This window comes from Orcinus orca, chromosome 13, assembly GCF_937001465.1.
Source record: "Orcinus orca chromosome 13, mOrcOrc1.1, whole genome shotgun sequence".
NCBI lineage: Eukaryota > Metazoa > Chordata > Mammalia > Artiodactyla > Delphinidae > Orcinus > Orcinus orca.
In genome coordinates this window covers 83,194,829-83,479,625 of record NC_064571.1, presented here as the reverse complement: position 1 = coordinate 83,479,625, position 284,797 = coordinate 83,194,829, and the positions used below count along the sequence as shown (strand labels likewise).

The 284,797-nt window shown below is 49.4% G+C and overlaps 3 protein-coding genes, 1 long non-coding RNA gene and 1 pseudogene across 6 annotated transcripts; 2 read left to right on the top strand and 3 right to left on the bottom strand.

The window, feature by feature from the left end:
- The first annotated feature begins 41,807 nt into the window (after positions 1-41,807).
- GREB1 (growth regulating estrogen receptor binding 1) lies at positions 41,808-111,001 on the top strand. Its single transcript, XM_012534854.3, has 32 exons — positions 41,808-42,139; positions 46,997-47,116; positions 49,520-49,696; positions 55,072-55,254; positions 57,490-57,633; positions 59,013-59,141; positions 62,800-62,913; positions 63,375-63,518; positions 66,109-66,294; positions 69,122-69,472; positions 70,549-70,677; positions 71,394-71,522; positions 72,158-72,355; positions 73,067-73,247; positions 74,973-75,168; positions 76,613-76,749; positions 82,157-82,496; positions 84,295-84,410; positions 85,455-85,654; positions 87,567-87,656; positions 90,448-91,061; positions 93,530-93,632; positions 95,870-96,028; positions 97,316-97,458; positions 99,650-99,811; positions 102,064-102,268; positions 103,145-103,319; positions 104,913-105,131; positions 106,104-106,239; positions 107,446-107,646; positions 108,079-108,217; positions 109,365-111,001. The coding sequence occupies exons 1-32, from the start codon at positions 41,983-41,985 to the stop codon at positions 109,526-109,528; spliced, it is 5,841 nt and encodes a 1,946-aa protein (XP_012390308.1). The 5' UTR covers positions 41,808-41,982; the 3' UTR covers positions 109,529-111,001.
- Positions 111,002-119,748: 8,747 nt separating this feature from the next.
- On the bottom strand, positions 119,749-128,491 carry NTSR2 (neurotensin receptor 2). The gene is given in 5 exon segments (XM_004274931.4): positions 119,749-120,103; positions 120,105-120,279; positions 121,258-121,348; positions 122,943-123,192; positions 127,839-128,491. Coding segments are annotated over 5 exon segments (1,284 nt in total). The 5' UTR covers positions 128,463-128,491; the 3' UTR covers positions 119,749-119,959.
- LOC117203235 (cyclin-dependent kinase 8-like) lies at positions 126,415-127,045 on the bottom strand (annotated as a pseudogene).
- Positions 128,492-136,245: 7,754 nt separating the features above from the next.
- Positions 136,246-259,256, top strand: LPIN1 (lipin 1). Of its 3 annotated transcripts, none has more exons than XM_049695741.1 (22): positions 136,246-136,843; positions 167,850-167,906; positions 206,534-206,734; positions 207,470-207,565; positions 210,852-211,150; positions 213,757-213,882; positions 216,039-216,143; positions 219,571-219,700; positions 221,045-221,360; positions 222,447-222,540; positions 223,200-223,390; positions 224,419-224,512; positions 225,295-225,364; positions 228,452-228,544; positions 231,599-231,678; positions 237,330-237,456; positions 238,712-238,860; positions 239,222-239,308; positions 246,689-246,841; positions 251,934-252,048; positions 253,486-253,589; positions 256,676-259,256. In XM_049695741.1, the coding sequence occupies exons 1-22, from the start codon at positions 136,763-136,765 to the stop codon at positions 256,833-256,835; spliced, it is 2,928 nt and encodes a 975-aa protein (XP_049551698.1). In that variant the 5' UTR covers positions 136,246-136,762; the 3' UTR covers positions 256,836-259,256. The 3 variants fall into 3 exon arrangements, with proteins under 3 accessions (XP_049551698.1, XP_049551697.1, XP_049551699.1); XM_049695740.1 differs by having other exon boundaries at positions 216,036-216,143; XM_049695742.1 differs by lacking the exon at positions 216,039-216,143.
- LOC117203260 (uncharacterized) lies at positions 176,082-191,197 on the bottom strand. Its single transcript, XR_004485950.2, has 4 exons — positions 189,834-191,197; positions 188,379-188,429; positions 178,428-178,529; positions 176,082-177,638 (listed from the first exon to the last, which is right to left on the bottom strand). It is a non-coding gene; the product is annotated as an uncharacterized LOC117203260 (long non-coding RNA).
- Positions 259,257-284,797: the final 25,541 nt, after the last annotated feature.

Below are 284,797 nucleotides of genomic sequence, written 5' to 3'. Positions count from 1 at the left end.
GGGGCTGGGGGGGCGTCTAGCCTTCAGTTTTCTGAGCTGGCCTCCAGGTGGTCTTCCAGGGGACCTCCAGTGGAGATTTAGCCACAGGGGTTGGGACTCAGCGGTGAGCTTTTTCAGACAGTAGCCATGATTGGTATTTCCACCGTGTCTTTCCTCTATTGCAAGCCCTGTAACATCGCGAGAATTTGAGGCACTGAGGACCGTTGACGGGGTGATGCCCTCTTGCTTGTCCACACCCTCCCCGTGTGAAAGTCCAGCAGAGTCCCGGGCTTCCAAGAAACTTCCCCTATGTTTGCAGATATTCACTGATCTCTCTTTTCTACTCTGTTTGAAGCTTATTGTCCACCCGATGATTTGGGGGAAAGGTAGCATTAAGTGTAACCGCATCAACACAAGTGAGCCCTAGGTCTTTGATGGCAGGGGAGGAAGGATTTACTCTGCACTTCCCAGCTCAGCACACCTGGGACCCAAAGCACCTGGCAAGCGTCTGTTGTGTTATACACACAGCTGGAGAGAAGCCAGCACCTGCTTCTTCCTTTGCTTTCCTCAACTCCAGGTCTCCTGGCTTCAGCTTCTGTGATGAGTCAAAGAACCAAATCAGAGGGTCTGACATTCATAGATGCTACAACTAGATTCAGATTTTCTGATTTTCCATCCAGTTCGACAAGAGAGGGAGCCTCTTTCCTCCCTGTCTTCTTCCTTCCCTCTGTTGTGTGTGTGTGTGTGTATATGCGTGTGTGTGTCTGTGATGGGTAGGGGGAGGTGGGGGGACATCTGTAGAGTCTCTGAAAGAGGGCAGTCTGGCTCCCCCTCCCATGAGCAGATGCGAATGGAACAGGGGTTCACATCATTCACTTCCTGAATCCTGTTCCCAGGTGAGTTTCAGGGCCTTGATCTCTGGGCACAGACATCTCAAGATGGATGGATAATTAGAAGATATACATCTGTGCCCTCACCTTTGGGGTCACTTGGTAGATTAAATTCATTTAATCCTGAAAAGGTCAAGTAGGAGAGGCGTATTTGCCCACACGTAAGGGCCCTCCTTTCTCCACAAGCCTGGGATGGCTGTGGTGTGTTTAAAAAGAAATTTAGAAATGTCCTTGTATATATGAACATGTGCCATGTACATCATATACATGGAAGAAACTATTTTCTGAAAGTATAACATGAACATGTGTGCTGTGGATGTTCTTATATGTTTGTTTCCCTAAAGTGGCAGGGATGGGAATCAGGCCTTAGGCAAGATTTAGTCACTGACTTCCTTGGGCTTCCCAGGGAAGCTCTTTGGATGGGATTTCCTCACCTGGAAAACTAGGAGATGGGACGAGGTAATGTCGGTCCCGTTCAGTGATACCATCCCCCGTGGCCTGGGAGCGTTGTTTCTAACCATGATGCATTCTTCCCTCAGTCTTTGCTTGAGTGAAGATGCTGGGATTTCCTATCCTTTGGAAGGGAGCCGGCTGTGTAAGCAGGTGGTGAACAAGCGGCTGAGCCAGGGAGGGAACTGCCGTGCTGTGTGCAGATGGCTTCCCTGGGGACTGAGCCTGTGTTAATGGCCTAAGGGGAACCAGCCACACTTTCTCATCAGTAAGGCCAATGATGACGGCCCCTCCGGCCCATGAATCTAAGCTTCTCTTCCCATGATTGATGGCAGGCCTTTTTGCACATCCTCCCCAGATCTGTGGTGTTTTGTTAATTAGGTTATGAGAAACCTACTGTGGCCAATGGAGGACTTAAGGGCGTTGTGTGGTGTATTTATTATCTTTCCAGTAGACCAGATGCCTTTGCAATTAGTTAGGAATTGGTGGTGGCTTTCCCCAAAGTAAACAGATAGAAATAATCGTATAGTTCTCTCTCTTTTCTTTATTCATTTATTAAAAGTTCGTTATGCTTAGATGCTGTGACGTGTGCTGGGAGGAAAGAAAGAATGTGGCCTGGGGCTTGCAGCTTGGCTGGTAGGAGAAGGGGGCAAAGTACCATAAAGGGTAATGTGCAGATGCGGGGGTAAGAAGGAGCCCTTTTGGGTGAAAATGTCTCAAAGAGCTTCGCAGAGAAAGGTCACCTGAGTTAATACTTTAAAGAGATGTACTCTTGGATTATGTGAAGGGGAAAGGACATTCCTGGTGGAGGTCCAATTTTTTAAAAAAAATTACGTGTTAACTGAATATCTTCAGTTTAGTTTACAGCCAGTGTTAACAGTGCTGAAGTCCTCTGGGGTCTCATTTTCCATACAAAGGAGGCGGTTGGACTTGGAGATGATGAAGGTGTCATCTCAGAGCAGGTGTCCGTCCTGAGACAGAGCAGGTAGAACAAGGAGGGGAAGACTAGCCCTGCTGCTGCCGCTGCCACTCCCAGCTCCTGGTGTTTGGTTCCCGATGTGAGCCAGGCATGGCTCTGAGCACCTCCCGATCGCTGTTTCTATTCCTAACAAAAAACTTGAGACAGGCCTTTATCAGCCCTATTTTCCAGGAGAGGTAAGGGAAACCTGGAGAGGTTAAGTCACTGGCTTGAGGACACAGAGTATGTGCAGCAGGTCTGAATCCAGGGCTCCTGACTCTGCATCCTTTGCATGGGTGTGGACTGTTCCAATATTCCAGACACATGGCCGTGCGTTGTGGTGGAATGTGCTGGGGATGTAACACTTTGGTTTTCAGAGCTTTAAGGATCAGAGAGTCACCCCCAGTGGACAGTAGTCTTTTTATTTTTATTTATTTTTGTTATTTATTTATTATTTTTGGCTGCGTTGGGTCTTTGTTGCTGTGCGTGAGCTTTCTCTAGTTGTGGCGAGCAGGGGCTGCACTTCGTTGCGGTGAGCGGGCTTCTCATCGCGGTGGCTTCTCTTGTGGCAGAGCACGGGCTCTAGGCGCGCGGGCTTCAGTATTTGCAGCACTTGGGCTCGGTAGTTGTGACTCACAGGCTTAGTTGCTCCGCGGCACATGGGATCTTCCCGGACCAGGGATCGAACCTGTGTCGCCTGCATTGGCAGGCGGATTCTTAACAACTGCGCCACCAGGGAAGTCCCTATTTTTTATTTTTGAAGTATAATTGATTAACAATGTTTGTACAGCAAAGTGGTCCGGTTATATATATATATATATATATATATATATATATATATACACACACACACACACACATGCACACACACACACATATGTATGTATCTATTCTTTTTCACATTCTTTTCCATTATAGATTATTACAATGTATTGAATACAGTTCCCTGTGCTATACAGTAGATCCTTGTCACTTCTCTATTTTACATATAGTAGTGTGTATCTGTTAATCCCAAACTCCCAATTTATCCCCCCCAGCCATTGTCTTAAATGCAAAGTCTATTTGTCACTTTATATGTCTTGTGTGAATTAGATATACTGATTTTGATACAAAATTACACAATAATTAATAATTCATTGAATCAAGAAATTAAAAATATACTATACCAGTTTTGCTGAGTAGGTGATATAACAAGCATCGACATTTCCTCTTGATGAGTCCATAGTAACAACAAAACCATAGTAACAGCAGCAAAAGTGACTGTCTCCTCTGTTCTAGGTGCTAGATCAGGTGCCTTACATTTGATATTAAGAAACAATGATAGTGAGTATACATACCGTGTTTGACTATTTTAAAGAAGTTGCCCAGAACTTGCTGTTCTGTGAAATGGGCATCATGATTTCTGATCCAGGAGTCCCCGGGCATGGAGCTCCCAGCTCTACAGGCAGGGGCCCTGCTTCTCCAAGTCCCTCCCGCCTCTGAGGGCTGGGTCGAGCCCCACATCAGCAGTGGTCCACACCGAGCCTGTCCTTTGGCTGCCTCCACTTGAGGCCGGGGTCCTGAGACCACGGAACTGTTGACTTGTTGCCGCGGTCGTCGTGCTGGCCTTGGAGTGGGCAGGAAAAAGGCTATTTTCTCCTTTCTGAAATTCTTCTAAGTGGGGACTCTGGCCCTTTAATTCTTTTCATTAAGTCATCTAAACCAGGGCTGTATTGCTTTCCAATAACGTATTGAAGAAATTATCCCAGGAGGGCACTGTAGTCTGGAAAACACAAAACCATGTATGAGAGATGTTTTCAGAGACTCCTGGACGGCTTCTAGGCCATTTCTCCAGTGGTGAAGGTTTGCCCTCTTCTCCAGCAAGTGGAGGGGGGAGGAGAGAGAGGGAGAGAGAGGGATAAAGAGAGAGAATGACCACAAGCAGGCTCCCCCAGGCTGCCTCACTGTCCCCATCGTCCCAAGTCCCAGGCCTGCTCTCCTAGTCCACCTTCCACCCCTAGATCTTCCTTCTCCAGAGATTCTTGGCGGTCGGAATTTCTCTTTCCTTTGGGAGGGAAAACCCCACTCCCTACAACCAGGGTTGTTGGCCTTGCCCCCAGCTGCCCCTCCCCACTCCCTGCATGGGAATGTTTCCCAGAGTCTTTGTTTTCCAGCAAACAACAGCACCCCACGGGCTCTTCAGCAGAAGAGGCTTTCTGAGCTGGTCTCCCCTCTGTCCTTCACCTTGCCTGGGGAAGACTTGTTTTCCCATCCTCCCTAACATCTTTGATGGCCACTCCCACTTTTGTGCGCCTGAACAAGAACACACAATCCTTCCAGGAACAAACAGTCATTTTCCAGGACAGTGTAGACTAAACCCGTATTTAGAATGGAAGAAAACAAAACAAAATAACAAAACATCCTTTCAAAGCCAACATAAACTATAGAGATTTGGCTTCAACGTGTTGAAGACCATTTCTTTTCTAGATCTACACCATTTTACACCATCATTTGCCAGGTCAATCTTTCTGCTAACTGTTGCCCACCCAAAATGTCCTTTGAGGCTGTCTTCTGTACCCAGAGACTCTCTGCCTGAAAGGCAAATCCAAACTTTTTCCCTTTCCCTTTGATTTGCCAGAAATGACCATTTCCCTTAAGTCCAAAGTTTCAGGGCCAAATCTGGTTTTTCTCCTTTTCCACCTTTTATTATGGAATTTTTTTTTTTTAATGTTGAGCCTTCTTTTAATTTATTTATTTTTATTTTTGGCTGTGTTGGGTCTTCATTTCTGTGCGAGGGCTTTCTCTAGTTGTGGTGAGCGGGGGCCACTCTTCATCGTGGTGCGTGGGCCGCTCACTGTCGTGGCCTCTCCCGTTGCAGAGCACAGGCTCCGGACGTGCAGGCTCAGCAGCCATGGCTCACGGGCCCAGCTGCTCCGCGGCATGTGGGATCTTCCCAGACCAGGGCTCGAACCCGTGTCCCCTGCATTAGCAGGCGGATTCTCAACCACTGCGCCACCAGGGAAGCCCTGGAAAATTTTAAACATACACAAAAGAAACAAGAATATTATAATGAACCCCTGCATACAGTCTGGCCTCCGTATCCTCAGATTCCACATTCCTAGGATTCAACCAAGCGTGGACTGAAAATATTTGGGAAAAAAAATTCCAGAAAGCTCCAAAATGCAAAGCTAGATTTTGCTGCTCCGGCAACTATTTCCATAGTACTTACATCGTATTAGGACTATAAGTAATCTAGAGATGACTTGAAGTATTTGGGAGGATGTGCGTAGGTTACATGCACATATTATGCCATTTTATATGAGGGACCTGAGCATCTGTGGATTTTGGTATCTGACAGGGGTCCTGGAACCAATCCCCTCTGCATACCAAGGGACAATTGTATGCATTTCCCACCTTAAAAAATTAGCAACACATGGACAATTTTGTTTTGTCAATCCTACTAACAGTTTTCTTTTCCCTGCTGGATTATTTTTACTCAAATCCCAGATAAACTGTTTCACCCAAAAATATTTTTGTGTGTTATCTCGAAAGGTATTCTCTTTTCAAGAAACCGTTATCCCACTGAAATAAAAAATTAACAGTAGTTCCCTATTATCCCGAATATCCGGTTAGTACTCAGTTTCCCCTGATGTTTCATTGACCTGCTTTTGCAGTTGATTTGTTTGTTGGAATCAGGATCCAGATGAGGTCCATGTGTTGCGTTTTATTGATAAGTCTCTTAGGACTCTTGATTGATAACAGTTTTTCCTTTTTCCTTGCCATTTATTTGTTGAAAGCAGCAGGTCACTGACCTTTTGCATTTCCCTTCTTTCTGGATTTTGCTGATTGCATCACTGGGCTGCTGTCTAGTATGTAACTTTGTCCCTGTATAATCAGTAAATTGGTGGTTTGATATAGATGCTTGATCAGATTCAGGTTCAGTGTTTGGCCAGAGGTGTCCGAGTGATGGTGTGTACCTTACGTCGCGTCTCACTGGGAGGCACATCGCGTCTGAGTGTCCCCCCTTCTGACGTTAGGATTGGCCAGTGGGTTCAGGGATTGCCAGCCTGATCTACCCATTTATAAATTCCCCATCAGCCTTTCAGCGTTGGATTTAGCCACAAGTGACAGTCACTGCCAATTCATGAGGGACTGCAAAATGATGATACGCTAATTTGGAATTCCTTCTTCATGTATTTGCTGGAGTTATTTTAGAAAGGACTCTTCATCGTCAGCTGCTTGGCTACCCTGAAATACAGCTCACACAGGAAAGGCAGCAGAAGTGCTTAGCTCTTCAACTACCGGTTTTCTGGATAATGAGTTGGTTCCCTAGCGTCCTTCAAAGCCGACCAATGAGTATTGTTTTACTATTGTTATGAAGGTATTGGCTTTTTAGCATTTTCAGTGGGCTCAGTTCTGAGAAGTAATTATTCTTTCTGGTGCTCAAATTGCCCTCCTCTGGCCAACGGCCCAGGTATGGGGCTCACCTCCCCACAGCAGTCTCTCTGAGAGCAAAGCTTCTCCCTGGTGGATGGCCTTGGGAGCGAGATTTCAATGAAGGGGCAGCAGCAGATCACCCTCTCTTCCCATCAAACATTTTTCCAGGGGTCAAAGCTTTTGTAACGTTACCCCATCATCCCCATCTGAGCTGAGGCTCATGGAAGTGAAGTTCTCCCCCAAGATGACCTAGCCAGTAGAGGTGGAACTGGGACTCCAACCCAGAAAATCAAGGAGGGAATGAGAACAGGTGGGGGGATGGTGTTCCAGGTGCAGGGGAAAGATAGGGAAAGACAGGAGGGTGAATTCAGGGCAAGGCCAGCTAAAAGAGGGGCACATTGAGTGTGGAGTGGAAATGGCAAGAGCAGCTAGATCTCGGGAGAACCTGGATGCCTTTCTGAGGAGGGATGAGACAAAATCTCTAGGCGACTTGGGTGGGGGAGGGGCGGCTGGGGGTTCACACAGGTGAGCATCTCCTCAGTCTTACCTGTGCTCCTAATACTCTCCCCTGTGGTGCTTCCTCCCCCGTGTCCATTGTCTCCTCTGCTTCCTGAGCTTCTTGGGAACAGGACCCATTCCTAGTTAAACAGTGAGCCCACACCTGTCCTGAAGCAGACTCTCCTCGTAGATGCCCCAAGTCACTTAGATAAGTATTCTCAGCTCCAAGCTGGGGTAATAACCATAGTCGCTTCTCTTAGCATTGTTGTGGAGATCAAATGAGCTAATACACCTCAGGTAGTGGCCCAGCACTGGTCTGTAGTGAGGACCTCCATAGACGTGGCCTCTGTTACCGTCAGTGAGACTTTTCTCCCTGCCCGTCACTTTGGCCCCTGTGTTCCTAGAAGAACAATCTTGCTTCAGCCTCCCTCGCTCTCTGTCACCAGGGAATTTCTAGCCTGCAGCTGGTGGAATTTCCATGGCACAAGGCGATGGAGTTGTACGTGAAAACAGGGTCTGAAGTGTAAAGGCTTTTTTTTTTTTTTTCTAAATTGAGGTGAACTTTATATGACATAAAGTGGACCCTTTTTCAAGTGAAGGGTTTACTGGCATTCAGTACCTTCATTTGAAAAAGGGCTCTTTGCCTCTGCTATCTCTAGCAACAGGGTCTTTAAATTCTTTTATTTTCATTTTTAGAAGTTTTGGGAGGGACACAAATGCTACATTTCTATGGATCAGAATGAAACTTTTGTATTTTTTTTGGCTGTGCTGGGTCTTAGCTGGAGCACGCGGGATCTTTTAGTTGCGGCACGTATGCGGGATCCAATTCCCCGACCAGGAATCGAACCCGGGCACCCCCTGCCTTGGGAGCGTGGAGTCTTAGCAACTAGATTACCAGGGAAGTCCCCAAACTTTCGTATTTTTGATATTTTTTCTACCCACTGTTTTTTCCACCTTGGGTGGCTGACCGACCTTTGCTTTGCGACCTCCATTTTGAATAACATTCTGTCCACGTTACAAGGCTTTTAGGCCACGCCCCACCCCACCCGAGGCACTCCGTCGACTCCTGGCTCCTGTGGAAGAGCTCATTTCTTAGAACCATCCTTCAGATAAGTAGAACTCGAAAAAAGAAACTATCATTTTTTATGGGGCTGAAGTGGAATTTTTTTTAAAAAATGAAAGAAGCAACTCTCCCTGTAAATACAAATTGATTCACTCAACAAATATTTATTGAGTGCTTACTATGGGCTAAGCCCTGGGCATTTAGTGATGCATTAAACAGATGTGACTCCTGCCAGGATTTTCTTGGCGACACCAGGGTACAGGGAGATTTGCTGGGTTCCTAAGGCTTTAGAACAAAATTAGTCTTGAGCTTCTGGGCCCCAGGATTGTATTGGGTTGGCCAGAAAGTTCGTTCAGGTTTTTCTGCAAGATGCTTGCAGTCCACTAGCTTGTCCTCTGTTGTGTATATATTCACTACGTTGCTGTCATTTTTTAGATTCCACATGGAAGTGATATCATATGGGGGTCTGTATTTCTGTCAGACTTATTTCTCTTAGCATAATCCTTCTTTTTTCTTGGGGGGTGGTGTTGAGAATTCCATTGTGTGCTGGGGGAGGGGGGAGGAGGGGGAGGTGAGGTGGGTGGAAGGGAGGCGTCGCATCTTCTTTATCCAGGGCATGCTTATTTGTGTTCCTGGAGGGAGATATTTATCTTTCTTTTTCCTCTCCATGGAGATCACGGTGGGGGCATACGTAAATAGGCATATGGAAAAAACGATTCTTTGTTCTTTCCCAAAATAAATACTGGGGAAAGTAGAGGAAAAACCGGAATGATCTTTTTGGCCAACCCAATAGAGCCCCTAGTTTTGACGGGAGGCACAGGGAGGTGAGAGTCAATAACCTGGGTCGGGTTGTTTGTCCCATCAGCTGTCATAGGAGCAATGTATCTACCCCTGAACCTCTTTCCTTATGTGATCAGTGACCCGACGTTGGATCTGAAGGGTCCTCTCGAGAACAGAATGAAAGAAATGCTTCTTCCGAACAACTCCCCAGACATTTTGCACAGTTTAGCTAGTTTTATGCTTTACTCGAGCGAATATGATTTAAGTTTTATACACAAAGATAATCGGGTCAAAATGACCCTCCTTCAGTTGCTGGGGCAGCTTGGGTAAAGGAACCCAGGGACTGTGGGAAGATGGCTGTGGGTCCTTTCATCACCCCATCTGCCTGGGAACGGACTTTTTGATAAAGTCAGCACTTCTCTGTTCTTGAGCGGAAAGGAAAAGTTTAAAAATAATAGGCTTAATTGGACCTGATTGTTTTCCTGTTTGTTTTTCATAAATGAGACTGTGTAGGTAGGCAGGGTATGGTTCCAGAAAGCTCTGCAGATTCATCAAATCTTTTTAAAAAAATATGCTTGTGTCATTTTTCTTTGATTTCTTATATCCTAAAGTTTTGCTAAGTTATATGGTTGCAATTTACAGCTTCATATATAGGATTAAAATTTTTTATTGGAGTATATTTGATTTACAGTGTAGTGTTAGTTTCAGGTATATTTTTTTCTGTTTAATTTCCCAAGGAAGGCTATTTTTTCCCCCATCCTTGGGTTCGATTAGGGACCCACAGCTTGTCTCCCTGACAGAGTGCTGGGTCTCTTTAACTTGGTCCCAGTGTGAGAAGAGTAAGGGCCTCTATGTCACTTTTGAGGGATTTCGGTCCCAGAATTGAAGGATGGCCTTCTCAGGGAAGGAAGTTTTAGGTAGCTTGGCCATTGGGACTAAATTTTCCGGGAGCAACATTCAGGATCTCTGCCACAAATTGGACTCTCTGAGTCCCTAGCACAGACCTGGGTTCCTAGGGAACCTCTTAGTCACCCTTCAAGGCCCACTTCCTTCAGGACGCTTGCCTGGTCCCCTTGGCTGATAGAATTTTCTCCCTTTTCTGAACTTCTGTAGCCCTGGGTTGGAGTTTTGTTCGGATTCACCAGAAACCTAAATGAATAGGAACATCCTATTTCCCAAGAATTCCAATTCATTGAGGGTTCTTGGTCTTGCTTTACCAAAATAGGAACAGTGGCTTCTCTGTAGTACTTCACACTTATTTAGCTTTTATGAAATAAAGCAGTGCATATGAAGTAACTTCCCAGGCCTGGCTCTTCTTGGTACTGAGTGTGACGTGTTGGCGGGCATTCTGGCTTGGTATGTCCCGCTGCACTCATGTGGGCTACAGCAGGACTGGTGGCAGCGGCACATTTGTGGTTTCATTCAGCCAGTATTTTCTGATTAGTAGCCTGTGTCAGGTACTGAACTGTGCTCGGGGGCTGAAGAGCCGAATGGGTTCTGGTCTCCGCGCTTAGGAGCTCATAGACTAGAGCGGGGAAGACACGTCTCCTTCTAACCCTGACCGAACAGGAGTGAGAATAACTCTGGAAGGTTCAGTTGGGTCAGTGGGGATGGGTGGAGGAAGGAATATTTCTGATCGGGGGCCTGAGCCAGATGGTGTAGAGTTGGATCTATACGACCAAAGACGATGGGAAAGGAATGGTGTCTCCAAATCCCAGGACACAGGTGATAAGCAGTGGACATTGAGAGCCACATGTGCACGTGCTGCCTACCGGGCCAGGCTTGTCTACTACAGGTCTCATGTAATCCTTTCATCAATCCTACTGTGTAGCTGTTACCATGTTAACCTATTTTGTATTAGGGAAGCCTGAGAATTAGAGAAAAGAAATTATTTTCCCAAGTTACCTACTGCTTTGTTGAGCTTATAATTCACCAGCTGGAGACTCTGACTCCAAATCTTACACCCGTCCCGTGGGTGTCCACCTCTTTGCTCACATACCACGGCCATATTTCTATTATCAAATGTCAGCGTTGTGTCTTCAGATGTATGTGCTGTTTAACTGCTTTTTCCAGGAGGGGGTTGGCCCACAGAAATGCTTGTCAAGGAAAAGGGAAGGGGTATTGATTGATTGCACGGAGCTCATTAGAGGGGAAGAACCGGAATGAACTCTTTGGAGATTTCAGTTTTGCCAAAGGAAGCCACTGAAGTTTTGGGAAATCAGGGGCCGAATACAGTGACCAAGAGACACTAGTGTATCTTTCAAGACTCAATCTGGACAACCGATCACTATGCTGAGACCATTGCTCCTTCCCTTTGTGATAGCACTTAACATGTATTGATTTAGTAATATGGCATTTTGCCCTATTGGGTTGTGAGTTCCTCTGAAGTTGAGAGCAGGTGCTATCCATCTCTATGAGTCCAGTGCCTAGCACTGTGCTTGGCACAGAGTAGGTACTTAAGAGCTGCTTGTTTAATCTATCCATCTACCCACTCAACCATCCATCCAACCATCCCTCCATCCATCCATTTGTTCATCATCCATACATCTACCAATCCATCCATCCGTCCATCCATCCATCCATCCATCCATCCATCTACCATCCATCGATCCATTCATCCCATCCATCCAGCCAGCCACCGATCTACCCACCCACTCACCTGTTCATCCATCTGCCTCTCCATTATCCATCCATCCACTCACCCGTCCACCCATCCATCCATCCACTCACCCATCCACCCATCCATCCATCCACTCACCCGTCCACCCATCTATCCATCCACTCACCCGTCCACCCATCCATCCATCCGCTCACCCGTCCACCCATCCATCCATCCGCTCACCCATCCACCCATCCATCCATCCGCTCACCCATCCACCCATCCATCCATCCGCTCACCCATCCACCCATCCATCCATCCGCTCACCCATCCACCCATCCATCCATCCGCTCACCCATCCACCCATCCATCCATCCACTCACCCATCCACCCATCCATCCATCCACTCACACAACCATCCATCCACTCATCCACTTATTTATCCATCCGTTCACTGACCTATCCACACATCCATCCATCTGCCCATCCACCCATCCGTCCATGTACCCGTCTACCTACCCACACAGCCATCCATTCAACTGCCCATCCATCCATCCATCCATCCATCCATCCATCCATCCATCCATCTACTTATTTATCCTTCCATTCACTGACCCATACACCAATCCACTCGCTCTCTTAGTCCTCCATTAGGTATTATCTGAAAAGTACAATGTGCCTGGTATTATGGCCAGTGCTGAGGTAACAAGAGATTGAGTCAGATACAGACCATGCTCTCAAAGAGCTCAAGAGTCTAAGGATAATGAGAAGAAAATGTGGCAAGTAGGGAAAAAAATGACTGAATGAAGACCATATCATCTCCAAGCCTGGGACTTTCCAAGAAGATAATAGGTTGCTTCTTTATCTTAAATGACATAGATATGAACGAGGCAACCTCTCCCTCTCTGTCCCTCTTCCTTTGTATCTCAGCCCCTGTGAGGTTTTCTCCGGCACCATCTGGGCCCTTGCTCTGCTGGAAGCCCTTTGAGACATGAGGATCTCCATAGGAGCTCCGTGCAGAGGGCAGGGCAGGGGCCACTGATCTGGAGGCTTCAAGGTGGCCGTATCGCCGTCCCCTCCTGTGTCTCCCCGAGAGGAATGCTGCCTAAAAGGACAGAGCAGATGTTCTCTGGACAGAGTGATCATTCATCAGCCCCTCCTCTGGGGACAGGGGGTGACAGCACATTTATCTGAGAGCAGAGGCGAAATCCTCTGACATTATTCTTGATTCATCCGTCCTACTAGCGTTTTGTGAAACCCTTCAGACTCCTGAGGGGCAGAGGGCACTTGCTCACCTTCTCCAGCCTTTGTGATCGAGAGGCCACGTGGAGATGCTTAGTTAACCTTGCAGGACCGTGCATCGGGTACGCTTTGGAACACAGCCCCAGAGAAGCCTAGACAGAGCTCAGTGGTCTATTATTTTCAAACTATCCTGGCAAATCCGTCACCTGGGCATTTGAGGTGGAAACGCGGGGTGACCTATCTTGCAGGACTTGGTGGGTTTCCTGACAACAGCACGACCAGTGCTGGCTGTTTTCAGACTTGGGTGTCCCACTCCCTGCTGGTGTCCCCGGCTGCGTGCTGTCCACAACGAACTCCTCATGGCCTCCCTGTCCTGGCTTCTCCTGAATGCGCTGACTCCGTCCCCAGAACCTGGGCGTCTTTCCTTGCCTCCACCGCTGGTGGGTACGGCGTGCTGTAGATGTCCCTGTAATCCTCTGTGCGTGCCTTTTGGGGAGGGACCTGCTCTCTCTCTCCCTGTGACTGCTCTGGGGCAGGTCCTCGGTCTCTCTTCTCTGGTCAGGTCTCCGTGGTGGGTCACATTCCCACCACTGCACCCCCAGTGCATCCAGAACACGAGTCCAGTCTCATCACTCGTGGGCTTTAAGCCCTGCTGTGCTCTTCCGTCGGGACTCGGGGGCTGATGCCACCTTCCTCTCCTTACCCAACTTCCAGCTGCAGTGGGTGCAGCATCAGGCAGACGCAGACCAGAGTCTCACCTTCATTTCTGCCGGGGCTGTTGGCCTGTCTGTTTAAGGTGGGAGCCGAAGGCCTGGCTGATTCTCCCTGCCCACCCCGCCCCTGGCCAGAGCTTGGGGTGGGTGGCTCCGCGTAAGGGAGGGCCTCACATTGGGGGCATCCAGGAAGCTGTGTCTCGGCAGTAGACCACGTGCCTGCTCTTTCCAGTTCTGCTCACCCTCTGCATCTCTTGGTTCAAACGTACAAGAGAGAGATTTGGCCCAGCTACTCCTTTTGAGTCATTCGATGCCAGTTCCTTCTCCCCACTCTGCAGGGGAGGTGGAGTCTCTTATTTGAAATGGGAATCCTACAGCAAAGGCAGGACAGGAGACCCCCTTCTTTTGGGAGCTTGGTCAATAGACTCTGAAAAGTCCTCCTGGTGAAGATAAGGTTTAAGCCATTGCTATGGACTGAATTTCTGTGTTCCCCGAAATTCGTATGTTGAAACCTAACCACGATGTGATGGTATTGTGGTGGGAACTTTGGGGGGAAATTTGGGCGTGAGGGTGGAGTTTTTTTTTTTTTTTACATCTTTATTGAAGTATAATTGCTTTACAATGGTGTGTTATTTTCTGCTTTATAACAAAGTGAATCAGTTATACATATACATATGTTCCCGTATCTCTTCCCTCTTGTGTCTCCCTCCCTCCCACCCTCCCTATCCCACCCGAGGGTGGAGCTTTCATGAAGGGGATTAGTGCCCTTATAAAGGAGACCCCAGAGAGCTCCCTTGTCCCTTCTGCTGTAGGAGGACACAGTGAGAAGACGGAAGTCTGCAACCTAGACGAGAGCTCTCACCAGAGCCCAGCCCTGCTGGCACCCTGACCTTGGACTCCCAGCCTCCGGAGCTGACAGCAGTAAATTGAGTGTTTATAAGACACCCGATCTGTGGCTTTTTTGTTACAGGAGCCTGAGTGGACTAACACGGTCACTGTACCAGCTTCCCCGGGCTGCCGTAACAGGGTACCACGGACCGAGTGGCTTAAAACACAAAAATGCAGTATCTCTGGAAGTCCAGTTTCAGGGTGGTGCCTGAGTTCCCTCTGGAGCACTAGGGAAGGATCTGTTCCAGGCCCCACTTCTAGCTTCTGGTAATTCCTTGGCTTGCGACGGCATAACTCCAGTCTTAACACGGTATTCTCCGTGTGTGCACGTCTGTGTCCAAATTTCCCCTTTTATAAGGACACCAGTCAGATTACAGTAGGGGCTCCTCTCCTCCAGAATGACCTCATCTTGACGAATTACATCTGCAATAACCCTATTTCCTAATAAGGTCACATTCTGAGGCGCTGAGGGTTATGGATTTTAGAAGACACGTTCATCTCATGACAGTTACCTTCTTGATTTGAAAGGTGCTTAGGACTTTAATAGGCAGTGACATGGAAGAAGGGCCTTCCTGGGGTGGGGCGTGGACATCAGGGGCAAAAGCACAGAGGTGGGAGGGGTGCTGCTTCTCTTTCTCCCAAGGCAGTCAACCACCTTGATCTGCGGTTCACTTCATCCTGCTGAGAAGCTTGTCTCTGGGGTAAACTTGGGCATCGTAATTACATATATTACTTCAGATTTATGGGTCTTCGCCCTGCCTCCTCAGCTGGACCTAAGGACCTCCCCAGATTGCATGTGGGCAGTGTAAACAGGGCTGGAAACATGGTAATTGAGTGACCCACCCGTTCACCGATAGGAGATGCTCGGCTTCAACCTGGATTTTGTGACGGTCATTCCGAATTGACCGTCTCTGGTGATCAAACCAAGAGGATATAATCAAATGCCCATGCTGCTGGGAGCAGAATTTTTTAGGAGTGATGCCGGCATAGTTGAGATCATTTGCCTAAATGGAGAGTGAGCCGGTCAGTGGAGCTGTTCACTCGTTGTGGGCTGTGGACAGACATGGTGGGCCGCACCCTGCCCCTCGCCCTCAGAGAGGATACATGTGGCTCTGGGCACGGCCCTGTGTGCCTACTGTGTTCTCTTCCCAGCCTCCTGGGCTCCTGTGGCCATGGCTTCCCACTTTTCTCCCAGGACCCCGGGTCTGTGACGCCATCACTTTGCCCTGTTTTTCCTGCTCTTGTCAACCTGGTGAGCACACACTCATCTTTCACCCCTTTCACTGGCGCGTCCTTATGGCAGTTTTCCCTGTAAACTGGGCTTGATGCGGGACTCAGGCAATCCACCCCTCGGGGGTCCCTGGAACATTTCTGAGTTTTAGCTCCTCACCTGTAGAATAATCCCCATTGTAGCACTTTCCTCAGGTGGCCCCTCTACCTGTCCCAGCAGGGCTCCCTCTGTCCTCCTGGGGGCCCCAGGCTACTGTCACAGGCATCACCAAGGCAACATGTGTTTTGGAACAGCATGGAGCCCTTTACTAAGACATTATACGGAATTACAGCATATTCGCTCGTCCATTTTTTAAAGTCTGTTTTTCAAGAAATTATCAGATTAGGGCTTCCCTGGTGGCGCAGTGGTTGAGAGTCCGCCTGCCGATGCAGGGGACGCAGGTTCGTGCCCCGGTCCGGGAAGATCCCACATGCCGCGGAGCGGCTGGGCTGGTGAGCCATGGCCGCTGAGCCTGCGCGTCTGGAGTCTGTGCTCCGCAACGGGAGAGGCCACAACAGTGAGAGGCCTGCGTACCGCAAAAAAAAAGAAAAAAAAAAGAAATTATCAGATTAACAAAAATCTATGCATATACGATGTTTTTCTTTTCTGGCTTATGACTGACGTCGTTCAGTAGGTGAGTGACTTTTCCAACACGTCCCTCTTGTGCTTGCAAACACTTTTCCACTTGCTTCTCCTTTTGGAAGTCCCCAAAACGTCATGGCTCCCTGAAAACTCTTAAAAAATACCTATAAGAGAGCATTTTATTGGAAACTTTCAGGCATTTGGAAAATACGCTATTGTAAATGAACGGTCCGGACATGTCCATTTTGTGAATTTTTTTTAAACCGACGGTGGAGCAGGTGTGCCAGAGTATGGAGTCAGTTACACCCTTGGTTCTACTGTCATTTCCTGTGTGTTCCTGTTGTGGCCAGGCTCAGCTTCTCTATCTGTGAAAAAGGGTGACAATGATTATAAAAAAAAGCCACCTTCCCAACTCAGTTATTGAAGACTAAATTAAAGTGCTTGGTGGGGACTTTGCTGGTGGTGCAGTGGTTAAGATTCCAAGCTCCCAATGCAGGGGGCCCAGGTTTGATCCCTGGTCAGGGAACTAGAGCCCACATGCATGCCACAACTAAGGAGCCCATGTGCCGCAACTAAGGAGCCCGCCTGCAGCAACTAAGACCCGGCACAACCAAATAAATATTTAATAAATAAATAAGTAAAGTCAGAATGATAAAATAGCACCATTAAAAAAAAAAAAACAAAGCGAAAGTTCTTGGTAGTTTATTATCACCCAGTATAAGTTGGCTTCCTGCCTTTATAGTCATTGTTCAAAGGGATCTTCCCACATACTCATCTTGTTTTATATGTTAGTCTCACTCTAGTGCAGGCCTAGATCCTCTTGTTTTAATGTGCTAATGTAATTCTTGTTTCTGTTACATTTAACAACTGGTAGCAAAACACTGAGGAGTAATTAAAAGCTGCTGGGAACTTCTCGGGGACCCAGAGAGTTTTCCTAGGAGTAAATATTTTTCTTTTCCTTGCCTGTGGGCATTTTACTAGAGAAAGTGATTTAGTGCTTTTTCTTCAAGAGCAAAGGAAAAAAAGGAACCAGTCACTCTAACGAAATGGTACATGCATATTTAATCACTGGCAATGGCCCTCTTTTATCTCCTGCAAACAGGGGTAGATGACCTGCCCAGGAAGCAGGGGGCCTCTTTCCAGATAGGTGTGTCATGTCAAGGTCATCAGGAACCGGAGAGTCCGGTTAGGTGGGAGTTTATGACTTTACAGTCATTGAGAGTTGAAAATGAACACTTAATAAATTCAGGGTAGGAGAAAGTCACGCTCATTTAAAGGTAAATTTGGATCGTCCGGGTAAGCGGTGATGCTTTCCTTTCTTTTCAGTAGGATGAAGTCGCTGCTCTTTCTGGGACTCCTCATTTGTGCCTCAGACATTGAGTTGAGAGTTTCAGAAGTCCAGGGTTAGGGCATCGGACAGGATGAGGTTTGTCCACGCTGCGGTTGGGAAGGGGCAGGGGTGTTGATTAATGCACGTCATCTATCCAGTCCGCCCTCTGGCCGGTGTCCTTTATTTCACCAAGGCTAAAACCTACGGAAACAACTCACCTTAGAGGTGATCTGAAGCTCTGCCTGGCTCGGTACCCAGACGTCTGGGTGGAGAAGAACAGTGGCAGAATCTCACCCAGCTCCTCAGGCTGGTGTCCAGTACCCAAAAGTTAAACTGGACCAGAGGAAAGGTGGAGAGGCCACAGGCTTGGGAGCATGATCGATCTGCATTCAGATGCCACCTCTGCCTCTTACTGGTGTGTGTCCTTGGGCAAGACATCCGTCTCTCTGGCCCTCATGTTTCCTCTCCTGTTGGTCTCATAGGACTGCATGAGGATGAAGTGAAGTGATGTGTCAAATGCCCAGCAGAAGGGTCCTCTGGGGGCAGTTCCTGTGCCCACCTTATCAGGTGGATAATCGATACTTAAAGTAGCCACCTCTGCAGGCTTGTAAACTAGCACTGTGATAGTTTTGCATTTGCCTTGCAGCACCATATCCTGTCTGAACATCCTCTTCTCCCCAGAAGGTCAGCATGACCTCATTGTCTGGGACAGATTTGGCCTTGCTCTGCTTTGGTCTTATCACTACTTTTCATGCTGTGCTTTCCAAAACACATCACACATCTTCTTGTCAGTGGTTGAACAGACGCTGGACTGATTGCAGCCCGTGGCAGACAGTTCTGTCCATCCCTTTCCTTATTCCTGACTAATGGAACCCTGATTTTGTTCAGGATAGCAAAGTGCCTGGCTAAAAACCCAATTTCTCAGGCTCCATTGCAGTGTAGGTGGCCCTAAGGCCAAGTTCCAGCCAGTGTTTTATAAGCAGAAATCTGTTGGGTGGGACTTCTGGGAAAACAGTTGTTTTCCTGGTGAAGAAGCCCTGTTCCTTTTATCTTTTGCTTTTCTCCCTTCTTCCAGTCTGGACTGTGAACTTCAGTGGCTGCCTTCCAAGGCAGAAGGTTCTCTGGTATTGAATGTCATTGTCAGAAGGCCACCCCGGGCTCTGGACTAGCTCCCTGCGGGCTTCTAGTTACATGGGAAGAGTGAGCTCCTCTTGGGTTGGGCCACTGTGGTTGGGTTTCTGTAACAGGCAATGAAGTAGCGTGATGGGTATGTGAGGTGCTTCCCTGAGTTCACACTGACATGACTCTGTCCATGTAAATGTGTTTCATGTGACCTTTTTTAAAGTTGTCCTGGTCACATTCTCTTACTGTGACTCTTTCCTTCTGGAATGACATACCGTATAGGTTTACTCGGGCTTCTTTCATTAGCCATTTGGCAAAGACACAGGAGGCTGTGTTCATACAGAAACCCTGTCTCTAGTGCTGAGAGGAAGCACGAGCTGTGGTACAGCCACCTCTCCTCAGGCCAGGACTGCCCAGCCAGACACAGACCAGCCCCTTAGGATGTGGCATGAGATGGAGGCCTGGCACCAGGTCACATAGAGGGTCAGACACTTGCCAGGGTTTTATCAAAGACTCACTTTTATCAGTGCCGACTTAGTTTGTTCTAGTGAAAAGAAGATCCATGGAGGGCTTGAGTTCATGTGGATTAATTACTAATGTAACTCTAGTTTTATGAATGGTTTTAAGCACTGTCCTTCACTCCTCATCTTTGCCACCTTTCTTTCTTTCTTTACATCCTATGGCGTTTTATGACACCACATGACTCTTTTATTTATTTATTTATTTATTTTTGGCTGCATTGGGTCTTTGTTGCTGTGCGTTGGCTTTTCTGTAGTTGCAGTGAGAGGGGGCTACTCTTCATTGCAGTGGGCGGGCTTCTCATTGTGGTGGCTTCTCTTGTTGCGGAGCAGGGGCTCTAGGAGCACGGGCTTCAGTAGTTGCGGCACGCGGGCTCAGTAGTTGTGGTGCACGGGCTTAGTTGCTCCGCGGCATGTGGGATCTTCCCGGACCAGGGCTCGAACCCGTGTCCCCCGCATTGGCAGGCGGATTCTTAACCACTGCGCCACCAGGGAAGCCCCCGACACCACATGACTCTAAGCTTTCTTCCTTTATGTCACAAGTTCCTTTAATAGGAGAATAAGAGAGAGAACATAATGTAGTAGAAAGATCATGAGTTTTGGATATCAGGAAATCTGCATTAAAATCTGAGCTTTACTTACTAGCTATGCGATCTTGGTTAATGTCTACAAGCCTTAGTTTTCTCATTAGTAAGGTAAGAATTTTAGTGGAGATTAAATAAGATACTGTACGTCGAATACTAATGGCAGTCTTATTCTCCGCAGCTGCCCACTCCTTCCTCCTTATCTTATTCTTGGGAGGCAATAACTTTCAATCCTTTTAACTGATTCTTTTAGTAATTCTCTTGCCATTTCTAAAGAACATACTTTGCTACTTCTCGATTCTTGAATTTTAAATAATATCTATTAACTTCCCAATGTGGAAGAGAAGGTTTTGCCCTCTTGCATATATGCCTCATTCTTCCCATACAGATACACACATCTTGCCCTCTATTCCTATATAGTTATTTACAGTGTTTGGTAGCTCAATTCAATGTGTGCGTGAATATGGCCATGTAAACAGTTTGACGGCTGAGCCAGGTATGTACTACTATTAGTTTTATGTTTTTCCTACATAGCTTTTGTTTTCCCTAAAATTAGCCATTACTTATTTTTTGGAATGCATTTATGACTGTTCATCTGGTGATCAGTGTAAAATGGGGAAGTGATAAATAGTAGTAGGCATATTATGAGAAAAGAAGAGACGTGCCACTTTTTCAGGCGAAAGGTCTCCCCTCCCCCATTAAAGTCTTAAATCAATTTCTACGGCGGGACCTCATATAAATGATATTGTGACACAGTGGACTTAATTTGATGGCAGATGCCAAAGCCAGTTCCATATGGCCGTTTTCCACGATGGTGTTGAGAAAAAGCCAAAGTTACAATGTCACAGTGCAACTCTGAGAAGATAACTCCATGAGGGACCGAGTTAATCCGGTTGAAAATGTCTTGTGGTGAAACTTGATCCAAGAGTAAACTTGGGCACCTGGTGGGTTGGATGGACGGCGTGTCTCCTGACCTATCTTTTCTGTTGGTCAGCCTCTCTAAATAGCAAGACTGCACTCATTCATTCAGTTAGACAGCCAGACATGGACTGGCCTCTGGAGAGTCTGTAATCAACAAAACGGATGTGGTCTTTGCTCTCATGGAGTTCATGGTCTTGTGGGAAGACAGATACTGCAACGTGCTTTGTTGGTATCATGAGTGTTGTGAAAGAAAAAGGCAGGATGCGTCACCTAATCCCAATTCCATCAGTAGTTGAACAGAGTCTGCCAGCTTGATCGTTCTGCTGATAAGGTTTCCCCAAATCCCTTAGTTTCCCGTTTCCTTTAACTTTTTTGAAGGCTTATCTCTTTTCTGCGTTGACAGGCAAACAGCTATTGAGTAGAGTAAACCCACAAGATTTCAGAATCAGTTCTTCTTTCTCAGGTTATAAAGTCAACCTTCATCCAATCCAAAACTTGCTCAGGGAAACAGTGCAGCAGAGATGGGGTTGGACACGCCTGTTCTGGCTGTGCACACTGGGAAAGGGCCCTGAATTCATTGAGTGTGCTGCTGTGTCTGAGGACTGGATCACAAAAATCCAGGGGTCACTACTCTGGTAGAACAGAAGAATGATGACTTTTCAAGGTTGCAGACCTGTCACTTTACATCAAAGTTAATGAGTGGCAGAAATCTCTTTCAAATCCATCTATAAAAGGCAAGAATTTATAAAATGCAAGCACCCTAGTTGAAAGTAGCGGAATTATTTGTTTGGATTAAATGTTCTATTCCTTGCTTTTAAAATGATATACGTTTCTTATTATAAGGCAGAAGATTGGACTGGGTGATGGTTTTAAGTACCCTCCAACTGTAAAACCTGTGATCATAGAATATTTTATATAGTTCTTTGCCAAGCAATGCTCTGTCTGCAAGCATTAAGTGCTACTAAGTCTGTATTTTTGGGAGAAATCCTTAACACCAATACTCATATGAAATTATATGCGTTTGTCAAATTTCACCTTTTTCTTTGCTAGCTATAGATATTTATTCTAAAAGAATGACCAGATAGCTTCTTTTAGATCGGAAGTAATTAGATTCAGTAATTCGATTGGATGAAGAATTAGCCCTTGGCAATTTTTTTCAACTGGCTTGGACCATTCTCAACATTACTCAAATGTGACTTTGGTCACTAGAAGTACAGAATTGTCTTGCAGTATAGTTATTACCTTCAAAGATAATCAGAAGACTCTAAATATCTTTATTTTCTCCTACTTTATATGTTTGTTTTGCAGTGACTTTGAAAATTCCCACTTGCCAAGATTCAGAGGATCTTTTTTCATTTGAAAATAAAGGGAAGAAACTCTAAAAAATAATGAAATGGCCAAATCTGTATTAAACCTGTGAAGATGGAAGAGTTCCCTTCCCCCACCAGGGAAAACATCCCCTGTTCACATTTCAAGTGTATTTCCTTCCAGTCTTTTTTCTATGCGTCTTAAAACCTGCAACTGTAGTAGGTACTAAGGATGTAATAGACTTTCTCTGCTTTCTATCATTTTTTTCATGCTTTTTGTCATTTAAATGTGTCATATTAAGTATGTAAGGAACTCTCTTGCTAATGGGTCAACATTAGCCAGAATGAAGTGGGAGAGGTTCATTGACTCCTGGAGAGTTTAGCAACCATCAGATATTTAGGGTCATTCATTCTCTTTTTTCTTACTGCCTATAGGAGCACCTCATCAATAACTACTCTCATGGTTGTTATTTTGTGCTAGGAGCTTGGGAAACAGATGGGCAGGATAGGTTTCCAGGAGCTCCACCATGAAAATTATTCTTGTGTCTAGGAAAATTAAAGATGGAGCATTAATGGCTTCCTCGACGGGGACTTGCTCCTGAAAGGCAGAGCTGATCATGTCTTGATTCCGAGCAAAAGCCACAAAGGAGCTATCTTTTCCTAAGTCTTTAGTTTTTGTTTTAAGGTTCACCACAGACTTTAGCAGTGAAAAAAAAAAAAGTGCAGTAACTGGGTCAGAATGACCTAGAACCAACCAAAATACTTCTAATTACTGCGGCAGACAATGATGAATCATACCTAAGCTAGCTTGCCGCCTTTGCAGTCATATGTGCTCATCATCAGACTCATTGTTTCGTCGCCAGTGGAACACTTGCTCCAGCCTGTTTGGGTCTGTAGGAGGAGAGAAGTTTGCGGACCTTCCCAGCGTAGGATCTGCTCGGCTGCACTCGTACGGCAGGGAGGGGTCTTCAGTTATCAGGGTTTAAGCTCCCTCAGAGCAGGGCTATGGCTTAGTCATTTTCATCATGGTGATACCAATAAAAGCTACCATTTTTGAGCACCGATTGTGTGCTAGACAGTGTAAAACGTGCCTTATGGTCCTTGTGTCATTTAAGCCTTCCAACAATCTTATGATATAGGTATTATTATCCTCATTTTGCTGAGAAAATAGGTTCTGGAAAATTAAGTCACTCAAATACCCAGTGTATGTAAGGTAGGCACCCGGCAAATGTTGAGTGAGTGAATGAATGATTACTCCAAGCTAATGGAGGGGAAAGGCAGAGTACGAGCCACAAACTTGAGATTGTGTACCACCCAGTTATTCACTTTTGCAAGTTTTAAGCTCCAAATTTGAGTAGCAGTGGGGGAGGCGAGAGGATTTCAATGTAGGCAAATAAGATAAGACATGGATGAGGGAATAAGTTTGTGATCAGCAAGAAGATCAGCTTGACCAGGACAAAAAAAAAAAAGAGAAAGAGAAGGAAAAACACTGAAGTGTCAGCCACCGTGCTAAATACTTTACTACATTATCTTATTTGAAACTCACAAAACCCCTTTGAAGTAAGCCTTGTTAATCTCCATTTATGGGGGAGGACACGAGCTTAGAGAGTTTAGGAGCTGCCTGAGGTCACACAGCAACAGGCAGGTGAGGGGCCGGGATGGGAACCCAGGCACCAGCTCCATAGCTGCTTCCCCATAAACAAAAGCCAGGAATGGAGATTTCATTAATTATGCTTGAATTTTATTTTGTATTTGATGGAGAGAAAAAACCCATATGATATACAAATTTCTTTTATACTGACAAAACCCAGCAACTGGCTCTACCCCAGGAAGAGATTCCAGTTCAGTCAGTGCAGGGAAAAGGCCAAGCAGCTGATGAAAGTTTTGGGGTTGCCAGAAAGAATGAGCTTGGCGTGACTGGTGTGCAATTCAGTGGTGGTGACCAAATTTTCCAAACCAGAATCGGCATGCCATGCTCTTTGTTTTCCCCCCAACTCCGCCCCACCCCACATATCAGACGAACTCCTGAAAATGTAGTTGGAATGCAGAAATACAGTCATATGGTCAGTTCTGATATCATGAGACATATGTTTCTAAAAATCACTGAATCATGAAAAGTCGCACAATAAAAACCACAGGATTTGTGGGAAAGATGGGATTATAGGCACAGGACTCAAAAAAATTTCATCAATGACATATTGAAAAAAAAAGGTAAACGCCTAATAGAAAAGGGAAGCACAGTTTTACATATAAGAAATGGTTAAGAAATACACAAATGGTGCAATAAATATGGAACTTTACCTAGAAGTGCAAGATAAATGGAGTTTTGTGTGGAAATGGGCATTGGAAGGGTTGCAGCTGTGAGTTACTGTGAAGTAGAGGAAGGAGGGAGATGTGGAATCATATGGGAAGTTCTAACACCAGCTGTGGATGGGCGTGGCTTGTAATACATGCAGAGATTGGAGGTGGCTGGTAGGTGTTAGAGGTGTGTGGTTCTGTGTATTCCTAAGCAGCTCACTTCAGCCGGGCACCTTTTTTCTGCATTCACCTTAGTGTTTCTTGCAGAGGAAATCACACCTAAGGGCACACAAAATTCACAAAATATTAATCCGTTGGTATTTGTGGTTTAAAAACAAGTGTCATAGCAGAACTGACAGTGTATAGGACAACATAGCAGAATATACAGACTCTTACATATCAAAATGTGTGTGGCTTCCATACCTGTAGCTTTTCCATTCAGCTCTCCAGTTAGGGTCCCTACTAGAGACTAAATGTATGTGTCCCTCCCAAATTCATATGTTGAAACCTGTCCTCCAATGTGATGGTATTGGGAGGTGGGGCCTCTGGGAGGTGATTAGGTCATGAGGGTGGAGCCCTCAGGAATGGGATTAGTGCCCTTTTATTTATTTGTTATTATTTTTGGCTGCATTGGGTCTTCCTTGCTGTGCGGGCTTTCTCCAGTTGTGGCGAGCGGGCGCTACTCTTTGTTGCAGTGTGCGGGCTTCTCATTGCGGTGGCTTCTCTTGTTGCGAAGCATGGGCTCTAGGTGCGTGGGCTTCAGTAGTTGCAGCACACGGACTCAGTAGTTGCGGCACGTGGGCCCTAGAGCACGCAGCCTTCAGTAGTTGTAGCACGTGGGCTCAGTAGTTGTGGCGCATGGGCTTAGTTGCTCCGCGGCATGTGGGATCTTCCCAGAGCAGGGATTGAACCCGTGTACCCTGCATTGGCAGGTGGATTCTTAACCACTGCACCACCAGGGAAGTCTGGATTAGTGCCCTTTTAAAAGAGACCCCAGAGAGCTCTCTTGTCCCTTCTGCCACAGGGAGAAGATGGTCCATCCGTGAACCAAGAAATGGGCTCTCACCAGATACCAGATCTGCTGGCACCTTGGTCTTGGACTTCCCAGCCTCCAGAACTGGAGAAATAAATGTTTGCTGTCTGAGCCATGCAGTCTGTGGTATTTTTGTTACAGCAGCCTGAGTGGACTAAGGCTGTCCGTCAGCTCTGAAGCAGAGGATGGACTGGGTCATCTCTAAGAACTCTTCCTCTGTGATGTTTGGGTCTCTCAGTGAATGGACTGGGTGACACAGTGTGGCCCCCCAGTCTCTCAGAGGATAATAATTAGAGTTTTTAAAAAAATTCTTTATGTATCCTTGTTTTTTTCTCAGGTTGCTTTAGTATCTTTCCTTCTCCTGGATGTTCTTGTCATGCTTCAGTCCTTCTTCAGATGCCAGGTGACCCTTGGACTTTCATGTGGGTTTAAGAAAGAGCAAGGCGGCCGGGAGTTTTGCGTCCATGGGTGGAGCTTGTGGACTGGCAGGTGTTGCTTTTTGGGTGCTCAGGACAGCATCAGCTTGTGTTTTGGAGCCCTCTAAGTGCCAGACTGTGTCTATGTTAGTGGCCCTAGTTCTCCTCTGTTGATTCAATTTAATTGATTTCATGTGTTTTGCCAGTGGTGCACACTTGAGTCCTGGAACTCTGCATGTGGCCGTCGGGTGGGAGGTGGAGGGGTCAAGTGCTCTGTACAGAGTATTTCAAAGAAGTCCCCTGTTTTCAACTAACACAGGCCAGAGGCCCAAGTCTGGGTTTCTGTAGGGCCAACCGGCTTCCTCTAGTTACTTGCCTTGTATTAGCCACAAGTCCTCTCTTTAGTCTGGTTTCGGGAGTTTCGTTAAACCTGAACAAAGACAGAAGTGCTCAGGTCTGTTTAGGGAGGTCAGGTCCATCACACAACAGAAGAGGCGTTTGAACTAGGTTTTGAAGGATGAATAGAAGTTCATATCATGAATGAGGGGTAAGGGCTTTCCAGGCAGAGAGAACGCACAGCACGCGCAAAGCACTGGAGGCATGAGCAATCAGCCTCGGGCAGTACCAACCCCTCACAGTTTGTACCAGTAAAGCAGATCCAAAGTGATCTGAAAAACTCTCAGGGAAACATTTTGTAAAAGACAAGGCCTGGGCTTCCCTGGTGGCGCAGTGGTTGCGAGTCGGCCTGCCGATGCAGGGACATGGGTTCGTGCCCCGGTCCAGGAAGATCCCACATGCCGCGGAGCGGCTGGGCCCGTGAGCCATGGCCGCTGAGCCTGCGCGTCCGGAGCCTGTGCTCCGCAATGGGAGAGGCCACAACAGTGAGAGGCCCACGTACCGCAAAAAAAAAAAAAAAAAAAAAAAAAAAGCCAAGGCCTATTTGTTTGTTAATGGTAGTTATCACAGTCTCCAGGACACTTTGTTGGACAGGTAGAGACTTTTTGCTTTTTGAAGGTCCTCACTTCAGGCCTTTGTGGTCACAGAGAAAAAGCCAACACAGTTGGCTGCTGGTACAGTGAATCTGTCCATGCTTGCCACATGTAAGGTGGAAGGGACTTGCCCGGGGGGTGGTGGGGGAGAACAGCATTTGGTATGGAACAGAAGAGAGCGAGATAGATATATACGGCAAGGAGATATATTGTCATTGAGCATAGATTTGCAGATGTAAATTCAGTAGGAAGACTCACACCAGAAACACCGTCAGAGCTGCCACCGGGGCGAGCTCTGTCTCCTGTGCAGGCACCCCAATGTTATTTTCACATCCGAAGCCTATTTTGACAGCAGTGGGAAAGCACGGTCCGTTCAAAGGTATTGTAATACAGGCCTGGTGAAGGCAGTTCCTTCTTTGCTAATTTTCTCCTCGTGATGATGGTAATTTATGTCAATTTTGAATTAGCAAACTATGGAAAAGATTAAAGGAGCATTAAAAAATCTTGAATTCTTTCACTTAGAGGCAACCACTGTAGACGTTTTTTTTAATCTCTTTTAAGCATTTTATTTATTTATTTACAGGCTGAAAGCTTAGCAATGATAATAGTTGTTACTATTATCATGGCCTACATAGTAAGTATTATATATGTACCATTCACTGTTCTAAGTACCCTCTGCATATTCATTCATGGAATCCACACAACAACACTAAGAAACAGGTACTTTTATCCCTTTTATCAGATCGGGGAAACTGAGGCACATAAAGGTTAGGTAAGTTGCTCAGGGTCAGATGTCCAGTAAGTCAGGATTCAAACCCAAGCCTGGGCCAGACCCAAGATATATCTCTCTTGACGGATCTCTATATAATGAGATATCATATATCAATACATTGTATTGCATGTATGTGTATACATGTATTCCTCTCTTTATATTTCTATAACAATTTAAAATCTTTTTCTTGCTGCATGCTATACCCTAAGGATATCCATATCGTTTAAAAACTTCATGCACAGGGCTTCCCTGGTGGCGCAGTGGTTGAGAGTCTACCTGCCAATGCAGGGGACACGGGTTCGAGCCCTGGTCCGGGAACATCCCACATGCCGCGGAGCAACTGGGCCCGTGAGCCACAACTACTGAGCCTGCGCGTCTGGAGCCCGTGCTCCGCAACAAGAGAGGCCGCGATAGTGAGAGGCCCGCGCACCGCCATGAAGAGTGGCCCCCGCTTGCCACAGCTAGAGAAAGCCCTCGCACAGAAACGAAGACCCAACACAGCCATAAATAAATGAATAAATAATAATTTAAAAAAAAGTTCCAGTTTCAACCGTCAGCTACTCTTACAAATTCCCACAATCAGAAAAAACAAAAAAACAAACTTCATGCACAAAGCCACATGCATGTGGATAATGCATGTGCATTAAACCTCCCTTTCCTATTGGACATTTCTGTGGTGTCCAGTTTCCCACCATTACAGACAGTGCTCTGAGCGGTGGACAGTGATAGGCACTCCATGCAGGGTCACCCCCTCTCCAGTCCCCAAGCGTCCTCAGACCTGAGCTGCCACCGCCCCGCCATGAGTGAAGCCACGTCAGGCTTTGCTTCGACTCCTGCAGCCTCATTCAAGCAGAGCCACCAGGGGGCGCGGCCCTGCCCGTCTGTGAAGGCCTGGGGCAGGTGGGGTTTCCCCTTGCCTTGCTAGGGAGATGGGGCTCAGCCCGGGGAGGAGTAGGTCTGAGACATGGGGCTCTTCCTTCCACCGCATGGTGGTATTGAGGACGGGGACTCGAAACAGCTGAGAACTCTCTTTGCCGACTGGGGCACCAACAAGAATAATCCAGTCCTTTGGGCTTTGGCACAAAAGGCAGATGACATGGATCTCCCTGGGTCCTACCCATGTCCTCTTGGTGGGCAAGTAAAAGCCCGTGGAAAGAAGATAAAAATCAAAGTTAAAGGGATGTAGCACAAATGAAGGGGGCTCCCATGATTTCTTGTCTTCCCTTTTTCAGTTAGGATTTGAGCACGATTCCCGGATTTCCAAATGTTAGTTGCATCAGGAATGTGTAGGAAGGTCCCGACAAGAGCTGGTATTTTCATGATTTCCAGCATGGTAGAAATGACTTAAATACAATAAGTTTAAGAACTAGCCGCTGTGACTCTCAGGGGACTTCTCCTGGCCGGGTTGTGTTCCTTGCTATTCACAGAGGCGGTTGTTTCGAGGGCCACGTGCTTCTCGGGGTCAGTGCCACACCCGCGATCCTCCCGTGGCCAAGCGGGCTGCCCGATTCCCATGGCAAAGCCCGTGCTCTTCCCTGACCCTTTGTTCTCTGCGCAGGAGGACACGGTTCCAGGCCAAGTACAAAACTTTCATGTTTGAAAAGACAAGGTTTAACTGCTGGTGGTTAGACTGACAGATTGGTATGTACCTGCGTGGTGAGCACTTTGACCCAGTAAAACGCTTCAGCGCTAAGATGGAAAACCATGGCATTTGCCATCTGACCCAGCAGGAGCCTGGGGCAGAGGGAGCTCAACTTGGAAAGTCTGCTGCTGGCTTTTTTGTTTTTTTTCCCTCCTGGTTGTTGTCGTAGGCTCGGGAGCAGATACTGCCTTTGAAACCTTTCCCCTGGCTGGCTTGACTGCCTCTGCCTCCCAGGGCAGGGGCCAGGGAGCCAGGGTGTCAGGCTGACCGAGCGCTTGGCACTGTTCTTGGGGGCATTAAGGGCTCCCTGCACGATCAGAGGCACAGCCCGGGAGGCAGGGGCTCAGCAAGCGCTCGCCCTTCGCTGGGCTCAGCCTGTTTCTGGCTGGTTGGTTTCTGGTTGCCCGAAATGACCAGCTTCTTGTAAGGTACGATGTGTTCGATGTTGGGAGCGGAGCACCGCTTTGGGGGGTTGGAGAGGTTGGCGTTGGCGTTCTGGCTGATGATAGAGATGGCACTGGCCCGTGTCAAGCGGAATAATGGCAAAGCATTTGCCTTTTCAGTAAGCCGAGTGAATCCACTTAATGAACTCATTTCCTGATTTTGCTGTTGAAAATGGTATCTAAAGGGGTTAGAACTAATTAGTTTTGCACAAGGCGGACACCAAGCAGAAGCGAGTCTAGTTGTAAATGATGTGCTAAGGAAATACTCTCTGGAGCCTGTCTGGTGGGCTCTGGAGAGGTTTTTCCATAGTTTCTTCTTCCCTGAAAATCCTCCCTGGCTTTATTCAGAAGCTGCTTCTCTCCCATTCAGTTCTCCCTGCAACTGGGGGTGGGGACATCGTGCTTGCTTTGTCGTTCCATTCCAGAGCGCTTAAGGGTGGTCCCAGAGGAAGGCGTCATCTGACCTTGTGTGGACAGATGTCTGGGTGGCATACGGTGCTCTGGCGGCCGAGACAGGACAGTCCCGGTTAGAGAGACAAGCAGATTAGACAGAAGTCAAGCCCTTAGCCCGGCTTTTCAGCTTTTCGTCATTAAACAGCACCTGTGAAGTTCATGAGTTCCTCCGGGGAAAATCTCAGAAATCTACATTAGAATGCTGTTTCCTGCCGGGAGGACCTCAAAGAGTTTGTAGGAGACCATCCTGCCGTCTGAATACGTTTATGGTCACATCATATATTCTTCCTCGTCTCCCAAAGCATCACAGCCATTCCTCATATGCGAGGGCCCACCGTGCCGCGGGAGGTACAGGAGGAGGTTGGAAATGCAGTCTTGAGAGGGCTTTGCTTTTGTTCTGTTTTCCGAAACTTTGGTCTCATAAGAGATAAATCACCATATTTGTGTGTCGGCTGAAGGATTCTTAACTTTTGCTGTAGCGATGTGGGAGAAGGAAGGAACAGGGGTTAGTGGCAGCTCAGATCTGAGCTGGAATTTGGGGCATTGGTGGTTACCTTCCTGGAGGCACTGCGGTCAGCAGGGATTCCGGGGGAGGGCTGTCTCCGGAGAGGGTCAGGTGGGAGGGTCTGAGGACCACAGGTGTGTTTTGGATGTGATTCAGAATGGAGGCAGATGGCAAAGGGAGGGGAAGAGAGACCTGGCGGGGGCTGTGCATGGGTCTTCTCTTTCATGGACTTGAACTCCGGCTTTGACTCCAGGGCATGGACGCTTTCTTCTCTGCCCTCGGTCACCTCTCCAGGCGAGGCTGAGAGGAGACAGAGGACAAAGACAAGTGGGTACCAGCCCCATTTTGCACGTAGCTCAGCGGATGCTTGTGAGGGAACAGATGGCAAGCCAGGGGATGGCTGGAGGGTCCTGAGCACCCGGCGCGCGGGGCGCCTCAGACCTCCCACGGCCCCTGTCCTTCTGCATTGTGATGGTGACACCACCGACTTCCTCCTCTTTCCAAAGCCCAGTCTCCCCTCTTCCTCAGCCTCCACATGAGCCAGTCTGTGTCCTCCTTGAGTCTCAGTGCACTGCAATATTCTCCTATACTCCTTAGGAAGCCTAGGGAATCTCTCTCACAGTCTGATCCAGCCATCTTAAAGTCCTTGCCTGACTCCACAGGGTTAAATCTGAATGTGTGTTCACAGGGCTTAGTCTAGACTGGCCCTCATCACCCTCCTATGCCTGCCCCCCCTGCCCCCTACCATGCCCCAGCATCTGGAAGGACCTGTGTTCCCCAATCACATGTGGGTGTCACCCCCGGGTCAAGCCTGGGTGTGTTGCCCACCTCCTGCCCGAATGCCCTTTCTTGTATTCAGCTGGCAAACCTGTGCTTATCCCCCAGATTCAGCTCTTCTGGGAGTTACCCTGAGATCGACTTGAGATAGAACCTTCCATGCCCATCTCTGTTTCCTTTGGAGCTGCCCTCTTGCCTAAATCCCTGCCAAGGCAACGGTCACACTGCCTTGTTTACCTGCACTTCCTCCCTACCTGTGAGTTTCTCCAGGTCAGGGACTCTGTGTCTTTCACTTTCACCCTTAGCTCCAAGTAGGAATGAAATATTACTGCCATGTCTCCAAATTAGACTATTTAAGCATTTAACTTGAGGGCAAAACCATGAATCTAAGAGGAAGGTTCACTGTTTCTCATGAAGCAGAGAACAGGCTCGGAGTTGTCGATTTGTGGCTTTAGGACAGACCTAGCTGTATGAACTTGGTTCTGAGACCTTGAAGGCCTCCAGCTGTGTCTTCTCTTTGAGCCCGGGGTGGCCCGGGTGGAGGGCGAGCGGGGTCTCTGGCCGCCTGGGGTAATGAGCCAAGTCAATGGCTGATCCTTTGCCAGATCTGCTCCGAAGAAACTGTTCTGGGCTCCATGGGGATGAGTGAGCTTGGCGGCTTCATCCAGCAGTTCAAGCCCCCGAGGAGGGGGGGAAATGCAGACACACCCTGTGTGGCTTTAGGGGGAGAAACCCGGAGCCCAGTGAGGTGTGTGCAGAGTGCTGGGGGTGGAGGAGAGGAAGCCATGAACGTTGGCCTCCGTGTGAGCCCAGGGAAGAACAGGCACAAACAGGGCCCGCGGGGTAGCAGAGTGTTCATGAGGAAAGAACAGAAGTGCACATCTTGAACTTCGATGCTCACGGGAAGGGCTCCCCTCTGACCCTGCTTGGGATGGAAAACAGGTGAGTTCAGGTACTACCTGGGGCAGGGAGGCATTAGCTAATACACTTTCTGGAAGTGGAACAGCGATGGCATCCTGGGGTCCGAAATGAAAACCTCAGGTGCGTCTACTTGGTACACCTGGGGCTTCTGAGTCCCCATGTGATGCTTTCACACAGGACCACGCTCCGTTTCTTTGCCGTCCTCACTATAACCTTGAACAGGTGGTCTCCCTCTCCCTTTCCGTCTCCCTCTGCCTCCTTTTAGGAGTTATTATCCGGGACCTGCAGTATTTATGGGAAATAAGGAAGTGACTAGAATAGTTTCTGTTGTCAAGCGGCTTCAAGTCTTGAGAGAAAGGGGGATAAGCCGTGTGGAAATGCCATCTACTTGCATAGGCACATTGCAATTGGTGTACCCCTAAAGGAAGCCAGTTTAATTATTGCTATCGGAGTACAGTGAGTCAAGTTAAGTCAAGATCTCTGGTTAGCATCTAGAAATTAGAATTAGGATCAGTTAATTCCAATTTAAGAGAGAAAACTAGAGATTATTAACATCTACTATGTGCCAACAACTCTATATATGTTAGTTCACTTAGCCCTCATTACAACTCTGGGAGGTGGTTCGTATTATACTCATTTTACAAGTGAAGAAATGGAGGTTCAGAGAGGTTAGGTAACTTGCCCAAGGTCACACAGCTCAAAAGAACCATAGTCATAAATGAAGCCCCTGGTGGCCTTATTCCAAAGTACATGCTTTTTACTACCCAGCAGGCAGATTATGAACACTTTTGCATTTGAAAAATTGTTTGAAGTTGGTGAAGTCCAACTTTCCTGAGGGGTTTATTATCTTATAACTCAAAGGGACCTGCAGGGTCCTCTCTGAGAGTCCTGCTGGTTTTGATCTAAGTCGACACCATGGCTGAGAAACCAAGAGCTTGCCCCCAGCACATCACTGGCCTCAGTCTCCACACACAGAGGGACCCAGCCAACGATGTGCGCCTCTGGACGTCTGGAGGAGACGGGATGTGGGTGAGGATCCCTCTACGGGTTAGCAGAGATCCCTCTGGGGGAGGGGGAGAGCCGGCTCTGTTGGGTGAGCAGCAGGGGAAGGTGGTAGCTTTATTTTTATGAGCAGAATGGCCAGTGTGCAGCAGCCAGGGATACACAGAGCTGGGCGGCATCCTTCGGAAGCGAGTTCCAGCCATTCCAGGAACCAATAACTGTTGTTGACAGATGCGAGCTCTGGGCTTAAGCAGGGGTGCCTGCGTACCTGACCGATAAAAGGTAAAGCTGAAAGGTGCTCAGAAAGGAACAGGAAAATCTTTGTGGACCTAGAGTTTAGCTGGACACAGAGCTCTTCAGGGTTCCCAGTGAGTGTCAGTGAGCTTTTTAAGTGAAACGGATTTTCTGTCTCTTGGGCAAAACTTTTGATATTCTTTTTTTTTTTTTTTTTTTTTGCCACACTGCGTGGCTTGTGGGATCTTAGCTCCCTGACCAGGGATGGAACCTGTGCCCCCTGCAGTGGAAGCACAGAGTCCTAACCACTGGACCGCCAGGGTATTCCCCAAAACTTTTGATAGTCTATTCTTTAAAAAAAGAAAGAAAAAGGAAAAAGGTCACTTCAAGGAGAGGCCGGAACGAGAATGTTTTTCTTTGAAAGGGCTGGAGTCTGGTTTAATCCCTGCTTTAATCTCCAGGAAAGGGCCAGTTGGGCTGTCGGGGAGGCGGACACTGTCCAGGCCCCGGCGGGCCGGCCCGCTGATTATTTGTGTGTTCTGCCTGTCTCGTGAAGCAGCAGTGAGCCTGCTCGCCTTCCTCCCTCGGGGAGACCTGTCTTCACGTAGCATTTTTAGAACGCTCTTGGTTTTCTTTGTCTGGCTAGAAGTGTACCTTTTCTTTTTTGCCGTACGCGGGCCTCTCACTGTTGTGACCTCTCCCGTTGCGGAGCACAGGCTCCGGACGCACAGACTCAGCGGCCATGGCTCATGGGCCCAGACGCTCCGCGGCATGTGGGATCTTCCCGGACCGGGGCATGAACCCGTGTCCCCTGCATCGGCAGGCGGACTCTCAACCACTGCGCCACCAGGGAAGCCCTAGAAATGTACCTTTTTAAATGGGGCTTTTCATTTGCTGATGCTGTGTTTTCTTGTCATGGCAGCCCCCGTCTTGGTAAAGTACCACTAAGGAAGAACCTAAGGCAGTCCTCTTCTAACCAAAAGTTTTGGCATGGCCGGACAAGTGAACACCGTTAAAAAAACAAAAACAAAAAACAAGAACTTTAAAAAATGCTCCCTTTTCTGAAGTCACCGACGTCATTGAAAGCAAAGATTCCCTTGCTTTGGGCCATTATTCGACATTCTAAAATTGTCCCAAATGTGAGACCTTGCACAAGTCACTTAATCTCATCCTGCCTCAGTTTCCTAATATATAAAATGAGAACCATGCTATGTGCATTTTAGGGCCATGGTGAAAATGAAATAAATGATAAATGTAAACTAAGAACGGTATCTGCACAAAGTGGCCCTAGTAAGTGATGACTATTATTTTGATTATTACATAAAATGTTCTTGGGGTTTCTGTTGCTAAAGGAAATAATAACGATGTGAAGACAATCGATGCTTTTAAACCCCAGACACAGTCTCTTCACCTGCAAAATGAAGACAATAGTACTTTTGTCACAGAACTGCTGTCACAAAGGAGATACTAAACAAATATTGGTTTCCTTATTCTTTCATTCACACTCGGGTCGCCCCTCATATATATGTATATATCTGTCTATTGATTCATAAATTGCATACATGGACCGCTGTATATTATTTACATTATAAAACAGACACTGAAAAATAATATAATGATTAGGTAAAATAGGTATGAACAGAGGTTTTTATATTTTTTTTTGTTCACTTTGGATGTAATGCTGTACTATGTATGTAAGTACTATAATAGGGACTTTATAAGGTCGGTCATGTGGTTCAGTGAGTATAGGTAGAACCTTCTCCTATGAATATGAACCTTCTCTCCTATGAATATGAACCTCCTATGAACCTTCTCCTATGAATAATTGCAGCATTAATTGCTGTGTAATAATTGCTGTGTAATAATTGCAGTAATAATAATTACTCCCAGAGTACCAGCGAGAACACTTAGCCTGGGAGGATGTCCAATTTTGGGTGTGTGTGCATGCTTTGTGTCGTGAGGCCGACCCTCCAGTGCCATCCTCTAGAAGTTTTGAGGAATACCATAGCATTCTGTAAAATTGGGAAATGTCTTGACGCGACTGGAAAAAAACACTAGAAGGTAATGGTAATACAAGTTTATAACCTTTAAACCGAGGATGTCTGAGATTTTTCAATTCTACTAGTTTAAACTTCTTAAATACTACTTGTCATGGAAGAGATTCTTGGAGATGGGCTTTTAATTCCAGACCAGGCACTAGCTGTGTGTCATTAGACAGGTCTCCCAACCTCCCTGAGCCTTAGTTTCTTCATCTGTAAAATAAGGATACAAGTAGGGAGAGAAATAATGACCAGAAAGGATTGTTGCTAGGATTAAATTCAGTGATGCTTGTGGAGATGCTTAGCAGGGTGGCCTGCCTTTGCTGTAGGTCTGTAGTTCACCAAGATCTTCAGTTGCTCTCCTACTGAGGTGCTGTGTGATGTCCATCATCCATTATAAAAATGGATATGCATAAAGCCTGCATTTCATTAATTTTTAAAAATGTAACCTTCAGCTTTTAATAAACGTAAAAATGCATACAGTCTAAAAAGTTAAATGTTATAAGCTTTAAAATGAAAAACAGTGATCTCCTTCTCACCTATTTCCACTCCAATGCCTGCTACGTAGAGGCAACCATCTCTTAATTCTTTCTTTTCTTTAATTTTCTGGAATTTACCTCTTTATTTACAAGTAATAACTGATGTTGCACTTTCTTGATTATTCCGAGACCATCTTTTCATTCTTACCGTGGAATGAGAATTGAGGGTTCTCACACCTCTTTCCTCCTCCCCACCAAACGTGTGTGTATCCATCTTTTTCCTTTCCCCATCTTCCAAAATAGTTATAGGCACACCTTGGAGATATTTCAGGTTCAGTTCCAGGCCACTGCAATAAAGTGAATCACATGAATTTTTGGTTTCTTAGTGCATATAAAAGTTATGTTTATACTGTAGTCTATTAAGTGTGCAATAGCATTTTGTTTAAAAAATGTATGTATCCCAATTAAAAAGTACTTTATTGCTAAAAAATGAGAACCATCATCTGAGCCTTCAGTGAGTCAAAATCTTTTTGCTGGCGGAGGGTTGGAAATATTATGAGAATTACCAAAATGTGACACAGAGACAGGAAGTGAGCAAATGCTGTTTTTATTTTTATTTCTTTATTGAAGTATAGTTAATGTACAGTGTTGTTTCAAGTGTACAGCAAAGTGATTCAGTTATACATATTTATATATATATCTATTCTTTTCAGATTCTTTTCCATCATAGGTTATTATGAGATATTGAGTAGAGTTCCCTGTGCTCTGCAGTAGGTCCTTGTTATTTGTCTCTTTTATATACAGTAGTGTGTGTATGTTAATCCCAAGCTCCTAATTTATCTCCACCAGGCCTCCTGCCTCTGGGTCTTCCCTCCAATTTTGTTCCAAACATCCCTGTCCAGCTGACCTGCTTAAAATATCACCTTTAGCAACATAAATCCCTAGTTCTGAAGCTTCAGGGCTGTTGCCTCCTAAAACAATGTCTAATTTTTATCCTCAGTTTTCGTTTTTTTCCTGTCGTGGTGCCACCTTTACTACTCATCAAATGCACTTATTTTCTTTTTCTAGAGCGTGTGTATATTCGTGGAGCTTTCTTGCCTGTGTACCCTCCTGTTTCTTCCCCAAATGCTAGTCCCAATTTTTGGCCAAAAATATCCTACTCTTCCTTTTTGGCCCACTTTGGGTACCAGCCCCTTTGGACCGCCTGAGTTCTCACTGATTCTCCCCAAGACCCCTGCCCCCACCTTACGTTGTAGGAATTATGGACTATAGCACTTTTTTGTCCCTTGTCACTTATGATTTGAAGTTCTTATCTTTTCACACCTGTTCAGATTTAGCTAGAAATGAATGGTCGTGCACTGACTACCAGGTGCTCTGCTAGGCACTTTCACACTCTGTGTCTTCTGCTCTCTGTGATGACCAGTGAGTCCTTCAAAGAGCCCATTTTACAGATGAGAATACCGAGGCCCGGTGAGCCACACATGCTCTCTCTGTCTACTATACCAGGCTCCTGTGCATTAAGGTGAAGGCCGTGGTCTGACCGTCGTCGCTGTGGTGATGGGCACTGCTCCAGATTCTGTGGTTGAAGAGCGTCACACACCAGCATTGGGAGGGGCTGGGCCAGGCCTTGGAAGGCAGGCAGCAGAGTGTGACGTGTCAGGGTGGGAAAGGAATCCCCGCAGTTTGCAGACTTGAGTAACTGCAGCAGGAGATGAGCAAAGGGGCCGAACCCAGGGAGCGAGTGGCAGAACCCAGTCCCGGGAGGTCACAGGTGTCGCCCTGGATCCACGAGGCTTTGGGGAGGAGTTTGGCTTTGGTGTTTTGACCCTGAGCGAGGCTGTCCTCTCTCTGGCTCTTTAGTTCCCCACGTGACAGTTGTGGGATCCTAGCACGCCAGCGGGCCTCCATCTCAGCCTGCTCTGTCTGCCCTCTGAGCCCTGACTCCTCACTGGCAGGTGGTCTTGTCAGTGAGCTGGAGCATTGCCAGGTGTAGGTAGGAATTTTCCACACCATTCGATTGTGGTCCAGTAGGACTAACAAAAAGGGCCAGAGCATTGTTGTACGATTCTCAGTTTCCTTCCCTATCTCCAGTTACCAGCATTTACTTAGGATTTCAAATGCCTCATTAGATCGGGAGTGGGGTCATTGTCTCTCTCACTATTTGCTTCTAGACATTAAAGCTTTGATGTTTGCTTAGGGTTGTAAAATACAATTTCCATTTTTTTTGTTGTTTTTTTTTTTTGCGGGACGCGGGCCTCTCACCGCTGTGGCCTCTCCCATTGTGGAGCACAGGCTCCGGACGCGCAGGCTCAGCGGCCATGGCTCACGGGCCCAGCCGCTCCACGGCATGTGGGATCTTCCTGGACCAGGGCTCGAACCTGTGTCCCCTGCATCGGCGGGCAGACTCTCAACCACTGCGCCACCAGGGAAGCCCACAATTTCCATTTTTTTGAGTGTGAGCGCTCTTCTGTCTATGCCCTTGTCCCTTTTGTGTTTCTCCTTCCCTCCTACCCTCCTTCCCTCCCCTTCCCCTCTCCTTCCCCCAACCCCGAATTCTATTTTCTTCCAACAAGAGTTCTTTCAGGTTACTTATCATCTCTGAGACTTGGATTTGCCATCTTTATGATGGGCTTCGTAATATCCCTCACACGGCTACCAAGTGTATTGAGCAGGGGGCCTGGCACACGGGAGCCGGACAATATTAGTTTTCTTTCGTCCTCTTTCCTGCTCTGTCCACACCAGGCATTGCTCTGCCTTAACCGCTGGAGCCCTCTGGGCTCAGGGTGCCAATCCGCTGCCAGGTGAGCGGCCCAGGACCCTGGGAAGGGAGGGTCTGGATGCCCCGAGCATTTCTTTCAACCATTGAGCATCATTCTGCAGGGGCTCCAGGTAAAATGGGCCAGAAGTAGAGCTGCTTTCTGTGTGCGTTAAGCTCTTCAGACAAAGATCTATAGAAACAGGAGGCATTCGTGATGTTATTAATTGGCGGCAGCTTTCCATGGACCACCCTGAATGGAAACAGACACAGGCGTCCCCACATGTGGCCCGTAATCCCTCATTTACGTACTGAAGGAGGCTGCGGGTCAAGAGAAAAGGCAGAGGGCCTGGGAGCCTCTTCTGACTCAGGCTATTAGGTGGCTCCAGCCGCTCCCCTCTCTCTTTCAGGAGCGCTTTCTTTTTGTTCGTGCTAATTCCTGAAGCAATCCTCCCACCAGCTCATTTCCCCAGGCTGTAAGCAGGGGCTGACCGAGGGGAGGCCCTGTGCTCGGGAATTATTGCCCCAAGCAGGAAGTGTTTAATGGTTTCCATTTACTTTTAGTTGGAAGAAGGAAGCCTGAACCTTTCTTACAACAGAGGCAGAAAATCAACCTGACGACACCCCCATTTTACCCTCAGGAGGGAAACCAGAGCTCCTCAGGGCACCAACGGTCCCATCTTGAAATTGCTTAGCCACCTACGGAACAAGAACAAGGGGAATTTCTTATATACGTCTTAAGTCAGAGTGATGTGTAAGGAGGTGCCTGGGATGTGAAGCCAGTCTCACAGCTTGTGTGACCGAGCGTGTGTCACCGTAATGAAGCAGGAAGCCAGTGTCCTGTGGTCACGTCGGGGATGGCATCTGTGCTATTTTTTTTTTTTTTTTTGGCTGCACCGTGCAACTTGCGGGATCTTAGTTCCCCGACCAGGGATTGAACCTGGGCCCTCTGCAGTGGAAGCGTGGAGTCCTAACCTCTGGAACACCAGGGAATTCCCCACCTTGTGCTATTTTGAAGTCAAATGGCACTTTGGACATTAACAGTACAGGAGGCATGAAATATATGAAGATGTAGAAAAGTTGAATAGTCTACTTTCATACCTTGAAGAGAGTTTAATCTTTTCTCATATGACAGCATATTTGTAAAAATGCATCTGGCACCTGTCAAAAAGAAACCCTTAACAAATTTTAAAAGTAGAGTTTTTAAAGGCCACAGTCGTGATTATCCAATAAAAATTAGAAATAAATAATATAAGGCTAACCCTTCTTCCTCCCAAATTCAGACTATTTAGAAATTAAACCTACATTCCTGGATAATTATAGGATCAAAAAGGGACTCAAAAGGGAGATCATAAACTGTCTAAAGGGGAACACTTTACACTAAACGTAGGGGCCACAGCACAAGAGACACCCAGAGGAAAATGTATAGCCCTAAATAGCTTCCTTATCAAAGCAGTAAGATGGAAAATAAAGATGATGATGAAGGAGTCATTTTTAGACGTTTGGTAAAAGTACAGCAAATTAAACCAAAAGGAAAGAGAAAAAGGGAGATCTAAACCAAAAACGAAATGAAATAGAAACTAAACAGAAAACGTTAGGAAGGAATATACATTTAAATGCCCGTTCTTAGGAAGCACTAAATATAGGGGTTTAACCGTATGTCTGATCCCAGAGAAATGTCTTAGCAAATACCTGAACCTTCACTCAATGGAATGCGATGCAGCCATTAAACTGCTTCTAACAGCATTTGTAAGAGGTTTGGATGAAATGTTTATGTCAGATGAAAAGAGCAGAATCAAAAATTGTATCATAAAGGGATTATTACCATGTGGATACAGTCTCCCAGCTCCCTCCTGTGCCCCAGAGAATTAAGTCTGGAAAGAATACATCAAAGTGTCAGAGAGAATGGAGTATTGACGCGTGCTTAACACAGAGGAATGGTAAAGACGTTGCGCTAACGGAAGGAAGGACCACATACTGTATGATTCTGTTAATATGTCTAATAGACATAACGTAAATTAGTGGCTGCCTATGGCTGGAGGATTGGGGACTTCGGGGTGACAACCAACGGGTATGAGATTTCTTTCGGGGGTGATGACGGTGTTCTAAAATCAATTGTGTGATGGTTGTGCCACATGGGAATATACTGAAAACCATTGAGTTGTACCTTTTTTTTTAAAAATTGAGGCATCGTTGATTTAACATGTATTAGTTTCTGGTGTACAGCAAAGTGATTCAGTTATACATATATATCTTCTTTTTTGTATTCTTTTCCATTATAGGTTATTACAAGATATAGAATATAGTTCCCTGTGCTATACAGTAGGACCTTGTTGTTTATCTCTTTTACATATAGCGGATGAATGAGGTGTTATGTGAATTGGATCTTAAGCTGCTACCAAAAAAAAAAAATCACAGTGTTTATCTTGGGGGATGGACATAGTGATTTTCCTCCTGCTTTTCCACCCTCTTGTGTAATTTCCAGATTTCCAGATGTAATTCTGCATCACTTGTCTAGTGGAAACATAATAAACTAAAAACGTTTTAGAGGAAGTGTTCATAATTGGCCTTTTAGCAGAGGAGGCAATGAGGGGAAATCTGCTTGCTAGCCTTCCTCCTGAGAAGGTGAGGGGAGGCCGAGCCCCGTAATCCTGAAACTGGGGACTGGTGGTCATGGGTCGCTGCATTGTCAGCCGCCGTCACACACATAAAGTGGCACAGGGCTATTCTTCTTCAAGTCAGGGAAAAGAAAGCGTCATTTGTCTGGGGTCTCTCAAAAGCAGGATCACCACTCAGGGAAAAGCTGGGGGTCTGTGAAACCTGCAGATGACTAAGAGCCAGTTTCTAGTAAGATCTCCTAAGAGGTGTCAGACTCTGCTCTCTGAGTGCTAAATTAGAGAAAGCTGTTACTTATATAACTTCCTGTAATTGCCCGGCAGTAGCCGTAGCTGAGAGCCGTCTGCTCCTCCTTTTGGCTAAGCCGGGGATACACGGCCCTCTCCCCTCCTTGCAGCGGGGATCCTTTCTACCTTTGGGCTTCATGCTCGGGGTCAGGCTTTTTAACTGAAACTGAAATGCCATTTTAAACAGAAGACTGCTTCGTCTCTCTTGGAGATGGGAAACTCTTACGCTGGACAGCTGAAGACGACGCGGTTTGAGGAGGTCCTGCACAACTCCATCGAGGCCTCACTGCGCTCCAACAGCCTGGTACCCAGGCCCGTCTTCTCCCAGCTGTACCTGGAAGCGGAGCAGCAGCTTTCCGCCCTAGAAGGTAGGAGATGCGTCCTTGCCTTTCTTTTACCGTGTGTGAGAATGTTAGCAGTGGGACTGGAAACTCTTTCCTCTTCTGAGGAAACTGTAGAAACTGTTAGGTCTGGAAGAACAGAATTATTAGAAAAGAGAAAGGTGCACGTGCATCCCATCCTTACTTGGCTAAAACTAAGATAAGTTTCAGCCATAAAGTTGCAAGGAATAAAATGGTTCATTGGACTAGTAGGAGAAAGAAAGCCATGCCAGCCTGTTCTGAATTGGTTGTTACTTACACTCTTATTAAAAAGTTTGATGGTTCACTTGGATAAGTAAGACATTTTAACATGCTTTTGACCCTCAGTTATATATTTTTTCTCTTTGTGATTCGTGGCCATATCTTTTTTTTTTTTTTTCTTTGGCGGTACACGGGCTTCCCACTGTTGTGGCCTCTCCCGTTGCGGAGTACAGGCTCCGGACGTGCAGGCTCAGCGGCCATGGCTCACGGACCCAGCCACTCCGCGGCATGTGGGATCCTCCCGGACCGGCTCACGAACCCGCGTCCCCTGCATCGGCAGGCGGACTCTCAACCACTGCGCCACCAGGGAAGCCCGTGGCCATATCTTTGCAAGGGAGTGTAGTTTTTCTTTGTGATAGCAGTTACAAGAGCCCTCTAGAAACTGTTAAAAACCAAGAACAAACCCTTATAGATTTAACGTGTGCCAGGAATAAATTATCTTCAGGCATGGGGTTAAGTTTAGGGTTTACTTAATTATCCAGAGAATAAACTGGTTGTATTTTTCAATCTTTCGTTTGTTTTTTTTGTAGTCGTGTATTTTCATGTCAGAAGTAACCCACAGCAATCCAAAGTATGAGAGTTATTGCTAAAGGAAGTTCTTTTTGTCACTTTGTCTTTCACGTGAAGTTACCTGCACGCTTCTCTTAGCTTTTGAAGTGAAAGAGAGCTCTGGTTTAAAACAAAAGTTAACAAATTAACGAAGCATGCGGTATGCCGGGTCCTGTCTTGGGGTGATCACGACATGTGTGTGTGTGTGCAGGGTGAGGATGGTGGGCTGGGGACGGTTGCACATAAGGGAAAATGAGGCTCAGAGGTCCTCGTGTGATGTCTGAAAGTCCCTTTTTCTAGCAGGGAGGCATTTCTCGTGTCACTATTTAAAACGTCCTTACAAAATTAACCTTGCAAATAGCAATCGCTAAGGACCTAAAGGAACTGGATCTGGGTCTGGGAGAAAGTAGATTGTGATCAAAAGCACGAATTAGGAAGCCCGAGAATTCTCTGGTATTCAAGTCGAAAGTACCAAGGTTTTCCGGCACAGGAAGCATTACTGTGACCTTGGGGGCATTTGAGAAATTACTGGGGGATCTCTTGTAGATTGTGTGTTTTCAGCTAGCTGAAAGACTTCTGTGAAATATATATTAAATGCTCATCCTTAACTTCTTGTAGTATTGAAAGGCTTTGCTGCTAATGATAAGTGAACAATCTAATGATAAATAAGGCACCTTAAAATCAACAAAGTGCTTTTACCTCCACCAGTAGTTAAATCCCATGATTTGGGAAGATGGAAGATGGATTTGACGTTTTGAAGGATGTTGACCTGGGGACAGGCGGGGAGAAAGCCCTGGAGTTTCCCAGTCAGCTTTTCCTGGGGTTGAAGCTCTCCATAGACAACCTTTGCTGGCCTCTGAACGGGAGGCTGCATCCCGAACGTTGCCTCCTTGGGATGCCCTCACCTGCCCTCATCATGTGTTGCTTTCCAGGGACAGCTTAGAGGCTTGCGCGGCCCGGGCCCCCCATGTTGAGTGCCGCAGGCTCCCTGCCAGCTGGCAGCCGGCTTGGTCAGCCCCTCATGTTGGTATGAAAACCAGAGCAGGCCCTCTCTATGATTTTCCCATATGTCTGACAAACAGCGTAGAGGAATCCTCCGAGATTTTGTTTCTCTAGTACTGGGAGGATGGAGGAGGGGGTTGGTGAAAAGGGGGAGACTCTTGTCGATTTGCTAAATGTCACCATCAACCAAGCACTGGGCTTGAGCCCCTGGTTTCTGCATCATAGAGCGTGGTGCAGAGGGCTTGTTTTGTCAGTCTGTCTCTCTGTCAGGTCTCTGATCTTAACTGCTGTCCTTCCTCAGACAGCAACATTAAGGATGCTTTTAATGACCAGGGTGCTGGTACCCCAAAACACCCCTTGATCTGTTAACATTTTCTGTATTTGTGAGGGCCCTTGTTACTTTGTTCTACGAATTAGGGGTATTACCGCCTCCTTCTAGGGGAGAACTCTTTTACGTATTATTTGTTTTTTAAAGGAAGGCCAACCAAACAAAACGAATACAACCCCAGTATTTGGGGATAAGTATTTATTTATTAAACAAGATGCAGGTACATTCCTGTAATCCTACCCACTCAGAATGTCATACGGTTTCTTCTCATGGAAAGAAAACAAAATTTACTCTAATCATTAAAACACATGCCCTCGTCCTCTGTAGGGTGCAGTGCAGCCGTGGAACCCCTGGATTCCTGTGGTTGAGTTTTAAGGTCCTGAGCTCCCAATCCAGTTGGTTTTGTCTAAGGCCATTTTAAAGCTCTCATCCTTCCAGGAGACCTTGGTAAACAGTCTGGTTTAGTCTGGCCCCGGTTAGGAAGTCTCCTTGGGCTTGTTGCTGGCTGAAGGATCCCATCAAAGACCCTGGAATGTCTGATGTAGACCTTTGACCTTTAATCCTGCTTTTTTAGCAGCGACGGGATTTTGAGCCCTTTCTTTGACTTGCAGAGGCTTAAGACCCTCTCCTTTCATTCTCTCGGACAGTCTGGATTCCTGTTCTTTTCGGTTGAGCAGAGTGACATGCAGACATTCCTGTGTGTGCCCTCAGAGCGCCGAAGTCCCCGGCTTTCTCTCCCCTTTTCACTCTAATTGTTGGTGCTTCGCTGTACCCCCACCCCTCCCCCGAGCCCCTGGAGCTGAGTCTCTGGCTTACAGACTAGTCTTGATTTTGCAGACAGCCTTCTAAGCCACCTACTCCATAGACGGCCAGAGGATGGTTTGGGCCCCTGTGAGGACCCGAGCGGCATGGCTGGCACCTGGGGTCTGGGCGTGACTCCACCTCCTGCTAAAACCGTCCCTGCCTGCATTTAACGGCAGGAAGGAAGCGGCTGAAGGAGGCTCTGCATTTTACCCCTCCAACGCGTTTTTCCCGGGTAAGCTTTTCACAGTCTCCCCGCCACCTCTGTGTCCTCTCGTCCTGGAGGGATGGAGACACTAGGAATTCTTGCTCACTTCCTGCCGTGACCTTCCCAAGGTCGTGGGCCTGGGCCGGCCTAAGATGTTAGTTTCTTCTGCCTCTTGTCCTTCCGGCACCTTTAAAATGGTGACCACCCTGAGGCTATGCTCCCAGCACCCTGTACTGATTAAATCACACCTGGAATGTTCTGTGCAACTCTGAGAGCCACATATCCCCACATAGACTGTCACAGCTCAAAGTGACCTTCTGTGACCCCCGCATTTTAAAGATGCAAGATCTGACGCACAGAGAGGTTAAGTAACTTTTCTGTGGCCACACAGACAATGGCAGACCCAAGGACTAAAACTCGAGTTCCCAGATTTCTAGTCGATCTTTTTCTGCTGCGCACAATTTCATCGTTAACCTAAAGCCACGTAACCCACTGGATGGATGGAGAGTGTGAGAGCCAGCTAAGATGAGAGTAGGATTGGCAGCAAAGGGGTCAGCACTAGAGGAGGATACGGAGAAACCAAAAAGGAAGAAGCATCTGTCTCCCGGCCTAGGGTATCTAAGGATGCTTGTAACGACCCTATTCCACGAGGAAATCTGGATCCTATTTCTTAAATGACATTTAAAGATAGAAGGATTTTTTTACCCAAAGAAGTTAAAAGAAGCTAGAAGGAGTTTGTAAATTCATTGATGTGAAACCCTCTTTCTCTAGCAGGCTGGGTAAATAAGGTATAACTGTGTGTGCTCAGACCAGTTGGGAAGTAGTTTCCTGCACGAGGCATTCTGCTAGGTGCCTGGGTTACAGAATACGGGCTGGGCCCACACTCTCCAGGAACCGAGAACCTGTGGGGAAGACCAGCTCTTTCATTGCTGTGATGAAGCTCACACACAGGGGGAGTGGGATTTTCCTGGCCAATTCCTGGCTCTCCTGGCTCTCCTGGCCGTTTCCACACTTGCCATTACTCCTAAAATACTATTTCACTTAAAAAAAGTTTCTTAAAGTCACTTGGCCTGTTCTGGGATGGCTTCTTTTGGTGAGTGGGGTAAATTCGGGTGTTCGCATTTCCGGTTTGTATACATCCAGTCTTCCCTTGGGGATAAATAAATGTAAAGGTTGTTCACACCGGACTTTGGGTTCTAAGGCAAGCGATGCAGTTAGTGGCAAGAATGGCAGCTTGGGTGTCGGGTGTAACTGGGAACGTACCGGCTGTGCTGCTTAACGGTTTGTTGAACCACTGGGTCTCTCTGAACCTCAGTTTCCTTAGCTGTAAAATGGTCCTTACGTTACACTGTGGTTCCTCCCACACAGATGTTTTTGGAGAGCCTGCTGTGTGCAGGCTGCATGCTCAGTCCTTGTCAACAGCTATGTCCGTGCTGAGCCCTGCTGCTGTGCACACGTGTGTGGCTCTGGGGGCTGGGAGGTGACGTGGACCTGCGTTTGAAGTCACAAGGCCAGGCTTGGAGCCAGAGTCTGTGACCTTGGGAAGGACTTCCGGCCTGAGTGAGTCTTGGCCTTCACGGCGAGTAAAGGAGGGTGGTAATGCCCTCCTTAAATCGTGTGTCTGTGAGGCCTGGTTAATTACTAGCTGCCGAGACCCGCTGTGGACTTACTCATTGCTCTCCTTTCCCACATCTAGGTGGAAGCCGAGTGGAAAATGAGGAAGAGGAAGAGGAAGGGGAAGGGGGGCTGGAACAGAACTGTCCCCCAAACCCCTACCAGATGCACCCCCCGCCCGAAGGAAGTTGCACCACGGACGGTGAGATGCCCGCCAGGCTGCGTGCTGAGGGGCCCCGAGGTGCGACCGTGCCCGCGTCGCCAGCGGGCCGTGGCCCGGCGGGCCCTCGCGTCCTGGCGGCACTGGCCACGCCACGTGGGGCCCTGTCACTCTTCGCACAGCCCCACCGTTACAAACGCATTCCGATCCCAAAGTTAATTTTTCTCCATCGGCCGTTTAAAAACCAGAATATCCCAGCTGAGGTCAGCGTCCACCGTGTGTTTATATCAGCACTGATGAGTAGGCGTAATCTTTCACATCTGTGGCTGCTTTACCACTGAAAAAGCAGCTCTATCAATACGTTAGCTCAGGAACTCTGCACCGTCAGTGAGGTTATCCTCATTTTGCTGTTGAGGAGCGAGGCTTGGAGATGCTGGGCGCGGTGGCACCTTTGTTCAGGGATGGGAGCCTGTGCTCTGCGCTTGAGGGTCTTGGAGTGCACTTCTGGTCTGCTGCTCCCCCGCCTGGCAAAGTCACTGAGCGGTTGGAAGTTCACCTGACCTGTCACCATAGCAGTCAAGGGGTGTCACTACTTAGTTGGTCAGTTAATTGAGTAAAATAAGTATTGAGGCCCTGCTCTGAAAATATGGAGATAAAAGGTCCAAGAGCTCCCAGTGTAGCAAAGCTATGTGAGCAGACCCTCTGCATGCAGTGTAGAAAGTGCTGGGAGGTTGGGGTGGTCTGGGCCAGCAGGGGTCTGTGGGAGCACGGGAGATGCTTCTGGTGCCGGTAGAGCGTGTGGGGAAAGGCCTCCTGGAGGAACTGGCCCTTCCTATGGGTTTTGGAGTGTCAGCAGGAGTTAGCCAGGAGACCGAGAGGGCTGGGGGAGAGGGATATTCCCGACAGGAACAGCAGGTGCAAAGGCTTAGAGGAGGGGGAACACGGCCCATCTGGGGAACTGTTACTAGTTTATGTAGGTAGGGGCCTGAGGGGTGGCCAGGCAGGGCTTGGATGAGTGATGAGACCGGCCGTGGAGGCCCCATGCACCCTGCCTGGGGGCCTGGACTTGACCTTGTGTGCGATGGCCGGCAGGGGAGGGAGTCAGCCCTCCCTGGGACTGCTCTTCCAGGAAAAGGGCAACAGATAACAGTAGCTCTTTGTGATATAGGACTTCTAGTGTCCAAGAGCTAAAAGGCCGCCTAATTAAATAAGAGAATGGCAAACTCTCTGGTGGTCACCACCATGATTTTCAAAGAATTTCCAGGTGGGCACAGTGAACATGGGCTGCCCACGACCTTTTTTCCTCCAGCTCTTCAGAAGGAAGCGGCTGCTGTGCAGAATGGGAGGGGCCTGGGTCATGGAGGTAAAGACCTGCTGGGCCCTTGACCTCACCTGTGGGAACTGGTTTGACGTCCCCAAGACAACGCAGGGGGGCCGCCCCAAGCTCCGTCCTGACCCCCCTCCCAGCAGCTTTGAGCAGATGACTTGACCTCTCAAATGACAAGTTTCCAGGGCTTCTCCCACCTGGTGCTGTACACAGTGGGTGCCTCTTACTGCTTCGCCCAGGGGCAGATGCGAGAACTCGGAACTAGTGCCTTGTAAATGGTAAAGCAGGTACACCAGAGGAGAGGCTTCTTAAAGTACCGTAGAGTTTTGCAGGGAAGGCCTTGGGGTCATCAGGGTTCACGTTAACTCTCATCGTCCCTGTCGATAACTAAAGATGGAAAAGCCACAGGGCATCCGGCTCCGCATGCCTTCAGGGAGGGAGATTCCCAGAAAGGGCCCCTCCAAATAGATCTCAGCTGTTTCCCTCTTCTCCATTTTTTTCCTAAATATTTTTGGACACTTAAGTTTTAAATAGGAAATATATTTTAAAGCTCTGAAATATGAAAGGTTCATGTGTATAGAGTGAAAGTCTCCCTCTGCTGATGAGGCCCCTGTGAGGCCACCAGCGTCACCCGGTCCTCAGCCCGTATTCCTGCCATGTGCCCCTGCCTCGTACACATAAAATATAGGGTGGAGAAGACATCAACTTACTCACAGTCCCGTATGGATTTATCTTGTCTACATTTTAATTTATCATCACTGGTCTACCCTTCTTTCCTGCTAAGCTTCATTTTACATTAATGTGTATTATACGGTGACACCGATAGTCAGAAAAGCAGCATGTGGTTAAGTGTCATGAGTAATGAATTAATTTAATTTTTTACATTTTTTATTCTTCCTAATCACTTTATTGTTGTGAATGGTTGTAACTGGCAAGTGAAAAGCATGTAAGGGTAATGTACTTAAGAGTGTTCTCAGAATTAATTTGGAAGTCAGCCGGGTCCAGCGGCACGGTGGTTGCTGACGAGACCAAACTGTTGTCACCCCTTTGCCTGCGTGGATCCTGGCTCCGTGGGAGCCACTCGCTGGGCAGCGTGTGAGCCTGTCCGTCCCTCCTAGGGTTCTGCCAGGCAGGGAAGGACCTGCGTCTCGTCTCCATCTCCAGCGAGCCCATCGATGTCCCCGCGGGCTTCCTCCTGGTGGGCGCCAAGTCCCCCAGCCTGCCGGACCATCTCCTGGTGTGTGCCGTTGACAAGAGGTTCTTGCCGGATGACGATGGACACAACGCCCTTCTTGGTAACTTGCTCCTCTGCTCTTCTCTGCGGCTCCGGCCGCCTGGCGGGTGGGCACAAGGAGAGCTGTTGGTCCCCTTGGGGGACAGGCCACCTTTGAGCCTCTTCATCAGCATGTCACACAGCCCTGTTTATTCATCACTCTGGGCTATTTCTTTGTGGAATGGAATGCAAAGGAGAGTTACTTTTAAAACCTGACTACCTTCCTGTAGAAAACCCATCAGCACTCATTCTTCTTGTACACGTATTCGTCAGACCTTTCCAAAGTGCCTACTGTGTCAGAATTGCGATCCAAACCCTGTCCTAGGTGCTCTCGGAAGCCAGCAGACACGAGGCAGGGCGAGAAGAAGGCCGAGCGCGTGGCCCTGCCTCCTGGACGGTCATGTCCTGAGAGACGGCCGGGCACCCTCTGCCGTTCTCTCCTTCGCTCTACCCTTCACCAGCCCGTCATTCTTATCCTGGCTTAACAGGTGTGCTTGGACCTGTTAATGCACTTGCCCAAGGGCGCACAAGTAAAGGAACAGAGTCAGGATTCAAACTCAGGTCTTCCTGGTTCCAGATGGTACCCTCTAACTACCACACCCCACGGCCCCGTACCTGGTCGAGGTCAGCCTAGGGAAGCCGTGGCTTTGATCTTTGGAACCACCGCTGGCCCAGAGGGTCCCAGCTGCAGTGCAGAGTCGAGACCAAGCCTTATGAAGCCCGGCTCCCCTCTGCTCGGACTTCTATTGAGCTCTTTCTGTGTGCCTGGCCCTGTGCTCAGCTCACTCCCCCATTAGTGGAGCAAAATCAGGGGAGACGTGAGGTTTGGACCGAGAGCCCAGCAAGCTGGCTTCCCCTGCTCCCCAGTTCCTTCTGCACTTCCCACGTGTACAAACATTTAAACCTCACTTTTGTGCTTGATACGGCCCCCCAAAGCTGGGTAGGTAAACGCACCGCAGTGGATATTTATTGAGGAGGTATTATGTCTGAAGCTCTGTGCAAAGGACCAAAGGGTGGAGGTGGGGAGGGGAGAGTGAGGATCGACCCAGAGAAGAAACAGAAGTGGTTCCTGCCACGAGGGCCGCAGGGACACGGTGGTGTGTAAACTCTGAAACACGGCAGACGAACGCTCACTGGAGGGATGGACATGGCTCTGGGGCAACGACCAGGGGGAGAAAAAGTTGTGGCCAGTACTCCCTTAAGGCAGGTCCATGGGCTTATCGTAACTGGTTTTTGTTTTTTTAAAATTTTTATTGGAGTATAGTTGATTTACAATGTTGTGTTAGTTTCAGGTGTACAGCAGAGTGAATCAGTTATATACATGTACATATATCCACTCTTTTTTTGTGTGTTTTAGATTCTTAAGGTGGGGGAGGGATAAATTGGGAGATTGGGACTGACATATACACACTACCACATATAAAGTAGATAACTAATAAGGACCTGCTGTACAGCACAGGGAACTCTACTCAGTACTCTGAAATGGCCTGTATCGTAACGGGTTTGTTTCTTTTTTAAATTGGAGTATCATCGCTTTACAATGTTGCGTTAGTTCCTGCTGTACAATGAAGTGAATCAGCTCTATGTGTATATATATATCCCCTCCCTCTGGGACCTCCCTCCCCCCGGCCCATCCCACCCAGCTAGGTCATCACAGAGCACCGAGCTGAACTCCCTGTGCCCTACAGCAGCTTCCCACTAGCTATATACCCTACCATGTGTAAAACAGATATCGTAACTAGTTTTTGAAAGCAAGAATAATCCAGAAAATTCACTCTACCAAGGAAGCTCACGGAGTCATTGCGTCTCAGATTCAATTTGCTTATCGAGGCCGCTTAGGACAAAATGAGTGGGGAAGATGGCCTGGTGACTTGGTTCGAGTTTGATCTGGCCACGGCTGGGGGTTTGCCTGAATGAATTCCTCCCCTTTGTGACTGTAAAGGAATTGCCAGGGTAGTAAATCAAGGAGGCTCTGGGTCTCGAAATGTGGAGACAAGAATCTTTCAGTTCATTCACCACCAGCCCAGGAACAACTTCAGCCCCTCAGGCGGGGAGCTTAGAGGAAGTGGGGTCTTTGTTAATTGCTTGCCAAAAAGCCATCGGAGGTGGGTGACAAGGGCCGGCTGGTAATAACCGATGCTTTCTTCTTTGAAAACAACTTTATGCTCTCGGCTTGCACACTTAGCGCTGTTTAGGTTTCCTGCAATTAACCCTGATGGCTGCACAGGACAAGGTGGCCCTGCAGCCCTCTGGGGGCCGGGGCTCAGTGCTTTTTAGTGACCTATGAAGTGGAGGCTGTGGAATATCTTGGGGGAAGCCACAGCTTGAGGTGCCTCTCCCCACCCCATAATTTATAATGAAGGGAGCGTTGTTTTAGTGAGTTTGAATCAACTGAGGGATTTGGTCTGAGAAAGTGAGAAAATGAAAACCTAGATGGGTGTTTCAGTTTTTTGATAGTAATTCATCAAAATTGGCTGATAGCTAAGACATAGGAGAAGAAAACATCTAGCTAGATTGTTCATTTCTGCGATGGGAGTAAACAAGCTCTTTGTGCATCTAGAATGCAAATAATTAAGCATTTATGGAATGTATAACCCCAAACTGAAGGTGAACTTTAAATTCAACCCAGGGCCCCAAAGCCAAGTGGGACCTGGTCCTTCCTGGGAGCTCAGGGCCTGTGGGAAGACACGGGCCAACCAGGACTCAGCTCGGAGATCGCACCCACGGCCACAGAAATCTCTGTGCAGCAGGTCCCAGCCTAGGGCTTAAGGCGCTAGAGGATCCCGAAGGACGTGCCAAGCCCCAGGGATGGGAGAGTATCTCAGAGTATGTGGTGATGGAGTTGAGTCATGATAAATGGGTGGATTGCCAGTGGGAGAAAGACAGCAGCAGCAGCAGCAACAAAGGAACCTGACAGCGGCTACTTTCCTGAGCGCTTCTCATGTGCGAGAAACTGTTCTAGTTAAAATGAGGCAGGTGAGTGAGGTGTTACTACCTAGCATTTAGATATGAAGAAAAAGAGGCACGGACAATAGAACGAGGTATGCCTGTCCTTACTATCCTGGTAGGACCAGGGTTTCCACTTTTATTTCTGAACCGCAAGGAGGAGCCCCTTCTCGTCTGTGGCTCCCCTCCCGGCTTCTGGAATGGAGCCGTGGTCCCACAGTCCACAGTTCTCATAGGACAAAAGGCCTGTAGCTATTTAGCTATTTCTGGAAAGGGATGGCGGTGCTGGCCTTGGTGAAGCGCTCCGAGCGTCCTTGGTTTTGCAGTTCTGCTTCTTGTTCATCATCTTTTGAACCCTCAGGGTCAGAATCCCTTCCGGGGAGCATGGAAGTTTTCTCAGGGCCTCATTCTTAGATGACAGTTGAGCTGTTTATCTCAAGGTGCCCAGGTTGGAGACCAAAGAATAAATAAAAACATTAGATTATAAAGTTAGAAAACATTAGAAACATTAGAACGTTAGAAAACAAAAGCCTGTCAAAATGTATGCGGAGATGCTAAGTGTGCACTTCGATAGTTATCTTGTTTCCTGTCTCCTGTTCCTTCCAGATATTTGCTGCCTCTCCTGTGTCAGGCACTAGTTTGGATACACACACTTACACACACAGACATGGCCCACGCCTCCCCACAGACATACCGTGCTCCCGGTCCTTTGGAAGCGTGGGGATATTTATGGGGGGAAATACACAAATGTCAGTAACTCTGACACTAAGGAAGAAGGTATGAGAACTGTCAGCAATATAAAGTCCAGTTGGGAATTCGGCATAGTAGTGGGAGGAAAGGGAGATAAAGCAGGAGACGAGGATGGAGGGCATTGGGGGCAGCCTTGAAGGCCGTGCTTCTGGGTCTGCACTCCATTCTCATGCTAGAATCCACACATCACTCTCTAGATCTACACACTGGACAACTACTTAGCCTCTCTGGCTCTCATTTCCCAAAAGAAGGTTTTGCTGTCCTGACGGACTGGTGGTCGTGTCAGTTAAGCTGAGTGCCCTGTTTGGGTGACAGTGAATGGCAGGAAGGCTGTTGGTTTTCTCTGCATGGTAGTTTCCTCCCTGTCCCTTTAACAACACGTAAACATAGAGCATGGTGCCGGCATTTCTTCGGTACCTTACCTGTTTCTCTGGTACACAGGGGGCAGGAGTTTGGAAGGATAAACTAACCTGTGCCTGCCTTTTAGACCAAGAGATTTGTCTTTATTTCTAGGGCCTTTTAAGGAATATTAAATTTGCTTCAAATCAGTCAGAGAACCCAGAAGGTTTCTGTAATATAGATGTCTTCTTTCTCTGTGGAGAGATGTTTTGAACCTTCACAAACTGATGTTATTTTGGACAGTAGCCAGAGGCCTCAGAATTATCCCCTTTAAAAGCAGAGCTTATGCACAGAACCCCGTGGTCCTCCTGGCCTGAGTTGAAATGCCCTTTGTAAACTTGTCAGCCAGAGCATACGATAAAATAAGTTAGTCTCAGCTTCAGGGTCTCTCCTGCCGAAGAACCTTGCTCCTTAGAAACCAGACGTACCAGTGGGCAAGGCAAGGTCACAGGGAAGGCCTTTGTGAGATAGTGAAGTTAAACCAGAAGGGTCACCAGATAGAAAACCTAAATCATCACATTTCTCTGGTATTAACCAACAGTTCTGTTGAGACCAGTTTGAATAGACTTTACAGTATGTAAAGGTCTTTCAAGCACGTTCTCTGGATTTTAATAGTTCATGGGAGGTGGTTTTGTCATTGCCTCTATAAAGCCAGCCTTCCCAGAGCCTCAGAGCTGAACTCTGTCATCTCCCAGAAAGGCCCCCTCTGGCCTCAGGCAGCAGGACGCTGACATAGACCACCACGTTTTAGCCGAGTGTCTCCACTCCGTGGCTGCTGGGGCCATAGATTTCACTCACCACCACCCTGGCCTTGCGTGGTGGAGCTCTTGATTTCTCCTCTGCAACTCGTGGGATCAACTCACTTGATTCCTGGAGGGAACTCTGGACTCTGAAGAGGACTCCCAATGCATCCAGTCTCAGGGGTCTGATTGCTTTGAGATTCTGCGACTGGCCAGCCCTGAAGGAGATGCGGACACAGCAAATCATTGCAGGTGCCCGGTCAGTGTAGACAGTTGAATGGGACAGTTCTTGTCCTGTGCCGTAGGACGCAGAGGCTTTAAATGTGCCCCTAAGCGAGTTCAGTCTTCCGGGCTTGCCTGGGCTCAGCTCTACGATGAGTCCACTTGGTCCTCCTGTTGGCATCAAGGTCATCTTGACCCCTGTCAGCAGGAGCTGACAGGGACCTTTGCCCCGTGGACTTCCCTACTGGTGTGGTGTAGGATGTGAATGCCTAGTGGCCGATGTGTCACTTGGAGGGACTTTGGTGTAAGATGGGGATGGTCATGGTTTTTTCCTCCCCAGGTTTCTCTGGGAATTGCGTTGGCTGTGGGAAGAAAGGCTTCTGTTACTTCACAGAGTTCTCCAGCCACATGAACCTGAAGGTGACCACCCAGCCCAAGAAGCAGAAACACTTGAAATATTACCTGATCCGCAACGCACAAGGGGCTCTGACCAAAGGGCCTCTCATTTGCTGGAAAGGCTCAGGTGAGCAGGGGGTGGGGTGTGAGAAGGGGGCGCCTCCAAGCAAGCCCGGGGCCTGTCGGCACGACTCTGGGCCGAGACTGCTCTGCAGTAGACGCGGTTTCGGGCAACACGTCAGCCCAGTGAAATTTTTTTTGTTTTGAATTTTATTTTTTTGTACAGCACGTTCTTATTAGTTATTTTATACATATTAGTGTATATATGTCAATCCCAGTCTCCCAGTTCATCCCATCGCCCCTCCGCCTGCTTTCCCCCCTTGGTGTCCATACGTTTGTTCTCTGCATCTGTGTCTCTATTTCTGCCCTGCAAAATGGTTCATCTGTACCATTTTTCTAGATTCCGCATATGTGTTAATATACGATATTTGTTTTTCTCTTTCTGACTTACTTCACTCTGTATGACAGTCTCTAGGTCCATCCACGTCTCTACAAATGCCCCAATTTCATTCCTTTTTATGGCTGAGTAATATTCCATTGTATATATGTGCCACATCTTCTTTATCCATTCGTCTGTCGATGGGCATCTAGGTTGTTTCCATGACCTGGCTATTGCAAATAGTGCTGCAATGAACATTGGGGTGCAAGTGTCTTTTTGAGTTATGGTTTTCTCTGGGTAGATGCCCAGTAGTGGGATTGCTGGGTCATATGGTAATTCTACTTTTAGTTGTTTAAGGACCCTCCATACGGCACTGCATGATTTAGCAGCATCCCTGGCCCCCACCCACGGGATGCCAGTGGCTCTCTGCACTCATGACGATCAACGGTGTCTCCAGACATTGCCAAATATCCCCTGGGGGACAAAACCACCCCCGGCTGAGAACCTTGCCCCAGATACTTGCCACAAGGAGGCACAGCACAGTGTTGGCCCTGTGTCAGCTTTACCATACTATAAACTAGATGCTATAGTCCTGGGAAATTACAGCGCGACTTTGCACTACGGGCGTCTAGTTTATAGTATCGGCCTGATTGTATGGGAGCTTTCAAAGCTGACACAGGGCCAACACTGTGCTGTGCCTTCTTGTGGCAAGTATTTGGGGCAAGGTTCTCAGCGGGGGGTGGTTCTGTCCCCCAGGGGATATTTGGCAATGTCTGGAGACACTGTTGATCATCATGAGTGCAGAGAGCCACTGGCATCTCGTGGGTGGGGGCCAGGGATGCTGCTGGATCGTGCAGTGCCTGGGGCAGCACCCCTCCAAAGAATTGAGCAACCCAGAGTCAATGGCGGCAAAGTTGAGAAACCCTGACTTAGAGAAAACTCAGCTCAAATAGGCCCCCTTCCCGCTCCACAGCCTGTTAACTGTGAAGAGAAAGACCAGCTTCCTGGTGCTGGTCCTTGCAGAAGTGAGTGGGCTCCCGCTTTAGGAAAGGGCCACACTCCGCCCTTCTCTCTCTCTCCGTATTCTCATGGCTGCAGTCAGACTATAGGGGCAGAGGGGCTGGATTTCCCAGGCCCAGGTACTCTCTGAGATCCCCCCCATCCCCTCACAAACAGCTGGGGAGGGATGTGTCCTAGGAGTGGTCTCCGCGAGGTGCCCGGGAGAGCCAGACTGTTGTCCCTCACCTGTCTGCGTAGATTCACTCTGGTCACCTGGAATCTCCCAGCCAGCTTCTGCAAGTAGAGCAGAGGGCTTCAGGAGGGGCTGGCTCTGGACGTTCTTCCCCTGTCCCCTCCCATCACTCCTCTCCCGCCCCTCTCCTGTTCTTGCATGGCTCAGTAAATATTTCTTGAGCTCCTACTGCATACATGCCTGTCATTTTCTACGTCCTGGGGAGGCAGTGGTTCTTCCCCTTGTGGGACCAGATAAGAGCCTTTGATCACTTGCTGTGACCAAGTACTCCTGGGGGTTAATCTTCCGGACAGAGAGTGATTTAGGGCTGGAGGATGGTATTAGCTGTTCCATTACCTTTGAGTAAAGCTCTGTTCTTCCCTTGGACTTGAAGGGCGGTGATGGAAGGTTTCGTTTGTATCATGTGTTCCTGTCTGTTTCCCAAATGGTCACTATTGTTCCTGCTCCTGGCAGAAGAGCTGTCCCTCAGATGGATCCCCTGCCTTTGGCACCGAGCCTGGGGCGTGTCACATCCCCCCCTTCCCCGGACGAAGAGACTAGGATGGGCTTGGCACCGCTGTGGTCATCTCTGTAGCTGGCTCTCCTACAGGACAGCTTCCGGTCTAGGAAGTCATCTCACACTGCTGGGGAGGAGCAGTGGGCTGGTTTTCACGTGTGCATCTTCCCCACAGAGCTCAGAAGCCGGCAGGCATCCGCCAGTGCGTGTTCCAGCTCTCTGTTCCCACCGCTGGAGAGCTCTGGGCTGCCAGCTCCCTTCCCCAGCGAGCCTGGTCCTGGGACGACCCCGAGCGTCCCGCTGGGAGCACCGCAGGCAGGTGAGATGATGGAGCAGCGCCGGACATGCCGGGAGTGGGCTTTAGTTTCCCCAATGTTCTGACTTGGAAATTGAGGCACAAAGATGCTCGCATAGGATCTCACGGGCAGTAGGATTTGATACAGGCATTTCTGGTTCATGAACTTGGCATTTGCCATGACAAACAGACCTGATAAGCACGACAGCTGTTATCAAGGAGATAGCAGCCTCCTTCCCAAGGCCTCTGGTGGGTTGGTGGTCGTTATTCCTCCTGCCCAGGGGCTCTGCCGAGGGGAACCGGGCCCTTGCCCCATGTGACTCATAATCCACAGCGAAGAGGCTGCACCTGGGCTGGGAACACACTGTCCTCCAGAGGCACGGTGTCCCCCGGTCCACGTGGTGTCTGCTGTTGTCCTCACTGTGCCCGGGCCGCCTGGGGCCTGTCACACCTTGGCAGCTGGAGGGATCACTGCTTTTGTCGTCAGAACACCTTGGTGTGAGTTCCAGCGCTGCTGCCTCCTAGCCAGGTGACTTGAAGCCACTCATTTTAACTCTTTGAATCTCCGTTTCCTCATCCGTACAGATGGAGAAAACCTTTTCTGTCTAATCTGCAGGGTGATCGTAAGAATTGAGTACAATGATAGTAATAGCAAATACTTTGTGCTTATGACCTTCTGTTAACTCGTGTCGTCCTCACAGTGGCTCTGTGATTACCTCCATTGTCTAGATGAGAACAATGGGAGGTGACGTAAGTTAAGGAAGGTTGCACAGCAAGTACGCAGCAGAGCTGGGGCTCAGACACGGGTCGTCTGGCTTCGGAACCCACCCTTAACCCCTCACCATGCCGCCTCAACACAGGAGATGTTTTGTGCTGCTCCTGAGTCTGGAGTGCCTTCCAGATCATTCTGGCTGATGTGGGTGACTTACAAGACCACAGCCCCCGATGGCCCCCAGAATTCTCCTCGGGCCCGGGGAGCCCCAGGCTGGGCGATGGGCCAGCCTGGGGCAGCCTGGATCTGGGCGATGGCAAACCTGGCTGCTTTCCTGAGCATGTTTGACATGCCCCTGAACTCAGGAGGGTGAGCGAGAAGGTGGAAGGAGGGTGGAGCAGATGCAGGGGTGCTCCCGGAATCCAGGGGCCCCGTTGGCCCTTCTCTCACCAGGCGTGCTCAGTAAAGCACGCGCAGGAGTGTGTGTGCCTGTGTGTGCACATATGCGTGTGTGCCTGTCCGTGTGTGTCTGTGCTTTCTCCGGGGGGCGCAGAATCACTCTGGCAAGAGCTCTGACTCCCGACGGGCCGCATCAGTGAAAGGCTCATTTGTAAAATGGAGGAAGAGTCATCTCCTGCTTGCTGGGCTCACAGAGTGCCCCGCTCTCTCCCCTCTTTCTCTCTGCTGTCAGGACCAGCCCACGATCATGCGTCACTAACCGCAGCCGTGGGTCCGGCTGTTTTCAACGGCAAAGACTCCCCGAAGCACCAGCTGCTGGTGAAGCACAGCCTGTCTGCCGCACCGCGTCCCTCGGCCTTAGGTAGCCTTGCCTGTCCTGTTCGGGGGCCTTACTCTGCTCTGGGTCAAGACGGTGGCGGGGCGGGAGGATGGGGGAGCCCCCGTGCCGAGGCCCCCGAGCCTCCTGGAATTGGGGGGCTTGGAAGGAGAGTCAGGCCAGGTCAGCAGGTGCCTCCTGAGTCCGTGGGGCTGTGCTCAGACCCTGGCACCGGGGGGGGGCGGCCCCCGACTTGGGTGGTGGGTGTGTCTGCCCAGCACAGTGGGAGCCCCGTATGGGCGGGTGACCTGTCGCATTGTGGGCCGCCCACCGTGAGGGCTGGAGAGTTCTGGAGAAATGGGGCCACGTGGTGTCATGGGAAGATAGGGGCTCCAGAGTCAGATGAACAAGAATTCAAAACCCAGCTCTGTCGGGGGATCAAGTCTCCTGGCTAAACATTCCCTCATCAGGAGATGAGAATTCTGCTCTGAGGGCAGTTGGAGGTTAGATGAGGCGCTGTATGGAAATTCAGGGCACAACTGGCAGCTCACTAAGGGGCGCCATTATCGCCACCTGCATCAACACCATCACTGAGCTGGTCTTTTCAGGGAGGGCTTCCTGGCGGAGGTGACAGCTGAGTTGCAGCTGACAGTTGGGGAAGCATTAATTAGAGATCGTATGGGAGGAAGTGAGGGAGAGGGATGAGGCGGTGAGGGTCCGAGTGAGAAAAGCGAGTGAAGGGGTGAAGCGGGCCTCCTGCTGGAGCAGAGGCTGTGGGTTGAGGAAGGGTCGGAGCGGTCCGGGGACCCCACATTCAGTTCTCTCCCTCCGTGCTTACCTGGAGCCATTCAATAGGCCAGTCTTACGTCTCTCCTCCCTCCTGCGTGCACACAGCTGAGTGGAACATTAGGACCCGAGAGCTTCACTGGAAGAGGGCCCAGAAACCGTCTAGTCCAACCTGTCTTACAGAGAAGGAAAGTGTGGCCCAGAGAGGCACCAGCCTGCGTGCCAGGCCTCCCTGCTTCCGTGACACGGCTGGCGGAGGACTCCCCTGGTGCGGGAATTGTCTCCCTCTTAGTTGAAGGAACGATATCTTTTCTGACTTGGATCTGAGCTTTCGCAGTCCTGACCAGAGTGTCCATTCTGGAGTCAAATCCCTGTAACTTCCCCAGTGTGAGGAACCCCAGGCAGGCACCCGCTTTTCCTCCCAAGACTGTTTCTTCTCGGCTAGGTGCTAAATTTAGGGCGACCAGTGGCTGAGGACTGAGCCTCTGGGGACGGTGACGGGAGACTGTGCTGCTGGTACCTCCCCTCCCTGCACTGAGGCCTGGGTGCGTCCACCCCGGACAGCAGGGACAGAGGACATCCTTCAGCCTGGGCCCTATGAGGTTGGCTCTGTGGACCCAACCGGAGGCTCCTTCTGTGGTGAATGAATGTGTTTCCTTGGAGGGGCATGAGAAACAGAGCCCCAGTTCCCTAGCGTGATGCTGGAAACTTCCGGAATCTGGCCCCAACCAACCTTTTGAACTCGCTCATTCCCCACTCTTTCTACTTAAGAACTCGTACCCTGGCTGTATTGGGTACAGCTCAGTGCCCTCCCCATCCTGTCTCTATGCCCTGGTCACACATCCGTGCCCTTGAAGGGCTCTCGCCACCCACCTTCTATACGTGCCCTTCAGAGCTTAGCTCAGGTGTCACCTCCTCCCTGTAGGAGGGCTCCCTCCTTGTGACACTCAGGTGTCAGGCTTTGTTCCGCGGCCATTTGTGTCTGTCGGGCCTGTGAAGTTCCTGGGAGCAGGGCCGCCATCGTGTCTTCTGGGAGCCCAGATACTCCGCAGAGCCTGGCCCAGAGGGCGTGAGGGATGCTGGTGGAGTGCGGTTGCACCGTTAAGGGCACAGCTGGAGGTCCTGTGCCTCACGCCTGCTCTGGGGAGAGCTGGAACCAGTTTTAAGAAACTGCTTCTGAAGCTACAAGGAGTGTTTAACCAGGGCTTGGGGACTGTCGCTCAGTGGTTCGCAGTGGAAGTGCTGCCCCTGCGGGACGGGGCGGGGGTAGGGTGGGGGAGGGAGTTAGGAAATGTGCAGGATCCTTTTTTTGGTTGTCCCAGCTCAGGGTCCGGATGTGCAGTGCCTGCAGGAAGTGGGCTATATGATGAAGACTTGTCTCCCCCAAAGTGCCAAATAGGGTCCCCCTCCCCACTACCAGGACACATGGCCAGAAATAGATGGTCCACAGGGGCAGCTCCTGGTGACATCATTTTGGCAGAAATCATGAGCTTAGAGTCCACGTAGAGACAGTTAGTGTTAGCATCCCAAAGGGAGAAAATACCTGTAGATCTTCCATCCTTAGTACCGAGACCCAATCCCATTGCCCTCCCTGCTCTGGTAGTTTAACGTGGTTTTTAGAGGAGCTGGCATCTCAGTCTTTGTGGGAGCTCTTCTACTGGCTCTTGAGGACAGATATTCGGGGAGGTGAAGATATGGTTCTAAATGGAACAAACATAGCAGAAGCTGCCTCAGAGGTTGCGGGGATCAGAGGAGACCACCTGCTGGAAAGCTCTCTGCAAACAAAGAACTTCACGTTTTTTAACATTTTATTCACTTCATTTCATTCCTTTTCAATCGGTCTAAAGAAGAGGTGAAGATAACTTTGGATTACTTTTAAAAGACTCGAAAGCAATGATTCTCAAACTGCAGTGCGCCTCAGTGTAACCAGGGTGCTTGTGAACGAAGTGTTTTCTTTCCCTCCCAGAGGTCTGCTTCTGTAGGCTGAGGGGTGTCCGGGAGCAGACACTTTGAACAAGCTCCCACTGGTTCTGTCCAGCTTTGTCTCAGGCCAGACTTGGAGAAACATTGCTCTAAACCGGCGGTTCTCAACCCTGGTGCGGTTTAGAATCACCAGGAGCTCGTGGGTCGTCAGAAGGCATCTGGGGTTCTGGTTTCCTTGGGATGGGGTTGTCTCTGGGAATAGAGAGTTTTAAAATTTAAACTTTAATGTGTCATGGTTGAACGCGGAGCTCTAAATGTAGGGGAACTTTTGTGTTGGATGGGTCCCAAAAAATATGGTAACCAATTCTTGATACTTTGAATAATCCCAGAACAGAGCATGAGTCATTCTCATGCTGTTCCCTGCCGTGGGCCGGGATGACTCATTAACAGCAGTGGGTACCAGCTTCTGTTCCCCATCATTTTGTTAGTCTGAAATTAGCTTATCGAGGCCGGGGGTGGGGAGAGGTGCACAGGTGGATCGGTACTGCCCCCAAGTGGTGAAACTGTGGCGGTAAGTTGAATGCAGTTGCAGCTTGTCTATAGAAACACGTACTCATTTACTGGAATGTGTAGACGATGATGGTGATGTGGGTCTTGGTGGCTACCATTTATTGGACCCAGACTCTGTGCTTTACGTATATTCTCTTTAGTCCTGATCAAACCACCTTTCAGTCTAGGTTTTATTATCCCCCTGTAAAGATGAAGGAGGTAATGCTCGGAGAGCTAAAACTTAGACACTTGCACAGCTTTGGAATAAAACATTTACCAACGTCGATGGGATATTTCCTTAAGCCTAGATACTTCACTAGATGCTAAAACCCATTGTGAAACTGTGATTTAAAAAGTTACAAATAAGTGTGCTCCAATTCAGGGGAACGTTGTATTGAAGCTCATCCCTAGTGACACCCTAATCCACACTCTGAATGTGGCCTAGGTATCTTATCGAACTCCGGGCCCCCCAAAAAACGCCACAAAGGATGGTCTCCAGAATCTCCATCAGCTGCGGATGGTGGCCACCCCCAGGGTGGGGGGAACAGAGCTAAGTACGGTAAGTGACGAAATCCTTGCCCCAAGTCCAAGGCTTGGGTACCAGCGGTGGTGGTGCTGCCGGTGGTGTGTGTGTGTGCTTACATGTGCTTTTGTGTGTATTGGTGAGAAAGTTCTAGGGAGGCAGACTTGGGTATAACAAAAGATTCTCTTGCTTAACAAAGCCCAGGACCCATGTACAGTATTGACCTCTCTGATCCTAGAGGAATTTTTTAAAAGGCTTGCCTGTCACTTGGCAGGGATATTGAGAGGAGGAGACTAGGTTGTTTGGTGGGGAAGGGGGACCCAGCGACCTTTAAGATGCTTTTGACCGCAGGAATCTGTGATTCCCGGACTTGGATGCTCCCATAAGCAGGGAACTGGTCAAGTTGTAGCACATGTGTTGGCCAGCCTGACGGCAGGTCTGCCGGAGGTGGATGCTTTGTCTGACGTGTCTTCCTAATGCTCTCGGCGTGTCCCTAGAGAGCACAGGCGTGACCTGCATGCCCCAGGTTGGCTTGGTGGGACCGGCTTCAGTCACCTTTCCCGTTGTGGCCTCCGGAGAACCAGTGTCCGTTCCCGACAACTTGCTGAAAATATGCAAGGCCAAGCCAGTGATCTTTAAAGGCAAGTACAGCAGTGTGACGAGTGGTGGAAGTCGGGGAGCCCAGGGAACGCACGAGAAACAGGCAACATGACACGTCCTCCCAGTCTGACTCCACACCAAGGGGTCCTCCTGGGAAAACTCTAAAATCCTTTCCGGGGCAATGAGAGAACCAAGCAGACTGGTCACTGGGGTAGCCCCTGATCAGGCGCCAGAGTTTCAGAGCTTGTCACCGTTTTCTACGATGAGCCCAAGTGAGACAATCCTGTCCCATGACGACCATTTGCTTGTTCATTTGTTCCTTCAATCAGTCCCTCTCTCAGCCTCACTCGGCTCCTGCCATGGTACCAGGCCCAGGGCTGAGCACCGAGGGTGAGGGATGGGTCATCAGCCCCTTGCCGATTTGTCAGGCCCCCGGTCTGGCGGGTTGTCCTGTGACCACTAGTATTTTGGGGCCATGAAATCTGACTTTGGGCAAAGATAGCCATGGTCACCAGGCAGAAGCATGAAACAAGACCAGATTTGACCTCTATTTTGTGGGCTTATGTACGTGGTTGGAGGTCAATTTGTGGCTCAACTAAGGAAATTCCTTCCTAACGAAGCGGGAGCCCTTGAAGCGTGAGGATTCGGCAGGGCTTGTTTGATGATGGTGCTGGCCAGTGCCGTGGGCTGGCACGGAGTCACGCGCGTGCACACACACACACACACACACACACACACACTCACACATTCAGGTCTTTCTTAAATAAGGGCAGACTGTGGGGTTTTTTTCATTATTTTATTTTATTTTTTTATTTTTATTTTTTCTGTTATTATTAGATGGCATCAACTTTAAAAAAAATTTTATAGGAGTATAGTTGATTTACAATGTTGTGTTAGTTTTAGGTGTACAGCAAAGTGAATCAGTTGTACATATACATATATCCACTCTTTTTTAGGTTCTTTTCTCATATAGGTCATTACAGAGTATTGAGTAGAGTGAACACTATTTGGTATCGTGTTTGTAGGAGTAGAGGAGAGAGGGTGGTAGGAAAGTGGGGAGGTATCTTACTCTTAATTACGAAATAGGAGAGGGTACTCCTTTCTTTATCCTAAAAAAAAAAATGAACAGGATATTCAGGAAGAAGGGTGCAGGTCTGGGTTTTGAACTGGGCGTGAGGCTAGTTGCAGCGAGCGGGACCTACTCCTAATTGCGGTGCGCAGGCTTCTCATTGTGGTGGCTTCTCTTGTTGTAGAGCATGGGCTCTAGGCATGCGGGCTTCAGTAGCTGTGGCACGCGGGCTTTAGTAGTTGTGTCTCGTGGGCTCTAGAGCTCAGGCTCAGTAGTTGTGGCGCACGGGCTTAGTTGCTCTGTGGCATGTGGGATCTTCCCGGCCCAGGGCTTGAACCCGTGTCCCCTGCGTTGGCAGGTGGATTCTTAACCACTGCACCACCAGGGAAGCCCCTCAGATTCCTTTTATCTGGGCCCCGTTGTAGCTTCTCTGTGCCTCTTTCATGACAAATTTCACATCCTTCTTTTAATAGTAATTCTTTACATTGCCTCTTATAAACCATAATGTTTGTGAACAATGCTACCCAAATTGTGGTCCCTGGACCAGCAAAGCCAGCGTCACCTGGGACCTCAGTAGAGGTGTGAATTCCCATGCCCATCCCAGAATCCGAATCAGAAGCTCTGTGGTGGGGCCCAGCAACCTGTGTTTTAGGAAGCCTTTCAGGGGACCCTCATGCACCCTCAGGTCTGGGAATCAATTTCCTGGAGGACATGAACTGTGTCCCAGTCCCCAGATCTTCCCCCAGAGCCGAGTGTGAGGCCCGTACATAGCACACGGCAGGCGTCCACTAAGTGTGTGTTTGGTGAATAAGTGGAGACCTTCTGAGTACAAGATGCCACACCCACGCTGAACCACGTTTGATCATCTCAGCAGCCACACGAGGGCTCGATTTTCTCCACCCCATTCTACAAAGGTGGAGACTGAGGCTTAGGGAAGTTAAGCTTCTCGCGGAGGGTCACATAGTTAAGAAATGGTGCAGAGGCGATTCGGAACTGGCCTGGGCTGACCCGCCTCTGAGAGTTGCCATCAGAATTAATCTTGTAACGTTCACTAAAGCATTTGTTAAGTTCTGTCAGTATTCGGAGTCTCTGGTCTGTACAGTGATTTATTTTCCTAACTCAGCTTGTCGGAGAGTTCTGGGAGACTGGGAGGCAGAATCCAAAACGGGGAGCTGGGGAGACTCGGGCTGGCGCAGGCCTGGCAAAGATCTGGTAGGCGTTGCCCGCGTGAAATTTTTGGAGTCAGAGCCGAAGGAGCAGCTCAGGCGATGGCTGTTCAGCTTTGCCAGTTCCCTCTGGGCCTGAGCTTGCTTGGCTCTAAAATAGGGGGTTGGACTAAATGAACAAGCAAATGCTACAGCCCCTGTCTGTTCTCAGAGCAGGTGCACACATCAGCAAGGGCTGGGAGCTCAAGACTTCCTTGGAAAGGAGCACTTGCGTTACCCCAGGTGCAACCGGCCTGCCTGTTTTCACTCCCTGGCATTCAGAGACCGCCCACACGTGGGGACCACGCCTTGTGCCCGAGGCCAGGGGCCAAGCGGGTGCTGTTTCTCCTCCCCCAGGGCACGGGCACTTCCCTTACCTCTGTGGGAACCTGAACGATGTCGTCGTGAGCCCTCTCCTGTACACGTGCTACCAGAACTCCCAGTCCATCTCCAGAGCGTATGGGCAGTACGGGGCCTCCACGATACAGCCCATCTCAGAGGAGATGCAGCTGCTGCTGACCGTCTACTATCTCGTCCAGCTGGGTGAGTCTCCCTCCCGTTTCGTGGGAACCACTGGTGGAATAATCGCTAAAGACGGGAACCGCACAAGCCTTGATTGCCGACCCTCTCTTTGAACCCTGGTGAAGACCGCCTCTGCTATCAGGTTACTGCAGTGCTCTCCACCCCGAGGGGCTGGGAAGGCCTTCAAGTAGGTCAAAATCTACAGTGAGAATTCAAACATGATTTCCCTGCCCTTCTAGGCGCAGAGATACAGCAGGAAGAAAACAATGGCTTTGCCCTCAAGGAGATTGTATCCTAGTGGGAGAGAGAAACAGTAAACACGTGGAAAATAAGCAGAGGGAGGTGGGGTATGTGATTGTGGGGTTGTTTCAAGTTGTCAGAAAAGGCCTCTGTGAGGAGATGGAGTTTGGGTCGAGACCCGAGTGATGAGAAGGATCCAGCCTTATGAAGCTCTGAGGGAGGCAGAGGCGGGAGGATGGGTGGGCGGCAGGCGGGGCTGGAGCATGGAGCCCCAGGTCAGTGGGAGCCAGGGCGGCTGCAGAGTGAGAGCATGACAGTGAGGGTGCTGTCAGAGAGAGGGTAGGGCCTCAGGCTAAGGTCAAGAGTTCGTATTTTAGACACATTGAGAAACAATTTGTATTTGTCGCCTCAGGCTGCCATAACAAAATACTACAGACTGCATGCTTAAACCTCACAAATTTATCTTCTCACGTTTCTGGAGGCTGGAAATCCAAGATGAGGGTGGCAGCAAGGTTGGGTTCTGGTGAGGCCTCTCTTCCTGGCTTGCAGACGGCTGCCTTCTCACTGTATCCTCCTCTGTGCATGTGTGTGGGGACAGAGGGTGAGCTCTGGTGTCGCTTCCTCTTCTTAGAGTGCCACCAGTCCTACTGGCTTAGGGCCCCACCCTTCTGACCTCACTTAGCTACTTCTTTAAAGGCCCTATCGCTAAATAAGTCGTATTAGGGGTTAATACGTCAACATACGAATTTGAGGGGGACACAATTCAGTCCATAGCACCACTGCAATGTTTTGGGCAGGGGACAGATATGATCTGACTTTCATTTCAAGAAGACCACATGGGCTTCCATGTGTGGCCAGATGGTGCAGTCGTCCCAGTGAAGGCAGGTGGTGGCTTGGACCACTAACAGCCACAGGGGAGAGATTGGGAAGGTCAGGATGGTGGGCTGTCTGTCTGAGGGACGTGAGGGAAAGACGGTGCTTGCATTTTGGCCTGAGCAACCAGGTGAGCCATGGCGCTGGAGGATGAGCGAAAGTCCCGTCTCGGCAATTTCAAGTTTAAGCCACTGATGGGGCAGCCAGGTGGGCTGAGTCAAGGATTTGGATGTGCAGGTCTTGAGCCCCAGGGAGACGTTGCAGCTATAGGTATACATTTAGGAAACACCGGCTCAGTGACGATCTATATTAAAGCTGTGAGGCTGGATGAGAGACTGGGAGGGGTGGTGGATGGACGAAAGTGCCAGGGTTTGAGCCCTGGGACACTCAATATTCAGGGACCTGGAGGAGATGGAGATGCAGCAGGTAGGGAGGAACCCTCAAGGGTGCTGCTTAGGACTGTCTGGAATCTGGGAAAATGTGCATGTGTTTCTCTTTCTCACTCTTACAATCCACATCCAATCCGTCAGTAAGCCCGGCTTCATCCTGAATCCAACCTCGCCCACCTTCTCCATCAACACCTCCCTTGCCCAGGGTACCACTCTTACTCAAGCTAAGACAGCTCAAGGCTGCACAGCTGGTGCCGGGTGGAGCTGGATGGGGACACGTCTTCTACATCGAAGCGTGGTGCTCTTTCCTCCAGCTCACCCAAATATGAAATGTTGACGCATCAACCAGAAAATACCCGTAGGGAAGAAAGCATTGAAGGTACTCAACCTCACTAGTCATCAAAGAGATGCAAAGTTAACACATTAAACAAGTGATGCTTTTCTCAACTAAACTGATGGTAACAACCCGAACGATGCTATCCAGTGGAGCTGAGGGTGCAGGAGAACCAGGGTTATCGTGTGTCATTAGTGTCGTGGTACATTGAGACATTTAAACCATCTGGAGACAGTCTGATGATATGTATTAGTTGGCTCTGTAAGCCCAATTTAGAGCATTTAGGCTAAGGAACGTCCTATACGTAAAGCTGTGTATTGCAGAAGTGTTTATAAATGTGCTTATTTGGAAGCAGTACAGGGGTCAACAGTAGATCAGCATCGCTCAGTCCGTGGTGGTGCCTCCACGATAGCAGTGCCCGTTAGCAGTGCTGTTTATGAAGGCCGTAAACGTCACGCAAGCATGATTGTGGCGTGATGGTGAGGGAAGCAGACACGCCTCGAAGTCATAGGCCCGCAGTCATTATAACGATATAAAACCTGCACGTGGAAAAAAAAAGATGGAGAGGGGCTTCCCTGGAGGCGCAGTGGTTGAGAGTCCGCCTGCCGATGCAGGGGATATGCGTTCGTGCCCCGGTCCGGGAAGATCCCACATGCCGCGGAGCGGCTGGGCCCGTGAGCCATGGCCGCTGAGCCTGCGCGTCCGGAGCCTGTGCTCCGCAACGGGAGAGGCCACAACAGTGAGAGGCCTGCGAACCGCCAAAAAAAAAAAAAAAAATGGAGAAACACACAAAAATAGTAGTGGTTCTGTTAGGATGGTGAGATGAGGGCGGCTTTTATCACCTCCCTCTATTTCCCAGCTGTCTCACATACCATTTAACGTTAATCATTTAGGTTGTGTTATTTGAGAGTTCGTTTACACGCATTTCCCCAGCACGGCCCCGTTATATTGGCGTGAAGTTGCCGCGTGGGGCAGGTGCTGAAGCCCCTTCTGCCCGCCTTGTCGTTGCCAGCGGCGGACCAGGTGCCCCTGATGGAGGACCTGGAGCAGATCTTCCTGCGCTCCTGGCGGGAGTCGCACCTGACGGAGATCCGGCAGTACCAGCAGGCGCCACCGCAGCCCGTCCCGCCGGCGCCTGGGGCCGTGGCGCCCGTCACCTCGGCGCAGCTGCCCTGGCTGGCCGGCCTGGCCGCCAGCTCCTGCAACGACAGCGTGCACATCATCGAGTGCACCTACTCCCTGGCCGAGGGCCTCTCTGAGATGTTCCGCCTGCTCATCGAGGGCAAGCTGGCCAAGACCAACTACGTGGTGATCATCTGCGCCTGCCGGAGTGCCGCCATCGACTCCTGCATCGCCGTCACCGGTGAGGCCGGGCCCCGCCGCTGGGCTGCCGGGAGAGCAGTCTGGTGGTGCCCAGAAGCCCTCCTTTGCCGTCACCCCCTTTTGCCTCTCGTGGCCCCGGGTTTGCAGCTGTGCTGGTTAGTAACAGCCGTTAGCGCACAGTAGCCTCTGGTGTTCCCTGAATAGTGCGCTTTGGGAAAAATTCCATTCCTCCTGGCGTAGAAGGTGAGCTGTTCCCGTTTCTCTAGAGAGACTGGGGGCAGGTTTGGATCTGGTTAGATTCAGGGAAAACCTGGGTCCCCCGTGCACCTGCTGGTCTGTGGTTTAATGACTCTGGCCCTCAGCTTCTTCAACTACCTAATGGAGATTAAAAAAAAAAATGGCCTTCTTGTGTTTGTGTGGGTTAATGAGCCAGTTAGCTAATTAATTATAAAAACATGTATTGAAGCCCTACTGTGTGCAGTCACTGTTCTGGGGGCCGGGGACACAGGAGTGATGTCCCTGCTTTCCTGGAGCGTGTGTTCCGGTGGGGAGACAGACACCAAACAGCGCAGACTGTCCCGGGGGGAGCGGGGAGGGATGGAGGATTGCAGTAACTCTGCAGCGTCCCAGTCATCTCTTGGCATTCCTTCGTCTTAAACACCTGTGTTTTTAATAAATTCTTTACATTGATTTTAGTAATATCTTTAGTAATAAACCTCGAGCCCCTGCTGTGTCAGGCACTGGGCTGAATATTTTATAAACATTGTCTTGTTTTATCCTCACAACAGTCCTGTGAAGTAGACGGTACTTTTAGCCACGAATTCCAGATGAGGAAGCTGGGTCAGCCTAGGTTACACAGCTAGTTAAGTGGGGAGAGAGTCAGGTTCCAAAGCCCATACTCGGGGATTTCCCTCTTATTGTCCCAGCTACTAAACTGGGCTGGGGGTGTGTACGCTTTATTCATTTCACCAGCAGGAAGCCCTGCTCTTAGCCAGGAGTGGTGCTGGGCTTGCGGGATGGACGGAGAAAGAGATTCAGGCACAGACCCTGCCATCGAGGAGCTCACGTGCTAATTCTAAGCAGAGGGCCCAGTCCAAATTGTTGTTTGTTTTCCAGGAAAATACCAAGCCCGGATTCTTTCTGAGAGCCTTCTCACCCCTGCCGAGTACCAGAAAGAAGTCAATTCTGAGCTGGTTACGGGCAAAGTGGACTCTCTGGGAGCCTTTTTTAGCACCCTCTGTCCAGGTAGGCTTGTAGTGAGACAGGTGCAGATTCATAAATTGATGAGAAAGACACAAAGGGCAAGGTCGTCTCAGGGGATGGAGCCCATCCCCCGTGACCTGCTGAGGCCGGCCCGGATTTACATGTGTGGGCGGCCCTTCCATCTGTGGGGTCTCTGGCTGGCTGTTTCCTGCTCTCGCTGTGGGTTCTCTAGGTGGCGGCTTTGTGGTTTCTGTCCTTTGGGGGCACACAAGGGCCTTGTGCCTGGTTCTCCGTACCTCTCCAGCTCTGTCCATCACCCTCCTGCCTCCCCCTCTGTGTTGCTTAAAGCTTCTCACTGGAGAAGTGTATTCTCTGTGCCTCATTCTGTGTCTCCTATGCCTTGAGTGCCCGTCTCCCTTCTTTTCCTGGCCACTCACCCTACAAGACTCACCCCATTTCCTCCCAGAAACTCGTGCTGGCCCCTCCTTCTCCAAGATGTGCTCAGACCCCTACCTCCTGACCTTTGGCACCTTGCTCTTCTTTCTTTCTGTCCTGGCACCTTCTGGGTCATAATGTAATTTTCTTTAGCACATACATCTGCCTTCCTGGGCTGTGGGCTCCTTGACAGGATGGGACACCCTATCTCTGGTGCCCCAGGCCCAGGACAGTGCCTGATACGTAGCGGGTGTTCCATAGATGCTTGCCGAGTTTCACTGAGACGGAAAACCCATTTCTGTTATTCTCTCTGTTTTGGGCAGAGGGCGACATTGATATTTTGCTGGACAAATTTCATCAGGAAAATCAAGGCCAGATTTCTTCCTCCCTTACTGCCTCCTCCGTCACCAAATCAGCATCCCTAGATGTCGGCGGGACACGGGTATGCACAAGTGAGTGATGCCGGGGCGCTGGTGGCCAAGCTCTGGGCTGGTGAGGCAGCTTCCAGGGCCCCCAGGGGCTGCAAGGAAGCAGAGTCAGAGGCACCTCCAGCAGGCAGGGCAGCTCCTTAGAATCGAGTAGACCTAATATCTAATTTTAGTTTTAGTCTTTGACGATAACAGTCTCATTTTACCCGGAAATGTACATCTGTACAGTTTTCCTGAGATAGCACATTTCTCTGTTGATTTCCAGTTTATCGATGCACTGTTGAAATACTTTATTCATTCTAAGTTCCTGAAGGGCTGTGATGGTCTCCTCCTCTTCCAGAGAACCTGTAACCTCTTCCAAAATCTAATCTCAGCGTCAGCTTCCCTGGGATGCCGTCCTTGTCCCCTCCAGGTGGAGTAGGTCACAGCCTCTGTGCCCCCCTGAGTGCTGTTCATCCTTTTATTTTTCAATTAGGAAAAGGGTGCGAAATGACCATCACGGTGGTCCGGAGCAGGCGCTCAGTGAATATTGGTGTTTTCCCCGTTCCCTCATCCCTTTGTGTGCTAGACGGGGGCCCCCTGCTGATTCCCTAGCAGAGGTCCAGGGCTGTAGCCATCCGCTGGCGTGCACCTCACCTTGACGGGGACTCTGGTTCCAGGTTACCATCTGGAGCCCCACCGCATCCGGCCCTTCCAGCTCGCCGTGGCCCAGAAGCTCCTCTCCCACGTGTGTTCAATCGCAGATTCCAGCACCCAGAATCTGGACTTAGGATCCTTTGAGAAGGTGGACTTTCTGATTTGTATTCCACCCTCAGAAGTGACCTACCAGCAGACCCTGTTCCACGTCTGGCATTCAGGTACGGGCCTTTCAGGGGCAAGTGTGGAGTCTGTGTGGAGAAGCTTTGATCTGTTTGCATTCAGGTTTGGATTCTAACACCATCTTTACTTCTAAAGTAGAGGGTGCCGGTTTCATAGCTCATGAAACTGATACCCAGAGGAAGCGACTTGTCCACTATTTTATAATCTGTTAAAGGTAGAACATGACTTGAGTGTTCCCTCTGTCCCACTCAAGTCAGTGAAGTATGTCCCGATATCTGGCTTCAACTTAATGTATTTTCCCAGTGCTTTCAAGGGGAGTAAACATGAACCACACAGAGAGGCAATGTCTTCACTCGGAGGGTTCACTCTGAGTGCTCTAACCTACGGCCTGGTGGCGTTCAGGCTGGAGATGATTTGGGTGGGTGAGAGGGGACCTTTCCCTTTCTTTCAGTCACCCACGCTGGGATCAGCTGCTTCACGAAGGCAGCTTTGCTGTGCCCCTGGGTGGGCTGTGTACATAGCACGCTGGGGAGCAGGCCCACCTCCAGGCCCTGCTCCTGCAGGCAGTGACACGACAGTCGTTTGCACGGGAATCGGCCTCCCTGACTCACACGTACCGCCTGCATCCCTGTAGCCTCCAGTCCCAGCAAGGAGCCTGCCATATGGGAGATGCGCCTCAAGTGTCTGCTGCCGCGTGAAAAGCTCATGACCGTGTTTGGAGTTACGGATGTATCTTCACTGTGTTGCAGGGGTTTTGCTGGAGCTCGGCTTGCAGAAGGAGCACATGACCAAGCAGAGGGTCGAGCAGTACGTTCTGAAGCTGGATGCCGAGGCGCAGACCAAGTTCAAGTCCTTTCTGCAAAACTCCTTTCAGAACCCACACACGCTCTTCGTCCTCATCCACGACCACGCCCACTGGGATCTCGTGAGGTTAGACGGGCTTTGGCACATGGCAGGGCTGGCATTTCCCTTCTTTGAATGAATATGTACGGATAATACCGTGGGTATAAGTGTTAAGAAGATGAATGGTGTTGGGGGCTTGGCATTTGTAGGCAGATGCTGCGGGTGTATTTCAGACCTTAGGGCCGGAACTTACCTGAGGGATCATCTAGTGCAGCCTCTGAAAGGTACCATTATGGCAACTAGAGACGGGAAACACCTCGCTCAGTGTCGCAGGCTGGGGTGGGGGAGGGAGGGTATCAATGGCAGAGCGACAGGTGCCGGGAAGGGGTCCTGATGGGAGTAGCTCTGCCCAGGCCCCTCCCTGATGGAGCCCCACTGGGGCTGCACACCATGGGTCACAGCTGGTGCCCTTCCCAGGGGAGGTTTTACTTTCTCAATTCAAATGAACATAAATCGAGATGAATTTCACATGGTGTCAAGCCTGGAGTCTGGCAGGATTCCTGGGTGTTCACCAGGATTGGTCATGTCCATGAGACTGGCCTTGGGGTTGTGTGTTCAGACACTGCCGCTGACATGGACGAGGGGGGAAAGAAGATTGTGGGTCGGGTATCGGAGGAAGGCTTTGATTTAGCGCAGGGCCTGAAGCTCAGGGCTGGCCGGAGCCTTAAAGTTCGCCCAGTTAAAGGGTTTACATTCTCGCGTCCATGCACGGGCACGGGGGAATTTGAACATTCTGAAGTATATAAAAAGCTAAATTGTACATATTCATTTGGTGGGTAGGTTTCTCAGAGTGGCTACCTGCCACCTGAAAGGAGAAGCACTGATTTTTTCCCTAGATTTACAGACAAGAATGCTGAGACCACTCACCCACTGAGAAAGGCTGAAACGCACTTATCTCCTCGACCCCGTGTCCGAAATGCTTCCCATTCCTGACCCTATACTTTAAAATTTAGTAGAGAATTTACCATGTTATGTCCTCTTTGGGTCATTTCAAGATCAGTAGGAGGGCTTCCCTGGTGGCGCAGTGGTTGGGAGTCCGCCTGCCAGTGTAGGGGACACGGGTTCGAGCCCTGGTCCGGGAGGATCCCACGTGCCGTGGAGCAACTAGGCCCGTGCGCCACGGCTACCGAGCCTGTGCTCTGGAGCCCGCGAGCCACAACTGCTGAGCCTGTGCGCCTGGAGCCCATGCCCTGCAACAAGAGAAGCCACCGCAGTCAGAAGCCCGCGCACCGCAGTGAAGAGTAGCCCCTGCTCCCCGCAACTAGAGAAAGACCGCGCGCAGCAACGAAGACCCAGTGCAGCCAAAAATAAATAAATAAAATAAATAAATTTATTTAAAAAAAAAAAGAAAGATCAGTAGGACTGTTGGAGAAAAGGATTTAAGGAGGCAGGTGTACAATCAGATGGGGCCGAGGGAGAAAAGGCGAGACTCATTGACAACTCCTGGGTGAGCATTCCTGTGCTAGAGAAGCGGGTGGATTGTGTATCTTGCAGGCAGTCCTCTACAGACACTGTTCCCCCAGCCAAGCTTTTAATAAGTCGTGAGTGTTCAGGGGAGCCCCTGACGGGTACCTGAAGTGCAGTCATATTTAAACTTTCATTTTGCTGGTCATGGGCAGAGCCCTAAGCTTCGATTGCTGCCGGCGTCGGGAGGCTCATTGTCAATCGATCCAACTGCTTGAGTGTCGTCAGGTGACAGGACAGTGCTTGCCATTCCACTTATCATTTCTTCTCCCTCTTTTGCTCTCCCAGTAGCACTGTTCATGACCTCTACTCCCAGAGTGACCCGTCCGTGGGGTTGGTGGACAGATTGCTCAACTGCAAGGAGGTGAAGGAGGCCCCCAACATCGTGGTGCTCCACGTGACCTCCTTCCCGTACGCACTGCAGACGCAGCACACCCTCATCAGTCCTTACAACGAGATACACTGGCCGGCCTCCTACAGTAATGTGAGTGTCCCAGGCTGCTGGGCCCACTGTAGCAATGACCTTGCGCTGGGAGAGATCCTGTTCACTAAAGACTTGACTGACTAGCCCAGTTGAGGCTCCGTGGGTTCCAGCTCCTTGGCTTTGATTCTAGCCAGGGTTAGATTTAAACCCTTCTTGGTCTTTAGAAACCTTCCTGTGTGTATTTGTCGGCTCCCTGTCTTAGAGCATGTAATGCAGCACAGTCGGTTTACTGTTTCTCTGGCGACTGAAGCTCTCTGAGCAGCGTTCTGAACACCTGCTCTCCTGGTGTTGGACGTACAGTCCTCTAGGGCTGTGGGGATTTGGACTCCACATGGGGTGACTCTAAGTTTGTCTAGAAGCCCTGGAAATGTTCCTATCTTTCCTACCCCTGCATCCTTCAGCAGGGAGGTTCAAAATCTCCTTCCTCAAACTGAACGCACGTCCACAAACCCTGGTGAGCTTTATTTCAGCTTATCACCTGCCATTTTCTCATCAAAATAGAAGACAGCAGTCATTCTGGTAATTTGAGAAATCTGGTGGTTGGATTCCACCTAATTACACAAGCAATAAGTAGACATCAAGTTGCGGACTTCTTCGGAGTGTCTCGGAATCATCCAGGGAACTTCTAAAGGTGCTAATGCTTGGGTTCCTTCCTGCTGATTCAGAATCAGAGGTAGCAACGGCATTTGTTTTTATGTAGCGCTTACTGTGAGCTAGGCAGGCACTGTACTAAGTGCTTTATCATATGAACTCAGATAAGACACAGGTGCTAGGATGATTTCTGATTTACAAATGGGGAAAATGAGGCAGAGGGGAGGGGTTAAGCCACTTGCCTAAAGCCATGCAGCTAGAAGGTTCTGGAGTCGGGATATGACCCAGTCCAGCGAAATCCACGGCCCTCATGTTTAACCACTGTGCTACTTGAGGATGAAGTTCATGCCTTTGTAATTTTAGCATCCTCCCACAACTTTGCCGTGCTCTGAAGTTTGATAAGCTCTGATGCTAGTTGGGGAGGAATTTTATATCAGTGTGGGTAAAATTGGTTGGATAAATGCATTTCTTTCTGCTGATTTAGTAGCAGCTGAATGCAAAACAGTTGATTTGTCTATTCCTAAAACCAGCTAAAATTGTTGGAAAGAAGCAATTTTAACAAAGGAAGTTGTGTGTTTAAAAAAAAAAAGAGTCTGATTTTCTTCTTGGCGAAGGCACTGGGGTCAACTGAATGGAAAAGTCTTGACTGACGGGGAGGCGCTGGCCCTTACGCGTGGAGTGCTCTGTGCTCTGGGGCGCAGAGGAAAGACAGTTGTAAAACGTCACCCAGGGGATTGCAGAGTCAGCACAGTTCAGATCAAGATGCCTGTCCAGGTCATCTGTGCGCCCAGCATGGGACCCCTTCAGTCCCCACAAAGGCAGTGTTTGCGTGACCGATGCGCTTCTGTTTTAGGGAGTGGACTTGTATCCTGAGAATAAGAAGTACTTTGGGCTGTCCGAGTTCATCGAGTCCACCCTCTCAGGACACAGCCTCCCCTTGCTGAGATACGACAGCTCCTTTGAGGCCATGGTCACCGCATTGGGAAAAAGGTACCCGTCTCTCTTGAAGTTACTAAAAATGCTCCGTAGTCAAGTACAAAGGTGAGGGATGTGCAGCCAGGGAATTCCAGGGAGGGGCCACCGCTCTCCCTTCCTGGGTGACTCAGTCCCTCCGTTAAAGGGATCCTGGTTTATTTCTCGTCTTGCATTTTGGGCTGGTGATGTTGTTCCAGAAAATTTGAGAGATGAGAATGGGCAGAAATATGCTAGAATGTGGGATTGCATGTCTGAGACTCAAGGGAGGGCAAGAAAATGGGAGGTGAGATAGCAAAAGGCGTAAAGGAAGAGAGAGTGGCGGTCAGTTGGCTTTGTCTTTATTTCCTTTGCACATCACCTACTGTGTGCTTATTTCTTGCCAGTCACTGTTCTTACTTTCATTATGTTATTTAGTCCTCCCAACCTCTCTGAGCCAGTTGCTATTATTATTTCCATTTTGCAAATAGACTGAGACTCAGGGAGACCCCATGGCTTTCTCAGGCCACACGTCTAGCGAGTGACAGAACTGGGTGTGAACCCAGAGTCAGTGCTACCTTTTCAGCCCTGTCACAGCAGACCCCTGAGGTGGATATCAGCGCTGCCATCTTACAGATGAGGGAACTGAGGCTCAGGGGGGTTAAGTGCCGACATCCACACAGTTTATACGTGGAAAAGCCAGGCCAAGTTTTACAGACTGTCTAATACAAAACAAAGTGAATGGCTCTGCTGCCAGTTGTGGGTGTTGAACTGAGCTCTGCTGTCTCCCCTCATGGTACCTCATTTGTCTCGCTTGCTGACAAAGGGGTTGAATTAGACATGTGCTTCCCAAGCTGTGCTCCAGGCTATACTGCTGGATCCTAATAGTTGTTATGTCACGAGGGGTTCCATGGTCATGTGCGTTTGATAAACCTTACATTTAACACAGGATTCTTCTCGCAATGAGAGTTCTCGAAGCCTTCAGTGTGCCGTGTGTGCTGTAAATCTCCAAGAGACGGCTAGAGCGTGCAGCATCTCTGTGGTCTCATGGGATTAGTGTTCCCCAGAGCACCCTTCGGGGAGCTCAGTCCCTTTCAGCTCTGATGCTGAGGGGTTTAATCAGGCCACTTCTCCAACTAGTGGGTCGTCAGCTGAGCTCTCATAAGCTCGCTGAGGGAAGACACCCTCCAAGATTTTACACTAAGGCTGTGAGAACTGACCTTTGTCCTGCCTCTGCTTCTCTGCCTGGCTCCCCAGCTTCTCCTCGTGCAGGAAGCATGTACTGAGTGCTTAGTGATCTGTAGACGCTGGGCCAGTATTTTCCATTTATTGCCTAATATAATCCTCACAATGGCGCAGTGAGATAGGAGGCACTGTTATTCCCCCACTTGACAGAGAAAGAAACAAAGACTTGGGTTAGGTCACTTGCCCAAAGTCATGTGGGGGGTTTGTAGTGAAGCCAGACCAAATCCTGGTCACTGAAGTCCAAAACAGTAGACCTACTAAACTGTACGGAGCGAGCTCGCACACTGGTAGAAGGCCAGAGTGATCGTGGCACCATACCTCCTGGCTCTACTCTTCATTACTTTTAACTTTAGGCAAATCATTGAACCTGCCTGAAGAGTCTACTTTCAAGCGATACTGTGCCACTTCCTGTATGAGATTCTTACAATAGTATGTTTCCATTTCTCTCCTCCTAGGCTTTGTGCTTTTGTTATCATACATTTCACTATATATGTTATAAACTCCCCAATATATCACATTTGCTTTAGGCAGTCGGTCATCTTTTAAAGATATTTAAATAAGAACATTTTTTAAGACCTCCTTTTTTATTTATGCACATAGTTAATACTTCCAGTGCTCTTCATTCCTTTGGGTAGATCCAGATTTTTATCTGGCATCATTTTCCTTCTGTCCAAAGGACTTTCTTTAACATTTCTTGGAGGGAAGGTCTGCTGGTGATGAATTCTTTCAGTTTTTATGTGTCTTTAGAAGTCTTTATTTTGCCTCATGTTTGAAAGATATTTTCCCTGGGTATAAAATTTAGGTTGACTTCTTTCTTTCAAAGTATTAAAGATGTTGCTCTACTATCTTCTGACATACATTGTTTCAAACCAGAAGTCTGCTGTCATCATCACCTTTGTTTCTCTCTGTGTAATGACCTCTCTTCCCCACCACTCCCTCCCATCCCTGGCTACTTCAAAATGTTTTAAATTTTTCACTGATTTTAAGCAATTTGATTAAGATAGGCCTTGGTGTGGTTTTCTTCATGTTTCTTGAGTTAACTGAATTTTCATCAAATACGAAAAAATTTTAGTCATTATTTCCTCAAAAATTTTTTCTACATCTCTCCTTTCCCCTTTTAGAGTGATCCAATTGTACATATATTAGTCTACTTGAAGTTGTTCCATAGCTCTCCGATGCTACAGTCATTATTTTCTGTTTCCCTCTGTTTCATTTTAGATCCTTTCTATTGTTATGTTTTCAAGTTTACTAGTGTTTTTTTTTTCTGCTCTCAGTCACATCCAGTTTATTTTTATTTTTCACAAAAGCAAAATAGTCATATAACAAGGTTCCTAAGAGAAGAAGAAAGGCAATTTCAGGTAGCACATACGTGAAGGTACCCACTGACAAATTGATAATAAATTGTTACTTGTGTTTGTTTATTAATAAGGACTGTTCCTTGCAAGTGACTGAAACCCAACTTGAACTACTTTAGGAAAGGGAGAGGAATGCACTGACTCATGAAATAAAAGGAGAGGTTGAATAAATAAACCACAGAACCCGATGCAGCTGGTTTCAGGAACAACTTAAGTTAGGTATTAAACACTGCCGAGACTGTGTTGTCTTGTCTTTGGTATTTTTCTGTGTTAGCTTTATTGTATCTCATCACACACTGGTTTCTTCCATGTGCTGACAACATCTTCCCTAGCTGCTGCTGAACCTCATATTCTCCAGCTTCTAGAAGGGGACTGATTCTTATAAATAGTTTGAAAAACCCCAAGAAAAGACTGATGACCCATCCTGGGTCAGGGAGCCATTCCTGAACTGATCCATTGTAGCTGGCAGGGCCGGGCCAAATACCAAGATGGTAGCTCCCATGAGAATTCAGGATCCAGTTTTTTTTCTGTTTCAGACATTTTAGTTTTCATCTCTAGAATCTGAGTCTTTTTTATGTTTCCATTTAAAATGCTCAATTTTTCCTGTATCTTCTTAAACATATGGAATATAGTTATGACAATTGTTTTAATGTTCTTCTCTACTAATACTGTCATCTGTGTTGTTTCTGGGTCAGTTTCTATTGGTTGATTTTCCCCCTTCCTTATTATGGGCTGTATTTTTCTGTTTCTTTACATATCTGGTAGTTTTTGAGAGGATGCCAGACATTGTGAATTTTACCTCGTTGGGTGCTGGATATATTTGTATTCCTATAAATCTTCTTAAGCTTTGTTCTGAGATACAGTTAAGTTCCTTGGAAACAGTTTAATTCTTTCAGGTCTTGCTTTTAAACTTTGTTAGGCAGGACCAGAGCAGTTTTTAGTCTAGGGCTAATTTTGTTCACTACTGAAGTGAAACCCTCTAAGTACTCTGCAATATTTCATGAATTTTGATGTCTTCCACACTGGCGTTGGGAACGGGAACTATTCCAAGCCCTGTGTGAGTTTGAAGTCTTGTTCCCTCTCATCCTTTTGGATGGTCCTTTTCTTGGCTTTGGGTAGTTTTCTCACATATATGCACTGATCGCTACTTAGCTGAGGACTTGAGTGGGACCCTCTGTGGCTCTCCTGAGTTCTCTTATCTGTGCAGTTCTCTCCTCTTTGGTAATTTCCCCCATGAACTCTGGCTGCCTTGGTTTCCCTGGACGCCAGATCTTTCCTCAACTCAGGGAGACACTGGGGCTTGCCTGGGTTCCTCCTTCCTGAGCAATCCTGGGAACTCTTTCCGGGTGGAAACTGGAGACTCACCTCATTTCTTTCCCATCTCGAAGGATCACTGTCCTTCGTTGCTCATTGTCTTGAAACACTGTTGTTTCATATATTCATCCAGATTTTTAGTTATTTCTGATGGAAAAATAAATGTGGTCCCTGTTACTCTGTCTTGGCCTGAAGCAGAAGTCTCTGCTTGTCCTTTGAGCAGAGTGGAAAGCGGATGTTGGACGTGGGGAGAAGAGTGTGCTGCTCCCTAAGGGACACCTTGCTCTTCTTCCCTTGCTCAGGGTGACAAGGGGCCACCACAGCTGGGGCAGTGCTGTAGTGTGGAGACAATGCATTTTGCACTCTGCTGTCTTTCTTCCTGGGCGCTACTTGGCCAGTGCACCAGGGGCAGGGTAAAGCAGTGCTTGGGCCACTGGTCCCCTTTGTGTCAGAACCTGCAGACCCTTAATGCTTTCCCAAGACGGCACTGGTATTGGCAAGTCTGCCAGGCCAACTCTTCAGTTCATAGACGCCACAAAGTAGTTGAGTGCTAAGGAGAAAGAATGAACAAAAGTATAACGATGGGCAGAAGATATCAGAGATGCTGTTGGAAGGTGAGCTGGCTGCCCTGATAGAACTCACAGGGTGACACGGGCCGTGGGAATGTTCCTGTCTTTGTAGGTCAAGAAACTACTTTATCTTTGCTCCAAAAAGCCACTGAGTCAAGGGACTCATTCCATCTAAATAAACCGCCAAGAGCATTGCCTATAAACGGAACATCAATTTGTCTATTCCTACTGGAAACACAGAGCGACATCCCGTGACTTGGGTTTTTCTGGTGGTGTTCTGGGGTCTGTCTCTGGCACAAGGGTCAGAGCTGCTCTGGCAGTGCACGTAGTTGTGGGACGGGTCTCCCCCTTCGTGTGACCACAGCTTCTGAAACAAAAACTGGGATTCTTGGTTTGACCGGCTGTGTTTGGATTTGTAATTCATCTGTCAAATTAAAATCACATTAGTTACTTTTCTAATAACGCACTGTACATGAAATGAATGATATGCCTTTAGGATGGTCCCCCCAAATCTGGGGTAAGTGGTAGCTACACTTACATACTGATTACTGATGGTTCTTCTATTGCCAGTGGGAACCTGGGGCAAATTACCTAACTCATGGAAACATAAATTAAGCTGATGATGGGCATTTATTTTACTCATTCACCTAGTCATTGAACAGATCTTTATTGAGCAGCTAGTATGAGCCAGCAGCAACAGCAAAACTTTGCTTCTGTTTCTCAGCTGGAAATGATAAAGCAGTTTTTGACTTGACTTCTAAGGAAGACTTCAATTTCGGGTTGTAAACCACCAGCTTCAAAAGGCAACACCACTTGTTTGTGATCCAGGAGTTGCCTGTGCCCGAGATGGCAGGTGTCTGGGTTACTTGTTTGCCCCGGGAAGGCCTTTCTGTCTCGGAGCTCTCCCAGCATCCTTGGGGGTTGCAGCCCTGGGTCACGACGTGGTCTCTCTGTTCTTTGCAGGTTCCCCCGCCTGCACAGCGCGGTGATCAGGACCTTTGTTCTCGTGCAGCATTACACGGCCGCGATGATGGCCGTGAGCGGCCTCTCTCAGATGAAGAACTACACATCGGTGGAGACGCTGGAGATCACGCAGAACCTCATCAACTCCCCGAAGCAGTGCCCCTGCGGCCACGGGCTCATGGTCCTGCTGCGGGTGCCCTGTTCCCCACTGGCGGCCGTGGCCTACGAGCGGCTGGCCCACGTGCGGGCGCGGCTGGCCCTGGAGGAGCACTTTGAGATCATCCTGGGCAACCCCAGCTCTGGCATCACCATCGGGAAGCACTTCTTGAAGCAGCTCAAGGTGGGACAGGAGTGGGGATAGACTCCTGGGAGGGCAGTGGGGCGGGACCACCAGGGGGAGGGGAGGAGAGGGAGTGGGGTGGCAACAAACTCCTTAAGGTCCCATCCCGGTCCATAGGTCCATCGTGGCCTCTGCATACCGGGCCACCCCTCCAGCTGCCTCTCTCGCCACATCCCTACCTGCAGCTTTCAGTCCAGCTGCACCACATTACTTATAAAAGCTGCACCCCCCAAAAAACACACTGTCTTGTTCTTTCAAACTTCTGGGTTGTAACTTGATTTTATTTCTTTCTGGGGATTCATTTCTTCTTCTTCTTGTTTATTTAGCTGATGCCTATCAATCTGCAGAATTCAACTCAGTGTCTTTTTTTAAAAAAATTCTTATTTATTTATTTATTTTTGGCTGCATTGGGTCTTTGTTGCTGCCCACGGGCTTTCTCTAGTTGTGGTGAGCAGGGACTATTCTTCGTTGCGGTGCGTGGGCTTCTCATTGCGGTGGCTTCTCTTGTTGCGGAGCATGGGCTCTAGGCACGCAGGCTTCAGTAGTTGTGGCTCATGGGTTCAGTAGTTGTGGCACGTGGGCTCAGTAGTTGTGGCATGCAGGCTCAGTAGTTGTGGCTCGGGGCTCTAGAGTGCAGGCTCAGTAGTTGTGGCACAGGGGCTTAGTTGCTCCGCAGCATGTGGGATCTTCCTGGATCAGGGCTCGAACCCGTGTCCCCTGCCTTGGCAGGCAGATTCTTAGCCACTGCACCCCCAGGGAAGTCCCCAGAGTCTTTTCTTCTTTCAGGAAGCTGCCCTTCCCCCTACTTGTCCCCCTGCGCCCCCCAAACTGGGGCAGGTTCTGCTTTCCCTGCCTGTCACCTGGCTCCTCCCCCAGCAGAGAAGGGCAAGGACAGCCCCACACATCTCAGACCCCCAGACTAGCACAGTGCCTGGACCATAATCGCCTTTCACTAAACGTACAGGTGACGAAGATGCAAAAGGGTTAGGGTGAGAATACTGAGAGAATAATTGGGAAGGCACTGTGAAGACACAGCCCCACAGCGGAGAGAACATAGTACCGAATGTTAGGCAGTTGGGGATATACTGTCTCGCACCGAATGTCAGGCAGTTGGGTATATACCGCAAAGAATCAGTCAGGGGCTTCCCTGGTGGCGCAGTGGTTGAGAGTCCGCCTGCCGATGCAGGGGACACGGGTTCGTGCCCCGGTCTGGGAAGATCCCACATGCCGTGGAGCAGCTGGGCCCATGAGCCATGGCCACTGAGCCTGCGCATCCGGAGCTGGTGCTCCACAACGGGAGAGGCCACAACAGTGAGAGGCCTGCGTACCGCAAAAAAAAAAAGAATCAGTCTTTTGGCAGATATCTCTTGAACGGCTGATGAGTGCTAGGCAGTGTTCTATGTGGCTGGGCGTCCCGTGGTGAAGCCAGTGGTATGCTTATTTGCAGTTTAAATTTGATAAAAATCCAGCGAGGCATTGCAAGGGCTTTAAATCAGCAGAAGGACATCAAGGTTCCCTTGGAGCTGGGCTGGTTGGAAAGTAAGAAGTCTTACAGCTTTCTTTTTTTTTTTTTTTTTTCTGCGGTACGCGGGCCTCTCACCGCTGCAGCCTCTCCCGTTGCGGAGCACAGGCTCCGGATGTGCAGGCTCAGCGGCCATGGCTCACGGGCCCAGCCGCTCCGCGGCATGTGGGATCTTCCTGGACCGGGACACGAACCTGCGTCCCCTGCATCGGCAGGCGGACTCTCAACCAGTGCGCCACCAGGGAAGCCCACAGCTTTCTTTTTAATTACCTGCAGATGTGGCAGAAGATTGAGGATGCGGAGTGGAGGCCTCAGACGTACCTGGAGTTGGAGGGCCTGCCGTGCATCCTGATCTTTAGTGGGATGGACCCACACGGGGAGTCCTTACCGAGGTGAGTGGGGAGGGACTGGGTACCTGGGGGTCTCTGAGGAGCCAGTTGCCCGGGCTCGCCGCTGGGGGCTTTGCCAGGTCAGGCTTCCCCTGCCCGACTCTTGGGAATGCATTCACATCAAAGTCATCACAGATGTGTATCTTTATGGTGACCGTTTTCCAGCAAATGTCAGTGAAATGCGTCTGAGGCCTGGGCAGCTTTTCCTAATTCTCGGACAGGCACCCCCCGGGCTCGTGCTGGTGGATGTGGGGACTCTTGCCGGGCTCCATGGGTGGAGGCCCCGTAGCTGATGAGGAAGCTGAGGTTTACAGAGATTAAGCCAGTGCGCTGCATGGCGGACACCGGGGCCTCCCGGCTTCTTGCCGTTTGGCCACACGACACTTATGTGAGGGCCACCTCGCGCCGCGTACTCACGGGCCAGGTAAAGTGTCTGCACAGGGTTCAGCCTCAGTTGTTGCCATGTCACGGATCAAGTCTTCTATTCCTCAACTCCGTAAGGGCTAAGACAATGCCTTAGTCTATCTTAACGTTGAGCAAGCATTTACTTTTTGTATCAGGCACTGGGCTAGACTTTTAATCTAGCATTTGCACCTTACGACCATAGTATTACTACCCTGTTTTATAGATGAGCAAGTGAAAGGTCACTTGCTTTAATAAAAGCCTAAGTGCAACCCCCATCTGCCTCTCTCCGAGCCCTGCCCCAGCCTGCCCTCTGTGCCCCCTCCTCCACGTGTGTCGTGACTCACTGGCATGTCTTCCCAGGCAGACTCTTCGTTTCCAGTATGGCGATCCCTTGATGACCATCCTCTGAAAGTCAGTGTTCTTTTGATTCCAAGCAGCGCGGGGCTAAATCCACGGCAGGGGCCCCCAGAGACTTGCAGTCAAACAGACTGTGTTGCTCAGGGGTCCCAGTGATGCTGTTTACTTCTCCGTTTGCATGAGTCCTAGGGGCCTAGCAAGGAAGGCAGCGTGCTGGTCCCCAGCACGAGCGGTACCTCCTCTGTAGAAGGCAGTCGATAGAGCCCTTCTTCCGTTTCCTCCCAGGTCTCTGCGGTACTGTGACCTGCGGCTCATAAACTCCTCCTGCCTGGTGAGGACGGCACTGGAGCAGGAACTGGGCCTGGCTGCTTACTTTGTGAGCAGCGAGGCTCCCCTGGAGAAGCGGGCCCGGAGTGAGGCCTTGGAGAGCGACGCCGAAAAGCTGAGCAGCACAGACAACGAGGATGAGGAACTGGTGACGGAAGGTGCGGAGGGCCGGGCTGGACACCTGTCCCGCGCGCGGCGCGGCCCTGGGCCCACCTGCTGGTCAGCAGCTCCCGATGAGAGACATCTACATACGTCTTTGGGGGAAATCCCTCAATGATTTCAGATTTGGCTTTCTCCCCCTTTTTGGTCATGTGAGAAAATGGAAATCCCAACAGGTTCTTTGTAGCTCTAGAATTCTTAAAGAGTAGGAAGAAAAATGGACATTTCCTAGGCTTTAAGTTCATGCCTTGTTTGAATTGCTGGTGGAATTACCGCCTGGTTTAAGGTTCACTCGCTTGATTCCTCTGTGTGAATTAACAGGACCTGCCCCTTATTGAGATTTATGAAAACAGGCTAGTTTTCGTTTGCAGACATCGAAGTTCAACGCCATGTATTTTCTTATTTATTTTTTACTGCGGTACGCGGGCCTCTCACTGTTGGGGCCCCTCCCGTTGCGGAGCACAGGCTCCGGACGCGCAGGCTCAGCGGCCATGGCTCACAGGCCCAGCCGCTCCGCGGCACGTGGGATCCTCCCGGACCGGGGCACGAAGCCGCGTCCCCTGCATCGGCAGGCGGACTCTCAACCACTGCGCCACCAGGGAAGCCCAACGCCATGTATTTTAATAGGACACATAAATCGGAGCGATGCAAGGCATTTGGCTGTCGTCAACAGGATAGCGAGAGAAAATAAAAAGCTGCTACTACAAACATGCAAGGCATTCGTGGGGTTTGGTGTAGCAGAGAGAGAGATGGAAGGAGAGCTGGAAGATGAGGACTCTCTTCCCCCTCCACCTCTGGCTGTGTGGCTTTGGACAGGTCATGTCACCTCTCCAAGCCTCAGATGACTCATCTGTAAAGTGGGGTGGAAGGACCCGCCTGGTGCTGTGGGAACCTTTCACAGACGTGAATGGGACCCTGACATGAAACTGCCCGTGGAGTGAATCCACACTCCTGGAATCTCCCGACCCACCTCCGTCCTTTCCCCATTCGTTCCTCTTGGCCTCCAGCCCCTTCGCCGCACCCCGGGCTCTTGGCCACACTCATCCCATGAGTGTGCTCTGTTCTGTCACCTGTGGGCCACACAGGCGTTCTTCCGGCCACTCGAGTCCCCTCTGCTCCGTGCTTCACCTGGAGATCCCTGCTGGCCCTTCAGAACTGGGATCAGGGTCACCTTTCCCAGGATATTTCCCTGCTCCTACTTCTCCCTGCTGGGTGGGCACCTGGCCCCTGGGCTCCTCCCTCTTTGCTCTCCTTACTCTGTCCTGTAGCTGTGACCCCTGGGCAGGAGCCTCACTGACCCCCCAGTGCCTCACTGGCCTGCTCTGTCTCCTCAGCACTCCCTCAGAGGAGGCCTGGGAACGTGGATGGATGGAGGGATGGATGGATGGATAGAGGGATGGATGGAGGGAGGGAGGGAGGGATAGAAGGAGGGATGGATGGAGGGATGGAAGGAGGGATGGAGGGAGGGATGGATGGATGGAGGGATAGAAGGATGGATGGATGGAGGGATGGAAGGAGGGAGGGATGGTTGGATGGATGGATAGAAGGAGGGATGGATGGAGGGATGGATGGATGGAGGGATGGATGGAAGGAGGGATGGATGGAGGGATGGATGGAAGGAGGGATGGAAGGAGGGATGAAGGAGGGAGGGATGGATGGATGGATGGAAGGAGGGAGGGATGGATGGATGGATAGATGGATAGAAGGAGGGATGGATGGAGGGATGGAAGGAGGGATGGAAGGAGGGATGGATGGATGGAAGTAGGGATGGAGGGATGGATGGGTGGTTGGGTGGGTGGGTGGACAGATGAGAGATGATATGTGTGAACGCACTTTGTAAACTGTGAAGTGCTGGGGGAACGTACAGGACCATGATTACGAGGCCTCTTCAGTGTGTGTGTTTTGAAACAGGCTCCACATCAGAGAAGAGGAGCCCCGTGAAGAGGGAACGATCCCGCTCCCATGACTCTGCGTCTTCATCCCTCTCTTCTAAGGCATCCAGTAAGTCTCCAAGGGGTAAAGATCCCACAATTGGACCGTTTTTGTTTTTTGAGATTTCAAAGAATGAAAAGAGATCCTTTATTTTCAACTAGAACTGGAAAGAGAAGGGATCTACGAAGAACTGGCCTTTCTAGAGAGTACGCGTCTTTCTGGAATTGGGCGGGGAGTGGGGGGTCCTTCCCGGGAGGAGGTCGTGGCCTCTGCCCCTGCAGGGCCTGTGCCGGGTGGTGTCAGAGGGCCCTCCCTCTGTGCTCTACAGGCAGCTGTTGGAATCAGGGGAGAGGAGCTGGGTGAGTGTTCTTGTCGAGTCTGAGGGTGGAGAGAAGTGGACACAGAAGACTTCACTGGGGGAGAAACAACAAAATTTAGCAAGTGTCACTGACCCCTGGACCTGGACCACACTTTGGTGGAGGGGGCGGGGAATGTGGATGAAGTGCTCCAGGTCTCTGCTCTGAGGGATGCCTCGGCCTCAGGAGCAGTCAGGACGGGCACACGTGAGACAGTATGGCACGTCTTCCCACCACAAGCATTTACGGAGAACCTACTCTCTACCTGGCTTAGGGCATTGAGAGACCAATTAGATACGGACCTGCTCTCAGGGAAACCATTGTTCCTTTGGACCAGGTTATGTTGCAGTAGGGGCTGCTGTATTTTTTCTGCACACATGTTCACACCTGTGAGGTGTTACAGTTATGCATATGAGGAAGGAATTCATTTTGTCTCAGGTGAGGCAGATTTAGCAGTAGGGTGTGATCCCTGCAGGTTTCAGAGAGCAGCTGGCCTTTGGGCCTTGCAGGAGAAGGCTTTCCAGTGCAGGAGAAGGTATTCCAGGTGGAGGAGACTTCACAGGTAGAGGAGGCTTGGGGCCTGAAGGTGTGTGTGGTGCTTGGGTGCAGTGAGTGGTCCCAGGGTTACAGCTCAGGGTCAGGGCGTGGCTGCAAAGGTCAGAGCACATCAGGGGGGTTGACTTGGGGCCTTCTTTGGTTTCCTTTCTCCTTCCCCCTCCCCACCTGCCCACGGGTAATAGTGGGCCAGTGGTGGGGCTCTCCCTCACCGGTGTGCACAGAGGGAGTCAGACGAGGCCTCCTTAACGTGAGCCTGGTCTCTGTGATAGAAGAAAAGTCTGATTTAGAGGCTGGAGTCAGAAAAGCCAAATGCTGCAGCTTGTCATCCTTCTGCCCCAAGCAATAGAGGGAGCCCAGGGCACCAGGGGGGCATCTGTGCCGTTAGAATGGAGAGGTGTGGTGCTTTGTTCTTCCCTCATCCTGGGCTGACAGCTTTCTAGAAGGTTCTGGGACACACAGGTCTGTGCAGTGTCTTCAGGTGGAGTAGAATGACCAGGCTGCCAGCCAGCCTCCTCTTCTGGTGAGGTGGCTTTTTAAAATTCCACAGAGGGTCCTGGGATCTTAGGGGTCTCTGATGAGATGCTTCCCGTGTCTCTGATGAGATGCTTCCTGTGGCCTGCAGTGTAACTCCCACATTTCAGGAGGTCCAGGGAGAGGAGACTTGGCCACAGGAGCCAAGAGCCGGGGGCGGGGTCACATGAGTCAGCCTGGGAGGGGCTGGGTCCCTCTTTTATAGACTGACAGTCCCCCTGGATTCAACCGGGGCAGAATGACTGAGGTCAGGGCGGGTGGATGGAGAGAAACATCAGTGTGGGTCTCCGTCCTCTGGGTCCTCCCAGTCTGGGCTTCACAACCTAGGACATGGCTGAAGACATTTGGGTCCCCGTGGTCTACTTTTGGAACCTCCTGCCCCTTTCGTGTGCTTTGTGTCCACCTGTCCCTCCCCCGGCCCAGATGCCCAGGTCCTCACAGCCTCCCCGACCCTGGTCCTTAGCTCCTCCGCTGCCCCTGAGCTGATCACCTCGGGTGGCTTGCCCGGGGAAGAGGCATTTTAGCAGGAGTCAGGCCTTTAGCCCAGGGGGACAGGCCGGTGCTGCCTTTCCTCTGTCCACGAGCAGCCTGTAAGCAGCCTGCCAGGCTGCGGGGTTGAGTCAGAGCCTTGCTGGGGAGCTGGGATCCGGTGGGGAGGTTGGCTGAGCCGTGTGGTGAGCAGCGCAGGCTGAGCCAAGTGTCGTGGGGCAGGGTCTGGGGAGGGTGGCCTGGGAAGCAGCTCCCCTCGTCTCCAGGAAAACAGCAGAGCTAAGATGGAGATGTGGTTCCCGTGGAGCCTGAGGCCCTCGGGGTTGCTCAGAGCTGGCCCGCCTGCCCCGGGCAGATGTGGCTGGATGGATATGAAAGACAGACAACGCCGCCCCTCCGTGTCCAGGGACCCACACTCTTCTTGCCTTTCAACATGGTCCACGTGGGGAAAAGGGCAAACGAAACCCCGTATTTGGGTAGCTGCTGTGCATACTGCATTTTCCGTCTTGAGTTCTTCTAGAAGCTAAGTGGTTGTAGCATTAGAGTCAAGCCTTTTCAGTCCTGTGAGTTTTGCTGCTTTGAACCAGAAGCACCGCTACGCTGTGCAGAGGGGAGTTCAGAGCTCCAGGACCCACCCGCACAGAAGCAGGAGTGTAGGCTGGGCCCTGAAGGTGAGGGTTCTGGAACAGATCGGGCGGGGGGTGCCGAGGAGAGGCCTTTGCGACGTGTATGGGGCCAGGGAGCGGGGCTGGCTGTCTCCCCGCAGTGCCTCTTGGCTTTGTCAGAAGGACAGAGGAGTCTGTATTTAACCAGAGGTGGGATGGCATTGATGGAAATTCCCAGTCGTCGCAGGTAAGGGGAGTTGGTGCTGCAGAAGCAGGAGCGGCGGGTGCGGGGCCCTGACTGACGGGACCCTCTCTCCGCAGGCTCAGCGCGGTGCGGCGAGTCCCCGGCTCAGGCTCAGCCGGCGGGGCCCTCGCGGGGGGACCAGGCCCGATCGCCTCAGCCCTGCGGCCCCGCGGAGGAGGGCAGGGCCCTGGGAGAGAGACAGTGGCCCCGGGCAGGGCGGGGGCCGCCGTCCGTCATCAGCAGGTGCAGCCCCGGGCTGGCCCCCCAGCCGGAGCCCGGCCTCAAGACCGGCCAGTGGAGCATCCAGGTGTCAGTTCCCTCATCGTCCTCCTCGGGCTCGTCCGCGATGCCCGCCGCTGGCCCGCTCGTCCTGCAGGCCGCGCAGTGCTCCATGACCAAGGCCTGCCGGCGGCCGCCTGTGGTCTTCCTGCCCAAGCTGGTGTACGACATGGTCACGTCCACCGACGGCAGCGGCCTGCCCAAGGCCGCCTCGCTCCTGCCCTCGCACTCGGTCATGTGGGCCAGCTCGTTCCGGCCCCTGCTCAGCAAGACCATGACGTCCACGGAGCAGTCACTGTACTACCGGCAGTGGACGGTGCCCCGGCCCAGCCACATGGACTACGGCAGCCGCGCCGAGGGCCGCGTGGACGGCTTCCACCCGCGCCGGCTGCTGCTCAGCGGGCCCCCCCAGGTGGGTGCCGCCCCGTGCGCCCGGGCTCCGCGGGGCTTGTGTCTGCGCCCAGAGGCAGGTTTGGGGCTTATTCACACCTGCCTTCCCGCGGTGGAATCTGAGATGGCCCTAAGTGGGCAGGTGGACGGCTGGGTGACCTCCATCCTCTGACCCTGGTTTCCTCCTCTGCGTGATGTGTGGGTGGAGTTCTCTGCAGGTGCTTGTTGCTCCTTCAGACGATGATTCTGCATTTCCCACACTATTGCATTCGGTCCTCACGGTCAGTCTGCGGCTCCCTCCCACTCTGACAATGGAAGCCAACCCCTGTTTCTGCCCTGCAAGATTTTGGTGAAACTGAACAGGGAGATGAGAAACCTGTCACCATCTCCCAGCTCTCTGTGTTTTTCTGACAACAAAAGACCGTTTCACCTGTCAACATGGCAGGAAGCTGGGCGGTGTGAATGTCAGGTGTCGTGAGCGTGTGAGGAGGACGCACGAGGTTGGTTTGGGGTCTTGGGAGGGGGCTCGGCCAGACAGGGCAGGGCTGGAGGGTGGGCCCTACGGTGAACTGCCTGGGGTTGGATTCGGACTAGAACATCACCTGAGCCCTGGGCCGGTTCCAGCCTTCTCTGTGCCTCACTGTTCTCATCTGAGAGCGAGGAAGGTAATAGCCTTGTGATAAACTCTATCACAAAAACAAGAGAATAATTGTAGGGCGCCTGGAACATGGCCTGACCCCTGGAAAGCACTGTTATTGTCACCATCATCATCACTGTCCCAATTCAAGACGTGTTTCCTTTTCACACCAAATGTTCATTCCCCTGCCAGGTACCTACCCCAAGAAACCCAAACCCACAAAAATATGTATAAGAATGCTCATTTTTGTATTGTTTACAGTGGTCAAAAAACAGACTGGAAACAACTTAAGTTGCATTGGGCAAGTTCGGTTGAAAACATTTGGGCCCAACAATATCATGCAATTCAGCCACAGAAAGTTTGAACTATTCAATAGCTCTTTATATACTGACGTTGACATTTCTCTAAGATATTTACATTTTACAGATCACGTTGCAGAATAATATATACGTGGTGTCATATCAATTATGAAAAAAATCAGTGTGGGTACGTGTCTGCGTGTGTGAAAATATCTAAAAACTCCCTGACAGGAGAGCTTGGAGGCAGCAGGGGACTGGAATTTGTGACCATTCTACTTTATTATTGATCTGTACTTCTTGAACTTTTAAATGAGTATATAGTACTTTTCATAATTTAAAAAAATAGGAAAAAATAAAATGTTTTTTAAAAAGGATTCCTGGTTTCTCCATACCCCTCACATTACTGAATGTTATCAATCTTTAAAAGCTTTTGCCTTTTTGATAGGGGAGAAATAGTATATTTCTAGTATAATAGTAAGGGTGAATATATTTTAATATATTTATTGGTCATTGGTACTTCTTTTACAGTGACTTTCTGGTTTTGTTTCTCTATTTTTCCTTTAGTCCATTTGACTTTTATTCTTTTGCTTTGTTCTTTAGATTATAAATTTTAATCGTTTGTCAATTATATGTATTGCATATATCTTCTCCAAAGCTCCCCCCAGTTGTGTTTCATATTTTCTTTTTAAACGGGTCAGTTATTTCCGGGACTTCCCTAGCAGTCCAGTGGTTAGGACTCCACGCTTCCACTGCCAGGGGTGTGGATTCCATCCCTGGTCGGGGAGCTAAGATCCCACATGCCGTGCGGCAGTGCCAAAAAAATAAAAAGTTAGTTATTTCCATTCATCTGTCGAATACTTGCTGTGAACCGGGCGTTGAGCTAAGAACTTGGAGAGCACATTCTTAGTGCACCAGGTTGGAGGGAGGCGAGGATAGCCCACAGGTACCCATGTAACCAGTTGTGACCTCAGTGAACTAAGACCAATAGTATACTGCCCTGGTGCTGGGCTTGAGGGGGCAGGGGATTTTCTAAAACAAGAAGAAAGAGAAGGAAGAAGAGAAAAATCATTTTATTTCTTTTCCTGGCCTTAGGAGGAGAGAAATGTGATGCCAGCCTTTTATGTCCCGCACAGTGAATTTTGTCGTCTTACTACAGCCATATCAGTTAATATAAGATAGCAATTTGCACTTACGCAAGACTCTTAAGACATTATTGAAATGTCAGTTCATTCTTTTTTGAAGCAACCTTTGTTCAGCTCCTGATGGAGTCCTACTTCTAACGGCTTAAACCATGTGGCCAGTTAAAATCTGGAAAGACATTTGCAATGATTTATAAGCAGGTGGGTCTCCCGCCCACCGGAGTTCATCTGTCTGCCTGCCACGCTTCTTCAGGCCACATTTTCCCTCAAATATCTTTGCATCCCCCCAGCCCTCCTTTTAATTAGGTGAGATGGTTAAAAGAGGTGGCGGCGTGGAGGCATGTCAGGTGCTCAGTCAGCGCCCGCACGTAGGCAGGGCGTACTGAGGCTGCCTCCTGTTTCGCTGTCTCTACAGATCGGGAAGACAGGCGCCTACCTGCAGTTCCTTAGCATTTTGTCCAGAATGCTCATCCGGCTGACGGAAGTGGATGTTTACGATGAAGAAGAGATCAATATCAGTGAGTTATCTGCTGATGACACTCGGGCTTGGAATCATCTTTAGTCGGTTTCTCAAGTGACTTCCGCTGTATCTTTTACTTTGAAGATGGAATTCTCAGATTAATGATCTGACTCCTCCCAAGGGCCTTGTAGGGCTGCTTTTATCTTGCCCTTGTAGCCATTTTGCTCAGTCCTAGAATAGTGCCTGGGAGGCCTTGGTGGGAGATAAAATTACGATACTAAAAATACCCGCTGTTTACTGCGCACCTTCCAAACGTCAACCACTGTGCTAGATGGTTTACGTAAATCACCACATTTCGTTTCCTATGCCACACCAAGAGATGAATACTGTTATTCGGTTCCGGAATAACATGTTCAGGAGTCCAGCTGGGAGGTGGCAGAGCTGGAACCAAACTAGATTTTGCTGCTGCCTCTAGAAAGCGGGGTTGTCCATCAGGGGAGGGTTTCCCTCTCAGGCTGCTGAGCACATAGGTCAACATCTTGGGGCAAAATGGAAACATATGCTATGCAGGGAATAGCCTTTTCTTCTCATTCACAGAACAGAATTTACCCTGATTAAGGTAAGATTCTTTGAACAGCTGGTTCATGCTTATTGTAGAACATCTCCTCTTCCAGCGCCCCTCCAGTGGCTCAGAAACTTGGTCTGGTAAAGGAATCCATTGCTTTGGGAATGAAGATTTGTGTAAGGAGTCGTGTGTTGTAGAGAAGGGGCCCCAGTAAGCTTGTAACAGCGCTTGTATTATGTGCGTTTAAGCTGTACGGCTGGATGGTTTGATACACGTATACACTGTGACGTAATCACCGCAATCACGCTAATGAACATATTCGTCACCTCACATAGTCACCGTGTTCAGCAGCATTATTCACGATAGCCAAGGTGTAGAAACAACCATACGTTGTCCATTAATGGACAGACGTCCACCAGCAGTTGCGTGGATAACGAGGGGGTATGTACTGGCGATGTATTCAGCCTTGACAAGGAAGGAAATCCTGTCATTTGGATACACAGAACTGTTTTAGATGCTCTTGCTGTGTTTGAGTTTTGACTTGGAGAAAATTTAGGACCAAGGAAGCCCATCCAGTCCTTGGTCTCTCCTTTGAAGGAGAAGGGAAAGAGGCTTTTCATCGAAACTCTGAGCTTTCCACCGTTGCCCCACAGTTTGAAACCATTTTTCAAATGAAAGTCAACAGGTCTGCTGAGTTTCTGTCTCCTCATTTTGTTGGATTTAACAATGATAAAGATAGGATTTGAATCCAGTTTGTTAAACTTCAAAGCCTTACTTTGTTAAATACTCTCTTATTGCCTTGGGTTTCCCTTTGGCAAAATGTGTGTAATTCCTGTTTTACAGGATGTTGTGAAGATGAACGGATGTTACGCACATGAAGCACTGAGCACCTATTAAATACAGAATAAACGTTCCTCTCCCTCTTCTTTCCTTAGTTTTTCTGTTTCTTATGGACATGTACTCTGCCTGTATATATATAGTAGGATACACTGATATAGATATATATCAGTATCGTCTATACTATATATATGTCATATCAAATATGTAAAATCAATATGATGTAAAATGATATTGATCAATTGATGTAAAATCAATATGTTACATGAGTTTGAGTTGGACCAACTAGATTTTTTTACCTTTTAGCCAACAAGCATTTAGTGAGCCCTGTAGACTACACCAATTATAATGTAGGGTGATACACTGCAAATGTGGGTCGGGCCATGAGTAGTGGTGGCATTCAGAAGGAGAAACCAGTGTACCTGAGCATTCAGAAGAGGCCTTCTAGAAGTGAAGTGATAGGAGTTGGGCCTTACTGGCTGGGTAGCGTTTAGATGTAAGAGCAAGAGAGAGAACTACGTTAAGTTCTGCCGGTGGTGTGGACCAGTGTGGTATACTTGGGGGACGGTGCTGGGGAGAAGCCCAGAGCCCAGGGGTAGGTATACTGCCAGGAGTGGAAGTTAGTGTAAGTTAGAAGAGCAACTCCATTCCATAGGAAACACAGCATAAGGCTGTTTGTCTGGATAGAGATAGGTCTGAATGCACCTTCTTGCTGAATTAGAACAATCCTGAATATGGGACGGGTGCCAGAGTATTTGAGATCCAGTGGAGTTCCCCAGGTAACCTATAGACTCAGTACCAGTTCCACTCCTACCATCATCCTTGTGCACATTTGACATAAATCCTCTCACTTCCTGTTTTGTCATCTATCTGTGTTTCTACTGATGCTGTAGACCTCAGAGAAGAATCAGATTGGCATGACCTCCAGCTCAGTGACCCCTGGCCGGACCTGGAGCTGTTCAAGAAGTTGCCTTTTGACTACATTATTCACGACCCGAAGTATGAGGATGCCAGTCTGATCTGTTCACACCATCAGAGCATAAAGAGCGAAGGTCAGATTTTTAAATCTCTTGCTGCCACCTTCTTCCAGAGTACATGGGAATAGCCTCTCAAAGGGATGAACTGAATTTTGTTAGTGAGGAGCTCATCTGGTGGTGGTGGGTGAACCGACAGTGCCTGGTGGAGAACTGAGGTCGCCACCTCACCTGACAGGAAGGGCTCTTCGCAGACCTCGCGAGGGAAGACTCACGGCTCGGTTGGTGCTGAATAACAGTGAGGACCCTCTTGGTGGTTATCATGATCGGAGTATTCTGAAGGTTCTGGTTAATAGAGGAAAAAGACATGTATGTTTCTCTATGAACTTGGATTGTAACAAAATGCACCTATTTCCCTTTCTGCCCTTGGTCTCTCATTTTCTCGCTCCTTCTTCAGAGACTGCTAACTTCCACAGTATTATGACTCTGCTGGGTTTCAGGGTCACTGGCAGCAAACATCGGACATGAGTGGCCAGTGTGATTACAAGCACTGACTAGGGAAGTTTGGTGAATGCTGCGTGAGAGGAAAATACTCACTGGTCTCCTTGTCAAACCAATCATTTTATCTTCGTTGCTCTCAGAGCAGATCACTTTTTTTTCTTTTTTTTTAAGATTTATTTAATTAGTTAATTAATTTATTTATTTTATTGGCTGCGTTGGGTCTTCTGTTGCTGTGCGCTGGCTTTCTCTAGTTGCAGCGAGCGGGGGCTACTCTTCGTTGTGGTGTGAGGGCTTTTCATTGCAGTGGCTTCTCTTGTTGTGGAGCACAGGCTCTAGGCACGCAGGCTTCAGTAGTTGTGGCACACGGGCTTCAGTAGTTGTGGCACATGGGCTTAGTTGTTCCGTGGCATGTGGGATCCTCCCGGACCAGGGCTCGAACTCATGTCCCCTGCCTTGGCAGGCGGATTCTTAACCACTGCGCCACCAGGGAAGCCCAAGCAGATCACTTTCACTGAAGGTTCCTTCACATAGTAGACCTTCTCGAATGGAGGCTGACTGCTACAATCTTAATTTTGCTACGTCATTTGAAAACCTGGAGGTGATTGTGCTTTACAGCACTTGCATATTACGTAGCGAATCCTTGAATATGTTTAGGAACCATGCATAGGTGCGTGCGTAAGACGCCGTGTGAACGTAGCCTTCAGTTTATCCCACTGAGACTCTGTCCTTTCTGACCAGCTGCGTCACCTTGGGGCAGACAGGTGATCGCACAGAGTCCTGTTACCGTGGTTCCCTGCGGGTAGGCAGGGGAGAGAACGCGGGCTGGGCCTCATGCTGCTCTTTAATGCTGGGGATTTCGTGCAGACAGAGGGACGCGCCGGAAGCCAGAGGACGTCTACGTGCGGCGCCAGACGGCGCGGATGAGGCTCTCCAAGTATGCGGCCTACAACACGTACCACCACTGCGAGCAGTGCCACCAGTACATGGGCTTCCACCCCCGCTACCAGGTAGGACGGAGCCCCCGCTCCAGCGGCAGTTCCCGTTTTACACTTAGTATTTCTTTTCATCTCAGACCCAGACGGGGAAAGAGGAGGAGGGGGCGGCAGGAGCTGATGGGAGCCAGTCAGACACCTGTGCGGCCAAGTTGTTTTTTTACATTCTTCCCCCCATAAATTATTATGTACTTCGTGCTCATATGTACATTCACGTATACGAGCACATACGCATCATATCGTACACGATACGTAATGTGTATAATCGTGCATTACTTACCCCATGCTCATACGCATTTACATTAAATCATTGGTATTACATAGTACCTATATTTATTAACTGTAAAGAGCTTATCAAGTCCAATCAATTCCAGTCAACATGCCCATCATAACGATTTATTGACAGTTCAGCCACCACCATATTATCACTGTCACACGCATGAAATAAAATACCCATCATCACAGCCCTTATTCTCACTGTTATCCTATCAGTAGGAGGCCTTCCACTGCCGTCAGGATTTACACGCAAATGAGTAATCATCCAAAAAACAACAAAAAATAACATTGTTTTACCTACACTGATCGCTATGACAGCGTGAGTTAATTTATACTTCTCTATACGACTTACATACTCATATATACATGAGTGGATGCCCCAGAAAGGCCCAAAGGTGGCAAGAGCGCTGGCTTGCTCTGTCCGTCCCCTCTACAGAGGGAAACAGCAGACGGTAGCTTTAATTTTCCCGAATCTGCTCGGCCTTGAGCTCAGCTTCCACTGAAGTAGCACCTGTCTTCTTTTAGCACAGATTTTTTTAAACGATGTAATTTTACTGTAGACGAAATTAGAAAATACATATGAGCAGTTTTTCAGAGGATTAAAATAATCAGAAATCCTATTTGCTGCAGAATAATTCTCCTAACATTTTTTCCCTCAGAGATGAAGCTTTTCTTTCAAGGCAGAGAAACCTATAAGTGAAAACATTGTCTTGATTTTGAGATTTAAAGATCTGGAGAGACTCAAAGGGTTCAGTCCCTGGTCACTTCAGGGTCTGCAGTGAAGGAATGAATGAAGCATGGGGGGAAGGAGGAGGGCGGGTTTGAGCTCTGGCCGGCGGGCCGGATCTGTGTGCAGGCGCACGGGTCTGGGGGGCCGCACTGGCAGGGGACGTGAAACCAGGCCTGCGAGGAGCACTGAGGGGCACACGCTGGCCCCCTGCTGGCATTTCCCTGCCTCTACTTGTCCTGTTCTTCCTTCATCGCTCAAGGCTCCCTGAGAGGAAGTCTTAGGAGACTCCTCAGTTACGGCCCTCTGTGTTCCCTCCCCAGGTCAGAATCTGTTTCTCCCTCATCTCTGCTCTCAAAATAGAGCCACAGTAGGACCTCACAGCCGGTGTGTCCCGGCCCGCGTCGGCCCTCCCCCGGCCCCCGTGGTTCCCGGGAGGGCACAGTGCAGGCTAGCTGCACGTCTGCAGGAGAGGCTGTCAGATGGAGGGTGAGGGTCAGGGAAGACCCCTCTGTGGATGCCTGAGCTGAGAACTGGAGGGGGCATGAGCATGGCCTGGGCAAAGCTGGGCTTGGAGGTCGCAACGGAGAGCAGTGCAGGCACGGTGACTGGGTGAGGGAGGGCTCCTTGGACAAAGTGACTAGAGGTGAGGCTAGACTGGGGATCGGAGTGAGCCCAAGACCCGTGGGTGTCAGTTTCCATGTCCACCAAGTGTGGGTGAGGACATAGGGTTGTTAATTGCTTCATAGATGGTTAACTTTAATGCCAAGGGGACGGGAGGGGGCCTGGACATGGTGCGTGAGATAGAAGCGCACAAGTTCGCAGTTATTGTCTTATTAATATGCTGTTACACATGTTACCTATGGTGGGAAAATAACCTTTGTTACAATTAAAAATGTGGTCTGGCACGTGAATGCTTTAGTTGGTAACCCAGCGCACCTCTGGGTCGGGTCCAGCGTCAGGAAGGGCTGGGCGGCCGACGTGGCGTTGCTGGGTGAAGCACGGTCAGCACCGGGACGGGAGCGGCCGCTGGCCCAGTGGGTGTGGCCTCAGGTGTGGGCGTCCACACTGTGTCCTGGCGTCAGCCTGGGGCAGAGGCGGCAGCGACCTCTGTGTAGTCACGGCCACGGCGGGCCTGGGTTCTTCCGGGAAGTCAGGCCGGACTCTGATGACAAGCTCTGTCCTTTCCCCCTCGTACCTCAGCTCTATGAGTCCACCCTGCACGCCTTTGCCTTCTCTTACTCCATGCTAGGAGAGGAGATCCAGCTCCACTTCATCATCCCCAAGTCCAAGGAGCACCACTTCGTCTTCAGCCAACCCGGAGGCCAGCTGGAGAGCATGCGGCTGCCCCTCGTCACAGACAAGGTACCGGCTTCGAGTCCCCGGGGGGCAAATCAAAGTGGCTGCAAGGGACCACCGAGCTGGAGACCCAGAGACTGTGGTTCTTGATGAGTCCGGCACATGGGGCGGGGTGTGGCGGGGAGAGACGAACATGGTGACTCAGCTTGGAGGGGACTGGGGAGCACAAGGGCTTTGTGACCACCCAGTCAAATTTGAGTCAAGTTTGGCATCATACTGTCACCTGATGCCTCAGTTTCCTTATCTGTAAGCTTTGGGCAATAATAACTCTTGCAAAAGCTTGTGGTGAGAATTGTATGGAATAACCAACGTCAGGCACCAGCACGGTACCTGGAAGATAACAAGGGCCAGTAAATGTTCGTCCCTTCCACTATCTTTTCTTTTATGCTGTCTCTTATGGAACTTTTTTTTTTTTTTTTTTTTTTTTTTGCGTTCGCGGGCCTCTCACTGTTGTGGCCTCTCCCGTTGCGGAGCACAGGCTCCGGACGCGCAGGCTCAGCGGCCATGGTTCACGGGCCCAGCCGCTCCGCGGCCTGTGGGATCCTCCCGGACCGGGGCACGAACCCGCGTCCCCTGCATCGGCAGGCGGGCTCTCAACCACTGCGCCACCAGGGAAGCCCTCTTATGGAACATGTGAAACAGGCTAAGACGGCAGAATAGCATCATGATTCCCCCGGGGCTGCTTACCCAACCTCAACAGTTATGCACTCAAGGCCACTCTTGCTTCATCAAGCCATCTCTCTTCATCTGCCTTCCTGTGTTACTTGGAAGCGAATCTCAGACATTGCATCATTTCATTTGTAAATATTTCAACGTATATCCTCTAAAGGAGAAATTTTCTCTCTTCTGAGGAGATTGTTCCCAATGATCCATCGTCTCTCTGGCCGCCATTTTTATGGGCGCTTGGTTTGACAGTTCCAGCCTGACAACCTCAGAGTCAACCCGTTGCCCCTTCCCCAGCCCCAGCCCCAGCCCCACGGACCTTGTGTACAGCTCTGCTCTTCCTTCTCCAGAGGGCCAGGCATGCCCAGAGCTGAACCCAGCCTTGCAGACCCAGCAGGCTATTATCAAGAATGAAAACATTTGTAAAGTGGCAGTGAGGCCTTTACTATAAGGTGCTTGAGATTTTATCAGTTACTGCACTAGCTTTTCCAGGCGGTTCCCATCAGAACTGGTTATGAGGGACTTCCCTGGTGGCACAGTGGTTAAGAATCCTGCCAATGCAGGGGACACGGGTTCGAGCCCTGGTCCGGGAAGATACCACATGCCGCGGAGCAACTAAGCCTGTGTGCCACAACTACTGAGCCTGCGCTCTAGAGCCCGCGAGCCACAACTACTGAAGCCCGTGCGCCTAGAGCCCGTGCTCCGCAACAAGAGAAACCACCGCAATGAGAAGCCCACGCACCGCAACGAAGAGCAGCCCCCGCTCACCGCAACTAGAGAAAGCCCGTGCGCAGCAACAAAGACCCAACGCAGCCAAAAATAAATAAATAACTTTATTAAAAAGAAAGAACTGGTTATGAGCACCTGCTGTATGCACAGCTTTGTCGCAAGTACTTTGAGGAATCGAGAAGGAACAGAAGACGTAGCTTGGCCAGCGGAACCTATTGTTGAGAAAAGAGTGAAAGAAAACACAGTTATTTATATAAAAGATTCATAGCCTGCGTGTATGAGTATGGCTATGATAGAGGGATTTAAGTCATACAGGAATAACGTGTACTCAGAGCACGATATTAGGTGCTAATAGGAGAGGTTAATGAATTTGGGTAATCGATGTATGCCTGTTAGTTTTGCTCACCTAACAAACCATTTCCGAACACGCATGAACTTAGCTTCCGATTCTGTGGGCCAGCAGTTTGGACTCAGTTCTGCTGGGTGGTTATCCTGGGGTGGCTTGCTCTCATTTGTGTCTGAGGTTAGTTACCAGGTTGGCGGGGGGCCGGCTGGGCTAGGGACGCCCATGTCTGTTCCCTGCGGCCTCTCCTTCTCCAGCAGGCTAGCCCGGGCTTCTTCCTGGGAGGGTTCCGAGAGAAGGCAGAATGTGTCAGGCCTCTGGAGGCCAGCCTTGGAACGGGCGCGCTGTCATTTTAACTGCATTTTATCCATAAAAGCAAGTCCCAAGGCTGAGCCAGATGCAGGGAGTGTGGAAATAGATGCCATCTCTTGATGGAAGAGGCAGCAAAGTCACACTTTAAAGAGAGGGGAATCGTTGTGGCCGTGCTGACAAACACTTGCTTCTTCATGCCCGTGCTCTCCAGAGTCATGAATACGTAAAGAGTCCGACGTTCACTCCCACGACTGGCCGTCACGAGCACGGGCTCTTTAACCTGTACCACGCGATGGATGGTGCCAGCCATTTGCACGTGCTGGTTGTCAAGGAGTATGAAATGGCGATTTATAAGAAATACTGGCCCAACCACATCATGCTGGTGCTCCCGAGCATCTTCAACAGCGCCGGAGTCGGTAGGCCTTTGTAAACATGCCCTACTCTGTAATATTTCTGTGCATGGAGACTTGAGAGAATGTTCTAGGTGTCGACGCACAGCGTGAGAGTTGTGAGTTAAGTTTTATTTGGGGCAAAGCGAGGACTAGAGCTTGGGAGACGGCCTCTCAGATAGCTCCGAGGAACTGCTCCAATGAGATAAGGGGGGAGGTCAGTGTATATGGGATTTTGGTGGAGGGAGATGCGTGCAGTCAAGCACACATGTTGGCAGAGGGATGCTACTGTCACTGGGAGCAGATATCTCTGTGAATGATTTTAGTGCTTTTCTAGATAGGAGACAATGCAAGAAATTGGGCTCATGAAATCGCCTCCTGAAAAATCTCTAACTCCCTGAAGGCCTGTTCTGCCAGTTTTGCCCAGAGCACAGACTGCCTCCTTCCTGATCGCCACCCTGACCTCCTTTCAGGATGTGCTGAAGGTCAGCGACCGCCGTGGCTACTGACCACATCCTTGTACAGGCAGATGGCGAGAGACAGTTTATGTCCGCGTAGAGAGGAAAGACCTTTCTCATTAAGCTTTTTGGCTTTTAAAGCTATTTTGATTTGACTGTTCTTTTTTCTTCGATGTTTGGTTATTGATTTATTCATGTTCTCAGCTGTTAGAAAAGCAAGGTAAATCGACGTGTGTGCAAATTGGAGAGGAGTGTTTTCTGCCCTAGAATTCTACCAAGTCAACAGCCTATGGTGGGTGGGTGAGGGCTGCAGATCAGGACCCCCAGGAGCTGGCGGGGCTCGGGCCTTGATGGGCTTTCATCAAGTTCTCTTCTCACTGGGGCTTTGTCCTGGGTGGTCGTCGGCATAGGACTGGCCTGAGTCGGGGTCGTTTGCCCATTTCAGGTGCCGCCCATTTCCTGATCAAGGAGCTGTCTTACCACAACCTGGAGCTGGAGCGGAACCGGCAGGAGGAACTGGGGATCAAGCCGCAGGACATCTGGCCCTTCATCGTGATTTCTGATGACTCCTGCGTGATGTGGAACGTGCTGGACGTCGACTGTGGTGGGGAGAGAAGCAGGTGAGAACCCACACACTCACCCCACCAGTAAGACAAGTGCACGTGCTCTCTTCTCAGTGGGGGATTCTCGTCCGCCCTTTGAGGACCCCAGAGTGCGCCTCACGCTAGAAGGTGTGGTGTGCAGTGGACAGAGCCCGGCGTGTGGTGGGCTCACGTTCCAGGCTTTACTTTGAGTTCTTAATTTAAAAAATGCTACTGAGGTGTAATACATACAGAAAATAATGCAATATATATTCAACATCAAATATATACGAAAAGGAAAGTATAATACATATCCAGGTATTTTCACAAACAGAACACACACGCTTGACAAACTCCCTGATGAAGAAACAGACCATCACTGGCACCCCAGAACCTTGCAGTCCCTCCTCCCTCCCCCCAGCCTCCTCCTAACGTGAAGCTGTATTTTTATTTGCTGTGTGACATTAGGGAAATGACTGTTTTTTGGGTTCTAGATTCCTCATCTTTCAAAGGGGCACCTAAACTTGTGCTAGAAGTTTGTTACAAGGATTAATTAAACCATGAATTGTGTGCCCGGTCGCGGGCGATGGAGCAGCGCAATGTAGGGAAGGCTCAGTAGATACGGCTGCAGCTGAGCATCGTGGGTAAAATATTTCTGTGTGGTTTTACTTAGCCTTTATTTTGGGCTTGATTTTTTTTTTTTTTTTGAGAAACAACTTGATTTTTTGGCTTGTTTTTGTGAGCGGCAACTTTTGAGGTTGGTTCACCTCTTCTGTGTTAGTGAGTCCTAATGTAACAATCACCATTAACACCACTGCTCTTCTAGAAAAAACTGTTTTCTGTCTGATAGAGCTGCACGTGCATGAGGACAGCAGTCACCGTGCCTTCAGTGTTCTCACTGTCATGCTTCCCAGGGCAAGAGCTCGGCCAGGGCAGCAATGAGGAAGAGAACCAAGCTTTTCCCTCTGCCTTTCTGAATTTCATTCTGCAGCAGACGTTCAAGTCCTGGCACGTCAGAGCTGGCTGGGGCCTTAGAGAGTTTAGTTGAAGCCCCTCAGTTCGGGAAAAGGAAGCTGAGATGCAGAGAAGTTGAGCCGTGTCCCTGGGTCTCACAGACAGAGCTCTCGTCACTCCAGCTCCCAGCCCTGGGGTTACTCCCTTCAGCAGCCCTCCCTGGCCGTTGGGTGGCCCCCACTGTCTACACGGACTTCAGTCACCGGCAGGGTGGGGTGGGAGGTGTTTACACGCTGCCTCCTTCCCTCCCCCCACCTCGCTTGGAATTGACACTGGAAACGCAAGGTGGCTCGGCAAATGCAGAGACTGTGCGCTCCGGACACAGACAACAGCGTTCAATCCAAGCTCTGTCACGTGACACTGGGCAAGTTATCCAGAGCCTCTTTTTCCTCATCTGTAAAATGGGGATGCTATGCCTATGTCATAGGATTGCTGCGAGGATCAATGACAGTGAATTTGAAGTGCTGAGCACGGTGCCTGGCGGTTGTGATGGGTTCCTTCTGCACCACCCCGCCCAGCATGTTCAGGGGAGAGCAGCATCCCGGCCAGCCTGGTCCAGAGGGCCTTGCTGTTGTCTGCATGCCAACCGAGGGATGTCCATGTCCTTCCTTCGAACAGGGAATTTTCCTGGTCGGAAAGGAATGTTTCCTTGAAGCACATCATGCAGCACATCGAGGCTTCCCCCAACATCACTCACTACGCCCTGATCGGCATGCGCAAGTGGTCCAGCAAGACGGGGAGCCGCGAGGTGCGCGAGCCCTTCTCCCGCTGCCACGTGCACGACTTCATCATCCTGAACGTGGACTTGACCCAGAACGTGCAGTACAACCAGAATCGGTGAGCTCCTGCGCCGTCTTGGCTGTCAGCTCCGCCCACGGTCCCAGGGCCCTCGGTGAGGGGCAGCCTTACTCCTGGCAGGGGCTGCTCTGTCCTTGCCCTTCAGGGCCAACGAAACCAGAGCCTTTTCACCCATAGCGTTGGCCTGGTCCCTTGCTTTCGGCCCTCATGGGTTTTTCTGGCATTTTTGTTGTATAATTTTAGGGCAGATTTGCCTAAGACCATTCAGCTTCCTTCCTCAATTCACGTGGTACCTTATTTAATGACTTAAATGCTACTGGGTGTTGCCTCTCTTGCTTTTTCTGCTCCTTCTCTGAACACGTCACTTTTTAGGAGCGTTAGCACTGAAGGAAACTGTAATTTCCCTGTGTCACTCTCTGCAGACCTATGCAGAAACGCTCACGTCACGAGAAGAATCTAATCACTAACGTTTATTGAGCCCTCGACGTGCCAGGCCGTGGGCACACCCCCGAGAGGGCCCAGGCAGGAGTGTCAATTCTGGGGCCAGACCGACCTGCCAGGAATTTGGGTTCTGCCACTGTCAGCTTTGCAATTTAGGCAGATGACCTGCCATCTCTGAGTCTTGTTTTCTCCAGCTGTAAAAAGTGGCTCATATTTTTACTTTGGGAGGTCGGTGGTTTTCTTTTCAGCAAATAGATGAAGTGGTGTTTGTCGAGTCCCCCTCACGGTGCCGGGCGTGTCGTGCCTGGTCCACAGGGGGCGGTGCTTCTGTAGTGTAAGCCTGGGGTGCACCCTGCTTTCCTGGGGCAGGCGCGTCACAGCTCGTCCTGTTTTCCTTCTCGGTTTGCCTTCTGTGCCTCCCAGAGGAAGGTCTTTGGCGCAGGAACGAGCCTGCTCTGCCTTCCCAGCCCCCAGTACAGGGGTACACACTCCACGTGTCTGGTAGGGGCGTGACTGGGGGTGTGTGAGCTGCCTCCAGTCCGACCCGCCCCCTCCTCTGGCTCTGGGCAGGTTCATGTGTGATGACGTGGACTTCAACCTGCGGGTGCACAGCGCCGGCCTCCTGCTCTGCCGGTTCAACCGCTTCAGTGTGATGAAGAAGCAGATTGCGGTGGGCGGGCACAGGTCCTTCCACATCACGTCCAAGGTGGGTGTGGCCGTGTGCCTAGAGGGGGCTGCTGTCCGTGGTGGGAAAGCTGGCAGGGAGGCCACCTGGGCGCCTTTGAGTCAGTGGGGTGGGCTTGACTGCTGGGAAGTATTAGTAAAGGTTTCCGGTTGGGAGCGCTGGGAAGGGAAAGACTCCATCAGGTTTCCCTTCTGATCTCCGACTCTAACTGGTTTCCTGTGCGTCCCCCGCAGCGCACACGCACCACCAGCCCTCCTGTGCGCCCTTGCCTGCCCGCACTCTCTCTCCCCATTGGTTTCCTGAGCTCATCTCTGTCACTGTCTTTGCCGTTCACTTGTCCGGCTTTTCCGCTGGACAGAGCCCCTTGGGGGAGGGGGCAGATGCTGTGCCGTGCTCTTCTCGGAGCCCCTAGGACAGTGCCTGACAAACACTGTCTGAATGGCACTGACGGGCTAGGCTGATGGCTGAGCCGGCCTCCAGGTGGGCAGAGACGTGATCTGCTTGTGTCGGTCCTGGCCGGGCAGACCTGGGCATTTCAGATGCGAAGTCACGGTGAGCCTTCGGAGATCTGTGTCTTCCAGGAACCCATACGGAGCCGGCACACCCCTGCCTTGAAGGTCCCTCCGATCCATGGGGCAGAGTGTCAGAGATGAGCTGGAGAAGTAGGCAGGACCTTATCCGCTGTGGGAAGGTTCTAGACTTTTCTGTAGGAGTAACGAGAACCCATTGAAGGGTGTCCAGCAGAGGGTTTGATTAGTATGATTTACATCCACAGTCTCTCTGGCTGTAGCATGGGAAGTCTTTTGGTGATAGGACGCGAGATGGTGGGCCCAGATGGCCGGGCCGTGGAGAGCAGGGGCCACGTGGCTGGACAGGAGGCAGATAGGGTCTGGGGGTCAAGGGGAGATTGGCCGTTCCCAGAGGTTTGCATCCCTGGATTTGGGGGAACGTTCCCAAGGTCCATGGATTCCCTTATTTTTTTCTAGACCAGGCAGCCAGTTTTCGGCGTGGAATGGTCAGTGTCTACGATTCTGATCGATCACGTGATCAGTTTTCACACGTCCCACTTCGGTTAAACCTAATTTTTCTTAATGGAGAACTTCACAGTGGAAGTTATGTGTTCTCACATCGCTGCTCCATGACACAGCCTTCCACGACGGCGCCACCCACCCTGGGTCCCTGCTCAGGGTGGCTGGGAGTGGCTGACACCCGCCCTTCCCCGCGCAGGTGTCTGACAGCCCCATGGCCATCGTGCCGGCCCAGTACATCTGCGCCCCCGACAGCAAGCACACGTTCCTCACAGCCCCTGCGCAGCTCCTGCTGGAGAAGTTCCTGCAGCACCACAGCCACCGCTTCTTCCCGCTGTCCCTGAAGAACCACGGCCACCCCGTGCTGTCCGTCGACTGCTACCTTAACCTGGGGTCTCAGGTAACTGTCAGAGGGGGCGCTGTCGAGTCCATAAATCCGGGAAATTCCTAAACATGCGCGCCAGAACCCAGCACTTGGAATGAGAACCACTCCACTACTTCCGCTCCGGTATGACCCCACTTTACAGCTGATAAGATAAAGGCTGAGAGGACTGAAGTGGTTTGGCCCCGATATAAGAAGTTAAGAATAGAAACCCACTTCTGATGCTAAACATTTCTGATTCTCAAATGAATTAATGAATTGATAAATCTGGATAAGTCTTGGAGTTGAGTTTTAGGATATAGATTTGGAAATAACATTAAATACTGTCTCTGTTCCTCCAAGTCTGAGCCTGACCTGGCGGTTAGCATTTGCTAGATGCCAAGCGCTAACACAGTGTCGTGGGGTATTTCACGGAGAATGACGTTTTCTCTTGGATTCCTTTCTTTCTAGATCTCTGTGTGTTATGTGAGCTCCAGGCCCCACTCTCTGAACATCACCTGCTCCGACTTCCTGTTTAGTGGACTCCTGCTCTACCTCTGTGACTCTTTTGTGGGAGCTGCCTTCCTGAAAAAGTTTCATTTTCTGAAAGGTAACTTCCCGTACTCTTACCACGGACCTTGCCTTGAGTGGCTGTCGCCACCTGGCACCTCTGCGGAGGTGACCTCTGGTCCTAGTCCTTGGCAACGGGTAGACTGAGGCTCAGGGCGCATGACTTCCCCGACCATCCAGGGAAGCGCAAAGAAGGCTGGGATGGGATCCCAGGGCAGCTCTTTCCCCCTCTACCTGTTTGCGTAGAGACAAGACACAGCCCCTTTCTTTTCGGTGATTAGCAGATATTTTCAACGTTTCTGTTGCTTTCCAATCCAGGCTCTTAGTCTAAGCACGCAGATCCCCTCAGACGTTTTTCCTTCCTGGTGGGTGAGTTCTTCTTCCTTGTCTTGGGGTGCCACGTGTGTCTTTACTTCTCTTCTAATCTTTCTCCCTCTGTAGGTGTTTTCGTGCTAGAGTGGTTGAGAGTGAGAGACATTCATTCTGTATGACTTAAACACATTCTTCCCAATCCAGCTGGGACCCCTAATCGAGCTTCACTTTTCCTCGGCTGGCCTTGACTCTGACCTTCCTCTCTACCAGGTGTTTAGTGAGCACCAACATTGCATAAGCTTTGGGGAAACAGTCAGAGGTTTCCACAACCTTCTCTGCTCTTGGGAAACGTTTTGTCTAATAGGAGGATAGGATGTGTAGGGAGGGAGGGAGGTAGCTAGAACGAACACCCGTGATTGCTGATCAACGCTAGGCATCAAGAGGCGGGAGAATCCTCGTTGCCCAGCAGAGGAAGAGTCAGGAGGTGCGCGGGGCCTGGGCGGGTGGCCGGCTGGGATGGCTGGAGAGGGAGGGTTGGGCTGGAAGGACCGGGGGAGGGCGCTGCCCAGCAGGGTCTGGAGCCGAGGATGTTGGTCTGTGGTCCTGTGAGTCTGTCTCCTTCTCCCCCTCTGCTCGCTTCTTTGCCAGTGCTTCTTGGTTCCGTGTGTCTCATCTGCCAGACCTGCCCAATCACAGTCTCACTGTCTTGCTAGGATTAAGACGCATCCCCAAGGAACCAAGAGCTCGCGCGGACACCCGGTCCTTCCCTTCCAGGCAGCAGCGTGTTTTGTTCTTGCGAATAGCAGCCAGGCGGTACCTGTCCTTTGGAGAAACTCCCCTGTTTTCTTCACATGCCTCTGCTGTCATCCACACAGGTGCCACCTTGTGTGTGATCTGTCAGGACCGCAACTCACTCCGCCAGACGGTCGTCCGCCTGGAGCTGGAAGATGAGTGGCAGTTTCGGCTGCGAGATGAATTCCAGACCGCCAACGCCAAGGAGGACCGACCCCTCTTCTTTCTGACCGGACGACACATCTGAGGGAGACACACCTGAGGGTGGGGCCTTCAGAACCTCAGGCTGCTGAGGCTAAAGGAAGAATAGGAACCACGGAGTGTCTGAACTGGGGCAGGACCCAGAGGTGTCTGTTGGCCACCCCCTCACGGTAGGTGCCAGGGAACCGAGGCCCAGAGGTGGACCGAGACTTACTGAGACCCACGGGGATGAGTGAACGGTGAGCAGGAACTCAAACCAAAGGCCCCTAAGTTCCGGGGCAGACCCCATCGCCCTGGCCTGTGTTGAAGTCCATCGTATGAAGAACAAAGCTTTGCCTGCTGTCACATCGTCCATATGCTTCCACGGACAGACTTGACTTTTCTCTGAGCTCTGAAGGATCCCCCCTGGCTTATCTTGTACAGGCGCCAGCGTTTCAGGTGATGGATATGATGTTGGCTATGTCGGTTTCTCTATAACCTACTACAGAGCAATATTCCAAAAGAACCTTTTAACTGTAAAGGCTGGAGACAAGAAAAAATGAAGTGGGTTCACTTAATAAGAATTATGTAAGTTTACTCTTTTAGAAGCTAGCCCAAAGGCATCAACTTTAATAAAGTAAAACAAATAGTTTCACTTCAGAGCAAATACGATTCTATTAAAATAGTATAGGGTAAATACCCTACCTCTTAGAAAGGGCAAAAGTGAAAAGAAACTTTTTTAAAAACTACAGGGGTTTCAGGAAGGAGGTTAGGGTTACAGAGATTGACCTTGAGAAATAGAATTTGCCTTACAAAGGAAAGAGGACCAAATGGCTTACTTGAAACAAACAATGAGAACAACTAAAGCGATGTGGAAAACAGTTGATAAGAACTAGACTTGTGACTCTAATTTATTGAAGCTCAGTTTTTAGTTCCTTGAATCGCTTGTCTTCTCTTACGAATGTTTGGTCCCTGACAGGAGAGGAAGGGGCACAGACAAGGCAGCAGTGATGTTCTGTGATGCGCCCACACTCTGGCTTGTGCTGGGATGTTTTTTAAACCAGCGTGTTAGAGGGCCCCCTAGAGGCTGGGCCTTGGGCCAGGTGCTTTCACAGTTACGATCTTGCTTAACCCTTCCAGCAGCCCATGTGCGTGGAATTATGCTTCCCATTTCAAAGATGAGACAGTTGAGATGTAGAGAGCGCATCTCACCAAGATCACACAGCCGGAGAGAAGCAGAAGCAGACTCTGGGGTCCGTCTCCCCACCACACTGCTTGTGGAGTGGCCCGTAACCAAAGGAAGAGTTTAAAGGTCGTCAGAAATGAATCAGCAGAATGCACTCTCATCCATCCATCTTAGACGTTTAAAGCACTCTAATGGATAACAATCCGAGAAGAAATTCTTTTCAAAGATGATGCCGAAGAGTTAATGTCAATCTTTTCTTCCTTAAGAAAAAAAGTCCATGAGTATAAAAGATTTAGATCAGTGTTTCTAAAATGATCACTTTGTATATGTCATTATTCCTATCTTGGAATAAAAACTTACCTTCTTTAGTTCTACTTGTCTTTTGTAAATGGTGGCTTCTGGTGGCTTCTGGGCTGCTTTCCTCATCTGATTGGTTAATTTAAACTTGGGAAAAAAACCCAAACGAGTATTCGTATTTGCTCCAGCCTTATTATAAATAGAATTTGTGATGCGTGTATTGTTGCTTTGCTGGGAATGAGTTGCATTGTTTTGGGAGGAAGTAGTGTGGCCAGTGGTCCTGGGGGGCTAATACCTGCTTAAAATCTCAATGAATGACAGAAGGACAGTTTTGGAAAGGAAAGAAGAACAAATCCATAAAAATAAGGGTATATTAAGATGTGGAGGAATCCCTGAAAGAGAAAAGACAGGCAGAAATGGAAGAAACAATGGCCCAAAGCGTGCAAAGGAGCCTGCCACACAGGAGGATGGTTTCCTCCTGTGCCCTGAGCTTCCGAGTGACTAAAGAAGCAGGCGGGGGCCTGGGCGTTTGGCAGGGTCATTCCCAGGGGAAGCCGCTCGGAGCAGCCATGCTCTTTGGCGCCTCGCAGCCCTCCCTGCCGCGCTCTGCACCCCGCAACCAACCTGGGCTGAGCAGCTGATTGCGTTGAGGCTCAGGCCCGGAGTGTGGAGCCCCAATCAGGGGGGCGGGTCCCCAGGCCTTTGTGAAGACAAGCTGTCGGCACCCTGTCGCCACCGCAATGTGCTGTGCCCACAGTCACTTGCGGCAGTAGATAGCAAACAGGAGCTCCCTAGTACGGAAATAAACGCACAGCTAAAACTCATAACAAAATACAGGAAATGTTATAGAGGGAGAGGTGATAAGCTCCCTGAAGAGTCAATACAGCAGACGGAATCCCATCAACAAAGTATAGTTAAATTCAGGGAAAAAGAATATACCGCATCCAGAACAAAAGAAGATCAGGTACAGATCTCGGAAATTCAAACCTCTATAGGCGGATGAGATAGACCAGCTCAAGACTGAAAGAGACATGGGCTTCCCTGGTGGCGCAGGGGTTGAGAGTCCGCCTGCCGATGCAGGGGACACGGGTTCGTGCCCCGGTCCGGGAGGATCCCGCATGCTGCGGAGTGGCTGGGCCCGTGAGCCATGGCTGCTGGGCCTGTGCGTCCGGAGCCTGTGCTCCGCAATGGGAGAGGCCACGGCAGTGAGAGGCCCGCGTACAGCAAAAAAAAAAAAAAGGAGTGAGAGAGACAGCTGGAGGTGCAGTTGAGAAAGTCTCTAAGAAGGCAGTACAAAGGGATGTTCCTGATCTCTGCTGACCCTTAACTTCTCCCTTTGCTTACTGTGTGTCAGCTGCCTGGCCCTCCTGGACCACCTTGGCCACTGCCAGGCCAGCACCCGCCTCTGCCCGGAGTGCTTCTCCCTCACCTCACATCCGCTTGGGTCCCTCCCTCGTTTGCACTGAGTCCTTACTACTCAAAGGCCACCTCCTCAATGAGGTCATCCCTGATTGAGAGTACCTGCTAACAGAACAGTTTGTTTAGCTGTCTTTTGTTTTTTGGGTCTTTCCCCACAAGAGCAGGAATTTTATGAGACAGTTCCACTGCTCTGTTCCCAGAGCCTTGATTGTGCCCAGCGAATTGTAGGGACCGCGAGATGCCCATTGAATGAACGAATGAATCTCTTCTATCTTAGCTGGTCCCAACATGGGAGCTGGGGGTGGGAGTGGTCGGTGATGGGGGAACTGATAAAATGAGTGAAATTGAGCAAAAATTCTTGGTTTAATGGGGCAGAAGTGATTAACATGTTAATGGAAAAGGAATATTTAAATATAAGTGTTAAAAACTTTTAGAGAAGCTGCTAGAAGGAAAAAACAGGGTGTCCAATATCTAAAACATTAAAGGGAAAGGTAGCACTGACAAAATCAGTGTATGAGGTAAGAGCAGGCTGGGGAGGGGATAAACAGCAAGAAAGCTTGGTAAATAGAATACACATCCAAACCTATCAATAAGCAAAATAACCATAAATGAATTAAAGTCACCTAACAACAGATTGAGGCTCTCAGATTGGGTCAAGAAAGCTACTCAGACTAGGACTCCATGTTTAAAAATTAAATAGGCAACGAGATATTTTAAGTTAAAATTCAGAGTTCTACCCAGAGGGATGAGACTGTTCCAACACGTTGTAGATATGCCAACATTGCTATGAAATATAAAGAATTGTGAGAAATACGAGAAGATGGGTAAATGGTGTAATCATAAATGGAGTCTAGTATGTCTCTTGCAGAAGCAGACAAAGAAGACCCACAGAAATGAGAGTTGGTTGACACAGTTATATGTTTGGTCTAAAGTAATTAACCTTCAAAGAGGAGAGAATGCGTGTGTAATAAGAATTCCAGAAGATGTACTGGAACTAGATAGCGGTGAGGCTCGCATAACATAGTGAATGTGCTAAACGTCACTAATGGCCAATTTTATGTGTATTTTGCCGCCATAAACTAAAAACTCTCCCAGAACATTGGGAAATACGGAATCCTGTACTCCTGAAACGCCAGATATAACAGTCACCCCAAAACCAGATAAGAATAATAAGTACACACCAAAAAACTGATTCTTTTTTTCCTGAAAACTTTCAGCAATTTACGACTCTTGCAATAAAGGAGGAGAGATCATGCTACAAGAGCAACATTTATGTGGATGTCAGAGTTCTTGACGCAGGATGTGGCGGTGCAGAGGGCACGGAATCTGACATCGGGTTAGACTCGGGTTCATGCCTTGGCTCCTTTGCCAAGTCACCCAGCTCCCTGGAGACTGTGTTAGCTATGAAATCAGCAACAGTGAGTAGCAAACTTTCTTGAGCATCTACTATGGTTAGTCATTTTACTAGATGGCTAATTGTCCATTATTTCATTTAGTCATCACAGTCACACTTGAAGTAGATATCATTGGTATCATTTTCCGGAGTAAGAAACTAGGGCTCAGAGAGGCTGAGTGACGTGTCTGAGGTCACACACCTCTCAAGTGCCAGAACAAATCTGGATTCATGCCTGCAGGTGTGAGGATAGTTTCACTAACATCGCAGCTGCGTGCTATCTTGAGTTATTTACTTCCCCCAAATGCTGTATATTGGAAGGCACTATGGCTCCTAAGACTCTGTGTGCAATAGAAATACTGATCCAGAATTTTCTCACTGGGTTGCCTGTTGCACGTGGTGCTGGATTCAAGCATGTTCCAAACGCAACACATTATGTGCCGTCTAGAGTCTAGGCAATCCCAGCATTAAGGTTTAGAAACCACTTTCAATTAAGAAGTTTGCATGAAACCTCCCACGTCTGGCTTCAGCTTCTGCAGACAGCTCTTGAAGGGAAAACCATGCACCAAGGGCAAGTCCAGTGTCCACGGCTGCTGATTCTTTTTCAGTCTACTTGCTTAGGCAGACTTCCTGCTCAGAAGGAATTAGCATTTTAATTAGCAAAACAGTTGGGAAGGCCAGTGCAGAGTTTTCAAGCCCTTCAGGTCTAGAGAAGAAACAGAAATTCTAAGACTGCATTTGTCATTCACTGAATAGGCTGTCCCAGTTTCCTTTTGCCTTTCTTCTAAAACTCGGGCGAGCACCAATTTTTCTCTCTTAGGATCTTTTGCTCTATGAAAGGGTGTTTCCTAGGGGTGGCAATCCGCCCTACCAAGAAGGGTGGGCTTTGGGTGGTGGTGTGAGTTGAATTGTGTCCCCCAATGAGATATATTGAAGTTGTAACCCCCAGTCGTTGAGAATGTGAGTTTAATTGGAAATAGGATTGTTGTGATGTAATTAGTTGAGATGAGGTCATATTGGAGTAAAGTGGGGCCCTAATCCAGTGTGACTGGTGTCTTTATAAGAAGACAAAGAGAAACAGAGGGAGAACGCCATGGGCTGTGGAGACAGAGACTGGAGTGATCAATCTACAAACTAAAGAATTCCAGGGATTGCTGGGAACCAACAGAAGCTGGGAGACAAGGAAGGATTCTTCACTAGAGCCTTAGGAGGGCATAGCCGGCTGACACCTTGATTTTGAGCTTGTAGCTTCCAGAACTGTGAGAGGATAAATTTCTGTTGTTTTAAGCCCACTACCTTGTGGCACTTTGTTACATGCAAGCCCTAGGGAATCAACACAGGTGGGCGATGCATACTTCATCTGTCAAAGTTTGGCAAAGTTTGGCAAGGTTTGGCAAAGGCTTCCTAGGATCCTGGTATGAGGTAGTTGTGGCTATAAGACTTAGGAAAGGAACACTTTTGGGGTCTCTTGATCTTGGCCAAGCAGGCAAACAAGTAAACCAAACAACCACACAAATAGATATAGCTTATTTTTTTAAAACACAGAATTTAGGACTTCCCTGGTTGGGGGCGCAGTGGTTAAGAACCCTCCTGCCAAGGCAGGGGACACAGGTTCAATCCCTCGTCCAGGGAGATCCCACATGCCACGGAGCAACTAAGCCCATGCGCCACAACCACTGAGCCTGCGCTCTAGAGCCCGCGAGCCACAACTACTGAGCCTGCATGCTGCAACTACTGAAGCCCACGCGCCTAGAGCCCACGCTCCACAACAAGAGAACCCCGCGCACCGCAACGAAGAGTAGCCTCCCTCACCGCAACTAGAGTAAGCCCGCGTGCGGCAACGAAGACCCAACGCAGCCAAAAATAAATAAGTAAAATAAATAAATTAACAAATACAGAATTGTAAAGATCGGCTGCATTCAGGAGCCAAGAGCTTCCCTTTATATTAATAACGGCTACTATCCATTGAGCTCTTTAAGTGCTACATACACACTTTTCCAAGCATTTTTTCATATGTATGATGTCATTTAATACTTAACATCCAGAGGGTAGTGGTTATCATATCTGTTTCACAGGTGTGGACAGGAGGCCCGAGCAGGTGAAGGAATTTGCTGATAAGTGGCAGAGGCAGGATCCGTCTTCAGGCCTGTCTGAGCCTGGACTGCAGGGGCTGGAGTCAATGCCCAGTGCTTCTACCTGGGGCCCCAGCAAGGGGAATTTGATTTCTACTTGAAATTTGTTATTTAGATATTATACGAACAACATTATGCCAACCAATTAGGAAAAAAAAAAAAAAAAAGGTTTCACAGTCCTTTTTCTACCAGACATTTACTAAACTCAGACCCTGGGATGAAGGTGGCAGAAATCGCCCTTATTCTTAGGTCACTCATGCCTCCATGGAAAACTCACCATCTTCTAAGTGCCTCATTCTAGACCTTTTCTCTGAATCGGAATGACTTGTGCATACTATAATTTTGCATTCTGTTTCCCTGTTTAGTTAATAGTAAGACCACAGTACGTTTATACTGCTAAGTAAGTCTTATTATTTGTTTATGGTGGCCTAACACGTAGGATTTGTTTGAATAAATGATCATGAATCGTTCGATTCCTTAAGGCTGAGCCTTTCGTTTCGTATCATCTTTTGTCATCAGACTCTTGGGAAGCGGTGTGATGCAAGTAATGGGACAAGACTTGTCTTCACCTCTCTTTGCTTCCATTTCCCCACATGTAAAATGACAAACGTAATAACAGTGTTTCCAGGCAGGATGTAAGGGGCAGGCATCATGAGTGATTAACCTGCTTGGTCCAGAGCCCGCTGGTAAATGCCCCATGAAGAGCCTGGCAACACACCTGTGTGCCCACAGAGAGGCTTTTCTTCCTTGGCAAACTGCCTTAAAGGAAAGTTCCAGCGGGTGAGACATAGGCTCTAAGTTGTTGAACATTTCTCTAGCTTCCAAATTTCTTGTCTATTTCCTTTCTGGGAGGGCACTCTGATTTTCCCTCCCTCCACTGTCTGAGCACATCGGTCACACCTGGCTTCTGGTGGCAATAGGGGCTCTTGTCACTGACGTTTTGAAATGAATGTATTCGCCGCAAAATGCTGCATCACTATTGTTTTGATCGTTGTTTCTTTAGGAACTTTTGAGGCTGAACGTATTTCCTCTGGTGTGTTTCTTGGCCTTTGAGGTCCTGGTGTTTTCCTTAATGATTTGTGTGACATCTTTGGATAACATGTAAAGTAACTCCTTACGTATCGTTCATGTTTTCTTAAATTGTCTTCTCAATATGTTTTTCTTTAAATTTTGGTCCTGCTGTTCTTTGCTATTCACAGGGCCTCCTGTAAGGGTTTACCCAGTTACCAGGTTTTACCCGGTTTGAGGTCTAGAGTGATGACAATGACAATAGTGACGACTAGTACTTATTGGGCATTTACTGTATGCCAGGCACTGTGATAGGAACTTTTCATTCTTTCTCATTACAAATTGATTATTAGGTACTATATGTGCATAATCTCGTATCTGAAACCCTTGGGATCAGGTGTGTCGATATTTTGCAATTCAGAGTATTTGACTTTTTGAAAAGTAGCGTGGTTCATATCCCACTTACCACAGCAACCCTAACAGGATGTTATGGACTCAATGTTGGCATCCCTCAAAATTCATATGTTGAAGGCATAACCCCCACGGTGGCTGTATCTGGACATGGGGCTCTAAGAAAGTAATTCAGGTTAATTACTGATGAAGTAAGGTCATCATAATGAGGTCCTAAGGATGGGGCCCTGATCCAGCAGGATTAATGTCCTTGTAAGAAGAGACGCCCGAGGGCTCTCTCTCCCCCCCGACACATGCACAAAGGTCATGTGGACACACGGCGAGCTGGCCGCTGCCCACTAGCCAGGAGAAGCCTCAGAATGAAATATAAACTCGTCGGCACCTTGATCTTTGCAGCCTCCAAAGCTGGAGAAAATAAACGTCTGTTGCTTAAGCCGCCCAGTCTGTGTTGCTTGGTGATGGCAGCCCGAGCTGACACGCAGGAACTTGGAGCATTCACGTTTCTGCAGCAAAATGTACATATACTTCTATGAAGAAGGATAGCTAAGGGCTGTACATTGCTTCAAATCCAAGTCAGTTTTTGCTGATCTACATTATTTTTAAAAACTGGATTTAAGGACTTCTGCTCCATCCGTTTTCTAGATGAAACAACAGGCTCAAGGAAATTCCTTTGCCCAGGGTGGGCTCGTCCAAGTGATGAGGCCAGGCCCCAAACCGGGTCTGCCCCAGACCGGGGCCCGAGTCCTGGGCCGGCTGGACCCCGCTGGTTCAATTGCGTCTGTGCCCCTAACGGAGCTGCACCAACGTTTGTATCTTGCGCTGCTTCTTGCTCTTTCCTACTTCACGGTGCTCTGTGAGCTTCCGCTAGAATGAAGGGGGGTGCCCTCCCCCGCCTTCACTAAGGAGCTCCAGAGATGGACCTTTAAGATCAGCCCACAGGGATCCTCAGCCAGTGCGGCGGAGCCCAGGCACACGGGGCAGAGAGGGGGTGCCCACCCTCCACGTGTCGGTCTGGAGTCCGTCCTGTTCCATCCCCCGGGCGATCTCGTGCCCGACCCTCGGAGCCACCTGACAAGAGGTTCCCAAGACCAGCCCCGTGTGGCTCCTTCTTTCCAGGTGGCCCTTCCTCTCCCTGGCAAGGAGGGTGGTGGGCTCTGTGTAGGCTGTCTCTGAAGTGTGTTGTCATTGCCTCTGGCCTTTTCTCAAGGGCTTTGGGGCTGGGGGCTGGAACGGTCACCTCCCACTCATGCAGTGGCCACTGCACAGCACCCCAGGCCGTGTGCCCTTCCTCCTGGCACCTTTCCTGTCTTCCTTTGCCTGTTCTAGCTTCTCACCTCCAACAGGGTACTCGTCCAGGCACGTGTGCGTGTCGTGTGTGGCATGATGTGTGCGTGAATGTGTGTGCACGTGATGTGTGTGTGATGTGTCTGTGTGACTGCTTGCCCGTGATGTGTCTGCACAGGTGCTGGTTCCAGGACTGGGGACCAGGGTGAGTGATGGACGGAGTTCAGGGAAACATCAACACAGTTAATCAGAAAGAACCTTTTTCTTTTTAAATTTTATTTATTTGTTTATTTTTGGTTGCGTTGGGTCTTTGTTGCTGCGCGGGGGCTTTCTCTAGTTGTGGCGAGCGGGGGCTACTCTTGGTCGCGGTGCGCGGGCTTCTCATTGCGGTGGCTTCTGTTGTTGCGGAGCACAGGCTCTAGGTGCTTGGGCTTCAGTAGTTGTGGCGCACGGGCTTAGCTGCTCCGTGGCATGTGGGATCTTCCCGGACCAGGGCTCAACCCGTGTCCCCTGCATTGGCAGGTGGATTCTTAACCACTGCGCCACCGGGGAAGCCCCAGAAACCTTTTCTTGGTCCGTCTGCGCTGCGCTTCACTTTTCTCTTCCTGCCCCTTTGCAGATCTGTGGCTTCAATGGCAACAGACAGGAAAGCCACCCTTTCTCTCTGGGCTCAGGCCTCACAAGCCTTCAGGAGCAAGGCTGGCCGCGTCAAGCAGGGCTTGGCCCTGTGCAGGCAGGAGAGGGGCTGAGGCCTGCGGGGAAATGGAGGGAGCCTGCTCTGACAAAAAGAATGGAAATGCAGCCTTTCCGAACACTGCTGGCCAGAGCACGTCTGTGGGGCTGTTCTCCAGAGCAGGCAGCCCTGCCGTCATTCCACAGCTGCACCGGCCGCCTCACGTCAGGCAGACACACAGGTCTGAGGCCAGAGAGGGCAGCTGGTGACTCCAGGCTCTCTAGAGCCCACAGAACGCTCCTGCTGGGGTGGACGGCTGCTCCCTTACTTGGAGCGACTGGACGATTTTACTACAGCTCGTGTGATCTAACAAGGCAGTCAGCTCTGGGCACTGTTGGTTTGTCATTTGCAGAAATTCAGGAGAGCAGAGAAACAGCAATAACAATAATAATAATAATAGTAATAACAATAGCAACAAAAATAATGCCAGCGAAAATACATTCTTTATTATGCACCAGGCACTGTGCTAAGCGTTTAATCTTCAGACAACAGGAAAGATGGGTATTATTCATCTCCATCATACAGACGAGGAGACTGAGGCTAAGAGGGGTAAGTGACTCGCCTGCAGGTACACAGCTGGTGAGTGGCAGAGCTGGGGGTCCCTGTAGGTCCGCCTGACTGCATGGCTTGAGTTATTAGTGATGAAATTGCTCATCTGACTGCTGGATGGCTGTGCAGTCAGTGTTACTCTTCTCATTCTTCGATTTCATCCAGGCCAGGATTCCTGGGGGAGCCCCAGGGCCGGATGCTGTATCCACTAGGACGGGGCTCCGGGGCCCCTGGGGGGAATGGCTCCGTGGGGTGGTGCTCTCGACACAGGGAGCTGAGGGCTTCTAGGAAGAGTTTTCTGAAGGAGGAGGACACAGCATTGTACAGCACAGGGGTCACCGCCGAGCTGACGTAGAAAAGCGTGTTTGTCACCATGTAGAAGTAGTGATAGAAATCGTAGAGCTTGCTGGAGAAGAAACCGGAAGGCAGGTTAGAGGGCCTGCCACCTGCCCGTGGCATCCTCCCCTTGCTGCTGGGAGTGTCTCCCCTTCCACACGGCTGGGTGAGGAAGGCCTGCTTCCTGCTGTCGGGAAGCTCAGTGTAAATTCAAGAGATGTTCCGTCACACCAGCTGCCTTTGGCTGACCTGCCCCACCCAGCCTTTGAGTCCCTGTGCCTGGTTGCCCGGCCCGGTCACCTGCACAGTGAAGGGCGCACCTGCTGGTGGACGGGGGCCACTGGCCAGCCCGCTGAGACATGGGGAGCCTCGTGGTGCTGGGCGTGGTCAAGGAGATGTGGCTTCGCTAAGAGGAGAAAGTCCTTCTGAGAAGCTGCGCCCCTTGTCGCTGTGGGAAGGGCTGTGTGTGTGCATGTGTGTGCACTTGGGGGTCGGAGGGGGGCGCTAGCAGCTCTCCAGAAGGAACCATCTGTTGACACAGCTATCTCCTTGGAGGCCACGTGGGATCTCTCTCCTCTCAGATGTTTGACTTTCCCTTATGATCGAGGCATAGTGATTTCCAAAAGGAAGATAAGGGATTCTCTGCTTTGCTTTTCTCCAATTGTGTCATAAAAAGGGTGTGCATGGTCTGGTCTCTAAGGGGCCTCTGTTAACTCATGGAATCACAGCTCTGAGGCTTCTTCCCTCTCTCCTTGTAAGAACATGGCCTTTTCTCCGCTCCCTGCCTGTAGGCCGCTCTCCATCCTGAAGTCAGGATGCTCTGACTACCACTCACATGGCCTGACCAGTTCAGAGAGGTTTCTGGATAATGCTCTGTTCCCCACCCTGAGCTGGGAGCTTTTGGGATAACAGACTGGGCAGGACCAGATAGAATGGAGGCCAGAGTTCTGGGAAACCCAGCAACTGGGGGTCCCTCCGGAGAGCAGAGGCAGCCCTGGCCCCGCCCGGCGGCCCCTCCCTGTGTGCTGGGGCTCCTCCCCTCACTCACTCGGTCCACCCGTTGTCAGGGACGTAGCAGTACATGAGCCTGCGGGCGTGGTACGGCATCCAGCAGACGACATACACAGCCACGATGGCTCCTGCAGGACCGGGGAGAGATAGACAGACAGGAAACACGTAACAGTTACACCATCTCTGGGGAAGAAGCTGCCCAAGGTGACAAGAGCATTTCCCTTGAACTTGCTCCTGGAGTCTAGGGGTTGGAAGGGGACTTTGAGGTTATCTGACACACCCTTACCTGGATCTGTTCCCAAACCTGGTGTTACCCTGTCCTCTGAGTGAATGTCCACTTTAATCCTGACCTGTCCACTGACATGCTTCTAGAAACTGCTACAATATCTATAAGCTCCTGGTCACTAGAAAATACTCCCAACTCAGGGCTAGATATTCCCACTTTGTCTGACTGCAGAGACAACAGAACTCAAATGTCCTTCTGCCTTGTAAGGCCTCTCCCTCTTCTGTCCCTTTTTCTGATTGATTGATGGTACCACCATCCGTGTGGCACTCACATCGTAAGCCACAGAGTCTTCTTTTTCCATTACCCCCGAGATCCAATCTATTACAAAGCATCCCCCTCTCCATTCCTTCCTCACTTCCACTGTGCCCACCCTAGGGGCCCATATCTTCCCTTCACCGGATTATGACGGCAGTCTCGTAAGTGGCTCCATTGTCCCTAACCTTCTACCTCTTCCCTTCCTTTCTTCTACTCCTGCCCTGGGTGGCAAACCCATTCTCTAATCCACTGTGGCCCCTGCACCAGCAGCGTCCACCTCAGCTGGGAGCTTGTGAGAAATATAAAATCTCAGGCACATCCCAGGCCGGCTGAATCAGAATCTCTGGGTTGGGGGCCAGTGGTCTGCGTCTTACAACTGTCCACATCATTCTTGTGCACACAGAAGTTGGAGAAGCAAACTTCTCAAACTTGGAGAGCCTGTCCTCTAAGACTGCTGAGCACATATATCTCAAGAGCAGCTCTGGACACCAGCTCTTGCCATGACGGCCCGTTGTCTATGGAAGGAAATCCAGGCCTTTCATGGGCTGCCTTTGTTACTTGTCACATCACGTTGCACTTGGCTCCTATATTTTGGTCCTGCCCACAAGACCGTGGCACTGATGACAGAGGAGACCCTCTCCCTTTCTCCATCCTCCCAGACCGTCGTGAGTTCCTGGATCACAGCAGGTGCTTGGAAAGACCTCCGTTTTCCTGTGCCTTTAAAGTTGCCCTTACAAAGCCAGGTTTGCCCAGATACGTAGAAAAGCAAACACACTGATCGATGTCACATAGGAACGGTAGAGAGTTAGTGGAGAGCTGGATTTGGAGACCCAGCTGGTCTGAGTCCACTGTTCCTGGTCTGTGGATTCTTAACTACCTTTGCTCCTTGCGTCCGTCTGTACAGCCAGACTCCCTGAGAAGCAGCCAGACACCTGCTTGTCTTTGGGCACCACTCCCTGGATCAGACTGGGGGGTTCACGTGCACAGTTCCCATTCTTTCCTTTAATTCTACTGCTGCACCTTACAGAAGCCTATTGGTGATTATGTAACTCCCCGGGGCAAAGAGAAAAATGAGGGCTGGAGGGAGGCAGCAACTTGCTCAAGGTCACGTGGCCAGGTACTGGCGGAGGCAGGCCTGGATCCGGCCCTTCCCCTCTGGGCGGTGTTGCCGGGCACTTAACTGAGAACTTGGATACTGCGCTGGAGGCCACGGATCCGGCGGGAGTCCTTGTGTCTCACCAGGGCGGCCTGGCCTCCCAGGGCCAGTGTCCTCCTCTCCTCGCTCATTAGCTTCAGGTGGCTGGGGGCGGAGCTGCCTGTGGCAGAAGGGGATGGCCCCTGGGAGCAGAGGGCCTCCAGGTGGCTCACGGTGACCCCGCTGAGGAAAGCAGTTAGTGCCAAGGGGAGCACAAAGGACGCCAGCACATTCACCTGGAAAAGGTAATTCCAGAGGTTACGGAGGTATCACCAAGGCTCAGCGATACTCTGGTGATCAGGCCGGGCCCAAGGGCCCAGGAATCTGTAGCAGCAGGAGTGGGGGCCGGCAGGCGCATGGTGACAGCAGGCTTACAAGAGTAAGTCGAGCAAATCCTCAGAAAGTAAGGAGAGAGCAATGAAAATGGAAGAGAAAAGATAAGAAAATTTGGGACGTTTAGGATGCTCACCATCTAAATAACAGCTGTTCCAGAAAGAAAAAGAATAGAGAAAACAGAGGGGAGGAAATTATAACAACATCGAAACACACGACCAAAACCACGTTTACGGAAGATTTCCCAAAATGGAGGAATATGAGCTTCTAGACTGAAAAGCCTTTGACTACTCAGAACAATGAATGAAAATAAATCCATGTCAGGGCGTGTTCTTGGGAATTTTAGCGCCTGGAGATACAGTCTTGAAAGCTTCCGAAGGGATAAAATGGCACAAACAAAGGATGGGGTACCAGAATGGCATTATACTCACTCAGAGCAACAGTGGAAGAAGCTAGAAAATAAGAGTGATGCGTCACAATCTGTGAGGAAAACGATTTCCATCTTATAACTTTCTGCCCAGCCATATTATGAGAAACGCAAGGATAAAATGAAACATTTTCAGACATGGAAATTCTTAAAAATTTGTTTACCTTCTACGAACTTTCTCTCAGGTCGCAGGAGGTTACAAGAGCATATGTTCCATCAAAATAAGGTTCTGAACAAATACAGAGGGAGACCTGGGATCCCCAAATCAGTGTCCCACAGAGGAGCAGAGAGATGGGGTGGCATTGGCAAGGTGCCAGCTGTGCGCCCAGTGAGGCTGGAGCAGAGGAAAGGGCTCTAGGGATGATTGAAGAAGACAAGATGAAGCTGGTAGATTACCTCATGGGTCTGAACATATTGAAATGGTATTTATACTTCTGGTAGAGAAGGAAAAATGAGTTAGAAATAGATGGGAAACTAAGCAAATGAGAGGGAAAAAAGGGCTATTCATTACTAACTGCAAGGAAAACAAATACTGGAGATAATATTGTAATATTGGAAAGGACAAAAACAAAAAATATACAACCTGGCTCATCAGTGAAGAATTTTACATAGTCACAATAAAATAAATATTGACCATGAATCTAACCAAATACCATGACATAATTATACTGAAAGGATGGTGAGAGGAAGTGTGTGTGAACGTGGGGTGTGGAGGGCAGGGATGGGAGTGTAAAAGAATGACGTATTCATCTTCTACAGGTAGAAGTCAGTGGATAAATTTAAGGCTGATGGATAAAGCAGGCGTATTCTTTGGAAAATGTAGGCAAAATGTAGCGGGAGTTACGTAAGAGTGGATGGTGGTTGCCTCCAGATGAGAGACTAGAAATCAGAGCATGGAGGAGCAGAAAGGGAGCAGCTGTTTTACATTATAAGTCTTGTGTTATTATTTGATGTTTTTTGATTTATGAAAAACAAGTTTATATACCTTGTGTTTTAAATGTTTAATTTTTCAAATTCAAAATACATGTGTTATAGGGTTTTCTCCTCCTCAGTTCTTTCCCTCTGCAAACATTGGGGAAAAAAATGAAAGATTTTAATAGCACTTTAAAATCAGTGCAGAAAAAATGGGGACTTCCCTGGCAGTCCAGTGGTTAGGACTCTGCACTTCCACCGCAGGGGGCATGGGTTCCGTCCCGATCAGGGAACGAAGATCCCGCAAGCGTGCGGCCAGAACAACAACAAAAAGCATCACAGAACGTCTCAATTGGGTGCCGGACCTTTTTAAGGAGTTATCATTCAGGCTTTTTTCACCTTAATGCATGCTTACAAGTCAGCAACACCTAGAGAAAAATAAAACACTGTACATGACAATCATTTTAAGTTTGTTGTGGAACCAAACAGGTTTTTATTGACAATATACTTACTATCAAACTGTAACTTTAGTACCAGTCAAGACAGAAATTGAAGGTGAAACATATATTCATAAGTTAGTGATTAATCTTTGGCACCTTTGAGATCTTTCTAGAAGAACTATCAAGGCATACCTGGAGATATTGTGGGTTTGGTTCCAGACCACTGCAATAAAGTGAATATTGCAATAAATTCAAGTCACACGAATTTTTTTGTTTCCTAGTGCATATAAAAGTTATGTTTACCCTACACTGTAGTCTATTAAGTATGGAATAGCATTATGTCTAAAAAACACAATGTACATACATTAATGTAAAAACACTCTATTGCTAAAATTTGCTAACCATCACCTGAGCCTTCAGTGTGTCATAAACTTTATTGCTGTCATAATCTTTATTTGAAATATTGCGAGAATTACCAAAATATGACACAGACGTGAAATGAGCAAACGCTACTGGAAAAATGGTGCTGATAGACTTGCTCAACTCAGGGTTGCCACAAACCTTCAATTTGTAAAAAACACAGTAAAGCCAAGAGCAATAAAACAAGGTATGCCCTCGCAGCTTTTTCTACTTTCAAAAACTCTGAGCAGTTTCCTTGGTCAAAAAGCATTGACTCATGTGGGTAATGAATCAACTCACTGATAAGACACTAAAAAGAAAGATGGGCCAAAATAATTTGAGTCTGGTGGTTTTGTTGTGTTAACACAGGCTGTACATCTCAAGTGAAACATTTTTGACATACACCATTTGTCAGACAACACTGGTTCACTGAAAGAATTCACTACATATAATGTCAAAAGCTTGGCCCGCGAACACTTCATGGCTTTCATTGCATTGGTTGGTCCGTACCAGTAAAGCAAACGTTGAAAGTAGCATATCTGCAGCACAAACATTGCTTAACACTTTTTTTTTTTTTTTTTTTTTGCGGTACGCGGGCCTCTCACTGTTGTGGCCTCTCCCGTTGCGGAGCACAGGCTCCGGACGCGCAGGCTCAGCGGCCATGGCTCACGGGCCCAGCCGCTCCACGTTATGTGGGATCTTCCCGGACCGGGGCACGAACCCGTGTCCCCTGCATCGGCAGGCGGACTCTCAACCACTGCGCCACCAGGGAAGCCCCTGCTTGACACTTTTTTCTCTCTCAGGCCTAACTCCAATATAAGTACAGCCTGGAAGCCACTACCCCAGTCTGTGAAGCGTGGTAGAACTTGACAACCAGGTCTTTTGAGCCTGGGGTTGTTAGTCCATTGCCGGGGGAACCACACGAGTGTGCAGCGGGAACCAGGCAGTCAGGCCTTGGGCAGAAGCAGCAGTGCACTGACTGTTCTGCTGACTGATTCCCTGCAGCTCACAGTCTGGAGGCAGCTGGGACGCTGGGAGGTAGATGAGGGTCCCGTGCTGCCCTGTGGCCGGGATGTGCTTGGGCCAGGGCTGGGGCAGGCAGCAAGCCTGTGGGCAGACCGCTGAGGTCTGAGGTCACAATTAGTCCACCTGATGCAGTGCTAGGAGGAGCCACTCCCACTGTTGTCAGTGGCCTCCCTTATTCTGACTGCTGTCTTGATTCCCTGCAGGACCAGTTCCATTAGTATGGTTACTGTTGGTGGGTTTTGGTGTTTGTTGTTTCGGTCTCCTTTATCATCAGGTCCAGACTGGGGTAAGGAATTTGACAACTTGCAAAACTGTCTGATATAGGAAGTGGATTTTTTAAAAATTAGGGATCCTGCCTAGCCGGCTTTGAGTAATTCTCCTTATAGGGACCATAGTAAGCCACTCTGAAAGCAAGTGGAATGTTTTCTTATTGGGTTTAACTTCACATTTTTCCATATTCTCAGTAAGGCTGCAGTGGATATGTGTATTTCTTTTGAAACGCTTCATTAATGTTGAATGTTCAGGCCTCTTTTTATATCTGCACAACGTCCCAGTAAACTAGTTGTTCTTTCATGTTCTTGTCTTGGGGCTAAAGATGACTAGTTTTGGTGATAATACAAAAGCAGACGCCTAGGGGGGGTCATGAAATCTATATTTTTACCTGCTCTCAGGGTAATTCTTATACCCCGTCACATTTGCTCACCACTCCTGCAAGAGTGGGAAGACTCAGAGTTAATTTGGAATTCAAATCTGGACTTCTCTTTCTTTATTATTTTTTTTTATTGAGGTATAGTTGATTTACAATACTGTGTTAGTTTGAGGTATACAGCAAAGTGATTCAGTTATACATACATACATATTTTGTTTTATTTTCCATATAGGTTATTACAAGATGTTGAATACAGTTCCCTGTGCTATACAGCAAATCCTTGTTGCTTACCTATTTTATATAGAGTAGTTTTTATCTGTTAATTGCATACTCCTAATTTATCCCTCTCCCCTCCCTTTGCCCTTTGGTAACCATAAATTTGTTTTCTATGTCTGAGAGTCTGTTTCTGTTTTGCATATATATTCATTTGTATTATGTTTTAGATTCCACATATACGCGATATCATATAATATGTGTCTTTCTCTGACTTACTTCATTTAGTATGATAATCTCTAGGTCCATCCTTGTTGCTGCAAATGGCAATATTTCATTCTTGTTTGGACTTCTCTTAGTGTTTCACTTTAGCCAAGTCTCTCCACAAGTCCTTTGTAAAATGGGGGCAATGAGACCCAAGTTTCCGACTGGTCTCCAGTATGAGAGATGAAAACAGGCTGTAGGGTCGCCCCTCCCGCTTACCTGGATGAAGACCTGCAGCGTGGTACGGCTCACCAGCACGGTGCACACGAGCGAGGCGGGCTCCGGCTGCCCGCCGGCCGTCTCTAGCTCGTGCTTCTGCCCCATGACGATTGCCATGGGCAGAGCCAGGCCGAGCGAGGCGGCCCAGACGAGGGACAGCAGGCGGCGCGTCCTGCGCGGTGTCAACAGGCTTCGGGCGCGCAGGGGCTGGCAGACGGCCAGGCAGCGCTCGGCGCTCAGGCTGGCCACGCTGAGCACCATGGCGTAGGCGCACAGCTCGCGCACGAAATAGTAGGCGCGGCAGCCCAGGTCGCCGAAGACCCAGGGGTAGTGGAACCACACAAAGTTGTAGAGCTCCATGGGCACGCCGACCAGCAGCAGCAGCAGGGCGGAGAGCGCCAGGCTGAGCACGTGGCAGCGCAGGCGCCCGGGGGGCCCGGCCCGCGCCTTCAGCACCACGTGCGCGGACAGCGCATTGCCCGCAGTGCCCAGCGCGAAGATGAGCGAGTAGAGCGCGGTGAAGAGCACCTTGGCCCAGAGGCGCGTGTCCACGCCCAGCCGGGCGTCCAGGCCCAGCGCGGGGCCGGGGCTGGGTCCCGGGGGCCGCGGGCTGCTGGTCTCCATCCCGCTCCCGCGGCTGCACTCCCTCCCTCTCCCTGCCCGGAGACTGGGCGAGCTGCCCCGTCAGCCGGCGCCTCCTCCTCTCTGGGAACCTCCAGAACAGGAGGACACGCCCCGCGAAGGGTGCCCCCGAGCCAGCGCAGGACCGCGAGGGGAGGCCCGCTAGCCGCGCTCACATTTCTCAGTTCAGCTCCACGCAGGAAACACGTGCTTGGTGGACGGTGGGCTCCTTTTGGGACCTGAGAGACATGCGTTGGGCCAGACGCCTGCACGTACTAGCTGTGTGACCTTGGGCAAGTTATTTTTTAACCCTCTCTCAACGCATTTAAAAAATATTATTGCAGAATCTCTGTGAAGATGAAGTGGGTGAATCTGTGTGAAACTCTGCACTGCAGCATAAGTAGGCATCCCACACGCACTGCGTGCCCCTGTGCTGTGCTACTGTCTGTGTGTATAGTCCCAAGGACAACTGATCAAGAATTTGCCCGCAGTTCAGCATTTTGCAGCTGTCATCCTTCTTGCTAAAGCACACTTTCATCTTCTGTTAAAGGCTGTTTCAGTGCCGCACTAATAACCTCAAGGACTCCTTTGTCACTGTCAGATGCCTCCTCATGATATCACGTTTCCCCAGTCCTTCAAGAATGTCATTCTCATGGAGCAGTGTCAGCAAGGGAAAAGAAATATGTTTCGCATGTTTCAAAACCTTCCATTGGTCTCTTTCCTAAGCCCTTCTAGAACACCAGAACTTTACAACTGGAAGGCCGTTGTGGAGGGTTTCTTATCCCCCCCTTAGCTCCCCGGGCATTTAGGGCCAGAACCAGGTCTCCTGATTTTTTGTCTTCAGCAAAGTTGTTATGGCCCAGTGATATTTAATTCTTCCATTTGGATATATAACCTTACAGTCACTGTGGGGGCTAGGGCTTCAATATATATATATAGAGAGAGAGATAGATAGATAGATAGATTGAAATTTTTTAATATTTATTTATTTGGTTGCATGGGGTCTTAGTTGTGGCAGGCGGGCTCCTTAGTTGCAGCTCACCAGCTCCTTAATTGCAGCATGCGGCTCCTTAGTTGCGGCATGAGAACTCTTAGTTGCGGCATGCATGTGCGATCTAGTTTCCTGAACAGGGATCGAACCCAGGCCCCCTGCATTGGGAGCACGAGTCTTATCCACTGTGCCACCAGGGCAGTCCCAACATATATGTTTTGAGTGGACACAATTCAGTCCATCACAAGGATTCCATACATATGAGTTTTAGACAAATTTTCTTTAAAGCAAATAACCAATATTAATAATTTTTTAACTTTTTACTGGGTTTCACATAGCTCAGTCAGGCCTGTAGGACCTGGAGAAGGGCAAGTTCCTGCTTCCCTTTGGACGAATTCTCCAAGGACTTAGTCTCCCAAGGTCTAGACTGGAAGAGTGGAAAGACCCCCGGGGTGGAGTCGGAAGAGGTGGGTCCACGTCTCATCTCTGCTGTTCACTGGTTGTGTGTCTTGGACAAGCCTCCTGTCTCTCTTAGCCTAGTTTACTCTCTGAAAAGGAGGAATGAAAAATACTATGATCTGTTTTTCTTATCTCTTTGGGTTAGAGCACAGAGCAGATAGGAATCTTCCGGGCTGGAGTTCCCAGGCTGTCACTTCAAGGAGTTAAATTCTTAACTCTTTTGAGGTAAAGAAGCTCCAGGAAAAAGGGGGCAGTCTCTGGTTTTTCATTTGTGGTGCTATTGGGGGTGAGTCTGTTTTCCAGGACACACCCATCAAAGACATGAAGAGGTATTGTTACCTTTTAAGGATAGTTCTAGGCAAGCATCCTGTGTCACGGAGAAAGAGGAGAATTTCCTTCGTATCTTCTGTGGTTGGGCCTCTCCAGCCAGGTCAGAGGAGGACGGTGAAGTGCAGTTAACGAGTGAGTAGGAAGATTCAGCACCAGTGACGCACCCAGTGGGTTCCCCTTACAGATGTGTGCAGAGGGATTGCAGTTTCTCTCTTCACCCAGGGGGACAGAGGAGAATGACTGATGTGCCTTCTGGTTGTAGATCTCATGCATGGTCCCACTAACCTGAAACTCTTCCTAGAGAGTGTATCTGTGTATAGATGCTCGGAGACTAGCGCTTGCTTCCTCACTACCCACGAGAACTTACTTTTGCCTCTGAATACAAACATCACTTGTGTCAAGATTGGGTTCAGCCTGTACTGGAAGACTCTGATCCTTGATATCCCCCACTGTCTATGTTAGAATCAAAATCTTGGGGCTTCCCTGGTGGCGCAGTGGTTAAGAATCTGCCTGCCAGGGCGGGTGACACAGGTTCGAGCCCTGGTCCGGGAAGATCCCACATGCTGTGGAGCAACTAAGCCCGTGTGCCACAACTACTGAGCCTGTGCTCTAGAGTCTGTGAGCCACAACTACTGAGCCCACGAGCCACAACTTCTGAGCTCGTGAGCTACAACTACTGAAGCCCATGCGCCTAGAGCCCATGCTCCGCAACAAGAGAAGCCACCGCAATGAGAAGCCCGTGCACCGCAACAAAGAGCAGCCCCCGCTCGCCACAACTAGAGAAAGCCCACGCGCAGCAATGAAGACCCAACGCAGCCAAAACTAATAAATAAAAAATAAAAATAAATAAAAGAAAGATGCCTGCTGACTTAAAAAGAAAAAAGAATCAAAATCTTGGCTTTCCTGTTTAGCCACAGACCAGGCTAAATTCCTCCCTCTCTAATTGCGCAGCAAATAATTCAGAACCACTCAGTGCTGGAGGGTGCTGCCAGGGGTGGGCAGTTATGGAAGGGCAGCAGTTCTGAGTCCAGGGATGCCAGAGGTGGAGTGTTGCTCTGCTTTGGGCTGTCCGGGCAGTAGTGTCAAGTATTGACAAGGCTTCCTGGCCAGGCAAGGGGGTCTCTGAGGCCAGGAGTCGGGGTTCTCTGCTTGCTTTGTGTGCTCAGGTTCCTGACTTTCTTGCCTGTTGCTTGTAGGATCCCATCCCGGGGGCTTCTGCTGTGGATTGAACTGTGTCCCCCGCTCCCCAACTGTTGAAGCCTTAGTGACTGTATGTGGAGTGAGGAAGTAATTAGGGGTAAACGAGCTCATAAGGGTGATTAGTGTCCGTATAAGAGGAGCCATCAGAGAGCAGCCTCCCTCCCTCTCTCTCTGGCTGTCTTTCTGCCACATGAGGACACAGCGAGGAGGAGATGTTCTGCAAGCCAGGAAGAGAGCTCCCACCAGGAGCCAAATCTGTTTGGCACCTGAGTCTTGGACTTGCAGCCTCCAGTGCTGTGAGAAAATACATTTCTACTGTTTAAGCCACCCAGCCTATGGTATGCTGTTCTGTAGCTGGAGCAGACTAAGACAATTTCCGATCCCTAATCAGCTTTTGGTCCTGATGCCGACAAATGACCCGGAGAGATTATTTGCTACTTGAACCTTGAAAAAAAGACAGTTAATTCCCTGTTTCCCTCTCTCCAGGAGTGAGTTATGGTGGGGTTTTCTGACTCAGAGGAACAGAGTTTACTTTCATGAGAACAAGAGAGTCATTGTGTGTGTGTGTTTGTATGTGTGATGAGAGAGAGCAACACAGAGAGACAGAGAGATACAGAGAGACAGAGAGAGGGAGGCAGAAGATGTAACATATCCTGTGTAGTGTGACATATCCGCGGATTCGGACCTGGACACTTTGGAGGCCGATATCCTGCCTCATACACCTCAGGTCACTGATTCCCCTCCTGAGGGGCCTGGCCTCAGCCCCTCCCCTGGCTGGCCTACGTCCTGCCACCACCCCCTGCCAGTCTTCTTCACCCCTCCCCATATCCTTGTAAACAGCTCCCTTGTCAGGCCGTGACCCAGCTCCAGTCTCCCATCTGTTCTCAGCTACGACCTTGACCAATCTAGCGTATGTGCTCGATAGAAGACTGTTATCCGAAATATACACAGAATTCTTAACGTTCAGTTAGATGAAAAATGCGCCAAAGACCTCAACAGACACCTCACCAAAGAAGACATACAGACGGCAAATAAACGTAAGAAGTTGCTCCACATCATGTGTCATCAGGGAAATGCAAGTGAAAACAAACATGAACCACCATCAGACACCTACTAGAAAGGCCAAAATCTGGGACACTGACAACACCAAATGCTGGAGAGGACGTGGAGCAACAGGAACGCTCGTTCGTTGCTGGTGGGAAATGCACAATGGTGCAGCCACTTTGGAAGACAGTTTGGTGGTTTCTTACAAAACTAAACATACTCCTACCATACAAGCCAGCAACTGTGCTCCCTGGCATTTATCCAAAGGAGCTGAAAATTTGTGTCCACACAAAAGCCCTCACAGAGAGGTTTGTGGAAGCTTTATTTATAGTTGCAAAACTTAGAAGCAACCAAGATGACCTTCAGTAGGTGAGTGGATAAACTATGGTACATCCAGACACTGGAATATTATGCAGCACTAAAAAATGAGCTCTCAAGTCATGAAAAGACATGAAGGGAGGGAGAGGTGACAGGCTGAGGACAGAGGACATTCATGGCAGTGAAACTCCTCTGTATGATTCCAGTGGTGGTTACATGTCATTAGACATTTGTCAAAACCATAGAATGTGAAATACCAGGAGTGAACCTTGATGTAACTTATGGACTTTGAGTGATAATGATCTGTCAGTACAGGTTCACTGATTGTAAAAAATGTACCCCCTGTTGTGGGATTTTGATAGTGGGGAAGGTTGTACATGTGTGGGAACAGGGACTCTATGGAAACTGTATTTTCAGCTCAATTTTGCTGTGAACCTAAACCACTCTAAAAAATTGTTTATTAATTTTAAAAAAGCAGATGTGACCTTTTCACATGCTGTGTCACTCTCTACTGTGTGAGGTACTATTGGAGCTAAAGATGAGTAAGGCCTGGACCCTGTGCCTACAGTGGTTGACATAATGAGACATAAACTCACAGGTAACTCACCTGCCCCACCACACGCTAAGTGTCGGATAAGGGGAGTGGATGGTGAGGATTCTGAGCTCCACCTCTTCCTGGCCAGGGGAGCCCCTCTGAGTCTGTTTCATCTGGGAAATGACAACACCTAACCTTGGGACTTCGAGTTGATACGTGTGAGAAAAGCACTTGGCTCATGGAAGATGATCAGAAATGTCAATCCCAACCTCGCATCCTTTTTCTCGAAGGTCAAAGCACGGAAACATCCTTATGGAGTGGAGAGATCAGGGAAGGCTCCATGGAGGAAGAATTCAGTTTGACCTGGGCCTAGAAAGTGGACACTTTTGGAAAGGCGTTCCAGGAAGGGGTCATAGCATGAGCTAAGGTTTAGAAATGGGAACATCCAAGGTGCTCTTGTGGGGCCTCGCAGGAGACTCCCAGACCCTGGGCCTGGCCGTCTGGGAGAAAGGAGTGCCCTGTGCATTCTTGCAGCCAAGAGCATGCAGGGGCAGTGTTTCAGGGGAAATGCAGCATGGGCCTGGCCGTGGTCCCTTGGGGCAGCGAGGGGGTCCTCAGAAGCTCCAGTGGAGGACAAGTTGGCGAGTGTGGCCAACAGAAGTACAAAATGAAACAGAGCCTCCACTGCTTTGCCTGTAAAATGGAGCTGTGAATACCCACCTCAAAGTTACCGTGAGGATTAAGAGTTGTTACGTCTTTTTTTTTTTTTAATTTATTTATTTTTGGCTGTGTTGGGTCTTCGTTTCTGTGCGAGGGCTTTTTCTAGTTGCGGCGAGCGGGGGCCACTCTTCATCGCGGTGCGCGGGCCTCTCACTGTCGCGGCCTCTTTTGTTGCGGAGCACAGGCTCCAGACGCGCAGGCTCAGTAGTTGTGGCTCACGGGCCCAGCCGCTCCGCAGCATGTGGGATTCTCCCGGACCAGGGCTCGAACCTGCGCCCCCTGCATTGGCAGGCGGACTCCCAACCACTGCGCCACCAGGGAAGCCCAGTTGTTACATCTTCTTGAGGGTCTGATACACTCCAGGCATTGTGTCAAGGGCTCTCCGAGCCTGGCCTCAGTATCCCCACAACAGCCCTATGATGGAGAGACTATTTTTATCCCTGTGTTTCCCAGATAAGGAAACAAAGGTTATTGAAGGCCTGAGTCAGAACAGCTTCCAGGGGCCGAGTCAGCCCCAGGGCCCAGGTCTGCGTGACTCAGGTGATGAGACTCAGTCATCACATGGAGCTTCCGGGAGCCAAGTCAACACTCACGTCCCCATCTCTAGGCACACCACTCAAGCCAGTGCTGGCTGTCAGCGGCCTGACGAGGCAGCAGGACACGCAATAGCCTGACCTCCCTGCCAGCCGGGTTGAGAAACCCGCCTGGGCCCGGAGCCCCAAGGACCACGCCTCCCCCGCTTGTTCATCCCGCGGCTCCATGTGATAGCGCCTCAGGATGGACGCAGGGACGCCGGTGTGCTGTGTGCAGGGTGACTGCTCCTGTGTGGCTCTGTGTATCTAGGCTAAATGTTCACCGTGACCAGGTATAATTACAGTCTTATCCCTCGTCGGTCATGAGGTTCTCAAAATATCCCGACAGGATGAATTAACACTAGTAAGAGGGGTGGGGACCCAGCTCAGTACAGATGTCTTAAAGTGTTACCGTCTCCCTTCCACTGAGGACATGTGGGAGCCATTCCAGGGGTGGGCTGGTGGGAGTCTCCCTACTTTTTCTGCTCTTCCCCAGTGGGAGGAAGGCCAACGGAACAGTGTGACCAGGACCGCGGTGACCTGGGAATGCGGAAGCCGGGGGCTGAGGACCTCCCTGCTCCTTACTAGGTGCAGCGCCAGGGCAGCCACCGGCCCCAGCCTACAAAGGGAGGTCATTATACCCATCGTGTTAGATAGGACACGCCAGGCACCTTTCATGCGTTGGCCCACGCCGCTCTCAGCACAGCTCCGGATGGATTCCTTGTCAGGATCCCCTCCGGAGGGAAGGAGGAAGAAGAGTGAAGCGAGTGGAATGGGAGAAGGCCTGGCTGGGGAGGAGGTAAAGGACCAGAAAAGTGCTTCTCGGCCCACGGAGCAGAGTTGGGAGACTTCAGGAGGTGGTTGGTCTTAGCGTCACAGGCTGTAGGGACAGCAGCTCTGGGGGACACACGGGGCGAGGGGACCCTCTGTGCTAAGAGTCAGGGAAGTTTTCTCCCTCAGTCCCTGTCAAACTGGATCGGAGCCTCTGCATGCATGCTTGCAGCGTGCCCTGGACCCCCTCCCCTCCTCTCCCCTCCCCCTCCCCTCCTCTCCCCTCCCCCTCCCTTCCCCTCCCCTCCCCCTCCCCTCCCCTCCCCTCCCACTCCCCTTCCCTCCCCTCCCACTCCCCTCCCCTCTCTCCCTCCCCTCGCCTCCCTCCCCCCACCCAGAAACACCTTCCCTCCTGCCCTGCGCTCCTCTGAGCCCAGCCCCATCAGCACAAACCCATGACTCCCGGCAGGATGAGAACCACATTTCAAGCAACACGTGTGGGATCAGGCTGACCCTGCTTTGTCACTTCCTGCTTTGTGACACAAGACCAGTTCTTCACGCTCCTTATTTCGCTTGCATAACCTTAGATGCAAAATACGTACCAGAAAGCAGCTTCCTGGTGTGTGCGGGGCATTCAAATCCAGCGAATGGTCGCGATGCTGCCACTGAGTATGATGGAGGTGACTGGGGCCCACTGGGGAAGGGAGGCCACCGACCCCAGCCTTCCTGACTCCCCGAGGGGTGCCCGGGCACGGAGAGAACGGATTCCCCATAGCTTTTGTGGGACGCACAGGGAAGAAAGTGAATAGAAAGTGAAGAAATGATCTGCACAGCTTTTTTTGCAAGGTTCCCAGCATGTGAGGTGGTCCCTCCCTTAAATCCCCTCCTCCCCTCAAATTCCCTCTGGAGGCAGCACTCGTGGGTTTGAATCCCAGTTCTGTCCTCTGTTGTTGTGACCTTGGGGAAGTTAGTCAATCTCTGAGTCTCACTCCTGATTCCTTAGAGCTGGTGAGGAGAGAATGGCCAGTCGCCGGCCAGCAGGGGTCACGCCCCCTCACCGGGTGTCCTTCTCAAAAAGTCTAGAGAAACTGGCATGTGTGGGAAACGTCTGCATCCTTCAGGGAGCGGGAGGTGTCCCGGTGTTGTTTTCTTAGCCAGTCCCAGGTGGGAGAGGATTTGCAATTCAGCACCCTGCTCTTTTCCTGAACCTTGTGACTTGGCGAGGCTCCTGGGTGTAAAGAGAAGCCGCCTGCTCTGGGCTCAGTGTCGCCAGCCCAGCCTCCCAGCTCCTGAAATTAGCCGCTGCAGACACTGCTCTCCGGGCACTGGGTGAGGAGGCGGCTGGCATCCCTCGGGCCCGGCCATGGAGGAACAGGACCGCGCCTGTGGCTCCACCTGGGAGCCCTCACAGGGCAAGAGCCCCCCGGACTCACCTTGGTCATGGGTAAGGGCCAGGGCGTGGCCACTTGCAAACCACACCCCCTCCTCCCCCAGCTGAGGAGCGCTGATGGGACCTGCGGGTCTCATTGGGGATTTGTGCATTCCTACTTCTTCAAATGAGTGACAGGACCAGCTGCTGCCCACGGGCCCCTGCTATGGAGGCTGCATTTATAGAAGAGGGTTTAGAACTTATTCAAGAAGTGAAGGCTTTTTTCTTTGCCTTGGATGGAGAGAAATAGTGATTGCTTTGAGCCTCAAGATGGGGCGTAATTTGAGGGCTCCCGCTCGCCAGGCACAGTGCTGGGACCTCTTGTTGTCGCCTGTGTCTGCATGCGGGAGAGGAGGGAGGCCCTGAGTGTTGAAGTTACTGGACCGACACAGTCATTTAAGCATAGTTGTCTCAGAGAGTGTGATGTGTGTGCTGTGAGTGCCCCTGGACTCCAAGGCTGGTGGCTGCACCGTCCTGCCTTTTCTGGATCTCATCCTAGATGCCAAGGCTTTGTTCAAAGGTAGTTATTTTCATTTAAAGCCCCAAAGCAAGAGCAGAGGGTGCTCAGATAACCCCAAGTGGAAGTGGGGACCGAGGACGGAGCCTGGGCTAGAGTCAGGCCTTGTCCTTTCTTCTGAAGGCTGGAGGTTTGGCTGCAGTGAAGACAGGGTGTTAATCTCCCACCCCGAACGGCATCTAGGACACCTGTGATGTTCCTCAGCTGCAGAGGCTGGGCCGGCACTGGAGGGTTCCACACGTCCTGCAGGCAGAGAGAGCCTGGGGCCTTCTGCTCCCTACGGAGAAGAGGGTGAGGGTGTGGCGTGCGTGGGCCCGACAGAGCCTCCCGGCTGCCGGTTCCCCAAAGCTCCTGTCGCTTGCACTTCAGGCACGTTCCCCCCGCAGCACGGCTCCTTTCCCTGCAGGGGCGAGGGACCTTGCTGTTGGTGCTCGGGTCAAAATGCCGGGGGCCGGGGGCCCGAGAGAGAAAGAGCATCTGGGTTCTGCTCTCACCATTTGCCGCTTGGCCCTTTGGGCCGGTGTTTCCTGGGTGGACAGATGCCTGCAGAGGAGACTGGTCAACAAGCCTCCCTCTGCAGGCTAAGGACAGGAATGGGGCCTCCCCCAGCAGCGCTGTGCAGATCAGGGGCACCCACGCTCGGGCTAAAGGGACGGTTTTGTGGTTAGCTGGGGATTAAGATGGCTGTGTCTCATTTCCATTCCTGGAATATCTCTCTTGGACAGAGCAGCCCCGTGCTGCCTGAGAAGCGCCCCTACTTCTCCCGCGTGGGGAGCGATCTCAGAAACCTCTCCCAGGCCCACTCTGGGACCGAGTCTCCCCGGCCCTGGGATGCAAGTTTTATTATCGTGGGTATCTCTCTTGTGCCCAGGCCGACACTGTCATTCCCATTTGACAGCCGAGCACACTGAGGCTTTGAAGTTGGGACTTGCCCGCTGCAGCTTGGGGGCCGGCGGAGGACGGAGACAGGGTGGCAGCCCCGCCGGTCTGTCATCCCTGGTACCCAAGGCCGCTGTGATCCGAGGAAGCTCTGACGATATCTACTTTCTGCTTGTGTCTTTGGATTATCAGTTATTTTTCCTGGTTATAAAAGTATGTTTATTACAGAAGATTTAGAATCTACAGCAAAGTGTAAGTAAGGTAGTAAAATGCCAGTCATCTCACCCCTCGGGAGGAGTCTGGGAACTTTGTAAACAGAGGTCGCGCTTCATTTCCCTGAAGGCTCATTGTAGTTGAGCCGCAGAAAGGATTTCAAAGCCTCTGGTCCCTTTTTATTTCAACCCTTACACCGCCCTGTGTGCTTGGTTCTAAAATCCTCAAAGGCCCCTTGGCTGTCCCACTGTGGCCTGGACCCCCGCTGCGTGGCGCCTGTGACTGTCCTGCCTGGGAGAGGCAGGCATCCGTGGCAGGAGCGGGGGAAGGGTGGGTGGGTTGCTGGACCCGCTGGCTCCTGCGGGGTGTCCACCCCTGGGCGCGGGGTCTCAATGTGCCCGGGAACTTGGGCTTGGCTCGGGCCGATGCCCATGTCTGGGAGATTCTGACCTGCTATGCTGAAGGGTGTCTGCAGGGCGGGGATCCTGGGAGCCTAACTGGGCTCCAGTGAGAGAGCTGGCCTCCTTCCACTGCTGGGGGCTGCGTCCAGCCCTGGGAGGACAAAGGAGGGCCAGGTCCAGAGTTGGGCTTCAGCAAAGCAGAACTGGAACACAAAGCAAGAAATGAAGGCAGATGCCCAGATGGACAGACTGCCATGCAGGAACGCTTAGGAGGAGGCTGCAAGAGAGCTGGCCAAGCAGGATGGGAGAGGCGGGAGCCACAGCTGCTGTGGCCAGGAGCCCGGGCTGGGCTGGCTGCTTGCGGGAAGGGGAAAAGTGGCTCGGCCACCATGGGGCACCTTCATTCCTGGGGCTGGGAAAGGGCAGCTGGCAGCTGAGCCCTCGGAGGCACCTGTGAAGTTGGCACCAGCTACCTGAACATTGGCCACGACCCTTCCCAGACACTGTGGGCGTGATCTCCAGGCCCTGAGCGTGTGCAGAGCCCCAGGGGGCACAGAGATGGGTGAGACCTAGTCTCTACCCGCAAGAGGTCCAGGCGGAATTTGAGTGGGTGGGTCTGCACCGAGCCAGCTGCCAAGTTCATGGGGACACAGATCAGGAGGAATTCCTACTGGCAGGGCTGGAGGAGGCATCTTTGAGAAGCTGACATTGGAACCAGGCCTTGGCGAAGGGTAGGATTTCAATAAACAGAGCACATGGTGGGTGGAGTCTTCTGAGCCAAGGGTTCAGCCTGAGTGAAGGCTGGGCTTTGCGAGCACAGGGCGTTCCCCTAAAGCTAAGTCTGAAGGTTTTGTTCTCAGGCCATTTGGGATTTTATTTCTCCTTAGCTGGGGCGTGCATGGTGACATTCGTCTTGGTCAGGCACCCAGCCTGTGAAAGAAGGCACACAGTCACGGGCCAAATATGCGGGACCCAGCGTGAATCTGGGGGTGGGGGAGGCGGGAGCCATGGGGCGCGAGCGCTAGTTTTGCCACTTACAAGTTTTGATTAACTGGAGCCTTAGTCTTCTCATCTGTAAAATGGGGCTTACAATACCTAATAATATAATAATCACAGGTATTGGGTAAATGGTAGCTATTATTCATAATAGCACCTAAACCCGAAGAAACGATAGCTTGTTACAGGTTGGACTGTGAATATCACAGTGAAGAGAAATCAAATCCTTCACATTTGGCCCGTGGGTCTTAGCACTGTCAGGAGGAAAGGCACAAATCCAGACCCCTGTGTCCACTAATGCAGAGAATTCTGAGGGAGTCTTTGTCCAGACATTTTGGCTCAGCATTCAAGGCCTCTCAAAAGCTGGCCTCACCTTCCTGCTCTTGGCTCTGTTTCTCCTACCGTGACCTTGTGCTGCACAGCGAGTGCCTTTCTTCAGAGGCGCTGAGCCAGTCGTGTTAGCTGGGTCTCCAGGGAGGTGGCCGTCAGGACCCCAGACCCATTCTGCCACCTCCAGCCCCTGAGACTTGGGCAGGGGCTGGAATTAGGGCCTCAACTGCTCAGAGCACATGTTTGCTACCTAAATTCCTTTGGGAGAGCTGACCGGAAGCCAGATGATACCCTCCTGGACTCCTTTCTTCAGGGACCTCGGGGGCCTGCACCCGAGGCTGTGGTGAGGGCATGGAAAGACAGACTCAGGGAAAGGGTCCACCTCTCCCTAGACCCGCAGCCGACTTGAAACACCTGTTTGCCCACCTGGTCCGGGGAGGCTCCCAAGAGGCTACTGTCTGGGATCAGCCTGAAACAACCAGCCCCCTGGGTGTGTGTGCATGGGGAGGCGGAGACAGAAAAACTAGGAAGCCGTCCCCACGCACCCTCGCTCTCCGGGAAGCACAGCTTTGGCTTCTTTGCTCCTTCTCTCGGTGTCCTGGGCCCACCCGATCCCCCTTCAAGCGAAGTCACAGGGGAGGACTGGAGCGCCCCCTGGAGGCAGTACTCTGCCACTACACACAGGAGAACCACCACGGCCTCCTAACGCAACCATGAGGCAGATGGAACTTTAAGTAGGGTCAGAAACTTAGGATGAACACGGAAACTCAATGCAGCAAAATCAGTGATTACTGGGTCCAATTTGAATTCCTCGCCATTACGTTTGTTTGTGATTTAACTCCTTGCGTCAAACTGCTTTATTTATTTGGCCGTGCCGTGTGGTTTGCAGGATTTTGCTCCCCTGCCAGGGATCGAACCCAGCCCCTCGGGCAGTGAAAGCGCGGAGTCCTAACCACTGGACCACCAGGGACTTCCCAGCAGCAAACTGTTGTTGGAATACATTCTGCATCTTGCCCAGAGAGAGATGCGGTTCCTTCCTTCTCAACTGATCCCAGACCTACTCATCCTTTAAGGCCCGGCTCCCATGCCACCATCTCTGTAACATTTCAGTTAGTGTTTAAGGTTGAGGACCCCCTCCCTCGTGTCAAGTAACGCGTCAATTTTCTCGGCTTCATGTTCTGGATGTTTCTGATGGAAAGAGATTTTGTTTCCCTTTATGAAATTGGAGTGCAGGGGACCCTGCCTTTAAACTCGGACTCCAGCTGGCACCCCTCCCCCACCGCCTGTTCTGTTCTCGTACTTATTTACAGCCTCTTCTCTCCCGTTGAGTGGTGAGCTCCAAGCGCAGTGAGGGTGTCTCCATCTTGGCATCGCCACCCCTCCTAACACGGCTGCCTCTGCCTGGGTCAGTCGGATTTACACCTATTGTCCTGATGTAATTACTTGTAGCCTTTGGCTCTGGAATGGGGTCATCACTCTACCTGGCCCACACCTGTCAGTCCACACCTGTGCCTGGCTTTGGGGCCATCCGCTCACCCGCAGCTTGTTTCCAAAGGTCTTTTCTCACTGCCACTTAGGGGTCCTAGTCATCTCCCCCACCCCTCCGGTCAGGGCTAGAGCGGGTGGAGGGCCTTGTGCGGTAGCGCTGTGTTTCATGCAAAGATTAGGATGTAGCGTTAGTGCAAGGGACAGATATTGTGTGGGGTCCAGTTCCCTGCCGATGCTGGCCCCTGCAGACACCATGCCTTGCCATGTTAGCAGAAAAACTAAGGGAATAGATTAAATAGCTTCTCTGCTGGGGCTCAATGCCCAGCTCTCCGCCTTGCTAGCTGGTGACTGACCTTTCGTAGACGCCTTTCCTTGTGTGCAAAAAGGATTTTGTGAGAACTCAATGAGTTAAAAGCCATAAAGCACTTAGTATGCACGTAACGAGCGCTGGTTCTTATTAAATCCAGCACAGGCCCTGTTTCCCGCAGCCTTGAAGCAGATTTCCATTCCCTCTCTTAAGCCTTGCATGATTGGCCTTGTCACCAGGTGACCTCTCTCCTGGAACGCTATACTCACGTGATGTGCGATGTTCGCCCCCTAAGACGCTCCTGGGAAGAGAGACAGTGAGGAAAGAGCAGATCTGCATCTTCTATCCCATTCCTCTCTGGAAAACAGCAAGAGAAATTGTCATGCACGGTTGAACATATTATTTTTTGTTCTCCCCCTCTCTATTTTGCCAAAGTATAATTAATTGAATGCATTTACATTAAAAGTATGAACATGATGAGGGCTCCTCTCTTTGCCAACACTAAGTTTTGTTGTACATGTATACGTGCTATTGAGAAGCAAAATGCCGAGGTGCCCTAGAGCTGTGGACCCAGCTTTCCAAATGACTAGTTATCTGACCTTGGACAAGGTCATGTCTCTGAGAGGCTCAGTTTCTCTGCCTGGTGCTGGGAGGCTCAGATGAGTTATGTGAGTTGAAGCACTTCGCAAACTGTAGTAGGGCTCCCTAGAGATGCAGTTGAACTCGTGGGTATCCGCTCTGCCTGCCCTAGACCCTGCGGGGCTGCAGAAGAAGGGCACGTGCTCTCGAACTGAAACGATAGCCAGCCAGATTATGTGGCAGGAAGCTGGCGAGTTATGCTTTGAACGGTGAGGTCTGGAGCCTGAGGAGGGTCAGGTTCAGAGATGGAAACCCTTGGAGTGAGGCCGCTCAGGAAGTCGGCTTTTTGTGGCAGGTGGGCCTGGAGCTGAACCTGAGGGCTGGGAAGGGGGGCTGAGAAGGGAGAAAGAGAGAAAAGAGGCCTGGGGCAGCTTTTGATTTGGAGAGCAGCAGGTGCGCACTTCCTGGCCCCTGACCCTCACCGCCGCGCCCCCCCACCCCCCCCCCCCCCCCCCCCGCCCCCGGACTCCGCAGAGGAGAGAAGGCGGAGGCGGGGCCGCCCCTGCACCTGCAGTGCCTCCCCTTTTCCCGCCTCCGCCAACTTGCTGTTAGCCTCTCTGATGCTCCGGCTCTTCATCTTTACAACGGGGCTAATACACCGCCTTGGCTAGCTTACTGTGAAGGTAAATGGGGTGAGGTTTGTAGAGCCTTATTTTATTTTTCTCTTAGCAGCTGCATGAAAAATGCAGTAGAAGGAGCTGTGGGAAAAGTATAACTTCACTGAAAATTCAACGTGAACTGTAAAGTTCGTGAACCACAGGCTGGTGTCATGCTGGTTCTCTCTGATCCAGGGGGTGGCCCTGGATCTGGGCTGGCTTCTGGAGCTGGAAACCCACCCTTTTTCAGTGTCAGAAATGATCCCCACGTGAGCAGGCACGTCTGGGGAGCATGGGCCAGCCAGGGGCATGTGGACCTCTTGTCTTTTTTTCAAGGAAGAAGCACTGTGACCCAGAGCTGGAGGGTTGGGAGGTGTTGGAGATGAACGGCTGATGGTGCCAAAGGCTTCAGTGATTCACAGTGGAAATACAGACTAGGGCAATGTTGTGTGACGTATGCGTTGACGTGACCTTTTCTTGGGAAAGACTACTGTTTATCCTGAGAGAATGCACTTCCCACTTTGGGGAGGTTAAAGTATCTTTCCTTTATGAAATGATTATTATAGTAGGTACCTTCCTTCCTTCCTTCCTTCCTTCCTTCCTTTCTTAAGATAAAGAGTTGACAGTTCTGTGTCACTAATCACCCGTGCTCCTCCAAACAAAAGTAATAAAAGATTACTGTCTCTTTATTCATTTATTCATTCTAGTAATAAATACTCATTAAGTTTCTATTATGTGGCAGACATCTTTCTAGGCACTGGAGATGAAGCAGCAGATAAAAGGGCCGAATATCCCTGCTCCGCTAGAGCTTACATTCTAGGTGGAGGAGAAAAGAATGAGCAAATAGAAAGGAAACTATATGCCAGATGGAGAGCGGGGGTATAAAGTAAAGTAGGGAGCATGAGATGGGAGGATGACGAGCTTTCAGATGGAGAGGTCAGGGCAGATCTCCCTGAGAAGGTGAGAGTTGAGCACTCCCCTAGTAGAGAACCTGGGGGAGGGGTTGCCACCGTCAGTCGTCCACTGATCCTTCAAGGCCTTGTCCAAGTGCAGCCTTTGCCTGGAAACCCCAGCTGCAAGTGATGTCTCCATCCTCAAGCCCCATCCTCTTTTTGGAACTTGGCACACACGGTCTTTCATTGTAGTTGTTCCAAGACTGGTCCCTGGCACACAGCAAGTGCTTGGCATTTGTTGAAGGAACAGGTGAATGAATGAAATGACAAAGTGAGAACCCCCAGGTCTTTATCACTTGATGGCGAGCTTTTGCCTGGTCTGGTCTTCATTTACGCACTGCTAGCACTTACTGTGTGGTCACCCACAGCCCTGCCCTGGGTGGATGGGATGCACTTGGAGAGGAAGGAACCAGGGAGTAGGTGGGCCCTACAAGCAATTGAGAGATGGCTCTGTAGGGACTTCCCTGGCGGTCCAGCGGTTCAGACTCTGTGCTTCCACTGCAGGGGGTGCGGGTTCGATCCCTGGTCGGGGAACAACGATCCCTGCAAGCCACGCGACACAGCCCCCCAAAAAAAGAAAAAACAAGAAATCTCCGAGGTTGCTCTGTAGTTAGGCCCAAGGGTGAAATGGGGGGCAAAGACCAGAATGTCAGGAAGGAAAGACTCTGGGAAAGGAGATGGCTCATAGGAAAGGGTGGTACCGGAGGGTCTCGCCCAGGTGAGGTATTCTGGAATGCCTGAAGTTAGTGGATATTGGCTGCTGGACAGAGGCTGTGTGGTGTGTTTTGGGGGGTGAGCTGGCCTGGTTTAAAGGCACAGGACTGGGGTGGATGGCCACCAGCTGGGCGCTGTGAGCAGAGCGTATGCTCACCAGAAAGATCATACCCATCCCACGCGAGTGATCTAGAAGATGCCTGCTCTTCAGGCTCTGGTGGTCGGACGCTAGCTTCTGTTGTTATCTGTCCTGTGTGAGATGCCATAAATCCATTCCTTGCAGGGTGTATGGTTGGGATGCAGTCTAACGGTGATGAATCGACATGAGTCCTTCTGTCAGACAAGAGCCCTGTTTCTCATCTTCCCCCTCCGCCCTGGATGCCCTGGGGGCTGAGCCTTGCTAAGTGCCCAGTTGCGGGATTGCTCTGAGACTAGATTCCAGGAATAATCTCTCCACTTCCTCCCCTAATTCTAAATCCTGCTCCATTGCGTGGCTTTTGACGGTAGTTTTCAACAGTTTGATTACTTGAGTTTTTTTCCCAAGCTGCTTAGATCCTTTTTGGATTTGTTAAAGGATATAAGCAAACAATAAGCAAAAGTTTGGAATAAAAATACCTAATGTCTTCTTAATTTATCAGGATTGACAGGAAAGCAGGACGTTCTGGGAATGTGACACTCCTAGTTGGTTGGTCTGTAGTCTGGGGGGAGGGGCTGAAGAATGTGACATCTCCTTCAGCGGGGACAACACGGGGGCGGGGGGGGGGCAAGAGGGGCGCCTCTGAACTTTTGAAGAGTTTATTGTCACCAGGATGAAGAGAATGAGAGTCTCTCTCAGTAGGAGGGGAACACAAAGAATTTGAATGTCTGGAGGTCTAGGTTCTAAGCCACAGTGTGGCTTTGAGCAGGCCTGCTGTCACTTTGGAGCCGTGCCTCCGCCCCCATAGAGCCGTCTGCAGACCACAGGAGACCCTGTCTGTGTAGCTACAGGCACAGGAGTGCCCACTCTGCAGAGCTAAGCTCACTATTCCTCAAGCCTTATCAGCTGCCTTGTAGAATGAGGGTGCGGCAGGGCTGCCATGTAGGGTCCTGCAGTTGCGGTCCGCACAGAATGCTGGCTCAAGGGCAACCGGGGGTGGAAAGCCAACCTGCACTCCGCTCACCAAGCCTGCTGGACTCTGGGACTGAGGGTGGCTGTGACAGTCGGGAGGAAGGGGCACCTTTTTGAAATCTGTTCAAACAAAGGGGTGCTCTTTCTGCACTCTGCGCTCCAGAGGGGCCCTGTGTGCCAGCTGTGGCCCGGGGAGTTGGGCCTGACCACGCTTTTCAGCACTTGCATTCCCCGATACGAAACCCTTGCTATCAATGAAAATATCTGCAGATCCCTCCCTGTAAATGAAGTAAAAACGGGGCAACTTGTGAAATGCCAAGATGGCAAGTTTGGTGCCCTCCCTTCTCAAGCGCCCACATCAGCCACCACCTTGTCCCCACCCTCGCTCTCTTCACCGTCACCCAGGGCTTCATGCAGCATACTCTGAAGCCCCTGGAGAGGGAGGTAACCTCCTGTGGTCCATCCAAGTGGACCATCTTGGAATCACAGCCTAGAATTCTTCAGGGAGCAAAATGGAGTGACAGTCTCTGGACTTCAGATGGGTGCGCTGAGCCCTTCTGTGGAGCCATAGCTGGGGGACCCTGTTTCCATGTCCTGTTACATCCAGCGGGCCCTGCACGTTCCTCCTTTACTCCGTAAATGTGCAGCCCTTCGTAGGGAGCATCTAACTGCTGTCGTTCGGTGTCCTGGCCCAGAAATGCCCTCTAGAGGGCGCTGTGACACTGGGACCCAGGACAGGGCATACCTGGGGAGGGACCATGTCCCCTCTGCTCCATGCAAGTGCGGGACAAATGAAAACTGAATCAATATACAAAACATTTTGGCCAACAATTAGAGAGTTGTGTTGAAATTCTTGAGTGAATTATTTTTATCTAAGGTGATGTGAACTTCAAAGGAGTTCAAGATAAAGGAAATGGGGACTTGGGCTAGCTAGTGACTTCCCCTGATTTGACCCAGGCAGAAACTTAGTTTATTAATAGACATTTGGCGGACACTTCACGTTTAAAGGTGAAGCAAGATGGGCTCAAGTTTCTAGGTGTTGTCCAATTAGAAATGCCAAACAGGTAAGAGGTCACCAGATGGAAAGAGAAAGAACAGTAAGTCTTACAGGCTGAACACTGAGCGGCCACCTGGTAGAGTAGTGTTTTTGCAAACATATGAGTTATTCGCAATTTATGGATAATTTAAAGTGCTTTCAGATTGATACATGTCCAGGTTTATTATTGTTGTTGCTGTTTACTGAGTGCTTTCTGTATGCTAGGCACCCGATGAAGCATTTTTCTTTTTGTCTTATCAGTCTTCATAAGTACCATGTGAGTGGATTTTAGCCTCCTTTACACACAGAGGCGCTTAGAGAGATTACGTAAGTGGCCTGAGGTCTCACAACTAGCGGTGAAACCATTATGCCTGCTTCTGAAGACCTGCCCTCTCCACCGGAAATGCTGCCTTTCTGTTTTTCTCTGGAAGCTTTCGCAGGAATGAGCTCTTTCACGGGAGCCAGTCTCCCAGCTTCACGTCTCTGCTCAGCCCTGTTGCTCAGGGTTAGAGATTTGACTCTCCAGCAGGGACCGTCTCACTTGAATGACGGTCATTTTTCAACTGGCCCCGTTGCTCCTTGCCTCTTCCTGGGGTGACCTGGCGGCGAAGCAGTGGAGGTGGGGTTAGCAGGAGAGACACTGTTCTCCGTGGCTCCCCCCCTGGGAGATTTTTTTGGTTGAGAGAGAACACTTCTTGGTATATGGGCTTCTCGAATGTTAGATGGGAAGGGAGGGGCCTTGCTGGCTGTCACCTAATCTAGTCTTACACTCACAGCTGACCTCATGGGACTCCTGTGGTCACTACCAGTCCTGGACATCAGACTCACGGGGTTTCCAAATAATACAGAATCAGAATCTGTGGGGTTTAGCTCCCCGTGTCTCTGTTTTCTTAGAAGTTCCCCGGTGATCCAGGCATAGAAACACAATTCTGGTCACGCTGAGCTCTCAAGTTTTCCCCAAATCCACCCCCTCCACGCTTCTGCCCCCTGTTCACGAAGTTCCCTCCCTCCCTCTTTGTTCAGCGAGCTCTTACTTGCCCTTCAAAACCCAATTCCTGGGTCACTTTCTTAGTGAATCTTCTTGTCTACTCTTGGAGAGCAAATGAATTCCACCTTCCTCTGGTGCTGGTTGTACTTCGTATCCATCAGTCTAGAGCTGACTTCATTGTATCAGTTAGTTCTGCAGCCTTGTTTCCCTACTGGATGGTGAGCTTCTTGAGGACAGAAACTCTGCTGTGTTTCTCTGGTTTCCCGGCACCTGACAGGATCTGGGGGAGAGAAGCAATTCCGAGAATGGAAGTGGGAGGTGGGGCAGCTTAACTGCAGGCCAGCATTTAGGAAACAACATTCACCCTTTTTTTTTTTTTTTTTTTTTTTGTGGTACGCGGGTCTCTCACTGTTGTGGCCTCTCCCGTTGCGGAGCACAGGCTCCAGACGAGCAGGCTCAGCAGCCATGACTCACGGGACCAGCCGCTCTGTGGCATGTGGGATCCTCCTGGACCGGGGCACGAACCTGTGTCCCCTGCATCGGCAGGCGGACTCTCAACCACTGTGCCACCAGGGAAGCCCAACATTCACCTTTTTGTAAGGTTAACCCTTGCCTCCAGCTGGACCTCCTGTGCTACCCAGAATCAGTCTTGTATGTGTATTTAATAAATTGAATCTTATTATTAAAACATATATAGTTAACCCTGGAACAAGACAGGTTTGAACTCTGCGGGTCCACTTATGTGAGGGTTTTTTCAATAAATACATACCACGATGTGATCCTCGGTTGGCTGAATCTGCCCATGCAGAACCGCAGATGCAGAACCGCAGACGCAAAAGGCCAGCTGCAAAGTTCTATGTGAGTTTTCGACAGCACGGGGGTCAGTGCCCCTAAGCCCTGCATTGTTCAAGGGCCAGCTGTATTAATAAAATCAATATAGTTAACAAAGATAAATAAAAATATATTTAACAAAATATTAAATATATCTATATTTATTTAATTATAAATATATTTAAGATGTATTTGTGCATTAAATATATAGGTTTAAGTATAATAAATATATAAATATATGATATATTAAATATAAATATATGATATATAATATTTTTATATATTATTTATATTATATATAAATAATATATTATTTATATATAATAATATATTAATAAATATAATAATTTTTATGATAAATAAAATATATAAATACATAATAAAAATATAATAAATTTTATGATAAATATATGATGTATAATATTTTATATTATGTATATTATATATATATATATATATTTTTTTTTAGTGACTATGTCTGTTTTCCAAGGTATGTAGACAGCGTTCACGACCCTGCTTCATCTTTTCTTCTCCAGACTAGATATGCTCAGTTCCTTCCACTGGCTCTTTGTTGTGAGACATGATTTCTGATTCTGTCGACACCCACTTGGACTCTTTGGGAAGACCCTAGTTTGCTAGTGTCCTTCTTAAAGTTTTACCTGACCAGTGCAATGTACAATGGCCCCCGTCTCCTTGTTCTAGATCTTACATATCTCTTACTGTTTTCTAAGATCAAAGCATTCAGAGCTAACTGCTGATGGCTAAGCCTCCCCTATCTTCTAGTTACACAACTGACTTTTTGAGCCTTAGTTTATCTGTCTTAAACGTCATTTCATTGGCTTTAGACCTGTCAGAGTCCTTTGGTGCTTTAATTGTCCAATGTACTGATTTTGTTACATCTGGAAATCTGACTTACTTGCTTTCCTTTTCACGTTCCTCAGGAATGTTAGTTTAACTAGCTGTACTTATTACTATATTACCTAACCCAAATTATCCAACCTATCTTTTAGGGGCATCATGAAAGATTTTATCAAATGCCTTGGTCAGACCTTTAATACCCTTGTGTGTGTGTGTGTGTGTGTGTGTGTGTGTGTGTGTGTGCGCGCGTGCGTATGATATTCTCCTGATCTGCCAACCTAAGTATTCTATGAAAAAGAAAGCATTTTCTTTGCCAGGCTTATTTTTTGTGGATTCTGGTGGCTGCCAGGCTGTCCACGCCCCTGGCTTTTTAACACTAAGAATGAGTCACTTGGGGGCATGCAGGGTAAAGTCTACATGGTGAACATGCCTTTGCTGGGAACATTGACTCACTATGTATCCTAAGGAAACACCGGCATATTCAAAGTAAAAAGTCATAGCCTATTACTCCTGCCAGGATTTTGAATGTTTCCGCTTCCTGTGAAAATGCCGCCAGAAAGGTTGGTCCCACTTCCTTCTTGCTTTGCTCTGACGTTTACTGACCGTGAGAGTTCAGAACGTCCCTCTGCGCTAGAGTGGCTTCATCTGTAAAATGGGTTGCTGTGAGGGTTAAACGACGTAATACATGCTTCCTAAATACCAGAATGACCTTTGAGAAGGTTCTGGGTTCTCCCGCTAGAGATTTCGATTCAGCGGGTTAGAGTGGGCCTGGAAGAAGGACTGTTAGTGAATTTTCCAGTTGATTCTGCTGAGCAAGCAGCTTTAGATCCCAAGTCGTAGTGTTTGTAAAGTGCTTAGCAAACAGCCAGTGCCCTGCACAGGCCCTCACCCCCTTTCCTTCTCCCATATCCCCTCCTCTCCTTTCCTCCGAGACACCCAGGGCTCTGGTGTTGTCCACTTTGTGTCCCAGAGGAAAACCACAGGAGGAAACTCATTTAAATTGCTCTTCTCCAGATGTTTTCCTTTGATAAAAATAGAAGAAAGGGCAGTATTTAGTTCAAAGTTTTCATTTAAATTTTACTGCCACTTACTAGGTCCATCTTCTGTACCCTTGGGTAAGCCCCACGATACAGAGGTAAGTAGGATCCTGGCCCTGAGACCTTGGGATTATATTGCAGCCTGAGAGATTGAAGGCATCGAGACCAGCTAAAGTGGGGGAGACATCTTCTTTTGGGTCGCGGGCCAGGCTTCCTTATACAGATCATACCCCCAGGCTTTCTCCGGCTCGAGTCCAGCTGTGAATGGAAGGAAGCTTTGAGGTCATTGTGACAGACAGCATGGATCCAGCAGGTGGAGCTAGAGAGTCAGAGACATTGAAGAGCCAGGGAGAGCTGGTCCTTGGGGTCTTGGGAAGGTGAGTTGGGACAGTCGTTTTTGGAAAAGACTATGCACCAGAATCCCTGAGCAACTTGTGTGTGTGTGTGTGTGTGTGTGTTTAAAGACTACAGAATCCTAAATGCCATCCCTATGGAATCAAATTGCTGGCATTAACAAGTTGCCCACGTGACTATGATGTGCTGACAGGTTTGGGAAGCACTGATCTAGAGATTCTAGGCTGATCTAAATGTGGTCCAGGCGCTCTGCTGAATGGTCCGGTCAGCAGTCTGAGAGCCCTGTGTTGGTCCTCAGACCAGCGGCAGCATCTGCATCACCTGAGCGCTAATCAGAAGTGCAGACTCGCAGACTCCACCCCAGGCCGGCAGGATCGTAAACTGCCTTCATAACTAGAGCCCTCGGGCTGGCTCAGAGGCGTATCAGAGTGTGAGAGGTCACCGAGAATGGCTTCTTGCTTACCTGGGCACCCAGCCCTGCAATGGGAGCTCCTGGAGGCCGGGTTTGTATTTTGTCCTTGGTGTCTCTCTGAGCCTCAGTTTCCTCATCTTCATTGTATCTTCTTCTAAAGGTTGTTAAGGGAACTGATGTCGGACTCCCATATTAGACTGTGAAGTCTTTGAGGCAAGAGCTATACCTTTAAAAAATTTCTGTCCGCTCAGTGCCTAGCATTGAGTGAATTGGTCATTTTGGCACACAGGATTATAGAATCCTCAAAACAGAAAAGACTTTGTGGGTTGTATAGAACAAGCGACCCTGCGAACGGATGCAAAAGTTATGGTGAGGTTGACAGATGTTTCTAGGGTCAGATGCTCTGTTATTGTCACATGAGCTTCCTGCGAGAGTGCACTGCTACAGCTCCTGTTCTCCATGAAGCCTTTCTCCTTCCCACGGCTCATCAGAGCTGACCTCAACTTCCCGTCTTTGTGAAGGTCTGGGCCCTGGGCCCTCTGAACTTCTGTGCTATTGTCAGTACCACTCGTCTGCCCATGAATCCTGGACTGTCTTCCTCGTATGTTCTGGAAGTTACTGTGTTGTCTCACTGTACGTGTCAAGGTCTTGGGGGGTAGGACCAGCATTCTTCGTGCTCCCCACCTACTCCCCAGCCCAATACCTAGCATAGGACTGAGCCCATAGTAGTTACGGCTAACTTGCTGAATATCTGTTGTTTAAAAAAATATATGAAATCTTTCATAGATATAAAAGTTATGGAGAATAATATAATGAACATCTGTATCCCTACTACTCCTTTAAAAAATAAAAAAAGATTATTACAGTTGAAGTGCTCTATGTACCACTCTCCAATCATGTTCTCACCATCTGTGAATCTCCATGACAGCCCATCATCTGTGACATCATATGGTTTATTTGTTTGATTTTGCTGCCCATCAAATAAACATCTTAAAACCAAGGTTCAAGGCAGTCATGAGACTATAATTAATTCAATTCCATCACTCAAGAATAATTATTGAGAGCCTATTATATGCCAAGAACCGTGCTAGAAACTTGGGACGCATCAGTGAACATATCTGACCAAAACCCAAACAAAACAACTAAAAAATAAAGCCTCGCTCTCATGGAGTTCACATCTGGGCAATCCATGAACAGTAAGTATACTAAATATGTAAATTATCTAATGCACTAGAGGTTAAAAGTGCGATGGAAAGAAATGAAACAGTACAAGGATCAGAGATTCTGAGGTGGAAAGGCAGACTGTGGTCAAACGTGGCTTGTGGAGAACGTGATGTCTCAGCAAAGACTTGAAGGAGATGAGGGAGTTGGTCATTTGATTTGGGGGAAAACGTGTTCCTGGTGGAGAGAATAACTAGCGCAAGGACCCTGTGGTGGAACCTTTGGGGACCAGGAAGAGGCTGAAATGGAGTGCAAGGGGGGTGGGGCATCAGGAGATGGTCAGGGTTGGGGTGGGGCTGGAGTGGATGGGGGAGCTTTTAGGGTTTTCCAGGATGTTATGAGGACTTTGGCTTTTATTTTGGCCATTGCCGGGTCTGAGTTGAGCACAGCAGTGATGTCTTCTGACGTCTGGGCCTGCAGTGTGGAAAGTAGTTTGTAGGATCAGAGAAGCAGGAAATCCAGCTAGGAGGCCACTGAGAAGACAGATAAGGGGGTTCCAACTAAGGTGAGAGCAGTGAAGGGGGTGAGAAGTGACCAGATCCTGGACACATCCCAAAGGCAGAGCCATCGGGATTTCCTGGTGAACTGGATATGGGTGCGAGAGAAGCAGAGAAGGCTGCCCAAGCCCCTGAAAGTCTATAGCTGTCATCACCCAAGATGGGGGCGAACCTACAGGCAGAGCGGGATGGGGGTCAGTGGAGGTCTGCATGTGCTGAGTTGGAGAATTCTGCTAGATTTCACCATTGGAGATAACGAGTAGGCAGCTGAGTATATGATTCTGGACTTTGGAGAGAAATTGGAGCTGGAGATACACATTCAGGAGTCACGAGCCTTCTGTAGGTATTTATAGCCCTGAGACTCGATGAGGTCACCAAGAGAGTCAGTCAGCTCGAGAAGAGGGACAAGGTGGTCCCTGGAGGGCGGAGGAGAGACCTGCAGGAAACCTAGAGCTAACATTGGAGCAGGAAGAAAAGACAAGGGCCTTTGGTGTCCTGGAGGTCAGAGAAGGAAGTGTTTCAAGGAAGGGGGAGTGAGAAATTGTGTCAAACGTTGGGTTTTTTTTTTTGTTTTAATTAATTAATTTAGTTTTGGCTGCGTTGGATCTTCATTGCTGCGTGCGGGCTTCTCATTGCGGTGGCTTCTCTTGTTGCGGAGCACGGGCTCTAGGCGCGCGGGCTTCAGTAGTTGTGGCTCACGGGCTCAGTAGTTGTGGCTTGCGGGCTCTAGAGCTCAGGCTCAGTAGTTGTGGCGCACAGGCTCAGTTGCTCCGCGGCATGTGGGATCTTCCTGGACCAGGGCTCGAACCCGTGTCCCCTGCACTGGCAGGCGGATTCTTAACCACTGCGCCACCAGGGAAGCCCTCAAACATTGCTGATGGATCAAAAACATGATTAAGGACTGAGAATGTTGATGGGATTTAGCAACCCGGATGCCACTGGTGACCCTGACGAGGACAGTTCTGGTGACAGAGTGGGGGAGGCGGGGAGCCCCTGACACGGGTTTAGGAGAGAACAAGAAGATGCACCTGAAGAACACAAGCACGAACGACTCTTCAGAGGCATTTGCTGGAAAGGGAAGCGGAAACGGGCAGCAGCCAGCAGGGGAATCAGGTGAAGAGAGGAGCTTTGGTGGGCAATAAACAGGCAAAACAAAGGGAGAGCGTATTTCATGGTTGACTGGGTGGATCAGCGGGGGAGATGGGCAGGTTGGTGATGTGTTAAGAGGGGCTGCAATCCGTCCCTGGTGCGGGGCAGCCTGCTGAGTCCCTAAGGCCTGATGCACAGGCTGGGGCAGGCTGCGGGCCTTCCAGCCAGAGCAGGAGAGGCGGGCGCAAAGCAGCTTCATCCGCAGCAGCGCGGCCAGCTCGGCCGGGGCCCAGGGCGCCTCTTCCCGGCCCCGCATCAAGCCACAGGCCACCAGGGGCTGCTGCTCTGAGCTGTGACGCCCTTGTGCCCCTTTCCCCACTGCGGGGATTCTTTCCCCCTTTTGGCCTTGAGACCCCCATCCACCTTCACAGCTGAGCTCGGCTGTCACTCCCCTGTGACTCTCCCTGTGTTCCTGCCCCGTCATCATGCTCTCTTTTACCTGGTTCTCAGGTTAGCAGGCGTTGGTGGTGGGGACCTGGGACCCCTCAGAACAGGGACCTCCACCCTGTCTCTGGGTACCCAGCCTCTGGCCCAGAGAAAGGTGTTTGTTCCCAAGAACAGAGCTGCGTCCTAGCTCGAGTGTTTCCCTAGCTCGAGTCCCGAGAAGGTTGCACCCATTTCTGTGGAGCTCTGGCTTATTCCCTCTTTGTTTCTAAGTGAAGCCGTCATTCAAACAGGCAGTCCCCAAACCCGAGGCCCCCTGTGTGCCCCAAGGCCAGGCTCCTGCACGTTCCAGAAGCCTCGCCCAGCTCCTGTGTTTGTGGCAGCCCTGAGCTCTGACTGCCCTCCAGGCTAGAGCAGCAGCAGCTCCTGGGGGCCTGTGGCCGCTGCCAGGGTTGAGGGTCAGGAAGGGGCCCCTCCAGCCACTCTGGACCACACCAGGCTTTGGTTCCTACTTCTCCCTGCTTCAGCCTGAAAGCCCGGCCAGCCCGAGGAGTCTGTGCATCAAGACTGAGGGATTCAGCCTGCCCCCCTTCCCTGGGAAGCTTGCATTTGCAGAACCTTGGTGACCTGCTGGTTCCTTTCTTGCCTGTCGTTGGTAGTGACGGTGCTCGGCCCGGGGACAGGGAAAGGCCCCCCTCACAGGCGGGCTGAAGGGAGGAGCTCTTGGATGGCCGTCGACGGCTGAATACCTGACTCCCACCTGATTAGCCTCTTGGCTGTGGGCACCTGGCAGAGCCTGGTACCAAGCCCCTCCTGGGTCCCGCCCCATTTACATGCCCCTCCTCCCCATGTCCCCAGGCCACGGAGGGTTGTCATGCTTCCCTCAGCTTTCGGTGACTTCCCAACCTGGAAACGCCAGGCTTTGCCTGCAGTCCTGAGTGGGGCATAGGCAGCCGGATGGCCAAAGAATGTCACCGTGTCCAACGCTGACTGCGTTGTCAGTTTCTCCAGAGCAACAGACAATCTTTCCCTCCAGTGCCCCTCCCCGCAGGTCCCAATTTCACAGGGATGTGGGTGTCTGTCATCTGGGTCAGCTCAACCCATGGTGCTCTGGGGTAAGGCTGGCCACGTAGGGGCACATCGTGTCCTGTCATGTCCTGATTCTCCTGCTGTCGCCTCCCTTGCCCCTTGCCCACTCTCCAGCCTGGCGGGGGGCCAGCTTCACCGCAGCTGTCCTAGGAGACCAGATGCTTTCGCAGAAGGAGCTGGATGTACGCAAAGTCAGGAGGCTTTCTCCGAGTTCTTTATGTAAGAGTCCTCCCCGGAATCAGGGCTGCTGTAACTGGCTCTCTCCTCAACTGCCTCTTCTGAGAAATGCAAGAACAGTATTGCGTGAACCTGATGTCTTCAGGGGAAGCAATTTCTTCATCTTCTTGGTGGTTGTTTATACATAGAAACCCACCAACTTTTGAACTGATGGATCAGGGCCCGATTGTTTTTTTTTCCCCAAACATGCCTTACCCGCTTACTCTGTACCATTCCCACCCTTCCATCATAAACTCCTTTTCCTCAGAGCAACTGAATTTGCTGAGCGTATTTAATCTGTGGACACTGTAGGTAAAAAGTTTGCTCTGTTTGTTCTCTCCACAGGCTGTCTGTATCTTAAAAGATGAGCTTATTAATCCAGACAAATACTGAGTTGGTAGATGGCGTGGGAAAGCTATCTTTTAAAATTGAGATATAATTGACATGTAACATTGTATTAGTTTCAAGTGTACAGTATAATGATTTGATGCGTGTATATATTATGAAATGATCACAATAAGTCTAGTTAACAGCCAACACCATACATAATTAAACATTTTTTTTCTTGTGATGAGAACTTTTAAGATGTACTCTCTTAGCAGCTTTCAAATATACAGTACAGCGTCGTGAACTGTAGTCACCATTGCATCCTCAGGACTTGTTTTATCGCTGGAAGTTTGTCTCTTTTGACCCTCTTCATTCATTTCATCTAAAAGGAAACGAAACCGAATGCATAGACACGGAGAACAGGTTGCTGGTTGCCTGGGACTCGTTTTTAAAAGCTGGGCTTTTAAACTCTGCGGCATGTGGGCTCTTCCTGGACCAGGGCTCGAACCCACGTCCCCTGCACTGGCAGGTGGATTCTTAACCACTGCACCACCAGAGAAGCCCCTGTGCTAAGTGTTTTAAATTCATTCACGTTCAATCCTCATCATAACAATATAGTCTTATCCCCATTTTACAGGTGAAAAAGTTGAAGCACAGAAGAGTTAAGTGACTAGATCAAGATCACACGGATAGTTTGTGATGGGTCTGGGATTTGAGCTCAAGCTGGTCAGATTCTAGAATCTATGTTTTAGTCGCCCTGTAAAAAGCTACTTGAATTACTAATTGGTGTATCCAAGGCTGATGTGCCCTTTCTGGTTGGTTGGGTGTCTGTTTGGTTTGATCAGTGGCTGTACTAAAATTCTTAACTGTTTTGTATAATCCCCCTGGGTATATCGATACCTTGATGTTATCATGGCTGCTTCTGTCGAGTTCCACCTTCTGGGCTTGTGGCTCCAGGAAGCCAAGTGTTTTAAGTGTACGCAAGATTTGTTTTTTTCTGGTGCGGTAAGACATGTGGACACAGAAATGACTGCCATGAAGGAAGAAGTTTGTAATTCTCACAGATCCCTAGAAACAGGAAGCAGGCACTCTATGCAGGGTCACACGAGGAAGCACCAGGGTCAGTCAGGAGGTAGAAGGAGAGAGGGGAACATATGGGCAAGAGTCTTTATTGTGGTTTCGGGGGTAAGGAATGGACAGGCAGGGTCAGCAGGCTTCGGACTGGCTGGTGTGAATGATTGCAGCAGGCTCTGGGGGGTGGAGCTGTCCCTGGTTGTCTGGGCCCTCATCCTGGGGTGATTAGGACAAATGGATAGTGGCCCAGAGTGTGAGCATTTGATCAGAGAGGTGGTTGAGTTAAGGGGTCTGGACTGGTTGCTTTGCATATGAAAGGCAGGCCCCTAAAGGTCATCAAGCCTGGGATCTGAAGGAGAAACCAGCCAGGGAAAGCTGGACTTCAACTGCGTCACTTGTAAGAGTTTTTTTTCTTTTTTCTTTTTTTTTTTTTTTTTGGCCACTCTGCTGCAAGGCTTGTGGGATCTTAGTTCCCCGACCAGGGATTGAAGCCGGGCCCTTGGCAGTGAGAGTGCAGAGTCCTAGCTGCTGGACTCCAGGGAATTCCCATAAGAGGTTTTTACGCTTAAGAAAATAAAGAAGTAAATACTGCTGCCTTTTCTTTTGACTCACAAGACCAGGTGTTCAGTAGCAGAGAAACGACACTAATTTCTCTTCTTGGCTACTTGGGGAGGGGTAGTCTCTCCAGGATCAGCAAAGCTCTAGATATTAAAGCATTAAATACAGAAAATAAAAAGACATGGTTAATACACCATGGAATGTGGGTGCTTGAGACAGACAAACCTTGGCTTACTTGGCGTGGGCTAGAGAAGAAGATCTTAGTGAGAGCCCAGGGCTCTCTCTTTGATGAGACCTGCATGGAGAGTGTGTCAGGATGGTAGCAGAGAGGGCTTGGGCCAACCTCCCTTCCTCTGGCCTTGGTTCAGTCTTGTCCCTCATCCCCATGGCACAAACATCTCCTGTTTTCATTCATTTTTACTGCCCTCCCTCCCCCCCAGCCCTCCCAGCCCTCCCAGCCCTCCCGTGTCTCCTTCCACTAGCCTCCCCATTCAGACTTGTCTTTTTTTTTTTTTTTTTTTAAGATTTTTGATGTGGACCATTTTTTAAAGTCTTTACTGAATTTTTATTACAATACTGTTTCCGTTTTACGTTTTGGTTTTTGGCCGCAAGGCATGTGGCATCTTAGCTCCCGGACCAGGGATGGAACCTGCAACCCCTTCATTGGAAGGCGAAGTCTTAACCACTGGACTGCCAGGGAATTCCCCAGACTTGAATTTCTTTTATAAATTTATTTCTTTCATTTATTTATTTTTGGCTGCATTGGGTCTTCGTTGCTGTGTGCTGGTTTTCTCTAGTTGCAGTGGTGGGGGGCTACTCTGTTGCGGTGCGTGGGCTTCTCATTGCGGTGGCTTCTCTTGTTGCGGAGCACGGGCTCTAGGTGCGCGGGCTTCAGTAGTTGTGGCACACGGGCTCAGTAGTTGTGGCTCGCGGGCTCTAGAGTGCAGGCTCAGTAGTTGTGGCACACGGGCTTAGTTGCTCCGCGACACGCGGGATCTTCCTGGACCAGGTCTCGAACCCGTGTCCCCTGCATTGACAGATGGATTCTTAACCACTGCACCACCAGGGAAGTCCCTGAATTTCTTAAAACTACTTACTACCTTACCTTCTCTGGGGGGGACGGTGGAGATGGGAGATGTGGATGACTGACCCCCAGGGTTGGAGACCACACCTGTTACTTCTGCATCAGAATGTCCCATGAATGAGTTACCAGACACACAGAGACCACCATTTGCTCAGTGGAAAAGGGATTTCAAGATTGTGTGGTTTGAGGAAACCCTACATTTTATATTCCCTTTAGGAGATTGACAGCATACAATGAGGTAGTAAGGAAAGAAGTTATGCAGGAAATAAATCTTTGTCTGTTTTATCTGGTGTTTCCAGAATTATCTACCCCACCACAGAACTGGTTTTTGCGTAAGACTTACTACCATCCCACGAGAAATCCTCGGGGAAGGCTGCCCTGCTTGTCAGGTGGAGTGGGGCGTGGCTTGGCTCTGAGCTGCCCACTCATGGGCTTGGACTGATGACCTTACAGGGCTTCAGGTGCCCCAGGAGCCCGAGGTCACTGCCCCCAGAACTCTGGGCTCTCATCTTGGCCTGATCCTCCCTGGGTCCCCAGGCTCCCGGCATCCCAGGGCATTGTACCAGGCCTTGCTTCTCTCTGGATTCCCAGATCCTGGCACAGTGCCTGGCAATCAGTGGGTGCTCAGTGGTTGCCTGTATTGAACGAATGCCCCAATAGAACCCACCAATTAGAGGCTATGTCCTTGTTTTCTAATCAGACCTTATCCTTGTATACGCACACACACACGTGAATACACCTATGGTCTGTGTGGGTTCTTCTTAAAGATAGGCAAGGAGGCACGTTAGCCCTGGGATTGGATTTCATGGGGGAGAGTCGTCCTCATCATTTTGCCATAAATACACACACACAGACACAGAGAAAATAAGAAGACACACAGATAAACACACAGAAGCACAGGCTGTGTAGATACAAGTAAACACGTAGACACACTTGCAAAACTAGACACAATCACAGATGCGCAGATGTAATTTTACATGTAAACAAACAGAGAAATAGAAACCAGACGCCCTCCCCCAACACACATCCTATGTTCTGGCTACTTATTCCTCCAGAGCAAACTGCTTCACAAATTAGTGCACTTACACAACAACTATCTCATTATATCTCATGATATCGTGGGTCAGGATTTGGGCAGGACTTGGCTGGTGATGTTTCGCCTCCTCATGTGATGACTCAGTGAACCTGACTGCTAGACGGGCTGGTCTGGATGGACCACGCTGGCTTCCCTCACATGGCTGGTGGCTTGGCGGCGGTGACTGGTAGGCCGGCCTCAGCCGGGACTGTTGCCAGGAGTGCCTGCAGGGCCTCTCAGACGTGACATCTCAGGGTAGTCAAACCTCTTGCGTCGCAGCCGGCATTCCCCTTAAAGAGCATTGCAAAACGCGGAGGGGACGCTGGAAGGTTTCTAATGACCTCAGGAGTTGAAGAATGTCACTTGTCCTGCATATCACCGAGCAAGCAAGTCTGTTAGGCTTCCTCAGACTTAAGGGGAGGGCTGTTAGACTTTATCTGTCAAAGGCAGCAAAGAATTTGAGGCCATCTCTGATCTAACGCCACACACACACACACACACACACACTCACACACAACACTCTCACACACACTCACACACATTCTCACACACACACACACACACACACACACACACACACAGGCTTCCTGCAGGGCTGGGAGGTGCTGCCTCTCTTCATTGTCCTTCCAGTGGCTGCACATGAAGTACGAGGCTTGGGTAAGAGCCTGTACTGGGGGGTCACTCCTTTCAGGGGAGCGTTCTCTCCTGGAAGTTATATCTCAAGTACTTGCAGGGACCGACACCACCTTCATCTTTCCTTAGGAAAAGTACGAAAATCGGGCCATCCGCAGTCCCCTTCCTTTACCGGTTGCCTGCAATGCAGATGGAGTGACGCTGTGGCTTAGAGGTCAGTCACACCTGGGTCAGATCCCAGCTTACCCACCCCCGCCTGCTAGCTGTGTGACCTTGGTCAAGTTCCTTGACTTTCTGAGCTCCAGTGTCCTCCTCTGTATGTTGAAAAAGTCACACTTCTATACTTCCGTTCAACGAGTATTTATTGACTATCTTCCGGGGGTGTGATGGTGAGAACAATAGGCACTGTCCCTGATGGAGGAAGCTGTCATTAGCTGAAGAGTTATGCAAACAATTGTAACTTTGCCAACTGTGCTTAGTGCCAGCAAAGAGCAATAAGGTGCTATCGGAGGCTGCAGTCATGATGTGATCTCTGTCAAGGAGGCCAGGGACCGCTTCTCTGAGGTGATACTTGGCTGTGGTCTGGGGGATCCGTAGCAGCTAACCAGCTGAAATGTGTCTTGGGCAGAGGAAATAGCATATGCAAAGGCCCTGTGGCTGGATGGAATAAATTGAATAGGAGGTGGTGAAAGGCCAGTGTGACTGGGTCAGAGAGATCAAAGGGTGCAGGTGGGAGATGAGATTGGACAGGTGGGTGGAAACTTTGTTCACCAAGTTAAGGAAAGGTTTAAAAAATTGTATACATTTTATATATTTATTTGAGTGGTTTTACTCATGGAGGAAAAATGACCAGATCGTGTATCAGAAAGATGCCCTTGGCTGCAGCAAGGAGGATGAACTACAACGTGGCAAAAGGAGATGTGGGCGATCCCATGAGGAGGCCGTGCCAACAGAATAGTGCCCCCTGAGATGCCCATGTCTTGATCCTCAGAACCCGTGAATGTGTTAATCACATGGCAAAAAAGAATTAAGGTTGCAGATGGAATTCAGATTGCTCATCACTGACTTTAAAATAGGGAGATTATCCTGGATTACCCCGGTGGGCCGGACGTAATCCCATGAGTTCAGAGAATGGGTCAGAGACATGGGACGTCAGAGGCACTCAACCTGCCCTCGAGAGCTTTGAAGATGGAGCAAGTGCTATTAACCTCATTTTGTAGTTGAAGAAACTGAATTTCTAAGACATGAAGTGACCTACCCAAGGCCAAGCATTATTAAGTATTATAACCAGGGCTTAGATCCAGTTCTCTTGAGTACAGACTCTCTTTCCATTTCTACACTAGTCGAAGGGACCCTGGGGGACCCAGGTTAGAGTCTGACTGGGTCCAGTTCCAGCCCCACCTGTGGTGTCCTCCTCTTCACCCCGTCTCCTTCCAACCAGAGCAAACCCTTCCTTATCCTCATCCCTTACTTCAGATCGTATTGACAGAGGGTGCTGGGCTCAGAAGAGGGGCATCTTGGCATTGGAATCATGATGTAGGAGGGCACGTGCATTTAGGCTTATAGAAATTTAGAGATAAAGAGCACTTAGTGTAATTCTGTCCTTTGACAGAAGAAAAACTGAAACCCAGAGAAGGGAAGTACCTTGTCCAAGGCCCCCTCCAAGTTAGTAAGACAGTCAGGACTAAATCCTGAATTGCTTCCTCCCCAGACCAAGGCTCCTCCCACTGCACCCTGGGCTGTTCCCAGGTGTTCCTGGAATCCTCAGCTGGCGTTTGGATGCATTTTCCCATAAAAGGAGGCTGTATAAACCGTACTGCCAGCAGGTCCCTGGTTGTACAGCTCAGCCTTGCTTCAGTTCATCTAGGCCATGGCTTCCTCTGCCTTTCCTCCCTTGGAAAAACGAACTCACTTGGATGGAACTCTTTCTATGCGAAAATGTTACTCTTTATTTAAAAAGAAGTTCAGATGAACAAATGAACCTTAGAATGTGTAAACTGGGACGCGCCTGGCCTATCACTGTGGACTTAAGGCCTGATGATCTGGAAGACTTTGTCTCTGAAGTCTCCCTCATTCTCCTTCTGTGTGGTGGGAATTCTGTGGTCCAAACGCTTCTCCATCAGTGAAACGGCAGCAAGAGCTTTGGGGTCACGCAGACCTGAATTTGAATTTGGATTTAGGCCCATATATGTGACCTCCAGCAAATCACGGGCAAAGGCCCTACGAGGAACACAGGAGACTGTGTCCTGGACTTTGATCTTCATCAGGCTGCCATCGAGATTCAAATTCACCTTCATTGAGCACCTACCATAGGCTGGTAGCTTTCAAGTACATCTCTCACTTAATTTCAGCAGCCCCGAGGTGGGTAGTGTCACGTAGGTTCTTTAGAAGAGGAAACAGAAGCTCAGAGAGGGTGAGTCAGTGGTTCAGTATTATTCTACTTATAAGTGGCAGAGGCCCTGACCAGGACCAGTCTTTGTGGTTCTATTTCAACTGCCCTACACCCCATAATGATTAATATAGTCAAGTGAACAAGCAAATCAACACAGCATAAAGGAAAAGACAAGAGGAAAGTATCTATCTATCTCCTATCTATTATTCTATCTACACTTACTAGGTCCATTCTCCAACCATTTTTCATTTCTCTATATCTGTCTGTCTATCATCTATCTGTGCACTACTGTATTTATCAAAGGACAAAAGATGGTTCAAAACATAACAGAATTTCTGTCTTGATCAGCTGAGGCTGTCATAACAAAAATACCACAGACTGGGTGGCTTAAACAACAGAAATTTATGTCTCATAGTTCTGGAGGCTAAAGAAGTTGTGGGTGCAAGTACAGTTGAGTTCTGCTGGGAGCCCTCCCCCTGGCTTGTAGGTGATGTATCACCTTCGTGATGTATCCTTACATGGCAGAGAGAGACTCATTTCTCTCCTATCTCTTCTTTTAAAGGCACTAATTCCATCACAAGGACTCCACCCTTATGACCTTATTACCTCTCAGAGACCCCACCTCCACATACCATCACACTGGGGATTAGGGCTTCAAATATGAATTTGGGAGGGACACAAACATTCAGTTCATAGCAGTTACATATGTCTAAATTAAGTGAGGAATAAAAGAAAATAAGAGGTAGAGGCAGAAAATAGAGCCAAGAATGAGGCTAACACAAACATGCATTTCATAGAGTCCGGCTCATTTATAAGGAGTAGAGCAGAAGTGTGGCTCTGGCCCCCAATGTCTCAGGAAAGACCTGAGCAATTACACATTTCATGGTATAAATAAGGTGAAAGCAAACCAGCTGTTCAGAAGATGCTCACCTGTTCCTGACACTGAGACTTCCGTGCTATCATCATCCAGGATTAGCAATTAAAATTTGTGCACTGTTGTTTTACACAGTATTGTATCTTTTCTTTCTTACATCAGCTCCAGAACTATTTTATTTTTCTCTCCCTTTTACAGATGAGAAGATTGAGGCTTAGGAAGGTTAAATTCCTTGCTAAAGGCCATACAGCTCTTATTGGGAGAAGGGGATTCAAACCCAAATTCATTTTTGGCTTCCCCCATGGTTGCTAACTGCTTGGTGCCCAGGGACCAAAGGTTGGGCTTCAAATTTTGCGTTAGAATTTTTTTTTTTTTTTTTTTTTTGTGGTACGCGGGCCCCTCGCTGTTGTGGCCTCTCCCGCCGCGGAGCACAGGCTCCGGACGCGCAGGCTCAGCGGCCACGGCTCACGGGCCCAGCCGCTCCGCGGCATGTGGGATCTTCCCGGACCAGGGCACGAACCCACGTCCCCTGCATCGGCAGGTGGACTCCCAACCACTGCGCTACCAGGGAAGCCCTGCGTTAGAATTTTGAATGACAACAGACAAATAGCTGTGGGGTGGAATGAGATTATTTTCTTCTTAGCTTTGAGAGAAATGACTCTTGAAATACACGGGTTCACCATTTTTGGTGTTCTTGTGTTTATTTTTAATCTCTGAAATCAAAGCAAATTTCTGGGGGGTCAGAGTCATTGCTCCCATGGCAGCAAAAAATATATTTGGTACTTGATTAGAAACTTGATTTTTAATTGGGACCAAATCCAAGCATTGTGAATTTGAACTGCTGCCAGTCTTCCTAGCCTGCCTCGTGAGTGTAAAATCCGTGCAACTGTTGTACCCAGCGAGTGCTGGCGGGCATGTGACTATGTTTGTGTCCCATGAGGAATTTGAGTTGGGTGGTTCAGAACATCTGTACCCAAGTGGCATGATTTTTTGCAGAATGCTGTAATACTCTAGAGGAGCTAAAATGGAGGTAGTAACTGGACTTCCAGAAGTGTTTCAAATGCACTGATTGGTTGAAACCAGGACTGAAATAATTACTATATTAAGCAATTTATAGATGCAGAAACCAATCGCCTTGCCCGCTCTCCCTACCAGGATCTGGACTTGAATAGAATTCCTTAACTCACATCTATCTTCTTTCCTGGGTTCTGTCTTAGAGGAAAATCTATCCTTTTTATTACAGATCTTCCAGAATACTCTAAGAGTCCTCCCCAAATTTACCCTTTCAGTTTTCCTCATTGGTTGATGCTTAATGATACCATCATCTACCAAGTCACCCAGGCCAGAAACCTCAGTCATCCTCAAACTCTCCCTGTTCTTCACCCATCCGACCATCCGAGTCAATCACTAAGCCCGGGGGCCTCTCCCACTAGGCAGCGCTCACAGCCGCCCCTTCTTCTTCCCCCCCACTGTCACCACCTTCCTTCACACCCTGGCCACGCTTTGCTAGAATAGCCTTCAAAGAAAAAAAAAAAGGAATTCCACGGCCGTCCAGTGGTTAGGACTCCGCGCTTTCACTGCTGAGGGCTTGGGGGTTGAATCCCTGGTTCCGGAACTAAGATCCCACAAGCTATGCGGCTAAAGGAAAAAAAAAAAAAGCCTTTAAATTTGCTTCTCTGCGTCCAAAACACAGATGTCAGAGTGATCCTGTAAAACACAGGCCTGACCATCCCGCCCCTCGGCAGCTCCCCACCGTGTACAGTCACCGTTCTCAAACTGTGTTCTCTGAAGCCAGGGCTCTGCACCCAGCCTGGGGACTCCAGGCCTCTTCCCTGAAATGACCACAGCATTCCCCTTCTATTTTTTTTTAAATTTATTTATTTTTATTTATGGCTGTGCTGGGTCTTCGTTTCTGTGCGAGGGCTTTCTCTAGTTGTGGCGAGCGGGGGCCACTCTTCATCGCGGTGCGCGGGCCTCTCTTGTTGCGGCCTCTCTTGTTGCGGAGCACGGGCTCCAGACGCGCAGGATCAGTAGTTGTGGCTCACGGGCCCAGTTGCTCCGCGACATGTGGGATCTTCCCGGACCGGGGCTCAAGCCCGTGTCCCCTGCATCGGCAGGCGGACTCTCAACCACTGCGCCACCAGGGAAGCCCCATTCCCCTTCTATTTACATACGGGCTTCTGCAAAAGGTTTTGTTTAAGGAGGACATTTGTTAAAAAAAAGGAACTTTTTTTTAAAATGACCCCACTCTACCCATGTCTCCTGACTGCAGACCATCCCGGGCCTGCTCTGTATCACTTGCACACGATGGGATATTCTCCAGTCCTGGGCGCTCCTGGCTGTTCCCCAAACATATGTGTGGTGCCTTTGTTTCTTTGAACACACCCTCTTCTCTGCTTGAAATGGAATTTCTCCTCCTCTCTCCTCAGAGAGCCCCACTTATCCTTCAGAAGCAGCTCAGATGTCACCTTCTGTGGATGGCGCAGAACCTTCCTTATATTCCCCGCAAGCAAACTATTGCCTCTCTCCCGTGCTCCCACCCGACCCTGGGCATGTCTTGGTGGTGGTCCTGGCCATGAAAACCTTTTCTACATGTCTTCCTGCCTGCCCCCCACTAGATCATGAGTGACTCAAGGACAGGATTTCTATTTTACTCATCTCCTTGTTCCCACTACCTAGCAAAGCACTTGGCCCCTGCGAGAAACTAAATGAACCATCAGGTAAAGCAACACCAGTAATTATCTGCCAATCAACAATATGGATTGGAAAAGCTAAATGCCGTAGATGAATAGCAGGTAGGGTGATGGGCAAGGGAATGAGAGGATGAGGGAAATAGGAGTAAGGGGCTTCAGGGGTTGTTGATTCTGGGCTGCTTTAGTTTCACTCAGAACATATATGTTTTTTTAAAATTTTACTTTATTTATTTATTTATTTGGTTGTGCTGGGTCTTAGTTGTGGCCCGTGGGCTCCTTAGTTGTGGCATGTGAACTCTTAGTTGCAGCACACATGTGGGATCTAGTTCCCTGACCAGGGATCAAACCCGGGCCCCGTGCATTGGAAGCACAGAGTCTTAACCACTGCGCCACCAGGGAAGTCCCAGAACATATGTGTTTCTGAGTATAACTTAAGTATAGTTTAAGGACTATGAAAACGTATCACATCCCTTAGGCTGGGAGCTCTAATGGGGGCCCCTGTTGGAAAAGCAGACTGTGCAGGTCCTACTTGCTTGGATAATTTCATACCAACAGTCTTAACAGCTCATCTGTGCATGAGGCTTTGCCCTTTCACCAGAATAGACTCAGTGAGTGCTCACTACACACCCATCCATTCCAGGGTTGTTGTTATGCCCATTTTACAGAGAAAACTAGCCCTGTGCAGTCGTACAGCCAAGAAACAGTAGAGGCAGCACGTGAAAGCATGTCTTCGGACTCCAAATCCCATCATTTTTCCATGTTGCCTTATCTCCTGACGTTTCCCCAATAGGTCCATGTGCTCTGGGAAGGAGGAGACCACAGAGAAGTAAAGGAGTGGGAGAGAGAGATTTACGACCTCACGATGTGTCGTTTCTTACCAAGACCTCACACTCTGAGTGTGTTCAGAAAAAACCTCACCAAATCCTTCTTCTTACTTCATTTCCTTTTTTTTATTGAGATATAATTCACACACCGTAAAATTCACCGTGTTAAAGTGTACAGTTCGGTGGTTTTTAGTGTATTCACAAGGGTGTGCAATCGCTACCACTAATTACAGAACATTCCCATTAAGTAATTTCTAATGTTTTTGTTTTCCAGATTCCAATAATGAGAGACCCTGGATGGATTCGAAATGTATGGTCTTCAAACATTAATGTGAGTAGAGTTGCTATGAATGCCCTAATTATATCAATACTTTGACATTTCAAGATGAGAGAAAATACTCTTTGACAAACTGGTTTATTGCCATGGATACATGCAGTCCCCAAACCAGGACTCTGCCATCCGACTGAAGCTTTCAGAGTTGGCCTGTCGCCCTTTCTAAAGGTTTGATGAGCCCCAGATGAAGCTAAGAACATTATGGCTAGTTTCTAACCTCTTCTCCCTGCGAGCCAACCTCTGCCACGCATAGATCTGATTTTGTCACCTCCCTGATTAAAAAGCATTCAATGGGGCTTCCCTGGTGGCGCAGTGGTTGAGAGTCCGCCTGCCGATGCAGGGGACACGGGTTCGTGCCCCGGTCCGGGAAGGTCCCACATGCCGCGGAACGGCTGGGCCCGTGAGCCATGGCCGCTGAGCCTGCGCGTCCAGAGCCTGTGCTCCGCAGCGGGAGAGGCCACAACAGTGAGAGGCCCGCGTACTGCAAAAAACAAACAAACAAACAAACAAAAAAGCATTCAATGGCTCCCTAGTGCCAACAGGAAAATGTTCATATCAGGTTCATGCCATTCGTTTGCCCTTAACGGACTGTCACGTTTACTTAATAAGAGCCCTTGCGGCTGCCCCTGAACCCCTCAAAGCCCTCCTGAAGATTCTGCCTCTTCCTCCTGTACCCATTGGCCCCTTTTGGCACTGCCCTGTGCCTGGTCCCCAGGCCTCAGCTGGGCCCTGCAGGTTGTCTCTGTGACTGTACTTAGTGCTTTGCTCTCTGCTCTTTTAAGGGTCTCCCTAGACCCCATGTTCAGCAGCCCGAGGGCCAGCACCACGCCGCCCCCACGCCCACGCCAGCTTCCAGGTTCTGCTCGTGAATCTGGCTCGCTGAGCCTCTGGAGTCTGGGGGGATAATTTGCTGAAGCATCCCTGGCAGTGGTCCACCTGCACCCTGGTTCTTTTCTCACAGTATGTTCGTCTCGCCCTCACCTTGCCTAAGTTCAGCAAGTTCATACAACTTGCTCTACCCCATAGATTTTAAGCCTGGGATCCTTTCCTGTGGAGAAGAGGCTTGGAACAGCTCAAGGAAAGGCTTTTGGAATAATCCAGGGAGGAAGTGATAAAGCCTGAAGACTTATTTGTCCTGACTGTGGCCTGTCCTAAACCTTGGGGATGTAGAATGAAATTATCACTTGGTGTCTCTCCCAAAGAGCTCAGTGTGGAGAGAGACTCTGGTCAGAGTGCAGGGCCAGGCAGAGGGAGAGATTCTTCCTCAGATGAATCCAGGGGCTCCAGTTGAGTGAATGAAGAAGGCTGCCGAGGAAGGCCTGGCCCCGGCGACGCTGGGAGGACCGCAAGTTCTATTGATACTTCCCAGTGGATTGGCAGAGACGGGGCCCAATCAGAGGCCAGGAATCTTAAGCAGGGCAGGCAGCTAGTGGCCTCTGAGCCTGGAGTGAGGGGAGCCGTCCTCTATGGAGGAGAGGAAGGGCAGGAGGTCCCGGTAAGTGAGCTGCTCCGCCTGTGGGTAGGCGGGCAGGCTGGCCATCACGAGGTGGTCTGAGGCTGCCATTCTCTGTGGCCAAGTCCCCTTCTGCAGACCTGGGGGCTGGAGCCCATGGCCACCGGGTTTCCAGGCCCAGCCTCCGGCCCAAGGTGCAGGGCAATGGCCATGGTTACAAGGGAGGTGGTCTAGGAAAGGCATCCCTGTACTGGGCCCGTCACAGAGCTCATGCGGTAACAAGACAGGAAGCGATGGACAGGGGATGTGAAATAGGAAGTTTCTGCTGCAAGGGCGAAATTACAGAAAATCTTACCATCTAAGCAGGGGACCTGGATGTGGAGTCCAAAGTTCTGGTCACATCTGCCACTTAGAGTACGTGTGACATCGAGCAGGTTCCCTAACTTCTCTGAGCTTTAGTTTCTTGGCTGTACGTTGGGAGTTCGTCCGATCGTGACCACAGAGTGCTTGCTGTTCACCACCAGGCATTGTGTAGAAGAGAAGAGGGCTTAGAACTCAGCTTGGAGGGGTGGGGTAGAAAGTTTAGAAGCAATTCAGAAAAATGCCTCTAAAAGGAAGTAAATCTTATGCAGAGTCTTGAAAGAGGTGTAAGCTAGCCAGGCACGGAGGTGAGAACTGGGTGGTGGGACTGAAAGAAGGGAAGAGTGGGAGGTGACAGTGGAGGAGAAGGGAGCAGGGTGCTCATGACGGGGGGCCTCACTTGCTTTTCTAAAGGCCTTGGACTTTATCCTACAAGTAATGGTAATGGGGGGTGTTGGCATTGAGGGGGCCTTAAGCAGGCAGTGCTATGTCACATCTGCAGCCCTGTTCCAGGGTAGTCATGGGATGGGGCTGGAGGCAGGGAGGCCATTTAGGAGGTCATCGTCAGCCTGGTTGAGCTGAAGTGCATGGTGGACAGTCCAAATGGAGGTTTCCAGAAGGTAGCTGGCTGTTCGGTCTGGAGCTGAGAGGCAAGGTCAGGACTGGAGATACCGATCTGTGGGTCAGCGGTATTGCTGAAGTCTCCAAGGGGGACAACATCACCCAGGGAGTGTGTGTGGCCAGGGGAGGTGGGCGAGGCCACACAGGTGGGTTTCCAATCAGAACCTCTACTGTCACAGCTTTTGGTAATTTTTATGTTGTTATCCTTAGAAGATAGGTTCATAAATTCCAAAAATGCTTAGTGATGAGAAAACCCAAACGAAGGGAAAGTACAACAGGGCAAGAGACTAGGACTCAAAATCTCTGTCTTTGCCTGTCTGTCTCTTTCTCTGTCCCTGTCCCTGTCTCTGTCTCCTACTTATTGTGCAAATAAATGTTCTAGGCACGAGGGTACACTGATGAGTGTGTCGTGGCTGGTCTTTTGCTTGAAGGGCTCACCAACCAGTAGAGCAGATAGGGGCATACGAAATGACGCAGCGACAAGGCTCTGTGAAATGTGCCGTGATGGAGTTCCATGTGGGCTGGTTAGTACAGAGAAGCCAGTGATGAATCCTTCATGGACCCGAGGAATGTCTGAGGGAAGGCTTTCCTGGAGGTCCAGCTCTCAGTTTGAAGAATCTTGGTCTGGCCGTGGGATGCAGAAACCCCCCAAATACACACCAGCATACCCATCCCTGTACACATGGAGGTTCATTCAAGGCAAAAGGCCCCGAGTTCTGGAGGGAGAGTTGAGCAATGAGATGTTCACCCAAACGGCGTAACCCGTCTAACTCAGGCGAGGGAACGTGGTACAGTTAGTCACGTGAAGCCTCCCTCTTGGCCAGCCTGTGCTTTGATTGCCCCATTTCTAACAAAAGCATCAATTCTCAGAATTCTGGGTTATCCTGGCACAGTTACTTGGAACCATATTTTTCTTATTCCTTTTCTTTCTTATCTTTCAGTTTGAAAAAGGACAGGATTTAAAATGTCTTCTTGGATGGAGAGCACATTTTGTGCAGAGAGGAAGTGGCTTTTGGTTAGATTTAAATTAATTTTTGAAAAATTTTATCCAAGTGCTTCACGTGCCTATTTTCTAGAAAATCAATTAGGAGATGCTGACTCACGACTAAAGCCAACTACTTCCGTCTCTTCTTTGCACCTTATCCTATGGAGTTACTGATAAACTAGCTGATTCTCACAGAGCATCATATGCTAATGAATCCTCCTTTTTCAGACTCTGCCATTTATGTATAATCTTATCCTGTTTTAGTTTGTTCTTTATTCAGACTCTGCCTTTCTTATATATAGAGTTTTTCTTGGGGAGAGGTGTGTTTTTCCTGGAAGTTATGTTTGCCTTTCTTTTTCCTTGTTAGCAGGAAAAATTTGTGCTTCCCATTCCCTGCCCGTCCTTTCTCCCCTGCCCTCCGTTCCCACAACGCACACACATAATGTCCTTAAGCTTTGACTTTAGTCTATCACTTGGAAACTATCACAGTCTTTATTTTTAAGCCCATTAACTTGTTTTAATTGGGATCTATTTATCTTATTTGGATGACCATGATTTTCATATAGCACTTCGGTTTTCTTATTTATTTAACAAACTTTATATGGTGCTTACCAAGTGACAGGTTCTCTCCTAAGAGTATTACAAGCTTAACTCATTTACTTCCTTATAGTAGTTCTATAAGTTGGTCTTATTATCTTCAGTTGAGAGATGAGAAAATGAGCACAGAGAGGTTGAGCCACTTGCTCAAGGTCACACAGCTGATAAATGGCAGGATTAGGATTCAGACCCACATCTTCTAGCTCCAGAGACTTTATTCCTAAGCACTGCAACATGCTGCCTCTATAAGAAGTTTTTCTCATTCAGTAGTTTCTAATTCTTTTCTTTTATTCCTTGCACTTAGTACTTTTATCACGTTCCCTAATTTTTCCAAACTCTCAGCTCTCTGTGCAGGAGTCCTTTTTTCTCCTGTGACCTCTCTCTGCAGGAAATCTCTCTTCCTGCTTGCTCTCAGTCTTCTGCCAGAGCTGTCATCTTGGGAGGCTCTCACTACATCCACCTTTACCCAGACCTTGTTTTCTTCTTAGTTCACTCTTTAAAAATAAGCAAACTGGAGTTTTGTTTTCATGTAACCTCCCAGAAAAGGGAGATAGAAGATAAGTTTTCGAGCCCTTGCCTGTCTGAATCTCCTTTTTAACTTGACTTCACATTTGATAGTTTGGTTGGAATTAGCATTTGAGGTTGATATTAATTTTTCACAGAATTTGAATGCATTGTTTCACTGACTTCTAATAACCAATGTTACCTCTATGCCAGTCTGACTTTTGTTCCTTCCTGGGTGACCTACTATTACTATTTTCCACCTGTAAGTTTTCAGGGTCTTCAACTAATCCTCTGTGTCCTGAAGCTGCACAGTGATGTGCCCAGCAGTGGATCATGTCTCATTCATTCTGCTTAGACCTTGGAGCACACGTCTGTACTGTCCTAGTGGACAACATACTTGTAAGCTAATGAATATCAGCAGATAAAATATGTCAACAGACTAAAGGAAAATGGAAAACAGATAAAAGAGTGGTGACTGGAGACCCATGAAGTTCCCCTCTGTCTCTCTTATCTCGCATAGCCCAGCTTTTTGGTCTACAATTGGTATGTTTCGTTCACTTAATCTTCTACTTTTGTTATGATTCTTTTTGGCAATCAGATTCTTCCTTTAACAGATTCTTTTTTGTTCTCCAGTCTTTTTCTCTTTCACAGCATTCTCCTGTTTTTTGTTTTCTGAATGAAATAACTTCCCAGATCTCTCTGAGATTTGAATTTGGGAATTTCTTCCTATTAATTTCTCTTCTGTTCCCTTCATTATTTTTATTTCTTCTGGAGTCAGGTTTCCCCCTGTCTGTCCTTCTCTCTCTTGCATGTTGCAGAGTTTCCTCAAATGTCTGGTGATTGGCAGTTGACTGTATGCCTGCGGTAGGAAGGTTGCCTGGAAACTCCCATGGCTGGGGTTCACTCTAACCAGTCAGGGAGCCGGCGGTTACCCGGGGAACAGTGTGCTTCTGGCTCCGGCACCTGTTTGAGGGTCTCCTGGGCAGGTAGCCCCTCCCTTGGCTGCAGCCCCCCTGCAGGTATTCCAGGTTATAACTTGCTCCGTGTTATTTCTTTTTCTAAAATTTTATTTACTTTTTATTGAAGTATAGTTGATTTACAATGCTGTGCCAATCTCTGCTGTACAGCAAAGTGACTTGGTTCTATACATGTAGACATTCTTTTTTTAATATTTTTTCCATTATGATTTATCACAGGATATTGAACATAGTTCCCTGTGCTCTACAGTAGGACCTTGTTGTCTATCCATCCTATATATACTAGCTTGCATCTGCTAATCCCAAACTCCCAATCCATCCCTCCCCCCCCCACCCCCCACCTCTTGGCAACCACAAGTCTGTTCTCTGTGTCTGTGAGTCTGTTTCTGTTTTGTAGATAGGTTCATTTGTGTCATATTTTAGATTCCACATCTAAGTAATATCATATGGTATTTGTCTTTCTCTTTCTGACTTACTTCACTTAGTATGATGATTTCTAGTTGCATCCATGTTGCTGCAAATGGTATTATTTCATTCCTTTTCATGGCTGAGTAGTATTCCATTGTATATCTGTACCACATCTTCTCTATCCATTCATCTGTCGATGGACATCCATGGTTGCTTCCATGACTTGGCTGTTGTGAATAGTGCTGCTATGAACATAGCGGTGCACGTATCCTTTTGAATTATAATTTTGTCTGGATTATGCCCAGGAGTGGGATTGCTGGATCATATGGTAATTCTATTTTTAGCTTTCTGAGGAACTTCCAGACTGTTTTCCATAGGGGCCGCACCAACTTACATTCCCACCAACAGTGTAGAAGGGTTCCCTTTTCTTTTCTTTTTTTTTAATGTTTATTTATGTGTATTTATTATTTATTTTTGGCTGGGCTGGGTCTTCATAGCTGCGCTGTCTTTCTCTAGCTGTGGCGAGCGGGGGCTCCTCTTCGTTGCGGTGAGCAGTCTTCTCATTGCGGCGGCTTCTCTTGTTGCAGAGCATATGCACGCAGGCTTCAGTATTTATGGCTCACGGGCTCTAGAACGCAGGCTCAGTAGTTGTGGCCCATGGGCTTAGTTGCTCCGTGCCATGTGGGATCTTCCCAGAACAGGGCTCAAACCTGTGTCCCCTGCCTTGGCCGACAGATTCTTAACCACTGAGCCACCAAGGAAGCCCTAGGGTTCCCTTTTCTCCACACCCTCTCCAGCATTTGTTATTTGTAGACTTTTTAATGATGGCCATCCTGACTGGTGTGAGGTGGTACCTCACGGTAGTTTTGATTGGCGTTTTTCTAATAATTAGTGATGTTGAGCATCTTTTCATGTGCCTACTGGCTATCTGTATTTCGTCTTTGCAGAAATGTCTATTAAAGTCTTCTGCCCATTTTTCGATTGGGTTGTTTGTTTTTTTGTTATTGAGTTGTATGAGCTGTTTGTATATTTTGGAGATTAAGCCGTTGTGCTCTGCGTTCTTTCTTTACTCAACCTTTCCCTTTGCTTTCACCTTCCAAATTTGATTAGATGTCTTTTCCACAGAAGATGGCCCTCCTGTTCTCTCTCTTCACTGTTGTAAGTTTTTAAGTTCTGAAGTTGCCTTGAAATTTAATGAGATGCAGTGTCTGGAAGTAAAGGGAAAATAAACACACCCGTGTTTGTTCTGCTTCACCCGCTACCCTGCCCCAGGATTTTCCTCCTTGTTCAGCATTGTTAATGGAGCTATTCTGTGCGTGTCCGATGACATTCACTGTGTTCCTATCTAGAAATGCACTGCATATCTCTTACAGCCGATTGCGTTTCTTAGCCTGAATCACGATAGCCCCATTCTGCCGTACACGTCCCGGGTGGACTAGTGCCAAGCACCAGCACAGTCAAATCCAACAATAATGTATTTAATTAGAATCTTACAGAGAATGATTATTCCCTGTTCAGTGAATGCTTAGGTTTTATAGAGATGTCCCAGGGCTCCTTTCTCACTTGTGATAGATAGAAACGTTCTATGAACGTCTCATTTTAGTGTGTATTCCCAATCCTCCCTTTCACCAAATCCTTCTCCCACCCCAGTGGGCATCCTGTTCTGAATTGTTTGTGTTCGTTTTCTCTTGCTGGACACACTGTGTATCGACTTATCTTGAGCTCTTTGAGGACAGAGGCATCTCTTAATCGTTAACCCCCCACTGTACCTAGCACAGAGTAAGCACTCAGAAATAGTTGGTTCAGGACATGTCAAACCTGAGCTTTCCAGTACGGTATCCACCAGCCACGTGTGTCTCCTGAGCAGCTGAGATGTGGCTGGTCCAGACCTAAGTGTGTTACACGTATAAAATACATACTGGATTTCAAAGACAGTATAAAAGAAAAGAACGTAAAATATTTCACTAGTAATTCTAATATTGATCACCTGTTGTAATGGTAATATTTTAGATTTATTGACTTTAATAAAATATTTTATTGTAAAAAAGAGAAATGGCTGGTTGCATAGATGGGTGCATTCTTTGTGACTTCCCTCCTGCCTCATTCATGATAAGGGCACTGGTACCTTTAACACCAGTGCATCCCTAGTTAGTCTATTTTTATTAGGATGAATATATATATTTGCAACCAGGCATTATGACCCCTATATAATCATTATGCATACATTTCAAAATATTTATTGAGCACCTACTAAGTGCCAGAAACGGTGCTAGGTATTCAGACAGAAATGGTCTTTTCCTTCCTGCAGAGTCTGTCTGCTGGGGAGAGATTTTACAATAATTGCACACACAGATGGAGCATTTAAACTATGCTCAGTACATTGAATGGAAGATATGCAGAGCAGTGTGAGTGTCTAACAGGGAGAACTGACATAGATGGGGACGTTAGTGATGCTTGAACTAAGGTTGAAGAATGAGCAGTGGTTAACCAGGTGAAGAGAGGAGAGGATTCCATGCAGGGGGAACAGCGGGTACAAAGGCCTGGTGGTAGAAGGCAACAGGACAAGCACAAAGACAGGAAAATGGTCCAGCGCAGCTGGAGCTTAGACTGTGTGGAGAAATAGTGGAGCCAGAGCAGCCGGGACAGCAGACACGCAGTCAGACGTTTGATGCTGGAAAAGCGGGCACGTGTGTGTGTCAGAGAACCGTTTCCCATTCAGATGCTCTCTAGCTGATCCATCTGTCTGTGAGTCTCCTGAGGACACTGCAGCTGAGCTGAGCATCAGTGGAGCCAGTCGTACCGCGGTGGGTTCGACGCTACGGAGCACAGAGTGACAGAAGAGAACTGAAACTGAGCAGTGTTGGGACCGGGATAAATCTTTGTCTGCCAGCCCCCAGTCCCTGCCTCCCACTGGAAATTCAAGAAACCCTCAACTGATTCTTTGTCTTGAGTGTGCCCCACTCTGCTCAGAATTTCCTGTAATTAGGTTAGTGATGCCCAAACCTTCACTTACACATCCCCCGGGGAGGGAGACAGGAGAGGAGAATATTGGGTGCGGGTGTTATAGTTTAAAGTTAAAGTGGAATCACATTAATTTCTTCTTCTGAAACTACCTCAATGTCCTCTGAAATGAATGGAGATGCCCTGGGGTGTCAAGGGCCCAGGACTGACAGGTATCATCACACTGCATGTGTGTTTGGGGGCTTGGGCAGGGGTGACGATGCAGGACTGTCTGTACCTAGGAAGTCACAGCACAGATGTGTAGATGACAGGCCAGAGCTGACGGTCCTCTATTATCACTTCCTCTCTTTCTGATGTGGAGACTGAGGCGACATCTTTAGGGTCTTATAAGTGGCAGAACACAGACCAGAACCCAGGTCTCCAGTTCCCCAGAACCACACCCTGCCCAGGAAACCTCAGATTCCAGAAAGTTCTGTGGGATTTTATTACTGGGCCAATGTCCTTACTGTTTGGGGAGGAAAAAAAATCACAGAGTGTGGCCAAGACCCAGGTCAAATTTATTTTTTTAAAGCTTTTTACCAAAATTAAAAAAAAATTTTTTTTTTTTTGCTGCGTTGGGTCTTCATTGCTGTGCGTGGGCTTTCTCTAGCTGCGGTGAGCAGGGGCTTCTCTTGTTGTGGAGCACGGGCTCTAAGCTCGCGGGCTTCAGTAGTTGCGGTGAGTGGGCTCAGTAGTTGTGGCACGTGGGCTCAGTAGTTGTGGCTTGCAGGCTTTAGAGTGCAGGCTCAGTAGTTGTGGTGCACGGGGTTAGTTGTTCTGCGGCATGTGGGATCTTCCCGGACCAGGGCTTGAACCCATGTCACCTGCATTGGCAGGCAGATTCTTAACCACTGTGCCACCAGGGAAGTCCCCCAGATCAACTTTAGTGTGGAGCTTGGGGAGGGCCACTTTCCCTCTGGGGACATGGGTTACCTTACAGATGCAAGCTGAGCGCTGGACCAGGTGCAGATCTAAAACTCAGAATTAGCTTTTGGAACCAGCTTGCTCTCAGAATCCCTTTAGACAGAGTGTCCCTGGCCCTTTTCTCCTCTTGGGGCAGAAGCCTCGTTCACCTCTGTTTTACCCAACATAGAGCTTCCCTAGAACCAGGTCATCCTCTTTGGGTGGCGGGGTGGAGGTGGAGAGCAGCTAATTCACTCCAGGAGCCGAAGAATCAGGTGGCAACATTTTGAGCCCGACCTGCCCACCTCTACACAGACCACCATTCCTCTGCGGGCTGCTCGGGTGGGACACAGCGAGGCTAAGCCCAGAATTCTCAAACTGGTTATGCAAAAGATCCAGCAGTTCACTCTGGGTCTGCCTCCCGTTCAGAACCCTCCACAGCCCTGTTCCAAGTGGGGATCCAGCTGGGAGCTCCCAGGCTCCAGACGCAGCCCAGATGGTCTCTGTACACGCCTTACCTGTCTCCTTCGGTCTTTTTATCACGATCACAAATCCACCTACTTTCATCCTTCAGATCCCTTGGAATCTGCAGGCAGATATGATCCTATCCTCGCATTAGGCCACCATTTTTCCATCTCCTGTTTCCCCCCCAGTGGGTTTTCTTTTGCAGGTTAAACAGCTTTTGTTATTAGAGAGTGGTTTGGCCTCACCTTTCAGGTTGTGGGTCGTTCCTTCCAGAGAGGCGTGCACCATCCTTACGGAGCTCAAGTATGAAGGTGGCACCGAATGTGGTTTTGTGAGCGTGGCGTGACCTGCAGAGAAAGCCACGAAAAATGACTTCCTTTGTTTCGGGCTAACAGTCGTCTCTCTGCGCAGCCCAATACCACAGGTTTGGGGAAGTGTGCAGGTTCGGGATCTTCTTCTCCTGAGGCTGGCAGAGGGGCACAGAGGCTGGAATCTTGTGGCCATGCATATGCTGGCTTCATATCTCAGTAGAAAACTGTACACTTTAAAGATGAGAATCACAATTTAAGAAGCGAGTTAACGTTTTTTAGCCTCCAAACTTTGGTAAGGGTGGGTTGACATGATCTGGAGAAACTACAAGAAGAGCCTCATATTTGGTTGAAATGATTTGTAGAGAGCTTAGATACTGCTGCTTCCAATGGCATTCTCTCACACAGGACAGAATGTGCTAGATTGGCACGTGACTTCCTGAAACGTGCTGGGTTGCGTGGTGACAAGTCAACAGAGCAATGTACAAATCCCACGCAGCTAGTGGGACCTACTGCTCAGCCTTTTCACATTAGAACGTCCTTTTCAGGACTCTGCCTTAACCACAAATCTATCCAAGCTACCATGAGCTAGAGACGAAAGGAACAATTCTCTTCCTTGTTAAGAATTGGTCTTACAGACGCGACTTTTCCATTAAGATTCAAAAGCACCATCTGAAGAAGACATGGGAAGGGGTAAGTGGGTTGTGTAGATCTGGAAGACCAACTCTGGCTGTAACTCTGGATTTTCCCAAAGAATGAGAAGGCCCATGGTTTGTGAACCAGTATTTTCAAGTTTTACCTTCTACTCTGATGTTTAACATCTGGTGGTAGGCATTCTGGTCATGCCTAAAGAAATTGCTTGTGAGAAAACAATCCCACTGTAATCTTAAGCATCTATATAAAGACTGGGTGCAAGGTGGTCCTCGAGATTCAGCTAAAAGTTTGAGTTCACAGTGTCACACCTGAGCAAAGACGTCTAATGCTGTGTAGCAGTATTGTCATATTTTAAAGGATTCCAGTCTAACTGTATAATAACTTTCCAGTTTATCACCATTTAAAACTATTTTTAGTTGATGGGTAATACTTAAACAATTGTATCCTGTAATTACTCATCATTTTTGTCCGTGACTTAGGCATTTCAAAGGGTTCCTATATAGTTTAAATTTCTTGGAATGGATGCTTTTTCTGCAAAAAGGTCTATTATATAAATATCTTACTAGTATACTTAGTAGATAACACCAAATTTTCGTGTTCTATAAAAAATGGATATGCTAATTCCTCTCTCAATGTTTTCTCACTTTGTTAGAGTGAAAGAAAAGTCCCTTCTAGTTAGCTTTTTATAACTCAGAATTCAGCCAGGCAAAATCTGATTTCATGGAAGAATTTGGTCACATTGTGCTTCAAGCTTTCGATCAGCCCCAGCGTTGACTGGGTTCTGTTCTGGATCCAGTGCTGGCCTCCAACCAGCTCCACGTAGCAACCTTACTGAGCCCTCTCTCTCCTCCCCTGAACATCACCAAATGCTGACATCATAACCCCAGTGGGGTCATCAGAATCCTGCCACCCAACAATGAGCTTTTCCTGGAGTCTTTGCAGAGGGCACGGGTGAAAGGACAGTGGAGAAGGAGAGAAAATGGCAGTGGACAAGGCAGGTTGAGGGGCAAGATCAAGGAGGAAAGAGAGAGAAGGGTAAGGCTGGGATGGGGGCCAGCCATGCGTGTCCTAACAACAGCCCGTAAGCAGTGGCCTGGGCTGAGGGGAACTAGAAAACTAGGAGACAGAGGAAAATCAACCAGGAGGCCAGTGTTCCCATGAGCAGCGACCTCCAGATGAAATTAATGGACGTTGAATGGAGTCCTGCCAACACGTCCTCCAAGTGGGGAAGGTGAGGATTTCTGCTGGCAGTGAAGGTAAATGGCTGGTTTGCGGGGGTGGACACAACGGGGCATCAATCCCCACACGACACGTCCAAACGTCCCCCATGCTGGCTTCTCAGCCACTGAACCCACAGAAGAATGGCATCAGTGGCAGAAATCTGGGGACACGACACGTCCAAACGTCCCCCGTGCTGGCTTCTCAGCCGCTGAACCCACAGAAGAATGGCATCAGTGGCTGAGATCTGGGGACACTAGAGCCGTATCACGAGACTCTTGGGGTCTCAATTCTACCTTCTGTGAATTGGTTTGCTCTGGGCTGTTACACGGGTTTCCTCATTTGTTCAGTGTCACGGATTGCCTTCTTGTGGAGTTCTTTGAAGAATGGTAAACCATGGTGCATTATTTATACAAATATTTTCCAATATTTTATCTTAATGGGAAATGCAAAGGAAATGCCATTTAGATGTACGTGCAGGCATGTGATACTGAGAGTATTTTCAGGGAGTCCTGCAAGTTGGTGCCTAATTCTCATTAGAAGGACGAAGCAATAGGGACAGGAGCTTCGATTCGCAGACCAGGACCCAAGCAGAGCCCACAGCACCCCTGTGAATAGGTGACTCTGCCTTTTCCCTCCAGCCCCTCCTGGCTCCCTCCTCCTCCCCTTGGTATAGGCGCAGAGCAGCTAGTCATGAATATATCAGCACACAAGCATTTATAGGAGGTGCAGTTTCGTTGGGATTTAAGAGAGTGGTTTCTTTCTTTGTTTTTGTTATGTTTCTGAGTTGGGATAGGGTGGTAGCCACAGACCTCTCCAAACAGCCAGCTTGTGTGGACAGACACCCACACCAGGGTCCCAGCCGGGAAACAGGCAAGCACAGCTCCCGAATCACTTTCTCTCCCTGGTCTCTTGCCCTTCTTTAATGGATGATGGCAGAAACAAATGAAAAATCCGGTTTTCTACATCCAAGAAGGATTTCACTTCCAGGGAAGTTCTAAGCGCTCTCATTTCACAGCCTGGGGCAGGACTTATCCCACCCGGAGCCAGTGTGGGGATTAGTGGTGTTACCTGAGAAAACCCGAGGAGTTTGGAAAGGTGCTGTCCCTTCATCCGTTCTCCGTGACAACTGATGCCTGATCATTGCTTGACCCCGGAACTGGATACCTAGACCATCGCAGAAGCCGCCTACCTCTACCGTCTTCTGCCGCCCAGCCTTCCCGCCACCCCGCATGGCCAGCCCACCCTGGCCAGATTCATTTCCATAAAATGGAGGTTTCATAACATTTCCCTCCCTGCTTATAAGCTTTTAGTGGTTCTCCAGGGCCTTCAGTTTAAAGCATCATTTGCAGTGCCATTCTTTTCGCAGTAGGCGAATGTTCACTTTAATTGTAATTCTAAATTACTTACTTTCGCGTTAACAGAGATATTTCATAAACCAAAAAGAACCAAGTATTATATATTTTTTAATGGTTAATGTGACTCAAAGAATTTTTATTAAAAAGGGATCAAGAGCTGGTTGAAATTCTCACCATAAATATAAAATATCTATTGCTATCTTTATCCACAGTGAATTCAGATCTAAGCTTCCCGAAGAGCTGTACTCTCTAATATAATAGGGATGACAAGTACTTGACAGCCACGCTCAAAGCACGGGCTTGACATAAAGCGAGGTGGTTAAAAACACCAACTATAATACGAGGCTGCACTTGAGGCCATGACGTGCTGGTCTCAGCCACTTGCCCATATTAACTGCTCAACAAACCCACGAGGATATTCGCTCTTTGATAACCTGCACGGCAAATCCCCAACACGTTTCTGACTTGCCCACTGCCAAAACTTCGATAAACTTGTCTTTCCACATTTACCTGCAGCCCTTCCTCCCACCCCTGCAAAATCCCCTCTCTATTCATTTCCACTGCTTGTTATGCAATGATCCTTCAAGGTCTGGATCAGACCCCATCTGCTTAAGTAAATTAAGCACAGCCTGTAGCACCTTTTTCCACCCAGAACTCTCCCAGCACTCCTCCCTAACTCCTTGGGCCTTTGGGTCTTTGCCAATCATTTGGCAATATCGAACCAGTCATCTATTTTTTCTCAAGCTAAGCTGCAGAATTTATTCAAATGTCGCCAGTTTTTCTGCCAATTACTTTTTCTGTTCCAGGATCGAGTCCAGGATCCTCAATGGCATTGAGTTGTCCTGCCTCCTCAGTCCCCTCCGGTCTGTGACAGTTCCTTGGTCTCGCCATGTCTTTCACTATCTTGACACTTTTGAAGGGTACTCATCAGTTACTTTGTTGGAAGTCCCCTAGACGTGGGTGTTTTTTCAGGATCAGATAAAGTTGTTCTACTGTTGGGAAGAAGGTTACAGAGGGGACACGCCTCCTCAGTGCATTCCATCAGGGGCACGTGGTGTCACTGTGCATCACCTAAGATGTTAACCTGCATCCCCTGGTTAAGGTCATGTCTGCCAGGATTCTCCACTGGCTCTCCTGCGTGGTTTCTGATGAGAAATACGCTGTAATTCATATCTTGTTCCTCTGTGTAATTTCTTTTCTCAGGCTGCCTTTGAGACTTTCTCTTTCCTTACTTTTCAGTGGTTCAATATGATATGCCTATGTTCATGCGTGTGTGTGTGTGTGTGTGTGTGTGTGTGTGTGTGAATATGGTTGCTTGGTGATCTTTGAGATTCTTGGATCTGTGGTTTGGTGTCTCTCACTCATTTTGGAAAATTCTAGGCCATAATTTCTTTAAAGATTTCTTCTGCCTAGCTATCTCACTCTCTTCTTCTGGCATTTGCTACATGAATGCTAGACAATGTTTGACATTGACCCACCACTGCAGATGTGTATTTCTTTCTTTTCTCCTCCCTTTTACTCTTTGTGTTTCAGTTTGGCTGTTTCTGGTCACCTTACTTCAGCTTCCCTGATTCTTTCCTCACTATGTTGAGTCTATTAACGAGCCCACTGAAGACAGTCTTCATCTTCATTACTGTATTTTCCATTTCTAGCATTTTCCTTAGATTCTTATAGTTTCCATCTCTCCAGTGAACTCATCTGATCTTGCATATTGTGTACCTTACACATTAGAGACTTTACCCTATACATCAGATTTAAAAAATGCAAGTCAGATAATTCCAACATCTGTGTCACATCTCATCTCTTATTGTTACTGTCTCTTGGAAGCGTGTTATCTCGCCTATTCATGTGTCTCCTCGTTTTTTCTTGAAAGCTGGACATCCTGGTAGAACTGTAGAAACTTAGACAAATTGCTTTTAATCTCTAGAAATGGACCCACTTTTCCTCCTGGCAGGCCCTTAGCATGGGGGTGGGAGTTAACCTGGGTAGAAGTTGGGCTGGGCTTGAGGTTCCTTGTTGCTATGGTTACCCTCAGTGCACTGAACCCTTCAAATTCCTGTGGGAACACCTTGTGTTTCAGGGTGTGGTTTGCCCAAGAAATACTTGCCTGACTCTCAGCTTCAGACCTTCCCTTTGCACTGGGCCCCACAGAGGGTCCCTTTGCCTGTTATTCTTCCTCTCCCTGCTGTTCTTGTTACCCTGCTGTTGTTCCTGTTACAGCTCGGAGGTGTGGGGTGGCGGAGGGAGACGTTCTCTGTTGTTCTGACTAAGTCCCAGTGGCTGCCTCCCGTCCTTGGTTCTCCGAGGTCTGGCTGCCTTGGTTCCCCTGTCCCTGAGCAGCAGATCGAATAACGACCAACATTTTTAAGTAGTAATGAGTGTCTAGGATATTTCTCAATGTCGTCAACAACTTTGTTGCGCTGTGAAAATATTTGTGATCTGTAGTTGGTGGCGCTGGTTGCAGGAACTGTTGCTACCATTGTGTGTTGTTGCCCTACATTCATAATTGAAGGGAACGCTACTAAATGTGAGAAGTTAGTGAAATGAAGATTTAATTTTTTCCACATCGAACTCGTGAATGTGTGCTTTCTCTCCGTGGATCCTCTGGACTCCTAGCATGCTTTGAGAGAGAACTTGCGGGATGAGGGGTGGACGGCAGTAACCACATGACCTGTGACCAGAAGCAGATCGTAGAGCTTCTCTCGTGAGTTAACCTTGGCTGCCGCACACCGCGTGCTTCCCTGTGCTGCTCGGGGAACCAAGGGGCAGGAAGGCCACGTCCTGAGGACAGCCAGGCCGGTGCTGGGACACAATACACTACCAAACGTAAAATAGCAGCCGCATCGCACAGGGAGATCAGCTCGGTGTTCTGTGACCGCCTGGAGGGGTGCGATGGGGAGGGTGGGAGGGAGGGAGATGCAAGAGGGAGGAGATATGGGGATCTATGTGTATGTATAGCTGATTCACTTTGTTATACAGCAGAAACTAACACACCATTGTAAAGCAATTATACTCCAATAAAGATGTTAAAAAAAAAGAGAAAAGATCAAAATCTCCACCCAGCCCAGAAAACCTCCACAAAGGGAGATGACAAAGAAATGCGTTTAATTATCGAATAAGCATGAAACCAGGCCATCCAATAAGAGGCTGCAAAGACATGAAGGGATTTCACATGTTCATGTAGGCAGGCTGACATGTGTTCTCAGGTTAAACGACAACCAGTCCTCAGTAAGAGGACCTGACAGCACCATTTGTCACACACGGTTCACCTGGTAACGGGGTGGCCATCTGTGTTAGCTTATTGCCTTTATCCAAAGGAAAAACGAAACTTCTAGTTCCTTTGTGACAAGAGCTAGTTTTGCACCGTGGAGTGAGGCAGGACACCTGCCGAAGTTAGGCGCCTGCCCTCCCAGGGACGCTGGGAGACGGGGGCGGGGTGGGTGGGTGGGTGGGTGGGGGGCATCTTTCTGTTTACATTTCTGAGAGGTGGCTGCCAGGTGCTAGGAATATTTCTGAGTTGTACAGGTGCCCAGAGGCTTATTTAGCTTTTAGAAAGATTTACTTTTTAAGATTTACTCTCAAAGGGGCAGAGAAAGAATGTGTAGTAAGTTTCCAATAGTAAACGTGCTAAGGAGAGGGGGGAGGGGCAGGCAACCTCTTTCCCTTGTCGCACCAGGGAAGATGGAATCTTGTCTTGGTTTGTACTGACCGTCACACCAGAAAGGAGCAGTTGAGTCACAGCTCCGTACTTCCTTCCACAGAACGGAAGGGACGAAGGGTGGAGAGAGAGGCCAGAGGTTTACTGAGGCAGCGTTCCCATGGGTGCCAGAGGAGGCGATGTGGACGTTCCATCATCTTTGATGCTCCTCGTAGGTGCATGTCATTTTGCTCAGGTGTGATGTTAATGTTCTGCTTTGGGTTAAGGGAAAATTGAATTTAGTCCTCCTAAGCACAAAGGAACGTGTGCTTTAAAATCCAGGAAATTGACTTTAAGTCTCCGGAGTGGTTAATCCCTCTCCCAGGCTAACTAAACCTAGCCGATCAATTCAGCAGTCATTCAGCGTCTCCTCTGAGACCTCCCTGGGGGCCCAGCATGCACTGGACACCATGGAAGAGAGACGGGTATGAATTCATTCTTGCATTCAAACTGGGGAGTCAACGCCACATTTGAGCCACAGGGCACGAGCTCCCCACTTTCCCACATGCCTTCATGGGGCCTTTCCACGTGCTGGTCCTTCGGCCTGAGATATCTCCTCCCACTCACACTTCATCGGTTAGGAGTCTTCCCCAACCTGAAGGCCCAAAACGTGATACTGTGTTCCGTATCAGGCTTCTAAGTGTTCAAACTAAATAATAATAATAATAGTAGTAGTAATTATCATTACTATTATAAAACTCACCAGAGTGGACCATGTATATTGTGCCAGGCATTGCACTAAGTACTTTAGATCATTTATTCCTTCAAACAGCCCGTGAAACAGATATTTCACCCCAGTTCAGTAGAAAAGGAAACTGAGGGTCAGAGAGGTCAAGATCACATAACTAGCAAGAGGTGAAGCTGGGATCAGAGCCCAGCGTGGAGCCCCTCGCCCTGGCGTCTCCCATCAGGCTTGATCCGGTCTTCTCCGCTCTTCCATAGCACCTGCTTCTCTTCCTCCCTCAGTTCCCCCTGACATCAAGGCTCGGATGTTTTACAGACTTACGGAGGCCTTGAAGGAAGGTGCCACGTCTGGCTCACGGCTCGCTCTCCTACAGTGTCGAGCACTGTGTCTGGGGTACGCGAGGTGATGGAAAAGGGGATACGAGCAGAACTGGGGAGCACTGGACCAGGGATGGACAAGCAAAGGTAGTCATTCCTATCATGTTAGTGACCTGCGACTTTGTACTGTAGGTTGGGAGATGACCCGAGTCAATACAATTTCTCCCTTGAAATTTTGGGGTTAGGGGAACTGAGGTAGGTGGTCATGTGAAGGAAAGAGCTACCTGGTGAGCTGTGTGTAGGAGGCAACCCTGGAGAGGAAGCAGAGGAAGCAGCTGGGAGAGGGGAAGGGGGCAGAGCTAAGCACGTGGAAAGACAGTGAGGGACAGAGAGAAATCTGCCATAGTTCAAGGCCCATTGCTGGAATCCCTGGCCCCTTTCAGTGTATCATGCTCCATACACACACACACACACACACACACACACACACACACACACTCACACTCACACTCACTCACTCTACTTGAGTTGTCTTGTATGGGTTCTGTTATAAGGACATTTAGAAGGAACATAAATGACATGTTGACCCTTGGCACAGGGTGCTGGGAGAGGAGATGGTGGGCTTTGAGAGAGGGAAGGCCAGCCGGCCAGGGTACAGGATGAAGGGAAGTGGACTCGGAGAACACTGGGTTGTAAACGTGACTGTGCACTTGAATCTCATGGGGAGTTCTGCAGTGTACCGATGCCTGGGTCCTGCCTCCAGAGACTGTGGTTAGTTGATGTGAATGCTGGTCTGGGCATCGAGAGTTTTAACAGTTCCCCAGGTGATTCTAATATGTGAGAAGTTTTCGTGGCTGGTCTGGGCATCCAGAGTTTTAGCAGTTCCCCAGGTGATTCTAATATGTGAGAAGTTTTCGTGGTAAACACTGCTTTACTGTGTTAGGGGTGGGTGAGAATGTCCAATTCGGAATAATTTTACTTATTCTCAGAACAAGAGATGATGAGAGCGATGACTTGAAGTCCTTGAGTATAGAGTGACTTTCCTCAACCAACCCCAGGTTCTAGGTCAACATTAAAGAAGTTGTGTTTAGTTAGGCTCCAGGCAACGAGCAGATGCCAATGTGCCTGGCTATTGGCGAGTTTAAATGCTGCATATTTACAGATATGAGAATTTGTTAGCAAATCCTGTCCCTTCTCCTTTCTTAATTGTTTGTTTAGAGACGACAAAGGATTATATCAGTTAGCATTGGAGATTTTATCTCAACTGGGTGCAAACAAAGGTCTATCAGCTGAAAATTCTAGTAGCTGAGCAATGACCTTGGGGCTGGCCCTGAGCCCACGGCCTGTAACGGGTTGCACAGCGTCTTCTTGCAGGAAGCTGATTTTATCCTGTAGCCAGCTTCCCTCAGTGAGGTCAGAGGCTGGACCACTATGTTTAGCTTTGGGGTCCAGGTTTCTGGTGGGGCTCCACCTTCATGATTTCATCTACAAGCCTAATTCCCTCCCCATCCCAAATGCCATCAGTTAGGGCTTCAACATATAAATTTGGGGGGGATATAAACATTTAGTCCGTAGCAGATGCATTTCCCAGTTGAATTCCAAATATGTTTTCTTCTCAGGTAGATTCATCTGGTATGGCCTTGCCAATGATTAACATACCAGTCACCAGTCACTGTCCCAGGTTCCCTAAGTGGCCTCACTCCTGCCACCTCATCTCTCCTCTTCCCTTCACCTCCCAACCTTCTCCAGAATCCAGCAGGACCCTGCTCTGCCGTGCTACATGTCTGTTCTCATTGGCAAATGCCTGTCTCAGACCAAACAGAGTGACTGTCAGTCCCAGGCCTGGCAAAGGAGAGACACTTGTTCACTATAAGGCTGGGGTAAAAACAGGGAGGGAGGAAGGCTATAGAGCGAAACTCAGACATTTGGTGTGTGTGACGTATACACCAAAGGACATACCTTCCGAGGTGTGAGGGCTGCTTCATAGAGACCTGGGTTCTGCAGGCCTGGCTGTGGAGGAGGAAGAGAGAACGATGTAGTTTCCTAGCAAAAATGTATTTCTTGTCCTCACCTGACTCTTTAGGAATCTCCCCCATGCGGCCAGGGGAGAAAGGATGTCCCAGCCCCTCTTGATCACCGGGATGCAGGCGGGGAGCCACTGCCCGGGGTGGTCAAGGGACTTGGCGTGCTCCCCCTCCCCCATCAGAGGCCAGCGGTGCAGGGCCGGGGCGGGGGGTGTCTTCCTTCAAGCCCTGCAGGTGCCAGCCCGCTCTGCACAGGCTGGCCTCCTCCCGTCGGTCTGCTCCGGCACACCCGGCCTAGAGCAGTGCACGTTAGCGCCTGCCCCTCTTCCTCTGGGGCCGGGCAGGTCAAGTCCCGCAGCCATGTCCAACCGGTCAGTTCCTGGTGGCACTGAATAGGGTCACAATTTTTATGTGTATCTGTGCCATCGACCGACATTACTGCCCCCAACCGAACACTCAACAGAGGACAGACGCCGCGACTGGCCTGGTCCCCGCTGGAGCCCCCAGCGCTCAGCATGGGCACAGGGCGGCACTCAACACATGAATACTGAATGACGGCGGGGAGACAGACGGGGCTGGGGCTTGCGGGGGTGGTGACTGCTCTCCATGCCAGGCAGTGTGGCCCGCCGGCCAGTGGGGGACCTGCGTCTCCCTCTGCCCTGAGGCTGGGGGCTCTCCTTGCTTCCCTGCTGCACGGGGTGCCTGAGTCCCATGAGTCTTGGACTCTGCCCAGCGCGTGGCCCAGGGGAGGGTGCACTGTGCTGTCTAATTAATGTATCTGTTAGGGTGAATTAGGGTGGTGTGGCCTTCAAGCTGTGGCCAATTGTCAGCCGCTCCCCTTAATCTCCCTGCGACTTCTTTTGCCCTCTTGGATGCCTCAGCCTTCATCTATGATCCTCCCCCTAATTTGGGGGTGGGCCCTCTGTGCTTTGGTTCCAAGCATTCGCTCACCCCTGGTGTACCCTCCCTCCTTCTCCTGTGGAACCCAGGACCTCTCATACCTGCCTCTTCCCCCAAGAAACTCGCTTTGGTTAGCCCACCCACGGGCACCCCGCTGGATTGGGACCCACTCCACCTCTGGTGGATTTCCACACTGCTCTGTGCCCTGCCCTCCGAGGGGGCGGCGCAGCACTGGGTGGTCCCTGGTTCCCATCTGATTCTTGAGGCCTCGAGCAAGGGAGTGCCTGTGCAGAAGGCCTCCAGCCAAACCCCGGCCTTGCATCCTACAGAGATTCCCTCCCTCCCTAGGAGACCAAGTCAGGCACCAGAGATAAAGTATAGCCCTCTGGGGGAAATTGGTTGTTCTTTCTCTGGTATCTTTTCTGCCCTGGGCATTTACAGAACTAACCACTGTTGTCACTGTCAGGAGATGAGTCAATTGCACACCCACCTGTATTGTTTCATGAGACTCAGGTGAAGAGGGGCGAGCCGTCACTCTCCTGTCTCCCCTCCCCCTTGCAGAGCCCTTTCAATTGTGTAGGTAGTTAATCTGGAAAACTTCAGAATTCCCAGGATTGTTATTGTCACTGGATAGAAGGATGGAGATTTCCAGCTGGAATAGGGCGGCTTAGATCATTCTCGTCGCTTTTCTATGTAGAGAAGAGTTCTGACAATCGAGGAGTTGTAATTGTTTAGCCTTACACATCATCAGCCTTCTCTAGGTGTCCCTCCTAGGAGGAAAGTCAGCAGCCTGCCGGGTCTTGAGGCTGGGCAAGCCGGGCAGTCTCTGTATCACAGCTGGGCTAAGCACTGAACAGATCCTGGGAACCACCACTCCTTAATGTATACGGTTCTAGAACTTCAAAATCTTTCAAGTTAGCAAAGGCCATGTATTTCACGTGATGGCCATTTCCATCCTCAAAGTGGACCTGCCTCCGATTTTCCAGATAGTGAAACCGAGTCTGAGTCTTTTTAGGATCGAGGGTGCTTGCATCGCTTTGCCCTGGCATCACTCCTCCCTCCAGAGGCTGGAGCAAGTTTACGCATCCCGGTGGTTTCCTTCTCCTCTTCCGAGTTGGGCTGAAAGCGGCAGGTCCAGGGATTGGCCCAGGGGATCACCTCAGCTGTCCTGGCTGAGTCACAGCTGGGTGACTGCTTGGTTGCAGACCGCACAGCAAGGGCCCTCCCAGGGGGACTCCAGCCAGGGCAGGATCAGCAGGGCAGAGGGCTTTCGTGAATCCAGCTCAGTTTATACTGAAACGTGATCTAGTGTCTTCTCCTCATTGCTTGTTGGAAACAAATTCTCCCTGCAGAGTCTGGACTTGTTTAGATGCAGTGGAAATAATGGGGATAGCAGAGAAAGATAGCAGATGACCCTAAACTTCTACCTAGAGCCAGCCGGCTTCTTCAACGAGCACCAGAATCCTTCCCCTTCCCGACATGTCTGGGTTGGCTGGAAAAAATCCCAGTCTTAGAGTGGCCAGAAGTGCGCTCGCATTTCCTTCCGAGCCCGCATCTTCCGTCTTCCTTCTGCATCTCAGTAAAGAGCACTAAGGTAGGCGAGGAGGGAGGGGGCGGGCTGCCCCGGCACTTCCTGCGAGGGAGGCTCTGTCGCCTGGGGCCGGGCGGGCCCTGAAAGCAGCCGAGTGGCTCGAGTCTCGTGAGGCCCCTTGCGCCGCCCCGCTCGCCCCGCCCCCGGGGGCCGGGCCGCGCAGACCGGGAGCGCGAGGCGGGCTGGGTGTTTGCATACAAAGGCGGCCAAGAGTGCGGCGCCGCAAGGTGAGTACCAGCCTCCCCGCCGCCAGCCTGCCGTGTCGAGCCTCCGTGGAGCCCCGGCCAAACCCCGGCCGCCGCCGAGGTAGGGGCCACAGCCTCTGCGGGGCCAGGCTGGGCAGGGCGGGGCACCGCCCGGGGGCGGGGGGCGCGGTCGGGCCGCTGCCGGCCGGGGGATGCGGGACGACGTGATGCCCGGGGACCACACTCTGTCCCCGCGGCCCTTTCGGGGCAAGTGTTTCAGGGAGGGAGGCGGAGAACAGGCCCAGGGACCCGGCGGCCTCGTGAGCTTCCCTCGGGCCTTCTCCCAAAGGGCTGACCTTGATCGGCATGGCGAACTCGAGGGGTGGCCGCGGGACTCCGTCCTGGCAGGACGTGTGGGTAGTACTTGGGCGGCAAGCAGCCCTTGCTTAGCGCCGGGGACTTTTATGAAACTGGTCGGGGAGGTGGGGGTGGGTTATTTGGGATTCCTGCTTTGCTGTTGAGGAAACAGGCTCGGGGAGGTTGACTTACGTGCCCAAGGTCACACAGCTGCCGGGTGGCAGGCTGAGCCCGGGTTGGAATCCTGGTTCTCGGATTACATACAGTCTGGTCCCTCCTCTGCCAGCTTCTGTGCACCTTTCCTGCAGCCTGCTGGGTGCTAGGCCTTCCATCAGATGCCCCTGCGAATAATTTTATTTTGGGGAAGGTGGGGAAAATGTAGGATGAAAAGTAGTGTTTGGGAAATACCTTGAAGAGCCGCGGAGCAGGGGTGTGTATAGATGCCCGGCTGGTCATTTGCGTGGAGGGTAGTGGCTGGAGAACGCAGATGTCAACCCGGTTTTGACCAACAAACAGGAACTTGACTAAAACAACTGGCCGTGTTAATTCAGAGAATTTTTAGAGCCCAGTAGTTTGGAGGAGTTTTTTGGAGACATGAGCTTATCAGCTGTTTTTATGGGAGGGGGCGGGTAATGGGGGGGTGCTTGTGAAATTTACTGTTTGTCCCTGTTCTGTAATTTGGGTCTTATGAGTTAAAGTAAGCAGTTGCGGAAAGTACAGCAACTGAGAAGTAAACACACACGTACGCGTCTTCCCCCCAGAAATGGTGGAAATCTAAGAGTTTGTCTTCCGGTTCTGTATTTTGATAATGCTTCGTTCACATCTGTTTTATTATCGAGTGTTTTTGTGTGTGGGTGTGTGGTTGGAGCTTTTATGTGTGTTTGTGTGGAGGGCTGTATGGCGTGGAGCCAGGCCTGGACAGAGCCCTGGACCTGAACTTAGTGGGCCTGGAGACCTGGGCTCTCGTCTGGGTTCTGCGTTAGCTTGGCAGTGGGGCCCTGCCCAGGTGCCTTCACCATCCCGGGTCTCAGTTGCCCCAAATCTCAGCACTCTGGGAAAGAATGGCTGCAGAGGGCAAACCTGCTGAGTCTTGTCGCAAGGGAGAGAACTTGGGCACTCGGGTGGGGCACCGACGGATCTCCTGGTCTTGAGGGGACCTCGGAGAGGCTGGGAAGTCTGCCCTGGGAGGGGGTAGTGTGGCCAGCCTGGCCAGAAGGAAGTCTGTAAGGCTGCCCCCCACCCAGTCAGCTGTGTTCAGGGCCCTGGACCAGAGGGCGGGGTGGAGGGCAGGAGATGGAGAGAGATTTCAAAGGAAGGGCCTGAGGCCTATGGCGCACAGGCTGGTGCAAAGAACTTGGCTTTGTAGTTTCACCCACTTGTAACTGGGGCCAAAGACACATTCTCTCGAGTGTCTCTTGAGTGTTTCCTCTCCTAGGCAATGAAGAGAGAATCACACCCATTTGCAAGTTATGGTAAACGTGTTCACTGAGATACACAAGAGCCCCTGGGAAAAAATGCGGGGTCCCTGTGGTCACTGTTATTTTAAGGGAGGAACGCAGGGTGCCAGTGAGGAGGGCTAATTGTGGAGTTGGGACAGTCCTGCCTGACTCTGGCCTCTGGGCTGTGAATCAGCGCTGTGGGTCCCCCCTCACACTGCGAGTTGGCCTCCCCTGGGTCCTTTCTCTTCCGGGTTCAAGGTCTAAAAGGTACCTCAATGTGATGAATTGATTTGGGCAGGGGTGCCGATGGGCATGGATGACACTGCAGGCAGCTCATTCCAGGGAAGGCCTGTTGACGGGAATGGCCTTTGGAGCATTTTGAAAAAGACCTAGGAGACGGTGGTCCCGTTGGGACACTGAGGCTGGTGGTTTGACCTGTTTGCACTTCAACTTCCTCAGCGTGACCGAGCCATGAGAACCGGGGGCTGTTGAGGTGACAAGGAACGTGCGAGGCCGCGACGTCCGGTCAGCGTTGGGGCGAGTGCCCTGGGGAGGGCGGGCGAAGTCCCACTTCTTAGGTTTCACTGAACCCTGGCCGGGTTTATTACGCCTGAAGCCCACTCACTTAGAACCGGAGTGGGATTTGTGAAAAGAAGTCGAGCAAAGTCCGAGCAAAGCCCATCAGCGGGAGCTTTCTAAGCTGTGAGCAGAGGGTCTAGAAAGAGCAGGGGCCTGACACCTGCTTTCATTCCCGGCAGCAGGTCCAGCTCGGGGGATGCAATGTGCCGGGCTCGGGAGACCCTCCTGACAGTGGGGGGCGCTGTCAGGGAGACTGTGACCTGTCCCCCTGTCCTGTGTCCTCCACACTTCCCTGTGTGCCCCTTCTCCTTCCTCTTCCCATATCTCCCCCGTGACCCCGCCCCACCTTTTATTTAAGCAACAAGAAGTGAATACTGGCCCGGGCCAGTATTCTTCACAGTGCCGCCTGTCACCCTCTGGTCCTAAAATCAGTTTAGTAGGCCCATGGGCATTTTAGAAAAGGTGAAATAGAATAGAAGAGAAAATCCCAGACCCGGACATACTAATCTTAGGTGAGGTATTGTTTTGTGAAACTTGTTTAGCTGAGATGGCCTGTGTGTGTGCCCGTGTGCCCCCGCGTGCGAACTCTGGTGGAGGGAAGCGGGGTGTGTGAGACCCAGTGCCTGGTGTGCAGGGAGGGGCCTGCGTGTGTCAGGTGTTGGGCGAAGGGACAGGGCTCCGTCTGGAGAGGATGCTTTTCCGCGCCGGTGATGGAAACCACATCTCTCAACACACTGAGCAGGTTTGGGATTCTTGCGACAACCTTTTTTCCTGCTGCTGAATGCTGGGCTTTCGAGTAAAGAGCTACAGGTTGTTAGAGCAGAGTCACGGCTCTGCATCGACTGCCTGTTTACTCCTAAGGCCGACCACAGACCCTGCATTCGAGACACCCTGTGTGCCCAGTGCTCCTGGGACACCATCAGCATGCTTCCGCCACGTGCCTCCTTCCCGGAAGGCCCGTTATCTCCTTGGACACGTCTTCTCTCTTTTCGGTGAAATCTTCCTCTGCATTGATTGGTCTCTCTAGGCATCCACCTTTGGTTTACAGAAGATAGAGGCAGCGAGGGTCGTGGGATAACTGGGCACCCACAAGGCAGCTCCCCGCTTTGGCCAGAGAATTTCCTGCCGGTGGACTCTGCATCGCTCCAGCCTGTGGCCCAGTCTTCGGGGTGCCTTTGGGCTCAGATTTTTGGATAAAATGGAAATGTATTCCCAGCCTATTGGAATCTAACCATACCCTTCTGATATTTCTGTATTAATTTCAACCAGTAGTATCCTTTGGCCCTGTCTTTTTGGGAGGGTGCGATCTAAATAGTTGACGTATGCAAAGCGCTGTCAGGCTGCAGCCTTAACTCACAGTCCGGCCTTTGGTGCCGGAGGGTTAGCACCTGGCTTTCGTTTGGCCGTGCACTTGGAAAAGAACTCCACGTTTACCCATCCTATGAGGTGGGTGCTGTTAGGGTCGTCCGTTTTATAGATATGAGACTGGGCGGCCGAGGGGTCGGTCAGTCGTTCATGGTCATGGCTTAGCAGGTGGTGGAGCTGGGAGGTGAAGGCCAGCTGTCTGCCTCTGCGGCTCAAGCTTTTACCCCTGAGCTGTAGGCAGCACTCTCGAGCATCCAGCTGATATTTGGGTGGAGGGAGCAGGGTTCACACAGAAGTCACAGAAGCAGGGCTTTCTTTTTGGCCAAGACACAGACCTGGACAGAGGGCCCTTGCTGGGGTGGAAAGAGAGGCTGCAAGCCCTGTGCTCCATTCGTGAGTTGCGGGGTCAAGAGCTGGGGGATCAGGGTCCAAACCTGGGCCTGTTTTTCCAGCACATTGGCCACCGGGGTAGTTCAGCTGCCTCCACCCTCCACCACCCAGGCCTTTTGTGCTCCTTGGCAAGGACCTGAGAACACTCATCACACGGGATTGTAAGATCGGAGCATTGCACAATCCCAACGCTGGAGGAGCGGTCACCCATCTGACCCTTCCGACCAAAGCAGGACCACCCCGCATCGCCCCCGCCTGTCCAGCAGTTTCAGTGCTGGGGAGACCCTGACACCGGGCAGACCAGAGTTTGCCATCCCTCCCCCAGTTCTCTGAGGTCATTAAAAATTAACGTTAAAGCAGTACATGCGCATGTAGAAAACAAAACCCAGGAACCAACGCCTTGGAAATATTTGTGATGAAAAGTGAAGGTCTCCTCCCCTTCCCCAGGCCTGTTCCCTAGGGTGAGCCTGTGAACCTTGTTTGGTATGTACATCAGTCCATAATTTTTTTGTGCATATGAGAATATGTATAAATGTAATTCTTAGAAATGGGTTCATATTATAAATATTTTTGTACTTTTTTCACACAGTATATATACCTTTTCATGTTAGTATTTGGAGAACTGCCTCTCCCTCTCTTTTTTTTTTTTAACAGCCTCATAATATTCAATTATATGGTGTGGGTGGTCCCTAATTTACTTAACTGAAGTCCTGTAGATATTTGTTTCTAATTTTCCTTATTATAATCAGTGCCCTGATTACTGTTTTGTACATAGCAGAAGAATTGCTGGAGTTTGCTGGTGTGTGCAAAAAATGACAGCTATTGCCGCAATGCTTACCCCGTTTATTACCCCTCCGGCAGGGAGTGGTGAGTGTTCGTTTCCTCCTGTTCTCACCAACCCCTCAGGTTTTTACAAAATGCTTTGATTTTGGACCACCTGAAAGGCCTCCTTTGATTTGCATATCTTAAAGTATGAATAGGATTGAGTATCTTCTCATACATCTTTGACCAAATGGACTTCTTTCTCTGTGAACTCTCTCTCTTTTGCTCATTTTTCTGTTGGGTTGGTCTGAGGCCATCTTAAATTGACATTAATATTTTAGAGGTGGATGGTATTAGCAAAGCCACGGGGTTACGAGAGCGATGGCTGGGGTATTGAATTTTGGCAGAAGTTCCAAGAAAGCAGTGTTTCTTGGCAATCTGTGAACCCTGGAGAAGGATTCTGCCAATTTTGGATGAAATGCTGATTCTTCTGGTGTCACAATGAGGAGAGAAGTCACGAGACCTCCCTTCCCTCATCTTGACAAGTGTTCGCAGCGCTGCCCCCTGGAGCCATACGAGACTGGGGCAGCTGGCGCGTTTGTGCATCTGCCGTGTGCCCAGAGTGTGGGGCTCCTCCCCTGTGGGAGGCCTTGAAGGAGGAGAAAGTCTCCTCGGCCTTCCCTCTCTGTCTTTGCTGAGTGTCTGGAGTTATTCTGGACGCCCGCTTTCCTGACTTTGCAGAGCAGCAGCCCCCTGCATCCTGGGCACACTCACGCCCCACGCCTCCTGCCGTATACCCTGCGTCCTGCAGGATGGCCTGCAGCTGGCTCGCCCTTCCTCTGGGCCTGGAGCTGAGCTGTGGTGGGCAGGACCTGCTTAATTCAGAGAGGGCTTTGGCGCGGGGACCCCAGGGTGGGCTGGTTTTGCTGCTTCATCACTTTTGTCAGGAAGTATTGATATTAGTGTGACCTGCAAGCTTTTCAAAAGCATTGCAGCTTTTTCTGGTGAATTTTTCTTACTTTGGACCAGAGTGCCTTCTGAAGAACACTGGCGTGCCAATAAAGTCCCTGCATCCCCAGGGGTACTGACGGACACAGAAGTTTGCTCCCTTGCGTACGAAGTTTCTCTTAGTGCTCCGTTCAAGATGGTCGGACATGGGCTTCCCTGGTGGCGCAGTGGTTGAGAGTCCGCCTGCCGATGCAGGGGACACGGGTTTGTGCCCCGGTCCAGGAGGATCCCACATGCCGCGGAGCGGCTGGGCCCGTGAGCCATGGCCGCTGAGCCTGCGCGTCCGGAGCCTGTGCTCCGCAACGGAAGAGGCCACAACAGTGAGAGGCCTGCGAACCGCCAAAAAAAAAAAAAAAAAAAAGATGGTCGGACTAACACATGGGGCAGCTGCTGCCAGACTCACCTGGTCCAGACTGGCCGGGGGAAGGGACCTGCCCCAGCGTGTGCTGTCAGCGCGGCAGGGGTGGGCGTGAAGCCCAGGCACCCGGACTTCCAGTCTGGCGTTGTTTACCCTGCGTCACGCTGCACCTAAGTCATACTTCCTCGTTGGTCTATATAATTTATCACACTTGCCAACTGATAAATATCAATGCGCAGCGCTCTGAAGAAAGACTTCCTCTTTGCCGTTACTGTAAATAGCACGAGGAAGATACGCTGTTGATAAACCAATTTCATTTCCACGTAAGTCTTACTAGTCATAATATCGTTTTTGGAATTTCTTAGAAATTGCCTTTTTTTAATGCTTTGTATGAAAACCAGCGTTTGCCTCGTCACCTCCCGGGTGAATGTGATCTTGGCCAGTTCCAGAGCAGCACGATGTTTCTGTTGTTACTCAGAGCTGATCAGACCTCACATTTGGACCCCAGACGTGGAGACAGAGTCTGGAATGTGCTCAGCGGAGATCAGCCAGGGGTGATGGGTGGAGGCCCCCCACCCATCCCTGTGAGGCCCGGCTAGACTGCTAGGGCACAAGGGGCAGTCACACAGCCGTCCTCAGATGAAGAGAGAGACGTGCCGGGGCTTCAGGGAGCTGTGGGGAGAACCCCAGAGAGGCAGCCTCTGTCGTGTCCTCGAGGAAGAATGGTCCTAGCTAATAAAAGCCAAATGGCTTAAATACGCCCAGTGGCAGATGCTCACTCTCCCAAAGCAAATTCTTCAGTGTCCAGAAAGGTTATAGATGGACGTCCACGTTCAGTTGTTCAATAACTGAGCCAGCTAAGATGTAAGGCTTCCAGCTTCTCAGGACAGGAGTTAGCCTTGGCCGGTGCCAAGCCCTGTGCCGGGCACAGGTGAGCTTTTGTGTCATCTGCTGGGTGCAGGGGGAGTGGACGTGTGTGGGAAGGGCTGGGATTGGCTAGTTACTCACCAGTCCTCAGAGGTGACTTTCAGATGCCTGAGGTAGATCAGGATAAAAAGGAGGAGGGGAAGGTTTTATCCATGGGCATTTAATTTAGATTTTAATGGTAAAATCTCTTTGCCCTTTTTCTTCGTTAACTCAAAAGTAATGAGACCCTTTCCAGAGCTGCAAGGTCCCTGGGGCACGGCCCTGACTATTAGCTGGTGGCAGGGCTCGGCCGAGCCTGTGCGCCTGCCCTGAGCACCTTCTGCTCACCTGCGTGTGCCACCTGGACATGTCAGAGGATGAGGCTGGTCTGCCGCTCCTGGACCAACAGGCAAGCACAGACATACCCCTGGAGCAAGCAGACCAGTTTCCAAGCCAGCAGATACAGCTCTTAAAATGTACCGTGGTGGATAACTTTGCCTTCACCATTGGAGAAGTGAATATATTTTTAAATGCTGTGCGTTATATTTACCTTTCTGCAGGTATAATTTAAAGTCTGCGCGTGCCGCCCCATAGGTAGGTCGGACCATCAAGTCATACGGGAGGCTGGCAGGATTATCATAGTGTTGGATATAGACTGAACCTGGGTTGGATGTACTTCCACCCCTTACCCTGCCCAGGTTATGTATAGACTCTCTGCAAACTGGGAAAATTATATCCCTTGCATCATGATGATAACTAAGCAAACAACTTAAACTCTTGATGATTGTCCCATCTGGACAGTGGACCAGCCTTAATGGTATGTGAACACGGACAGCAGGTTTAAAGGTTTGTGTCACGCCGGTTTGCTGCGGTATTGTCTTCGCCTAGCGTTGCCGGTAAGTATCCACTCAGTGGATATCGAGAAGTCCCTCAGATGCGCTCCTTTGACCAGAGTAGCTGGCAGGCCGGCCCACTGGCCCCGGAGAGCAGCAGCTGGTTGGGTTTCTGGGGGTGTGATCCTGCTGCCGATCACAGGAGCACAGAGTCAGAGGCCTCGCCCTGCGTGATGTTGGGTTGGTTTTCCAACTGGGACACTCCCTGCATGTGCCTTAAACCCAGAGTCCACAGGAGTCCCTTAGGCACCTGCTGTGAGGGGAGAGGTGACAGAGCACACGGCTGTGTGCACAGGTGGGGGATTCCCGGCAGGCTCGCTCCAGGAAGCCATGAGTCATCCTGAGGACAGAAGTGCCGAAGATGTCTTCGGATCCCAGACTGCATGAAGGAGGGTGTCTGACCTTTTAGACCCTGAGGGCTGTGGGGGAAGGTTTTGGATTGACCTTCTGCAGCCCCGAGGAGGGGTAGCTGAGGAAGGTGTGAACGCTTGTGAGAACGTTGCGCCCAGAGCCCACGACTGAGTCCGACTTATCGAGTCATTTGCTCAGGGAAGAAATGGCAGACGTTTGGCCTGTGCTTTCCAAGGGCAAAGACCTTTTCAAAGTCACCGTCTTGTACCTCGCTCTTGGTGACAGCGGCGAGGTCTCATCAGAGAGGCCGTGTGAAGACCCGGCCGCCGTGCACACAGCTCACAAGTGCCGGAGGAAGGCGAGCACATCCAGGCCTTTGGAGCCCCATTGACTAAACACACATGCGCACCTGAAAGAGGAGAGCTATGTTTATCTGTGACCTTATTGAGGACTAGCAGCCTGGGTGCTCCAGAGAGGTAGGTGGGGGAGCCAGTGGATAGAGGAATTTTTTTGCTGAAAACAAAATTCAGTTGAACATCAAAAGATTACTGCTGGGCTTCCCTGGTGGCGCAGTGGTTGAGAGTCCACCTGCCGATGCAGGGAACATGGGTTCGTGCCCCGGTCCGGGAAGATCCCACATGCCGCGGAGCGGCTGGGCCCGTGAGCCATGGCCGCTGAGCCTGCGCGTCCGGAGCTTGTGCTCCGCAACGGGAGAGGCCACAGCAGTGAGAGGCCCGCGTACCGCAAAAAAAAAAAAAAGAAAAAAAAATTACTGCTAATGACAAAACCCCAGACATCTCAAGTTAAAGATTTGGGAAGATGCAAGAATCTGGGCTCATTGAAACGAATTCTTTGAAATAGATTTTAATTGTCTAGGGCCGGTATCCTGTTTTTCTCCATCCTGAGTTCCTTCAGGGTGCACCGTTGGGGTGGCTGCAGTGGCGGGTGGCTTGATGGTGCGGCGACATTCATTGTTTACCAGAATGGCAGGCAGCATTTATTTTTTTGTCCTCACCCCCAATTTTATGCAGTTTCTGTTTTTCCTACTTATCCTTTATCTTTCATGGCCTGTTTGTTGTCAAGAAACGTGTTATGAGCTTGTTGCCTAAACTGCGTTTGTAGTGAATTTAGTTGGGGGCATTGTCTTCATGAGTTTTATGTTCCTGGGAGAGAACAATTCCTGTTTTCTTAATTTCTTCTAATTTTTGAATTTTAGCACTGTTCCCCTCATACCCAGACTTGCTAAGCTACTTTGAGGCGGTGTGTGCACATCTGGAATTTTTTATGATGGGACAAAAAAAAATTCCCAAACAAATCCCTCTCCCCTACATCCCCGCTCTCCCCCTCCCCCCGCCAAAAAACAAAAAACAAACCCCCCCCCCCAATAACCCTAAAACAAAAAAACAACTCCAAACCCCTGGTTTCTTGCTTGGGATGAAAACTTGCTTTTATGATGATGTTATGACCAGGTCACAGAATCGTCAGCTTAGAGCCCCATTTCTGAATTTCCTTTACAACCTCTTTGTTGGCTCGTGCCTGAGATTCTTTGAATACTCCCACTGATGCTGAGCTCACTCCCTCTAACGAGTCAGTTCTCGTAGAAGCTTGGTCTCATAGATTGTGCTTTCCACCCTGGCTCTGGGATGGCCTCTCTCGGATTCCAACTTTAATTACAATCTCTGATCACCGGGGTAGCACTGGATACCCTGTAAACGTGTGCCGAACGTTACCGACCTTTAGAACTAGATGACTGCCATCTGTTTCGCTAAAGCCACACGACTGGTCCTTCTTTAACTGGGCCTCACCCATTGATACCAGTTCTGTCCAGCAAGAATGGGAGGCAACGCTACGCACAGCAGGACAGGGAGGGCCAGGGGTTCAACCTGGGCTTCATCCTCACTGCCGCTTACTGGCTGTGCTGCCCTGAACACCATGCAAGCCGGGTGCCCCAGTTCCTTGTCGGAAATGGGGTAATGATGTCGGTCCTGAGTACTCAACCTAGGCAAAGGAGTTTCACAGATTTGCCTCAGATGAGCTGCCCTGGGCAAAGGAGTTTCGTGTGTCGTGAAGTGCTGAGCAAATGTCGTGTGGAGGCTTGCGTGGCCTTTCACCTGGGATTCGGGAAAAGGTGATTATTAGTGATTAGTGGCCTGCTGAGGATTTGCGGCACCCACGGGGTGGGCGTTAGGTCTGATGGCTTTGGAGTATTCCTTGTTCTCCAGAGTCAGTAGGCACCCGTCGTGGTTTTCCAAGCCCATTTAAATCTTTCTCCAAACCATCATTTTATCTTCTTGCCTCCACTTATTCTCCCTGGAGTTCCTGGTTGTTGCATCAGGTAAGAAGCACGTGTGTTCAGACTGCACCTGCAGCTCCCCGGAGAGCCTCACGGAAACAAGGATCGGTCTGGGGGCGGGGAGGCTGGGTTGACCGACAAAAAGTTAACATCATACGGCAGTAGAATTTGTTTTCTCAGAGAGCCTGAAATTCTGTTTCATTCTATATGTCCTTTCAGAGATGATCCACAGGTTAGCCTTTGCTGAAATTCTAGTAGAGTTAGGGAATTTGTTTTCAGTAGTTCTCTTTCATTAGCTTCTGGTACGTTTCCTCATTTCTCTTTATGTGATGACCCGTCTCCTCGTTCCTCCTTAAAGCACTAGAATATCGTGCCCACCCGTGTGGCCATGTCTGCCCTGGGGGCCCCCTCTGTGACATAGCTTCGCATCCCCCTGCCTGCCACCGCCCCAGTCCTGTTGTGCCACGATGGTCACCAGGGAGAAATAGACTTCTCCTGCACTCTGGTCCGTCACTCTGGGACGTGCGTTTGTTTCAAAGTGATGAGAGTAGGACCGGGGCAGCTTTGATTGTGCGTCCTCTGTTTCCATCGAACCAATGCAAAAGCGTTCCCAACCAATGAAGCATTTTCACTTTTTGGAAGACAGTCACCATATAGATTTAATTCAATCACGTCATTCCACACGTACCTATTTTAATAGACAAGTACAAGAGATTAGGCTCCTGGCAAATGCTGAAGAATGTAGTCAAAGGTAGCCTGGGAAGTTAAAGGAAACGTGGTCGTGTGCGGCCGCAACATTTCCTGGGTGCCCAGAGATGAGCAGGCCCCCTCCCCGTTCTCAAGGGGGGCAGACAGCTTGCTGGATGGGGTCTCTCCAGCCGCTTGACAAATGACAGCCTGCGTTTATCAAGCAACTTTCCAGGATGGGAGGGGTTGGTGTTAACTGAACAGGAGGGCCAGTGGAAGGTTCAGTTTGCAAAACGATGCGTGATTTTGGGCGCGTAGATGAACAAGGGCATGCAGATGAGGACGTTGGAGACGCGATGGGAAATACAGGTTAAGGGGTGATTGTAGAACTCTTGCGGGACTTAAAGAGATGAAGGTAGAAGGAAATGATGAAGGTGAGGAAGGTTTAACAAACATGGGGATTCTGAGAACTGTGTGTATTGAGACAGTTTTGCACTCTTTTTGACCTTTGCTAAGGTGAGGTTTCTCAGCCCCGCGTCCTGATCCACCAGCCTTCCTGGAGAGGAGTAGCTCCGACTTGGGTGTCGCCTGTCGTAGCATCACTGTGTCACGGCCGGGAAGCACAGCCACAGTATGAAAATGGAGACACTGTTATTTCCTAGATAACATGCCTTCGATAATAGTCTCCTTGACAGACCCGGGAAGGGAATTAAAATCACTTTTATCCACTTGCATAATAAATGAGTGGGGATGATTCCTGAATTGACGATTAAAGGGACTGGCCTAAAATAATTCAAAGCCCCGTATTTAGGTTCTTTTTTTTTTTTTTTAATTAATTAATTTATTTTTGGCTGCGTTGGGTCTTTGTTGCTGCGCGCGGGCTTTCTCTAGTTACGGCGAGCGGAGGCTTCTCTTCGTTGCGGTGCGCGGGCTTCTCATTGCGGTGGCTTCTGTTGTTGCGGAGCACGGGCTCTAGGCGCACGGGCTTCAGTAGTTGTGGCTCGCGGGCTCTAGAGCGCAGGCTCAGCAGTTGTGGCACACGAGCTTAGTTGCTCCGCGGCATGTGGGATCTTCCTGGACCAGGGCTCGAACCCGTGTCCCCTGCATTGGCAGGTGGATTCTTAACCACTGCGCCACCAGGGAAGTCCCTAGTTTTAATAATTGATGCTCTTCAAGCTGAAGACGCTGTTGATTATGAATGTTGTAGATAGAATCCCCAGTGGGAATATGCTTTTGGATTTTTGTGCTCCGTGGTGTATCATCTATTTGGGTCTAACACCACTACTGCAGTGGTTTCTAACTTAGGGAAGAGTATCCAGAAAGACGCTGTTCCAATGGCATGGAAGAATCTTAGAAAATTAGTCGTATTTCAGGAGGTTAAGCTGGAAGATGTCATGTTGAGAAAAATATACTTACCTGTTTCCTAACCTCAGAGGTAAGCACAGCTTAGAGAGCCCCAGTCTGGCCAGAGGGTTTTTTTTGGAGGTTTGGCTCAGCTTTCCTTGAAAAACTTTTGAACGAGGGCTGTGGAATCCCGTTTCACGTGGTCAGTGAAGCCTCGTCAGGTGAAGCAGGCGTTTCCTGCCAAATCCTGAGATTAAAAGCAAGAGATTGAAAAGTAACTTGGAATGGGGTGAGTGGAGAGCAGGTGTCTCAACGCCATTCAGTGGAAGTTGCAGCGTTTGTTTTGTGCACATCTTTGGCTTCTCTTGAGGTCCTGAGGCACTTTCTTCTTCGGGGCAAACGTTCCCCTCAACGCCTGCTGGTGCGTCTCCTCGGACACCGTGGCGGGAGGGAGGTGAAGGGCGGCAGGGAGGGGGACTCAGGCTGGCCTGGCTTCTTCGCTGACATCAACTTAGCTTCTTCCTTGAGCCTTTTACTTCAAACAGAACTGACGGAAGTGAAACTTGGGAGCCGGCGCCCAGCTGGTTTATTCTTGTATTCGGTACCTATTCGCCAGCACGTATTTACAAGAGACCCTGGACGAAGGGAAGGTCAAGGAGAGTGTGGTTGCCTTCACGCTCCTCGGCCAGGCAGGCACTGGAGGTGACGTGGGCCCAAGCTGTCACTCAAAGAAACTTTTTAACCAAATAATGGTTCCTCCTCCTGAAATGAGTTTTGGTTAATGCAGTATTCTCCTTTACCCTCCTTGTAAAAAAAAATTAAAACTGGTGGTAAAATGCACATGACATAAAATTTATTCTTTTAACCACTTTTGAGTGAACAATTCAGTAGACTTAATGCAATACACGCACGTGGTTGTGCATTCACACGGTGGACGGTCACCATCCAGCTCCAGAACTTTCTCATCTTGCACAACTGAAGCTCTGTCCCCGTTAGACATGAACTTCCCCTGCCCTATCCCTACCCCCTGGTTATCACTGTTCTGCCTTCTGTTTCTCTGGGTTTATCTGCTCTAGGTACCTCAGATAAGTAGGAGCATACAGTATTTGTCCTTTTGTAACTGGCTTGTGTCACTCAGCGTAATGCCCTCAAGGCTCATGCGTGTTGTAACGTGCCAGAGTTTCCTTCCTTTTTAAGGCTGAGTAGTATTCCACTGTGTCTGTAATACTGCATTCTGCTTATCCATTTATCCATCTGTGGCCTCTTGGGTTGTTCCCACCTTTTGGCTGTTGGGAGTAATGCGGCTGTGAACACGGGTGTGCAGGTTTTCTCTTTGAGACCTAGCTTTCAGTTCTCTCGACTGTATACCCAGAGGTGGCATTGCTAGGTCATGTGGCAGCCCTGTCTTAAGTTTGTTGAGGGGTCACCACGCCGTCGCTGCACCTGGCTGGGCAGCCAGGCGGGTGTGGCTCACGCCGGGGTGGCCATCAGAGCCCCAGCTGTGAGGAGGGCCAGGGCTCGGCGCCGGCGGGGCTCCCGTTGCCCTGTGCCCCAGCGTCTCCCAGATTGGCGCTCTGCCTCGTTTCTTCAGTCACTGCCGCCTTTCAGGCTGGCATCCTGTCTTGTCGGCACCATCACCAGAAGCCACAGGTTGGTCTTCCTGCCTTCAGTGTCTTTCCTTGGCCGCCTTCTACATTTTTGCCACAGCGCTCTATCTAAATCACGGATCGCATCCCGATCTTGTGGTTCCCGAGTCCCCGACGGCTTCAGTTGCTACAAAGCACCTTCTGAGTCTCCTGGCAGGTGTCTGCTCTCGTCCTCCCCCTGCGTGTTCTCTGCCGCAGGCGCCACCCCCTCTGTGCCTGTGCACACACCTGTCTGTCTGCGGCGGCCTGTCCACCTTCCTCTCCCGGGGAGCATCCCAGCCCTGCTCCCCACCCGTCGACTGTCGGCTCCTCTGGGATGGCTCTCCTCTTTCCCTGGACGTAAGTCCCTCAGCGTCTCCTTAAGTCCAAGCAGACACGACCACGCGGACGTGTGTTCTCCTTCTCTCTCCTTCACGAGCCTGAGTCCCTCCGGGGGACGGGGTCTGCGTCTTTTTAATCTGTGTTCCCGGCGCCAGACCCCTGGTGGAGTGGAGGCCCTGGATGTTTGCTGAGTGGACTTCGGTTGATCGTCTGGGCAGACAGACCGAAGCCGAGCGCAAGTGTCCCTCGAGATGTGAGAGCATCAGGCGGGCAGAGAAGGACCAGGGTGGAAACTGTTCAAAATAAAAGTCACTTATTTTTTCCTTCTCAAGTAAAAATAGTCATTTTTTTCTACCAGCGTTATTAAGCGCCTCCTCTTTTTGGCGTGGTGGGGAGTATGAAGAGGTCTCACATACAGCCTCTCTTCCCAAGAGTCTGAAGATTTGGTCTGTAAAACCTGCACGTGATGCAAGAGCGAGCGCCGCACGTACTGTGGACTCAGAGAGGAAGAGCCCGGTGACGACGGAGATCAGGCCTCCTGGGGTGGCCAGGGCTTGGGGTGGGGAGCGCTGGGTGGGGCCCGTTCCAGGGGAGCCAGATGCCCTGAGCTGGGTGTCTTTGAAGTCGGGCGTGCGGCGCGGGCACGTTCACCTTGACTGGCTCTGGAGCCTGCCCCGAGTTAATCGTTTGTGCACCTTGTGTCTCTGTCTCCTAGGCTCAAACCATGAATTACGTTGGGCAGCTGGCAGGCCAGGTGTTTGTCACCGTGAAGGAGCTCTACAAGGGGCTGAACCCTGCCACCCTGTCCGGATGCATTGACATCATCGTGGTCCGCCAGCCCAACGGGAACCTGCAGTGCTCCCCCTTCCACGTCCGCTTTGGGAAGATGGGGGTCCTGCGTTCCCGAGAGAAGGTGGTACGTGACCTGGGGGACGGGTTCTCTCCTTAGACAAAAATCCTCGCACTTCTGCAGCCTTACGTATCCGGAGCTCCTCGCGGACCCCGAGTTTTAGCTTTCCGTTGGAAAGGGCCAGTCCCTTAGTTGACAGTTACTCAGATTGTTCTGATCTCTATGCCTGTGTAAATTTCTCCAAGATTTAGTGGCATAAACCAACTGTTTATTAAGCTCCAGGGGTTCTGTGGGTCAGGAATTCACAGCAAGTGCCTCAGGCTGGCCCGTCTCTGCTCTTTGCCGCCTGGGGCCTCAGCTGAAGACTCAGGGCTGGGGGCTGGGACCCTGGGTAGATGCACTTGCTCACTCGGCTGGTGGCCCTCGGCTGGAGTCTTAGCCGAGGCTGTCACCCAGACGCCTCCGCGTGGGCTCCCCATGTGGCCTGGGCTTCCTCACACCATGGCGGCTGGCTGCAAGGGAGGGAGCCAGGCGGACTCTGCCTTCTTTTTCTGGTCCAGCCTCGGAAGCCACGTGGCCTTACTTGTGTTGTGCTCTCTCACTGGGGCAATCACAAGCTTGCACGGACCCAGGATGGTGGTGGTGGTGGGGGAGTAGACTCCGTTTCTTGACCGGAGTGACCAGCGGAGGTTTGGAACTGTGAGATATCTTGGGGACGTGTGTGACTGAAGTGTACGTAGAGACCTGGTCATTGCCCATGAGGTTTCCTGTTGTGATGAAGAACATATGTTTTTCTTTCAGGTTGACATAGAAATCAATGGGGAAGCAGTGGATTTGCACATGAAATTGGGAGATAATGGAGAAGCATTTTTTGTTCAAGAGACTGATAACGATCAGGTAAGGGAGCCTGGGTGGTGAAGCTGTCTCCCGCATTTTGAGCTTTGAGCAGGGCTCATCTGGGAGCGTGTGTGGAGAGGTGATGCTGGGGCCGGCTGTGTGGGTGACGGAAGAGGAGAAAAGTGGCTGTTTACCTGTCCTGGGGATTTGAGCCACAGGGTGAGCGTGTGCTATGTCTACCCAAGACTCAGCCGTCCCAGCCTGGTGCGTTCGCTCCCTGGTTCCAGGGAGACAGAGGAGTTGAATGACTGGCCTGAAACCATCGTCCAAAAGCATGCAAGTTATATTTGCGTGTCAAATCTCGGACGGCTGAAATGTTCTAGTTTTTGTTTAGTGAGTGACTAAATCACATTACTTTTTTACTGTGAAAAGATGTTTAACAGCTGTGGAGATATCATTCTCACACCACGTGCTTCAGCCATCTCACGTGTACAGTTCTGTGGTTTTTAGTGTTTTCACGGATACATGCAAGTCATCCCCGCAGTCAGTTTTAGAACATCTTCGTCGCCTCAGAAATAGACTCTGTACCCTTTAGCTACACCTCCCCTATCCCTAAAGCCCTAACTCCCCACCACCCCGAGCCCTGAGCAACCACTAATCAAACTTTCTGTCTCTATAGATTTCCCTAATCTGAACTTCCACCTGAATAGAATCACATTGTTTGTGGTCTTTTGTGCCTGACTTTCGTGTAGCATAATGTTTTCAAGATTCATCCGTGTTCTGGCTGTGTCAGTGCTTCATTCCATTGTATGGCCGAATGATAGTCCACTGTATCTGTTTACCACATTTCGTTTATCTTTTCACGTGTTGGTGGACCCTTGGGTTTGTGTTCCACCTTTTGGCCGTTGTGAATAACGCTGTGTACAAGTTTCCGTATAGACACATGCTTTCATCTTGAGGGGTATATACCTGGGAGTGGAATTGCCGGGTCACATGTAACACTGAATTTACCACTGAGGAGCTGCCAGGCTGTTGTCCAAAGCTGCTGCCCCATTTTACATTCCCACCAGCAGTGCACGAGGGTTCCGATTCGTCTATACCCTCATCAGTACTTGCTCTTTGACTTGGTGATCCTAGCCATCCTGGTGGGCGTGAGGTGGTAGCCCATCATGGTATTGATTTGCGTTTCCCTAATGACTAATGATGTTGAGCATCTTTTCATGTGCTTATTGGCCATTTGTATGTATTCTTTGGAGAAGTGTCTATTCAGATCCTTTGATCGTTTTTTTATTGGGTTATTTGTCTTTTTATCCTTGAGTTATAAGAGTTCGTTATATATTTTAGATACGAGTCCCTTATCAGGTAGATGATTTGTAAATATTTTCTTCCATTGTGTGAGTTGTGTTTTCACTTTCTTGATGTTGTCCTTTGAAACACACAAGTTTTAAATTTATCTGTTTTCTCTTCGTGGCTCGTGCTTTCGTTGTCACAGGTAAGAATCCTTTGCCGAGTTCCAAGTCATGAAGGTTTACCCCCATGTTTTCTTCTAAGACAAACCGTTTGTTTTTACTCTTTCATTCACTGGGAAAGCCACTTTGAAGGGATCTGATGTAGAGATTCCTCAATAAAAACCACTTGAACTAGTTCCTTTATGAGAAGATAGCCTTTGTAGAGGAACGGCTCTAAATAGCTCCAGGCTCTAAAATGAATGCCCATAGTTTCAATTTCAGGACAAAAACATCCCAGGCTCTGCTTCCTTCTGGTCTTCCCAGAGGTGCCACGGTCTCTCCCAGCCTCAGCCTTCCCGCTCACATGTGGACCTTATACGTGTAGCACATTGTCTGATGCTCTGTAACCCGCTTTATTTATTTAATTATTTATTTTTTGGCCATGCCGCGGCCTGCGGGATTTAGTTCCCTGACCAGGGATCGAACCTGAGCCCCCTGCAGTGGAAGTGCGGAGTCTTAACCACTGGACCGCCAGGGAAGTCCCTCTCTAAGCTACTTTAAACTATCAGCAGCATGCTTGTTAATCCCCCCTCTCTTTTGTATATATTCTTTACTTCTTTTTTTCCCTAGATTTTCTTTCAAACTAGTTTATTTAGGGGTTCCATTGTCTCTCCTAAATACATTTTATGTATTTCTCATATGCTTCTTCACTCACTAGTTCACCTAGTTCCAGTTGTCATCTTGATCAGCCAACCATCTTCGTAACAAGATTTATTGACAAGTCCTGGATTTTCTGATAGAGCTTCATTAATTTCATTTACTTCTCCTGATAGAGGAGAATAGAGTTCACGAGCAGCTTTCACGCTTTCCAAAGCACCAAACTCCTCTTGTTTGTTCAGTTCTGTTGCAACTTCGGGCAGACGACAGTACACAACATCTCCCAAAGCTTCCTGGGTAAAACTGCTGATTCCCGCTGTTCCAATACCGTTTTCTGTTGTTATCCATTCATGTTTGTGAATTTTTGCATATGTGTCAGGCTGTATGTACAGTAGTTACGTTGTTCCCTTTTATCTGACAACGCCGTAAGGTCGGGTTATCACTTCCATTTTTCTGATGAGGGAAACAGACTCAGAAGTTAAGTGACTCTGCCCAAGATCACATAGCTCATCAGAGGTGGAACCCTATTTTTTACTACCTGTTACCAGGTTTCTGATAAGAAATGAGTCATATGATAATAAAATGATGGCTATCGTTTTTTAAAAAGCTGGTGAATCATTATAAAACAACTATTAAATTGACAGGCGGTGGAGGTTTTTTTTTTGGTTGTTGTTATTTTTGTTTTCTTGTAGAGAAGAGGGTCAGTACCTAATCACTTGACAGCCGCATACCTAGGTGTGCTCTGGTGCAGGTGGGCACTTGGGGCACGGTGTGGGGACACTGTCAGATGTTTTCTTTAAAAATTATTATTATCCTAATTCAGTGCATGTTAAAAACACACACACACATTCTCTCTTACACACACACACACACACACACACGAGTGCAAAACGGAGTCCAGTTCCCAGGGTAATGTGAGACTCCAAGCCCATTTTTCCTCTTTACCCTGGAAATTTCAGACCAAGTGGAATTTTGGTAGCCTGAAATAACTGATAATTCCCTCGCTTTGTTATAATTACGAAAACGCAGGATTCAGTACAAAATGGCAGTTAGCGACTTGTCGACTTTATGACCAGCTGTCAAATTCGGCAGCCGCGTCTGCAGATCGCCGTGACGCCCTGTGCTCCCCACTGCCCCCCGCGCCTGGGCTCCGGAATGAGCACTGGTAGGTCGTCGGCACCACCGGCTCCTTAAACCCCAACTAACGACGCTCCTTCTCGGAAATGGGTTCTGTCTTTCAGGAGGTGATCCCCGTGCACCTGGCCACCTCCCCGATCCTGTCGGAAGGAGCCTCGAGGATGGAGTCCCAGCTGAGGAGGAGCTCCGTAGATTGGATGAGAAGCCTGGACCCCAACACGTCAGCCCAGGTCTTAGCTCCCAGCGAGACCCCTTCAAGTGGCTCTTTAGTGAAGAAGCGAAGGAAGAGGAGGAGGAAGTTGCAGCTGGACAGCCTGAAGCGGGACGACAACACGAACACGTCCGAGGATGAAGACATGTTCCCCATAGAGATGAGCTCGGACGAGCTGCAGGACAGCAGTAGGTACGTGTGGGTGAAAGGCAGGGCCTCAGCTAGAACTGGGTGAATTCATTGTTTAGGATGATCCTTTTATTTATTTATTTATTTTTAAATTGACGTATAGTTGATTTATAATGTTGCGTTAGTTTCAGGTGTACAGGAGTGAATCGGTTTTTTAAATATATACATATATATATGTATATATCTGTTCTTTTTCAGATTCTTTTCCCTTATAAGTTATTACAGAATATTGACTAGAGTTCCCTGTGCTCTACAGTAGGTCCTTGTGGTTTATCTATTTTGTATATACTAGTGTGTATCTGTTAATCCCAAACTGCTAATTTATCCCTCCCCCCTTTTCCCTTTGGTAACCATAAGTTTGTTTTCTATGTCTGTGGGTCTATTTCATTTGTATCTTTTTTTTTTCGATTGCACATATAAGTGATATGGTACGATATTTGTCTTTCTCTGTCTAGCTTACTTCACTTAGTATGATGATCTCTAGGTCCATTCATGTTGCTGCAAATGGCACTGGTTCATTCTTTTTGATGGCTGAGTAATATTCCATTATGTATATATATATACCACATCTTCTTTATCCATTCATCTGCTGATGGACATTTAGGTGGCTTCCATGTCTTGGCTGTTGTGAATAGTGCTGCTATGAACATTGGGGTGCAGGTATCTTTTCGAATTGTGGTTTTCTCCATATATTGGCCCAGCAGTGGGATTGCAGTAGGATTATTCTTATAAACTTTTTTCCCCCAGAATTTCTTACTCTTCTGTTAATGCATTTGAGACTGAATTTTGGAATCCTGCAGGCCCGATTCTAAAGTAGCATAAAGATGGGATGTAGCTTGTGACAGAGAGACGATTGGTAACGTCCTTGGTGATAACTCCAGCTTTCCAGATCAGAACAAAGAAACAGGAGCTCAGCAAATGAATACTTCATGCATGAAACCGTTGTTTCAGAACCCGCTTATTCCTATTTGAGCACCACCTGTGAGCCCGGTAGTTGGGCTGACGGATAGCTGGAGGCCAATCTGTTATAGACTTAGGGCCACAGGTGAATGTAGAACATGACCGGTTTCTCCACAAGCAGACTTTTCAATTTTGATGAGGCCCAAAGTTGAATGGACACCTGTTGTTTTTTTTTCTTTGCTTTTAATAGTGTGGCGGAATGCTGTTTCTGGGTATTACTATTTTGGTGAAAAATGCCATTTTTAAAAATGCCCCAAAACATTTGTAAAGAATATTTGATGTTTCATATTTTTATGTAATTCAGTGTAATTTTTGCTCATTGTTTTTGTGTCTTGTTAACACAAAAGGGAGAAGGATGGGTAACTGAATCGCTTTGCTGTACACTTGAAGCTAACATAACCTTGTAAATTAACTATACTTCAATTAAAAAAAAAAGGGAGAAGGAACATCAGGATTAACCTCTGCTTTGTTATTTAGAATAGAATTTTTTTTTTTTTCCTGGCTGAAAATAAGAGCACATTGGCAACGTCGACTTTCCTAACCGTGGCCTCTGATCCGCTGTGGGCTTGGAAGCTGGGTGGTTGCGTTCATTACAGTCGCCTTCCCTGCATGGCTTTTAGTTCCAGAACTTAGTGTTAGGTATTTCAGATAACATCCAAAAATAGAGACCAGTGGCCTCTGCGTGAGTGAAATAGTGAATCCTATTTCGTTGAGCATGCTATACCTGAAACGAGGTAGATTTGCAACCATTTCATAATGATAAGACTACGATTGGTTGTGACATTTATTTAATTCTGCTGGACGAAACATTATCTGTGTACGGCCATACAGGGATTTGGTAGCTCACTCGTACATGGCAAGAGTTTTATTAACCCTCTGGGTACAGTTTTGGGCCCAATCTACCTCTCAGGCTTTTGAGACATGAAATGTGAAAGACAACTCCGTAGGCCCTACAGTGTAAGTAAGAAGCAGTGTGGTCATCGAGCCCATGTCTAAGTCCCAATTCTTGAACAAAATCACTTTGCATTTATAATTCAGCCAAAGCATGAGCACACAAAACATTTCTCTGAGTCGCTTTTTTCCTGTCCATTCCTGTCCTGGAATGTGCCTGGAATATGCCTGGGTAGTTTATTTATTTTATTTTTTTAAATCTTATTTATTTATTTATTTATTTATTTTTGGCTGTATTGGGTCTTCGTTGCTACATGCGGGCTTTCTCTAGTTGCGGCAAGCGGGGGCTACTCTTCGTTGCGGCAAGCATGGGCTTTTCATGGAGGTGGCTTTTCTTATTGCAGAGCACAGGCTCTAGGCGCATGGGCTTCAGTAGTTGTGGCACATGGGCTCAGTAGTTATGGCTCGCGGGCTGTAGAGCACAGGCTCAGTAGTTGTGGCGCGTGGGCTTAGTTGCTCTGCGACATGTGGGATCTTCCCGGACCAGGGCTCGAACCCATGTCCCCTGCATTGGCAGGCGGATTCTTAACCACTGTGCCACCAGGGAAGTCCCGCCGGGGTAGTTTAAAAGGAGATCATGTTAATCTATGAAGTATTAGCGATAATCAAGGAAAAAATGGAAACTTGCCTTTATTATGAATCTATCACTAATAATTCTTTGAGTTTGATTTTTTTTTTTTTTTTTTTTTGGTCTCCAGAACTCTTTCTAATGATATACCTCCATTCCAAGGAGATATCCCTAAGGAAAACCTTTCCCCAGTCATGACTTACCTTCAGTCAGCATCTTACCCGAATTCCGACAGAGAGTGGTCACCTAGTGCCAGGTGAGTGGCTGGTGTGTGTACGTGTGTGTTCACCTGTCCTGGTCCAGAGGATTCCAAGTCAGTTACAGGAAACATGTTTAATAAAATGGTGAAATCTAAGTAAAAAATGAAACAAAGTAGGACTGGAAAAAACACAGTTTAGAGTAAGAGGTACACATCAGGATTAAAACCAGAGAACGTGCAGATCATAAACTTCTATCTAATAGCAAAATGGAACTACAGATACGGCTCTTAGCTTCCCCAGGAGACACTGAAAGGCCAACCACTTGTTAAGTTACATAAAGCTAATTGTCAACAGCAGCAGACAGGTGACAGAGCCTTTCTGGATACTGAGCCCTGAAGTGGGATTCAAGAGCAAGGAGATTGCTTCGGGGGCCCCTGCGGTCCTTCGGGGCTGTGAGAATGAGGCCTTCTTCCCTTGCTGCGTTTACGAATATTGATTTCCCTGAAATGAGCTCGCAAGGGGCCCTAGACTTCCTGTATCAACTTGGAGAACCAGAGCTGCTCGGTGTGCGGGGAAGACTCTAAAGCCTTGAAGGCTGTGAAACCTGTGAGGATATGTGAGCCCTTCTGAGCAGTTTTCAGGACTGGGGAGGGGACAGAACCGAAGCGTGCCTTCTCTGCAGGGATAATATCACCCCTGTCGGGACACAACTTGGTTCTGGGGTGGCAAAAAAATCTTAGATACTATAATAGTGTGTAGCCTTCAGAGGGCCACAGTACATAAGCAGATGCATGGTATATCCATGGCGTTACAGTTTCATGGTGGAGGGAGGGCTATCGGGAAAAAAAAGGTCCCGGAGGTGTGGCGAGAATAGAAAAGAGGTTGGGAAGCACTGATCTAAGTGACAGCGACATCCTCAGGTTACTCGTGCCTCTAACGTGTTAGGTTTGCTTCTGGTCTAAAGGGGAGGTTTCGGAGCCCCTGAGCCCTGGCACTTGCTGCAGGGCTTCCCACCTGAAGCCAGGCTCACATAGACGCCACTCCCGGTTCCAGTTTGACCCGCGTAATCTCATTAATGAGATGGCACGGTCAGCGCTGTGTGCTGAAGTTGAGGTTGGAGAAAAATGGAGGCATCACATGCCTGGTTTCTAGCCGGGACCGTGACAGTGAATGTGGGGCTGCGGGCCTGTGGGGTCCCCTCATGGGGGTCTGTCTGTCCTCAGGCCAGCCCTGTCCAGTGGAAACATCATGCTAGCTACATACGTAATTGAAAATTTTCTAGTAACCATCCTTAAAAAATGAAAAGAAACTGGTGAAATTAATTTTGATGATCTATTTCAATGACCTGGTATATCCAAAATATTTTCATTTCAGGTAATCAGTTTTTTAAAACATTATTGAGCTGTTTCAATTCTCATTTTCATAAGCCTTGGAGTCGTGTGTCTCATATGTACAGAACATCTCAGTGTGGACCAGTCACATTTCAAATGCTCAGTAGCCACATGCAGCCCATGGCTATCATATTGGACAGTGCAGGTGTAAGACCTTTCTAGAACCTTGTACATTCTCTCCCTGGGCCTGTGGAGTTAAACCCTGAGGGAAAAAACACAGTACTTTTAGGAAGAAAATGATGTGGAATATTTAGAAACCACTAATAGGTAGAAAAATCTGTTCAAACACTCTAATTTTAAGCATTTTAAACAAATGTTTTAAACACAATCCTGAATATGTTTCTCTGTCTTTCGTGTTTGGCTCTGTGAATCTAGAAGAATGACCACGTCAGATTAAGTGATCTGGCCACTGTTAAATGCTATTACAAGTTAGGATAAATAGATACATTTCCATACTTGGGTTTATGTGTTTTCTTTTAAGAGACAGTTACCAGCCCAAATTATCCAGCCTTTTGGAGTAAGTCATTTGATTAGGCACTAAATTCTGACCCAAGAAAAGCAAGCGTTTATGGGCATATGGTTGAAATAGAAAGTGAAATGGGTGTCTTGGCAGTGTCCTGCTTCTGTGGTTCAGAAGATTCATGTTGATTTCTTAGTGATTTCAACATGTGATCCTCTGCTATTGTTGGATGCCCAAGTACCTTCACTTTCTTAAAGATGTTAGCGTGGAGAGTAGCCAAATAATTGATAAGAAGTTTTGTTTAATTGAATTGACCTGTGATTTCTCTCTCCTTTAATGTGGATCACGTGGCATCCAGTAGCCTGACAGATTGCAGGGGGAGCCCCCCTCGTCTGGCCGTTGCGGCTGAGGGCGGTCTTTCTAGTTCTTGCCCTCCACAGTCTTCCCACTTCCACGCTTCGGAAAGGTAGATGGGTTATCTTCCCACCGTGGATGTCTTTGATAATAAAAACTTTGATCTAACTCTTAGAACTGTGTGTTGCCATTAACCAAATTACTTACGTGGAAAATACATATAGGTTCTATGAAGTGAAAATGTAGATTTAACTCTTACCAATCTATTTCACCAACTAACCAAATCACTTATGAAGAAAATACGTATAGATTATTACTTTTCCTTTCATTTGAAGCCTTTGTCGATGGTTAGATTTTTTTTTTTTTAAGTACTAAATTTAACTATCTGGAAATTAGGGTCACGCATATAATTCTTTCTAATTTTGTGAAGTGCTTTGAAAAATACAACAGTGCATTGAAAATTGGGAATATGATCTCTGTTTTGTGTCTGGGGTTGTTCAACAAATAAGTTTACGAGACTTTTTTAAGATGTTGCTTAAGCATAAGGAGAGTTATTATTATAACTCACTAAATAGTTTATGGACCTTCCGGGACGTCCCTGGCGTTCCAGTGGTTAAGACTTCACCTTCCAAGGCAGGGGGTGTGGGTTCAGTCCCTGGTTGGGGAGCTAAGATCCCACACACTTCATGGCCAGAAAACCAAAACATAAAACAGAAGCAATATTGTGACAAATTCAGTAAAGATTTTAAAATGGTCTACGTCAAAAAAAAAAAAAATTCCTAAAAAAAAATAGCTTATAGACTTTCTGCATAATATAATCAGATGTTTCCACAGCATTTGTAGCATAGAATTTTGGAGAATAGCATAGGATGGGCTTGAAGGTTTGGGATCCTAGGTTAGAGTCTTCATCTGAGGCAGAGGGCTTAGAATCCTGCCTCCATTCCCTCAACGTTGCCCACGCTTTGACCTGCGTGCTTTGTAGACTTACAGGGTTTTCTTTAGAAACCTGAACAGAGAAGCTGTGATTAATTTCTACCTGGGAAACTGTTTTTCTTTTTGATTCAAGAACCCAATCTCAGGACGTACTTCACTCACAGCTTACTGTGCAGAAGAAAGGCCCCCTTCAAATGAGGTCAGCTAAGTTGTGAGCAGTTATAACGGATGTCCCTGATTGGGATTTCAGGAAAAATGCTGAAAACTATTACGGCTAATAAATGCATTCGTTATGAAAATCAATCAGTGACCTTGAAGCTTACTTTTTTGAACAACCCTTATCTTAAAAGTCTAATATTTGGTAATCGTATTAGAAATTTTGGAACCATCTTGCTCATCGATCACAGTCAGCATTGGGAGTCTTTTTCCTCATTCATCTTCTGTCTGTCTGAATTCTCTCCATAAGCGGCGCCGACTGTGCTCACGTATTTGGGTGCAGCATCCTTCCGAGAGGCTGGTGCGGCCTGGGGGCCAGCGTTTACTGTAGTGGCACAGTGAATGTGAGAGGTGGCACGTCTGGCTTATGGCTCACACAGGGCCGGGTCCTTTGTGAATATGAATTTGCCCACCTGCATGCCTCTATGGAAACCGTATGGCTTGTAACTTTTATCACAGGATCAGAATGTTAGGGATTCTGGAGTTGAGCGGGGTGACAGAGAGCCGTGTTCAGTGTGTGCATTCTTCTAGAGTGGGGTTTGGTAAACTACAGCCCGTGGCCCCAGTCCGGCCCACCCTCTGTTTCTGTAAAGTTTTATGGGGCACAGCCAGTTTGTCCATATGTCGTCTGTGGCTGCCTTTGCACCGCGCGGGCAGAATTGAGTAGTTGCTGCAAAGATCACATAACCCACAAAGCTTGGAATTCTTGCTACCTGGCGTCTTAGAGAAAACGTTTGCCAACACCTGTCTCCAGAGCAGGCCCAGTCTAAAGGGCTTGACTTCATTTTGTGCAGTGGGTAAGACGATGTATTGTTCCAGAGAATTTATAACAAAATATAAATAAATTGTGTTCTTTTCAAACAAATAATTTGAGGTTTGGGTGCAGCGCCGATGAGGGTGGGAAGCCAGTTACGATAGATTTTCCCCCGTGATGCCTCTGGAGAAAGAATGACCCAGGTCACAGTTGTCGGCACAAAGGCCCCTCTCTGGAGGCCACAGCGCTCCATTTGCGCATGTCACTGATGCTGAACGTGTAATTCTGGACGCTTCGGTGCCAGGAAAGCACTGACCCTTTGGAGAAAAGCAGACTTAGGAAACTAGAGGAAGCAAGACAGATCGGAGGTGATGAACGCTTCACCTCTCAGATATCTGGAGGGCCCAGCGTTCCTTCTCGGGGGACTCCTTCCTTATGGGCACGAGTGCGTGTGTGTGTATGTGTGTGTGTGTGCACGCACGCATGCACGCTCATGCGTGTAGAGGTGTCCCATCGTTTACACGCCCACGGTATGCTATCTCAGGGTCCTCCTCTACGCAGACTGGCCAAGCGGAGCCCGAGGGCTGCCACGTGCCGTTGACATGGGTGGAGGGCACCGGGCGCCCAGGGAGGAGGAACCAGCCAGCGTCCCCCTCAGTATGAAACGATGGCGAGAAGCAGCATTTAGTCTGTTTGTCCGAATGGCTGGACTAAAGAGAGCCAGGAGCAGTTTAGCCATTCAGGGTCCCTGTTTGTCTGAAACATGGCTGTGTGTCCTCCACGGGCTCTCCTTGTCCTGGCAGGAAAGTTCTGTTCCCTTGGAGCTGACATCTAACTCGAGCAGATAAATGAAACCAAGCACGTGGATGAGAGGTGACTTAGGGGAGACTGTGTGAGGTCTGTGAGAGAAGGTGCAAAAGGAAAATTACAGGGGCTTTCTTTCTCACATCATTTAAAACTGTCATCTTAGAGGAAACGGTGCAGGAGACGGAAGACCAGAGATAATTAAATGGGTCTTCCTTCTCCTCCGGTTGTTGCTTAGAAGGCTGTGAGAACTCTGTAGATAAGGTGATGGTTTCTGTGCTTGGACAGAGGTATGACGGCTCAGGGCTCAGGAATGAAAATGTAGAAAACACAGAGAGGCAAACCCAAGTTACAGCCACTTAAAAGCTGGTCTGAGAATTAAGCATCATGATGTGCTGTTGCAGGAAGAGCTTAGCAAATAGGAATCTTTGAAGTATTCTTGGAAGATATAATTTTTTGCAAAATCTCAGCTTGGAGGTCCCTGCCACGTTAGTGAGTTATTTGTGGTAAAGTTGGCCCATGATCAGTTTCCCGTTCCATCTCTCTTTTTTCCAACTTGCCCTTTTAAATGCTCCTTCTTTTCATCCTTACTTACTTGGAATTTGGCGGCAGGTTGGGACAGGGCTATGCAAATTGGGAGCACCTTCCCCCTTGGCGCGTGTTCTGTCGACCCCTGGTGGCCACAGAGGGGATAGTCATGAAGCCGTGGACATAAGGCAGTGGCGGGTTGGGTGCATTTTTCTGGGCTCTCCTGAACCCTAGAATTCTGGGCCAAAAACAAGTTTTAAATGTTTCCCTTCCCACTTTAATCATGCATTTGTGTTTTCTTAAGTCCTTCAGTTTCCCGACCTTCAACACCTAAAAGTGATTCGGAATTGGTCAGCAAGTCTGTGGACAGGACAATGCAAAAGGATAATCTAGAAATGCTCTGGCTTTGGGGAGAATTGCCCCAAGCCGCAAAGGTAAGTTCCCCCCCGCCCGCCGCCTGCTCAATTCTGCTACGCACCGAAGGTAGTTTGGAAAAACATGTAATGGGCACAGTTCTTTCTTTCAAGAAATTTTATTTCATATTCCAATGTGTTACAAGAACCTTGAATTATATTATTATATCGCAAGCTGGGGCTTTTTTTAAAAAAAAATAATAATATTGTAAGATCCTTGGAAGATGCTACGGCCTCTTGTATCCCCAGTAAATCTTTGTGATATGAATAAATGAATGAGTGAGTGAGTGAAGATGGAAAGCATTTCTATTATGACTCAAGAAGGGCAGCTCTTTGGAGACTAGGTCTGTTGCGGCTGGAGTTGGGGGTTAATTCGCTTTCTAGGTTATTTAACTTTCACGGAAAATGATGACTTCTCTGCCCACAAGTGGTAGTGCTGACCCAGCCAACCATCTTTACAAATTCACGTCGTTTGTTGCTGGAGAAACGGCACGAAAGTGCAAACCCATCACTTCTTCTGGCAAAACAGTTCCGGCCACAGATCCGCTGTTGCATTGTTTCCATTTGTGTTCGAAGCTGTGGGATCAGATACAGAAATGCATACCCTCTCCCCACTTCCTGGCCCACAAATGGCATTTCGGTTTCTGTTTGGATAAATCTTTTCCATAACTGGAAACTCCTTGGAGAGATAGAGACAGAAATGCTAATTTCCCACTCATGTGAACCAGCCACCAAGTCTGCCCTTGTTCATTCACGTTTTGGGGGGGTAGACTTCGTTGAAATATAACACACGGGCAGAGAAATACCCAGATCCTAAGTGCTGAGATCAGTAAATTTTCACACTGTGAACGTGTCCACGTGACTTGCACCCAGGCCAGGAAGTGGGGCTAAATCAGAACTTGGAAACCCTCCAACCCTTTGCAGTTACTGTTCCAACTGACCGCCCGCCCTCCCCCCCAAACCCCCAGGATAAACCCAATCTTGACTCTAACAGCAGAGATTAGTTTTGCAAGATTCATCATGTTGTTGGGTGTAATCGTAATTCACTTGTTATTCTTATTACTGCAAATGCCCTGTGGTGTGAATACACTTCCCATTTTCCTGCTGGACGTTTGCGTTCTGTTGCTAATCTCACTCACTGCTCTTTGGTAGTTGATGTTTTCTGTGAAAGTTCATTCACTTTGGAAGTACTGTCCTTGGTTTCCAGACCTTTTGGCAGGTACGGAATCACCAGGTGACTTCCGAGGCTTCACCGTGTCCTGCCAAGTGTGGGCATGGCTCTGGAGATCCTTGCCTGCCCGGTTGTTCTTTGGTGACTCAGTTTCTCTCTGACCTTCTCTCTCCCTCCCTGCCCCTTTGATCTAGTCATCTGCACACAAGATGAAAGAGTCCAGCCCGCTGAACAGTAGAGAAGTCTGTGATGAGATGCACTTTCAAGCCATCCACAGTGAATCTTCAGACGCGTTTAGTGACCAGTCACCGACACTGGCTGGGGCGTCTCCCGTGCAGCCGCTGTTGGAGCAGAACAAGCCGCAGACGGAGATTCAGTTCGCGAACGAAGAAGATGTTGAGGCCTTAGGAGCTGCAGCGCCCCCGTTGCCTACGATTGAAGAGTCCAAAGCCCTCTCCGCCAGTGCTGCCCCCACAGCCAGCAAGACGGATTCGCCTTCTAGGAAAAAGGGTGAGAATGCCGGCGCTTCCCAGCTCCCTCCTGCGAACCTGGGGCTCGGCAAACTACAGCTTCTTCCCCCCAAAGTTCGGGGTGCTTCAGAGTGGAAACAGGACATCTCTCCTGTTCGGTCCGTACCCTTTTGCTGAATATGTGAGTTCTCAGGATGTAGTCATAGAAAATCCGGCCTGAAGGAGGCCTCGGGGATGGTGTGGTGAGCCCCGCCCTGTGCAGGTCAGGGGTGCTGGGGTCCAGCACACGCTGGGACTGCACAAGACGCTGATGACTAAGCTAATCTGTGCCCCCTCTCCCCTTGCCCCTAGTTTCTCTCTAGTGCATTATCCTGTTTTAATTTCTGCGTACTATGTGTCACTATTTCAAATGATCCTTTGTTTCTTTTTTTGCCTGACTTCCCTACTAGAACATATGTGCTCTACAAGGTCAAGAATCTTTTTGGTCTGTTTACCTGTTTCCGTGGTACTTAGAATAGTGGTTGGCACGTAGTGGGGGCTCCTTACATATAGCTGAATGGCCACCTGGTTGCCTGTCTGGAGGAATGACGTTAAGCCTGTCTGTTAGCCGTGTGGCTTTGTGCAGTGTTCTAGGTTTGTATGAACCAGTGACGTAATTCTCCAGCAGAAGTAAACTGGAAGGCTGCAGTCATGGTGCCCAGGGGCCGATGGTACCCTCATTAGGGTACTGTGCTTCAGAGTCTTGATGGGGAAGTGCTTAACGAAAGCGTTATTGTTTAGTAATAATAATAACAACAAAACCCATGCCATTAATACCAATAATAATAACAATAGTAATCATGTCAGTATATTGAGTGCTTAGTACTCTTCAGGTCCTTCCCAGCTGGGGAGCTGAGGCTCAGCGAAGTTAGGCCACCGGCCCAGGCCACACGGCTGGCGAGGGTGGGAGCCGCATGCGAACCTGGGCCGTCGGCCTCGGTGGCGACGCTGTGCCGCTGGCTTCTAGCTCTTGGGTTTCTTGCAGCATCTGCACACTGTGCTCAAGTCCCCTTTCTGGAGATGCTCAGAAGTCCATGAGGTTGTCTCTGGAGAACGGTGCTCTGATCTGACCCCTTTGCTGTTTCAGACAAACGGAGCAGACACCTTGGTGCCGACGGCGTCTACCTGGATGACCTCACAGACATGGATCCTGAAGTCGCTGCCCTGTATTTTCCCAAAAAGTAACCATCCTTTTTATTCCTCGTATCAGTTTCTGTAATCTGAATATTAATCCGGGAGTCCGCCTTTTCCTTACATTTGATTAGAAAGTGAGTGAGCAAAGGCCGCAGGAGGCTCACGGTTTACTGTGAGAAGAAACCAGTGAAAGCAGTGGACCCTCTGTGGAGATGAGAGTGGGTGGGCGTGTCCCCGGGTGGCACCTGAGCGGGAACGCAGGCACGAGGCCACCTCCCCGATGGCACCAGGGTGGTGTCGCAGTGGTCAGTGGCCCGCAGCCCGAATCAGTGGCCAAGAGCGGGCAGCTGTGTGGCCCTGTCCCTCCCCAGGGGAGAGTCCCCCGTGGCCATTGGGGGCCCATCTTCAGTTCTCCCGTGATCTGCAGGGAGGGCCAGATCCTCGGAGCATGTAGCAGAGGACTGTGGCCTCTTAGGACAGCGTGCTTTCTCTTCCGTCGGTGTCAGTGTGTCTGGGAGAGGGTGCAGGGAGACGTAGAGGCCAAAAATGACCGTCTTCCCTCCTGAGGTCGTTCACTGAGCTTGTCTGTCTTTGTCATGGTGCCTGAATGAAAGTCTGTCCTGGGATGAAATCATTGGCTCCTCTGATTGCCAGAGCCCCTTGATACCCATGTGAGACCTCACAGCCCGTTCCACTCTGCTTCCAGCGGAGACCCTTCTGGGCTCACAAAACACGCCAGCGACAACGGAGCCCGCTCAGCCAACCAGTCCCCGCAGTCCGTGGGCAGCTCTGGCGCTGACAGTGGCATGGAGAGCACCTCGGACAGCCTGAGGGACCTGCCGTCCATCGCCATCTCCCTGTGCGGCGGCCTCAGCGACAACAGGGAGATCACCAAAGGTACCGTCCCGGAGCCGGGCTTAAGCCAAGAGCTCCCCCTGGTGGCCGCTGTTGGGAACGGCTCGAAGCCTGGGCTCCTAGAATGCGTTCAGGTCACGGGCGATGTTCTCTGGCCCGGTTAGTGGAGCACACGTGACCCACTGTTGCTCAGGACCCGAATGTTGCTGCCTGGCAGTTGGCTGACCTCAGGGTTCTGTGGGTCACACGTGGCTCCAGGCGACAGCAAAGCCACTGGGGTCACGGGTCGTCAAGTGTGCTCGCAGAGCACAGCGTGTGCCCGTCCTGCAAGGGGTGTCCCAGGGCAGCAGCGTCAACACGGGGAAAACGCAGTACGTTGCAAGTGTGCAGAAGTGCCGGAGGAGGGAGGGATGTCTGAGCAAGTGCTGGGACACATCCCGGCTGCATCCGAAGGGGGCACCCACCCTACTTATAACAGTGGTGTCCCAGCATCTTACGCCAGTTATGTGGTGAGGTGGCCCTGAGACCCCCAGTCGATGCAGTCAGCCATTCCAGCTGATGATTCCTGGCCCTGGTGGCCCTGGGTGTTTCCCACCCCCAACCTGCCTTAGGCAGGTCACCGTGCTTTCATTTGTGACTTGTTCATCCTCACGACTACCGAGGGGGTAGGCGAGGTTCCTATTCCCACGTTACACGTGAGGGAACTGAGTCACACCAGTGACTGTGACTTAAACCCGGGTGGCCGGACCTTGAGCCCTGCTCCCCGGTCGTCTGCTTCTGCAGACACGTGTGTTTACCATAGTCCCACGCGCCTGCTGCCGCGTAAGCGCATGTGCACTGATTAAGGGTCAGCCTGCCCCCCATCCTCCGAACGCCCCACCTCCCTCCATTTATGTGCAGACACTGCCCCCAAAGTAACGGAAGCCCCCTTTGCAAATAGATTTTATAGGATTGTCTGCACAGTTGGAATGTATAAACTCTCAAAATACCTGTGAACATGAGCGACTGAAAAACAGGCCTGGTTTTTGAACCAAATTTTCCTTATGTTTTCCCTATGCTTGCTTTCGCAGATGCGTTTTTGGAACAAGCCGTGTCATATCAGCAGTTTGTGGACAACCCTGCCCTCATTGACGACCCCAATCTTGTGGTGAAGATCGGGAATAAGTAAGTTCCTCCCGAAAGTCATTTCAGCTGTCGTGTGATAATGCTTCAGCTTCAGTTTCTCAACTCTAGAGACCTGGACGATAGCTCTTGGAAATATGTGAAATTAAGTCTCTGTTAAAAGTCTACTGCTGTCTCTTCACTCTTGGCAAAATGCTGTGTCACTCTTGGCAAAATGCTGTGTCACCATATAGCGAGAGCGTTGACATAACTGGACCCCGGGGCGTCTACACTCACCTGCATGAGATTTCATGATGGGAGGTGTGATGTCACAACCTTGGCCCGTGGGGCTCGGCCCGTATGATGCGCGGGTGTCGCACGATAGACTGTGCACACACCCCGTGAAAGCTTCGTTGTCTAGGGTCAAGGGGCGTGCACATGTTTTTACAGACTGTTGGCAAACTTTTCTCTCCAAGAGGAAGCCATGGATGTTTATGTGTTAACTGAGGGTCCTAGTTTTCTTTTCCTTGAAAGGTGGCAAGAAACGCCCCAGCGCTTTGGTGGTTGATGCGCTGCGGGGGCGAGGGCTGCTCTCAGCTGGCCTCTTGGTCGCCCGCCACACCGTGTGTCGTGCCAGACGGCCGTGGCCGCTGTGGGTTTGATGGAGGAGGGGCTCCTGCAAGGGCGGGGCATGTGGGGGGGGCTGGGCCGGGGTGCTGGCCACAGTCATGGGCTCTTTAAGGACCCAGCTGGGGTTCCAGAGCCTTCCACGACCGCTTCTCAGGACATGAGGTTTTCAGTCTGAGCCTTGGTCTTCTGACATCTTTTTTGTTGTTTCGTGTCAGGTACTATAACTGGACGACGGCGGCACCTCTGCTCCTGGCGATGCAGGCCTTCCAGAAACCTTTGCCAAAGGTGAGCTTTACCATGAGACAGAAAGGGACATGGAAAATGATGGCGAGATGAATGTGGGCGGTTGGAACTTAGCTTTTAATTTAGAAACCACGAGGTGAATTACACTGTGCTGTTTGGAAGTCCAAGGGTGTAAACGTCAGGGTCTCTCTTGCACCTTGACTGTCCTTCCCCCGTCCTCGCAATCAAGGCAGTGCCGGTCTGAGCCCTGCCCCCTCCAGTCCCCTGTCCCCGCACCCGCCGTGCCAGGGACACAGGTGGAGGCAGAGCAGACGGGCCGACGTCTGAGCCCAAGGGAGATGAGGGGAGAAAGGGTGGGAGCAGGCAGCAGGGTTGGGCGCAGGGAGGCGCTGTACCAGGTGCCAGGTGCCACCGTTAGCATCAGGCGTCCCTCAGCCAGGAAGCGGGTCTGGGGCCGATGGGCCGAGTAGGAGCAGGTGCGGGCTCTGGGCAGCTCGTAGCTGCACCTGAGCGCAGGTGAGCGGCTGCAGGGAAGAGGCAGGGCGAGGGGCAGACGCACCGCCGCGGCCCCGCTGTGCCCGCATCCTCCCCCTGCCGGCTCCCTGGGCCTCGCCTGGGATTGACCGTTTTCGGGCGTTGAGTCTTTCTACCAGATGCTACGTTCTTTTTGCTGCAGAGGCCACGTCTCACACTTGCCTCCCTCATGTGCTTAGCGAGTGCTTTGTGCTGCCGTGGATGTTGTGGTCTGTCGGAACTCTCATCTCTGAGGTTCCTGAAGGTCTAATCCGACTTCGTGGAGCCCCTGCTCGCTCCTTTGTGGTTGTGTGTGTGCGTGCTTTGGGACTGTGACCTCGTCCTTGGTGGTGCTTTATCTGTGAGTATCCTTTGTTGGACGGGGCCGAGGGCATGTTCTCCAGAGCGGGTTTTGTTTTGTCCTCGGCATCTTCTGCATAGCATCCGTGGCCCAGGACAGACTTTTATGTTACGTGTCTCAGCTCTGAACAGCTCAAAAAGAAGAAAGAACGATGCACTAGATATTTAGTGATAAAGTTCACAGAAAAAGAAATGCCTCCTGAACTTAAAGAAATTAGTCTTTGTGGTAGGCGTTCTCAATCTTCCTACAGGTTGTCAGTAATTTTTTGCATTCTGTTTTCGGTGTTTATCTAATACAGAATTTATCTTTATATGTAGAATTTTTCACCGTTTTCTTTTGTGGCTGCTGGGTTTTGTAGCACACTTGGGTATTTTGAGAGTCATGAGTGAGGTGTCAGGATCCAAATCAGTTGGTTTTTTTTTTTTTTTCTCTTCAGCTGGTTATTGAATTAGGACGCTTTGGTTGCAAGAAACAGAGTGACTACAAGTGCCTAAAATAATAGGGGTTTATTATCTGCCACAGTAAGAATGTTAGAGGTTGGTAGTTTCAGGCTTGATGAGTCTGGGTGAGCTTCTTTGATTTCCTTGGCTTCCCCTTTACGACCGTTTTACCCATCCTCTCGTCATACAACCGCATCCAAAATAGGAAGGATAGAGGCAGGCTTCTCACATTTCATTGGCCACAACTTGGTCACATGACCACCTCCAAGCCAGTTGTTGGCAACACGGTGGAAGGGCCAGTCGAAGTGGTGCTGACCCATCGAAGTTCCTCCCCTGGAGGTGAGCCTGCCTTCCCAGAACATCCTGTACAGTGTAGTCTGGTTCTCGAGCAAAGTGTTGGCTATGTGGGCAAGAAAGAAACGGGATGATTCACCCAGGGAAGCGACCGAGAGGGTCTGTCAAAGCTACCTAATTATCCCGATACCTTTCCTTAGGTAACTCTTTCTCCCGCTGATAGGCAGTTACAACTCTATCATATGACTACTTCCTCCGTGAATTTAGATTTATCTCTGGACTTTGTCTTCTGTTGCATCAACATGTTTACTCATGTCCCAGCACTGCGTTCTTTTAAATACTATGGTTTTTAAATGTATTTTAATAAAATAAATTTTATGAAGGCTCATGCCTACTTACTATTCTGTCTGAGTTTTCTTGGTGAGTTTTGTTTGTTTGTTTTATAATTGAACTTTAGAATCAGTTTGTCTAGGTTTGGAAAGAATCCTGTTAGTTTTTTTTAATTGGAGTTTTGTTATATTTATGGATGGAATAGGGTAATTGACATCTTCATGAATTGTCCTATTCGTGAATTGGGTATGCATGGTTTGCTTTTTGGTGTATTTTGTGGTTTTCTTTTGTGTCAGGTAGGGATTTTTAAATGATAGAGAGAAGCACACGTCAGGCTAAATATGTGAATTATTTCTCTTTCCACTTACCTGCAACTCGTTCGGTTGAAAGACTTAAATCTTCCTTTCATTACTAGCTGAGGTATCAGCTACCTGATAGTTCTGTAAACCAAGGAAAGGAAATTAGATAACATTTACCTTGGTCCTGGAATTAGCCTCAAGATGGCTATTTTGTTCTTTGGAAATATGTGGAAAATTATAATTATTTTAAAAAAATTTATTTTATTAAAGTACAGTTGGTTTATAAAGAAAATTATTAATTAACATTTAATCTCCTCCTATTCCATTGGCATTTATTTAGGGCAAGAGTATGAATTTTCTTTCTAATCCTTGAGCTTTTAAATCAGATGCATCTATTAATACTCAGTGTGCCACAATTTGGAAACTTACATTTGCTAAAAAGATCCTGTGCGTTTTACCTTTTGTGGAAGACTGTTTACCCTGTACCTCATGTTAATCATTTCATTTTTTATTTTACAATCATCTTATTGAGAATAACAATATCTTAATCAGTAAACCACTTTAATTTGAAAACCTCTGGTCTGACTAATCACTAATGATTTTCAATGCTTTCTTTTTCTGTTGTTGTTGTGTTGTATTTTATTTGTTGTTTGTTGATTCCTTTAACATCTTCTTAAGTCTTCATGCTTAAGTTATCTTAATGTAATTTTGGACTCCATTAGGTTTTGCTTCTCAAAAATTTTTAATTCACAAATAGTATGTTGTGTTTTCTCTGATTTTTTTCTTTTTTTTAAATCTTACTTTAATTTGCATGTGTGTGTCTTTTGGTTTGAATGTGCTAAGTTGATCTTTTTTTGGTTCCATTATTTATGTTACCATCCATTTAAAACAGGCCACGGTGGAATCTATCATGAGGGATAAGATGCCCAGAAAGGGAGGAAGATGGTGGTTTTCATGGAGGGGAAGAAACAGCACAATCAAAGAGGTGAGTCTGAAAAACAAGAGTGTCCCTGCTTAGCTCAGCGGATTTGGGGTTCGGGTAGTAGGGTTTGTCTCCATGCGCGTGTCAGTGAAAGAAGCCATCACACTGAGTGTGCAAGAGTTAGGCCTGCCACGGGGTACCCAAAGGCAGCACAGAATGAGGGGGGGTGGAGAAGGGCCCGGAGCGGTGAGCAGAGTTGCCGTCACCTCCTGGCTCTGTTACCTCTCAGCCTGGGGACCGTGGTCGGGTCACTCCTGCTCTGAAATGTGTCTTCATCTGTAAAAAGAAGAAATTCAACGTGATGTTTAAATTTTTTTTTTTTAAGTTAAATATCTTCCTGTTGCTTGTGAGAACAGTTTTAACGAGGTAGATTTACAGCCTAGACTAATTCCCATTAGTCGTTCCACTTCGGTGGCTTTGGTTTCCGTTTCTATAAATGCCTATAATTTGTTTCAGATCTTTGCCAACCTCTCAGCCTATTTCTGGAAGCACTTTCTTTGCTTGGCTTCTGTGCCAGTGTGTCTGCCTGGTCTTCCCCCCGCCTCAGGGGCTGTTCCTCCCCTGGCTCAGCCCCTTTGTAATGGGTCCTCAAGGGTTGTCTTAGAGCCTTCTCTCCTGCTTCGACTGCCTGTTTTTCCCTAGGCAACCTCATTCACGCCCATGCGATGACTCCATTTTTATTAACAAGGAGGGCGTTTTGTACTCCATGTCCGTTTATCAGATAGCCAGCTAGGCAGATACCTCCACGTGGACGCTTCAGGTACTTCAAACTTGTCATTTCTGAAATCGATCTGATGGTTTTCTCTAGAGTTCTTCCTTTGTTGGACCACCGTCAGCAAATGGCACACTGTCCACCCACAGGCTAGCACTTCCTTCTTCCCTCACCCCTCCTGTCAGTTTACCATCCAAAGTATCGCTCAGGCTTTCCATTTCTCTCTAGCTCCACACCCCACAACTCAAGGCTGCCACCTTCCCTCCGAGGATTGCTTCCAAACGGTCTTTCTGTATCCATTCTTGCCCTTTCTTCCTCATTCTCTGCAGTTGGCATTGGTCTATGTAGTATAATGGCCCCATTTATATTTCTCCCTGCTTAAAAGCTTTCTGTGGTTTCCCAGCGCTCTTGTAATTAAGACCAGTATCCCTAGCATGGTCTGCAGGGCTTGTGTATCCTGGCCCCTGCCTCTGTAGAGCCTCACCCTTTGCCATTCTCCCCCTGCCCTCTGTGCTTTGGTGTCCCTGGCTGAAAGTACCTTCTACCCCAGGACTCTTGCATGTGTTATTTCTCTGCCTAGTGTTCTTAGGACCCCTGTCACCCTTCTTCGCTTAATTAACTAGCATCTCAAATGGCCCTTTCTGGGCAGGTTCGTCTAGTCTGCTGTTCTCTGCTCTCCTAACCCTGCCTGGGAACTTTTCCTTCACAGGTTTTCTCATCGTTTATAATTATACCCCGATTAGTACGACTATTTGATTAACATCCCTATGTCCCCTCCAGACCCTAAACTCCATGAAGGCAGAGAGCACACGTGCTCGTGGCTTGGATCCCTGGGGTCTCCCGAGCACCCGTTTTGGGACCCAGAGCAGGGGTTCGGCAGATACTTGAGGGAATGCTGATTGTACTTTTGGAATCTAGTGTGAAGAAACCCCAAGGGCAGCAGTCAAGTTGGTTATTATAAGAGGAAAAGAAATCCCAGGAACTCAGTTTGTTTATTTCATTAGTTCAAAGGGAAAGAGTCTGTTGGGAGGGTTTCATCAAGATAAAACTGTTCTTGGGCATTTTCTGTCGGCATACCTGAGCTTTACTGACTGTCCCATTATCTCCAAGGGGTATAAACACGGTGGAGCAAGCACGCGCTTTACTTTAGGAGACTTAAGGCGTAAGGGGCCTTTCTGATTCTCTTACTGGAGAGCAGAATGTTCGAGAATTTAAGAAGAAGGCTACTTCAGAGACCTATTTTTGCAGAGTGTCCAGAGTTTCATTAGTTGGAACTGAGGAGAATACGGCATGCAATAAGGAAGAGTTATGAAATCTCTTAAAAACCTGAAATATATTTCAGATAGATACACATTTTTGTGCTGGTCTAATAAAGAATTGTTAATAGTGGCGGCTAAGTTACCTGCCTCAACAGATAAATTAAACATTACTGGGCCTGTTCTCACATCAATTATTTGCATGCTTATAAAAAGCTAAAGAATATTTGAAAATAGCTTGTCCCCATCAAATGTTAAGCTCATCACCCTGTTACACAGTTTCTATCACTCATTTTCTTTATTCATATTGAAAACATCAATCTCTACCCCCTGACCAAATGACCACAGATCGTGAAATTTGTAAATTCTGTGGCCTTTGACACACGTGTCTGGCCTGTGATGACTTCCTGTGACGTCTGTGGGGCTCGTGGATGTTCTCCTCCTCCCTTGCCTGCTGTGGGCCAGGCTCTGTGCTTATTTGCAGCATCTCTGTGGTCCCCATGGCAGCACTAGGAGAGGCATGTCATCATCCCTGTGTTGCTGGTGAGGAAACGAGGCTCCAGAAGGTTGCATGACTTGCCCAAGGTTCCTAAGCCAGGGAAGCAGGACTGAGCCCAGAGCTCTTAGAATTCCAAAGCTCTTTCCAGTACATCAAAGGAGCATCTTCTATTAAGAGCATGCGGTATTGAGAAAGAGAATGCGCCCATGTTTTTCTCAGGCAAAATATGGTGTGAAAATATTTTCAGGCATTTCTATCAGCAATTATAAGAAAATATTTTGAAAGCCCTCGCGTATCCAAGCAGCCCTTGATAGAGCATTTGCATAAGCTACAGTGATTATGAAGTTTGGTTTGGTGCCAAGAATACTTATGGAAAACAGACTTATTTTTGTCAAAAATACTTCTCAGCTTAATTGTAGACGGCTAAGCAAAGGAGTAACTAGGACCCACCATCCCTGTGGGGGCGTTGCCGTTGGGGAGGGCACCGGGGCCCTGCTCTGGACTTTGAGGAGCCCGTCACAGAGCGCCAGTGGTTGTGTAGGTGGTTTCCCTTTGGTGTGTTCATGATTCTTTGTCTTCTTCTTCTCCAGGAAAGTAAGCCAGAGCAGTGCCTAGCAGGAAAGAGCCACAGCACTGGGGAGCAGCCGTCACAGCTGGGCATGGCCACCAGGTACAGTGCCAAGTCACCTTGGGGCGTTGCGGCTCCTTTCCGTGTCTACGGTCAAGGCACAGATGCTGACAGCGTTCACCGAATAGCCCGGGCCTTGGACCCGGACGGACCTGGGTTGCAGACCTGGCTCTGTCCTTTACTCAATGACCTGGAGCAATTTACTCAAATGGTTGTTCCCAAGAATCAGATGGAAGCGCTTACTCCTCAGATACCGAATTTCCAAAGTAAACGTGAGGCGTGCATGAGACGACGTAACGAGCACCCCTCGTGCTCTTGGCATGTGCTAGCCCTCCGTTTACAGAAGGTGGGAGCAGTGGTGGTAAATAATGATGATGAGGTTGAACAGCGGTGTTAACGGGCATGAAAACAAGTTGCCCTTCTGAAGGAACTTGCCTTTCTCTGGAGTTGAAACACTTACCAGGACCTACATTGATACTTTCCTAAGTATTGATAGGGATTCATGTTAACTTGGTACAGGAGCCCTTAGAGTTTGATAATACGGACCGTATGAGTCGTGTTTTGTCTTCAGGGTAACCTACTTGTACGGGATTTGAGGGTAACTACTGTGAGGGCCATGCCGTCGCCCTCTAATTCGACGGTGTTACTGCATATTGACGCTGAGTGATCCGAGCTTGTATAACACCTTTTACATATGACCTCACCCTTCTGGTATTCCTGTGCTTGAGAAACCCAGGGTTGCGTTTCTTATTTAGCAGGCAGAAGATGCTAACATGTTCCTTGAGGGCAAGATGCATATCTCTATCCTTTTATTATTATTATTTTTTAATTTATTTATTTATTTACTTATGGCTGTGTTGGGTCTTCGTTTCTGTGTGAGGGCTTTCTCTAGTTGCAGCGAGTGGGGCCCGCTCTTCATCGCGGTGCGCGGGCCTCTCACTGTCGCGGCCTCTCTTGTTGCGGAGCACAGGCTCCAGACGTGCAGGCTCAGCAGTTGTGGCTCATGGGCCTAGTTGCTCCGCAGCATGTGGGTTCCTCCCAGACCGGGGCTTGAACCCATGTCCCCTGCACTGGCAGGCAGATTCTCAACACTGCGCCACCAGGGAAGCCCTCTATCCTCTTTATAGCTTAGAGGCCAAGCCAGTGGCTGACCCAGAGCAGGCATGTCTTCAATGTGCTATTACTGAACCGATGAGATTTTTCCAGTATATTGTTGTTTCCTAGGGGAGGCGGCTTAGATTTCAAGTCCTTGGATTCCTGGCCAGAGCTCTGTATCTTAAACTATTTTATTTCTAGAACTCATTGTTGGAAATAGAAACTCATGTAGGTGTCACGTAGGAAACAGTCTGATTTCTTTCTTGTCCTCTGTGGAGAAGAGTGTGCAGGACCTGATAAAACTGCATGGCAGGACCGGCTCTCGGCTGGGATGCTATCACAGGACACCCTTTCTGTTCGCTCTGCTGGTGCCCTGGCGCTGTTCCTTCCCACCTGACCCCCTGCCGGTCTGCCCTGGACAAGGGAGCAGGGTTGAAGAGCTTGTGTGTTTCTTTTCCAATCTTCACCCTCCATCTCTGGCTCATTCTCTGGGGAGGGGCTTTCCAGCACGGTTTTCTGGATACCTTCCCGACCTGGAATTTTGAGTGTACCTTGAGTGAGCTTGGAGGGGAGAAGGCAGGTGGAGCCCGGGCTAAAAATGCGCGGTCCTGAGGGGGTGTAGGAGGCCGCTAGGATAGAAGGCAGTGGGTTTTCGGTAAGTAGGTGTTTGAAGCAGCAGGATGTACACGGCAGACTTTGGAGTCAGGCAGATCCGGCTTGGAGTCCTGGCTTTGGGTAAACTCCTTTCCGTATCTGAGGGAAGGAACTAGCGTGCTGTCCATTCCCAGAGCAACCAGGGAGGGAGACACAAGCAAAGATGCCACCCTTCTGTCCTGAGCAGTTGAAACCAGCAGTTTGGCTGCACTGGAAATACCCTGCTCTCCTGGGGCTCTTTTTGAGACCCTCTGTGTCCTGCAGTAATTTCCAAGCAGAAGAGGCAGCACGAGCTGGGACTTTGTCACTCTTCTCTATGATCTTTGGCGAATTCATCAGCCCCTCGGTGTTTCCTCCTTCATCTGTGAAATGGGCACAAGACTGACACCCACACCGCAGGTGTTGGCTCATCTAATCCTCACGGCAGCCTCATGAGAAAGGAGGTGCAGAACGTAAAACCCAACAAGGCCACATGGGCTGTGCCTGTGGTCAGGAGGGTGGGTGTCTCTGTGGTGGCCTGGAAGACACAGGCTCATCTTAACCATGCGGTTGCAAGTGTTTAAAATTATACTCCACAATATGGGCCAAATGCAGGATGTCCGCCAAATCCGGCCTGTGATATGCCAGTCTGAGACCTGGGGAAGGCTGGCCAGGGGCTCAGAGAGGTTTAAAAGGGACAGAACACGACGGTGGCTGGTACGGGCTGTGTGTTCTTCTCCTTTCCAGCCGCATGACCGCTCCCGGAGGCCGCCCGGTGGGCCGAGGGTGGAGGAGGCAGCAGGGCGCTCCTGCAGCTCTTCCTGAGCTGGAACATCGGCTGACACAGTCCATCTGAAGCGCTTCGGATTTTCTTAGTATCTGATACGCTCCTATTCAGATGTTGACAGAAACGCTCTGCCCTCTTAGATAGAAAGAGTTTGACTGTTGGCCACTCTGAGTTAGTCAGTCAGGCTACATTTTTTTTACGAAACCTGAAACACGAAGAATTGACTCTTGCGAAAAGGATTTGAGGCTCTGAAAAGTCTTCGTGTAAAGTCTCCTGAGCAGTGTACATCTTTTCATTTTTACTGGCATCCTAGTCCCCTAATTAGATTCATGCAGTTGACTGAAAAAAAGTGTCGGAGTGCTTTCCTAATTGACAGACTTGTGATTGACAGAACAGTCCCTGAAGTCTCATAATTGAGCAAACAGCTTGTCACCATGCAAGTCATTAAAATACCATCAAAAACTGCACACTGACAAGTGCGAACTTCAGTGTTGTTCACAGCTCCTTGGCGGAAGACAGACACTCGAGTGAGATGAGCCCTTTTGTTTCGTTCTGTCGCTCCTTGCAGACGCCGCGAAGCCAGTGATGTTAAGGACTGTTGCAGGACTGGGGAAGGGGGTGGCCAGGTCCACAGATGACCGTGCCCTCGCCCTAAGCCGGCACCGCCAGCTGAGGTGTACAGCTCCCATGGCAGTTTCCGTATCTGTGTTTTCCTTTCCGCGCTCCCTCAAACGTGGCATGCCGCACCGATCTAGGCGTTTTGGGTTTTGTTTTAAAGCAGCAGATGGAGATAAGAGCTCTTCTGCCTTGCTTCCGCATCCCACCAGCAGAGGCTCACATCAATCTGTTGCCACTGAGAGCTTCAGTTCACATTTGGATCTCATTTCCCACCAAACTGTTTGCGTGGAACGTAAACATCTTCCAATTCAATGAGGGGCCTGTAGCTTCATCTCCTGGGTTCCCACCCAGGCACTGGTCAGGCCGCTTGGCGCCAGGACCACGTGTACCCGTCTGTCTGAAAACCAGCCTCTAGGTCGTTGGTTGAAAAGGATCAGCATTGTTTGTAGGATCGGCAGAGGTCGGAAGGGGAAGGGACTTCTGTGTCGTTTTACAGATGAGCCACTGAGGCCCAGAGAGGAATCCTGAGGTTGTGAGGCCTTTCCTGGGACGCCTGTTTCCCGGTCCACTTCTTTCTGTCTCGTACCTGCCAACCTCCGGGATCTCTTGGTCGGTGGGATGCCGTTTGCTCCCCTGCACTTTAAGATGAGGAGATCTAGTCTGAAAGAAAATAGTCTGAGCAGGATAACACAGCCTGAAGTTCCTGGGGTTCAAACCCGGGCTTCTCAGGTCTCCACTCTACCTAGAACCGGCCCCCAGCGTCACAGGTGTAGATTCATTCATCCAGTTGTAGCTTAACCCTGCCATGGACCAACCGGGATTCTAGGCTACGTGCTCCTTCTCCGTGGACATAGTCACCTGTCCCCACGGCTCGTTCACCAGGGCTGTGTCCCCCTGATGGGCAAGTCTGTGACTCCAGCCCAGCTTGTTCTGTGTAGCTCTTGGACCCCTCGTCCGGCTGCTCTCAGATGTCCTCTGCCTTCTTAGTGTAGCACTTGTCCAGCTCTGTTGTGATTGTTCAGACAGAAAGCCCCGGGGAGCGCAGGGGCCAGGCCGCTTGCTGTATCCTCCACGCCTGGCATGGTGCCTAGAGGCATCGGTGGCATGAGCTCCAGTCCACCAGCCCGCAGCCCACAGGCTGCCCCTCGTAGGGCCCCGGGAGCAGGGGCCTGGGGAGGGGCGGCTCATTCTGGACATGGAAGGAGCCAGTAGAAAGAACACAGAAGCGGGGTGCCGTGTAATGGGGTCTTCCCTCTTGTCTGTCCTAGTGCGGGGCAGTATCGGATTGTAGGAGCTGCTTCTGGAACGAGCACATGGGGCAAGAAAGCAACAGGCTGCAGAGGAAATACCCAATCATTTCCTGGTAGAAGGGAGGGGAGGGCGAGGGGGCAGGAGTTCACTGAGATGCAAAGCTAAGATGGAGCCCCGTGTGCCTGTCTTGCATAAAGGGATGCGCTGAGCCAGAAGCTTGGCGGCGGGGGGGGGGGGGGGGGGCGGGGGGGGCCGGGGGGGAAGCATGCATCCCGGGAGCCGGGCGGGGCCTGCTCTGGGGCTGCCTAGCTTTCTCCATTTAGCCTAACAAACGTCTACAAAGCACTTTGTAGGGCGTTAACGGCATTTTCAAAGAAAATGGTCCTGGGAAGCAGGTCTGGTACTGCTGGGTTGGGGACTATGCCATAGCAGGATTTGAATCCAGGGGACAGCTAATTGCTGACATGCCTTATCTGAGCTATTTAAAGAAAATGAGCCTGCTTCCCACCCGCACCTCCCAGCCCCGACCACGTGGAGAAGTCCAGAAGCGCTCGGAGCGCTGGATCCTGTGCAGGTGAATAAGGTACGGCTCTGGATCCTGGGGCAGGAGTCCAGGGGAGCATCGGGGGGCCTTTCTTGGCTCCCCCGGCACCTGTTCGTGAGGCCTAGAGTGGCCTCGTTACCTGGGATTGCGCATTTGGAGCGGTGTGTACCGGGAACTGGTCAGCTTGGACGTGTAGGAAATTTGTGCTCCGGTGCTTGGCCAGCAGCCTGGGACACGGCAAGAGAGGGAATGTGAGCATCCTCCAAGGCCAGGAGGGAGCTTGAGCCCGCTGACCAGGACGGGAGCCTCCTGGTTTAAAGCAGAGTGATGATGACAGGGTGAATGAGGAGAGGCAGTCCCGGATGAATAATGCAGGAGCCGCATGGATGGCGTTAGTGATGGCATCTGGTCAGTGACCACCCAGAGACGGCACCGGGAGACACCCGATGGGCTCCGTCATCGAGTCTGGCCTGATGCATTTTTTTTTTTTTTTTTTTTTTTTTGCGGTACGCGGGCCTCTCACTGTTGTGGCCTCTCCCGTTGCGGAGCACAGGCTCCGGACGCGCAGGTTCAGCGGCCATGGCTCACGGGCCCAGCCGCTCCATGGCATGTGGGATCCTCCCGGACCGGGGCACGAACCCGTGTCCCCTGCATCGGCAGGCGGACTCTCAACCACTGCGCCACCAGGGAAGCCTGGCCTGATGCATTTTTAATGGCTACCCAGATGTACTTCCTAATTGGCAGTTACACCACTGTGTGTTCCAGAATAAAGCATGAGTCATCCTCCAGTGAGGAGGAGCACGCGTCCGCCAGGCTGCCCAGCACGAGCCGCCCCCCCCTGCTGTCCAGCGTTGGCTACAAGAAGACCCTGCGCCTCACGTCAGAGCAGCTGGTGAGTGTCCTGTCCTCCCCCGCCACCACGCTGCGGGCACTGGCCCAGCCACGGCCACCTGGACTCGGTGGGTTCAATGATCTGGGCGTCCCTCCCGTGCTCTGGCTCCGGCTTCAGCTCTGGCACCTTCTCTATCCAACTGCCTGCCGCCCCCCCGCGACCTCACATCCCCCTTTTGGTGCCTCCGGTTCGCGCCCCACGGCAGCTCCTGTCCAGGCTGGCTCCAAAGCATCACTTCCCCTGTGCCGGCCCTGCCGCTGCCCGGGAGGCTCCTGTCCGCAAGTGTTGGCGGAGGGCGGCCTGAAGGCGTGAATTTATCCTGAGCTGTGAATGCCTGAGAGCCCAGATCTCGCAGGGCTGTTTCCACTTTTCCAGAGATGTTTGTTAAGTCAACCACATCTCCTGAATTGGGGGAAAAGGAGGACTTGGAATGGGATTCAGAGAGCTTCCGGTAGCAGGGGGCCATCCTGGTCACAGCGTCCTCTGCTCTGTGGCCGTGGCACCAGTTTTAATCCCTGGACCCTGTTTCCCAGGAGCAGACAGCGAGCAGGTATCTGCGCTCTGCTGCTCTCCTAGGAGTTCGTGGGGGCCAGCCTTAGTTGTGATGGTGTCTGATGGGAAAAGAGAACGGTCAGGCCTGACACCCTGCGCCGCTGGGGGTGACCTGGACTCCTGCCCCCAGCTGGCTTGCACTTGAGGGCCCCGGTGCCGAGATTCAGAACCACTGAGAGGGGATTCTGCCTTCAGAATCTGGTGTGATTTCCTGGGGTCTAGCTTCTGGGCTTCTGGATATGAGATGTACCTGATAACTGAGACGACTGCTTTCTTCCAGTTTGTGTCTGTGTATTAACTAGTACTCGTGGCTGGTTCGGGGAACGTATTTTCACCCTTGACTTAGATTCGTCTCCCTGGCCGTGGCCCTTTGTACTCAGCCGTGACCTAGTAAACGCATCCCAGTCTGAAGTTGTGATTTCCTGCGGCGACCCTCAGAGCCCGTCACTTACAAACCCCAGGGGGCGTGGGTGAGGGTGAGCTGCACTATGCTGGGGCCTGCGAGGGGGCCTGGGGTTCAGGTTGCCCAAGTCCTGGAAAGACCAGTCCTCCTCGAGAGCAAGACAGGAAAAGAACTGTACGGTGGCCTAGGGTGGTGCTTTGAAAAAAATAAAATCCGGATCCGGTTTCTCGTGGAACAGAAACCAAATATCCCTCTCTCTGAGCCTCGCCCTCCAGCAGACACAGAATGCATATCTTTCAGAAAAGCCTGAAGTTGAAGAACGGACCCAACGACGTGGTCTTCAGCGTCACCACGCAGTACCAGGGCACGTGCCGCTGCGAAGGCACCATCTACTTGTGGAACTGGGATGATAAGGTTATCATCTCTGACATCGACGGAACCATCACTAGGTGGGTCCCGCCGACTCGGGGCCGTGGGACCCCGGGGCCTGGAGCCAGCGTGTCATTTCCTCTTTCCGGGGCGTCGTGCAGCTCATGCAGCTCAGTTTCTGGGGCGGTCGGTGCCGCCCGTGGAGCCATAGCTCCTTGATTTAAACAGCTGCAGTGGGGGATTGGGGGTCGCTTCCCTCTGGGGCGGTGGCTCCTTGGCTTTGTTGCTCAGTTTCGGGGTTTCCGTCCAGAGAGCAAGTCGTGCATCCCATTTGCATTTTTTAATGAGGCATTTGGTGTGATGAGTCAGAATGACTTTTTTTTTTTTCCCCTTTTGCGATGCCCTTTTAACTTTATTTTTCCTGTCTCTGTTTTTATTTAGATCAGATACTCTTGGCCACATTTTGCCCACCCTTGGGAAGGATTGGACCCACCAGGGCATCGCCAAGTTGTACCATAAAGTGAGCCAGTAAGTACCCAGCGAAGTGCTTGCGGCAAATCCGCACACGGAACCTTTGCCGACGGGCTGACTTACAGACGGGTGCCCCTCGGCCAGGGAGGGTGAGCGCATGGTGACTCCCGCCAACTCCAGATCTGAATTCAGTACCAAAAGGCAAGAGAGGAAGTGGCCGGGGAATTGCAAACTGACAGAGGAGGAAGGCGGTGGCAGCCTTAGGGGAGGGCTTGAGGTTCAGTTCATACTGAGGAATGGCACAGATAGTCGGGTGAGGACATGGTAGTCTCTGATGTAGACCAAGGGAGTTATTTTAGGCTGAAAAGGTCCAGATTCCAAGCAGGTTTTGTGGGCCAGCCAGCAGTGCACACCTTGCCCACTTGGTCCGGGGAGTGCTCTGCTGAGGGGCCGTACCTGAGACGTCAGTGTGGGAGGGAAGATTTGAGTTGCTCTCGTGTGTCGGGTACATCTGTCACTTCACTTAACTCTTACAGTAGTTCTGAGAAGCAAGTAATATCATTTCTAGGTTTAGAGGGTTAAAACAATTTGTCCAAATTCCCGTAGCTGCTAAGAGGCAGAACTCACTGAAACCCTGGTCGACCTATAGCTCCAAGTGCAGTACTTCTGCTCTGGTTCGTCTCCAGGGCTCAGAGCCCTTGGGGTCCCCATCCCTGCACCACCACCAGCAGGTGCTTGGTCCCACTGTCTCCATCTCTCTGTGGACTAGAGTCTCCCACGTAAGTGAAACCTCTCTGTCCTCCAGGTAGTTACAGCCGGGAGGTGCAGACATGGTCTCTGGCCTGCTGGACCTCACGCTTCGGGTTGGTGGGGCACGAGGTGCCTGGGAGGACCTTTCCTCCTGGTGGATTCAAAGCTTCTCACTTCTTAGATGCCCAGCTCATTGATTTGACTTTCCTTTTCTGGATGTCTTCCTTAAGAAATGTTAAAAGTAATACATGCTTCGAAAAAAATAAATAAGAAAAACGAGAGAAATATAAAAGTACAAAGGTCACATCTTTCTCCCGCCTTACCGATAAGCTGTAAGTTATCGGCTACGAGTATTATACGTTCGCTACCAGCGGAACCACCGTGACCGGTTTGGTTCCGTGTATACTGAAAATTCATTTACATGCTCCCCCGCCCCACGTGCACATTATTTAATGAAAGATCCTTCTGTTTCATTATGTGTGAGGTTTACCTCGTTCTTCTTAACTGCAGTACAAAATTCCACGCTGTGGATAAACCATCCTGCATTTAACTAGTCCTGTTGGTGAACACGATAGGGCGTTTCCAGTTTTTCACTCTTTCCAATAGTGATGCAATAAGCATTTACAGAAAGTCCTTATTATGTACAGCGAGCGGACAGATAAGTAGAGGAGGTACGACGCTTACACAAGGGCCGCTGTAAGGTGGATTCTCAGAAGCAGAATTGCCGGTGGAAGGCTAAGCACACGGAAAGGTTTGGTCGATATTCCCGAGCTGCCCCCTGAGAGGTTCTCCCGGCCTCCCTCCTGTAGGCGGTGTGTTCAGGGCCTTCCCCGCCACCTCCGCACGGCCAACTCTTTGCCTCGAAGGATTAATGCAGTGATGAGCTGCCTTGACTGGCCTCACACTGAAAACTGGCTCTATTTTTAGTCGAAAGAAACCCCTGTGGGTCAGGATACAGAGTAGTTCACAGCCTCATTCATTTTGGGTTTGGGAACATAAAGCTATTCCTGTTCTTACTGTAAGGTTAAAAAAAAAAAGGCACTGTGTTTTGCCGGTTTTTTTTTTTTTTTTTGGTTTTGATTTGTGTCTCTCTTGGGTTTTCCTAGAAAAGGTATCTTCTTGAAAAATAAAGTTGCGTAGCTTACCAAAGAATGCCTGGTCGTTGTTTTGGTTCGGTTGATTGATTTAGAATGAGTCCGGGCTGTGGGTGAGGACCTGAGAATCACAGAGCGCTTGTTGTGTTTTCATTTTGGTCGAAAGGAAGGAGCTTGACACTTAACTTGTTCACTGAGTTTGACGTGTGTCCTCAGTGGCACCCGGACGGTTAGACCAGTGATGTCCTGGCCGTCCCCCAGCTCGACTGTCGCCTTCAGGGGCTCTGTACAGGAGCAAGGGCAGCCTCCTTAGCATGGCTCTCAAACCCTGCGGTTTCGGGTCAGCTTCCGCTGGTTCCTGATCTGCTGCTGCTTCTCCGCAGACCTTCCTGCTCGAATCCAGTCTGACGGTTCCCCACCCCGTATCCATCGTTTTCCCATCTTCCCACCTTTGCTCACACGGTGGCTTCTGCTTGGCCTGCCTTTACCTCTAATTTTTGCCTCCCCCAGTTTTTCAGCCTGTAATGCCCGGCTCAGACCCTGTGGTCCCCACCAAGCCCCTCCAGGCCAGAATCGGTGCCCCGGGCAGCCCTACGTCCTCCTCCTCTAGGCTTCCTGATACCCAAGGGCTCGGCCTGGCTTGGTGGCCTTGGTACCATCCCAGAGTTCCAGCCCAGGCTGGACGTGGTGTCGGCTTTCGTAGCTGGTTAGAGCGAATGCCCGTCCAGCCAGCATCTCACGTGCTACCTCCTCCAAGTCTTCGGCAGCCCCAGCTGGGAGAAGGGCAGGGACGGACTGAGAACTGGCAAAGGCTGGTGGCCGTTTCTGCGGGTGTCATGTTTGTGATCACACAGAGACGTATTTAGAGAAATGTTTCGCATGAAACAGTACCAGGAGGAAGGGCCGTTTAATTGAGTTTTGGACCGATCGCTCTTCCCTGCTGCTTCTTTCCTTGCATTTGGGTACCCCTCAAATTTTATGCCCTGCAGTATTTTTCTAACGGAAAAACCAGTCTTGCAGATGACCACTTGCCTGGAAACAACAGAAAGTGAGGACCATTGTATTTATTTTTCGCCAAATGTAATTACTCGTTTGAATAAGTCAGCCCGTGAGAAATTACTGCCAGGTTGATTACCACCTTGTTCGTAGGGAGGATCTAAAGCTCGCTTGGTTATTGATTTTAAAAAGCGGACTTGGTCATTGATTAAAAGGCGCTATAGCAGATACAAATAGAAGAGATGTGAAACTCCCGCGTATTCAAATATACGTGTCCAATAAGTAGAAGGAAAATAAAGCAGGACCGTTTCCTAAAATATGTAGATCATTGAGCCAGTGGGGATTTGCGGGGGGCTAAGTATGGACAAAAACTGCTCTAATTTCCTACCTTCCTGGATAAATATTTTTATATTCACGTAACCGGAAATCAGCGGCTCCATGACTTAGTGAGAGGAACGCTTCCTGGGTTTCCATGGATAAGTTAGTTCATCTGCGGAATGTATCATCTGAAGCCGAGATGCTGAAGACGGGGACCGATCGTTAGCAGACTCATTAGCATCTTTCTTCTTCTCCTGCCCACAGCGCTTCTTTCTTCCCCTCACCTCAGGCCTTCCTAAGTTATCGCGTCATCGCTGTCTGCCAGGAAGGGAGAGTGTGATGTGGCGAATGGGAGGGAGTCGGGGACCTGGGCTCTAGGGGCCGTAGCCATCGGGCCACCACAGACCTTCCGACCCGTCCCCTGCTCGCGGCTTTGGCTTCCTCATCCCCGAAGGGCGGAGTTGGATCCCACCATCCCTTCAGTCGGTCCCTGCTAGGCTGGCAGCACTGCGCCGCTAGGTCGGGTGGTTCCAGTCAGTCCCGAGCCTGCATGCGCTCCCTGAGAGCCCTGAGGATGCGCTGAGCCCGACCCCAAACCCGCTGTGCACCGGGCGCTGTTCTGGGTGCGCTGGGGGGTGCTACCAGCCCCTCCCGTCGGGCACCCTGTGACCCCCAAGAAGGACCCCTACAGCACGCCCCGTAACGAGGCACTGGGGCGGGGTGTAGTGAGAGAGGCAGATTTTACAGACGTCAGTGAAGGAGAAATGAATTCTGATTGGAAGGGCGAGGAACCAAAGAAGGCTTCAGCGAGAAGGTGGCACCTGAGCTGAGCCTTACTGGGTGAGCAGAGTTTTGAAAGAGAGGAAGGCTCATCACAGGTGGAGGTAGCAGTGGGAAGAGGGGCTGAGAGATGGGCAGGTTCGTGGGGGTGAGGAGCGCTCACAGAAAGGAGGTCCCGGTGCAGGGGGCCGGCGGTGCAGGGGGCCGGCGGTGCAGGGGGCCCGCGGTGCCAGGGGGTCGGCAGTGCAGGGGGCCTGCGGTGCAGGGGGCCCGCGGTGCAAGGAGTCGGCGGCCTATGTGACTTGGAAGTTGGCTGGCACCAGACAGCAGGGCCCGTGGAGGCGGGGCTGAGAACGAGCCTGAGTTTGGCCCTGAGCTCTCCTTTCTTAAGGTGGCAGGCGAGTACCCTTCCTCTAGGGCTGCAGACAGGGCTACCGAGTTCCCTTTCCTCTACATCACTGTCGCTCAGTGGGGATTTTGCCCCCCATGGTGTGTGGCAATGTCTGGAGACATCTTTGATTGTCATGACTGGGGCGTGTCATTGGCAACTAGTAATCGAGAAACTCCAATATAGAAGCTTATCTTGGAAAATTAAGTAGAAGAGGTAGAAGGTTACCCAAAGGGAATCTTTCCAGTCTATTTCAGTATCTCTCCAGACCTCTAAGAGGGATGTAGAGATTGGGACAAAAGGAGAAAATCATTTGTACCAAGCCTGGCCGTGGAATGATGCCTTCTTTTTGTCTCTGGCGTTTCCCCAGAGCCCTGTTCTAGTTGCTGAGATGTCGGAGGGATGAGTGTGACCCACGTGTGTGTGTTGCACCTCTGTTCACTGGTGCCTCTTCAGGCAGGGCTGTCCTTCCTGCCCTGGGGTCCCTCGTGGCCACCTTGCTCCATCCCGTGTCCTGTTTCCGTTATGGTTGGTCCCGCAGTACACGCTACTGCAGGGAAGGGCTGTGCTGGGCCCTGAGCACGGCCAGCCCAGCCTGGCTCGGGAGTGTCCGGTGGGTATGCCTGCTGTATCCTGCTACTGGCTGCCCTTCTGAGCGAGGGTCTTATCCACGAGGGGTACCGTTGAGAGTAATCTTTCTGGTGACTCTCTGCCACCTGAGTGACTGATGGGAACACCTGGCGTTTCACAGATTTCACCGGGATGAAGGCTCTGGAGAGGTGATCCCTGCTGCCACCAACAGGCATTTCTGCCGTTAGGACGTCCTCGAGCTGCTTTTCCAACTATGTTTAGTAACGGCCTTTGAAGCAGAACACTGTGTGGTGAGGACAGCCAGTGGCAGGCTCAAGCCGGGAAGCATATTTGCAAACCAAGCCTTAAATAAAATTAGCGTCTCAGACCCCTGCAGGTGGCAGCTTTTAGGACTTTGATGTGAAGAGCTATATACAGAAATAGTGATTTTTTAAAAAAAGATTGCATTAATTAGACAGCTCAGATACAAAGATGTTTCATTAAAGTGCTTGCTTGATTTTCAGATACATCCCTGTATTCCAAACAACCTGATATTTCTAGATTCTCTTCGTCCCAGCACGTTCCTGTTTCTTGGTTTTAAAGAACATATTATTAGGCGAATCTCAAGACAAGTCCTTTGGCCAGCACTAAGTATTCATGGTGGAGCAGTAAGTCGGATAGGAAGCGGGTAGTTTGTATTTACCCATCAGCAAAGATGTACAGAGTGTCTGCTACTTGCCAAGCACTGTTTTTGGCGCTGGAGTTAACAGCAAGGAATGAGACAAGGTCCCCACCCTCAGGGAGCTCATGAATTAATGAGACACAGTCAAACAAGGGGCTGTGGTGTAATATTAGTGACCGGTGGTACATGAGGAGAAAAGCAGAGCAAGGGCTTAGTGCCTGGGGTGAGGGTGAGGGAGGGTGTGTTTTATTAGCTAGGCGGACGAGGGAGGGCCCGCCGAGGAGGTACTGTCTGAGCAGGTCTCGACGAGGTGAGGGGGCAGGCGAGCCCGGAGGTCTAGGGGAACAGTGTGCAGGCAGCAGGAACGGCAGGTGCAGGAAGGGGTGTGGTGAGTGCAAGGATCGGTGAGGACACCTGGTGTCCAGCCCGGTGCCAGGGAGCAGATGGGGCTGGAGAGAAAGGCAGGGACCAGGTCTCGGTGGCCTTGCGGGTCCCGGCGAGGAATTTGGATTATATCTGAGAGAACTGGCAAGGCTTTGGAGAGCTGAGTATTAAGTTTTCTTACTCTGTGGAGGCTCGGCGGGGGGCAGGGAGATGATTGATGCTGTTGCAGGAATAGAGGTCAGGGGTCCCGCTGGCGGGGGCAGGGGGACTGAGGGGCGGCACGGGGTTCATGGTGTTACGGGTGGGACTGAGCGGGCTTGCCGATGGGTTGCAGTGGGGATAGAAACCCAGGGGGGGCCCCTGAGATGTGGGCCCCACCCCTGGGCTTCCAGGGGTGCCTGGAAGCGTTTGAGGTACTACTCGTGGGTGTCTGATGGGTAATGTGGGGTGTGCCGCTGAGTCTGTTGCTCTGGAGCTGAAGAGAGGGGTCTGGGCTACGAATGTAAAGCTGAGAGATATCCGTGTACAGATGGGGGTTAAACTTTTTTTTTCATGTATTTAATCCAGTATATTAAAATACTACCATTTAATCATGTACTCGATATCAAAACTGAATGGGTGGTATCTCATATTCTGTCTTCATAGTAAGGCCTTGTAATCTGGCCTATATTTTATATTTGTAGCACAACATCTCATTTCGGACTCCTAAGTTGTCAGCGGTTCAAAAACAGGGACATGTAGTTCTCCTAAAGTAATAAAGTTGTGTTTAACAGAAGAACCCTCCTGTGATCTGTTTCTTCACTCGCGACACTTCCGACACCAGATGTGTGGGGGTTTCACACGTTTCACAATTCCCAAGTTCTCTTCAGACACCAACTGGGTGTCCATTAGTTTAATTCTGACACTAACTACCTAGTTAGTGCAGACCCCACGGGTTAAGGGCTCATTCCCGCAAGGCCTCCCCAAATTCAGACACCAGTCGTGAGTGGTAGGTCCTCAGCTTACCCACACTTCTGCCTGACTTGGCTACAAAGTGAGGGTTCCCACATGCCCTCCCCAGGTTTGATGACGGCTCATAGGACTTGGGGAAACGCATTCACCGGTCTGTGTTATCAGGGTGTTATAAAGGATACAGCTGAGCAGCCAGATGGAGATGTATGGACGGTCCGGGTGCAGCTAAGTTGGACAGTTTGCTGCCTCCGGCCTCAGTTTCCCTAACTGTAAAGCGAGAGGAAGACACCTACCGAACAAGGTTCCCTTGAGGATTAAACCGAGTGAGGCCGTGAGGGTCCTTTAGCAAACGGCAGGGAAAGGTGTTCAGGCTTCTTTCGCCAGTAAGATTTTATAGAATGCGGCCTTTTGCTTGGGAATTAGAGCCGCGCCCTTCCTCCGGAAACAGGTACAGATCAGGGTTTGTGCGCGAGAGGCTCCATCGTGTGATGCTGTTAAGCGGGAACGTTTCATCTCTTTTTCAGAAACGGGTACAAGTTCCTCTACTGCTCCGCACGGGCCATCGGGATGGCGGACATGACGCGGGGCTACCTGCACTGGGTCAACGAGCGCGGCACGGTGCTGCCCCAGGGGCCGCTGCTCCTCAGCCCCAGTAGCCTCTTCTCCGCCTTGCACAGGTGAGGGCTCAGCCTGCCCGCCTCCCGCCCCGCACCGCTGGGCCGGCTCGGGACCCCTCTCCCGCTCACCGGAGGTTTTGCCAGAAGAGCTGCTTTACTCGTCCTCCCAGCCAACACCCCCGCTCCGTGCTGGGCCCCGGAGATTCAGCCTCAAGTGCGGGTCTGGCCTCGTCACCCATCAGCATCCTTCGCTGGCTCGTCACGGCCCTCGGGAGAAAGCCCGAGGCCACGAGCTCGGCATCACAGGCTCTTCACCACCCGCCTGGTCCTTCTCGCCCATCTCATTCTCTCCGGGTTCTGGGATGCAGTCGTGCTGAGCTGTCTCCGTTGTCCAGAGAGACGGTCTCTGCTCTGAGCCTTAGCACGTGCTGCCCTCCTGCGTGGGGAGCTGCCCCTCTCCCTGCATCGCTGGCCTGAGTCTTAGTGACTCTGAGAATCTATCTATGTGCTTTCCGTCGAATCAGGGACCTCGGCTGGGTCCAGTGGCCCCTCTACCAGCCACCATCACCACCTGCCTGGCCTGAGACCTCCCGTAATGAGGAGTCCTGGTCACACCGTTTATTTTTATAGACCACCAGCCCAGTTCTTTTCTTTCATTGGTTATTTTTTTAAATATTTATTTATTTTTAACATCTTTATGGGAGTATAATTGCTTTACAATGGTGTGTTAGTTTCTGCTGTATAACAAAGTGAATCAGCTATACGTATACATACATCCCCATATCCCCTCCTTCTTGCGTCTCCCTCCCTCCCACCCTCCCTATCCCACCCCCTAGGTGGTCACAGAGCACTGAGCTTATCTCCCCTTGTGATGCAGCTGCTTCCCACTAGCTGTCTATTTTACATTTGGTAGTGTACATATGTCCGTGCTACGCTCTTACTTAGTCGCAGCTTACTCTTCCCCGTCCCCATGTCCTTGAGTCCATTCTCTACGTTTGCGTCTTTATTCCTGTCCTGACCTTAGGTTCATCAGAAGCTTTTTTTTTTTTTATTCCATACATATGTGTTAGCACACATCATCTGTCGATGGACACTTAGGTTGCTTCCATGTCCTGGCTATTGTAAATAGTGCTGCAGTGAACATTGTGGTACATGACTGTTCTTGAATTATGGTTTTCTCAGGGTATACGCCCAGTAGTAGGATTGCTGGGTCGTATGGTAGTTCTATTTTTAGTTTTTTAAGGAACCTCCATACTGTTCTCCACAGTGACTGTATCAATTTGCATTCCCACCAACAGTGCAAGAGGGTTCCCTTTTCTCCACACCCTCTCCAGCATTTATTGTTTGTAGATTTTTTGATGATGACCATCCTGACCGGTGTGAGGTAATACCTCATTGTAGTTTGGATTTGCATTTCCCTAATGATTAGTGATGTTGAGCATCCTTTCATGTGTTTGTTAGCAATCTGTGTATCTTCTTTGGAGAAATGTCTGTTTAGGTCTTCTGCCCACTTCTGGATTAGGTTGTTTGTTTTTATGATATTGAGCTGCATGAGCCGCTTGTATATTTTGGAGATTAATCCTTTGTCAGTTGCTTTGTTTGCAAATATATTCTCCCATTCTGAGGGTTGTCTTTTTGTCTTGTTTATGGTTTCCTTTGCTGTGCAAAAGCTTTTAAATTTCATTAGGTCCCATTTGTTTGTTTTTGTTTTTATTTCCATTTCTCGTCTAGGAGGTGGGTCAAAAAAGGATCTTGCTGTGATTTATGTCATAGAGTGTTCTTTCTGCCTATGTTTTCCTCTAAAAGTTTGATAGTGTCTGGCCTTACACTTAGGTCTTTAATCCATTTTGAGCTTATTTTTGTGTATGGTGTTAGGGAGTGTTCTCATTTCATTCTTTTACATGTAGCTGTCCAGTTTTCCCAGAACCACTTATTGAAGAGGCTGTCTTTTCTCCATTGTATATTCTTGCCTCCTTTATCAAAGATAAGGTGACTGTATGTGTGTGGGTCTATCTCTGGGCTTTCCATCCTGTTCCATTGATCTATATTTCTGTTTTTTGTGCCAGTACCATGCTGTCTTGATTACTGTAGCTTTGTAGTATAGTCTGAATTCCGGGAGCCTAATTCCTCCAGCTCCGTTCTTCTTTCTCAAGATTGCTTTGGCTATTCGGGGTCTTTTGTGTTTCCATACACATTGTGAAATTTTTTGTTCCAGTTCTGTAAAAATGCCATTGGTGGTTTGATAGGGATTGCATTGCATCTGTAGATTGCTTTGGGTAGTATAGTCATTTTGTCAAGGTTGATTCTTCCAATCCAAGAACATGGTTTATCTCTCCATCTGTTTGTATCATCTTTAATTTCTTTCATCACTGTCTTCTAGTTTCCTGCATACAGGTCTTCTGTCTCCTTGGGTAGATTTATTCCTAGATATTTTATTCTTTTTGTTTCAGTGGTAAATGGGAGTGTTTCCTTAATTTCCCTTTCAGATTTTTCATCATTAGTGTCTAGGAATGCAAGAGATTTCTGTGCGTTAATTTTGTATCCTGATACTTTACCAAATTCATTGATTAGCTCTCGTAGTTTCCTGGTAGCATCTTTAGAATTCTCTATGTATAGTATCATGTCATCTGCAAACAGTGACAGCTTTACTTCTTCTTTTCCGATTTGAATTCCTTTTATTTCTTTTTATTCTCTGATTGCTGTAGCTAAAACTTTCAAAACTTTGTTGAATAACCGTGGTGAGAGTGGGCATCCTTGTCTTGTTCCTGATTTTAGAGGAAATGGTTTCAGTTTTTCACCATTGAGGACAATGTTGGCTGTGGGTTTGTCATATATGGCCTTTATTATGTTGAGGTAAGTTCCTTCTATGCCTGCTTTCTGGAGAGTTTTTATCATAAATGGGTGTTGAACACCAGCCCATTTCTGATGACCCTCTCCCCTTCCCTTCATGCCCGCATTCAGGACAGCCAAGCCAAACTAAGTCTGGCCTCCTAGTGGGGGGCAGGAAAGCAGCGGCCTCCCTGGAGCTGGGGGCCCAGGACAGTGTCCTGAGCTGCTCTCAAAGCAGTGGATTGAAGTTTGAGACTTACAATCATACATTCACTCATGTGTCTTTGTATAAGAGTCTGAGATGTAGACTGTAAGGCCCTTTTAGTGCTAAGGAGGGTTCTGGAGTCCATAGAAGTCCATGCAGAGCCAGGACCAGCCCCTGGGCCTCCTGACACTCCGTTTGGGGCTCATCAGCGTTAGCATCATCTAAATTACGTTTTGTTGAGGCGCCGAAAAATAGTTCAAAAAATACATGCAAGGCATCTGTCGATGATAGATAGATAGATATGCAGTATCTCTGTAATATACGCAAGCTGAAATGGACCCTTGAGATCATCCAGTAATCAGACAGTGAACAGCAGCCTGCCCACGACCGAGATAAAGCGAGAGGATGTGCTCTCACTCCACCCTCTGAGCCGTAATAGTGGCTGCTATCCCTGGTTGTGCGTTAGTCATTCCCTGCTCCTCTAAATAGTTAGCACGTGTATGTGTGATCCTAACCAGTATGCTGAATTGTGCACATTTGTGAACTTTATGGAAATGAATCATATGTTCTTCCGGAGCTCACTTCTACTGCTCAACGTCACGTTCCCAGGATCGTTGAGTCGCTGTAACTGGCTCGTCTTTGCTTCTGTGTAGGTCCCGTCGTTAGACTCCACCACAGCCTGCTTATCTTTTCTGCTGTTGGTGGGTGCTTGAGCCACTTGTGGTTTTCTGCTCTCGGGCGCAGTGCTGCCTGTGTGTGTCCTCTGGGGGCACCTGTGCAGTGTGCTCCAGGGTACACCCCCAAGAGCAGGATTGCTGGACCACAGCGCATGCACATGTGTGGTCTTCTTTGGCCATTGCAAACTGTTGTCCAGAGTAGTTGAACCAGTTCGTACACCAGAACCCAACAGTGCGAAGTGTTCCTTCCATCGGCTTTACTTTCTTACCTACATGTTGTCAGCCGTTTACATTTTTGCTACTCTGGTGGGTAAGAAATGTCTCTTTCCACGCGTTTATTGGCCATGTGGGCTTCATCTTCTGTGATGTGCCTGTTCACGTCTGTCCCTTATTTTCCTTTTGATTTGTAACAGTGTTAGAGATTGTGCACACGTAGCCTTTGGTACGAGCGCTACAAATATCTTTCTCCAGTTTATGGCTTTTGATGGACATAAATCTGAGTTGCCTTTAGTCGAACAGATCATTTCCCCTGTAGTTTTGTTCTTTCTGTGTGTTGACGAAGCCATCCCTGACTGTGGGCCTGAGGAAAGTCTCCTGTATTTTACCTAAAGGTGTCGCCTTTCACATTGAGGTCTGTAATTCACCAGGAATTGATTTTTGTATATCGAGTGCACTAGGGGTCCATTTTCTTTTTCTTTACACCTGTATGGATATTCAGTTGTCTCAGCACCATTTGCTGAAATGAGTGCCCTTCTCCTCTGCTTTGACTTGTCGTCGTGGTCATAAATTGAAGGCCCGGAAATGTGTGCCTCCGTTTCTGGCCTTCATTCGTCTCTATAGCGATTTGAGTCACATTCCATAAAAACATGCAGACAACAACCTGCTGAGAGTTTAATTGAAATGACAGTGAATCTGTAGACCAATGGAGAATTAATATCTCATTATAATATTGAATATTCCAATTCAATTGTATGGTATATTTCTTCATTTATTTAGGTCTTCGCTAATAAATTGCAATAAAGTTTTTAACTCATTTAGAATTTTTGCACTGGCGTTCCCGAGTGAGATTGGCCCACACTTTCCCCATACTTTACTACCTCTTTCGGTTTAGTTTTTGAGGTCATGCTGGCCTCGTGAAGTGAGTCAGGAGAGGTTTTCTCTTCCTCTGTGCCCTGGAATTCTTTGTTCCTTGGATGACTGGTGGAAGTCTCTGTCGAAATCCCTTGTCTGGGGTGTTTTCCTTGTGGGAAGACTTGAAAGTACGGATTCACTTTCTGTCCAGTGCTCCTCTGGGATGGCTTAACCGACTTGCGCATATTTAACTTCTGAAGATACAAAAGAAAGCGCTCTTCGTATCCCAGCACCTCTGACGGTTAAAAGGAGTTTGATGCTAATGAAGCTGACGCTCTCGTGCTGACCCGTTATTTATTTGTTTTAACAGAGAAGTGATCGAAAAGAAGCCAGAGAAGTTTAAGGTCCAGTGTTTGACAGACATCAAAAACTTGTTTTCTCCAAATACAGAACCCTTTTATGCTGCTTTTGGAAACCGACCAGCTGTAAGTAGTAGTCGGGTGTATACGAGTTCTTGAAATTACTGTCTGTTCAGATAGCCGTCATCTGAAAGGCCGGCCTAGACTCCCATGTGAAGCCAGATTCTCCTACTACTAGAAATAACTGCTAAGGAGCCGCTTGCCTACATCTAAAGGCAAGGAGATCGTCATTATTTCGTGGCCTCTAGTTTTCTTTGAAGGTGGGCTTGTGGGTTTCAGTTTGAAACTAGAAACTTTAAATTCCAAATTGCTTGCTGAATTAGTAAAACAAGAACATTAAGTAGGATTAGATCCTTTCTACCGGAATGGGACCACAGAGCACCAAGGTGAATTCAGTGTCTCAAGTTTTAAGAGTGTTATTTCCTATAGTAAAAGTAGTACTTTGAGATTTTGTGCACACTTCCCAAATTTGCTAGAAGGGTCAGCATTCTGGAGAAGGTAGTTGGGTACTTACTTCCCAGTCAGAAAATTCTCCTGCTTTTGAAACTCATGCCCAAGAAAATGGGTCACGGAGTAACCTTAAGGAATGTTAGAATTGCAGGGGATGTCGTAGGTGGTTTACTTTTTAACTCAGTTCTTGAATAGAGGGGTGAACTGAGGCCCAGAGAGGACAACTTACTTACTAGTTTCACATCCAGAGACATTCTTTCTCTACGCTACTTGGAGGTATTATTCGAGTTTAATGAAAGTTTTATAACACAGGCAGACCTCGTTTTATTGCGCTTCGATTTGTCACGCTCTGCAAATATTGCATTTGTTATACAAATTGAAAGTTTGTGGCATCGAGCAAGTCTGTCAGCACCATTCTTCCAACAGCATTTGCTCACTTCCTGTCTCTGTGTCACGTTTTGGTAATTCTTGCGATAGTTCAAGCTTTTTCATGATTTTATACATTACGGTGATCTGGGATCAGTGATCTTTGATGTGACTGCTAGGACTCGCTGAAGACTCAGATAAGGGTTAGCATTTTCAGCAATAAAGTGTTTTTTTAAACTTTGTTTTCTTTTTGCGGTACACGGGCCTCTCACCGTCGTGGCCTCTCCCGTTGCGGAGCACAGGCTCCGGACGCGCAGGCTCAGCGGCCATGGCTCACGGGCCCAGCCGCTCCGCGGCACGTGGGATCTTCCCAGACCGGGCACGAACCCGCGTCCCCTGCATCGGCAGGCGGACTCTCAACCACTGCGCCACCAGGGAAGCCCTGAAGTGTTTTTTGTATGCACTTTTTCTAGACATAAAGCTGTCGCACGCTTAGTAGAGTGCAGTGTAGTGTAAACATGACTCTATATACACCGGCACACCAAAACGTTCGTGTGCTTGGCTTTGTCGTGGTGTCTGGAACCGAACCCACAGTAACTCTGCAGTCTGCCTGTATTTGTATCAAGTCTGAAATATTTGTATTTACGATGAACTCTTTTCTTCTCATTAACACTTTACCAAATATAGGATGTGTACTCGTACAAGCAAGTGGGCGTGTCTCTGAACAGGATATTCACCGTCAATCCCAAAGGAGAGCTGGTGCAGGAGCACGCGAAGACCAACGTCTCCTCGTGAGTATTGTGGCCCCTCGCTGTCATCGCTGTGTCATTGCCTGTTGTCGTCATCTTGACCTTGGAGTGGTGTTTCACAGTCAACAGTATACCTTTTTAATCCTTCGGTGCCTATATTTTAATCTTTAATTCCTACGAGGGAAACGTATGTTAACGTCTCGGATTTTGTCCAGAACCTGACTTTTGGACAGCCTGCATTATTAAATCAGATCCCCACCGGGTCGAAAGTTTAAACGAGTGGTTAGATGCTGCTGCAGAGTGGAATGGCATGAATTTGAAAACTACTGGCTTACATTTGCCGAATTCGTTTTGAAAGCCTAGAATGCGAATTAGAAATATAGCCAGATTAAAATATCATGAGAAGGTATATTTAAAGATGAAGAACCTATGTAGCCCTTCACATTACTGACCTGTAATAACATTCTCACCAGAAACATGGCTATGTGACGGTAAGAATTCTCGTAGTTTTGGCCGAAGCGCGTTCTCCCCAAGGCCGTGGGCTGAACTGGGTTACTGTTGGCAGCGAGGCCTCCTGGCTGGCCCGGAATCTCCCTTCACTTGGATATGTCTCTCTTTGGGTTCCTGACTTCTTAGAGTGGAGAGCGTTTCCTCAGCTTTGCCCACTGGGTGATGTCGGGCAGACAGGTGTCGTCCTGCCTTGTCCGTTTCAGAGGCCGTACCCCTGTTGGCCTGATCCCTGCAGACCTGGAAAACGGCCTCTGGCCTGAGCGACCCCAGGGGGCCTGCTGGGGCCCTCCTTATGTGGAGGAGTTGGACTGGGGGAGTTTGGGTCTAGCGGCTTCCCAGGGATTGGCTTTTTTGTTTGATAGAGATCTAGGTTCCCCTAGGGCAGATTTTCACTTTCAAGATGATCCTTTTAACCGTTGGGCGTCTAATCCAGCTTAAAGAGGATAGTTCCAGGCTAGAGGGCACCCTGGGGTCTGCCTCCCTCCCCCATAGCCAGGCCAGGACCTGAGTAAGCAGTTCCCAGGGTATGTGGGGCGAGAGGGGAGTGGGGGAGCCAGGACCCGCCTCCATCCTTCACAAGGGGAGGCCGTGCAGGTGCTGCCTGATGGGCAGAACGACAGCAGGGACTCTTTCTTCCACACCCCTTTCCTTACGGTTTCTCCCTCTCCTGAGTTCTGAGCGGCCGCCCTGATAACGTCTGTTCCCTCTTCTCCGTCGTTCCCCACGTGAAAGTCTTTCGTCGGTCTCAAGGGGAGAGCGGATTTCCATTTAGGGTCGAAAGAACTGTCAGCTGAAGGCACACTGCCCTGAAGTGGCAAAGGTTTCTGCCCAGGCAGCAGCCCAGTGGCGTGTCTTGTCATAAGAGGTGTTGAAAGGGGGATGCCAGCATCTCCGAAGGTCTGCCCAGGAGGCCTCTGAGGTTATCCCGTTCGCTGAGACGCTGGGGTAAAAATGCACGCTTTGCCCACGCCTTGGGGGAGGAAACTTTATTTATCGCCAAGGAATGGTGTCTTCTTCTACCTAGACCGGGAGATGTGATTCTCCCTGTGGGAGAGAGACTCTCCTTCCCCAGTTTAAGCACACACTTTTCTCTGGTGGTACCAAACTCGGTACCACCATTTCAGAGCCAAGTGGGTGCTTGCCCCTTGGAAGCTGGGACATTGTCTCGGAGAAGTCAGGGGCCCACGCCGATGGGGGGCTTCAGTGCTTTCCTTCTTGGCATTGATGGCCAGCAGTGTGTGAGCTCTGCCTGCTCTGAAGGAGCCCCGTGCGTGGAGGGTTGGTCCGAGAGGCACAGACGGAGCTGATGATGAGCCGTGAACTGCCCCCTGCAGGGAGGGGCCACCTTCCAGAGCCACAAAACTCAAACAGACAGGCCTCCAAGCGAGAGGGTATTTTAAAATTTTGTTTTAATCCCTAGGAAAGACGATTCTTATTAAGAGAGATTTTCCCCATTTTGTGCAAGCACAATGTTTCTCATAAGTCTTTGGAGGTCCTTTATTAAATACACACACACACTCATCCTTATTTAAAAGTTATTTTATGCCTCAGAACATGCTAACTCCTTGAGTTTGGATTTCAAAAGCCTTTTTGGTTCTCAGCAAATTAGAGCTGGAGAGAGACTGGCGGCTGTCAGGGAGGACTCCGAGGATATGCAGGGAGGCCTAGGCTTTCCCAGTTTCTGGTTGGAGGTGCCCGGAGGTCTGAGAATGCATATTCAGTAGAGCAACTTTCTTTTGGTAGTTCTAGGCCACAGAAATTAATACGCAACATCTTCTTGGGAATACACAGAAAACAGAGTGAGAGTCTTGGAGGGAGCATTGAGAAACACTGATCAGGTCCAAGTCCATATTCATAAGGACCTGAGGCCCAGAGAGGGCAAGACACCTGCCCAGGGTTCCACAGCAGTAGGGCGGGAGTCTTGACCCAGGTCTCTTGACCCTCATGCCAACTATGGCTTTTTTTCCTGAGGCTGACAATTGGCCAGGGCGAATTATTTTGTAGTGTTCATGGTTTATTGTTGAATAAATTTATGGGGCATCGGCTCACGTTATTTTCCCGTGGCATACATTATCTGGTTTAATTCTCACGTGAGCACTGTGCACAGTTTTCATTTTCTCCCTTTACGGTTGAGGGAATCGTGGCTTAGGGAGATGAAGCCACTTGTCAGAGGTGGCACAGCCCATAAATGGCAGAGCTGAAGGTCAGATTGGAGTCTCCTAACCCCGGGGCCCAGTGCCCTTTCATCGCACAGTGAGGCAGCCTCTGGGTGACGCTCTGAAGATGTGACTTCTCTGTGATTCTTGTCTCCACTGCCCCCAAGGTGGGCAGCTGTATGTCTGTCATGCTGTCTTGCTTCTGCTCCTTTGAGTGAAGTCACGTCACACCCGCCTTGCCCATGAGGCCATCTCCGACTCCCCTCCTTGGCAGACTCTCTGATTTCCCGTTAATTAGTGAGGGATTATTCTAGAACAGCCTCCCTCCTGTTAAGCACATGGTCCGTTCTTGGGGGTCCTGGATCCCTCCTGACTCCCGGGCACTGCTCGGGGGACACGTGCTGGTGTCCCGCGTGGCCGAGTGTCCCTCCCAGGCGGTGACGTTGTCCATCTTCCTCCCAGGTATGTGAGACTCTGCGAGGTGGTCGACCACGTTTTCCCCTTGCTGAAAAGGAGCCATTCTTCAGACTTTCCCTGTTCAGATACATTCAGTAACTTCACCTTTTGGAGAGAACCACCGCCACCCTTTGAAAACCAGGACGTTCATTCTGCATCAGCATAGTACGTTCCGGGCCACTTTCTGGCATCCTGTGGAGATCAGGCGCCCCCATTAAAGGATAGGTTTGGGAACCTGCAGTCATTTGCTTAAGAGCAGAGGAGCATTTCTCTCGCGGTGCCCCTGGCCGGGGTTGACATTTCTAAGCGATGTGTACGTCCTAGACGGGGCGTCGGGTGCGTCCCTGGTGGGGAGGCCATGCCCGGTTGAGGCTTCGAGCCTGTGGCAGTGCTGCCCTCCCCAGCCTGCTGCAGGCTGGGAGTGGTTAGTGTGCAAGAGGGGCTGTGAAGCGGGGGTCCCTGTGATGATGGGATCCAAGGAGGGGCACCAGGCGTGCACGACTTCTGGGAGAGCGGGGGACACGTTTGTGCCACGTGGAGGGCTGTGCAGGGTCCCGTGACCTGAATCTGAGGTCTCGGAAGGGACTCCAAACCCCACCGTTCTGGGCCTTGACCTTGCGGATGTCCCCGTGTGGTGTTTGCCGACTGGTCTGATGGTTTTAATTCCTCTGGTTAAAGCTAACCTATATAACTGGCATATTTTCCCCTACTTTTGTGGCACAAGGCTGGAATATTTATGCCTTAACGCACCCGTGGCAGATGTTTTATTTAGAATGTGCTTTTTCCAGCTTCCTGTACCTCTGCGATGCCTTAAGTTCAGATTATAGGAAATATTATTAGGGCAGTATTTCGAATCAGTTCGACACTCTGCCAGCAACCTGTCTGGCAACGCGCTGCTGAAAACGTGGGCTCGCGCAGAGCTTACGCCAAGCGGTGACGGTGTCAGTTTCTTTTGGGAGCTCTCAACAGAAACTGGTTGGTTTTAAGAAAATAGTTTGAAGAAGTTAAATTATATTCTTTGTAGATAGTATTATTTATTACCTTACTCTGATTGGGTTACTGCTATAAGCATTTTAGCCATGTTCTTTCTATTATAACTGTCAGTAATACATTAAAAAGATATACGTGTTAGACCATCCAAAGAGCCTTATTCTGTAATTCTCACAGCACTGACCTTCTTTTGGAATTTATGAGTCATACTTTTTATTTCCCTTAGCTTTTCCCACTCAGATTTAAGGGCAAGTGGATAAGTAGTCATTTGAGTGACGTTCGTCAAGCCGGTAGAAGATGATTCTTTTACTTGTTTGTTAAACTGGCCTGTGGAGAAGAGAATAATTTGAAAAGTGAAAGAATTATTTTGGTAAAAGATTTCGCTTTTCGAGCTCTTATTTTGTTAAAGAGCGTTTTACTCCAGTGGTTGAGATGCTCTCCTATTTAAATCACATGGTTAGAGTCCTGGAGGCACACAGTGAAACAGTTGAATGCAGTTTTACTCTTTCTGTGAAAGAAAACCCAGAGGCGTTGCCTCCCCTGTCGCCGGTGGGCTCTGCTGGCAGCGGACGCCTTTCCCGAGCGGTGCGCATGGCCACCCAGAGAAACGCAAACACCCGTGTGTAGCTGGTCGCAGATTCGCGGAGCAGCACACGCCGCATGTGCAGATGCCCTTTTGGAGGCATTAAAAATGATTTAAAATAGTCCTGCCTTAACGTGGGCTAGCCATTAGTGACCTTCAGAGGCTACCTTCATTCTTTCTGTCACGAGGGTATTTTGCGGTGAACTTTAACTGCTGTGAACTAAGTAGAAGGCGACCGGCTGTAGTCCTCTCGCAAGAGCATGCAACTTTGGAACCCCCAATTTTGATGCACCCTAAGCTTCCACGCCACTGCCCTCTGAAACAGAGCACGCCTTCCAGAAAGTCGCACTCGGGTCTGTGTCAGGTTCAGAGTGTGACCCCTGGAGAGGCAGTGACATTCACACCTGCCTCGTGGCTTCGGAAAGCGGGATTTGTGCCCGGGCCGTGCTCACGCATGTGCGAGCTTGTTTATCTGTGTTCACACAACCGTAACTCAGTGACCCCAAAGCCACGTGCTAGGATGCTGTGTTTGGGCCACGCATTTCAGAGTTGCCCGATGGAAACGAATCCCTCCATCGCGACAAGTCATCAAACATTCATCACACCTGATGAAGAAAAGTATATGTCCCTGGCACATTGGAGAAAATGATGACACCTTCAAAGAGGAGTCCCTTTTCCATTTTAGGTTTGGATCGCCACTTTAAATATATTTTATTTACGATGCTTGATCTGTATTTGTGTATGCTGGTACGATGATAAAAATCACTGTAATACTTCATTGCATTGTGCTGGATGCAAAGCTAGGATGTATTGTAACAAATGAGACGAATGACAGACTTCCCTGAAAATCAGGTGTGTGAATTTTAAATAGTTTTTGGTAAGTTATTAAGATGCTGATTTCCTACTGTGTGATATCAAGCATGTTATTTTCTACTCAGTAAACAAAAAAACGAAACCCTTAATGCTGTGAACTGTTCATTCAATATTTGGAATAAAAGAGCCCGTCTCTTCTGATGCCTTCGGTGAAATACTGACCCTCTGTGTGCACTCGCCGCGGGGGGTGGGGGGGGAAGGAGGGGTGAAGACAGAGAGGAGAGGAGAGGGCTGCCCCCCTGGGCTTGTCCCACCTTGATGGGAGTGACTCTGGAGCAGGGAGGGTTCCGTTAAACGCTGTACCTGAGGTGCCTCCCAGGACCTGGCCTGTAATCGGTGTTTAACACGTGGCTCTTACACGGGTGAGCTCCGTTCCCTGTTCTTGAATGGGATGTCAGTCAGGTGGCAGCCACAAGAGAAAACACAGGAGAGGCTCAGGAAAACCAAGCTTATTATACTAGTGGCTTCTCAGAATGGGAGGCAGCTCGCCAGCAGGGCCACGTGGGGAAGCACCAGGGTGGTCAGGAGGCAAAAGACAAGTGATGGGGGGGCGCGGAGCTGAGGCCACGGCCTTTGCTGGGATTTCTGCAGGAAAGGCAGAGCAAGGTGAACAGCTTAGGACTGCCTAGTGCACATCATTTCAGTGGCCTCTGAGCTATCGGGGTGGCCCTTGGTTGCCTGATTAAGGCAGAGGACTAGTGCCTCCTGGGGGTGCACAGGCCAGACAGGAGGCCTGGCTCTGGATCAGCTAGTTTGCACATCACAGGCGTGCTTCAGCTGGGCCCTTTGCTATCCCTAAAACATGGCCAGCCCGTCTTTCCCAGCTAGCAAGTTTTTTAAGATCCCAAAACACTATAATATACGTAAAATAAAAGACACGATACAGGTTCCCTTGCGTCATGTCCACTGTCCTCACTTTTTGGACACTTTCTGTGGTATACCCGATTTGTCTCTCATTTTGAACAAATCAGTCAAAACCCTTGGCGAGTTTACCCAGATCACCTGAACGCTGTCGTAACTCCTATCGATGTTGTGCATCGTCGACACAATAGGATGCCTGAGGCATCCTGTTACTTACCTGTGTGCGTCAGCCTGAGTGTTTCGGGAATAAGTGTAAGAATATTGGTCCCTCTTTGAAACGCTTCAAAGATGTCTCTGGTACTCTGGTACAGGGTGCCGGGCTGAGCTCCTTCTGAAGCCCAGATCCAAACAGTTCATCTCTTCACGCCTCTGTATTTTAAAAACAAAACAAACTCTCATTTAGCTGAACATCACAGATTTATTCCAACCCTGATTTCAAGTTGTAGGTGCTTTTATCTGGAAAGCAAAAATCAGTATAAACTGCATCTTGGGCCCGGCGATCCCCACCTGCTCTCCCATCACCACTTTGTCTCCGTGGAGCCAGTAGGCTCTGCTGTTTCCATTCGGTTGTGCAAGCAGCCCTCACACATGCGCCGGGGAAACCAGTTCGGTAGCTTGCATTTCCCCAATGTCTCAGCTGTAATCACCTGAATATTCAAAATACTTCCTATCCTTGTTTTCAAACCCTGATACACCCCACCAGGTTTGCCAGTGCCGTCATGGGACCTCAAGGAACATTGCCGATGAGTCAGTGACTGCCGGCTTTGGACCTCAGAGTGACCTTTCCTATAAAAGGTAACGCAGGCAGCCCTGGTACACACCTGGGACAGGAGAACAGGAGTGGAGGAAAGTTACACAAGCCCCATTTAAAAAAATGAAACTCTGGAATCTGACTTCCTTGTTCCAGCAGGAGTGTTGTCCTAACCAGCTGTTCCAGGGAGCTTTGTGACATCACCCATCATTTCCTACTTATCTGCCTCCCCTTGAAAGTGTCTGTACAAAGCACTGTGCCCTGCTTCTACGGGTCTGCAGTGGTGGGGGGTGGCAGGGTATCCCGTCTCTGTGCTAGGCAAAGATAAGGTGGTTAAAAGCGCCACTAGAGGGCTTCCCTGGTGGTGCAGTGGTTTAGAATCTGCCTGCCAGTGCAGGGGACATGGGTTCGAGCCCTGGTCTGGGAAGATCCCACATGCCGCGGAGCAACTAAGCCCGTGCACCACAACTACTGAGCCTGCACTCTAAAGCCCGCGAGCCACAGCTACTGAGCCCACGTGCCACAACTGCTGAAGCCTGTGCTCCTAGAGCCTGTGCTCTGCAACAAGAGAAACCACCACAATGAGAAGCCCGGGCACTGCCCCGCTCGCCGCAACTAGAGAAAGCCCGCGCGCAGCAACGAAGACCCAACACAGCCAAAGATAAAATAAATAAAATAATTTAAAAAAAAAAACCAACCCAACCAAAAAAAAAATGCCACTAGAGTCTCCTTCCTGTTTCTGACCCCTTTTTCAACTCCTGCTGCAGTGGCAGGTGGAGGTGGGTGTCACCACCACCGCGATAGGTCTTGGTGTCTGCAGAAAACCAGAATTTGAGCAGACAGAAGCTGGCCCTGGAAGTCATTGGCCCCCAGATGGCCACCGGGGGGCGCAATCTGTTTTGGTTGGCAGTTCAACCTTTAAACACATTGTCCTGGCTTGACAAAGGCCCCTCCCTGTAGTGCTTGCCTTGGAGGCCAGCCAGGTGTGTTGTGAGCTTATGGGGAGAGAAAGGAGGGACCATTCTGGTACCAAAGTGCCTTCAGTTGGCATGGCCCCAGGTCAAACATCATTAACCAGCCTCGAGGACAGAGCAGTTTGTGGCAGCTCGTCATTCAGGTCTAAGACCCATTGAGATTCGTGGTTCTCAAAAGTATATGGTCTCAGGGCCTGTAGCGGCAGCATCAGAGCTTGCTAGAAATGCACGTTCCTGGGCTCTTCCCTGGGCCTCCTGAATCAAACCCTGGGCATGGGGTCCACAGTCTGTGCTAATAAATCCTCCCCAGGATTCTGATGCACGCTCAAGTTCCAGAGGACACACCTGAGGCCGGATCCTGTTCCCAGGGAGCCGCTTCTGTATTATAGCCGCTGGCATCTAACTTTGGCCTGGTCAGGGCCACAGAAAGCTGCTGAAGGTTGGGGGCCCCTGGAAACCCAACACAGCGCCTCGACCGAGTCCAAGGTGTCCCGAGCCTTTGAGGCTCAGCTGCCAGCCTGAACCACCTTCCTGGGCATCTCGGGCCGCTGGTCCCGGCTGGGAGGAGATGGGAGTGCGTGTGAACCCGCAGACCTGGGCTCGGCCCGGATTTCTGACGGCTCCCTTCCTCCCCCAGATTGCTGGAGCCTTGAGCTGCTGTCCTGATGCCAGCGATCCTTTCACTGGTGCAGGAAGTCCATTCAGCCTTGCATTGCTTTTAATGAGTTTTGCAAGCAAGTAGCCTCTTCCGGTGACTCATTCTGCCTTTTGTGAACCGGAGATGGTGGTTTTAGGTTTCACTTTGGAAAGTAACCACGACTTCTCTGCTGCTGGAATCCGAACAAGTTACATTCATTTTGCAACAAAGAAATGTAAGTGTAGGAGCGCCAGTCATATTTCTGCTCTGATTGTAAAAACATCCTTTTCCGAGATGCATGACAGAGCCAAGCTAGGAAGAAATGGTTTATATTTTCAAGGAACACATTCATTTGGGAACTTTATATTTTTCCTTCCAGAGTGGCCTGATAGTTTCGCTTTTATTCTTTTGTCTTTTTGATTCATATTTCAGGGATATCCTAAAAATAAACAGTGCCTGTTGACTGAGTGAAGCTGTTAACCTCTGTTTTATTGAGGGAGATCTAGTTCTGGACAAAAGTTCGTGTTCTTGTCTTCATGCAGCACACAAAGGATGATAATGGAAATAATTTCTTACGCAGTAAAATTGTTTTCATCTGGACCTTCCACAGAAATAAGTTTACGGTACCTGAATAGGCGAACCTCTTAGGACTGGAGAGCGTGTGTTAAGTGGACAAATGCTACGCAGCATCTTTTCTCCAATTCAAACAATACAGGGATCTTCAAAATGTTGCGGTGTTGAACTAAATCATTTTTATATAGTTGTATTTAAGTACGCATAAACAGAAAGCAAGAGCCCTTATACAATAATAAAACCAAAATGCATTCAAAATTAAGAGCAGATAAAACTAAAGCACCAATGAAATTCAAATTAACCTGAATGTTATGTGGTAGAAAATGGTGTATGAAGGCTGGCGAGATGGTGCTGGATTTGGGTTTATGATAGACGTATCCGTGTTTTATGTTTCATTTGTCAGCCTGATCCTTTTGATTTTTTGAGCATGGTGGGTCATCGTTTAAATCATTATTAACACTGACTTCTGCAAAACACAGTAATGAAGAAGTTCTTATTTCCCATTTCCAGCAACACTGACGGCTAATGAGCGGTTGCAGATTCTTCCAACAGGATGGGGGTCCCCTCAGTAAATTGTCTGATGGGATAAGCGTGGCACTGATTTGGAAATGGGGACTTCGGTATTTAGCCAGGGCTCACACTACCATTCCATCGTCCTAATCTTCTCTGTTTGAAGTGCCCTAAAACTATCGTTTGGACATCGTGTGACATCATTCGGTACTTAACGCATCAGCACACTTGGAGGCTGGGTCTGGGGTGCCCATCGCCCTTCTCTCCTCCAGGATTCTGGTTGATGGAGCACAAGTGAAGAAAATGGGCACTCACGGGTCAGCTTTTTTCCCCAAAATGACAGAAGTTATGGAAGTTGCCTGAAGTTTCATTGGAGCGTTTAAATATCTCTTTTCACCCCCCACACTAGAAAATTCCTCCCGTCTTTGGCTCCGTGGAGAAGGGAGCGTGCCTGCCGCTTTTGGGCCCAGCTGGCCTGCACCCGCATCGTGCAGCAGAAGCTCAGCGCCCCCACCCGCCAGAGGGAACAGCGAGGATGAGGCCTGCTCGGCAGCCCCTCACACAGGGCGGGGACCGTCCCTCCAACGATGTGGAGGGTCTGATGGGCTAAATGCACATCTGCATGCATTAGGGGAGGCAGGTGGGCAATTCTGTTTCCAGGGAACCAAAGCGATTTTGAAACTTCTAAGGGTGGTTTTGCTTGCTTTGGGAGAAAGTTGGCGAGTGGTCAGGTAAGAACCTTTGCGTGAATTTGGGGGGCCCTGGGATGGCTTTCCCAGGCACTGGGGAACCAGGCCTGGCACCTCTCCTGCCCATGAATGACAATGAACTTGACTTGGGCCTCAGAGAAGGCCTGGCGTTTTCTTTCCGCAGAATGGCAGTACCTGGCAACGAGCATCCTTTTACAACAGTGTAAAATCATCAGCTAAAGTACAGAAATTGAAATTCAGATACAAGAAATAATTTAGGGCTGTCGATGTACAATGTATGAAAACGAGAGCTTATGAAAAGGGCAGACGTTAAAACTGAGCGTGTCCTGCATGTCTGTGGGAGGGTCTCACCCATGCCTGTGGATAAAACATGGCTTTTCTGAGGCCGTTTGTTTTCGGTATAGTTGATATGCCTGTTCATATTGATAAAAGAAATGTTCACATATTGAGTTCCGGGGAAGTCATTCTGGCTTATACATGAGCTAACTCGAATTTTATGCTAATTAGAACAGCTTTCTTTGTGACCTACCAAGCATATATTGTACATCTGCTTTAATTATTAACGAAAAGGGCGCAGTGACCAGAGCTAAAGAATGTCCATTTAAAAAATAAAGATTAAACGCCTCCGTTCCTGGGACACCAGTGCTGGGACTCCTTTGACGATAGGACTCCCTTCCCAGGTGCCGAGGCCATACTGACTGGCTGTGCACATGCTGGTCTTTTTTTTTTTTTTTTTTTAAGGTTGAAGAAATAGATCCCTGACTTCTTCCATTTCCTTTGTTCTGATAAGATATAAAACTGTGCTGAAAACCTTGCTTCTCTGGAGCACTTTCTCAGAGTAATCTGGGAAGGTGGCTTCTGGGCTGTAGGTCCTCAGTGTGGCTCAAATAAAACGCTTTTTTATTCTTATTATAGATCGTTGATTGATTATTTTCTTTGACAATATGTTCATTGAAACAAGTCCTCTAAGGACATCTCTCAACTGGCGCGCCGATAGGCCGCACTTACAGTAGTGCCCCTCTGAGCGTCTCTTTCCAGTGTACGGAGTGCTTGCACATTCCTGAGCTCACTGGCTTGGTCCCTGCCGCCCCCCCCACCCGCCCCCTTCCGCAGGCGCGCCTCAAGCATCTCTCAAGGCCTGGTGTAAGCCTCACCTTCCTATGGTCTCCGTGAAGCTCTCTGGACGGCTGCCGCACGCCAGTCATTCAGTTCATCCTGACTTGCTGAGCAAGACGGAGCCGGGCCAGGAGCAGGGAAGTCTCCCTTTCCCTGTGTCATCCCACTTCAACTCTGAGCCCCGTAGAAGGACCAGCTCTTATATTTCTTTTCCAAAGCAATGATTGCAGTGCCTGGCGCCCCTTTTATGTCCAGAAAGGTTGATTTGTAACCCTAGTCGGTCTTGCAGTCTTTCCTCACGGGCACCAGCATCCTACCTGGGCATGAGTTTCCTCATCTGTGAAGTGGGAGAGCATCGTTATCCCTGCTGGCTCCATACGGTTGCCATGCAGCAAATAATGGCACAAAATTACGGGCATGTCTGTGCTTTGGACATGGCACTATCCTAAGCTTTATTGTCATTGCTGTTTCAGATCACTTTTTGCATTCGCTCTGTTTTACTGAGGAGAAAATTGACGTTCAGAGAGACTGTGATTGGTCGAAGGTCCTCTGATAAGTAAAAGGCAGAGCAGGAACCGGGGTCTCCAAATCTAGCATGATCTCAAGTGTTAACAGGCCCTGTCCCACTGCACCCACCGAGAGTGGCAGACGTATGGGTGGCCACTGGGGCGACGGAGGTGAAGTGAGCTAAGATCAGAGCAGCCCCACGGTGTGCCCAGAACTCTGCACACAAGAGAGGCACCAACACGTGTCCTGGCTGAGCTGATGGAGACAAGAGGACACAGAGCAGGGATTAGGCCGTGAGAAAGACCTGAAGCATCTTCCACAGATTACTCAGGGCTGAATCATTGTGCGTGCCGCAGTGCCTTTTCGAACTAACACATTTTGAAAAAGGGGGTAAGCGCTTCCTGTTTCGACCAGAAACGAATGCAAACCAGGCCCTGTTCCTCTCACCAAGCAGAGCTTGACCTTTCGATTCAGAAGTATCTGCAAAGACCCAATTCTGCTTGGGTGGGCGAATGGAGCACGTGTCACTGAAACTCCTGCCAAAGACACCGACTCTGGGCTGCACTGGAGGACTCGCCAGGCACCATGAAACATACCGATTGGACGCACCAGTGTGCGTGTGAACTGAGGAAATAGCATCTGGGGCGCGGGAGTGAGTGAATGGTACTCGTCTTTGGCCTTCTGTTCTTTGTTTGCCACAGATGTGTTACAGCAGCCTAGGAACACAAAGGAATGACACTCATGTTCAGTTGCTGAATTCCTGCTGTATAATATCCGGGTGGAAATGTTAATTGGTTTTGGACTTCCTGGGAAAATGGGGCAGGGACAGGGCATTTGGAGACCTGAGCTTTAGGAGGTAGAGCAGAGGTGGTTAGCTGTCCTCTGAAGAGTCCTGCTGTCCTGGAGAGTCGTTGCTGAAAAACAGCTTCCTCCCAGGGACTAAGTTCCCCAGACCCCAGCCCCCAGCCCCACATCTAGGTGGGGCTGTGTCACCCCCATCTTGGCAATGGAATTATAAGCAGCAGTGATCTGACCACCTCTGGGCCAAAGCGGTTGAAAACCAGGTGTGCCTTTTTCACATTCCCTGTCTCTCTGCATCACTGGAAGCGAAGGTCTCCAGGGCAGAGCCACAGGATGGAAGGAACCTGGATCCCCGACTCACTCTGTAGTGGGCCGCCTGCCAAATACGCAGATGAACTTTGCAGAGGGAGAAATAAGTTTCCATGGTGATAACCTCTGAGATTCAGAGGTTTATTTGCGACAGCAGCTGGTGCTACCTAACTGATCCACAGAACGAGAGAACAGATGAGGGAAGGGATTCTGGTTGGAGAGAAGCACGATGACAGAGCAGTCCTGGGGAGGGAGGTGGCCCAGGCCTCCTGTGACAGCGAGGTCACTGTGCTTTAGGAGAAGTGGTGTTTCATCCTGAGTTCTGTGTTTTCTTTTCCTGTTTGTTAAAGAAGGAGAAAAAAGGAGGGAGGTATTTGACAATGTGAAAAAATGCTACTGAGAAGCTTTCTTCTCCCATAAGATGTTTTTTTGGAGAAGGGAGGAATTAGAACTACATTGAAAGAATAATAAGCAATAACAAAGGAGCAACTCTCAGCCCCAGGAAAAGTAAAAAGTTACAGAAATACAAAATATCATGGCATTTATACTAGGAGGTTTGGGGATGGGAAAAGAGGGCATATGAAAGATAAAATCTTCATCTGTCATAGTAAGTCAGTAAGTAGTATCTAAATTTGGTTAATGCAAATATTATAGTACGTTCATGTTATTTAGAAATAGAAAAAATGAAATACCAGAATCAACAGCTGAAAGAGTTGGAAAGGCCCGTCTCCAAGGAGCAGAATGGGTATGTGTGTGGTGGCCAGGCAGGCTAGAGTTTGGTTCTGTGTCTTCTAGTAACACTCTTTGACTTAGGACTATGTGAATATATTATTATGGTTTCAACAAAACAGATGAAAATTATCAAAGGATGCCAGCAAAATAAAGTGAGAAAGAAACAAAAAGAACAACACAGCAGGAGCAGGAAAGAAGCAGGAAGAAGAGAGAAACGACCTGCGGAGACTAGACCCAGCACCCGCCTCCCGTCGCCTCCATGCTTCCACTGTTCCTAAGGGACAAGGCTTCTTCACTCATCAGACTCTTCAAGGACAGTCCTTTGTATTCCATCCAGTGGCCAGATCTCAAGAGCACCCATCCATTTATTTATAAGCTGCTTTTTGCCTAGAGTGAGTGTTTATGGGACAATCAGTGGTGTCTGGTACCTTAGAGCTAGTACTTGACAGTAAAGCCAGCCTCTGAAGGAGTAAAGTACATTGCAGACCCACTATACGCCTGAACAAATGCTAGCTGCTAGGGGCTCCGAGGAGCTCGTGCTCAGGAGGAGATGGACGTTTAAGAAATGGTGTGCTGAGGTGGGGCAGGTGCAGCGATAGAAACGTCCAGGGTCCTAGGCGGGGGTGGCAGCGTGGAGGGAAGGGTAAGTTTATCTGGGGGCGGGGACGGTGGGTGTTAGGGAGGTGCCTGGACTGAGTCTCACTTCTGGCTGAACAAGTCTCAGAGTCCCCCGGAGCCCAGCTCCGAAAACGTGTGAGCGGGTGGGACCCACCTTCTGCCTGCTTCTCTCTCAACCTCCGAGCCCAAGGCTGGCCGGGTGGGCTCCCAGCATCTTCACACCTGAGGAGAGGGAGGCGGAGCCTCCTCTGGGCTCAGGTCCAGGTCATCTCCATCCCAGCTCTTCTCCTGTTCTTCCAGGAGAGAGGGGGCTGTGGACACCTTGTCCAGGTTAAAAAAAAAAAAAACCTGATATTTGGTTCCTGCAGGCCTGTTAGTTCCTGGTGCAGAATGGAGGAAGAGTCACTGATAGATCTCGGTGCGTTCTGACTGGGAATCTCTGAGCATAAAGTTTGCGAGTTTTACATGAAGAGAAGCAGATTCTTGGTGGGGAGGCAGAGTGTTTACAGACCGTGTGGGCCTCCGTTGTCCTTGGGGAGGCTGCAGCTCTGTGCCCCCATCAGCATTACAGCTGTGACTGATGCTGGTTTAGAACAGAGAACCTTCGAGTTCCTACCATCAGAGATCCTCAACCTTGATTGGATTTTAGAATTAATGGGAGGGGGGTGGTATTTTAAACATCACTGATGTGAAAGTCCCGCCCCAGACCAACTGGATCTGAGTCTCTGGATCTCCATCCTCCAGGGAGGTGGGGCTTGGCTTCCTCGTCAGTGCTCACGTCGTAAACTCTGATTATTAGGGATTTGAAAGACCCAGACAGTGGGTTCAACCACAGCAGCGTGATGGTGGATTTTATCTACAAAAGGATAAAGACCTTTGTGAGCCGGGGGAAGGAGTTGTTTTATGAGGGTTATTCCATCTTCTTGAGTAACGCAGAGAGAAAAAAACCAAAACGGAATTGTCAGGAAACAAAACGCTACACATAAATGTGGTTTGCTCTGCTGAGGGAGCAGAGATTGATGGGATACACGGTTAGGCACTGGGGGTGCCAGGAACGCCTGGGGAAACAAATGAAGAGACTTTAAGAGGCAGAAGGGAGCCTCTAATAAATACGGAGACTTCAAATTTCTCAAGTTTTCAGGAAGACGGCGGTGTCTCAAATGTCACTTTCTGAAGAGCCGTCTATTTGCAGCCATCACCCCGAACCTCCTCCAAGGGAAGGCTTCCTGCTGAATTTGTGCTTCTGGAAAAAAAAACGCAACCAAAAAATGGCCAGACTCACTGGGCTTCTGCTGAAGCTGAAACCAAGCAGACTGAACTTTTCCCGTGTATTTTCCATTTCTTGTCCTCTCACAGAAATTTCTGAAATCTGTAGCGGTTGTCTGGCTGGGTGCTGAACTGTGCAGTGAACTGGTCTCGCCACCCTAATTTTCACAGAGCTAGGGATTTGCTAGGGTTTTGTAACATGTGTGGGTGGTGGTGGTGGTGCTGAGGTAATCTTGTGGTTCTTCATGGATCTTTGGAAAAATGAGGCATACGAGAGACTTGGCATTGGATTTCTGCCCCTTTGTAAGTGTTAAAAAAAAAAAAATCACATCCCTTCCATTGGAAGGAGCTCAGGAAGCAGCCGCTTTGGAACAAATCCATCCAGAATCTACTTTCATCAGGACCTCTTTCTCTAATTCTGAGTAGAATGAGACATTTGAAAGGAGAATTATTTTAGATGCGATTTCTTCGGCCTTTAATTCCTATGTGGAAATTTAAAAACGGGAAACAATTTAGTGTCCATATTTCAGAGCATTCTTTAATATATATTTGGGCTCAGTGTACAATCTCTCCAGGGCTGTATTAGACTATATGGCTGAACTTAACATACAAAGCGGAATAGAATAAAGGTGAATTTTCAGAAGAGGGGAAATGTGGCCTTGGAGTTAATTATTGTCTTGTTTTTTCCCATCAGAGCTTTTGGTGATACACATGGAATAGTGATAGGAATTGAGGGAGTGGGTTCACACCTCGGGGAGTGTGAACCCCCAAGGTTCACACCTTGTGAGGGACACCTCGGGGAGTCCCCATCAGGAGGACAGCTGCACTCATAGACACGCATGGAATTCGATGTGAATGCAGAGTCTGGTGGCAGCAGCCACCCTGTTGGTTTCAGTCTGCATTTGATCAGATGGCATAGCCTGGGGGACTATGGGTGACGTAAAACATTCCAAACACTATCCCAACAGCCTACTCGCTCACTGACCTTTCTGCGGCTGGTAAAGTGGTCCTCAGAAGAGATCACATTTTAGAATCATCTTTCAGTTTTCAGTTGTGCAACATTTCAGGTGGATTATGGGTTTGCTACCACCTCATCTCAGGCAAATATCCGCTCTCCGGTTGGATTAAGTTTTCTGTTTATTTAACCGAAGGTGCAGACACCTATTGGAAGTGAGGTGGTCACACGGCGTGGAGAGCAGAGGATTCACTGTGATGCATTAGAGTTTCCTCTGGCCCTTCATTTATCTGCAGGACAGTAGTCAAGTAGGATAGTCTCTCACTGGGTCTATGAAAGTAAATTTTTTATTGTTCTGTAATATCCAAGACAGCCCAGTCCTGCAGGTTCACCCCTGGACTGTCATTTAATATTTTTTTATTTAGAGAGGGAAAGAGGGTGAGGGAGAGGGAGAGAGAGAGAGAGGAATTGGTTCACAGAGTTGTGGGTGCTGCAAGTCTGAAATTTGCAGGCCAGGCTGGCAGCCTGGAGACGCAGGGAAGAGGTGATGTAGTTCAAGTCCAAAGGGAGTCTGGAGGCAGAAGTCTTTCTTCCTCAGGGGACCTCAGTCTTTTCCTCCGAAGGTCTTCAGTTGATTGGATGAAAACCACTCACATTATGGTGGGTCCTCTGCTTAACTCAAAGTCTACTGATTTAAGTGTTAATCCCACCTAAAAAAATACCTTCACAGCAACATCTGGACTAGTGTTTGACCAAACATCCGGGCACCAGGCATAGTCTAGCCAAGTTGATGCAGAAAAATTAACCATCACAGATGATAAAGCTGAAACTCAGAGAAACATGGGCTGGTGTACCTAGGACTCGAGTCGGGAGCTGACTCCAGAATTTGTTCCATCAAAGCCGCACCGTCTCATTTAGCGCGTGTATGGATGGGTAGGGGCACCAGACCTGTTAACCCTGGGGTCTGCTGATGGCAGCAGGCATTTTTCCTGCCTTGATAACCTTCTGGTCACCTTCCTGGGAGAAAAATCTGGGATTCCCCCAGGCTTCTCAGGATAGCATCTCTGGAAGACAGTTCTCGAAGACCTGGCTTTGTGGGAAGGTAAGGATTCCTGGGTAGATGCTGGAGGCTGGCTCAGTTCAGTTCAGTTCGATTGAATCCAGCCTGAATTCGTTTGCCCTGACCGTGTGTTGGTTTGCTGTGGGCTACAGTGTCGGGTAGGAGAAACAGAAGAAAATACGTGGCTCATGCCCTGTGGCTTTGGTGGAGAGGGAGGCAGGCAAGCACAGAAACAAAGACTGCACAGAATAGAGAGGACTGGGGTACATATTATAGTGGGAACCCAGGGCTGCCCCCGGGGATGACCTGCCGCATCACTCAAATCGAACCTTTCTAATTCAGTCCTTAATAGACCATACTGAAAAACACAATTTTTAAAAGGCCTATTTAAATATGTGTTGCTTTGACATTTTAGCCAAGCTTATTTTGCCTTTGACAGAGAGCTTTATGATAAAGAACTTGTGATCAGCGGTGACGTATGTGTATGTGTGTGTATAATTTATCAGAAAGAACCAACAAACACGGATTTGAATCCTAATTGCTGCTGAAATTAAAGGTAAAATCGAGACTCTCATGGAAATACATAATGAATGCATGCCAAGAATTTTATTTAACTCATTAATTAATGAGGGAACCAGTAAAATGTACAGGCAGGTTCAATGGAGAATTCAAAGAACACACAAACACAGGCAGTCAGGAATTGGGAAATGAATTTGCAAATAGATGCAAAACAATTCAGTGTCCACAGGGCAATTATCAGCTGTGTCTCCGAGGACCAAAATGCACTTGCATTTCCGTGGACAAGAATTGTTTGCATTACTGTCAGTTTTCTACAGTTTACAGAGTAGTAAATAGCACAGAAGTTTTAGATATCTTGAAAGGATGCTCTAGAAAAAACACCTAGTAATCTGTTTTATTCCCATTTCAGAGACTTTCACAGTTTTGTCTCTGAGCCCGGAGAACACTGGGATAGTGGCTTTGGGCGTGTTATTTAACCCCTTCATTCCTCATCTGTAAAATCAAGCTGATATTTCTTCACCGTCTTGTTTTGCAGATGAAAAATAATAACATACATAGAAAGTTTCTGACATAGAGGATTTTTCCCATCAATATTAGATCTTCTTGCACTGTATTTTTTTTCAAACTGATACGCGAATTTGCTCTCCCATCATCACCCGTGCATTTGTCCCTTCCACTTTTGCTGTAGGCCCATGACACCAGGCACGTGCCAGGCTCTCACGCACAGCTAATGATCACACGATGAGCAAATCGAAGGCTAGGAGGAGCTTTAGACCGGTGGCAGGGGGTGTTGAAGAGACAGACCCACAAGTACATCGGTAATTATGATTTCCTGTGACACGCACAGGGATAACGAATCCTGGGAGGGTAGCCCAGGGCGTGTAAGTAGTGGCTCAAAGCAATGACTCGGGAGCCACACTGCCTGGGCTAATGAACTGTGTCCACGGGCAAGTTACTTAACCTCTCTGTGCCTCAGCCTCTTCGCCTTTAAAATGAGGAGGATACCTGTAGCTTGTGCAGATTGAATAAATGAATTAATGTTTGTGAACATTTGAAGCAGCTCCTGGTGCCTATTCAGTGCGTTCTAAGTATTAGCTATTACTATTTAATGAATTAATATACGTAGATTGAACAAAAAGTAGTTTCTCCATAAAAACCCAAGTCAGGGAAGGACAGAAATCATAGGACAACATTCATATCTCCTGGTTGCTAGACTGCACTGATACACCACACTCAGGCAATCACTTGATGTTACCGTGTTCTGTTTTCTCCCGCGGGTCGTTTCTTCCCCAGGCTGAGCTGGTACGAAATTAAATCTTATGGACCCTGCTCGGGCCCTAGCCCGGCCAAGGCTCTCTGTGTTGGTGGGAAGGGTTCTTTTTCCGTTCGGGTAGGAGCAGCGGGAATAATGGAACTGAAGCTGAGATCAAAGCCGCACAGGCTTTATTCAGTGGCCAAAAGATGGAGAAGCGGGAACTAAGTTCACAGAGCAATTTCTTGCCCACGTGGCAAGAGGAATTTAATTTAAAGAGTAAAGACAAAGGGAGGAGGAGTGAGGCTAATGATGGGGGGCATATGCATTAGTCTATGGGGAAGGGGTGGGACTTTTCGAGGGAGAGGGGTGCCACCCCCTTTTTATCCTTTTTTGGTCCTTAATGTCTGGCCCTGGTCGTTGGTAGGTAGGTGTGTCATTTAATATGCTGATGTCGTCGAATCAGCATATAATGAGACGGGATCTGTTGGAGGTCAGATTGGTCACCACCTTGGTCCCAGCCGGTTCCGTCTGTTTTTGTTTGTTTGTTTCTTGGGGGCTTCCTTTCTTATCTCTGGACTCTTTAGCTTAAAGATTTATGTTTCACTCCTGCTAAAGACTGATTGGGCTGGTCTTTTGGCCTCAGTGGCTGCCGGTCCTGAATGCAGGGGACACGTGAAGGAGGTTGAAAACAGACTAGATTTAAACAGCTCTTGCAAACCCTTAACGACCCCCAGAAAGGGGGAAGATGCTAACGCTATGGGCCTTTTCTCCTACCCAAATGGACCAGCTCCTGTCAGCTCTGCGGAACAGCCTCCGAAGGCATTTTTCACAGTTTCCACCTCGTCAGAGAAGGCATCTCTGATTCTCTGCTGTTTTTTTGTGTGTGTGGCACAGTCTTCAGTGCATATAGAAATCTGATGAGTCACCATTTGACCCAGGGTCAGAACTACAAGGGGTGAAGTGATGACTTGAGCACGTGTAATGTACCAGGCATCGTGAGGGGAGCTTCGGACTATTATCAACCTCATGCTCAAGACCACCCTCAAGGTGAGGGCAGTGAAGGCCGTGTGTATAATGGACGTAGACTCGAACCCAAAGCCGGTGTCAAAGCGGCTGAGTTCCTCTGCACGGAGATGGTGAAGACCTGGCTCTTCACTGGCTATGACTTGCTGTTGGGCAAGCTTCCCTGAGCCATGCTGCTCAGTGGTAAATGGAGGGACAGGTGAGCAGAGAAGGGGGTACGGACAGGGAATCTCTCACAAGGCTTGGGGCCCGGCCGGGTGGGCTGCGGGGCTGGGCTGGGCTGGAATGGATCTCACCGGCCACGCCTTCCCGGCTCACTGCCCCCAGCCCAGCCACACTGAGCCACCAGCCCTCCCCATCGCCCCAGCTCTTTCCTCCCCTGAGAAATCTGGGGACCATTTTCTGAAAACGTTGGCCAGACCCCAGGCAATCCCTACGCTAACTTCTGTTAGTAGTTCCCAGTCGTAGAGACAGGAGCGTCACCGCAAAAGCGAGCTCGAAGGGCCCTGGGCGGGCGGGCTCAGACTGCCTTGCCTGTCAGGAGCCCCCCTCCTCACTCCTGGTGTCACCCCCGGAGAGTCCCTTCCCCTCTCCGGGCTCCTGTTTCTCCACCATGAAGTTAACTGATGGGGCTGGACCACAGTTCTCCAAGTGCGGGCTCTGGGCTGGCAGCCTCAGTACCACCTGGGAACTCATTAGAAATGTGTGTTCTCAGGCCGCACCCCAGACCTTTGGAATCAGGCGTTCAGGGCTCAGGGAGCAGCAGTCTGTTTCCCCAGGCCCTTTGGAAGGGGGTGGTTCTAGTATAACCTAAAGTTTGAGAACCACTGGTTAGGTGAATTTTAAGTTTCCTTCTGGCTCAAAGAGTCTACGATTCTCTCCTCTAATCTGCGAAGAGGACAGGGTATACCTATTACCAGTAACATCTGGGATGATGACCGGCAGGAGAGTGGCCTCACACGATGAAAATGGAGCTGAAATAGGTGGCTCTGGAAGTTCCTTTCAAGGCATCACCTATTATCGCTATTACCTAAATGCCATTTGCTAGTTTATTGAAGCAAAAAGCAGACCCGTGGGAAGGTCCTGACACCCTGCAGTGAACGCATTAGGAACAGCTCTGTTGTCCCTGGAAAGGTGCCCTGTGGGCAGCACCTGAAGAGGGAGGCTGACAGCACCATTGTGCATCTCAGAGCGGACACTGTTTCTCCTACTGGTTGCTGACACAATCGGGCAAGTGTGCACTGGCCCGGCCGGCCTCCAGCTGCAGCTGTGTGCTCTGCGCTCCCTGGAAGGGCGCCTGGCAGCCCGAGAAGGGGCGATCTGTTTCCCCGGGAGGATCCCCAGCTCCTGTGGACAGGTTTGTCGTTCACAAAACTTCTGCTTTCCGGAGCTAGCCTGGGACGGAGCCAGGAAACAGTTATCTCAGAGCCTAGCACGTAGTAGGTGGGATGAACATCACACATCATCATCACTGCTAAGAGTTGCGTCGGGGCTCAAGCGGAATCCCAGAATCAAATTTGGGCAGCTCCTTGGCTCCTGGTGTTGCAGGGAGGGACACATGATCTCAGCTTCCTGCTTTCCCCAGCTCCTGTCTAACGGATAAGCCGTGGAAGGAAATTACATTTTGCCACGTGGCAGGCTTGATGGTTTCACGTCTACGATATCGCATTACACTCACCATGGCATTGCTGGGTGGAAGTTGTTTCTAATTTCCAGATGAAAACTCTAGGGTGCAGAAAATAAAGATCCTGACCAAAGTCACACAAAAAGTGAGTCTAGAGTCAAGATACTAAATTTAATTTCATTTATTGAGTACTTATTATGCAGACAAATAATGTACTCATTATAGAATGGGTTTCTGTTTCTAATTATCCTATGTATTTAGTTATTATATCTACTTTTTATTGATTTTATTTAATATATCTATTTAATTATTCTAATCATCCCAGTAATGCTTTAAATAGGTATTATTGTCACCATTTTACAGATGAGGAAACAGGCTCAAAGGGATAAATTAACCTACCCTTGGTCACAGAGCTAGGAAGTGGCTGGGCTTGAACTGTACCCCAGTAGGTATTTGGATGGATGGAAAACGTCATAGGCTGTTCTCAGCCGTGTTCCTCTGCGGTGTGGATTTGAGTGTATCCTGGAAGAACCTTGCTTCCTATCCGTGGTTGCAGTGTCTGAATTTTCACCAGCTTAGAATACTTAGGCTTCTAATCTCCTTTAGCCCCCTTTAGCAAGTGATTCATTTTCTCAGTGAGTGTGGTTAGTCCTGGACAGGTGAGCCATCAGATAAGTCACATGAACTGTACCTGATGAGACATTCGGTGAGGCGTTGATGTCACAAGCTCACACACTGAGCACGTAGTTCATCTACAGGCTTTCCTTTGGGCAGAGGCACCTCGAGGGGTATGGGAACCCCTGGAGCTTGGGCAGGAGGTGGGGCACCTGTCCAGAGGAGAATTCCGAAAGGAAAGGGACGGATGAAGAAGAGGGAAGGAAAGGAGAGGAATGAAGAAAACCTTCACTACATTTGCCTCTTGGGGCCATGTGCTCTCCATCTTTCAGATGAAGAAGTGGGCCTAGAGATGTTGGAAGACAGGTTCGGTTAAACTGGAGTCACTCAGTCAGCAAATCATTGACGCCCACGACAAACTTATTCTGAGCATCTTCTCTGTGCCAAGGAAGGGGAAGACAGAGAGAAGACACCATCTCCACCTGCAAGAAACCCACCATCGCGTGGCAGATAGAAGCCCACCATCGAGTGCAGATAGATAGGCTATCCTAAGGGATCATACAACAGGACACGGTCTGTAATTTTTGTCAAGTAACCTAAATTTCACAGATACGAGAACAGTGGAGAAAACGCCCTTCCTGACTTCCAAGTAACAACGATGAACGTGGGGTCTGCAGGTCACAGAGCACATTCACACGTCAGCCAGAGGATTGAACGCATGGCTGGTGAGGGATTAAATACCACCCCATGTAGACATGTTTTGCTGAGTCTAAGATCACACGACCTGTGAGTGGCAGAGCTGCAACTTAAACCTGTGTCTGAGGTTTGAAATCTCATGTGGTTGCCAGCATCAGGGTAGGTGAGCAGGGACAGGGCTGGGACAGTGAAGTCTATGGATGGGAATAAGCTGGGGAAGGCTGGGGTGACATCACCCAAAGTGTATCCCTCAGACCCGAGAGATTCAGGTCAGAGCCGAGAGCAGGAGATAGAGGCAGAGAGGTCACAGAACGGCAGCGTGCCTCACGGCAGAGTCCTGGGGAGGCCAGGCAGGGGAGGGAGGAGGGACGGGCAATTACTGACTCTGATCGGGCACCAGGCATTTTACACGATCTCATTTAATCGTCACACGAAACTACAACGTGGGTTCATGATCTTGCTCAGGGATGAAGGGAAGTGGCTTGCTCAAGTCTGCCTTGTTAAGCAGTGTCAGAGGTGGGTTTTGAACACTGCTCCCTGCCTGACTCCAAGTCCACTTCTATTCCTACACTGGCCGGCATCCCCGTACTGGGTTCCACCCCATCCTGTAAGATCTTTACTGTGGCATCCGTCTCAGCTGTCCTGCCCCAGCCATGCTTCCTGTGGTGACTCATGGTGGATCATACTCTAGTAACAACTTTAGTTTGGTGTTAGGGTCTTACAACCATCTAGTGGAGTAAACTGGTATCATCGATCCAAGAGACTTGCTGTAAGAGGCTCAAATGGGAAATATCAATATAGAGGTGTGGGACTAGCTTGGAAGAAGTGCTTCATTCTAGAGAGATGGAGAGAAAGGAAGCAAGCAATCCAGGCTCAGGGAACAAGTGTGAGCAAAAGCTTAGATGGGCATGCAGAAATCTTGGAGTTTATATGCCTGGAGTACAGGCCCTCTGAGCTGGTGGTGGGAGATGAGGCCAGAGTGGGCAATCTGGGCTGGATACAACGGCTTGGAGTGCCTGTAGGTGATAAGGAGCTAATGGAGGGTCTTAGGGAGAAACGCAACACCAAACAATGGAGAAAATTCTTGTCCTGTTAGTTGGGGTCAGGGAGCAGGGACTCCTGCAAAGATAAAGGTTTTTGATTGAGTGGGTCTTTCCCGAATGCTGAGAGGGAAATGCATCTCAGGTGGCCAGGACTAGAGTCCCCCTCAGACACCTCCTCTGAATGGCCTGAGTCACTGGAGGCTAGAACATTCTGAGGGCCGGCCACGTGTGTCTGTCCAGGATGACGCCGTGTGAGCGCTTAGATCCCAGTGCTTCTGTTCATGTCTCCGCTGATGCCTCTGCTCAGCTGGGGCTCCTTCTATCTGCACTGGTCCAGTGACAGGAGACAAGGTCCCTGCTGCCTTGGCATTGCCCTTGTAGTTGAAGTACAGACAGTAACCGTGTAATCAAGAGGGTGCTCTAAAAGGTGCCACCTGGAGGTGAGGCAGCATTATTGCAGGGGCCGGGTGGGGGGAGTGGTTGCTTTGGGGAGGTGACTGGCTAAGGTCTGTGCTGAAGTTGAGCATTGAGGGTGAGAACAATTCCTCCATGAGATGGGCTGGGGAGAGGGCTTTCCAGGCAGAGGGAACAGTAAGTACAGAGACCTGGGGCTGGAGAGAGCCAGGTGTGCTCAGAGCAGTGAAAGAAGGCCAGTGTGACAGCAGGGGAGGGAAGGGACATGACAGGAGCTGAGAGAAAACGGCAGGTGGCTGATTGCTCAGGGCCTTCCTGAGCCATGGGGAGGAGGTGGAGTTTGTTTTAAGAGCACGGGGAAGTCCCTGAGGTATTTTAAGGAGGTGCGGGGAAGTTGTGGGAAGGATGAGTAACAGCAACAGTGAACGTGAGGGTCAGGCGGAGGCTTGCCCCAAGGAAGGGGTGGTGGGGGCAGTGAACAGCAGGTGGATTTAGGAAATTCTGGAGGTAGAGCCAGAGGGATTTTGGTTGTTTAGATGGGAGGCTTAAAGGAAAAGGAGAAATCAAGGGTGTTTCCTGTGTTTGGGGTTAATCTAGCAAGACGGTGGTAGCAGATAAAGCGAATTAGGAAAGGCAAAGGGAGAAGCCCACTTAACTCCATGCTGGACACGTTAAATTTAGGATACCCATTGGGTGGTTGGATACACGGGTCCATTGGGCTTGGCACCATGGAAGGCTTTAGAATCCTAAGAAGAACATTTTCAGAAGAATGGATATGAAGACATGGAAGCAATGAATTTGGATGACCACTTTGAGGCGTTCTGCTCTGAAGGGGTCAAGGGGAACTTTTTTTTTTTTAGACAATTTAAATTCCTTTCTTTTTTTAATTGAAGTATAGTGATTTGCAATATCACGTTAGGTTCACGTGTATAGCACAGTGATTCAGTTCTACATATATATTTTTTTCAGATTATTTTCCATTATAGGTTAATACAAGATACTGAATATTGTTCCCTGAGTTATATGGTAAATCCTTGTTGCTTATCTATTTCATATATATAGTAGTGTGTATGTGTTAATTCCATATTCCTAATTTACCCCTCCTCCCCTCCATATCCCCTTTGGTAATCATTAGTTTGTTTTCTGTGAGTCTGTTTCAGTTTTGTAAATAGATTCATTTGCATTATTTTTTAGATTCCACGTATAAGTGATATCATATAATATTTGTCTTTCTCTGTCTGACTTACTTCACTTAGTATGGTAATCTCTAGGTCTATCCATGTGGCTGTGAATGGCAACATTTCATTCTTTTTTGTGGCTGAGTAATATTCCAGTGTGTGTGTGTGTGTGTGTGTGTGTGTGTGTGTGTGTGTATACACACACACACATATATATACACACACACCACCTCTTCTTCTTTATCCATGGGAAATCATTTCTTGATAAGCTTGGGGTTATGTGCTGAATGGTATCTCCTCAAGTTCATATGCTGAAGTCCCAATGCCAGTGCTTCAGAATATGACTGCATTTGGAGATGGGGCATTTAAAGAGGTGATTAAGTCAAAATGAAATCTTTAGAGTGATCCCTAATCCAGTGTGACTGAGGTTCTTATAAGAAGAGGAAATCTGAACATGTAGAGGCACCAGGGATGTGTGGGTACAGAGGAAAGACCACGTGAGGACACAGTGAGATGGTGGCCATCTACAAAGTAAGAAGAGAAGCCTCAAAAAACCCAACCTGCTGACACCTTGATGTTGAACTTCCAGCCTCCAGAACTGGGAGAAAATTAATTTCTGTTGTTTGAGGCCCCGGTCTATGGTGTTTTGTTACAGCAGCCTGAGCTGACTGATACGTTCAGCTAGTCAACACCCCTAAGGACATTTGTCTGCCTGTGCACTTGGGCCTTTGACTGTCGGCTGAAATGCCCACCCTCCCTGCCCCCGGTCTGCGGGTCAATATTGCTCAAAGGTCACCCCCTCTGGGAAGCCTTCCTTTATCCATCCTTTTCCAGAAGCTCCTTAGGGGAGTGGCACTGTGGGAGCTGGTGCTCTGCACTGTGCGGCCTGCACTTCTCATTCGCCTGCCTTCTTCATTGTATCTTTTCTGTAGCGTGCATCACCTTCTTACGTTGCCTGTGCTTTGCAAGCTTGCCCTGTCCGTCTGTCTTCCTCCACTGGGATGTAAGCTGCATTCAGACGGGCAATTTTGTCCATCTTGTCGCTGCTGCATCTCCAGGGCCTGGGACAGTGCCTGGGACCTGGTAATCACCCAATTCACTTTTGTTAATGAATAAATAAGGGAGAAATAATGGTGCAAATCTCTCTGCCACTGCTAGGCATCTTGCTCTCCCCGAGGGACAGTCCTGCCGTTTTGATGAGCCATTTGTTTTTGCCGTAAGAATCATAACTCGGTGTTTTTTTTGCCTTTGTGTTCCAAAAAAATGAGGCAGTGTTTGGCTTATACAGTGAGTGTTTCTGACATGCACCATAGCGATACTGTTGAGGAAGGCTGATCAAGGGTTTGCTAGCCTGAAACTTAGTTTCACATCCTGTAATATATGATCTTCTCACTTCTCCGCCTTTGCCAAGCTTTGGTAAAAAAGTGGTAGTGCACCTATTCGCAACCCTGAACCAGGCTTATAGTCCCAAGGCCTGCGGAACTGCCCCACAGTCAAGGTGTGGGCAGTGCGCGTTCTGTCGCTGTGCCATGAAGGGGAGAGCCAGACACACCTGGTCCGCAGGGGGTATACCTGGTCTGCAGGGGGTATACCTGCTCATCCAAAGGAGAGCAAAGGCTTCAGCTTCTGGCTTCCTCTCTGCAGTTTTCCTTGCGTAGATGGAGTTTTCCCTCAGACCCTCTGTAGAGTCCTTCCCACATGGGATACAGAGTTGAAAAGGGGTCATTTAGAGGACAAACAGCAAAGGAAGCCAGCTGGCTCTGCTACCTGCTCCCCAGCCCCCAGTGTGCGCGGGAGGCTGTCTTTGCAGTGCAGTGGGTGAGGTGCTGGAGCCAACCCCCCGAGTGAGGCCGGCTGCCCTGCTTGACAAGCTGGGCGCCCTGGGCAAGTTCCTCTGCTTCTCTGAGCCTCTGTCCTCATCTGGCAGAAGAGCCTGATGACATCTGCCTCGAAGCCGTTTGTGCAGGTCAAGCAGCTGGTGCACAGCGGATGGTCACTAACTGTTGGCGCTCTTCTCCCTTCCTGGGCGGGATCATTGTAATCTAGGACTCAGGACCTTGGGACAGGGATGAAGATCTCAGATGAGCAGATTTACCACTGGTTTTGGTCATTTTTAAACCGTTCATTTAGAAATGAGGGAACGGTGCTGCTTCCTAGCTTGGGCATTCGGGAAATCCCATTTTCTAGGTAAATATAAAGAGAGATCAGGGCCTGAGCACAATAACTGAGTGCCCCGTGCTGGACCACGTTTGTACAGGAGCCGAGCTGGATGCAGAAGCTTCTAGATCTCAGTACTTCTGACATGCTGCTGACACGAGGGTCATTTTTCTCTCTGACTGGCCGTGCATTGTTCCTCCACAAGTTAGGAGCCTCCCACTCCCCCCCCACCCCTACCCCCTCCAGAAAGTCAGCTCCCCTTGCCGAGAGGCTCCGGACCACGGGTTGAGAGCTGCCTGGTCCTGAAGCTGGGATCTAGTGGCTGATGGTGTGCGGGTTCCTTCCCGCTTGGACTCTTTTTCTTTTTCTCAGAGGGTTTATAAGCAGCTTGTGCTCATTCTTTCCTGTACGCATTCAGTGAACGCTTACCAAGTATCTACTTCTATCTAGGACATGCACAGATGAAGATAGTGCTTTATGTATGGTGGTAAAGTATGAACAAAGTCTCTGGGTATTCAGATAAGGGAACAACTAAATAGTGAATGGGGTCGTGGGGGGAGGTTTCACAAAGGGGTGATATTGGAGATGGGTCTTGAAGGTTGAATAGGAGTTTGCCTGAGAAGGAGAGTCATCCCAGCCAGAGAGAAGTACTACAAAGATTCAAAGATGTGACAGATCCCAGCGTGTTTGGGGATGTTGAGGTTTCTGTGCCGGAGTCCATGACTGGTGCAATTTTTGCCTGTGTATAGGAGTATGGATAGTAGGTATGCTTCTGTGTTTATAGGAAGGTTGTGTGTGTGTGTGTTTGGGGGGGTGATGGGGGGGGAATGAATGGAACGGTTGGTAGGGCCCAGCATGAAGAGACTTGATGAGCCTGAATATCACCAGACATTGGAGAGGAAGAAGGGTCCTAGTCTGGGACAGGAAACAAAGGGGATAAAGCTGTCACAATAGTGAATGTTTTTTCAGAACCCTCAGTGGTGGCTGCCACCGGCCACCTAGGACCGGTTCGAGTTCCTTTAATTCGGCGCCTGCCTGTGCAGCTTGATCTCCTTCCTAATGTGGCCCCTCCGGAGCAGCTCAGGGCTAGGAAGAGGTCCAAAAGGAATCAAACCCCTCCCAGGCTTTGAAGTAGTTTGTAATCTTGGAGGATGATAAAGCCCCGGGCATTTCCTGAGCGCCACTGACAAACACAGCTGCTGTTCTAATTTTTGCATTTAGTTTTTCCTATTCTGTTGGATTTATACAGACAGATTACAAAAAGATCCAGTTACTGAAGCCTGGTCCAGTCATTCACTCAGAGAACGTTTATGCTTCAGGAACTATTCCAGGCTGTATGAGCTCAGAAAGAGGATGGATTTTTCAATGACAGCAAATTCATCGTCTTGCCCTCTGTGAAATTAATTATCTCCCTGAACCTCAGTTTCCCATCTGTAAAACTGGCAGAGCAATTCTCACCTAACAGGAACGTAACATTCAAGGTACATGGAAGCATCTGGCTCATCAGAGGCAGATTTTTATTGCTCTCCTCTGACATGGACCTTCTCTCTGAAACATTGTTTTTACTTTGTTTGGGCAGGGAGATGGGTGTGGTTCCCCAGGACACCAGCAGATGGCGCCCAACAACGCACCGTGCCGGGAACGAGGTTTCCCCCGGTCCCCAGCCCTCCCCTTCCCCCTGTCTCCCCCACCCACTCCAGCCCCTTCCCTGCCTTCCTCCCCTTCTCAGTCATTCCAGGACCCAGGCAGAAAGTCACACAAAACACTTTGTGTTTGTCAGCAGATTCCTGGAAGGTCAAGCTGAAGGATGAATGCTCCCGGGTAGGACTGGAAGGTTCTTTTTTCTTATTTATTTTTTTTCTTTTCTCTTCTTTTTTTTTTTTTTTTTTTTTGTCTCCCATGAGTTGCATCACTGGGCAGCCTCTTGGCTTTATTCATCAGACTCCTATGGTTTTTAGACCTTTCCCAATTGTTCTGTGTCTGCTTCCTTTCCAGGTCCCTTCTGACCAAGGCAGGATATCCAGTGTTGGCTGTGGCCAGGGAGCTGGTCCTTGTCCAGAGTTTTCTATGGTCCCTCCTTCTGCCCACCCATCGTATCTCCCACTTCCAGAGCCCAAACAGATGTGGTCCTGGGGACAGAGACCTGACATTGCTGTGATCCCAGGTGACTGTCTCTCAGCCCCAAGTCCCACATAGGGGAGTCTTGTCTGGCAGGGAAATGGGTTTCATCTTCAAAGTCTGATTTTTTACCTTGGAAACCCTGGACTTGTCCCTCCCTCTCCCTCTTCCCAACCACACGTGTGCTGCTGCTGGTATTTTTAATTTTGCGAGGTCTTCAAGGAGCTATCCCAAATTGGGTAGCCATTTGTTTTGCAGGTATCCTGGGATGGTCCTAATGTACCATTCTGACCCATTGTCCCTGTGTCAGGTTTTAGGACCAGAGAATTGATATTTTGTTGGAGGAAGGGAGACTGGCCATCCAGAGGCATGCGGTATGCGGTGTAAGAAAGTGCTTCTTTGCTCATCACCCTCACTGTATGCTGGGCACTGTGAGTTATGGCAATGAAAATAGACCCGGCCCCCAAGGAGCCCTTGGACAAGGGGGCATTAGAAGACAGACACAAATATAGTCCCTGGAGTGAGACGTGCTGTGGAATAGGTAGATCACACGGGTCCAGGAGCTAAGAGATGGGAGCAGGAGTGGCTCTGCTCACCATCGCCCCCTAATGACCCACTTGGGGAATTTATGTTTCCTGTCACTTCTGCAACTTTGGGCTC

Excerpts from the sequence above, each read along its gene's own strand:
- LPIN1 (XM_049695740.1), top strand. The coding sequence starts at position 136,763 with ATGGAGGAACAGGACCGCGCCTGTGGCTCCACCTGGGAGCCCTCACAG. Across the intron at positions 207,566-210,851 it reads AAGAGACTGATAACGATCAG|GAGGTGATCCCCGTGCACCT; the intron begins GTAAGGGAGCCT and ends TCTGTCTTTCAG. Across the intron at positions 211,151-213,756 it reads GAGCTGCAGGACAGCAGTAG|AACTCTTTCTAATGATATAC; the intron begins GTACGTGTGGGT and ends TTTGGTCTCCAG.
- GREB1 (XM_012534854.3), top strand. The coding sequence starts at position 41,983 with ATGGGAAACTCTTACGCTGGACAGCTGAAGACGACGCGGTTTGAGGAG. Across the intron at positions 69,473-70,548 it reads CTCCTGCATCGCCGTCACCG|GAAAATACCAAGCCCGGATT; the intron begins GTGAGGCCGGGC and ends TTTGTTTTCCAG. Across the intron at positions 72,356-73,066 it reads GTTCCACGTCTGGCATTCAG|GGGTTTTGCTGGAGCTCGGC; the intron begins GTACGGGCCTTT and ends ACTGTGTTGCAG.